This window comes from Hoplias malabaricus, chromosome 14 (assembly GCF_029633855.1).
Source record: "Hoplias malabaricus isolate fHopMal1 chromosome 14, fHopMal1.hap1, whole genome shotgun sequence".
Lineage (NCBI taxonomy): Eukaryota > Metazoa > Chordata > Actinopteri > Characiformes > Erythrinidae > Hoplias > Hoplias malabaricus.
Window position 1 is genome coordinate 24,615,696 of NC_089813.1, and position 248,981 is coordinate 24,864,676.

A 248,981-nucleotide genomic window follows, 5' to 3' on the forward strand; every position below is an offset into this window, starting at 1 on the left:
GTCCTTGAGTTGAGCTTTTTCACTAGGTATTCACATACTTACTCATTCAGAATTAGGATGCTATTCATTTCCATTGCAGCTAAAGGTGAAAGCAGCCTCTAAGAAAGACTGCTTGGCTCGACATTGGCTTCTCTGTGATTTCTGCCTGCCATTTTGTTGCCATGAACAACATTCAGACAAAAAAAAGCACATTTTCAGGAAATGAGATTTTGTGGTTGATGGAAAGAGAGGTCTCATCGCCAGGCGCTCAAAACTAATGAGGAGTTGTTCACTATGTGCCTGAGCTAACACTTTCAGGATCTCCTGATGCTCATGACTAGGTGAGTGGGGTTCTTTCAGGTTAAAAGGGGAGGGACCCACTTTTTGCATGTGAGAAAGTATATGGGGTAATTTATTGGACTGTAAGAGGCTGAGAGATGCCAGAGCAATTTGTAGCTGGATCGTTGCTTTTATGCTTGGCTGATTGATGTTAACATATCGTTTTCATTAAACGTGGCTGGGTCCCTGCGCGACGTTTGGACTATTCTGGGATGAATTGTTTCGTATTTTTGGCGTTTTCCTGCTGCCGCCTCTCTGGCTTGGTGTTTTGATTGTGTCTGTAACTGGATGAATTACAGCACGTGTAGGTGTGTGGAGATTTTTTTATTTATTTATTTTTTTAATCCTCCACTCCTCATGAACATTATTTTTCATCACATCGCACAGGCCTAGAGTCAATATCTGGTTTTAGTTCAACTTCCCCAGCACCTAATGTGATTTGCAGCACACCAGAGCGCCTTTTATAGGGCCTCGTCCCATCAAGCGGCCGTGGCAAATATTACTGAATCCACTGACCTTTGTGAGGAAATAATTTCATTACCCACGCTGAAAAGATCGATTGTTTTATGGCCCAAATTGCGTTTGAAAGTCCATTCACGCCGTGTGCTTGTGTGTGTGTGTGTCGTGACTTATCGCCTGTTATTATGAAATGGCAATATGTCCTTAATGAAGGAGACCGTTAACGTTGTTAGCCATGCTAATGGGCCACTAATGAGTTGGTGTTGGACATTATTGGGCCGTGCTTAACTATGCCTTGAAGAATGGCCTGGAATAGAATGTTATGACGGCTAATGGAGACGTCATCAGGGTGCACGCTCGAAATATCCCTCATTATTTTCATGTATTTTAGCCTGTAATTACACTCTCATTTCAGGACACTAATGGTGGCTACAACTGGAGTGGGAGTACATTACATGTCCAAATATTTGTAGACATCTCCTAATACGAGTAAATTCAACTACCATCCGCTGTGTTTATACACATTTTCAACAGTGCACAGACTGCATGTGCCATCTTCAAAGAAATGCACTGAACAATAGAAAGGGATGCTGCTGGGAGCAGCTGCACATGAGGCTAAGCTCTCCAGGCTCAAGGCCAAATGTTAACAAGTGGGATATAAACCTTATTCCCAGTTTGGGTGTCCAGGAATTTCATAAGACTGAGGATGAAGTACTGCTTACAATAATTTATTGAAAGCAGAGGATATTTTATACCCCTTTTCCATAAGTTAGCACACCTCCCTGTTAAATGTATATGTCAAAATACTGCAAGGATCAAACAGTGCAGCACCTTTCTCCCCCTGTCTAAACAGCTCAGTTCAATCAGCAGATTTAATTGTGTCTTCCTTTAAATGAGAATAAGCCACAGCTCAGTTTAGCATGAGAGTCAAGGACAAGGAGCAGACGCTCTTTTTTTAGCCCTTTTGCCCTCATTCTCTTTCTTCACTGTTCTTGTTTTTGACATATTTAATCAGTACTCTTGTTTATCCACTCATTGTGTTAGTGTTCCTCCGTTTACTAAAGCTTTGCACTGATTGAAGATGCACAGATGAGGAGGCAGTACAGTCCTATGGATGTGTTTACAAACTCTCTGTTAGATAGGATAAAGAGCCTTCCAAATGTCGAAAATCACAAAAAGACATGAGGATATTGCTCTATTCCTGCTCCAATGGTGGGTTATGTTTACTTATTTTTGCTTTTTCAGATTACTGTATGAAAGTAAACACAGACTGAAAGTGCCACAAAACTAAACAACTGGAGTTACAAAGGAGTTTTGTTACAAGTACAGCCATGTAGTGGTGGTTTTGTTGTTTTTTTTTTGCCTCAAACTTATTGTTTCACCTTAAAAAATGTAGAGTTTTTTAATGTAAACAAACCAGCGAGAACTGTGGTTTCCCAGAATCATAGACATTGTCTTTAAATCTCAGCACTCTGTGTAAGATGCAGCACAAAATCAGCATAAAACCACTAGTTTCAAGCCATGTTTTCACACTGACTGAGTTGTTTCATTTCATGGTTTTGTGGTTTGAAGGAGCTGCAGATTTACAAAAAACTTCTGTTTAATAAACTTGGATGTTGTATCAACCGAATAGTTCCATGTTCTAACAGCTTAGCTTATGTTTTTTTATGAAAATGCTCTGCTGCATTAGTGATTTGGGCCTAATTTGACCTTTATTTGTTAACTGGGTCAGTTTGCTTGTGCTGTGTCTCATTATTGTTTTGGCAAATAAGCAAATGCAGAAACAAATCCCTCACAGTGACCCAAATCTCAACAATAAGAAAGTCACTGAGGGTAAGAAAGTTGTCTGGAGTAAGAGTGAATAAAATACAGGTTATGAAAACACTGTCTAATGAATCCAGTCTCTGTAGAAAATGAAAGGAGGCTTGGGCAGGTATACATTAGCGATGTGTGATGACTCTTGAATCTTTGTGTGTACAATGTAATTATTATGTAAATTCTTTTCACAGATCAGTTGTATTTTGCATCTTTGTCTGTGAGTTTGTTTTCACAACTGCATATGACTCCACACACATTAACATCCACCCACCTTGAACAATGAACATCCACTCAAAGAAGTATTTATACCATCACATGTGGACAGTGTAATGAACAAGTGAGAACAGCAGAGTAATGCCTTCAGTGACTCCCTGTCACAAGCTCTTTTTCTCCATTTGATCAGCTTCACTGACCCTACTGGGGCACTTTGTAGTTCTACAGTTACAGACAGTAGTCCACCTGTTTCTCTGCGGGACCCCAACAAGACCACCAGGTTGCCGCCCACAGGACGTTGTTGGCTGGATATTTTTGGTTGGTGGATTATTCTCAGCCCAGCAGTGACACTGAGAGCTTTAAAAGCTCCTACAGCAACTGCTGTGACTGATCCACTCATACACAGTGGTGCCACTGCTGCACTGAGAATGATTCACCAAACAAATCATACCTGCTCTGCTGTGGTGGTCCTGAGCTCTAAAGAGCAGGGTGAAATTGGAGTAAGAAAGAACGCAGACAAACAGGTGAACCACAGTCTTTAACTATAGAACTAGAAGGTGCTCCTGTATGGTTGGTTGATCCTAATACAGTGATCATTCAGTAATTTTAATAGAGCACACAGTTATACTGGTTCCCAGCTTAAAGTTGGTGGGCTCTATAACCCTCAGATTGATGCTGGCCTTTTGGCATGGAGGCCTTAGCTTGCAAAGCATCCTATTTCATTTTATGCTTTTCAATGAGGATTCCATGGAGATTATTCAAGCTGTATTTGCTGAAGATTTAGGCATCTGAATTCACAGCTTAGAAGGGGTGTCCATAAATGTTGGACATATCATGTAACTGCACTGGAGAGGGGAAACAAATGTAATGTGAAAGCTACTGAAACTGCTGTATGATAACTGTAAGAGGATGGTTAACTTCCTTGGACGTTAAAGTGTCTTAATTAATCCATCATATAAACATTCATCACTGGCTAGTATCTGACCACAGGGCCATTTGTGGCTGCATGAACTGTTCTCATTCTAACACTGACACTGACTTGTGCAAACAGTCCAGCAATGCTGCTTTGTTTAATACACTCCCTACCAAATGTGCTACCATTCCATTATCATGTCTGTGATGACTTTGAATGTAACTATGGCCCAGCATGGCCTAAAGGTTAAAGAAATGGGCTTGAGGTCAAAACATTGCCAATTTGATCCACTGGACCAGCAGATAAAAATGGGTAAGTGGTGTGAAGAGCAGTTTTTCTTCCTCCCTCAAAACATGCAGCTGAAGTGTCCTTGAGCAAAGAAATGTGGCTGCCTACTGCCTCAGCTGTGTGTCTGCGTTTGTTCATTTCCACTGTTGTGTTAAATGAAAGAGTTCATATTATACATGTACATCAATTTCAGCACATACAGCATCAGTTGTGCACAAGGGTACATTGAAAAAGAATTACTCTTCGAATTATTCTTTTTATGTCAAAAGTTAGCATTAAATTAAATTATGCCAAGTTTTGACATAAAAAAAAGTAAATTCGAAATAGATTTCATTCATTCATTGTCTGTAAGCACTTGTCCAGACACGGGGAGAGCACACCAAACTCCGCACAGACAGTCACCTGGAGCGGGACTTGAATTCTAATTCTTGAACCCACAACCTCCAGGTCCCTGGAACTGTGGGACTGCGACACTACATGGTGCGCCACTGTGCTGCCCAAATTAAAATTAGAATTAGAGTTAGAGTTGCTGATTTGTCAGTCCTGACTGAAATAGTGGCAAGAAAGTAAACACCGGAAGAAGGTCCTGTGCTCTGGACTACTGTATGTTCCCATTCTATTTCTCTGATTAGTGGCTGAACTTTAGCAAGTTTTCTCTTAACCTGCTCCACTGCATGCACTTCACAAAGCACCCCTGACGTCCACGGCAATCCTATAAAGTGCTCCCTTCTATGAAGTGCACATTTAAATGTTTATCTGTGCACCAATGTATGTGTTTGTAGCATTCCATAAAAGTATTTTACGTTTCTTTCTACAAAAATGGATTCCTCAGTTAATAAATCAGTGCCGCCAATGCTTATCTCTTTCTAATTAGCTCTAAATTTAAGCGTACAATTACTGTTCAGTCAGTAGAAAGGGAAAATGCCAGGGGGGTGCAGTCTCACTGTCTCTTCTATTACCTGACTGCATCCTCACTGGCTTTTTGCTCAACGACGTCAATACCCTCCCAGCCGTCCTCTAATCCTGTGTGTTCTGGGACATGCGGCACAGCTTTGATGAGGTCCGGCATCTTTATTTTCATCGTCCTTTTTCCATGTCTTCGCCCATTTGGCTTTTATCTGTCACCGTGGCGACTCGGTTGTGTTGGCTCTTTGTGGCAGCTCCCAACCTGTTGGCATTGTGGCTAGGGATGATAAGTCGAGACTCTGTGGGTTGACTTAGTCTTGCAAGGCTTAAGTGGTATCAAAGAAGGTGGTTAACATCAAACCCGTGTTTTCTTCTGCCTTCCTGCAGCCTGTGAGCGCTCTGAGGTGGAGCTAAACAAAGGGCTGCTGCTAGTCTGCTGCAGCCAAATCTCTCCCGGGACACTAACTTTCTGATCTGGGTCCTGGCTGCTTAAACAGTTTTGTCGATTGCTTTCATCCAATTGATTCCTCTCACCCTCTGCTAGACATTGCTTAAGAGCCTAAGCCTGCGTTCCCCTGGCCCACCACACAACATAACGTATTTTTTTTTTCCACTCAGAGCTGGGTGACTTTGTTCTTCTCCTTTAAAGATTTGTAGTCCATCTTGCACCACTGCCAAAATTGTAGGGCTAGAAAATTTAACACTTTTATATCCTAAGCATAAATTTCTTAATGACAAGAGCTGCAGGTTTTAATATAATTCCATATTTCCAGAGATGATCTTTTAAAGGCGATGTTCTCAATTTTAATCCAGCGCCCATTTTATAAAACTAAGTAAATGTTTCTTCGCCATTTGCTAGATCTGTGGTCTGTTTGCAAGCTGAAAAAAGGTCAGGTGTTCGTGTGCAGCAGCGGCTCAGTCCAAAATGGCTCAGACATTCTCCCACTGCACCACTGGCCCAGTCATGGCCAAGAAATGGCATCTGGAAGCATTTGGAATGTGGAGAAAAGTTGAAAATTTTTGAGGATTTTGCTCTATTTCTGCTGTAAATGGTGGGAAATATTGACTTATTTTTGCTTTTTCAGATGCATTTTCTTTAAGTTGGAGCCTACTTTGACCACTAATCTTATGAAATTAAATGCATTCCAAAAGTGCTACAAATGAGTTTCTCTGTCAATTCAAACAGTGAATAAAAACATAGAGAACTTACAAACCAGCTACAGTCAGCTTCTTACTCAAACATACCATTCCACATTAAAATATGCACAGCGTCTTATTGAATGTTTTTTTTTTTTTTACAGTGAGAACTGTACCTCGCCAGAATTGTCTTATTCCCCTTAAGTGTTAGGTTGGGGAATGTACTGTATCAACATACAGTTTGTGAATGTTTAGATTAGAGTTTGGCCTATCAGAAATAACTATTTTAATGTATTCAACATAGCAAAAGGAATTCTTGTCAGAAAAACTGAATATTCATAATGTCCAAATATGCACTTGGTTGCTTCTGAGAATAATCAATCTGGTCAAAAATGAATGTAATTATCATATTGTTAGATAATGTAGACCTTGCAGACTAAACAGAAAAAGTGAATACACTCTTCACCAAAAATAAGCTTTGTTCGGTGAGCTAGACCAGGCCTATCCAGAAATCCAGATTCCAGTTTGGAATCAAAACTTGCAGCACATATGGCCTTTAGAAATAACTGAACACCTGTGGACAGTTAAACCAGTCAGAAGCGACCAAACCCTCATGTACAATGTGCAAAATGAATATAATGAACTGCTAATAGTTCTGCAGACTACAGAGAACCAGCACTAAAAATTGGAAATTCTTCATTAAAACAATAAGTATGGTTTCATAGATTCAATCAGTCAGAAGTTTGTAAAACACAAACACAAACAGTTGAAACCTGGCACACACAGCTTCAAGAAGTCTTGGTCTAAGAAACTCATACACTGTATACTAATGTTGTCACGAAACCAAAATTATGATTTCGATACGATATCTGCATAAATATCTCAATACCGATACTGAAACGATACCATAGTAAAAATCTAAAACATCAGGAAAAGTAATGTACTTTCTCTAAAAGCTGAGGGCAGTTGGCAAAATGCTGGTATCATCTTATTGTAATGCCATACGTGACATTTCACCATTTCTGGGTCCAGTCATGCCTTCAAACTTTGTCATACATTCATAAGATTTGTTTACTGTTTGAATAAACCTAAATGCCTCAATCAATTGTGTGCTCTTATTTCAGAAAATAGGAGTAAATTCAACATAAATGGAAGCAAACGTGTCTTTGTCAGCACTTTTTGCACATTCGGAGCTCATTCTAATCGGTGTGAGCTGCCGTGTGGACCGACTGTGCTGCTCCTTCTCTGGAACAGACGAGCTGCGCAGAGGGAGCTGTGTCTCCCAGAGCTCCAATTCTGGGAGAGGAGAAACCGTGGAGAGAGCTGTCTCTCCAGCTCACGGTCAGTCCCGGTGTTCTAACGAGTCATGCTACCAGCAATTCTATATAAAGTAGCGAAGACTTGTACAGAAAGTTGCTGGTGCTAGATGGCATTTGTTCTTAAAAAATTGCTAGAAGGTCTGATAAGTTGCTAAAACCAGCGGCAAAATCATTAAGGGAGGGAGTGTGGAAAAGCGCTGTGGTGCACACTACCCCCTGTGGCACTCATAGGAAATACGGCTCTTATTTTAAATCATCCATCCATCCATTATCTGTAACCGCTTATCCAATTTAGGGTCGCGGGGGGTCCAGAGCCTACCTGGAATCATCGGGCGCAAGGCGGGAATACACCCTGGAGGGGACGCCAGTCCTTCACAGGGCAACACAGACACACACACACACATTCACACCTACGGACACTGTCGAGTCGCCAATCCACCTGCAACGTGTGTTTTTGGACTGTGGGAGGAAACCGGAGCACCCGGAGGAAACCCACACGGACACGGGGAGAACACACCAACTCCTCACAGACAGTCACCCGGAGCTGGAATCGAACCCACAACCTCCAGGCCCCTGGAGCTGTGTGACTATTTTAAATCAGTCCTTCTTAAAGTACCAGTACTCATTATATGGGGTATTGTATTGTTTTTAATGACAAAGTATTGAGATACTTTTCTAGTATTGGTATACCATGGAACACTATTGTATACAACTAATATCGGTTATGATCATAGTTCACAAGACAGAAAAATGCTATATTAAAAATTATAATAATTAAAAAAAAAAAACTATAAAAAAGAGAAACATTCATCTTGTTGACCATAAAAATAAGCCCTGTTTGAAGATTTAGACCAGATCAGAGGTAACCAAACATTCATGTACTCTATACAACACAACCACAATTATCTAACAGCATGAGACACTTGCTACAAAAAGCAACAGATGTGGATGTTTGTTTTGAGAATTTAGACCAGCAAGAAGAAACCAATGCACTCATACTGTGTACAGCATGAAACCCAAATTGCTGGCAGTCTGGCACACTAGCAAAACAAAGCCCAAAAACCCCAGAAAAGTGGATATGTTGCAGCCTGATCTCAAGGTGAATTTCATACTTTCCCAGGATTCATCCAATGTGTACGGAATATTGATTGCCCTTCATGGATTCATTCATCATTTGTAACCACTACATACTGATCAGGGTGGTGGTGGGTCCAAAGACTACCCAGAGGCACTTTGCACAAGGCAGGAACACACCCTGGACGGGGTGCTAGTCCATCATGGGGCATCACACTCACACCAAGACGAGACACAAACAAAACAAGGTCACGCTGAACACAGAGGGCCGAAGTTGCTGGAAGAAAGAGAGACAATGGAGAGTAGGAGAAAGGAGATAGACACAGCTGAGAGAAATTAAACGAAACTCTGACATGGTAAACATTGTTTTATGAAGTATATAAAAGCAAAATTGAAAGTATACAAAAATGGGCAAAAAAAAAGCAAGACTCCTAAGGCCTTCATAGGACAATGAAGCACAAAAACAAGAACACAGGTACAGTCTATAAAGGGACAAACGATAGGAAACACCTATAAACACTCAGGATTCTCAGGTGTAGGGCATGGCTAGAGGACAGCATGAGAAAGGGACACAAACATGTCTCCACAGCCCAGAGGCCAGCAAGTGGGAGGCAGATATCAGCAATGGGAGGTTAGGTTTAGGGTTAGCCTACCTATTCACCATTGCCTATTCACTATACACTAATTGAATAATTTCAAACACTAAATCATGCTGTTTTTTTATTGTTTGTTTGTTTGTTTTTTATGATTGATTGATTATTATGATTTATGGGTATTTTTTTGTGTATTGTGGGATTGTTTGAGTGCACAGAAAATTGTCCACTGTTTTCATATACTGTTACAAAATGGCGGAACCCAAAAATAGTGCTGTATATAGTGAATAAAGACATCAAACATGACAAGGTACTTGTTTTACTTACTTAACACATTGCTTATTTATTTATTTATTTATTTATTTATTTATTTAGTATAGTGGTCTTGGTGGGAAAAAATGGTTTGTTGAAAAATAATTGTAATTTAAACTGCAGGCAATATGTATCAGAAATATCACAGTTGCATACTTTGCTCAAATGTCCCAGCTCTAACACAGTTGGCTCCATAGGCTTGGGTTAGTGTGAATGAAAAGCCTTGGTGTCTAGCACAAATATATTATTTGTGCACAGTCCCTGGCTGTGTTAAGCTGTCTGAAGCAAAGCGAGATCAATAAATTCATATTCGACAGAAGAGAGCTATTGATCTGAGCGCCAGGCCCTACGTGACCACCGCGTTTCAATAAAGACGCATTATTTTAATCAGTGCGCAAGGGCTCAACTGTCACATTTCTCCTGTTCAAACTGACAGGATACAGGGGGCAGCAGTCCACAAGAGAATAACCCTCAAAAACACATCTGAGGGATAGAAGAGCAGTGAGACGGGAAAAATATGGCTTCTGTTCATGTACGGATGCTGAAGGCTGGAGTTTTTTTTTGTGCTAGCTGGTGCTTTTTCTCTGATTAAGCCTAATACATGAACCTATTTAATTAGGTACCCCGCTAAGCCTAATGCTGAAAGTCTATTTGATTATGCATCATAACGTCCTGTCTGACAGGCGTTCATGGTCAGTGTGATTATCTTGCTTTGGCTTCATCAGAACAGAATGTTCTTAAGAGACTTCCTGAGTAATGCAGGGTAATAGCTGATGTTCATGAGCAGAGAAAGATGTTAATAGTTCCTAATACATTTGCAAGTACGGTGCTGGTTGTTTGTCGGACCTGACTGGCACTGCTTAAGGAAATAATGATGGTTTCTGCAAAAGTGGGGGAACAAAAATAAAATTTGCATAATTTTACATACTTTACTTTTCCCAGAGGTAGTCCATCAGGCAAGAGTACATGCCTTATTGTGAACTATAAAAGACCACAAAACATCACTGTCCAGATGAATATAGCACTCAGATTTGCTTTATTTATTTATTTGATATTCATTAAATTTTCCAGCTGCCACTGATGCTCTGTCATAATCTCATGATACATGGACCAGCCAAATGAGCCAAAATGACATTAAATATATAAGTCCTGCTCTGGCTTTGATTTAAAGCTAAGAATATACATATTTCCTTCTCCTAAGTTACAATGAGCAAAAAAATAGGTTTTGTTGCAATAGCAACAAATGGTTCTCACTCTAAAACAGTTATTAACAGCTATTACCAGTTATTTATAATAGAATCAAAATTCAGTCCAACACCTGTTGTCTAATAATTTAGTTCATTTTTAGATGTGAAACACCTCAGGCAACTGCCCTGTAATTCACAAATTCAATCACACATTCTGTTACTCAAACAGCTACATCTGGGAAAAGTGTGTATATTTGATTGAGGGCATAGAGGAGAAATCTATGATATGATTAAAATTCAAGTAGGATAGTTTTCAAAACTTTACCAAACTTTTCACAAGCAGGTAAATATAAAAGTTATAAAAGGAGCCTACACCAAGGACTAGGCAAAACATGGTGAGAGAATTGGCAAAGAGTTTAAAAAAAAAAGAACATTGCTCAGTGCAGGATTGTTATATAGATTTTGGAGAGACATATGCTACAATTAGGTTGACTTTTTTTTGCTTTTGCTTTTTTCCCCTGGAGGTTTATAGTTATTTCATCAAGAAAATGCCAGGCTTCATTCAGCACATATTACAAAAGAATGGCTTCATAGACACAGATTGTGTGCAGTCTTGATATGTGTCCTACGGTGCATCATAAAAAAAAGAAACATTAATTTTTCTACAATTAACTTTAACTAAAAACATTGGAATTTTGTTTCTTGTACATGTGTCAGTTCAATAAAGCTTCAGGAGAATTAACAAATAACAGATTCTTCTTTTTCTAGCATTTTCATCAATATTTCATTCATTCATTCATCTGTAAGTGCTTATCCAGTTCAGGTGGGTCCAGAGCCTACCTGGAATCATTGGGCGCAAGGCAGGAATACACCCTGGAGGGGGCACCAGTCCTTCACAGGGCAACACACACACATTCAATCACACACACACACCTACAGACACTTTTGAGTCGCCAGTCCACCTACCAACATGTGTTTTTGGAGTGGGAGGAAACCAGAGCACCCAGAGGAAACCCACATGGACACAGGGATAACACACCAAACTCCTCACAGACAGTCACCTGGAGCAGGACTCGAACCCACTACCTCCAGGTCCCTGGAGCTGTGTGACTGCAACACTACCTGCTGTACCTGCTGACAAGTAAATCAAGGCTGAGAAGGTTCTTCTGTAAAAGAATTAAACCCATTTTTAACCGTACATCGAGACCAGTGCCCATTCCTATACATCCCCGAATTTCCTCCATTCTAAGACAAAAGAAAAAGAAAAAATAACAAACAAAAAAAACTAAAACAAAACCAAAGCACCCATTGTGCCATAACAGTTGTTTGTCCTCCTGACATTATCTCTGTGGTCCCACTCTCACATATCAAGGGTACCCACAGCAGCAGAAGATGAGGATGATGAGGACAGTGATGAAGATGGCTATGGCGATAGTGGTGGCTGTGGGAGGGAAATGTAGCAGCAGGTAGAGGAAATCACATTACGACTAAAATATGGGATTCCGCCGAGCATTCGAGCTGCCGCCTCAAGCTGTTGGAGAATTAAAGTCGTGAAGGGCACGGCTGCAGGTTCCATTGGCGGAAAATTGCTACACAATTGACTGCAGGTCAAACCTGAGACAGCTGGTGCACTGTCCTCCATAAAAATAGTCTTCGTTTTTTCCTTCTGCCCCCCAACATCTATATACAATGATTGCAACAAACCACATAAAACATGTTTTGTTGTGAAGCTGGAAAATACGACTTTTTCAGGATGTCACCTTGAGCAGCATGATATTTATATTGGCTTGTGCAGACAGACAGACTTCAACTACACCCTAAAAAACCCTAAAAAAAAAAAAAACAAAAAAAAAAAAAAACAAATAAACAAAAAACAACACAGGCTTATTTTGAGTGTTTAGTCAGTAGGCTTGTAACAATACACCAATATTCAAATTTTATATGTGTTCAAAATAAGTTTTTGAGTGAGAATTGATTTTTTTATGTCTTTTAATACACCCAGGTTTAATTCATCCCTCTATTGTGGAACATTATATTAAATAAATAATGAATGATGGTTCTACAGTGCTTTTCTAGACTGAGGTCTTCTATAAATAAACCTGCTTAGCCTCAATGGATTTGCATATTTTGATGTTCAGGTGCTATGGCTACTGACAAACTGCATAATGCCATTGTAACGTTCTTACTAACACAAAGCAGTACTTAACATAATGCAGCTTTAACTATTATATTAACGAGTATATTATATTATTTTATATTTATATATCCATGCCTCTTTGACCTACTGAAACCTAGAAATGCTGAGAACCAGTCATTTAATTACTGCAAGCACCTACACTGTGCACTGTGTTGGTTTCACAGATCTGTAACTTTAGACTGCATTTAAGTATTGTTAAATAACAACTGACTATTCTCTATGCATTTAAGTGGTTGTGGTAAAAAAAAGGGGTGGAGGGTGTAATAGCATTGCATTTATTTTTATTTATTTATTTATTTTTAATTGCATTGCATTATTTCATCATTTAATGTTGGCTTATTCAGCTTGGACTGGGTAGCTGAAATGCTGCTTTTTAAAAATTAAATTATATGGGTGATTGTTCAATAATGTTCAAAATAATTCATAGATATTTTACACTCACATAGTCAGCCCCTGTTTACTGGTGGTCCTGTTTCACTAATCTATTGGCATTCTGACAAAAATCGCAGAACATTGACATTTGAAAAGAAGTGCCCTTTATACTTTGAAAAGCATGAACAGAGATGAGGCTATTTCTCTATTCCTGCTCCTTATGTGGGTAATATTGATGTATTTTTGCTGTTGATTGAACTGACTCTAAATTCAGGAGGGCGCCAACTACATTAAAGTAAACAGAGACCGAATGTGCTACAAAACTAAACAGCTAGAATTCCAAACAAATTTCTGTGGTAATTAAAACAGAAAACTTAATAGCTACAGACAAGTTAAACACCAGCCACGTACAACAAGAAGTCATTTTTTTCCTCAAACCTACTGTTCCACCTTAAAATACACAGACCTTCTGAATGTAAACAAACCAGAGAAGTGTTAGGCATCAAAGGCATCAAAAATGAATGTGTACATCCATTAAGGCCAAACTATATTTTATACACATCATACGAAGACAGGGAATGGAATTTAATTTATGATTTGACACTGAGATGAGTCTGGCTTTATTTTATACACCTGTTTGTAATGTGTTTGTCTGACATCATCAGGAATGTTGTCCACTTTTGGCACCTCAGTGGAAGTCAGTTGTGAGGTTCAGTCCAGTGAGACTGTTTTAGAGATAGGAATCAAAGTAATTGTTGAACAAATCTTATCAAAACCAGACCATGTTGACTACTGCTCACATTTCTAACATTTGCACGATACAGAAACTGCTGCTCTGAGGCTGGTGAACCCGCAGAGAGTTTGCATTTCTGGAGTGTTTGGGAATGACAGCGATGAGGGCTGTCATTGTACATATGCTTTCTGTTTGGAATGAAGTCAGCTTTATGACCAGCATGGAAACTCTATGGTGTGGGGGAAGCCATGAAAACAATGCTACTGCCTTTTCACACCACAGCTGTCCCACTCTGCCGTCTCCAGATCCGGCTTATAATTTGTGGCGTTTGACTACGGTGTTAAAAATGTAAGCCACCCACAGTAGGTTTCTTGGTGAATGTGGAGTAAGATCAGGGTCATGTTGAGTCAACAAATTACCCAGAAACATTTGGTGCTATTTGTGTGGCAGAGCACTTTTTGTTATTGTAAAGGAAATAAAAGTATATTCCTTTTTTGAGACTTTCTGACAGCAAATAAAATAGACAAATAAAAGTTAGAGATAGATGGAAAGATTACCTTGTCGCATTAAGTCCCATTCAAGAGAAAGAATACTCCTCTAATAGTGCCCATGTGGGGAGACAAATTTTTGTTCAGATTGGCAGATTATCATATTACAAGGGGAATTCACTTTCTATTGTCTTTCAAAATTTCAGAATAAGTAAATGATTAAGTTGTAAACAAAGCAGTTCAATGTGCTCTCATGTGCAGTGCCTCTTTCTACATAAATCAGAGGGGGTTCCCGACTGGTTTAAGTCTAAGCATTGGACATGTTATTAGTAGATTACCACTGGGATCCTTGGTCATGCCTTAGTCATGTAAGAGCACATTTTGCCCTGGCCCCTGTGTGAGTTTTACCACTGCTCAGAGTGCTAGCTAGCAAAAATACAACAGGGAGTCTAGAAACACTCCTGCCTACTGGATAGTTATATGTGCTGGAGGAGAGTGCCAACTGCCCAGATCTGCTATATCAGCTAACGATAGGCAGGTGTGTTTCTAGACTCCCTGTTGTATTGGAGCACACACACAATTTAGAAGGGCCCCAGTAGTTTTAGTGGTGTTTTAAGAATTTTTGGTAGGTTATATTATATATATCAAAATATATCACTATGAGCTATAATTACCCTGTCTGTTGCTCGACTGACTTCCTTTTAAATATTATGAATGTCCATTAATCAATGAAATAAAATGGCTCTGGCTAAAAGCGTTAATGGTTCAAGCTTTTGGACATTATGGGAAATATAGTGTCTGTAGTAAATTTGATGCTGTTTCCTGTAGTGGGGCACAGCAACACTGGGTCTAATTACACCCCTACCAGTTTGCCTCGTTAGCAGTTTGAAAAGAAGTGGTGGTACGTATCACACATCCCAGGGAAAGCATGTACTAGTCCTCACTGTCCTTGCGTTATTGGCACTATATGGTGTTGATACTATTGATACTAGAGAAGTGTTTACGGAATAGTTAAGAGGCCACAGAAAACATTGTGTGATATTTCCAAGGGAATGTTTTTGGTTGGATATATATGTAAATACCCTCATGGCTGAGTGATACAGGCTTGGTGTTTTTGTCAAAAACAACTTTTTCTTTTTAGTTTTTTTTTTTTTTTTCTATTATAGCAATTACACATACAGGCTTAGAGTTAACTCCAGGTTCCCATTACCAAAACTGAAGAGAAGTTTCTGTGTCTGAAAGTCTGACAACTCAAAGACTGAGTTGAGAAGAAAATTTGAACCTTTGGTAGAATATATCTTTGAGTATATATAATATACACAGTAATATGAGTAAATTCCCATTACTAGTGTGGATACAAACTGTTTCAACTTATTTAAAGTCATTTTAGGTAGTTAAATCATCTCACTGTGTTGTTTAACTTCATTATTGTGCTACATTAGCATCTATATAGGTTTATTCCAACAAGTGTTAGTTTAACAGTCACTAAAGCTGTTAGGTAACTGCACCCTAGAAAGTGTTATTTCAAGTGTCCCTTGTTATAACCAGACATGTCACTTGTCATGAAAGGCTCATGTAGGTGGTGTCTCATAAAGCCTTCTGAACAATGACCTACAATAAAGTGTTACCCATTTTTCATCCATCTGTCATCTTTCCAGTCTGTAGGCTTTTATGTAGGCTACAGTAAGTTAGTTGTGGTGCACCTGACAGATCAGGCCTAATTGATTCTCTGTGGATTGGACGAGAGCTCGAGGGTCCAGTCTTGGCATTTGAAATTCTCGTCACTCAAAAGAGTTTCTATTCCACGACCTTTCCTTCAGCCCCCTTCCATTCTGCTAAAACACTGTTTGCCCTGCGGACATGCACACTTTCGGAAAATTGCCTCCGACCAATTGCAATTAAATTAGTGATTGAGTACGGATCAGGCTGCCCTCCAAAATACATACATATTTAATTTCTCCATTCACTCTTTCAAAAACTCTAATAATAATGGCCCTGTTTGTTTCTGGCCATCTGGTAATTGAAATCAAACCATTTCTTCTCTTTTCTCAGACGGAACACTCCTACCATCCAGACAAAGGGACAAAGAGTGCCTACCTAGGCAGTTGTGTAGTTCAAGCAGTTTCATAACCAAAACCAAAGCATTAAAACCATATACTATCTAAACCATTTAAAAATGAAATTATTATAAAATTAGTCATTCTAACCACACAGACCAGGGTATCAAGGTCTGGGGTTAGTTCTGCACTTTGGTCTCATTCATCATAGGGTATTTTTCACACAATGTGAAGGACAGCTGCTGTATACCAATGGTGTAGTAAATTAAAAATCAATACAAATGGAGGTAGATGTTTTTGTCTGTGTATTCAGACAGATTTTTGCCATGCTGGTTTCATGAGTAAAATTAACTTCTATGTGGTCAAAAGTATGTGGGCACATGACCATCACATCCAAGCTTATCTGACATCCAATTCCAAAACCATTGTTTTTCATGGACTATTAAATCCTAATATTTACATTCTCACAAAATTGCTTAGTGTTAAGACAGAATGTGTATCTCAGCTAGCACAATAGGTAGAAGTCCAAACTCCCCTGAGCTCAGACGCTGCCAGAAAAAGAGTCAGTGATAATACCTACAAAGGACAAAAATGTAGTAAGTGCAATACACAGCATCTAGTCAGTACTATTTGTACTCTGGGTCTTGACTGTAATCTGATGCCCCCAGTATTGAAATTTGGAAAAGTGAATGAAGATGAGATTTGTTACATTTTGCTAGCAGAATTAATACTTTCTACCTTAAATGGCTCCAGTTAACAGGCTCTGCTTTAGATGGAAATAAAACACAGGAGACTGAGTAGAGAGAGAACATGGAAGTGGCAGCTATTTTAAAAATCAAAGGTACTACAAAAGTTAGTTTATTTACCAGCTTCACATTTTAAGAAGAATAGCGCCACACCTCTTTGACCTAGGAGTGCCAAGATCTGGTCATTTGACTGCTGTGACCATCTACTCAGAGCACTTGCTGACTTATCATACCAAAACCAACACAGCAGTCAGAGATTTGATCCTTGTTTGGGGTCATTATCTGTATAAGAAGTTTTGTCAGTTCTCCCTGTATCCAGTAAGGTTTCTGCTCACAAAGGAAAACACGTGTGTAGGTCAATTGGCTCTGTGAGAGTATATGAAATTAGGCACTGGACCCACCACAACCCTGATAATGTTGAAGTGGTTACAATATAATGAATAAACAATTTTTAAGAAATGTGTGAGCCTATGATACTGGCATGTCTAAATTCACTAATCTCTTTACTATGACCATTCCATTGTCAGTGTTTTCATGTTAGAAATAAGTATAGTTGATACGGAACGTATGATTAGGTGGTGCGTCCACATACTTTTGGCTACACTATGTAAGCTGAGTAGGTTGACATTTATAAAACAGCTTATTGAGTTATTATAGTTGGACAAAAAGCTCTACCTACCATGCTAATCTACAAATGCCTACAATCTAATAAAAATATATCTAGAACCCCCTGAAACACACATGACGCAAAGAAATAAGAACACTATACAATTTGCTGCCATATGCTGGATCTGTAGAAACTTTGTAGACTATTGGGACACAGTGTCACCCACAAGTATTTTGTGGTCAGCCATTCTGGGCTGGAATCCGAGTGTTCTGCCAATTGAGGAGGGGGTTGAGTGATGGCTGTGGAGCTCAGTAGATTGTCCTCACTTCTCTGGTGTCTCACTGCTCTCTGACATGGAAAGTCCAATAGTGCCCTGTGTTGGGATCACTGAGTCCTGCTGGATGACTGGAAGTAAGACAGATGGGCCCCAAAGCTGGGCCATCATGGAGTAATCTGCCATAGTAAAAGAACTGAAGAAACAAGGCCACATACATAGGAGGGTTTATAAACCATATGGCCTGAAGTTTGTTGAAAATAATTAAAATCAAATTCAGGTTTTTGAAGGTGCACTCATTGCAGAAACAGACACTTAACCATACATGCTCAGCTTGCTTAATCTCTATAGAAATGCAGGTAATAAAATGCTCCTGTGCAGTTGGACATGAGCCTGAGTTCCCCTGCTCAGTCCCAGGTGGTGACTTGACTTGAATTATAAAGTTCCCCAGAAGTGGGCTGTGGAGCTGTGGAACTGTGGAACTGTGCTCTCTGGAGTGATGAAGCTCCTTCCTATACATTTGAGATCAGCTAGAGTGTCTTTTGTGATCCAAATCTAAGTGTTCAACCTCAGTACCTGACCTCACCTGATTTGTCTGAATGCCATCAAATACTCTCAGTAATGTTCCAACATCTATAGTCCTCTCAGCAGATTAGAAGCCGGTACTAGTGAAAGAGCAGTCAGTTTTTACTTAACTAATTAATCACAATTTGATGTGATTACTTGTGATTAATTGCATTGTCCCTTCTTAAGATCGAAGCTTTGAATAATGGATATTTAAATGTAAAATAAACATAAACAATTTAAGATCAACACAATGGGATTATATACATATTATTAGTGTCTTTCAAATAAAAATAAATTACACAATAATACAGTTAAAATGCAGTTAAAACCTTCTTAATTTTCAGTGAAAGTCAACTTAAAAAGATTTTATTCCACGTAATTGTGGAGCATTTCTACTGCTCCACTCATCAAGAATTGTTCACACAATGTGAGGACAGCTGCTGCATTCAAATGATGAACTAAATATTGACAAAAATGGAAATACATGTTTTTAATTGAATACATATAATAATAACTTGTATAAGTCTAGACTTCTAAGGGTCACTCACATAAAGTATGATTTTTTATTTATTTATTTATTTATTTTGGTGCCATGAGTTTGTCACCCAAATTTATCTCAGTTAATCTCTGAACGTAAGAAAGAAGTGCTCCCTCTGTCCAGTCTTATGCAGCTTATGTAGTGAAATTACAGCATTAGACTCCTGGGTGATGGAGTTTGGAGGCTTGTAGGCTGGCTGTAATCTCATAGAAGAGAGCGACTGGAGCTGTCACAGTGGCGAGGGAGAGTCGGGGACATGGATGATGGGGAGAGAAATGTAATATAGCTCAGACACGGCGCACTAAAAGGCCAATTTATCTACTCTAGCTTGGAAGAGATAGCCACAGCAGAGTGGTAGGTCTGTGGAGTCAGCTGGGAAAGGTCTCGCTCTCAGAGAGTGATAGGGAACTGCGCACACAGCTGATAGAGACCAGTTAGATGCTATGAGATGACGAACTGAATTCCGCTACAGTGTAATAGATAGGGCACAGCAGGCTGTTGTAAGGAAATACCAAATGATTCAAAAGTAATGAATATTTTCTGCCTGTCAGTTTTGGTGATTATCTTTAACCCCTTAAATTAAGTAGACTTTGTATGTGGTCTCACACACTATTCGTCTACAAGTTTGTGAAGACTTCTTCTACAGAGTGATGTCCATTACGGGCACCCACTGCTGTGTTCAAGGGAACCATCAGTTTGTAGAATCACTACGCCCAATGCCAAGTGTGGGTTAGAGGGGTATAATGCCCTCTTAGTTCCATCTTAGTTCAAATTATTTTTGATTTCTTTTGATTGATTTGATCTTACCCTTCATAGTTTTTATTGTTAAACTCCACTCATTTATTTTAGTTTTTTATTTGTTTCTAATTTATTATTACTTTATTGTTTTATTAGTAGTAGCTGCATTTTGTATATGTTTTTCTATTCAATTGTTAATTTAGTAAATTTTTCTGCATTTTTGTCCTGAAGTTCCTTGTTTTGTATAGTGCTCAGCTCCACCACAAATGAAGGTCAATGTCAATTATCCTTATTTACATACTGATTAACAAAATGGCATATTATTTTGATATGAGACTGGGTGTTTTTCTTTCTTTCTTTCTTTCTTTCTTTCTTTCTTACTTTATTTATTTGACGTGAAGTAATTAACAAATACATGCCAAAAATTTAAAGCATGGGTTTGTGATGACTGTTTCTGTTACATTCTTCCATGTTAGTGCAATACAATTCAAAATAGCAGGTAAGTATTTTGGGAAAAGTTGGGGGTAAGTATATAGACTAAATAAAGCTGAAATACGTAACTGGTTCTAGCCATTAAGCTGGTTAATGATGTAGCACAACAACTCATATTTAGTGAGATAATGTTCAGGTTTGTAAGTACTTCAATGTAATATCAAATGTTTTTTCACAGTTCTAAAATAAGAAAATGTTTCATATACATAGTAAGGACCTAGGGGACTGAGGGGAAAGTCCCGTGGTCCCTCACATTCAGATCTTCTCTGCATGTATTTTGTCTTTATACTTTCTGTTAGAACACCTCTGTCGTAATAAGGACATTCTAGCCTAGTTTCTAACACTCATGGCCAGATGAAGAGGGCGTGGGACACTGTAATTACATGTGAACATATGGACATGTCCAACTTGGCTGAACCTTTGTGACCCTTGTCTTTTCGTTCCACCCACTGTGAGGTGAGGAGTATCCACTGCTCTGTAGGACACAAGGAGGTGACTTTCATTAGCGTTAGCACTGGTGTTAGAGTTCAAGGTCATTTGATCTACTTGGATTGTGTGTCACAATTTAAATTTCCTCAACTTTCTGTAGCTTTTCAGGGTTAGAAGTTCAAGTGCTAAATAACTAAGGGCTAAAACAGGTCCTAACATACTCTAATTTATTTTCTGACAATGCATTATATTAAATTATTTTTTAATGGTTTTATTATTAATGTATTCTTCTTCTTATTATTATTTTATTATTATTATTATTATTATTATTATTATTGTATTTATTTAAATGAAATCTTAAACAAATAAAATAAAAATTGAAACATAATATTAAATATAAAATAAATTAATATAATATTATTTCAGTAAATATATACACAATACATTTTAAGGCCAGTTTTTAATAAATACAACACAAGAATTTGAGAATATTCAAAATATTGAATATTTTTTAAACATAAAGTCATTGTGTATAACCAGGTGGCTCTTTTGTTCCCCTGGCCTGTGTACCATGTTTTATGGTAGAGAGTGTGTGAGGTACTTCCAGCTATAAGGCACAATTATTGAATCTTCAAAATAGCTGGATTCTAAAGCTTAATTACACATTATTTAATCACAGAAACAATCTTGGCCAGTAGAAAGGAAGCGTAATATAAGCTATAAAATATTTAAAAGCCAATAGTATTGTGTCTTCCTGTTACAGGAACGTTCGAAAACACCACTGTAGCAAATGGATTCTGATACACAGGGAATGATAGGCCATGTGATTTTACTTTAGATTTTAATCTGGAGTCTGGTAGTCCAGTGATTTAATGCTTAAAATGTTATGACTTTCGGTAATATTATGATGTTAATCTTGATGTCTTCTACTGAGTGGCTCTTAAACATATTGTATAAATGTGTCTTGGTTTCAAAAGTAGATTTTTTTTTTTCATCTTTGTTCATACAAAATTGCAAAACAAAAACACCTAAGACAGCTTTCTGCATCCCTGATCTTAGGTCAACAAAGGACAATACAGGTCCAACACATTGTTGATACCTTGTATGAGTATTTTCCAGTATTTCACTGTGCCCTCATTGCTGACACAAGAAATGCTTTTTCAAATCTCTTTTCAAAACACTGACCAGAATGGGACACTTTAGAGCAGCTGCACATGAGAGGTATAAAATGTTGCCCTTTCAACCTCTGTGTTACAAATTATTACTAATGACTTTTAAAGGTGTTTATAACCTAATTAATAACTATGTAATAAACAAGTATCAAACCATATAAAAATCTTTAAAGACCCCTAGTGTAGTCTTATTTTAGTGTTTGTTTTTAATGAAATGTGTTGATTAGTCAAGAGTCTTGCCAAGAGTCTTTTTACACAAATGATAATAAGATATAAATCATACTTAAGTACATTTGAAGACAAATATATGTGCATTTCAGATGAACTTTCTATGTGCCTTAGGATTAAACATTAATGATATAAACTTCCAAGCTGGCCTATTTATTTTTTAACAGTGTGTAAATTGATGCTAACAGAACAAAGTGCTGAACCAAGGTGAAATAGCATTAAAAAAAAAAAGGTCAAAAAGGCTGTAAAGATCTGCTTCTCCAATCAGAGCCAGAGAGGAAGGTAAAGCAGGTGTACTGGCACATAACAAGGCAACGGGGAGAATGCAAGAAAGTCTGAAGAGGTGAAGGAGGGCAGAGAGGGAACGAGAGATTGCTGCATATAAAGGTATGGCAAGAGAGAAAGAAGGGAACGTGGAGGAGGGATAATCCACAGGTTTGACCTTGCAGGCCTGATAGAGGCTTTGTTTGGGGAGAGTGGCTGAATAAAGCCTGTGCCAGACTAGACAAGCTGTGTCCTATTTACTGATTTGGGACAAGGCCAGATTCTCCTTATACACAGCCAGGAGAACAGATATCAGATCACTTTAACCATACGGCTCATTATCTCTCCACAGTCTATTAGTGTAAGCCCTGGGTAGGTTAAGGCCAACAGTATCAGCATGCAGTAAGCACATTCGCAGAAGCTGGGACTAGTTTTACTGCAGGCTGGCACATGTCTTACATTCTAAAGGTTATGTTCACGTGAATGGAATGCTGTTCAGTTCGATTGACCAGCAAAGCTCTGAAATTCAACCCAGAAATAGAGATTAAAATGCCTCCAGCAATGACCTCTATACTGCTATGCTGCTTTTGGCATTTTACCCTTCAGTCTGCTTATTTCACTTTTTCCAAACAGATTGTAACATGTTCTATTGACATCAGCATTGTGTGCATATGCTAAAGGTGTTAACATACTAGAAATCTGAGCAGTTTTCAGTGGTGTGGCCAAAATGGAATAATCCCAGTAAACAATTAGCCATTGATTCAACGTTGAAATAACGTAATGACTGCCGTCTAATCAACGTTCTCTTAAGGTTGAAAATGAACGTTGAAAAGACGTCCAAACACAGACATAGAAAAGACGACTATTAGACATATTTTGGACATCCATTGACGTTATTAATTGGTCCCGAAATAAATTACTTGTATAAAACGCGTTTTGGATGTCCACTGACATTATCGATTGGTCACTACTTAACTAACTTAAACTTCCATTGACGTTTAAAATATGTCCTTGACGGACAGACTACTTTTAGACCTATTTTGAACGTCCAGGGACGTTCCTTGTTTACTGGGATGTATGGATGGAGCCTATTTAAATATTTCATATACTATATGGAAAATGAAGTGCGACACCCACACATTACACCTGCAGCAGCTTCTATTATACCCCATCCTAAATCCATTGGCAGTAATATTGAATTGGTCCCTCCAGCTTCCACTCTCCTTGGAAAGATTTCTACAAGATTTTGGAGCTGGAAGTTTGGACAGAATTCATCCAGAGGAACATCTGTGAGTTACACACTGATGTTGAATGAGAAGGTCTGGCTTGCCATTTTCTTTCTATTTTGTCCCAAAGATGTTTAATAGGACTGAGATCATAGGGTTGAGTTTCCACACCAACCTCACCCAATCTTGCTTTTATGGACCTTGCTTTGTGCACTGGGGCACAGTCAGGCTATAACAGAAAAGGGCCTTCCTCAAATTTTATAACATATTGTGCAAAATGTCTTGGGGTAGTGATATAGTAAAAAGAATTATGGGAGGAAAAATTGGCTAAATTTCGTAAAGTGATTAATTAGCATTAAAAATATTAACACGTTAAATTCCTGCATGCGTTTTCATGTAAATTTGACATCACCAATATTAATATGCATTGCGTCAGGCTGCAAAAATGGTTTGTAGAGCTTAAAACAAGGACCCTGATGTGACTACTGTTTGCTCCTTTTCAAAAAGCTAAACTATAACTGCAAAAAGGAAAGAAAAGTCTAGGCCAATTATTTGCATTACATTTTTATCTATCAGCAGATAAATTCAGCCTCACTCAGGCAACTAACAGTGGTTTGTTAATATGGTGAATACAGTCACATGCTGATTATAAATTGTCCACTTTCATTTCAAGTACACTATTAGTATACACTCAATAGTTCACCCTCATGTAGCACAACACTAACAATGGAATGGGGATCTGTTCTGGTCACAGCTTCAGTTATAGAAGCATTCCCTTATGTGTACCTAAAAGGATGCGTCCACTCCCACCATCTGTCCTCCTCCATCTCCTCAGGCAGATGAGCTTCCTCCAGCTCTTGCTCAATGCTTCATACCGTGCTGGAAGCTGGAGGGAAGCCAGCGAGGTCCTTTTAATGATGGAATGACTGTTAGTGATGTGAAATGAACACACCAGATCGGGTTTGTGATTTCCCATTATCTTTGCCCTGCTGGGGAATCTCGTGCTCACTCACAAACAATCGATAGCCTTTAACGCCACTGGAGCGCTGAAGGTAACCGACTGTGACATTCAGAGAGAGAGAGTGAGGGATGGAGATGGAGACTTTGTACCATTTGCCGCTCCTACTAAATGCAGACTATAAAACTTGGATGAAGATTTTGAGAGAGTGTTTCCATTTGTGCAGGCCATTAATTGTAGGTATGGTAACTCCTCTAAATATTTAACATGAATTAGATCGGCTGTGTGCTTTGGCAGGTTACCCTTGAAACCTGAGCAATCCTCTATCTGAACACATTCCCTATAATTATTTATGAAGAGAATGGGTAAGCAGAAGGGGGACTGTCGACATTATTCCTCAATCTCGTGTATTTATTCTGCGTTTAGTTATGCGAAACCTTTTCTGTGTGAGTATTCCTGCATATTTGCTCCATCTCGAGTTGTTTGGCCAAACCGAATGTTATCGAGTCCTCGGTGGGAGTGTGTAAGTATGGATCTCTCAGTGGGCCTGCTTACAGATTCTTGCCAGGTATGAAGGGGCTGGAGAGGGGTCATAGGTTCAGCTCGGCATAATCAACCCAACTCTGCTCCTGATCCTGCAGCAGCCTGGCACTTCTGGATTGGGAAGTTCTGAAAAAACCATTTGGACTGCGGCATAGACACTCAGACTCTTCAGCCTTAAATGCCAGGCACGCTGATTGCTCACTTGCTCCCTTCCTTCCTTACCCCCCTCCGAAACTTCTTTTCCCAAGAGAGTGATAGGAACTGAAGGCCAGAAAGTGGATGTTCTCTTCTCCATCAAAATGCAAGAGGTGCTTGGCACTCTGCAGAGCTGAGCGTATGTTGACCTGACCTTAAGCTGTGCCAAGCGCATTCCTGAGACCTTTTGGACCAAACTTTTTTTTTTCTCTCTTGCTCAGGTCAACTCCTTGGGACATGAGCTGGTTTTCTGGATTCTCTGGATTCTCAGCCTGGATATTGAAGGCTGCCTTGATTGCACCAAGGGGTGTTATAAGGGATACACTGGTAATGTAGTGGTAAAGTGGTTACAGATCTTGCAGAAAACTCAAGCAATTTGCATAGGTTCCCCCTCGGGTTAAAATGACAGCGAACGTTAATGGCACTGTTGGTCTGAATCATTAAATCAAGGTCTATTCACAAAGCCACAATGACTTCCTGAGAGGAGCCATTAGAAAATCTAAAGCCTCAGGACTACTTTAATCATTTAGGAGAAACTAGGTTTGATATTTGGACCAAGCCTTGGGTTTTCACTCTGTCTTCTTCTAGAGCTGTGTCTCTAATTGCTTTCACCTCCTCTACATCTTTGCCAGTGCCAGTAAAACATTTGTCCTCTGAGTTTCATGACAAGACGAAGTCAGTTCAGCCAAATTTCACATCGAAACAATGTGTCAAAACAAAAGAAACGGTGGGAACTCCTTTCAGAAGGTCTGGTTCTTGCTTGTGTGGAGTATTCTGCTTGTGTCAGGCTGTTGCGTTTATGACAGGAACACACTGACCTGACTGGAGAGGCCTTGGCCAAAGTTTCTCCAAACAGCCTGTCTCCTGTTGAAATCCTAAAGCGTGTAAACTTAAACCCAGCTTTATGCTGCGAAAAAATCTGGAATTCCTGTGTAAGTACAGGGCTTAGACGAGTCAGAGGGCACTGCTCCTTGAGCACATGCAGGCGCTGGCCATTACGCAGTCTCCCAGCTGCTTACATCAACAGACAAGCTGCAGCTTTGGGTTTGGCTTAAATTAAGTAAACCAAATGTTTATTGTTTATTACCCCCTTCCACTTCTGAACAGTATGCAAGTAAAAACAGCATGGTTTTAAACCCACCTTAACCTGTATTTAAAAGAAAACAGTACAAATACAAGTCATTTAACATTTAATCTAATCAATTTCATTGTTTCTTGTGTATAAATTTATGATATATAAATACAATATAGAGACAATATATACATCTTTGTTATTTTATAATCACTACAATTGATCTTGCCAGTGTGTGTGTGGATTGAGTGTTGAATAGAATGGCGTTCTGAGCAGTGCAAGCATCCTTTGGTACCTAGATAGGTGCTATATAGGTGTAAGAATAAATAAAATAAAATAAATAAATAAATCTACTGGTTGCACTGCTTTTGCTAAATCAACACAACCAGCCTGACATATAGATGATAAAAAAATAATGACACAGTTAAATTATTATAGACTAAAGTTAAATTCTACTGGGGAAAAAATCCTGCCACATCTGACCTTTTGGTGCTTTGAGTTAGGCTTAAGGCCAATTTATGCTTCTGCATCCAATCTACATAGTAAACAACATGTAGGTCCTGTGTAAACACAAGCACTCTCCTGAACCCTGTGCTGTAGCCTGATGCCCATCCCCCAGAAATGTACGCTTTGCGACAAATGTGACTGGTCTGTAGTCAGATGAACATGGTTCAAGTCGAACCAAACAAGTCTGGAAATATGAGCTCCTCTTCTCCACACTACAGAGACTAGATGTCACAGAACCAATAAAAAGTGGGAACAAAGGAAAACAAAGCAGAAAATAAGTGCCATTGTAATTGTCTCTTTCTTGCCACCACATGTAAACACTGTTCCAATTGGCACCCTACGCCCTAAATAGTGAACTTCACTGAAAATAAAACTTACTACAACTACATTACATACTAGATAGTATAGAGGGAGATGTTTGAGATTCAGCCCTAGTGGTTTGGTGGTGTAACTGCGGAGCAACGCCGGCAGTAAAGAACAATTACAAAAACACTCAGAGGTGTAGGCCATAGGCACATTACAGTGTAGACTCTGAGCCAATGAGGGTTGGGTTTAGCTTTGAAGATGATTTTTTATGTGGGGTCGAATCCCTATGTAAAATGTATATAAATGAAGGCTGAAATATATTTATACACACCCTGGGAATGGTTTTTAGTCATATTTGTATGTATTACGGCAGCACGGTGGTGCAGCAGGTCGTGTCACAGTCACACATCTCCAGGGACCTGGAGGTTGTGGGTTCAAGTCCTGCTCTGGGTGACTCTCAGTGAGGAATTTGGTGTGTTCTCCCCCTGTCTGCGTGGGTTTCCTCCAAGTGCTCCAGTTTCCTCCATGGTTCAAAAAACACACAATGGTAGGTGGATTAGTGACTCAAAAGTGTGAGTGTGTGTTGCCCTGAGAAGGACTGGTGCCCCCTCCGTGGACCTTGCAACCAGTGATTCTGGGTAGGCTCTGGACCCACCACGACCCTGAACTGGATAAGAAGTTACAGACAATGAATGAATGAATGAATGTACGTATTACTCTTCAGAACAGAGTTATTATAGGTTTTAAGAAACATACAGGCCAGTATTTTTTTACACATTTAAATTTATTGCTTTTTGGTGAAAAATGATAGTCCAGTGCTAGACTCAGGCTCTGCTGGACTACTGGACACTGGTCACAATTCAAAATCGCATGTCTATCATGTTCGCATCCTGTCGTTTACCCTCTTGGACTGAATGGCAGACTTAAAAGGTGAGCATCTTCAAAGACGATGCTTTGTTTATGACCGACTTTGCAGTGGTCTTGTGATGATGGATGTGTGAGAGAGTATTAGAGCTTGATAGCAAGGCTAACCTTGTGCGTTTGCCTCTTTATGCGGCTGCGCTGATTAAATTTGGACCGGGGCGTGTGGGGAGCGAGGGCGAGGGCTTGGGTAATGACCTTCTCTCCGCTGTAATTTTTGGCATCTGTTTGCGCGTCTCGTCCCTTTCAATGTCGGTCAGTCAGTGGGTCGGCTGGTCGGCCTGCGCTCTCAGTGCGCCTCATTGTTTTGGCTTCCCTTCTCACTGACCTCCCATTCAAAGCCTCCTTTTATTGCCCAATTATTTCAGACCCCGGATTCACATGAGACAATGACAGTTGAGTGAAATGGCTGGGAAAAAATAAAAAATAAAAAGAGAGGGCTTTGTAAATGGTGCCAGAACAGTAGGACGAAAAGCACACAAGCATAACCGGGCAGAGCCCCTCAATGAGACGCAGAGTATAGACAGGCTTAGTTGTAAAGATTTGCAGTTGTTGTTCTCTCTCTCTTTCTTTTTTTGTAAAACTCTCTATCTCCATCTCTCCCTCTCTATCATTAATCTGCAGCTCTCTGAGGCAAGGATCTGGCCAGTCTCTCTTCTAAATGAAAAAGCAGTATGAAGGGGCCTTCAGGGCTATAACTCTTCACCTTTAGCCCCTCTCCGGCCATCATTCTCCCTGCCTCTGTAAATGTGTGTGTGTAGCTGGGTGGGGTTAGTTAGAGCTCTGCTGCTCTTGTGTTTGATGTGTATGAGAGGTTATAGTGGCATTGAGGCCAGTGCTGATGAGAAGCAGTTACATCACATGAGGGTTAAACAGAGACCCACTCAGCCCCTGTCTCTGCTCTACATCTGGGGTCTACACACAGCGGCAGTCTTGGGCTTATCAGACAGATACAGACGCGGGGCTTTATCGTTTGTTGATAGGCCTATTGTCTTTGAAAGCCTAAAACCTTTTTGTCTTAGAGCTGACCCTGATAACGATTTTACAGTAACACGCCCCTATTAATAGCACAACAATCCTTATATAAATGTTTGTAAACAAATATTTAAGTCTTATTTGTGACATTACCCCCCCCCCCCCCCCCCCCAATACTAAGCATACTAAGGTTCAGGAGAACATTGTGGGCGTGGTCCAATACTAATGACCGTGTGTGACTCTCAGCTCTCTATCGCTGGAGAATAGAATGCTGTTTACGTTGCCGTGGCACCACACAGACTCGAGAAAACGCAGTCGTGAGGTTTTTATACTGAACTGCGGTTGTCATTTTACACAAGATTAACATAAGGTTAACATAATTGTACGAGCTGGATACCTTCTAGAGTGTTTCCAAATTGGTGCCTTCTACCGCTGCTACTCACACAAGTACTCTGGTGTACTGCCGACCCTGTGTACCTTTTATTCCCGCTGCTACTTTGCTGTACACGCCGGCCCAATGTGGCCGCTATTTCCGCTGTAGTGTGGGCCGAGTAGGTCCGCCTTTCCCGCTGGTATTCTGCTCTGCGCGCCGGCCAAATGCGGCTGATATCGCCGCTGATACGCCGTTAAACACGCCGACGTCTCTGCTGTATTCATACTTAATCCATTCAGGCTCGTTCTGTATTGTTTTGTTATCTGTTTGCTCTGTTTATGTCTTTCATTCCCTGCCTAAGCTTAGCGAATAACTGCATAGCTAGCTCGTTTACTAATGGCTCCTAAGCTCACCAGTCTCTTCGATTCAGAGAGGAGGCGTGTCTGTGGTAGCTTTGTGATTGGTCAGGGTAATACTGACGTAAGCATTACCCACTTTTAGGACTGCCCATTCTACATTGAGAGTAGAGCAGTACTGGTCATATTTGAGGAGAGATTTATCATATTTCTGTTTTGTGTTTTTATATAAACTTTGCTGAACGTTTCACATAACACCCAAGTTTAGAATTATACAAAAAAAAAAAATCAAAATGGGTTCCCAGGGGTTTGAACATCACTCTCTCTGGTTGGGTAGGCTAGGCTTCTCCCTCCTCATCACTCAGATTTGGGCATTTATTTTCTGGAATAACAATGTTGGGCACTTAGTGCGCTCCTCCAAGTGTATTGAGCTGTCCAATGATGTGGCATTAGAAGCAGTTTGCAAAGATGCAGTGGTACATCAGGTGTCCCCGAGGAATACTAGCTGTCACTGTCCAAGCAAATGGAGGTATGGTTATAGAACCATCTGAAGCACATTCTCAGTCATCTGAAAAACCCTTTCACAATACAAAGAACACTTTAATCATGCAAAAGGTTCTTCAAATGCTCATGGTTAAAGAGAGAACTGCTTCCTTTAATAAAGAATCCTTGTAGAACCATATTTTTTAAGAGAATAGGAATAGAATATGTATTGATTATTTTAAACACATTCACTTGTAATCCATCCTCTTGTCACACAACTTCAGTGTTCTCAATCCTGACCCTGTGGAAAACAATATGCATTTCTAACCCCTCAGATTGCGAAGCTTTTTTCTTCTCCAAAAAGTTTTCTCTGAAATTCAGAATGGAAAAAATGGCAATTAAAATCTAATCAAGCTCCCCTGGGGTCTTCACTGGCATTTATAGCATTGTTGCCATCAATTTATTTTTACCCTTTTGAAAAAGAAGTAGTGATCTGATATAAAACAGCACCACAGGGTTTTTGCAATGGGTTTAACCGCTTGATCATTTACTGCATAACACCCTACAAAGGGCTTTATGATTTATCAAATCTATACCATCTGAGCGACATATTGTCGCTGAGTCAGTCCACTCACAACTGACATACAGAAGAATGCATAACTGCTGTAGGTCACTGTTCCACTAATAGAAATCTGATTTACCCTTCATTTTGAACAAAGATTAAGAGTTTGTTAATGATACTTAACAAATATAGAATTGGATCTCATGCCGGTAGTTTTTCAACTTTCTTCATTCTCTGTCCTCAACTCATTAATATATAAACACAGTGTAAAGTGGGAAAGCGGCAGGGAGCTCTGCCAGCACCAAGATCGATTCAAATCATTGTCCTTGAGGCAAAAATAATAACACAAAGCAATAATCATATTGAACCTGCACAGACCAAACTCGCCTTTCTCTCTCACTCTTGCATCCCTCTCTTCTCTCTCTTTCCTCCATCTCTCCCTCCTTCCCACTACCCTTCTATCCCGTTATATTCTACTCTCTCTTCTATTTCTTATCTTTCATGTTTTCTATCTCTTCTCCCTTTCGCCTTCCTCTTTTTGCCCCTCTCTTTCCATGTCTCTCGCGTTCCCTTTCTCTCTTTCATCCCCGTCTACTCTTTCTTTCCTTGTCTCTCTCTCTCTCTCTCTCTCTCTCTCCCTCTCTCCCTCTCTCTCTCCCTCTCTCCCTCTCTCTCTCTCTCTTTATCTCTCATTGGTCAGTAGATGGAGATTTGGCCTTGTATCTTTCCTTGGTTTAGATCTATGGTGTCAAATAAGTGGTCTTACACTTAAAGGATGATGAGTGCTCTTGAAGTGCCGGGGTCAATTAAGCATTCTGCCATTACAGTGCTATAGATTCAGGCCCAAGGCTCGAAGAGAGTGAGCAATAGAGCCCATAAAACCCTATAAAAGTGCCACGGATAATTGGGAGTGATTGGAGAAGCCCAGGGAGAGTATTGACGTTGTTTTAACTTTGAGGCGAACCACTCCCTCACTGAACACAAACAAGCACCTTGTGATGCAGAGAATAAAGAGACGCACTGGAGTAGAGATGAAAGTGTTGGATATATGACAGTTGGTATTAGGTCAGAATGCATCAGCATCAGGTGTGAGGGCACTTCTGTTCAATCCATTCATTTAACCTGGTGGAAATAAATACTTTCAATAAAACTATGACCAATGAGAGATTCAAGCATCATTCAGCTAATATGACAGAGCTGGACAGTTAGCATCCTCCTCCAAGAGTGTTAAAGTAGTTAAAGGCAATTCTGGGGAATTGCAGTTCTCTCTGGTTCCTTTATGTTCAGAAGCCGTGTCTTTTAAGGTAGAATGGTATGTTTAAGGGGGAAAAAAGTCTGCTCATTTTAAGTAATCTTTAACAGCAAAGAAAAAAAAGTCAATTTTACCCACCAATGGAGCAGGAATAGAGCAACATCCTCATATTGGTAATGTTTTTTTTTTTAACTTTGGAAGTCTCTGATGTCTAAACACCTCCAAAATGCAGTTTCTCTGCTATGAGCAGAGAGAGAAAGGCATTTTTTTTTAACGGATGTTGGGGATTTGGAAACACATTAAAGCTCGTTTGAGCACGCAGACAGGCCGGAGAGCAGCAAATGGTAAGGTAACATTCTCAGAATTTTATATAAAGTGTTTGTTTGTTTGTTTTTTATTAAAATGGTGCACATCAACTTTAAGTGGCAGTAGTTGGCTTCAGGTATTTTGGCTGTTTTGACAGTTCACATTCATAAATGTAACTGGCCTGTATCTGTCTGTTATGTGAATTTAGCTGTCTCTGAAATTTAAGCATTTCACCTCCTCCACCAACAACAAACACATATTTGTGAGTCGACTGATTATATTACACTCTATATAGTGCACAGTGTACAGTGTAATGGTGTATATATATATATATATATATATATATATATATATATATATATATATATAATGGCAAGCTGCACGCCAAACAGGTAATATTCAATGAACTCTGATATATATATATAGTATGAACATTGATTTGCCTCTCGAACTATAGCCCTCTCTGAATGTAGTAGATTTAATTTTATAATATTTAAAGTACACTGTGTAGGAGATAAGGTGATATTTGATATTTGTGACACAGCTTGATCTTCCATTGTTGTTTTGCTGCCCTGCAGGTGCTGGTTGAGGACCACAGCACTAAGCGCATGTGTACAGGCAAAGTAACGGATGAAATATAATCTGACTGTTCACATTCATGTTACATGTCCATGAATCAGATATGTATCTGATCTAGGAAAACATTTGACATGTTAAAACAGCCCTGACATGATCAAATCTGAACCAAAGCTAGCTTTTGGTGTCAATTACAACCTACAAACATACTCCTGGCCTTCTCCACTTTGTTACACTGGTTGTCTATACTTTGTTAGCTGCTAGCTGTAAGTTGTTTCTAGTGGATTAGCTGCAGTAGCTGTGTTAGATAGTGGTGTGCTTTATGTTGGTGACTGAGGGCTGCACACATTTCCTCTGGTGTGTGGTAAGGCTCCAGCAGGGTGTTGTGCCAGCAGCCAGGCGGCATGTTAAGTGTCTGAACGCTGTTGGAGGACAGCGCTAATCACTCAGCTCATGCACACTGGTGTACAGATGGCAGATTGGCTGTGTCGTCGCTTAGCGACAGGGCAGAGAGAGAGATTCTGCCATCTTTCCATGCTGATGGCAATACGACTAGTGCTCTCAAAGACCACCCTGCTGGTGTAGACTGCACGACACAGCTGCGATTCCAACCTGAACATGAGGGACACGGCTCGCGTGTGTATTAGTGATAGTCAATAAATGATTGCTTTGCAAAAATGTCCGACTTTACACACACCAACATCTACAGTGTGCTGCATGGTGGTGCAAACATGATATAATGGTGTTATATGGTGAAATAAATACAAAATACTGTAAATTAAGCAGAAAAGGGCACATTTAAGTGTTAAATTCCTCATTCACTAGTTCATACTGCACAGAATGAGGCCCCCACACAGGAGGAAAGTGGGCATGTTCAAAACAGTACAGAATCTCTGATACATTTAGGCCTCTTGTCAGTGTAATGGCTGTTTTGTACCTTGAAGAAGAATCAATGGAGAAAATGACTGATGGCTCCTTTAATTAAATGGCCTTGGCCCTCCTGACTACCACATATTATGGATGACAGGCTAACACAGGCTTATCTTCAGTCCTTGGCATCCTGAGCTCCTCATGCCCACCACAGTGGCTTGTAAACCAAACCCTGAGACTGGACACTGCTGTCTAATGTAGTGCCAGAACAGATCTTTCCCTTAGTCTTTATGACTGTTCTTTTACCTGAGATGTCATGTTGAGCAAGGAATTCCTCCATGAAATAGAGCATGTTAACCTATTACAATAGGATAAATATTTTACTGTTCTTGAAGGTGAAAAAATAGAAAATAAACTGCATCTTGTAGCATATTCAGAATGAATAGACACACTAAGAATTATAGTTCTACAATTACAGACTGTAGTCCTTTATCTGCTTTGTGTACTTTATTATCCCACTTCTATTTTGTTCTTGAAACATCAGAACCCCTCAGGGCCACCATAGGGCAGGTCTTACTTGAGTGTTGAATCACTCTCAGAACTGCAATGACACTGATGTTCTAGTGGTATGTTATGATACTTTGCCACTGCATGGTACCAGCTCTATCTGACTCTACTCAGCTCTACTCACTTTTTGGCCCCTGATTCCTGGTTGGTCCCATTACATTACATCCCATTACAGCCAGCCCCCACCTCAAAATGTAGTCAGCAATATCGCAAAGCATATTATTCTCAATTGGAACTGCTGTCTTTGGAAATGATAACAGCGGCGGTAGTGGTAATATTAAGTGTTGTTTACTCATTCTGTATTCAACATGTTTTTGTTGTTTTTTGGGAATGAACACAGCGTCAGTTCAGACAGATCAGTAAATATTTTTCATTCCTTGTTGCACTCTCCAGCTCCTACTAGAGTCTTTCGTCAGCCACAAGCCCAAGGAGCATTTGAACCTCTTCAGAAACAACTGTGTAAAATTATGAACCGGTGTTGTGCTAAAAACAAATGTGGTCTCTACTGTAGTCTAGAAAGTATACAAACAGCTAGTTTGTGCTGGATGTCTGCACTTTGTCGTTAGAGACACATTTCTCAGGCCAATCAGCAGTCTGCAAGATTTACATGTTATAATTTAGTGACTACTCAGTTTACCTGGAACCTAGTTCCAGTTGTTGTTGTTGTTGTTTTATATATATACCTGAACTGGATAAGTGGTTACAGACAATGAATGAATGAATTAATAATCGAATAAGCCAGGTAATTGACTAGATTAGTGTAGGTACCCTGCAGTGCAAAAGCTCCATTAGTATGTACTCTGTGGCTATGAGTAGATTTTAAACACCTGCTGGACTGAGAATTGTCCGTCAACCAAACAACATCTTTTCAACAAATCCTTTGACCACTAATGAAGGACTAAAGGATGACCAGCACAAACTGTGCAGCAATCGACAGTGACTGGACAAAGTGTTTATGTGCTCCAGTAGCAGAACTGGACTCCAAAATATGTCTTCACCACAACAGTGGCACTTTATGCTTCTCACTGTAAGGTCAGAGGAGCTGATGAAGTGGACAATGAGTGTGATAACAAGAAGATGGCTTTAAAGTATTGGCTGATATGTGTATAGTTCTGTATTCTGGAGCAATGGCCATAGAAATTATATGTTTTCATCTCTGTTTTCCTCACTTACTTTAAATGGCCTTTTACTGCAACACTGCCAGTTGGAGACTCAGACAGATGGTGACATTCTGACAACATATAGGATCAAGACAGTGGCGGATGCTGGTCTTTCAAGGAGGGGAAGCTCAATTTCGGCCTACATCACAAAATGTGTCGGTTTACTTATACGTAAATTCTACCCTCTGTTCCTTTTCAACAAAATGATCTGTGACTCTGTCGTACCAACAAGGCGTCTTTTCCAGGGACTTGACTAGTGTCCTCTCAATGGCCAGCAGAGCTAGGCTGGTTAAACGGCCTTGGCCCATGTGAAGTGTGTCCGCCTGTGAGTGGTTTGTGACGGTGGAGGGGCTCAGCAACACCTGTTGGACAGAAACTGTGATAGAAGTCATAAAGAGTGATAGAAGTCAGTCTCCAAACACAAGCAGCTACAAAAAACCCACCAGAAATAGAAGCTCGATTTGTCGCTAGTCGTTTTTAACAAAGAAAATGCCGCTAAAAGGATTAAGAAAGTCTAGTTCAACTCAGAACAGAATGAAAATGTAATGCTCCCTCGGATCTTTACATCAAAGGATCGCTGATTCGCTCATTTCACTGTCAATCAAAAAGGGATTCAGCCTCAGACAGATCATCCAATCATCATGCAGAAGCTGAGCATCCGGGCCAGCCGAGGCCAGCCCACTGCCCCATAGACCCCCAGAGACGCTGAGCGTCCGATGGGCGGGACAAAGCCCTGCATTTATCCAATCACTCGTCTCGTTTCGCTGCACTTCGCTGCTTCTCCATTGAACTCTGTGGACGCTCAGCGTCCTCACTGTTTAAATCACTGTGAATCTGCGCGAATGATTGAGAGGAAAGTCTTTACCAGTGATAAGAATTCTGAACTGATTCTGAACAAAAGTTAATCGCGTTGTAGTGCATATTTATTCAATGACATGTACACACAACAGTATGTATTTGATCACTTATTTTTTGACATTTTAGGGGAAGCTGAGTTTCCCTTGCAGTCTTAGAGCAATCGCCACTGGATCAAGACTGTTGCTGGTTAATGGCCTGAATGGTGGAAAAACCCTGACAAAAGACTGGAGTGGTCATAGTATGGTCGGAAACATGGGGAGAGCCATATTCATAGAAAAACATTGACCACTAGCATGTGTGCAAAAGCATTACTCAAAATGGTTCTGGAGGGAGCGCTACCTTTGAGGCAGAAGGAACGTAATTTGTTACTAGCCAACAGTCGGAGATTAATATGACTTCAAATACAGAAGTAAACCATAAACCAGTAAAGCTCTGGCTAGACCAGGTGTGTCAAACCAAATCCACAAAGTTTTGGTGCAAGTTTTCCTTTCAAACAAGCAGAAGCCCCACACTACTGAAAGTCAAGATATATTGATTAGATTCATCGATTAAAAACAGGTGGAATGAGGTGTCACTTCTGCTTGGTTAGCAAGAAAACCTGCACCCACTCTGGCCCTGCATGGATCTGGTTTGTCAACTCTGGCCTACACTCTTGTCTTTGCCTGCTCTGCCTGAGAGAAATGACTCTGGAAGGATACGTGTGCAATATAATAGATTTAGTTCTGTTTCATAATTGTTTGGAAGAGCTACAAAAATCTCAGTATTTTATTTTATTTGAGTGAATGATATGTGTTTTAATTTCATATGCGCCATTATTATAAGCACATAAAAACACTGGTCTGTATATTTATACCACTTTATAAATACATTAGGTAGAACATGACATTCTGAAAAATAATATAAAAACATCTAGACCGGTAATGGAGCATAAGGAAGGCAAAAAAAGCAATGAAAAAAAAAAGGCCACTGGTGCGGTCATCCTATGGTCAGAGTGATGGGCAGAGCCATAGTGAGCACTGTAGCTGTGGTTGAGTGGTTGGGGTTTTTTCTGCTAAAGTGCCTGTTGAAAGTGAGCCATGTCTCAGAGAGCATTGTTCCTCTCGCCTCTTCCTTCTGCCTGAGTGACTGAGTGGACTGAGATGAGGTCAAGCCAAACTTCTCTGGGGGATCTAACTGGGAGATGAGATGAGAAAGGCTGAACCGTTTCTGCTTCTCTCTCTGCCCCCTGACTGCCAATGCCGTCCCTTTTTCACATCCTACATCATGTGCCGGTGTGTTGCCAAGTCTGACTCTCCCCTCTTTCCCCCTCTTTGGGGAAATCACACTCTTAAACCTCTCTCACTGATCGGACAACTTGTATCTGTGTTTAAAGTGTCAGGCATGGGGCTTGTAGACATCTCTCTTTGGACATTTCATCTCACCTCATGGCAGGGCTCTTGGTCTCTTTGTCTCATGCTCGGCCGTTTTTGGTTTTATCGGCCAAAAACAGCAAGACGCTAATGGACTCCTGGCCATAGGATGGGCCAATGAGAAATGACAGAGGTGAAGGCTAGTTATTGTTTTGTGTCAGTAAGGAAGGAAGGAAGGACTCGATCCAACACTGGAAATTTGTTTTTGTTCTCCTTCTGTGACCGTAACACTTAAAATAACAAAAATAACATTCCACACATTCTTGACCAATAACATACAAACATGAAACACCAATCATTATATTTACACGACAGATGGATAACAGCATCAGCAGATAACTGCTGAAAAAAAACTAAAGTAAATTATATTTTTACCCAAACTTCATCCTAGTTTTTATTCAGTGTCAGCTCCATCCTGTAGCATGTTCTCTCCAGTCACACATAACATGAAGGATGGCTGTGTTTAAATGATTTTTTAAATACTCAAAATACAGATAAATGTTTTTCCTTGGACAGTGACAGAATATATATATTTCCACCAGTGGATAGGAGCTCATTTAATGTATGCAAAATAAATATGCATTATAAGAAATATTTATATTACTAATAAATTACTAATATTACTAATCTTACACATATGTGAGGTGTTTTTAGTTATAGTAATTTAGTATTGAGCCAACGTTTGGCGAAATCTAATCCGTGTTTCCTCTGAGACACTTCTCTGCTTTATAAATGCACTTTTATTCTTAGGAATTCAAGCTTAACAGGATGTGATGCTGATAAAGTTTATTGTATGACGTCCTATAATGTGGTAGTATCTAGTACAACAGCACATCCCCCCATCACACAGAAGAACTTAAGTCCTTCAGTGCGCAGGTGGTCAATCCCCTGCAGTTTTACCACCCAACTTCTGTCAGCTCCAGAGTCCAGAGATTCTAATCTGTGCTGATGCAGGTGTCCCTGCACACTGGCCCTAACCACTGGCCTGCACCACTGCCCACCACATGAAATTCCATTAACACAGGCCTTCTGAGACTCTCTCTCTCTCTTTCTCTCTCTCTCTCTCTCTCTCTCTCTCCAATGACTGGTTGCTGTGGAAATGAACCCTACGTTTCATTCCCCAGTTCCTCACTGCTTAAGTATTGATTGAATTTTTGAGGGCTTTTGAACAAGCAGAGCACCCAAAGGAAAAATGTAATAAATGGGTTCCGTGGGCCTGGCTGGTAATTTAGCTATGAGCAACATGTGAGGAGCACTCTCATGTTCAACATGCTCTCCAATCACCTGAATGGACCAGAACCAGCAGGAATTAAAATACCTATAACCTAGTTTCCTTGTATTGTATATTTAATGTTTGTGTGGATTTATGTACCAAAAATGACATAGGTGAGTTAATTACATAGAAAAATACTGAGGAGATTGTTCTTTCTGTGAAAGTGAAATAATGTTCACCATTTTAGAATCTGGTTGTTTTGATGTTCCACAAGACTACTCAGTACTCAAAAGCAATGTCAACAATTGTGGGGAAACAATGTTCTCTCGCTTGTTTACATTCAGAAGCTCCTCATTTTTTAAGGTGGTATGTTTTGTTTGGGGAGAAAGCAAATGACTGTTGCTTTTATGTGGTTGAAGTTTAACTTCTCTGTAAATTTATATTCACTGTTTGAATTACCACAGAAACTCATTTGTAAGTGCAGTTATTTAGTTTTTTAGCCTGTTTGGTCTGTGTTTACTTTTGTGCAGTTAGCAGTCTCCTGAATTTATAGTCAGTTCCATCTACAGCAAAAATAAATGAATGTTACCCACCTATGCAACAGGGTCAGAGCAATATCATCATCTCAATTCATGCAACATTTGGAGTTCTAGTCATTGTCCACAAACCTCCAATTTTTTTGTGCCATGAACAATGATAGAAAGCCTAGCATACCCTTTTTTTTCTTTTTGCCCATTTACAGACACTAGGGCTTGGTAAGTACATTAGACTGGTTTTCGTAACATAAACAGACTGGAGAGCTGCAAATGGTGAGGAGACATATTCAGAATTGTATAAAAAACTTGTAAGCACTTCTTTGAGCTGTTTCTATTGTAAATTTGCTCAGTCTGTTAAGCAAATGATTGGACTGAGTTGGCAGAAAATCAGCCATGAGATAATTCTCAGCACTGTGGTTACACTGATGTGGCAGGGGCATGTTAATTATAATGATAATGTATTTTGATATAATTATTGTATATGTATAATGTATAATGATAATTATTTGTCATTATACAATGTACAATGAAACTTGTCTTCTGCATTTAACCCATCTGTGGCAGTGAACACATACACTAGTGCACTAGGGGCTGTAAACACATCCAGAGTGGGGGGCAGCCATCCCCGGCGCCCAGGGAGCAGATGTGGGTTCAGTGCCTTTGCACAAGGGCACTTCAGCCATGGATGTTCCTGCCAGTATTGGGGATTAAACCAGCAACCTTCTGTTACCAAGCCCAGTCCTTTAATCATTAGGCCACAGTGTGGTTTGCACTTGTACAAGTGGATCAGGCAAAACAGTGCTGCGGAACTAAAAAGAAAACTGAGCCCACATACTGGCCACTGTATTAGACACATATACCTTGTTGACGTAAACTCAGAGATTATAGCTGATCTGTTGCTGCACAGTTTATTTTGGTCGTCCTCTAGTCCTTCATCTGGAGTCAGAGGACACTGTTGGCTGGATGTTTTTGGTTGGTGAACTATTTTCAGTCCAGCTGTGACCCTGAGGGTCTTAAAAACTTGAGGAGCACTGCTGTGTCTGATCCACTCCTACCAGCACCACATTCACTAACAAACCACCACCATGTTAGTGTCTCTGCAGCTTTGAGAATGATCCAACACCCAAATCTTACCTGATCTGTGGTGGCCCTGTACCTGGAAAAACAGGGTGAAACAGCTGGGTTCAAACCTGCAATTGTAAAACTACAAAATGCACCTATATAATGAGTGTAGCTAATGAAATGGACAGTAAATGTAGAAACAAGGTCATTTTAATTGTTTGGCTGTTCAGTGTATGTGTTAGCTATTAATGTTATCATAGAAACAATGGATGCTTTCACCAGTTTTTGAAACTTTCCTATGTATATGCTGGCCAACAAGTAAAATTTTGATTGATTAATTAATCAATTTATGACTGTCCACTCTTTCCAACACCTTTTGATATCAAAGTAGAGAATATATTTATCTAAGATGACTTCCAGCAAGTATGATTCATTCTCACAATATCATTTAGGCTCATGTGTAAATAAAAGAGAGTCTAGACATTTCCTCAAAAGCATTGTGCCAATAATAATGTGTGGGATTATAAGGGCACTGTAAACATCGTCAAAAGGGCAACTTCAGTAACTCATAATCATGGAAGAAGACCAGTGTTATTTCAGATGATATTTACGATGGCATGACCCATAGACCACTCAGTATATTCATTAATGGAAACAGCTTTAGCTAATGAGATACTGTTGTCAACTTTCGCTTCCCAAAATTCCTAGGCATACATAAACCTACCCACTCTGTTCTCATATTAATACACCTCTCCAGCGGGAGACTGGGCCTTTTCATAATTCTCCCTCCAATTCTTTTTTTTATATACACCAAAAGAAAGGCCATTGACCTCATACATTTGATGCATCAATGCATGTGCCATTTGTGAAAATATTTGAGATATGCTCCAGGACCTATTTCTCATTTCTGTTGGGAAAACTGAAAAAAGAGACAAAAGACACCTTTATTGATTCAGCATTCATCACACACACACACACACACACACACACATATTCATTTATTATTATAAGTATTTTTAATGTGATTCTAGATGGAATCTCTTTTTGTATGTCTTTATGAAAGTTTGTGCCATGTTTATTTCCAGGAGACAAAGAGTTGGTAAGGAAAAATAAGTTTAGATTCTGCTCTATTGTCCCTGAAATTGAACAGTCCCTTTCTCTTTCTCTGTTGTTAGACCTTATTAAAGAGGAACTTTTCAGTATGTTCTTGTCAGAAATGGACAAAGTACAAAAGACACTCTACTTAATGAAAGTTAAGCAAAAGATCTGCAAGAATTCTGAAATGAGAAAACTGAAATTAATTGGTAGTACTCCTTCCTAATTATGTTTAGTGGTTAATCTGACCTCAGGTGAATGTCTGTGAGGAATTAGGAGTGTTCTTCCTGTGTCTGTGAGGGTTTCCTCCAGATGCTCCAGTTACCTCCCACAGTCCAAAAACACATGCTGGCAGATGCATTGACCATGCAAATGTGTCCATAGGTGTGAGTGAATGTGTGAGTGTGTGGTGCCCTGCGATGTGATTCCAAAAAGGCTTTAGACGCACTGCGACACTGAGCTGCCATGATTGTAGTTTTAATACAGCATGAATGAATGAATGATTGAATAAGCTTGACAGACAAGACAATAAATCAATTTATTGATATTGAAAAAGCTGCAGCTACAAAGTGTTCCTGTATGGTCAGTGGAGCTGATAAAATGGACAAGGTGTGTAGATAAGGTATGTGTTCCTAATCCAGTAATTCTTCAATGTGTGTGTGTTTCTGTCTCTAAGCTAAAAGTATTTAAGTATAATTATTTGTAAATACAAAAACATCATAATGTAACTTGAGTACACATTAACGAGTAAATGTACTTGTTAATCTACTTGTAAAATCTGGTGAATAGAATTTCTTCCAAGTGTTCCATTTTATAAACAAAATTAGCACCATTTACTGGCATTATCCAGAGCGTAATTAATGTCCATTCATGTCATTCCAAACTATTCTTTTAAAAGACATATATATGGTTTAATCCATATCTCAGGTTCTAGTTTCACGCTGATATTGACATTCTTTGCACCTTTATGGTTATAAGGAATATATTGTCACGCTATAAATGTCACTGCCTTCAGCCACTCTTACAATTTATACCTATGCTTTTATTTCGATTGAAAACCAGAATACATCATCTCTCAGCGTGCTTCCAGCAGTGTGGCTGAGGTTTTAATCAGGTACACTGCATTTTGAATTTGTTTATTGCAGGTAAGTACTCATCCAACAGGGTGTAACATTTACACCTCTCGCGACATAAAATCGATACAATCTAAATAAACCTCTGCAGCCAGGCCTATTTCTCCCGGCTTGTTGTTCACGGCTCTGCAAATAATTATTGTGATTCATAAAAGCTCTCTCTGACAGCCTGTAACATTTAGACAGCTTGCTTACACTTTTCGATATGAAATATCATCCCCTGCTTGCTAATAACTTTCCAAACTCTTGGGCTACTTTTCTTTGGGATCTTTTCATGCTCAGTCAAACCTTCAATTCAAAGTTCCAAAAGTGTGAAACCATGAAATTCATGATAGTAAAGAAATAGAATAGAAAAAGAAAAAAGCAAGTGGATGAATCTGACCAAACAAATATCTGTCAGCTTGATTCAAGGAATAATTTGGTGAAACATCAAATTTACATGATTTTCCACTTGCCTACTAACAATCAACATCAATTAAGTCATGTTAGAAGTTCAAATTATGCTTCTTTACTTTAAAGGTGCTGTATCCAACTTTGAAAAACATAAATAAAGCAGCAAACTGCTAAGTTCTATGCACAGAAATAGTGATGTAAAGGCATCCTAAACAGAGAATGAAGTTAGACTCCCACTGTGTGTGCTGTTCTCTGCTTTCATAGGCAGGCAAGTCGCATATGTATGTTAGTCCCTCCTTGTGGAAATATCTGTTTTTAACAGACACTTTCTCTGGCTTCATGCAGAGAAGAAAAGTGGGGAGGAAAGGTAAGAGGATTATTAAAACGAAGCATTCTTTTTGGTCTGAGATGCTGGTGCTCTAGTACGATGTCTAGTGGTATACATGACTTTTTGTCAGATTTATCACTGCTAATGTGATCTAGATGTTCACAAGGTTCCCCGCAGGAGTAAAACTAGTTGAGTAAAACTCAACTTTGTTGATTTTACAGAAAGCCCAGATGTGTCAGTATATTATAGCCCACAGGATAGATCTAATTATAGGACCACACCCACTTGTGGTTTCACTGATGTAAATCACATTTTTTATAAAAAAAAAAAAATATATATATATATATATATATATATATATATATATATATATATATACACACACAAACCGGATTCCAAAGAAGTTGGGACACTAAACAAATTGTGAATAAAAACTGAATGCAATGATGTGGAGGTGCCAGCATCTAATTTTATTCAGAATAGAACACAAATCACAGATCCAAAGTTTAAACTGAGAGAATGTATCATTTTAAAGGAAAAATGTTGTTTCAAAATTTCATGGCGTCAACAAATCCCAAAAATGTTGGGACAAAGCCGTTTTTTTACCACTGTGTGGCATCTCCCCCTTCTTCTTACAACACTCAGACGTCTGGGGACAGAGGAGACCAGTTTCTCAAGTTTAGAAATAGGAATGCTCTCCCATTCATGTCTAATACAGACCTCTAACTGTTCAATCGTCTTGGGCCTTATTTGTCACACCTTCCTCCTTATGATGAGCCAAATGTTCTCTATAGGTGAAAGATCTGGACTGCAGGCTGGCCATTTCAGTACCTGGATCCTTCTCCTACGTAGCTATGATGTTGTGATGGCTGCAGAATGTGGTCTGGCATTATCTTGTTGAAAAATGCAGGGTCTTCCCTGAAAGAGATGATGTCTAGATGGGAGCATATTTTGTTCTAGAACCTGAACATAGTTCTCTGCATTAATGGTGTCTTTCCAGACATGCAAGCTGCCCATGCCACAAGTAATCATGTAACCCCATACCATCAGTGATGCAGGCTTCTGAACAGAGCGTTGATAACAACTTGGGTTATCCTTGTCCTCTCTGGTTAGGATGACAAGCCGTCCCAGTGTTCCATAAAGAACTTCAAATCGTGACTCATCTGACCAGAGAACAGTCTTCCATTTTTTCACACTCCATTTTAAAAGACCCCTGGCCCAGTGCAAACGTCTGAGCTTGTGGAGCTTGCTTAGAAATGGCTTCCTCTTTGCACTGTAGAATTTCAGCTGGCAACAGCGGATGGCACGGTGGATTGTGTTCACTGACAATGCTTTCTGGAAGTATTCCTGAGCCCATTCTGTTATTTCCTTGACAGTGGCATTCCTGTTTGAGGTGCAGTGATGTTTAAGGGCCAGGAGATCACGAGCATCCAGTAGAGTTTTACGGCCTTGACCCTTACGCACAGCAATTGTTCCAGATTCTCTGAATCTTTTGATGATGTTATGCATGGTTGATGATGATAACTTAAAAGTCTTTGCTATTTTGCGCTGGGTAACACCATTCTGGTATTGCAGCACTATCTTTCTGTACAACAATGGTGGAATTGGCGATCCTCTTACCATCTTAGCTTCAGAGACACACTAACACTCTGAGAAGTCCTTTTTATACCCAATCATGTTGTCAATTGACCTAATTAGTGTTAATTGGTCTTCCAGCTGTTCGTTATATGCTCAATTTCCTTTTTTTCCAGCCACTTATTGCTACTTGTCCCAACTTTTTTGGGATTTGTTGACACTGTGAAATTTTGAATCATATCAAAGGAAAAACATATTTTTCCTTTAAAATGTTACATTTACTCAGATTAAACTTTTTTGGAATCCGGTTTATATATATATATATATATATATATATATATATATATATATATATATATATACACCATGTAAAGTGTCCAGGGACCTGGAGGTTGTGGGTTCGATTCCTGCTCGGGGTCTGTGAGGAGTTGGTGTGTTCTCCCCGTGTCCGCGTGGGTTTCCTCCGGGTGCTCCGGTTTCCTCCCACAGTCCAAAAACACATGCTGGAAGGTGGATTGGCGACTCAAATGCGTCCGTAGGTGTGAAAGTGTGAGTGTGTGTGCTGCCCTGTGAAGGACAGGTGCCCCCTCAAAGGTGTATTCCCGCCTTGCGCCCAACGATTCCAGATAAGCTCTGGACCAACCACAACCCTGAACTGAATAAACGGTTTCAGATAATGAATGAATGTATTGATTGATTGTTCTATTGGTCATATTTTATAGCCATAAAATTATTATCAAAATGAATGTCATGTGTGAATATACAGCTCATTTTAGTTATACATATTGAGAACATAATAAACTAATAAACTCCCCATAATCCCCAGTGTATACAATATTATCTATGGCTGCATTTGCCAGCTCAATACTGTTAAAATGTTGTTTGTGTGTGTGTGTGTGTGTGTGTGTGTGTGTGTGTGTGTGTGTGCATGTTTGAGTAAGTGAGTGAGTGAGAGAGAGGGAGAGAGAGAGAGAGTTTTTATTATTTCATGGCTTCTTGTCATTTTTCACACTTGATGAGATCATGAGCACATACTCACACTTGGCTATAATAGCATAACAGTACTTTTCAGTATTTTCTGGTGGAGTGCTTCTCCACACAATTATATGGACCGCGCACCATCTAAGATGCTGGTCAGGCTTCAGCAGAACTGAAACGTCTCTATCTGTCCTTTGGGCTTGCCTCAAAAGCTCTCATAACTGTTGCTGAAGTCTTAATAGGTTTCAGAGAATGTGTGAGATGAGAGAAGGAGAGAAAATGTGGGAGAGAGTGTTTTAACTCTGTGAGAGGAGCAGTAGAATCAGTGAAAGTTATAGCAGCTGGAAATGTGTAGCAATGTTCTATGTTTACACACACACACACACACACACACACACACACACACACACAGAATAAAAAAACCTACTTATTTGCATCCAATTCTGCAGTTGTAGTTACAGTCTCTCCTTTATCCTCAGAGATAAATAAAGTGAATATTATTTGATTTGATCTGGAGTAGGTGTAGGAACCAATAATATGCACTAAATCAGTGGTTCGCATACTTTTCAGACCAAGCACCCACTATCAAACCAAAACCTCCAAGTATCACCTATGAGTCTTACCACAGAAACATGTGCACCCCGGGTTCTTCCTCTGTTCTGGGGACATAAGGCAAAAAACCTGCTTGAATTGTTGCATAATTTTGATGCTTTTTTAACTTTTTTTTTTTTTTGCATGGAATGGTGTATATGAAGGGAAAAAAATGACTGTTGTTTGTATGTGACTGAATATTCATTCACTGTTTAAATTACCACAGAAACTCATTCAAGTTGTTTAGTTTTGTAGAACTTTCAGTAACGCAGCTAGCCATCTCCTGAGTTTGGATTCGGTTCAAGCTTTTTAATATTTAGAGTTCTCTCCGTTGTCTAAAAAACTCTAGAATTCTCTGCCATGAGCAGGGAGAGAGCGAGAGAGCCAAGCATATCGGACAGAGACTATTTGTTTTTAACTCATTTATAGATACCAGGGCTTCATAAAAACATTAGACTGGTTTCCAGCACGCAAAGATATTGGAGAGCTAGCAAATGGTGGGGAAACTTCTGAATTTTTGAAAATGTGTTTTTACACATTTTACAATCATGAACTTTGCCATTTAAGCATATTTTTCTGTGTTTCCTTATTGAACTCTAAAACACATTAAAATGAGTTAAAATTATTAAGAAAAATGCAAGACTGTGTCAAAAACGAATGTAGTAGTGCTAAATACGATGATACATAGAATATTACAAATGACAATATTTGTAAATCAGAAAAGTATGAGTTATGCTCAACATGTAAATATTGTCGTTGTCCAAAGTAAAACATGTATCTCCATTTTTGTTGATTTTTGTTTACTACATCATTTGAACACAGCAGCTGTCCTTCAAATTGTGTGAAAATTTCATGATGAATGGACCAATAGAAATGCCCCAGAATAACTTGAAATGAAATATTTTTACACTGACTTCCAACGAAAGTTAAGAAGGTTTTTCGCTTCTTCTAAAACGTTTTGGAAATACATGATCTTCTTTGGACAGTGACAGTATTTTTTAAATTGCATTAGATGAGTGGTGAAAATAACAAATTAGTGGTTCCAGAAATATAATTTATGTAACAACACAATTTAAATACATTTTCTATTTTTCACAAATGTGGCATTAGGAATGATGACATTAATCCCAAGAGTGTCCCATTATTGTCCTTATTCTGTCTTCAGATGATGCTTATGCATCTGCTTTGTGTTCTATTAGTCAATTTGTCCACTATAAAATACACTGAGACCATTTTGTATTTTCCAGTCCAATAACATTATTTATCTTTTGCAGTAGTGAAGGCTGTGTGTGGGGTAGCAGTGTGTTTGACTGGTGGCTCTATACAATTACACCTTCCAAGATTTCCCTGAGCCTAAATTCCAAAGAGTCACACTTGTCCAGAAGTAGTTCATGAGTGACCTGACATGGTGTCAGCTGACACATTAGCACTGGCTGTGTGGCTCCTCCTCTGTTTACTGAGCTGGAAAATGAGGTGGACAGTCATGAGGTCAGTTTCATGTATCTGGGGTGATTCAGGGCTGTGGAGGCTGGACTAATCGGCCTGTTTTAAGAAGCTGTTAATGAGAGCAGGCTTGTGGAATGGCCTCCTGATGTGCAAACTTGTGTAATAAGCTGCTTTGAGTCTGATTCTGTCTATCACCGGGGACTGGTGGCGGGAAATTGGCATCACAGCTTTTTAATCCCCCCTCTAAAAAACAGTGGAAAAGCTCTATGATCCAGGAAGAGGCATGGAATGTATGAATAATTGAGCCAATAAACTCTAGTAATCTTAAATACTCTTTCAAGGCTTAAAGTCTAGTGCAAATGTTTGGGAACACCTGATCTAATGGAGTGTTTTTTTGATTTTATCATCTGCACAAAACACAATCTAACATGGCCACCCTTAATCTGTTTCGGCAGGCTTGCCGGTGGTCATCTCGCCAGGGCAATAGAAATGGACTGTCTTGGCTAATTTTGGCTATTTTTATATACTTCTGATTTTGTGTCACAAGGTTTGATACCAGCATGATCAAGGGACTCCTAAGGGTTAATCCAATACATTATTTTTATACAATTCAGATAATGTTTCTTCACCATTTGCTAGCTCTCTTTTCTTTTTAAGTGCTGGAAATTGTCTGGTGTTTTTATTCAGCCCTGGGTCGGAAACAAACTAAATGTCAGTACAAACTGTCTGGAAGACCACTAACAGCATGAAACTAAACACAAACCAAAAGTGCTACAAAACTAAACAACTCAAGTTACAGATGGGTTTCTTTGTTTTACTCAAACATTTCATACCATCTTTAAAAGCTGCAGTGTTTCTGAATGAACACAAATGGGAGTGGGAGCTTATATTGCTGAGAGAATAGTGGTTCTCCAGAATTGTCTATGCTGCCTTTATGCATAATAATTTTCTTACAATATATTAAAGCAAAATAAATATATATATATATATATATATATATATATATATATATATATATATATATATATATCATCATACTGAAAAATCATCATACTGAAAATATCATTGTAAATGCAATATCGAAATTCATAATATATTCGTACTTCAAGCTGATTTATTCAAATCTATATCCTAGCGATCCACCTGCCTAATTCCCACAGAGCCGAAGGGCCAGAAAGGTCAAATGAACATGCTAAAAAATTGTTTGCTCTTTTCATCATTAAAAGGGCAATATTCACTGTTGAATTTTTTTTATAGAGAACCATACTGAATTTTTATTGTAGCTGTATTGTAGTGTTTAAAATGACAATAATAATTTTGAAAACATTGGAATATATCTTTATAATATAATGCAGGTGCGTTTACAGTGAATTTTTCATAATGGAACTCATGACGAATGCAGTAATGAATTGATTCTTGATTGATTTTCAAACAGCCTAATTTTGTGGTTATTTTTTCGTGAATAAAATTACATTTGTCATATTTAATACTAAGCAGCAGTTAAGGCAGAACGACAAAAGAAAGTTGGAAAATGTTTGAATTTTGAATAATATTTAAATGTCACACACACACACACACACACTTTAAAATGTATTAGTACACCTAATACAAGTTCTGAGATTGGACAGCAGGTATCGAAAAGTAAATCCTATAACGTTTCGATAGAAAAGAGTTTCTTTCCTTCGCTGATGTTTTGTTATCAGTGTGCAATAAATTGGTTTTGCAATAGAATCAAAATGTTATGGTTATTTGGTGTATAATCATATATCATTCATTCATTTCCTGTAACCCCTTCACGTTCATCAGGGTCATGATGGTTTTGGAGCCTCATATGAATCCATAGGAAAAAGGCAGAAACTCACTCTGGACAGGGCATCACAGGGAGTCACATTCTCAGCAGGGAGAACACACAAAATTCCTCACAGACACAAAGATAGAAGACAGGACTCCAAGACCCTGGAGCTGTGTCAGAACCTCTATCCACGGTGATAATATACGATAGGCCTTAATATACCATAATAATATAATACTATTTTAATGATGTATTCATAATTAATATTATAAATAAGTAATTATACATTTTAATATTTAGTTAGAAACTAAAATACATTTAGAATGTGTATATAGTTGGGAGGAATTTCTGCATTTATAAGAAGTGAGAGTGAACTCCTTGATGCTTTAGAGACTGCTGTTGTATATAGTAATGTGTAATATGTGACAGACCCAGACTTGACCCTTCTTTACCCTGCTCTGCTTCCAATTAAACTGACCTCCTCACACACACACACACACACACACACGCATACACTCACACCCACTCATATTCCATCAGTCCCTCACACACATTAACACATACATGCTCTCTCTCTCTTTCTCACACACACACACACGCATACACTCACACCCACTCATATTCCATCAGTCCCTCACACACATTAACACATACATGCTCTCTCTCTCTCTCAAACACACACACCCTCTCTCATATGCCACCAGACACTTACACACATTAACACATTTACACATGCACTGTCTGTATCTCTCTCTTTCTCTCTCTCTCTCACACACACACACACATCCCTCTTACACACATTTTCCACAAGATCCTCACACATATTCATCTGTATCCTTTTTTTCACCCCCTCACCCCACCCACACACAAACACAGTTTCAGTGAGTGTAAATACATACCCTTTTTTGTTGGATGTTAGTGCTACTGCATTATGAGTTCATTCATTCATTATCTGTAACCGCTTATCCAATTCAGGGTAGTGGTGGGTTCAGAGCCTACCTGGAATCATTGGGCGCAAAGCAGGAATACACCCTGGAGGGGGTGCCAGTCCTTCACAGGGCAACACAGACACACACACATTCACTCACACCTACCTACCTACAGACACTTTTGAGTCGCCAGTCCACCTACTAACATGTGATTTTGGACTGTGGGAGGAAACCGGAGCACCCGGAGGAAACCCACGCGAGAACACACCAACTCCTCACAGACACAGAATCGAACCCACAACCTCCAGGTCCCTGGAGCTGTGTGACTGCAACACTACCTGCTGCGCCACTGTGCCGCCCTTGCATTATGAGTTAGTTAAGAAATATGCTAAAATGTTCACCATTTGCAATTGTACAACATACAGATTATTACCACAGAAAGTCATCTAGCGATGCTTCTCATTCATTCATTATCTGTAAGCGCATATACAGGGTTGCGGTGGGTCCAGAGCCTACCTGGAATTATTGGGCGCAAGGTGGGAACACACTCTGGAGGGGGCGCCAGTCCTTCACAGGGCAACACACACTCACACACATATAAAAAAAATGTTTAATTTTATTAAATGAGCATTGATTTCTAATAAAACTGTGTCTTATGTTTTCTGATTATCGACAAACATACCAACACTCTAGCTTATAAAATGAATATGTACATAGTATATACAAGTGATTTCAATATTAAACTAAACACAGTCTACAAAAACCCTGTGTTTCATAACTATGTTTCATTGCTTCCACTGCTAGGGCATCAACATTCAGCTCTTTAAAAAGATGTGATGGCATGTGATATAAGGTCACCGGTGATACCAATGACACAGGGTCCGTCACTTACTTGTATTGCATTGAGTTTTCTAATCCTCCATTTCAATGGAACAATATTTACATTAATTCATTTATTTATTCATAATCTGTAACCGCTTATTCAGGGTCACGGAGGGTCCAGAGCCTACCCGGAATCATTGGGCGCAAGGCAGGAATACACCCTTGAGGGGGCGCCAGTCCTTCATAGGGCAACACACACACCCACACACTTTTGGGTCGCCAATCCACCTACCAACATGTGTTTTTGGACTGTGGGAGGAAACCGGAGCACGTGGAGGAAACCCACACAGACACAGAGAGAACACACAAAACCCCTCACAGACAGTTACCCAGAGCAGGACTTGAACTGACAACCTCCAAGTCCCTGGAGCGCCTGCTGCACCACCGTGCCGCCAAACACCATAAAACAGTACCATAAACACATTAAAAACACAAACACAAAAATCCCAAGGATTTACCAAATAAGATGAGAATTATTATATAAAATACACACCAGAGTACACAAATAAGATGAAAACCAGTTCTGACTCCTGTCTTGGTAATGTTTAATTCAATGTTACCCAACCATTTCCAATTCAGCAATGCATGATAAAGGCTTGCTGAAGTAATAGCCTCTTCTTCTCTTCTTAGACTTAGACTAGATGTTGGAGCATAGCTGTGGGGATCTCATAGCCACATAAATATTTCTGAGTTCAGGCATTTGTCTTGGGTGATAGACTCTGCATCAGTTGCCACGTCTAACTCATCCTAAAGGTATTGGCTGCTTCTTTATGACTCCACACAACATACAGTATCTTCAAAGCTCCACAAGCCAATGCTACGAAGCTGAATACACCTCTAGCTGTCAATTGGTACTTGGCACGGTAACCGTCAGCTCATGTGCAGCTGCTCAATAGCGTCCTATTTTACCTGCAGTTTTGTTCTCTGGAGATTTTACAAACTGTGTGTACAGTTGAACCCTTTTGAACGCAATGGGGACACAGTTTAATTTAATCAAATACGCAAGACATGGAAAGTCACTTCATAAATGACTAGAATTTTGGTATATTTAACCATAGCAACAAACCAAGCGTGTAATATTTGAAGAATGCTCCAAGCTTCTGTAGCTCAGCTACAATCAATTGCTTTTCATTTGGAGACCTCAAGGTTCGAATCCAATTGTTAAACATATTAAAGAAATGAAAAGAATGTCAGGCTCACAGGTTCGGATATCCATGGCCTTCCAAAGCATTGTTGTGATTAACCGCTTTTCTGCTAATTACTGAAAGCTTTTAAGAGAACCTTGGTGGTATGCTTGGCCAGGTCTGGCCTTGAGCCTGGTTACTGCATGGCTTTAAGACCTGTGGTCAGTACTCATTAGGAGGCTTTAACATGCTCTGCATTTTTAGCAGCCCTGTGATGTTATCAGAGGAGTTCAGTGCTGGACCAGTGACAAAGAACAGGCCTGAAACATGGAGGCGAGGCTCAGAGAGTGAAAATCTTAGCTTTGCTTTTTAACCGTCCTATAATGTTATTCATACCAAAGCACCAATTTTCAGTGGTAGGAATATCATAGGGTACCAGTTATAAAGTAGTAAATTTGTCATTTTTGGGCATTTACCAATGCAGGAATTACTGAATATCCAGTAGAATTCAGTTTCCCTAGGAACATGAAAAAATGCATGTGTAGGGATATCCTCCTCTCCCCAAAACTTATATGATTGTAGTTATCTGTTAGATAACATTACATAATTGGCATTTATTTTAAGAGACCACCATTAACTCAGCAGAGGTGGTATATTAACTGTGATTTTCCAGTTTTGAGTATGTCCATTGGTATTTGGAGTTGACAGTTGTTTCTCAGAATTTTGCTATAGGGTTCCTCATGATGATAAGAGATCATTTGCTTAATGGAATGACTAGTCCAAGTTTCAGGTAGTCTTCAGAATTTGGGGTGTCAGTGTATTTACACAGATTATCATTTCTGGCGGTTAACACCCATGAAATACTGTATTAGTTATGCATTTTATACTTCTGTACAGTCCATTTAGCCAGTTTGCCTCAAGCTACTTTCATTTGCGTTTTAGAATGTGCACTACGAACATTGCAATCAAACAAATTGATGCAAATTTAATCGTGCGGGTGGTTAGTGCTGATTTATTGTGGTGAAGGATTAATTCTGTCTGCATCAGAACAATCACACACTAAATCATAGTTTGACTCTTACTCAGTGCCAAAAGCAGACATTAGGTCTTCATTAAACAGTGTAGAAACACAACTAATCAAATCCCGCCTTACAAAGGTTCTGAGAGACCACAGCGCTGATGATGAGCGCACCATCAATCAAAAAGAACAGTGCGCAGTGGCTGTGTGAAATAAATAAATAAATAAATAAATAAATAAATAAATATAAAACTTGCAAAACTTGTGTAGAGCATTGATTCCCCAGATGTGATTCTCTTTGCGGCTTCCACTTCCAGAACTTCATTCTCTGTACACCACGTCCTTTAACTGTTGCCAGTTGCCAATCAGGCTCATTTTTTTGTTAAGGCAAAAAAATATGTGAAATAGTCTGAAAATGCATTATAAAAATATTTTTCCATTAAAAAATATTTCAGCAATATTCATAAAATTGAATGATAAAATAAAAATTTAAAGGATGGATTTGTAATATTGCAAGGAAAATAGCAACATTTATATAATTTATTATGAATTTAAAAATGCCATTTTTGACTTTTTTTTTTTTCCGTATAATTGTATTCTAAAAAATATGATTTTTTTTATAGCATGGTGGTACAACAGATAGTGTCACTGTCACACAGCTTCCAGATTTTGGGTTTGTGGGTTCAAACCCTGCCTGGAGACACTGTCTATGAGGAGTTTAGTGTGTTCTCCCTGTGTCTGTGTAGGTTTCTTCCAGGTGTTCAGGTTTTTTCCCACAGTCCAAGAACACATGATGGTAGGTAGCCTGGATATGCAAAAAAGTCATAGATATGAGTGAATGTATGTGTGTGTGGTGCCCTGTGATGGACTGGTGTTTTCCTCCTTACACACAATACCATGAGAATAAAGACAATATTAAATAAAAAAATTATAATAAATGGTATTTTAAGAAAATGTATACATTCATTCATGCTCTGTACCTATTTCATCCATCTTTATTCAACATTGTGAATGTTTTATTCACAATATTTTGCATATATTGCCATTTATCAGATATGTATCTAGGTCCAGGGCTACATCTGAAAATGGCTAAATGCAGATGAGGTTCCTCCTGCCCCCCACTCCCACTCAGAAATATATGACAGCGAACAGCTGATTAATAACTCCAGACCTGATGCAATCTTGGTCGTTATTAAGACGTTGAAAGCTCAATGGCCTGGCCTCTGTGACCACACAAACTCCTTCACTCACGGCGAGAAGAGAAGAAAGGAAGCCTAAAGGTATTTGAGTGAGGGAGAGATGGAGTGGCGATGAAAAAAACGGGAAAAATTGAAACCGAAAAGGGGAGAAAGAAAGACACAGTGTTGGCCCAGGAATAATTAACAAATAGAGTGCAGATGGTGAAAGCAGATGGTTCCATTTGTGCTCTACGAAGGATGGAGGGCCGAAGGCTGATGATAATGGATATTCTGCTCTGGAGCTGGACCTGGCTGCATGAAAAACAGTACACTGCAAAAAATTCTCTCTTAGCCAGTGAAATCCTCTTAAATTTAGTCTGTCTATCTCATATATCTCACTGGGGCATTTCTGTAAGACCATATATGTATTTGTATATATTTGTACTTCTTTTAAGTGATTTTAACCAGTCAAATTGCCTTATTCCTTAACTCTTCTTTTCAAAATAAGATGCTTGATAGAAGGCACATGTTCTGCCAACAGACTATGATACTTTCACCAAGTAAGCTCAATTAAATCAGATGAAATGCATCCGTAAATAAGTCAAATAAAATTAATTATGGTATATTTTTATTCCTATTGGGTTATATTAGATATGTTTAGTGTAAGATTATTTCACTGCCTAGGAGATAATTTCTTGGAGTGCAGGAACAACACCCATGTTAGAGATGATGTTTCATCCATAGCTGTCAGCATGAACCACCACAAATCTCATTAAACCCCTCACACAAACACAGTAATCACCTGTTCGCATGCAGCTCACGCTCCAGAACACAGTAAATATCCTGTAATAAGAGTACGGAAAACATGGGAAAACAAAGAAGAAGCCTATCAAAATTCTTCTATCGTTTAACAGGCTTCCAGAACACATGGGCGTTTTGGCACTTGTTTACCGACAAACGGAAATGGTGGTATCTATAAACACATGCATGTTAATTCACTCTGTTCAGTATCTACTAGGATAATTGTAATGGTAAAGCATCAAGCTGGAAATGGGAACACAACTGCAGATTATATCCATCCATCCATTATCTGTAACCGCTTATCCAATTTAGGGTCGCAGGGGGTCCAGAGCCTACCTGGAATCACTGGGCGCAAGGCGGGAATACACCCTGGAGGGGACGCCAGTCCTTCACAGGGCAACACACACACTCGAGTTGCCAATCCACCTGCAACGTGTGTTTTTGGACTGTGGGAGGAAACCGGAGCACCCGGGGAAACCCACGCGGACACGGGGAGAACACACCAACTCCTCACAGACAGTCACCCGGAGCGGGAATCGAACCCACAACCTCCAGGCCCCTGGAGCTGTGTGACTGCGACACTACCTGCTGCGCCACCGTGCCGCCCGCAGATTATATCTAATTATGAAAATGTTCCAAATGATACAGTGGTGGTGGTAAACTAAGGGGCAGACAGTAAAGTCCTTCCCGTGAAATTTGTTTTATTAACAATCCTGGCACCTTTGAGGTTGGTTTTACATGATTAGAGAAGCCAGGAAGTTGGAATATAATTTGCTACTTCTGAAAGTCTGGAATTTACTTGGAAGTCTGGAAATGGAATTTACCAATGCAAGAAAACACATTGTCACAAGTCAAAACCTCAGTCAGACTGTTCCGCTAACTTCTTATATCTGCTATCTTCTAATAGAACTTTTCCACTGCACGGTACACTGTCAGAAATATTGTCACTGTGATGGTACTCTCAAGGGTACATTTCTGCACTTTCAGTTAGGGAACAGATGAGGATCTGGTACCTGGAACCCAGTGCTTTCTTAGTACCTGCATGCTCGTGGGTCGAGTAGGGACTATACAATGATGTGTAAACCGTGCAGAGTGCTGGATTGCCAGAGACACTTGAGGTCCAGATTGATGGCCAGATAACAATGAAATGCATGCATTTGGGGTCTTTGGAATGACACATTCTTTCGCAAATCTTTGTAAAGGCAGACTGTTTGATGCTTGATTTTATACACCTGAGTCAATGGGTCTGAACGAAACACGTGAATTAACTGATTAGGTGGATTGTGCCTATTTTTTTTTCATACAGTGTACATTTTGTTTTCCTAGTATATTATATTCACAAACTCTTCTGGACACCAGCTAATCCTAAAATCATATTTTAATATTACTCTAAGTACATGGAGCTTGTACCTCTTTGATGCAGTAACAGTCTCCACTTTTCTGTAAAGTCTTTACACTATATGTTATTCAGCCACAAGAACATTAGTAAAATCAAGCACTAATATTTGATGACTTTAGGTCACAAACACAAGCTATTGATATAAGATATTGATAAAGATATTGAAAGGTTTATCATTAATAATATTCCAGAAAATGCTGTTCACTGCCATGCTGCTCAGTATATGTCTGGCTTGTCTTCAGGTCACATTCTAATCAAACACCTGTGTAAGCAAAGGGTGCACCTTAGAGTAACTGAATTCATTCATTATAATGTGTCTACATACTGAATTACAGAGAAGCCCCCACCCCCCTCCAAACACACACACAAAAAAGGTCTGCTCATGGCTTGTCACAACTTTTCCAGGCATTCCCAGCTTTGACACCATGGCTTTGAAGACGCAATCAATTCCCAAGCCTGCAGAAATATTCCTCACATGTGTTGCTCATTTAAACTGCTATAAGGCTTTGGCTGGGGGGAAGTGTGAAGGAGTGACATGTTAAAAGGCCATCGATTTTGTATTCACCATGATCCCTTCCTCATGGAGCATGAAAGGGCGAAAGAGTGACAGATCTTGACGACGACTAGACCAGCAGTGTCCGCAAAACGGTGGATAATACAATCCAGAGTGAGGTGGCAGAATGCTTGTGTAAGTTTCTGCTTGTGTGTGTGTTTTAGTGTGCTTGACTGTGTTTAAGTGTGTTTGTGTGTATATGAATGTCTTTGAGGGTGTGTGTAAATGTGTGTGTGTGTTTGTGAGAGAGAGAGAGAGTTTAGATGTGTTTCTAAATGCATGTGAGTGTTTTAGTGTGTTTTAAAGTATTAAATCTGTGCGTACATAAATGTGTGTGTGTGTGTGTGTGTGTGTGTGTGTGTGTGTGTGTGTGTGTGCATGCGCATTTGGTAGGCTGATTTTGTTAATATGTATGCATTCTTTAGTCCGTACAACATGCACACATTTTCGGGACATCCCCACCACATATATCATTACGTTCTAATGAAAAGGAATATTTAAAAGGCAAATTCGTTGTTCTTATGGTGAAGTTTAGGGTAAGACTTCACTAAATAAATATAAATGGAACTTAATAGAATGTCCCAGAATGTATGGAAACATACTCGTGTGTGTTTGTGTGTGGAATGGGGCTATGACTACAGGCAAAGAGCCAGAACAAGGTATCACATTCAAATCAAAGCTCTAATCACTGTACAGCTGTGGATGCCTGAAAAGAGCCTTTATCCTCAATTAGAGAAGGTTTGGGAGCAAAAACGTAGCTTTAAATTGCACACCCTCCACCCCCACTCCTTCCTTACTTCGCTACTCGCCCAATTCCTCTCTTGCTTCCACAGACAGGCAAGCAATTTGACTTAATCCGTATTGACTGCTCTTCAATGACCTCATCCCACCGGGTCCAGCCTGGGATTTTCTTTGAGACAGCCAATCTAAACAACTGATTTAACTGAAGCATTTTTCCCCTTTAACGTGTGAGACTTAAACCACCAAAGTCTGCCTCCCTGATGTGATAAACGCTGCAGTGATATGTAACGGACTACAGAGTACTGTGACAGCAATGCATGATTTCAGAAACCACTCTTATCTCTGGGATTTATACACACATTTTTGTTTTCATCCAATTTTCTCCCCAATTTAGTTGTAGTCATTCCACCCATTAGCTAGTTCTCCCCCAAATCACACACAACGCCTCCAGCCTGGCAAAGTGAGGACAAGAGGCAAGTACATGCCTACTCTGAAAAATGGGTTTCTTCAAACTGCTCTTAACACAGCATCACCCATCAGTTCAACACGCTTGGAGGAGAACTGTGTGGTGGGTGTCGGTTTATATGTGTATTTGAGCACAATGGAATGTTTGATGGTCATGATTACACTGAGTATCCATTTCCATCTCTGTTATATATAATATATTAATATATATTTCTTGACTTCAACTGTAAATATTTTTACATTTTTAAATATAACTCATAAGCCATGCTGCAGTGTTATGAAAAGACAGAAACAATAAAGGGCTCTAAAGTGACATATTCCAGAGAAGAATAAAAAAACGTGTTGTGTGTGTGTCTAGTCAAAAAAGGAGAAAAGCAGCAGATCAGACTGGTTCTACGTTGTGCACAAAACTTTAATTAAATGCTGACTGTTACAGATGAAATGTTCCGGCTGTGTGTTGGAACGCTCGAGGCACTTCTACACACACACACACGCAGAGTGAAGGCTTCGGTGTTTCTCACTTCTCTGATGAATCTGCTCTGTGGTCTGAGGACCTGTGGAGCTGGGTAACGCCACAGTACTGGTCAAGTTTTTAACTGAGTCAGTGCTTACACTGTTTCAGCCTACTGGAGGCCTTGTGACAATGTCTTAAAGATCAAAGCAGGTAGAGTTTGTGTTTTTGTTGGCACCTGCCTTAATGGAGCTGATTCAATGATTGGCCATCAAAGGTTTTGTATTGTTAGAACTTCTTTCCATTGACTCATCACAGGTTTTCAGTGATGTTGGAATTTGTATGGTTAGGCCACTCAAACTTAGCACTCATTAAGTGCTCCATATTACAAATTTAGACCTACACACCAATAAATCATTTTAGAAGAAACAGACAAAAATGTCATCCAATAATTTCACTCCTCCTGCAGTTTCCATCACAAATTAGTCATCACCAGTTCCACCCATTAGCTAAGATTCCAGTAAAATACAAGGCCACCAACCTGAGAGGGTGAGGATAATAATGTTTCTGAAATGCCTGAGGTGCAGTGACGAAGGAACGAGGAGGTAGATTTATATACAATGTAGAGTTTAACAGGATACACTATGAGGGCTTTGTAATTAGGTCACCAGCATGAAATATATTTTTATCTAGTCCAGCTTGTTAATGATCTCTCTGAGTATCAAGCTAACAACAATCAAAAACAGCCCAAACCATCTGAAACTTGAACCATAATGTGACTAATGGCACTTTCCACTGCATGGTACCTACAACATTCTACTTGACTTGGCACAGCTCTTTTGCTTTTCCACTGGCCAATTCTGGTACCTGGTCCCTGGAAGTTTTCAGTCTTAGATCACTTCAGGTTCCAACCATGCTGAATAGGTACTAAATGGTGATGTGTAAACCCTGCAGAGTGCTGACTGGCCAGAGAGACATGTCATTCACCATGAAATCCAGAGCTCATTCAAATCCAGCAAAAACTCGCCGCTTGAAAAATCTCTGAAGTTACAGCAGTTTTCACATTTACTTTCATCAGACTCACAGCAGCAGCTCGTAACATTACCTCAAGGTGTTTTGAAGAGGTTTAAATGCTCCTTGGGCCAATGGCAGACGAAAATGTCCAGTGAAAGCCGAACGTGCAACAACTAAAAATGTGACCTGTGAGAACTAGGGTGCAGAGCTGTGTTCAGTCCAAAAAACAAAAACAACAGGCAAGCACACGATTGAGTAAAAAGTGCCTAAATTTACTGGCGTAGTTGTTTTGATTTTAAAAACCAGACATTAGAGATGGGGTTTTGTGACCTCACCAGCTCCATTTCACGATGGAGCCCTGCCAGTGGAAAAGCGACAAGCTTTAAGCGTTCTGAGCTGAGTCGTGTCAAGTTATTTAGAGCCAGAGCCATGCGGTGGAAAAGCGACATAATAGGGCCAGGCCTGCTGTTCTGGACATAACAATTTAAACTATAATACTAATTTCCACTAACCAACTAAACTAGTCACATGAACATGTGACTACGATTCTTTTAGGTTAAGAGGGCACTTTATCTTGTAGCAATTTATAAATAATTATACTCTTTCAGTAGGGGGTGGGGAACCATGGCCTAATGGTTAGAGAAGAGCAATTAGAACTGAAAGATTGTTGGTTTGATTCTCATGATTGGCAGAAAAATGGCATGATTGGGGCTGTTGGGAGTGAAGGAGCAGCACTGTCCTCCCTCAATCCATGGCTGGGTCAACTCCTAACTACTGTTACTGATATTTAAGGCCTACATTTCAGCTCCTGGAAATCTTACCAATAGGATTCTCCCCTCATTCTATCTCCCTGGAATCAGTCATTAAATGAAAAGTTGTTTTTCAAGAACTTAACATATTTGGCTCCAAATAAAATGTAGCTGGGAAATTAGAATACTGCTACAATACTTCAGTAAATACAGCAAACACAATGATTATAGTACACTGTCAGGAAAAAATGTCCTCTCTCAGTTGATTTTATCCTTCTACATCCTTCTACAAGTTTTCTTTGGTAAAGAATTTGGTTCTATATAGCATGCTGAACATTTGAAAATCCTGTAACTTGATTCAAGGGTTCTTTTCATTGTGAAAGGGTTATTCAGACAGATGGAGAATGTGCTATCTAAGAACTATCTAAAGCACATTGTACATCAATATGAAGAAACTCTTCATGATACAAAGAACTGTTTAATCTTGTAAAGGGTTCTTCAAGTGTTACATGTTCAATATAAAACAATTCTCTTTATAAAGAACCCTTGTAAAATCCCTTAAAATTGTAAATTTATGGTAAAATAAGGGTGTATATATACCTATATATCAGTTTGATGTAGGAAAAAAAAACACACAAATGAATTTAAATTAAAATAAAATATGGTCACCAGAGTGAGAGTTTTTCTGAGTGTAGAAATGGATTCAGAATCTTGGTTCTTTGGGCAGGCCCCTCCCCCAACATGTGCATAAACACACGCGTACACATACACACACACACACACACACACACACACTCACACACACACACCACATACACACATTTTCTGATAATCCTCTCATTACACATTCCCACATGTGCACCATATGACTTTAGTGCTATATTCTGTATGATTAGCCCCTAGCGTTTCCTTTTATGGCATCGCAGTCACTTATTAACTCTGGCTCATAGAAAAATGACAGCAGGTGTTTTTTTGTAAGAGCACTAGTACTAGAATGTTTTTCTTCCTTTTTGTTTGTTTTTCATTAACACACTGTGTGATTTAAAGGTGATTAATGATTTTGGAATTAATGTGGTTATGCCAGTCAAACTTACCAGTCTGCTTTTCTAAGCTCCATTCCAGACAATTAGGACCTCATTGAAGGTTTCATAATGCAAACACAGACATTCATTTCAATAGTAAAGAAATTCCAAAGTAATTGCTCTGCTGTCATTGGCTAATTTAAAAAGGTTCACTAAAAAAATTTAAACTAAATTAATTTTCCTTCTTCATTCTCCAGTCCACTCAATCTGTATATACATAACACATGTAAATACATAACACCTAGCCCTGTGATGTCATAAAGCACATACAGATGGCCACAGCAGTTTAGCAAAAAAAATATATATATATAAATAAATAAATAAATAAATAAAAATGGGCTCCCGCGTGGCTAGTACAGGCATGTGTCAGCTGAGGTAATAGAACTGGAAAGTTTGTTTTCTTCTCAAATGTACTAATCTGTTCAGTGGTGTTGCATCAGTAGCAGTTTTAAAAAAAATGTCATGAGTCTCATATGACTTATAAATACTGTTACATGCCAGAGGAAGTATCACAAACTGTAAACTGTTGTGGGAGAAAAAGTAGGTTTAGGCTTAGGGGCAGAGTTCTGGCTTATTTTTCTTTTTTACACTGGGTAGGTGTCAGAAATTCATGTGTATATCCACAAAGAGTGTACTATATGGGTAAACTACTTTTCACCCATATTCTAATATAAAAATAAAGGTACAGCAACAGTTCTATCCCTATTGAAACTAAACCTTGTATCCCTGTTTTTTTTCACTTTTCATTTTTCAATGCCATAAGACCAGGTACATTACATTGAGTGAAAATTTCATGACTAATGGATGTATTAACTTAAATTGAAAGGTCAGAATGTTTTTTTATCCCTTTATTTTTGGAAAAGGCTTTGTTTACATTTCCTTACATTTTTGGCATTTGGCAGACATTCATATCCAGAGCAACTTGTAATTGCGCTCATGTTAAAGAAGTAGGCAAATGCAAAGTTAGGAGTCTTGCCCAAGGACTTGAATTGTTGTAGTATGTTGTTCCTACCCAGTCAGGGAATCAAATCCCAGTCTGCTGTGTGAAGCAGTGTTATTCTCTATGCCACACCAACCTCACTGCCAGTGACAGGTATGAGACAAGACCAATACATTATGTTACACTGACAAATCAGATGTCACTTCAAAGCCGTTTCATCCCCCAGGCCAGATCACTGTATTAATTAAGCAACACAGAGCACCTGCTCTCTTTATCACTCTCTTTAACCTTAGCACCATTCCATTTTTATGATGATAACTCCCTTGTTGTGCTTTTAATCCAGGAACAACCCTCAATCTGTCACTGACTGTGAAGCTTTTTGCTGGCTCTGAATCTAAAGCTTCTGTCAGTTCAACAGTTTTTAAAATTTAGACTCAGAAATCCAGAAAGAATCCTAGGCTGCTTTCCCATGGAATATAGACAGGTTAATCTTGAATTTATGTCACATGGTTTGTTTTTATGTTTTAAAATACAAGTTCTTGCAGAATTTTCTTTGTGGTTATTAGTCACCAATTCCACACATTTAGGTAGGACTCTGCCTCTCAGTCACACATATCAACACCAACCTGGGAGGGTAAAGCAACCACACATCGTCTGACTACATGATACCAGCCTTGGATTCTTTTTCATACTGCTGCAGATATAACATTGCCAGATAGTTCAATACGCTGGAGGAGAATACAAACTGACCAGATCTGTCACATGTGCTTAAAGACACCTAAACAGGCTAGCACTGTGCATATTGTGTGCTCTGGTTGATTCCAAGTCTCAGACAGATGCGACAACACTGGGAATGGAATCGACAACCTGAAGACATTCAGGCTAATTATTAGACCACTGTATCATATAGTAGCCCAAGCCCAGCTTTTTGATGGGAGTTAACTGGATAAGAACTGAGGCTGATATTTCTCTACAGACTCCATAGTCTTTATTGCATGGTCACTCTCCCGAGCCAAGCAGTCCATATCCAAGTAGTTCAGGTTACAGGACTGAAATTACCTGAGTCTGCTTTCATAATTTTCATATAAAATTATAATATAATAAATAAATAATACAACTGGTGACTTCTGCAGTTTAGCCAAAACATAGACTACATATGGTGCGTTTCCCTGATGGTTTTTCCACTATCACAGCACCACCGCAAAATATATCTGGTGCTGTCTCAAAACCCTTTCTGTGGCACTAACATTAAGCATTGTTTACTCATCCTGCACTGGCATGTTGTTTTTGTTTTGCTTTTTTTTTATTTATTATTATTATTATTTTTACATTTGGCTCTCACTGATATTTGTCTTCGACCACAGATTCAAGGAGTGTTTGAACCTTTTCAAAAGACCATGGCATAATTTTACAAGCTGCCATTGTGAAGTGGATAAAAACAAATGTATTTTCTACAGTAGGTTGGAGAGTTTACAAGTGGCTAGTTTGTGCTGGAGGTCTGCATAACTCCATGTAGACAAGTCATTCTGGCCAATCAGCGCTCTGCAAAGTTTGCATGTCACCTTTAGTACCTACTCATGTTGCTTTGTACCAGGCATAAGCAAGGACTAAATAAGTACACATTTCAGGGACCAGGGACCAGATTTACCTAATGAAAAACAATATAGTTGAGTTGAGTCAAACAGTGGAATAACGGCAATAGTCTCAGCCACATGCACTCTGCAGAAAGTAATACAGAGAGTTGATACATTCAGTGTGTTAAGCGGGCCTCACTGTCAGAAATCCTCCAGTTGCATTCTAATTGTATTCTAATCTTTTACATCTGCGTATACACATTTTTGTATACAATTTTGTACTGATCCAATGTAATCTGACTCAATTTTCAAGATTTCCTCCCTCTATGCATAATGCCAAAATAGGAGACCTGTGCTTGGCTTTTTGCATGTCATTCAAATTTCCTTTTTCTGTATAGTAGGTAGTTTTTGGCTATGCTAAGTGGCCTAGAGAGTCTGGCAATGCGAGATTATCTAAATGCTTCAAATTATGTACAATGTACACATGTACACAATGTAAATGATCAATTCAGCCACTTCACCAAAGTGTGCAGCAGTGAAACTGAGCTTTCAGGAGTAATGGAACTCCAAACATCTGAACTCACTAATGTTCATTTATTGCTCTCCAATCCTCAAAGAAATGTTCCAACATCTGGTGTGTAGTCTTCTCAGAAGAGGAGAAGATGTCACTGCGGCAAAAGGGAAATGACTTCCAATCAATTGCATTTAAGTCATCCCAAAGGTACTGGATGGTGCTCCATCATTCAGAGAATGCAGTTCCTCTACCATAAACACCTACTCCAGGAAGTTTTATACCCCTCTAACAAACACTTGACATTGAAAATGATTACCATAAGCAAATGTGGAACTGATTCAGTGTGTCCCATTCTGTTTCATGCTTTTCTCTGGAGAAACTATGCATGCACAATCTAGCAACAGTATCTAGAGTTGCTGTTAAGGGATATCTACAAGTTTGGGACACAGTGCATAATGACATATGCTAAACAGAGCAGTATGAGTTAATTAATCAGAACTGTCAATTACACCTGCTTTGTTGATGTTTACATTTCCCCACATCATTTGCAGTTTCCTCACCTTGAGATTGTATGTGTTTTCATTTGCCTAAAGGTAATGAATATGAACAAACAACCACAAAGTGGATCTAAGCCTTTAACAAAGAGAACATATCCACTGTAGCTTCTGTTTTTACACTTTTGAACATCTGTGGCTTGGGGGGGGGCTGTGTTTTTGTGGTTCTGTGTGAGAGCTGGTTTTCGGCGGAGTCTCTCATATTCCCCAAAGCCCCCAGGCCTACTTGCCGTTCCATTTATCGGAAAGCTGTCATCGCTCACAGTGTTGGTACATTACCAATAGCAGGTGGTCCATGGGGTGAGCTGCATGACTTGGGGCGAGGGGCACGCTGTGGATGTGTCTAAATACCTCGAGTGTGACAGCGAACGGAAGGGGATTTTCCCTCAAAATCCCATCTTTACAAGTGTCGGCTCATTGAAGTGTTCTACTCTTACACTGAAATATGGGTCTTCAGTGTCCCTGCTTTAATCAAATGTCATAGTATGACTACATAGGCATTGGGTAGACGTTCAAAGAGAAATATTAGGTGTAAAAAAAATTTTCAAAGTTTTGAAGAATTTTTGGGCAATGTATATTTGTAATTAAAAGTTGAAACATTCTTCCACCCATCAGTTATTTTATGGTAACTGTTGTATTGTTATTTTATATGACAATTTTAATTTTATTCATTCATTCATTCATTGTCTGCAAGTACTTATCCAGTTCAGGGTCACAGTGGGTCTGGAACATACCCGGAATCCCTGGGCACAAGGCAGGAATACACCCTGGAGGGGCCACCAGTCCTTCAAGGGCAACACACACACTCACTCTTTTGAGTCGCCAATCCACCTGCCAACATGTGTTTTTTGGACGATGGGAGGAAACTGGAGGAAACCCATGCAGACACTGGAATAACACACTAAACTCCTCATAGACAGTTACCCGGAGCGAGACTTGAACCAACAACCTCCAGGAACTGACTGCAACACTACCTGCTGTGCCACTGTCACGCTTCATTTTATTTTTAAAAAAGTGACGAGTTTTACATTGACGATTACTAATATTGACATCACTGTCTTTCACTTTTTTTGTTGATGGAACTAACAATGAATAAATTCTTAGCTCTTGCTATTTTTAAACAATTAATTTATTTTTATTCATTTTTAGGTTATTTGTATGGAATAAATTGCAAATTGTCCTTTTTAATAATACAAGAATTTTACCATAAAACAGCAAAAAATCAGGAGAATGTTTGAATCCTGAACTACAGTTATATATTACCAAACAACAACAACAACAACAACAACACAACTCTTTAAAATTTACTTGTAAGCCTAAAACATTGTGGTAGGCTCATGGCAGAGGTTTCAGTAGTTTACACACCCTGAAAATACCAAATATATGTAGTAAGAGAAAACAATGCATTTCTATGTCTATGTCCACAATGATTGCCCCCTAAATTTTGTGAAAAAATTTGCAAAGTTGCTTTTACTAAGTACAAAAAAAAACTGTTTTCTGCTGTGTGTGTTTAGTAAGTAGTTGCTTTCCAATTCTTTTCTTTTTAACATCTTTTATTAAGTGTGAGTGCAACCCCAAACACTATAATAACACCAATTTTGGAAGGTGATGGCAAGTGTATGTTTCCACCAAGAGCACAACACAATTGGACAGTTTAACATACATGGTGGAGAACACTAACAGTCCATAGGTATTAACCAGGTGGTGGATCATTCTCAGCGCTACAGTGATACTGAAGTGGTCGCGGTGTGCTAGTGTGTGTTGTGCTGGTAAATGTGGACCAGACAGAGCAGGGCTGCTGCAGTTTTTACAGTGTCACTGCTGGACTGAGAATAGTCCACCAACCAAAAATACCCAGCCAACAGCATCCAGGACTAGAGGATGGCCAACACAAAATGTGCAGAAACAGATTAGCTTCTGTCTCTGACTTTGCATCTACAAGGTGGATCACAAAGTATCTGTGTCCAACGGAGTGACCAGTGAGGAAATGGTTTAATGTATGGGTATGTGTTTATAATGTACATTTCCTTTGTAGTGCTTTTTCTTCTGTGAATGTAGCCATTGAATTCTGATCCTGAAAACTGCACTTGTCATTTTAGCCAATCACATCATGTCATCATGTTATCAGCTCACTAATCAGCCCACCGCCAATTAGCAATATTCCTCACACCAGTCACCAGATATTGGAGAGGGCCGCCATTTCCCTCCTCCCAAAATCTGACTTGTAAACACTTTACCCGTGGTGTTGGCCCTCTTTGATGAATATGAGGAACTGTTAAGGACTTGAAGATGACAGAAACCACAGAGGCAGCTCTCCTGGTGAGGACAATTAGCACTTTCCCATTTCTGAGGCAAAGCTCTGTGCTGATCATTCCAGGAGGTAGCTGTCGTGACACTCCGATTTTCCTTTTTAACCACCGTTAGAGCTGTTGGAGATGGGAGTTGAGAGCTGCTTCATGTTGTAAAGTTCAGAGGAAGATAATAGGGGCCTGGTTTTGATTGTTGGAAAGCGTGTCCCGTTCAGAAAAGCTTGTTGATTGTCCTTTATTTTTTTTATTTAAACAGCACTTGAAAACTGTCCCTCAAAATGTGTCTTGTGCCAAATGAGAAATTCATTCCAGCTTCGTCATTTGGGCCTGTTTGTAATGTTGATGCTAATGATGCAATTTGTTGATTTACAAGCTATTCAAAGACCCTCATTTAGGCAGAGTCACACGATGGCCACTTTCTCGCCCATCTGTCACTGTGTGCTGCAGCTCAAACCAGTACTTCATTTATGATGAACCCCTTCAGCTGTAAGGCTTAGTAATGACTCTCATAACTACATACATACAGTACACTGATCAACCATAACATTATGAACACCTTGTTTCTACACTCACAGTTCATTCTCTCAGCTCCACTGACCACACAGGTGCACTTTGTAGTTCTACGCTTACAAAGTGTAGTCCTTCTGTTGCTCTGCATATTTTGTTCCCAAACAGCGACAGATGAGCTACTGTGTCTGACTGTACATTAACAAGGAGGAACCACCAGGTAGGCGTATATAACAGAGTGGACAGTGAGTGGACAGTGTTTAAAAACTCCAGTAGCACTGCTGTGTCTGATCCACTCATACCAGCACAACACACACTAACACACCACCACCACATTACTGTGTCACTGTAGCGCTGAGAATGACGGTTCACCCTAATCATGCTCTATGGTGGTCCTGTGTGGGACCGGCCGTTGAAGAACTGGGTGAAAGAGGCAAACAAAATATGCAGAGCAACAAGGGGACTACAGTCTATAACTGCCCTTCTATATGGTCAGTGGACAGTGAGTGTAGAAACAAATATGTGGTCATAATGGTATGGTTGATTGGTGTACACTATACGTTATAATGAAATCGGTGGGGTTAGGTACAGATATTGTATGATTTATTCTGAATCACAAATACCGAGTGCGGGTGTGGTGGTACAGCAGATTGGCACGCTGGCATAGTCTTGCAATTCTTTACTTTTGTTTCCAAGTACTCTCATAATATCTAGTTTATTTACGTAGATGCAAGTGTTGGTAAAGTTATATATTTAGAAGCAAAACACCTCATGGAATCAGCTTGTAACTAACTCACTCACATGTATACTCACTCAGGTTTAAGAAAAGTTTCACAAGGGGTGTTTTCCAATGCTTTGTATCAATGAATCTATGTCCTTATTCTTTTGTCATAGCACATCTCAGTACAACTGACTATACCTCACTAAAAAGAGCTTGACTAATTAGTCAATTTACAATTTTATGTTCTTATAACATTCTTAGAACACTGTTAACACAAATGTATTAATTCAAGCTCCAAAGAGAAAACAATTTTACAGCTATGGCACATATGTGGACAGAGGTATGTAGTTCTAATTCTTTGTAGCTGTTGACCTATCAATTTTCAATGCAATTTTGTCTGTCATTGAAGCTCTGTTTGGTTTATTGTACTAATGCTAAGCACAAAAGTTGTGTAGAAGGAACTTTAGTCCCACTGTACTTTTAGTGTGGCATAATGCCTAAAATAAAATCATAAAATCAGCATGAACTCTCTGCTATATTCCCAAAGAAGAATGACAGAAACAGAGTTGAAACATCTGTTCAAGAATTATAAAAAGGAGGATAGTGCTCAGAGGTAAAGAATAAGAAGTGAATAAATTTAAGCAACTCTTATTGACTCTATGCAACTTATTCTTGGTAGTTAAGGGCTTCTAATGACATATATTTTGTTTATGCAGCTGTATTGGAAAAATGAAAAGAAAAGAGAAGATAACTTTTTAGTTATTGAGAGCCAGATGTAGATGCAATTTTCTGCTTTTCCTCACATAGAAATGGTGGTCTTGACAGGAAACGTGGGTTGGTCTCAGTTATTCGCAAATAGCCAGGTACTAAAACATACAAAATTATCCATCAGGCTAAGAAAGAGAACTATTACTTTGTAGTAATGATACTGTGAAAATGAAAGAATATTGCAGATCAGCTGTTTCTCAGTTTGAAAGAAATACATTCCTTCAACAGAACATAGTAAAACCCAGTAACCTCTTCCAAAAGACTGGTGTGATTATGGGTGTGTACCTGGAAACAGCTCTGTCCATAACACTTTCTTCTCATGTTTAAAAGACAGTGACTTCTTTTGGGTGAGGCAAGGGTGTGCTTAAATGAGGTCTCACTTCAGTTTCACTTCCTCATAATACTGATAACCTGGCCATGAGCATCTCTCTCACTCTCTCCTGCGCTTTCTGTGTGTGTGTGTGCGTGTGTGTGTGTGTGTGTGTGTGTGTGTGTGTCTGTGTGCTTTGTGTCACAAACTGTAAAAAGCTAGTTAACATAGTGATTTTATAGACATATTTTTTGAAAAATGTACAGCACCATAAAAATATTGAAACTGTAAAATTGACGTTCTAATATATCAGGACATTTATTGAGTTTTTCAATATTTTGTGTGTTATGTAGTGTATTAATATGTCTGACCAAATGCTATAATTTAATGGTAACCTGCTCATATATTTTAAGCTTAGAATGTACAGTATAGACTGAAGTACTTTTAAATTTTAATGTATTTTCAGTACAGAAAAAATGTATAAAAGTAAGAGAGTAAACCTAACTTAAATGATAACACACTTAATGCTGATCAATTTGATGATCAACATCGTTCTGAGGTATTTCAGAGTCATCATTATTGCTTTTTTTATCTCTTACATTTTACAGAAACTTTTACAGAATTTAGCATCACATTTAAATCATTCTCTACATGCATCTGTATATAAAACTGCTATGTAGATTTTCTGAACTCTATTGTATTCTCAGATCAAGCAGGTGTCTTTGCTTTACCTAGCAACTTGGCTGTAAAAGTTCAAATTGGAACACAGAAGAACAATAGATTCAAAACATCAAGCCTACTTTTCCTCAACAAAGAGTTCACCCAGCAGTCCAGAGCCACCGTCAGCCATGAAAAATGAACAACATAAACCATGGCAGGGAAGAGTGCAATCTTAGTCTAGCGTGATATCTGTGAGAGGATGTTTGGTCTGGCTTAGGGGAAGAATTTTAATGTTCACACATTAAAGGGGTGTGGAATTACAGTAGAGGGAGACATTCTGAGAACATACTGTAAATTTGGAGAGTCGCTGATCATATCGGACCCAAAATAATGGGATCTACAAATGCCATTCCTCAAAGAAGCTGAGGAGGCGAATCCCTAGTGAGTATCTGAAAAATGAAAAATGAGACTAAATTTGAAGAGCTAAAGTCACTGCTCATACTTCAAAAGCAGCACACATTGTCTCAGAACCATTAAGTCTGATGGTATGGCACTTTTTTTCGCTTGTCCTTACAGTACTTAAATAACGAAACATGACCGCTAGAGTTAGGCCTTCACCTTGAGTCAAGAATGTTTAAACTCAGCCAAAAATGGAAGGAATAAATATTTATGTTAGTGCTAACCTCTGCTAATATGTTTGAATGCTATGCTATTATTTGAATAGAAAGCTATTTTATGTCTACGTTAATGGTGAGTTACATGAACATTGTAGATTAAATGCACATATTTAGTGCTTATTGAAGATTCAACTTTAATTTAAGGCTTTCAACTGACATGTACATGTATATTATATATATGTATGTACATAGAATCTTTACAGTGAATTTCAGTTAAAAAAAAAAACTTAAAATACTTGCATAGCCCTCCAGCTTTCAGTTTTCCTTTTCTAACAAGAGAATATAACACACTGATCAGATTCTTACTCATACGTACAGTCACAGATGTTATCCAGAGATTCCACACAGTTGTCAGGTACTTCATGGGAAACAGGACTTCAAGTGAACTACTAGTTTATTTGGGAAATACAAACAGAGTATTCAAGAGTACATAGAGTCAGAAACCAATCAGGCAAACACTCTTGGATACATGATGAGCAGAGGAGGAAAACTAGAAAAGAGAGCACTAAGTCACAAACCAGGAGAGCAGGCCAACCAGGTAAAAACTTAAACAGTAGACTGATAGCATAAAGGTTATTACAAGACAAGGAATTAAATAAGGAAAACAAAGAACTGTAGTGCATGAATAACAAAATTTTGTATAAAACACTGCAAAAGCCCATGCTTAAATACTAAGCTAACAAATATACTAAAGAGAAACAGTGTATCCTAATGAAATCTAGGTTCACTGTTTTGGAGACAGTGACCTCTAAGGAGGTGAACCAGCCTGGGCATCATAAGAAAAGCTGAGCGTGGACATTATGAAATGTCAGGTCTCATTTCAGAATTGGACCAAGCAATGGTGTTACCTGGACATCTGATTGTAATAAATTATTGAGAATAAATAAAGCGTATCATGCATTATTTTGTAAGATGGTAATACACAACAGGCACAGCTAGTCAGTTATTAAGCCAATAGCCTCAGTCAAATGAGCCAATCAAACTGATTGTTTATCCTGTGTGGCTAGTTCACTTGAGAGAGCAAGAGGGATGAAAAAGTGTGGTTTGTTCCAAAATAATGAGACTTGGTGTTAAAACAAATGTTTAAATTTGAATAGATATATAATGAATGAATGAATGAATGAATAGACTTCATGTTAATTATTTTTATATACTTAGAGTTATAGCAACTGGATTTTATTTCATTTTAATTTTGTGCATCCTCTGAAAATAAAAATAATATTTGGTTGATACCATAGTCAGTTCCTAAATATTTTAATTGTTAAGTTGACACATTAGGCCTTGGGATGGGAGAGCTCACTTGCATATTTATCTACTAGTGGTTTCACTATATTCAATTTACAGGGTGGGACACATGTCCCCGTTAAATATTTTTTTTTGCCCCACTAAAATCATATCAGTAAAAAGAACATTTTATCATGGATTACTGAACAGAACTACAAAACACAGCACTCAAATTCACTACAGGCACTACATGTCCCATAATGCCCCAGCGTCTATCCACAAGCTTGAGCAGCTAACGCTGTCGTATTGAACCAGTTTAGTTGGAGTTTCTTTGCAGAGAGTAATGGAAATTAGTAATTATTTAGAGACAAGTTAATTTACAGATGAGTTAATGAGAGCTCATAACAATATATTTTGGTTATAGCCACTTACTATCTTACCTACTAACATACTATCACTTATAACAATATAAAAGTATAACCTACCAAAACAAAATGAATGCAATTAATAAGAATTTAGTTGGTTATACTTTCCGTGGCAGAGTAACACCCACGTTATGGTTAAATCACTGAAAGTGGTATTTTTAAGCTGTCTTTTTTACTAGATGCATAGTTCAGCCCCTATAACTATTTGGTGAGTAGAAGTGTGCAGTGGCCCCAGTACAAAAAGTAGTCTAGAATGCCCCTGGTATATACCTAGATCTCATTCAACAACACAGTGGGACTGGATGATTTTCCGTTGCTGACTTCCAGAATATACAAATCTTTTTATCTATCCAAAACTTAAAAATTAACAAGAGTATTACTTTAAGCTTTCAGAGTTAAAACAAACCAAAGCATGAAAAAAAAACCCACAAATCTGTGTTTATTAGTTGCCAGAAATTATAAGGCCCTCTTTGAAGGCCTAGAATGTCCTAAGTGTTCCCTACTGCAGCATTTGCAAAAGTTTTCCCTTGAATCCTTGCACTACATCATGTCCCCACTGGTCTAAGTGCCCATAATCAGAACGCTGCCTTGTAAGCTAAGAGAGGCAATCAGTATTCTGCTGACAGAGTTATGAAACACCATGAAACACTACAGAAAAATTAGCATTATAATAACATTTGTATGTTATTTCCTTTGATCAATGATGTATAGTTTTAATCCCATTGTTGGGCCTTAGCTGGGCCCACCAGCTAGTTTATCACAGAGAAGGAGTGGAATGAGTCACTCTGATGAGACTAAATTTGTATTAATTACAGATTAATCTTCTTTGAGAGTAAGTGCAATAAAGCTCATATTCCTTCACTCGCGTGGCTTTGAGCAGGGTCGCCTGTAATTGCGGTCCCATTGATGACTGGATCATTTATTTAATGAAGTAGAAATGGTAATAAGCAGCCTGAGTACAGTCATTTTTTTTATAGTGGACTTCCGAGAAAAGCGAGAAGACCCGTAGAGTTTGCGATTATAGCAAGGCTAATCAAAATGATCGCTTTTCATTTTAATGATGGTGTCCAAAATATGTATTCGGACAGAGTTCCTCACTGTTCCTCCCTCTGTTCTGAGCCATCGCTTGAGCTGCGGGGAAGGGAAAGTGAGAGCACTCTTCAAAATTCATTTCATTATTGGACAGACTACTTTCTAGGCCTTGCAATGGCTTTATTACATAAAACATTGATAATGGTTGAGTAGTGGACCTCAGCTGTTTGAGGGTAATTGCAGCATGCATCAACATTAAAAGATTTTCAGGAGCTCCTTCACATTTTCGGCCTTTACAAATGCACTCGCCTCGACTTAAATGAACTTAAATGAACTCCACTGATAGGCTTTAACTTTCAGTGACAAGCAATCAGTCTCTAGGTTCAAACATATACATGCTGTTGACATTATATGGTCACTGCCCATCCCCCTACTCTCCTACTCCCCTACTCCTGTGGGCAGCTGTGGCCTTAAGAGTGAAGAAGCATGCTTGAGACCGGAGGGTCACTGGTTCACTACCAGGACAGGCAAGAAAAAAATCCATCCATGGCTGAAGTGTCTTGAGCAAGGCACTTAACTCCAAACAGCTCCCTGTGTGTTGGCAGCTCACTGCTCTGGTTGTGTTTGTGTTCACTGTCCTAGCGTGTGTTAAGAATTGTTCACTAGTGTGTGTTTGTGTTCACAGCCTCGCATAAGTTAAATGCAGAGAATCAGTTTAATAAAGTTGATTCTTCTTCTTCTAAAAAGGTCATTGTAATAATTTTCTACAACATTTGAAGACAGCAACTGTGTTAATATTGTGTATTTTCATGAAGAATGGACAGTACAAAGAGTAAAATATGAGAGGGTCCAACATAGAAAGATCGAAAATCAAACAAATGAACACATTTAGGTCCCAGTTTTCAGTAAGGATCAACTAAAGGCAGCTGTGTCTTTTTCTAACCAGCCTTGAGTGCAGCGGATAAACATGAAATGTTCAACAGGCTTGGAGGAGAATACTAAATGTCCAGATCTGTTAAGTTAGCTAATAGATGACCAGGTTGGCAAGGAGCATTCTGAGTGATAGCAAGACAGGCTGAGCCATCCTTCCACACCCCACTGACCTGGAGAGAATGATCAGAATGGTCAGTTACTCGTTTGGTCACCCATCCTCAGATGGCTAAGGAATTACTGGCGTCAAACCTGCAAACCGTTTACCATAGATGTGATTATCATTACTGGTATTTTCAAATCACAACGTAATATATAATGAGAGGGTTTTTGTTTTTTGGACATTGATTTTGATTGGGGGCGGTACGGTGGTGCAGCAGGGACCTGGAGATTCTGTGTCGCCCAGGGAAGGACTGGCATCCCCTCCAGGGTGTGTTCTCGCCTTGTGCCAGTGATTTCGGGGGCCCGCTGCAGCTCTGAACTGGATAAGCGGTTACAGACAATGAATTAATGAATGATTTTGATTGGCTTGTGCATGAAATAACAGAAATTCCCATTTGTGTAGAAGTAAACGGGTCATGTGACAATTCATAAAACTCAAAAGCACGTTTATTTTTGGATTGAAGATGCCCGGAAATGACTGGAAGTGAAAGGAGAGCTTCATTTAAACTCTCCTCCTCTCCTTCCTCAGCAGCTCATTCCAGAGGCTGACATTGGAAGGCTGGAGGGCTTGGATCCTCACACAGGGGTCAGCAGTAGAGGCTGAAAACAGCTGGAGATGCTCAGGCTCATTAACGATACCAGTGATAATCCCTCTTCATGCATCACCAGCTGACATACAGAAACAAACCTCTTTATTCCAGGCCAAATAAACACATTCAGTCTGTGGAGGGACTGTGCAGAGGGCTTAAAAAATAATAAATAACAAAAAAGAAGAGAAAACTCACTTTGAGTCACAGCGATGGGGCTTGGAAGAGTATATGAAATGGAGAGCAGTGTTATCTCCTCGGCGGAGGGCCACCTAATTCTGACATGGAGCAGCTGCGAACATAGCCACTTAGACAGGCAAGTGCATACGTTTTCATTTGCAGAATTACTACAGGCTCAATTGGTGTGTGTTACTATCACTGAGAAACAATAGAGGCTCTGCACTGGTGAAGAGGACTGAGGACTCAATTAAAGCCTTCCCTTCTTTTCACTGCTAATATGTAATTCTATAAACTTTTAGATATTGTACAGTAGTCATATGTTTATATATATATACACACACAAAGCTTATAATTATATTTTAATTGTATTAGAAGAGTGGCAAAAATAACATGACTATTATACTCACCATGTATTAAATTAATTTTAATTAAATTAGTATTGATTTAGTACATATTAGTGGTTTCAGAATGGCACACTATTTTTTTACCCACACAGCATAGTCTGAAGAATTATTTTTTTTTTTCATTTGCCCGTCTTTCAGTTGATATGTAATCAATCCACTGAGTGTTTTTTTTTTTGTCTATACACTCTATGACTATTTTTATGACTGTTTGTGGACACCTACCCTTTCTTGTGAAATAAAGGCTAATACACTGAACAATCGCTGGATTAGGAACACCTGACTAATAACTGGTTAGTCCACTTTTCTTATTTATTACAGTATCAGACATTGGGGAACAGATTTCACAAGGTGGCAAACAACTTTAGCACACCTCCAGGCTTCTGCTATCTGTCCACGGTCAAAGTTACTCAGTTCACTCTGTTTATCCGTAGCTGGTAAATGTAGTTATATGCTGTGCGGTGGACAGGTCAATTGTGGACAGTTAAATTGTCCGATAGTGACTTTATTAACCTTTATTAACTGAATTGGCTACTCAAACATGTCCCTAGGTGTGAGTATGTGAATGAGTATGTGTTACCTTGTGAGGAAGTGGCACCCCTTGTGTTCCTGCCTTGCGCCCAGTGGTTCCAGGTGGGCTCCGGGCTTGCCATGGCCCTGTACAAGATGCAGACAATGAATGCATGAATGAACGAAATGATAAAGTGCCCCATATGGAACCTGCCAAGAGTTTCTAACCCAGTGATCATTCCGTGTGATATGAACATACTAGAAGGCTTTGGAACATTGCTGTGAGGATTTGTTTGTATTTAGTCATAAGAGTATTAGTGAGGTCTGGTAATAATATGGATTGGTGTTTTGTATAGTGTTCCATGTCTCTCAGACTGAAGTTTCACTGCTTAACTGCCCAAAGCTTGGGGTCTTATTGTAGATTTTACACAACCAGACATCTGTGTCAGATATAAGTGCATGTAAAAATGGCAAAAATAACTAATGATAAGAGGTGTCTAAAAAATTTTGGATCCTAACTTTGATGCACGCATCCAAGGGAGTTAAGAAAAGCAGGCAGTGTGAGTAAGTCTGTCTAAAGTTGGCGGAGTTCAATGAGACTCTGATCTGTCTAGCTTACAAAACATGGAAAACTGGTCCTGGAAGACAAATTGGCTTCTGCTTCAAAGGTGGCTGGGCTATGGAAAAAAAACTCTTTATTATGTCTTCTGGGCCTCACCACTGACCTTTCTTTTCTTCCCAACACAGCACAAAGAGAAGTAACAGCTGCCCCACATGCCTCTTCATCATCCTCTTCATCAACATTCAACATAGAGGAGTGTCTAGGCAAACATATCCAAGTACAGCATCCTGAGAACATCTGTATAGGTCTCAAACATCAGCCAGCAAAAGTATTCAGCCTGTTCAATGTGAACAAGCACATCTAGTTCTAATGAATTTAGATGTTTAAGGTGGCAAATGTGCTCAGATATGTGCAATCTCCATAGAAGAGTATAAAAATGTGGGCCTAAGTCACTTTGCGCAATGCCAGGTAACTGCAATAGAGATATAACTCTTACAACTATTGGATGTGAAGATGTAAAACATTGGAACTGTGTTCTCTGGAGAATTAGAGCATCATTCAATGCCTTTGAAATCAGCACTCACTGATGTTTTTGTGGCTAAATATCATTAGATCCTCACAGCAACGATCCTAAATTAAGGGACAAGTTTTCCCCAACAATTAGAGACTGTAACTGCAGCAGACAAACTTCCTGTTAAAGGCAACATCCATGATTGTAAATAAAAAACTTTTTTCTATAAAATTCAGATGTTTCCTCACCCTTTGCTAGCTCTCCAGTCTGTTTGTGTGCTGGAGGTCTAATGTATTTATAAAGCCCCATTGTCAGTAAACAAATAAAAAAACAAATTGGCTCAGGTTTGCTCTCTGCTCATGGCCCTCCAAACATGAAAAACCACAAAAAGAGACAAGGATATTGTTTTATTCATACTCCATAGATGGGTAATCAGATTTCAGATTATTTAGGTAGGAAACAACTCTAGATACTGCTAACTGCCTGAATGAAAACACAGATCAAAAACGCTAAAAAACTACACAACACATGGTTATTAACTCAAAACTACACAACTTACAAATGAATTTCTGTGGTAATTCAAACTGTGAATGAAAACTTAGAGACAAGTTAAACTTCAGCCACGTACAAACAACAGTCATTTTTCTTCTCAGACAAACTGTTCCACCTTAAAAACAAGGAGCTTCTGAACGTAAACAAACCAGAGAAAACTGCTGTTCCCCAGAATCGCAGACATTCCCTCTAACTTTTAGGAAACTCTGGATGAGTCCCCAAACTTTTGGACACAGAATGACTTTCTTGCAGCCTAACACTCACAGCTTGATTCAGTTAGACTTCGGTTTAAGTGCATTCAGCTCTATAATGAAATCTCAAATCCAATATGGGAAGCAGTGGCGGGAACAAGTGACAGTAAGCAGAAGTAAACAATGGAGTCTCTAACCTATGATCATAAGCGCTACCTTAAAGCTGATTAAGGTTGGGAGGATGAGGAGGCACTTTTCTGAGAGAGCGCCCCTGGCACAGTATCAGAAGACTCTTTTGGACCATGCACTGGAAAGATTCCAAGTGTTCTTGTACTCCAGAAAATTAAATAATTGTTTACTACATTTCCTCACTTGAATGGTAGCTGGGTAGCAAAACACCACATTAAGGAAAACTCATTTTCTCACTTTTTTGATATAAAACAGTCTGATGTAACATCTAAACATAATTCATATGTGTGTAACACATTCATCCTGGTCAGGGGTCAAAGTAAGTCTGGCACCAGCACCAGTCCATCATAGGACATCACACACTCACAGTAATGGACAGTGTTGCACAGACAGTTAACCTACCAACATGTGTTTTTGGACTGTGGGAGGAAACCATAGCACCAGGAGGGAACCCATGCAGACACAAAGAATGCACAGCTAACTTCCCAAAGACAGAGACTCAAATTAATGTAGAGAAAGATGCTCATATTTCTAGATATTCTTGGTTCAGCTGGATCCAGTTTTTGTCCGACTGCAGACCAGTCAGTTGTTGTGGTCTGTGCTGTTTTTGGGGTGCACGTCAGGCTACGGCATATGGTATGGAGTAGGGTTTGTATCTACGCGGACCTATGTGTTGCTTACAGCATATGTTTGATGCAGAAACATAAATTATCCTTAGGGAATAAATGGCACCATTTTGTTTAAATCTTAACCCTCATTAAGAAAGGGTTAGTTTAACATGGAGAGACGGCATAGTGTAACTTTACTACATGATCGCTGTAAAACTTATGGCTCATTTACACAAAATAAACAAAATTTGTGTATATAGTGTATGAGTGTGTAAATGAGATTTATAACCCACTAAATAATATTATAATGGGTTTGAAAGTTCACAAAATACATGTTCTTAACCCAAAGTAACCTTAAAGTTACAATTTTGGAGCTACATGTTTTTCTTTGGACAGTGGTGATATGCAGGCTATATGCTTGGCTACAATATAATATATCACATGGAATCACTGTCATGATGCATTCATATGGGTCTAAAACTACTGAAATCTGGTAATGGCTACATGCAATTGCATATGTTCTGTATATGTACCTACTCATGTAACACTAATGAAGTCTGGACAAGTCTAAAAGGATGGCACAAGGTGGGAAAGGGGTCAAATAAAATTGAGCATTACTGTTTTGGTACATAAATGAATGATGCATGTGGACCTCTGCACAGGTTCCTCATCCATCACTGAAAATGCACTCATTCATTCCACCTTAAATTGAATAATCAATGCACTGAAGGACGTTAATAGATAAGACAGTATCATTTGTTTCCTCTTTACCAGAAGGCAATCATGAATGTTTTGTCTGTGGTTCAGACTCGCAGCTTAAGCTTTGTTCAACTTGTATGATGCAATATCCACAAGGCCATTTTATGAGCTGTAAGCTTTTCATTCTGTCCCCTGCTGTATTGCCTCCATTAGCCCTTTACATGAAACAATCAATGGAGAGTGCAGCAGTGGATTCAAACCCAGGCTTGCGTTGTCTTACAGGCCTTTATTGTCTTCCTCTGGCTTTTTGGCGGGAGTGCGGAGGCAGAGCAGGCGCTGCTGTTTGTGTTTGCCGTGTCTCTTTGCACCACAGGGCCATGTGCAGAAAGTGCCACCCAGAGCCTCTCACACAATGCCTGCATTATCTGGATGAAGGCGGCGGCATTACAGCACGGCCTGTGATTTGTTTACAAATGAGCGGCAACAGATCTGACTCTAGGGCAGCGGCAGCAGATCTGACTTTATGGCATCTGCAGCTGAGCAGGCTCCAGGGAAGCGGAAATACTAGGTCTGACTTCAGGGCAGTGGCAGGAGTTCTGATTTTAGGGCAGTGGTAGCTTATCTCACTTTGGGCAGCCTAGATTGATTTGTCCCTGGCGGAGTTGCAACAGATCTGACACCAGTGCAGCAGCAGCAGATCTGATTTCAGAGCAGGGGCAGGACCGGTGTTGCCCCAAAACGGCATCATAAGTTACCTACTCCACTGGAGCACCTAATTTCACACCAGACGCTGTAATCACGCTGCAGCACATGCCACAACATGCCTTGTGGAGTACTATGCTATATTAATCAGTGTAGCCTTTCACAACGGCCACACACATCATGCAGTGCCCTGGCAGATGCAAGTGTGAAGCATAAAATATGCTTTGTATCTATTTTTGATGCATGCTACATTCGGCAAACTAGCAGTTACTATGCAGAAACAGTACAGAATTCAGTCTTCCTGCTGAGTGTACAATCTATGCCAATAAACATGTCAACCAACTGTTATATTTTAAACTGTAGAAGAATTTCAAGAGTTCAAACCCTGAGCTTGTACATGTAACAAGACCAACAGTGTTCTGCTGCCAGTCTGCAGTGATTTCAGGGAAGTTCTGCTGGTCTTAGGGCATCATAAGCCTTCAAAAGTATTCGACAAATCTATATTATGACTGTCTCTTAACTCTCTGTGATATAAAGCTGAATTCAGCAGCTTTTTTCGTGGCTTTCCGTTTAAACTTCCAGTTCCATCTTAAATGTTGCAGTTGCCACAGGTGCTACAATGTAATAGCTTCAGCATTTAAGTGGAACTGGTGACGTTAAATAAGGTGGTATGATAACACAATGGTTATCATAGTGTTTAAAGGAGAAAACTGATATTGGTACGTTTCTTTGGTCCCTTGTGTAAACTCTGTCTTGTGAATCACAAGGCATTCATAGCCATTTGTTGAAGTGAGTTATAGACAGCTCAAACCCTTGGCCCTACCCCTATTTGGCCCTACCAGAATTAAGACACCCCTATCCCTAAGCAAAAATAGGATTCAACCTATATATGGAAAATTATTTTGATGTTGATGTCTTTATGAGGTAGACTTTTTAAGACTTATTAAGGACGAAAGTTAAACTGTAGGGCTTAGTCTGGTTATAATGAGTGTAGCATATTATTGTGATTAGTCTGGGTTTGGAATTTTTGTTTTTTTATTTCTGAAATTCTGTTTTTTGTTTTTATTTAATTTTTTTTTATTATTGCCACCTTTATGGATATTGCCCCCTTTAAGACCTGTGTGGACAAAGAAATACAGCCTTTTCAAATGTCATCTTAATTTTAATTATTTTATTAAAATTTTATAACTTCCCAGTTGTATGTTGTTTTCCGTTCCACTTTTTCTGTTATCCTCCCAAATCTCACACAGTGCCACAAGCCTCAGGTGGGTGGAGACATGTGAGGCCTGCCCACACAAACTCTCCAGATCTGTCACATCAGCTGAGGGAAAATATGTAATCTACCCAAGGTCCAAGCGACAGGGACTTTTCATATTTGAATGGATTTCTCAAGATATACATATCTGGTATTTGATCATGTGACCATATTAGGAAGAGGATTGTGCAATCACTTTTGATATAGACTTTCTAATGCACCTGTGTTTGGTGTAAACTGTGTCAGAGAACTGAAAGCTGATTTTAATTGTGTTAATTGTTAATTGTTAGTTAAGCCTGTTTTGTTTTCAGTGCTATGTAATATGTAGGATACAGGAGTGAGGGGAGAAACTGATCAAATAAAGTGATATGAAAATAAGGTAGGTCATGTAAATATGGATGTTGTGAAACGGAATGAAACTTCCCAAAGAAATTCTTGCGAAATCTGAGGCTTTGTCTTGGAGATCCTCAAGGTCTTTCAGAAAGATATCACTAAAAATATGAGCCAAAGTCTTCCAGTGCAGATTCCATGATCCTGTGTAAACATTTCTGTCATTATGAATTCAGCACTGCTGTCTTCCCTTTTGTTGTTTTGTCTCCTTTTTACAGTCCCAATCAATCTAAATCATTTTGGCTCTGGGATGGGATTCAACTTCATCTATTTCTTGACAACTCCACCTTCAAAAAGGAAAATTATATAGCAAACGAAAAAGTAATCACATGCTCTGCTGTGATTGTGTACCCCTGGGTGAAGGCAGAATGGAGAGAATATCGTGTTTTGTTTGAGAAATAAGATGGAGGAGGTATGGGGTCTGTTTATAGTTCGGCAGGAATGCCCTGCTGTTGTGGTTGGGAAGAGGCTGTGAAAGCCAGTGCAATGACCTCAGCACCCTCCCTCCCCCGTCTTCCGTTGACCAGAGAGTGGGAGGCGGTCCGGGAATATGGGCTAAGGAACACTCTGTAATTAAAGGAGGTGAAGCACCATGCACAGAGGCACTTGTTCTACAAACACAACATCAATGCATGCCATAAAAGACAGGTGCTGGGTTAAGGTCCTGAATACTTTTCTTGGAGGAAAAAAAGTACCTCACCATTTTAGGGCTCACTATATTTGGGACATGCTTTTTTCAGGTACTTTGGAATTTTTAAAATCACATTACTCTGTGCTTCTTCAGCTGTTCAGCATTGGAATTTTTACAAGTCCCCATACCTGACGTTTTTCAATTTTCCACTTTTAGGATTCTTCAACTTTATATTTCTTCAAAGTTCAACTTTTCTATACTTTGTCCAACTTTTTTTTCACTAGCTATAAGCAGTTGAATGTTAGGGTTCTCTAAGCTTGATAATTAAAAACAAACAAACAAGCAAACAGAAATTTGTGGGGGTGTTGGGTTCAAATTTGGAACTTAAAAAGATGTGGAATTTTAAAACATTTCTAATGTTTCTACAAAACTAGACTTTATTTTCAAAGGTAAACACTCAAGGCTTAATTTCTAGCTCTGCTGCTATGTGTGCTTGTGTTGTGTGGTGTGTGTTCTCTAGACAGTGCCGCAGCAATGAGACAGAGCCCGTAAAGCTTTGGTGTGGACAGAATAGCGCTCTACTTTCACCTCCGCAGTGGGGCGCCCAGGAGCTCCACCTCCTCTTCACCACCTCCACCACCAACACCAACACCCCTAACCAAGTAAGAGAAGTGCAGAGAAAACAAAACAGCTCTAAATACTCTATAAAATATAGGCACCCCTGTTGATTTTCTAAGCAGAAATACATATGCTACACTTTTTCTACCAAATTACTGTATAATAGCTGATATTAACATAATGGAAAACCATAAAACATCAAATGGGGCCTGTGCCAAAACTGCCGCATATTTTACATTTTCCTAATATACATTTTCCACAGCAAATAAATAGAAACACTTCAGTAAAATGTTCAATAAAAATACCCTAAGAAAAATTTAACTTATATTTACTTAAAAAAACAAAGCTGTTGTACAAAAGATCAATGATATTAAAATTCATGCTATATGGTGCAGCAAGCATTATATTAAACATACTCTCTCTCTGTTACGATGGTCTTCACAGCACTAAGAGCTAGGGAAATTTGATCAGAAGTACTTACATATATTCATGTTTAAATAAAAACACCAAACAAACAAGCAAATAAACAAAACAACTATTATTTATGTGTTCAAATGATGTAGAGAAATAAAAACAGGAGCACCTCATGGACCTGGCCTAAGTGTTCACTCACTTACTCACTCACTCATGGTTAGGAATTACTTACACCACAGGGGGCATTATTCCTCATACATTCACTCAGATTCAGGGACTCCTCCACTAGGACTTCGCATCAGTGACACATTGTGTCCTTGCCAAACAATAAATATACTGTTACTGTACACTGTTAAAAAACTGATTCAGGTCTGTTCAATGAAGCATACATGCTCTATATAACAAAATCAATATAAGTCACTTTGAAATCACTGGACCTTGCGTAGTTCAGATGTCATTGAAACTGTATGTTCACACTTGCAATTAAAAAGAAAATCCTCCATGCCCACTTGAAGGACTGTAATTGTATGGGAGGAAAAAAGATTACTTAAATAATGATAGCCCTGTTCCCATATGGGCAATAACACGTCACTTTTCAAGATGAGAGTTCAGCTCTGAGGCTATTAACCATTAGCTGGTGTTGATTACAAAAGATGTTGATGATTATCAACCAACCATTAGACAAATAAAAGAATAAACAAACCAATATGAATAAAGCACAGTGCAAAAATCTGCCACCATAGTTTATGTATTCAATTTCCAATCAGTACCACTCTTAATCTAAAAAATATTTCTGAATAAAAGCTGAGATGTTAAAGTAAAATAAGTCAAAAATCCAATACGTCCAAAGCAGAAGAAGTAGGAAAAAAAGAAGAGAAAGCGGCAGATGCTTCTGTCCAGCCTGTTAGAAAAGGATGTGTAGCTGTCAAGAAACTTACTGAAACACCAGACACCAGAGTTGTGTGAAACACAAAACACAATTTTGGAGGTTTGGAAAAATATTTCTTGAAAAAACTCTAGCAAATTTTCTGGAAAGAGTGAATGCTGTTGGGTAGACACATTAAATACTGAAAAAAAAACCATTATATATTGAGTTTTGTTTTCTGTGTAATTGTCTGTTTAAATGCCTCCTGCTTTTTTCTCGCTGAAATATATTAACTGAATACTTACTTGACAGGAAATAAGTGTTGTCTGTATATTGGTGAGTACTGTATTAAAAATATTACCATGGCTTCTTGAAAAAAAACTAAATTAATGACAAGAAAAAATTAGTACTGTAATTACTGTAATTATTATGTAAATAGGAATATATTATGATTAATAATATATTATTTAAATATATTATTACATGGAGCTACCGTTCTGCGCGCAGGTAAGTCTGGAATCTACTGACAACTCTCTGTCGCTCGCAGTCTCTGTCTATCTCTGGCTGTCTCACACACACACACACACACACACACACACACACACACACACACACACTCTCTCTCTCTCTCTCTCGCTCGCTCATCCACCAGTTACCTTTATTAATTGAATTATGTCAAGGTTATGGGCGGGGTTTTACGCCTTTCTGCCACGCCTTTTCCCAAAAGCAGACCAATAGATTTTAACTGTGCCTCCGAACGCAGCCGAATCCTCGCTCGGGCTTTCCGCCGAAGACTACTATTGGCTTCAATGTCTTCCATACAGAGCAAAGGGGAAAAAAGAATTCATAAATAAATAAATAAATGAATGAATAAGAAACGGCGCTGTGTGGACTAAGGCGAGGTGTGCGCGCTCTGAACTCATCCCTCGGTGTTTATTATTGGGATGAATAGTGGCGCTGGGCTCTCGTTGTGTTTTTTGTCTGTGTGTGTGTACGGTGTGTGAGTCTGTGTGCCGTCGCTCATGTTCTCCTCCGGGCGAAGGGACTCCTCCCCGCCTTCAGCCGTCACTCTCCAACACAACACAACCCTGAGCTGAACTGAAACTGGGCTGAGCTGAGCAGAGCAAGGAGAACACACTCTTCTGGCAGCTCCGAGGAGACACCGCTTACAAACAGACAGACAAACAAACAAACCAACAGCACTGTCTATTTCAGCCCCAGAAGATGGCGTTTTAAAAGAGAAAGCTTCGCCTTGTCTCCGTCAGAAACCCACGGACTAACCAACCTCGCACTGAGCGGCGACGAGTTGAAATATCAACAGACACAGACCACTGAAACCTGATTCATGAACTGAATGGTTTATATATTTTTTGGGAGATTTTCGTGCCGCGTCCGTTAGAGTATTTGAATGCTGGAAATGTACGGAGCGAAGTTCCAGCGCATTTGAACTCAGCGCTTACACCGTGAGCCGTTTGAGTTGAACCTCAGTCAGGAGAACAAGTGGCTTTTTTAGGCTAAAAAGCGCATGGACATTTCATTGCTCGTTCTACTGTGTCTGTTTTTAAATATATATTTTTTAATGACTCCGAGTGAACGCCGGTGTCAACGAAAGTGAGCTGAAGCCTGAGCTCCGGTTCTAACCTTAGTTCTCTCTCGCCGCCAGCCAATAAGTGATTTTTTACGTAAAGGGAGCCCAGACTTTTCACCGTAGTGATGCTGCAAGTGGAAATGGTCATATTCGTGTGCCTGATCCTGTGGATGTGTGTATTTAGCCAAGAACCGAGTTCCAAGGTGATGGCCGACCGCTACGCCGTCTACTGGAACCGGACCAACCCCAGGTAAGGACAATTAGAGCCCAAACAGCCGCACTGGTTATGTCTACAGCGGTGAGAATAAACCCGAGGTACACTTTCAAAGTGTACACTCTACACTTTCAAACTTTTCCAGGGCATCGAAGCCAGCGTTTATACGTGTTGAATTGTAAGCATTGTAGTTGAATTAACGTTAGTACCAGGCTTTCTTAACCCATAGGCGAGCCACTGAACGACCAACTTCGGCCGTTACAGATCCCGCTGAAACCCAACAGAACTATCAGCCGTTTAACCCCGAAACCTACCGCGCTTTCATTCATTCAGCGGCGCTTCATGCGCGGTATACCTGCTTTGGTGTACAGTATGCATTTGGAGGAGTGTCCAGAAGCCACTGTTGCTCGTTATAGATATAAGTATAATAAAATCATGGACAAATATGTGTTATTAACATAATAAAAAAAGACTCAAGTGTATTACGAGGTAAAATCTCATAAGCAATTAGTGCTGTTGTGGATTAAGTATCCATCCGCAGATCCATCCGCGTTCAAATTCGTACAGGACGTGGAAATACACTTTTAAACTTATTTTAGAAACTAGTCCCTAAAGCCGTTTATCGTCGCTAAACGAGCATTTAAATTTTTTTATTGAATATATTCAGTATGCTTCTTTAGTTAAAATAATTAACACATCCTGCTGCAGGCCAGAAACCTAAACAAAATATTTTAGTGCACAAATCTTTTTTTATTTTTTAATACTGGAAGAAGTATTGAACAATTTCCCACATCTTTAACATAGGCCACAATTCACCTCTCATAAACCAGATACTAACTGCACTAAAATGTGCAGACGTGTGTTCTCTGTAGAGGTTGTGTTCTTACTAATGTGTTTGTTATGAAGATTCAAATGTATATTTTTTCCTATCTGGGAATCCGTCTATCATTGGATAATATGCAAACATCTCAAACTTATAAGGGTTAAAATTTGAACTTGAATACGGATGCCGTTGAGTAGCTACATGAACACAGCTAGGTTTTTGATGTTTCCAGGCCCATAAGCTGTCTAAAAAGTGAGTTTAACCGCTTCAAAGTTCTTGAAAGTATTTTTATTTGACTAATAATATAGTGATATCATCCCAGTGGAAAGGTGCTTTTCATTTATAGCCTAAATATGTGCTTTGTCAGCATATTTCTTGAAAAAAGTGCACCAAGTGACAGAGCATTTAGATAGAAATGAATTCAGTAAAAATAGACCCAACAGTGCACACACTGTCTTCTGTAGCTTATTTCAGTGCAGTTTGTTTAAGAAAATGAACAATGTAAACCCTGGATGAGACAAGCTTGCATATGAACTCCTTCAGGACTTTGAGTGTTGACTCGGCTGTAAAAATGTCACACACCCAAATTATTTGGATATGCGTATGTTCTTGACACAATTTGCCATGTTTTACCAGATGTAGTGTGATGGACTTAGTTGAGGACAAACCAACAGTACTTAACTCCTTGATACTCTTTCAAGAAATGACGCAAGTGCTCGGGACATTTTGGAAAAAAATATTTTCAGTCATTTGAAAAGTAAAAGTACATTTAAAATATATATTTTTGATTAATTAATGTAATATTGATCTTCAGGTAGAATTTTGTTTTGTTTCACTTTAAATAAGTTTAAATGAGTTCACACTGTACTGGGTTAACCCTACTTTTCTTTTTGTTTCTAAGATGAACATTTCTCAAGGAAATGTTTAAAATATTTTTAAAGATTATTTATTTATTAACTTTATAAAAAATAATTAAACATTTTAAATGATCCTACTTCTTTTGTGTGTATATGAACGCCCTATATAGCATGTGTGCACACAGATACGTTCTCGCATGAGTTTAGTGGTCAGAATGTCACCCCTGGTTTGAGTGCCGTGTTTATTTATGCACCACTTTGTTCAAATAGAGTAACGCAAAGTCAGGTTTAATCTGATGTTGTGCTGATAGACACACTTTCATTACAGCCCAAATTTTTCAGCCTAGTTGACTTGCGTTTCTGTTGAGAAAAAAGCAATTTGCTCCAGATGTGCTGACATGTACAGTAGCTTACTGAACAAGCAAAGTCACAGGATTGAAAATAGAAGTTGCTTTAAATAACATGACTGGCATGTAATCATTTATGGAAGTATCATTAGTTCAGAGATTGTCTATTACTAAACTTTTGACCTCTTTCAAGCTCAGAGAAATCAATTGTTTCCTGAAACCAGCCTGTTTTAGCTTGTGCTTTATGCCTGGGGAAAGGAAGCAGCCCTCACAAAGAGGACAAGCTGCCGTGTTAGTGATTTTCTTTATGTAGGCTATGTTAACGCTGCCTGATTTTTGGCCCTGTGGGTGAAAGAAGGTCAGATATAGGAGTGACTCAGGATCATGGGACTCCCACCTGCATTTAAGTGGTAGAAGAACCGAATTTGTGCATATGTATGAGCCTTATGTTGCCTGTTTGGAGAACCTCCAATGTAGGTCAGTCACTTGGCATTCCACACAGTCATAAAAAATATGGGAAGTGCTTGTTTTACTAATAGCGTTAAAAACATGTTCAGTTGCTGAATCACTTGTGGCTGATTTTGGCAGTTATCACTAATTCAAGCTAGTTGTCAAGCTGCTCGCTTTTATAAGACCCAGGGCTGGCTGCTAAAGTTCAATATTTATATCAAATATTTCACAGTATAATGATATTTTAGAAAATTACAAAACTCATGTAGTGCTTCTCATGTGTCTGGGTGCAAGTGCTAAGTGAGTAGTACCTGTGTTTAGTATAGTTATATTTTTGTTCTGCGTGATCTTACACCAAAAGGGACTTCACAAAGTTCTGTTAATATTTACCAGGCACAAATCATATTTGCAGATAGGAAACCGACTATGTTTCATGGATTCTGAATGGATCTTTCAAAAAAGTCTGGCTGCAAATAACATACATTGTGGTTAACTGAGATATTGCTGTGTATCAATACTGCAGAAGGTAGAAATCTATATTGTTGGCAGCCTCCGTACCAGTTTAAAGCCTTAGGAGATATATCGCCTAGCACTAATTAGAGCAACCATCTTATGCCTGTCCTTGCTGTATTGGCTCTCTCTAGGTGCAAGCTTTTTGCGTTCTCACACCTCAGCTGGAGACCCGAATCACTAACTGCTTAATTACTCATCCGATTCCCACTGCGACTCAGCCGATTCAAAACGGCCGTAATGAAGGGACTCAGTCCTCTCCGTGTTTAAGACACACAGTGGTCCCACTGGCGACGTGGGATACAAACGGGTAGCAACTCCCCTAGATCCAATCACTCAACAGACACTATGCTTCCCTCTGCTTTTCCCAACACCATGCTGGGCTGAGAAAATGAATGAATACAATTAGATACTTCAGGAGCCTCTGTTTCTAGTTTTCTGGCTGTGTTCCCCCAACCCTGAACACCAAAGCACAGGAGTCGTACATTCAAAAGATGGAAAACCCACCATGAGTTTAGCCGTAATGTGATAGGGAAGTTATTCACCAGAATGTTCCATGATGAAACGGCTCAAAACATGCTCACTTTTAGTGGTTAATGTAAATCAATTTTAGTGTGTTTTTATGACAGTACACTAAATGTACATTTTCAGCATTTTTTAAAAACATCCTGCCTGTCAAATACCAAAGCAAAGCGTTTTCAAGTGTACAGTCGCCTGTTATTGAAATTCTAGAGTGAAGTCTGACTCTTTGGAGGTATATCGCTGCTGGTTGTGTGTTGGTGACCTGGAGTTTAGTGATAAAAGAGGTAAAATGTGTTCTTAATTTATGGGAAATAGGAATAAAAATGTCTGTAGGATGACTCAAGTTACAGTGAAAGATTTCAGCTCATAAACTAGACTATAGTCTATATTTACAAAATTCTGTTCAGCATATAGCGTGGCAAAGAAAATTAGGCTTTGAAACATCTGTTCTTGAAAATTGATTCAGTTCAACTATTCAGCTGTCTATGTGTCTTTGCACAGGATAATATTCCATGATAAACTAGGAAGATACGCTGTATTATGGTAAATGGTAAATGTGAATAACTATAGTGTATCTATGGGCTTAGTGATGTTGAATATAATGAAAGTGGAATTTCAACACAATTATTATTGTTTTTATATTTATTATTTTTTGTATTGAATCCATGTTGTCAAATAGCAAGTCTTATATGTTTTTTGAAATTGTATTTAATGAGGTACAAGCTTGACACAGTTTGATTTGTAGGTTTTTTGTTGGTGACCTAGTGTATACCGATGAGAATTCATCAGATTCATGATGTAACCTCAAAACTGTGGTTATTTTAATGGGAAATGTAGTATTTATTTTTATAACCACCCTGTACAGATAGAGTGAAAGTACATTTTCAATGCATAAACCATGTTTTTAAAAATATTCTGGCCACCATATAGTTTCACAAGTACAAATCTAGTTTCAAGTTGCTTTTTATTGAAAGTCAGATTTGATCATTTTGAGGCAAAATGTTGATACAGTTCAGCTCACTATTGGTTTGTGTTGGTGGCCTGACATTATCATGAGATATTTTCACGATAAACCAGCAAAATATGCTCTGTGCTCACTCCTTTGTTTGAGAAATGTGACCAGTCTGTATGTATGCCGATTGACTGAAGATGGGTACATTGAAGTATATATTCAGCTGATAAATTCAGCTATAAAATTCTTGCTGTTAAAAAGAAAAATCTTGCTTAGAGGTGTCCGTTATTGAAATTCTTTAGCGAGAATGCTTTTATAATCGGTCACTTGATGTCCTATGTTAAAATAAGATGAAAATGCTCTTAATTTATGGGAAATGGGAATAATTGTAGACTATTTAAGATATGTACAGAATATTTTGATTGTGTATTTTTAAAAAGACTCTTTCATTGACAAAAAAACCATTTAGAGATATGCGTTGATGAAATTCTCTTTTGAGGTCAAACGTTGATTCCGTTACATTGCTCTTGGTTTTGTTTGGGTGTCCTGAAGTGGTGGTGCATTTACTCATGATAAACCAAATTGCAGTTTTTGTTATAATATACAAATGAAAAGCCTTATTGAAATTCTGTAAAAGCTCAATTTTGTGAAGTATGTATGAGAATGTTTCATGATAAACCAGCAAAAATGTTCTTAAAAAGTGTATTTTGGCTCTTTTGAAGAGAAAGCTGACTGAAGTTGATAATCTTGCTTTTGGTTTTACGCAGATGACCTGACACGATAGAGCAGTAACTCATGGAAATGTTTTGTGTTGAAACAGCAAAAATGTGCTCTAATTCTCTGGCAAATGTGAATAATTGCCTGAATTCATATAATTACTTTAGAAGGGTAGTACATTTTCAGCCTGTAAACCATGTCTTTTCATGAAATCCAGATGTTGTATATGATGTTTGATAAAGAAAAGTCCAGTGTAGAGATGTTTTTTACTGAAATCCTGGTGAAGGTCGAGAGTAACGGTATCTTTTGAGGTACGAGGTTGACTGCATTTAGCTCGCTGCTGGTTCTGTATCGATGACCTGCTGACTTTCTACTGCACTCCCTGCCTTACCTCACACAGTCAGCTTGCTCCATTTTTCTGCACCTTCTCTGTTAGAGCTTGCAGGACAGCGAAGGGTAGATGAATGTTTTCGCTCCCTGAGCTGACTGTAATGCAAAACAGTGACTAAACTGACCTGTAGTAATGAACCCTGACTAGCAACCCGACAGTGAGTTTACTGTTCGCTGCACAAGGCAAGAATTTTGGGCAAAACGAAGAGGATCCACTACAGAACCACGCAGATCAGATAACCTTCATAATTATTGGGTGATATTTATGAATGCTTTGCAAAATCTGTCAAACGTCAATATTTGGCACTGCAGCCGCTGGTATCTGTTCTGCTTAGACATTTCTTTGTCTGATCTGTAAAAATGCTTTGAATGTGCTTTTGCGTGTATACCATCACAGAGCAGATGGTATATTATTTTTGAGGCAGCTCAAACAATTATACATGGAATACAAGCAAGTATAACAACTTCTTGTGCCTTAAACTCTTCTCAGAACCATTATTTATATTTATGTTTTATTTAATTATTTTAAAAGTTATGTTCCTAAGTCATGTGTGCTTGTTTATTCATTTGGAAATGAAAGCTATATATTACAGTATATTTTTTCAGTATGCAACATTGAATATAATTCAGTTGAATAATTCACTGTTGGAAAGTAGTGATGTGGCCTCCACAGCTCCTGGGCCAGATATTACCATTGAGAGATAGAGAGAAAGAGAGAAAGTGCGAGAAAGATATATAGAGAGAAGTGCACTGTAAATCATTACCTATGAATTCTTAAAAGCTTCAGAAAAAAGAAAAAAATGTTACATAAAGGATAGCGGATTAGAGGGATAGAGGCTAGAATGACAGAGGATTAACTTTAGTCAGGAAAAATAGCTTTACCGTTTTCTTGCAACAGCTCATTAGGTGCTTAAAAAGCAAAGGAACATTGGTGAGATCTCACAAATTTATTTTTTTCACTATTTTATTTGACTAAGGAAAAAGCTTCAAACAAGATCATCCTGGGATTTAACACACCTTTTAAAGCATTATTTAATCTCTTGTTGAGGTGAGCCTGTGAATATGATGTTAAACTTAGTTCGCGAGCTTGTTATGTCAAAGCACTATTTTTGGAAAACGCTGTGTTTTACAGCTGCACTTTGAGATGATTGCTGAGATGATATGGGGCAGAAAACACTGTGTAGACTGAAACTGGTGACGCGTAGCCATCGGAGTATGTTGGCAGTGTTGGGAAGTGGAGTCTTGGTCTACCCAGGATTAGACTCACATGAGTGAGTGCTGGAGGACTGCAGCTGCATTCGCTTTTGTGATGTCTGCTTCAGTTCAAACGCCATACAGACAAGGCATTTTTTTAATGCTTACATGGCACCAGCTTTGCTTGTGCGATATAAGATGCTTTGTCTAATTAAAAACGGGTTGTCATGGTGCTTAATCTGTAATCACAGAAGAAATTTTCATGTATGAATAAGGTGCATGTATTTACTTACCTATTTATTTATTACATTGGACTAAATACTACAAAGTCAGCAATGCATAGTTTATGTGCATTCATTATATTAAATACATACATGCAGGGCTGGACAATATGAACAAAATTTATATCACAATATATTTCTTAATTTTGGTCGATACAATATAATTCCAATATTGATATGAACATAAAAGCCACTGAAAAACTTCCAAGAACAAACTAAAAACATGATGTCATCATCAAACATAAGCCTATTGAATTTGTCAATATCAATATTTTCAAACAAAATTTTTAATTGAGTGTGCTGAACTGACAACAGTGCCCTGTAATGAATGTCAATCAGTGACAGATGTGGTCAAAAATGTATATTGAAATATTGGAAATGTTTCTCATTGTTAAAGATTTTATATCGCGATATATATTGATATTGTATTACTATCCAGCCGTACGCACATGTACACCAGCTGCAGCATGTTTTGGGGTTGCTAATGAAATCTCATACTGCCACAATTTCCTTGGTCAGAAAATGGGTGAGTGAACATTTTGTTCCAAAAACAAACACTTAAAATGGAGCGTGTCATCTGTTTTTTTTCTGTATTAAATGAAGTATGATTTTCTGGTGGTAATGGACATATTGGTCCCACAGTGGATTTCAAAGTTACGCTCCATGTAACTCTACTGACTTAATTAATCAATTAATCAAAACACCAGAGTGTGGTGTGTTATTAGTTATGACAGGTACATAGCTGCATTTGAATCAAGTAAAATAACTGGATGCTTTCTCTTTCTTTCTCTCTCTCTCGCTCTTTTTTTTTCTTTCTCAGCACTGTTCATCTCATAGTGAACAGGGCACACCCAGATATTTTCACTACATGTGCTGAACACATACATAAATTCTGAAGGCTGGCACACAGCCTGAAGTTGCAGTGTTTTGTCGGCTTGGGTTTCCTTTCATCTTTTTTGTCCAGAAGCAGATGCTGTTGTGAAGTTCTTTGTGGAATCTTCTCTTTATTGACCAATAAGGTCACACTAAAATGAAGGGTTTTATTTTTTTTTTAGTTCACGTAAGTGATGTATGTACAAAGTAAGAAATGAATATATTTGTACTCAAAGAATAATTGCATTTAAAACAAAATGATTTGATTTCAAAACAAAAGAAATGTGCCTCTTGAACATTACATTATTTAATGGTGTATGGCCGCCAAGTATTCCTCAGTCACAAACAGTTCATTCAAACCATACGAAATGTGCCATGACCGGCCATAAGGCAGGCCCATCAGACATGCATGCTGCAGCCATGGTAGTCCACATTCACACTTCCGCTCTTAATCATCTTCTAGCTGGCAGATATTTAAAAAAATGCCATAAAAATGAAACTAAATAAATCAACACATTTCCAGAATAATATGTTAGATTTTTTTAAAATTTTTGCTTCAGGAAAGTTTTTTTTGTTTTGTTTTTAAATCTTGTAATACCAAATAAAAGACTCGCCACTTGTTCATAGGTTTAACTTCACTATGAGACCAGTACTTTTTATTCTATTTCACAAGCATGCCCGCTCCTCGCTAATTGCTTCTACCCGCAACTCTCCTTGCGACGGCTCTGACGGACAGAGTGGGAAATCGATAAATAAACAAGCTTCAGTTGGCTTCGCACCTCTCGCGGCACCCTGCTGTTGGACCAAGAGCGCGACTTGGCCACAAAGCGGCCCGCTTCCAAAACGTGCCGTAAATATTGACTGGGCTCCCACACTCACCAGCGGCCAGTCCCTCTCTCTCTCACTCGGGGCCAGACCTCGTTGGGCCTGAAAGGCCGCCATTGTATCCTATCTCCGTAGCCTCTCCACGGCCAGGGTCGAAAGTATGCATGTATTTAGAGAAACCCAGGGAGGGGAGGGGGGCCGGCAGGGTGAGAGAAGACTGAATGGAGACGGGTTCATGACTGCGCTTGTAATACGCCGTGTGTTTAGAGGGCCGAGGGAAAGAAGAGCACAATGAAGGGCAGGAGCTTATGCCCGAGGTGAACACAAGAGTTCTGGAGTGAGCTCTGGGGTGCTGCCATCGCCTCCCTTTGGCACAGATCATTCTGGTGTTGGAGTTTTTTTTTTTTCTCTTTCTTTCTTTCTTTCTTTCTTTCTTTCTTTCTTTCTTTCTTGAACTTGCATGTGTCTGGAGCAGCTCTTGGCATGGCACAATGTAGGTGTCGTCTGAGAGCCTCTGAGAGCCTGGGGGTAACAGTGGCACAACCTTAAGCACATGGGTTTAACCCCAGAACGCTTCTTTGTCCTTACTTCAGCAGTGGCTTCTCTGGATAGGGGTGTAGGTTGGGGCAGGATTTTGTGTTGTCAGGGAGTGCAGGGTGTTTGTGAGATGGTGGGGTGTTGAAGGGTGTTCTGTTGGAGCGTCGGTACTGTGTTTGCTCCTGCTTGTGTTGTGAAAAACGTTGGGTGGCAGTTAAGGGCAGCTTAGAAATGACGGGTTGCTGGCAGTATGTTGCAATACACGGCAACTGGATTTGGCGATGCCTCATTTTGGTCAAAAAGCTGACAAAACGACATCTATTTTTTCACTGCAGAGGGAAGAGTAAGCTTGTATTATTGAAGAACCTGCTGCCAAAACACAAATCTCTGAGTTTCCAGTTGGTTCAACGAGACAGCGTTGTATATTTGACACCTTAAAAACACATTTCTCATAATAATGTTCTTAAATGGTTGCACCATATGCATATATGCACCATATATTTCCTTTATTGCTATTCCTATATTACGCTTTGCAATATTGATACCACAGAATGCTGCAATATGCAGACATACCTATAACAATTCATTATAGTTATTATAGTTGTTATTATAGTAGTAGTATTGTACTCTGAAAATCCAGATAGTTTCTGTGGTTATACTGTAGAAACAATGTGTCCATGTGCTATTACAAACATAACACTGTGTACTGTTTTTATGATCAAATTAATAATTTGTCAGTGTATATTTTGCATATAGATATAAAGTAATTTAATCTAATGTCATTACTACTGTATATGTAGCAATAAAATAACTGTTTGTTGTTTTGTCCGTCTCACTCTTCATTTGCTCTTCACCTGGAAATGGCAGTAACATTGTTCACCTTTCTACAAGTGTGCAACTGAAAGTCATTTGTTTGTTTGAACAAGAGTATCCCTGGCTTCTTGACATTCAGACAACACCCCCCCCCCCCACCCTCTTCCCTCCCTCTCTCCCTCCTGACCCCCCTGCATTCATGAGGTAATACTGTGGAGTTGCTAAAGGGCTTAAAAAGCCATCAGCTCATTGTCCGGTGACACAAAACCCCTTCCTCTTAAATCCCTCTCTCCTCTCTTCCCTTCTTCCCACCACAGAAACCCCTCTGCTCTCCTTCGGCATTCATATTAATTAGTTTAAATGCCTAATGAGATAAATAAGACTTAAGAGGAGCCCTGGAGTGCCTTAAGCCCACTGGTTAAACATAGGTGATAAACGCTGCCCTGGACACTATCTATGCCATGACTGATGATTTTTTTTTTTCCGCAAATGTGAAAGTCATAATGCATGTCGTCTCTGTCATATCGTAACCTTGTGACTCCGTTTTCTTTTATTTATTACTTGAAAACAGCAACAGATGTGCTTTACATAGTGTGTTACACTTTATGATAAATGGACCAATGGAAGAGCCCCAAAATGTCATTATATTGCATTGCATTGATGTTGAGACAAATTCTAATATCTCCAAAACTTTGAAGGAGAAGGAAAAACTTTGTTCATTTGAATGTTTTTTTAAGCTAATGGGGAAATATTTGTTTGCAAGTTTCTTGGGGCTATTTCAGTTGGCCAGTGCAGCATGAAAACGCAGCAGACCATTGTGACTTACAACACAAAAGCGGAGATACAAGGTTGTATTTAAGTAATCAAATCAAATTAATGTTTATTTTCCCTATTAACAGGAGTATATATATATATATATATATATAAAGTGCAGAGTGAGTTTGTAGGATGGGGCGGGTTACTGACTGACTGTGGCCTGCTTGTAGAAATAAGGGATGATATAAAACAGTCTAAAAGTAATTCTATTACAATGGAGAGCACTTTTTTCACCTTCAGTGACAACTGTTAGGACAGATACAGCTGTTTTTTTTTCTTCTTTTCTTTCAATAACTTTGATCATAAACCAACAATCAAAGTTCTAAAGACCTCAATCAGGATTTAATTGCAGCTGAATGGTGCCCTGACATCTGTGCATGGCACAAATTATTTTGAATCATCCGTTTGTTTGGGTGCTACTGCTTTCCCTGTTCTCAGCTCTTGATCTTCTCTTTGCCCCACTCCTTATTAACAGAGCAGACCAGAAAAAAGGGGAAAGGGGACAGCTGGGTTTCTCTCTCTCTGTCTCTCTCTCTCTCTCTCTGTCTCTCGCTCTGGCTCGCTCGCTCACTCGATGTTTCTCTCTCGCTCTCTCTCTCTCTCTCTCTGGACTAATCAGTGATTACTGGTCCTTTAATTTTTTTTTTTTTTTTTTTTTTGTAAGAAGCCGGGGGGTTTTAAGGGACATGCTGGCGGTGGGGTGTTTGGTTTAGGCCCAGTGTTGTGGCTGCTTTGGCTGAGTGACGGTTGGTTAATACGGGCAAGCCTCCCCAATCTCAGGGACCCAGATGGTTAAGGTGAATTCATCAGGCTAGAGCCCCCCACAAGCTTCTTAACTCTCCCAGTGACCCCGCATGGCGGCTAATGTGGAAAAATTAAAAGCAGCCACTTTTTCCAACCAGACACAAAATGGCAAATGCGGCGAGTCAGGTTTAATTCCATGTCTGATGGGTAGCCACTCTGCTTTCTCAAGCCCGAGTTGAGCTCTAAAATGTTGTACCCAGATTACAAATGGCAACAAATTAAAGAGAATGCATCGTGAGTCATGCAAAAATAATAGAATAATCTATCATTTACTGCCCGTTACTTTCCAGACATTTTATTGACATAAGAATGTAGCCACTATAAAAAAAGAATAAGGAAACATGAGAATAATAAGTTATTTCTTATCAAAACACAAGCTGAAGCTATTTTCCATATAAATGCCTGCAGCTGCACTTTTTGAAATATTTTTTCCCTAAGTCAAATAAATAGAAATGCAATCTTACAGATGTAAGAAACCACCAGCTAATGCGCGCTATATAGAGCCTGGCAGACGAATGATAAGTTTGGCCCAACACAGCCCTCAGTGTTCAGCCTCACCTGCTTCCATTTGACACTACTTTGTCTTCATGGAACATGTGTAGCCAGTCAAAGGCCACCAGCAGCGCTCCAGTCTACTCTCCACCACAAATGCAGGAATATATCAAAACTCCTGTCTGTCAAGTGCTTGTGTGTATGGTGGGTCTGGGTTGTTATTTTTATGCATATACCAAAAAAAAAAAATTAAAAATGTGTGTGTATATATATATATATATATATATATATATATATATATATATATATACCCCTAAAATACAAAATTTGTATTGTTATGTTATTTTGATTTTCCATTTTATTATATTATGGATTAAATTAGGTTTTTTTTGTATTCATTCATATATTTATTTTGTTTTTAAGTCTAATTTATTTGTTGTTTATTAATTAATTTACATTTTTTAAAACTGTATTTAGCCCCTTAAAATGTATACTTTTTTAAAAATGTATTTTAAAAGCTAAATTTTGTTTAATTGTGTTTTGATTTGTTTGTTTACTTATTTTTTTAATATATTTTCTTATATTTATCACTTTAAATGACTTGTTTTTGGGTTTGTTTTTTCTCATTTTGAAATGTAGACTTTTGTATTATTTTCAATTATTTACATTATATTATAATATTAACTTATATTATTATATTATTCTTTTTTTATACATATTTTAAATGTATTATTTACTTCATAATTTCCCACCTTAACCCATATTTCAAACATGATAATAATTTCTTTTTCAGTTCTTATTTTTATTTAGGCATTTTTTAGCAAGTTAACTTCAAATGCACGACAATTAATATTTATAATACAAATATGCCTTTTTTAAAATAACAATAGTTCTGATTAAAAAGCAAATACTTTGTTTTGTTATATGTAGTTGGGTTAGGTTTTGATCTGCACTGCCACTATTCACAAAAACTCATCAGAAGAAGCTCCTTTTTTGATATCTGTGGTGTTGTATGCATTGATGTAGCTTTGATTGTTGTTTTCCAGCATGAAATGTGTCAGTGTAACCTACAGTGGGTGTGATCCGTGTTGTAAGCTTATTAGCCAATAGGAAGATGGGGAAGGATAGAGCATTTCCTTGTATAGGACTGGAGAACAAACTGAACCTTGGGGAAGTGGTTGGTGGTGGGGGCTGGATGATGGAGAAGGTGGGGGAGGGTGGTGGAAGATGAAATATTAAAAGCTGTTTGTGATCTCACAGACGAGCTGTGCTGGCAAACCTTCGCACGCAATGCTGAAGAAAGGAGGTCAGGACAGCCATGTTGAGAAAGCAAAGGTGATAGAAAGCATGGGGTTATGATCTTTGTTGCATTACATTATTTTGCCATTACTTTTATGAAGGCATCTACAGGCTTCTAGAGGGAACTCTGCATGGGTTTTTGTATCTCTGGCTGTGCTGCACAATGCTGGAAATTATTATTGAGAAAAGTAACACTTTCTTCTTTAAGTCAGTAGGAAATCAAAAAACTATACCTAAGCTGATAAATTGTATTTTGTATCTTTTGTCGATAGACTTTCACATCAAAGCTGCCAAGCAAGGATTTTTGAGTCAGGGCCATAGGGGAAAATACTAGGTGGCTCTTTAAAGTTCTGTAAATGTTAAGAATGTTAAATAACCTCCATTTCCCATCTAAACATTTTTCCCAATATATTTGCAGTAAATAAATATATTTAAAAATTGTTTTTTGTCCTTGCACCATAGAAGAAAGACTTCAATGATCTACATCAATGATGTAAAATGGAGGTTTTGGAAGTACAAGAAGAGGCACTGGTTAACGATGATATTATTGGTTAATATTATTTTCCCTGCTGGTGCACAGCGACATTATCATAATCATATTTTATGGTATGATTCATTGGGCTCCAAGTGTGGTCAAAAGCATGACCTAACAAAGTGAAAAATTAAACTTAGATTTAAACTGCCTTTAAATTCTCTAGCAAATTTTAAGAACTCTCATCTGTGTTTTGTCTGTAACACCCCCCCCCCATTCCCTCCATTCAGTAAGTGACAAGCCTCCACAGAGTTCCAGAACATTGCCCGACAAGTGTCATTCATTCTTATGGAAGTTCCTCAATGGCAAAGCAAAACCTTGGGAGTGCTCAATAATGCAACGTTTTCCCTCAAGCTGCAAAATAAAGGAGGTGGTTGGTTTGGGAGCTCAGAGGAGGAGGCGGAAAAAGAGGGTTTAGTGGACATTTTTCATATTAAGAGCCGTCCAGTACACCAGTAGCTCTGGTGTCACGAGTGCAAGCTGCATGGCACGAAGGTGTCTGAATTATTCACGCCCATAATCGGCCTTTATGTCATATTTGCTTGGGCTGGGGCCCAGTGTTATTTTAGAGCATAATTGATGCTGCTCAGAAGTGGAAAAGTTAGAATAGCAGAAGTAATGGGAGGCGAAAGTGCAGGCAGCCGATGGCGGGTGACAAGGGGGGGGGGGGGGGGCTTTGTGTGTAACGGCCAGCCAGAGTCTCCAGGAGGCGGGGGGCTTGCCGACAGAGCTGGCCGTAACCATTGCTGACATTGAGCCGATCCAGAATGTCAACTGTCTGAAGATTTAGAAGCAGGCGATGACTGAAGAGGACAATGAGTTTAATGCCTTCAAATAGCTGTTATTAATTGGAGAGAATTCTCTGGAAAAGAACCCTATGAGCAGATACATGGACTCACCTTATCTCTTTAATAAACTAACCTCAAGGAAAGTTCATGTGTAAGATAGCAGAACAGGCATAACATTTGTACATAATATTTCATATATATTATTAAATGCTTTATTACAACATTAACTTTCAGCATGAATTAAATATTTTTTGAATTCCCACTCATTCACTCATTCACTTACATACACGCTCCTGTACATACACAGTCAAATATATACTCACTCATATACATAAACATTCATTTATAATTTACATAATAAGCAAAGGTTTATTGATTTTTTTTATTAGTTTGTTGCATTTGAATATTTGAAATTGTTACATTTGTAATAAAAAACAGCTTTTTAATAAATAAAACCATGTAATGCTATTAATATAATTAAATATATTTAATTTAATATGATTAGTATTAGTAACATTTATTTTGTTGCATTTACTTTTAAGAAAAGTATTTTTCAGTGTTTTGTTCATATCTACGAGAATATCGTTATTGCCAAAACACTCTGAAATATTGTGATATTGTTTTAGGGCCATATCGCCCACCCCTAATACTCACACATTTAAATATATATTCACTCACTCACTCACTCATACAGACATGCACAACAATCTCTCAAATATAAACTTACTCATTCAGTTCCTCATTCACTCATGTACATACTCACTCACTCATTCATTCACTCACTCGAATACATAAACACTCTTTCACTTACAAACATATATACCAACTCACTTACATGCATACTCATATTCAAATATGCACTTTGTCATTCACTTTCATACTCACTCACAGTTAAGAACTGTGCCACAAGCAGGGCACTTTGTCACATTTTCACTCACATTTTGGGGCTGCCCCACAGTGAGGTGCTATTGTGCTCCACATCACTGAAACTTTGTCTGTGTTAAATTATTTATAGTAAACAAAGTTAAATCTGGCAGTTGTGCACGGTTTCTATTTACTTGTTTGTTTATTAGTTTAACATTGAAATAAAAACGATACATAAATCATAAGCAGAAAAATATACAGTGAGTTTTTTTCCGAGGAGGATGTGGTTACATATTTTTAACTTTTTGAAGGTATTATGCTGTGTGAAATGTGTAGAAATGCAGTTGCATGTTGTGGCACAACATGCTTACATCATCTGATTACTGAGCAAATGAGCATGCAACAGTTTTCTGAAAGCAGTGGCCAGAACAACATCCGGGCTGAGCTGACGCATGTCGAATGGTCCTCTCATGTATTTCCCAACCGTTAATGTTTAGGATGAAAGTTTAAACCATGTGATTATCCTCTGCCCACAAATTAAGGCCTTCACCTCTTCTGCTGCCTGGTCTTCCCTTTGAGGAATGCATATTCTTTAAGAAGCACAGATTTGCTGCCTAGATTCTGCCTACCATCTCGTGTTAAGGTGTAAACATGACCTGAGGTGCAGCGTAGTCTGTGTTTACACCTTGCTTAAGCCACAGAGCAAATGAGGTTCCCTTTGTTCTTCGTTACAATGGGCGTCGGTATTTAGTTACCTGCCTCCGCTCTTAAGAATCAACTCTACACCACCGCCTTATAGACCGGTGTGGGAAATATTTAATCCTCTGTACAAAACCTTAGAAATAGTGGAGAGCATAATTCAAGCACAGCAGCACAGAGCTATGCAAATGAAAATTACTTATAGGCCCAAGTGTGCTATTTTCTACAGCTTTGGTTTTGGTTCACCATGGATATGCACACAGTGAAATCAATATGGCATTCCAAAACACGGCCTGTAAAAGAGTACCTATCCCCTCACGCTTTTTAATTTCTCTATTAATCAAAAGGGGAAATATTTCTTTTTGGAGCCCAGTGTGAATAGTTCCATGGTGGAATGAGGTAATATTACAGTAAAAAGGAACAGTCTGGCCACGCTGGCAACTACAAGTCCGAGGAAAGCTCTAGGCCCAAACCCACTTTTTACAATGCTTTTATGGTATGTTGAATCCCCTACAATATAGTCATAAAGCCATCTGATGGAAGCATTAGCCTCTGTGTGTCCAGGACATATATAAAGAGGATTTACGAGTGTACTCTTAGTCTAAGCACCTCCAGGAGACACCCTGATGCATTCAGTCAATCCCCCCAAGTGCTCTGACTGATTCTTGCTAATAACAAGGGCTTTAGTCTCAAGAGTGTACAGTGTTTGTTTCAATAACATGCAGCAAAGGCTAAGAAACCCATTATCATTTCGGCACAGTTCCATTTCTGGTTATTATTTCTGGATTTTTTCTTTTTTGTTTGTTTGTTTTCATAGGTTTATATGCTTTTTCAATTTTATAGCAACAGCATACTGCAGTTTTACACTGTGGCTCTGGTTTTACAATCTGTTACGTGTTTAGTTAATTCAGAAACTTGAGAGAGCGAGAGAGAGTGAGAGAGCACTCGTCCAAGGAATGCAGAGAAAATGAGTAAAATTGGCCGTCCCAGGCAACATTAAACCAAAGTCAGGGTCTTTCATGGTTGGACACCCATATACTTGTATATTTCAAGGCAGGCCCAGTGTGTTGTGGCAGAAATGAAAGTGCCTCGAGTAGCTATGGATTATTTCTTCTGCTCTCGCTGTGATGTTAATTGAGGGAATCTTCCTCCCAGTGCTTCACCGAGTGCTCACTTATTTAGAATGCACCAGCACAAGGCGTTTTGAAAATGAACCACAGTGTGAATTATCCTTCTTATCTGATTGAATCCGCAGTCTTCATTACTAATCAATCCGCAATTATTTTCTGGCTTTTTTTTCTCCTCAATTTCTTTGTTTCTTTCTTATTTTTTTGTTAATTATAAGCTGATATATAATACATTTAGAAAGATATGATGGCTTATGATAATAGTAATTATATATATTTTTCATTTTTCTCATAAGTAAGTTCTGGTAATTATTGCAATCCTTTAATTTGTCACATTACCAATCAGAATAAGAATCACTTCATTTTGCCTAGCACCTTACACATGCGAAAGGCAGTAATACTAGCTGTAGTGCTGTTAGCTTGTTGCACACTTATTTGACCCAGTATCTGGTACAAAGTACAGAACCCCTGGTGCCTTATAGAACTATTATTTAAAAGATTATTTAATTTTATTTTAACCATAACCATCTATATGTTTTTTCATAGAGAACATTTTTTAATCATAGAGAACATCCATTTACCCCCTGCAAAGAACACGTATACATTCTTAGAACCCTATTTGTTTGTTGTTGGAGTATAAAAAGGTTTAATTTTTGCAGCCTATAAGCATTGCAATGTGAAACAAGTGCTGGGTGTGTTTAGAAATACTTTGCCTTTCTAAATGTTTCCAAATTTTTGCTTTTGCTTCTTTACTAAACATTCCAAAGATTCCAAAGACAAAGTGAAATGTAATCCTAACACGTGTGCATTTTGTCAACATTGGTTTTCTTACTACTTTTTTTTACTTACTCATACATAACCCTGTGAGCATTGTACTGCATAACATAGAATACTTCAGTAATGTTTATATGCTTGCTGATGAAGCCGAGTTGATTTCTTGCTCAGTTTAAGTTCTAATCCCGGCACTGTCAGAGGAGTTAAGGGGAGTTTTTGGGGCGTCGGGTTCGTGGGGCTCTCTTGCCGTGCATTTCACGCCACATTTGGAGTCTGTCACCAGGACTTCTCTCACGCTTGCTTGGGTTTACAGTGCGATGGTGGCTGACTTTGGGTGCCGATAAGTGCCCGGCGTCTGGAGACTGAAGGAAGTGGGGGAATGGGGGGGATTGGGTGGGGGCGGGGGCGGTGGCAGGGAGGGGCGGTGGGTTTGGAGGTTAGCATAATCACGTGGGTCATGCTGTCGACTTTTCCCCTGGTGGCTCTTGGCACGCGATGCTGGAGCTCCACACCAACCACCAACCACCGCCTTCTAAGGGATTCGCCTAAGATCTTCACAGCCAGCAGCAGCCAATAGGAAGCTGGCTGTCTCTGGCGCTGCGTGTTGCCATGCTCGGAAAGAAAAGCTTTTTCTCTTTTGGGGTCTTAAGGTTTTTGTTTTGTTTTTTTGCGTGGTGCCAAATATCTAATAACGACAGGTCTTTGTCACATTGCAAGTGAAGTAATTGTAGTAATGTATGTTATGGTGATTTGATGCCAAACATAATCATATCTTAGGTCTTTCCTGTGCTGATATGGTATAAAAAGGGCCAAGATCAGATATTGATCCATTTAGATTATGGTTTCAGGTGTTTCTGAAGTTGTTTTAATGAACATTTAGTGAAATCCAACAGATTCCATTATTTAGGTCATAGAAGTGCTCTCCAAAACTTTGATAGTTCCTAAAGGTTGTTGAACCATTTTTTCCTTATTCCAAGGCTGTATTGCAATGTAATAACTAGGTAATTGGTGTACGTGTTGAAATAGTGCCTCTTCAGCAATTTCGAGTGCTGTTATTGAACCATGCACAACCTACTTAAACGTAAGAGTGTGCAATGTAAAGACTTCTTATATACATACTATTGATGGTAATGATAAATTATGAAAATGATAAATTATGTCACATATTGTATCAGTCATTAAGAAAACAGATCACCATCTTTTTTCATTACAAAGAGAGCACAGACTTTTAAATTTTCTAGATTTGTTGCAGTGCATGAATAAAATCATTGGACTCATTGATACTGACAGTATTTTTGAAAATGTAAGAGTACAGGTTCAGGTTTATGTGGTGAATATGTAATCTTCATCATGCAGAATTCCTCTTCAAAGAACTAGAACACAGGCTTACTGTTGTTTACAGCAGCTCTGCTGTAGCCACAAAGCTTCTACTTCCTGTAAATGCTAATATCTTTAATGACCAACTAGCTGAAACACCAATCTGCAGAGGAAAGGACAGGCTTTGCTGATCACAGGACAAAGAAGCGAGAATGGAGGGGGCCAAATGCACCCTTCATGAGTTTTAAGTAACCAGTGCTGTACTGAATTCTGGTCTTTTCCACCTCTTTTGCATAGAGGGAAAAAAGGAGGCAAGGCAATGCACCATTAAAGCAGGGCAAATTGATTTCCCTCCCTTTGCTCTCCCCATTTTTTTTTCAAACTTTTTTTTTTAAATACCCTTGTGCCATTACCTGCCTCCCAGAACGGCCAATCAATATCGCATCTGCATTGTGATAAAAGCGCATCCATGGGGTGTCATCCACTGCTTTGTTGGGTGGCTCTCGTCCTCCCCTTAAGTAAAATGTATATTGCATAGAGGTTAAGAAGGAAAGAGATTCGAAATGCATTTACAGTAAAGCTCAGATGATGGTGTCATTCGGGTTTAATTAAAGGCCCTGGGATGCTGTATGAAGCTGACAAGAGCAAGCAGGGTCGCAAGAGAAAGGCCAGAATGACTTCTGTGCTCTTTATGCTCCACGGCCCCCTGTGAACTGCAACCGCTGATGCCGGTTGTGCTGTAAGAACAAGCTGATTATATAGTGACCTCTCACATCTTATTCACTGTTTACTTTGGTGCTGCATTTTTTGATTGGAGGAATATGAGGAGTTAATGATCAGAAGAGCCTCTCAGTGAACAAAAGAATAACAATTTTATTTTATTTTATTTATAGCTCATACTGGCTTCATATCACTATACATTGATAAAAGTATGCCACTTAAATTTCTCATTTGTATGGTATCTTATGGGTTATTTTATCCACACTTTGAGGCCCAGACTCCAACAGAGCTGAGGGGAAGAAAGAGTTAACAGGGTCATGGGGTCTCTCCACAGTAGGATCTGGACAGGCTAGATGAAAAAAGAGAATTTTGGGGGGTGGGGGGGGGGGGGTGAGAGAGCTGCTGAAAAGCTTTGCGAAGTACCACTTGAGGCTTTGTTTGAACAGCCTATTTTATGTAGTCTGATACGGACAGGCGGAACCGAATATGTTGACATTTAGTTTATGTTGATATTACTATTTGCTGACGGAAAGAGAGTTTTTCTTCTGACCTGTGTTGACGTTCCTGCTCGTTCATGGACACTGGAGGAAACAGCACAGTAGTTGCAAGAAAAAAGAAAAAAAAGAAAATCCATTTTCTTTTTATTCACCTCTGTGTATGAAGGAGATCGAATGCAGAAACCAGGGGGATGCACTTGCATCAGGCCACATTGTTGATTCTGGGGTTTTCCTTTGTTAACAGCAGGTCCTAGATTGGCCCACCAGAGGCTGCAGCTCTGTCGATCCAGGTTGGTCAGGGCTTGGCCCAAACAACTAATGAAGGATCCCGCTGATTCCGGATAATTCCTTTGTCCTGTGTGCAGCAACGGATGCTGGAAACAATCACGAAGGCGACATGCCCAGGCAGCTCTAGCAATTTGCTGGTGCTTTTGTCCTGCATGGTACCTACTCTACTCAATTCTATGTGGCTATACTAGTTTTTTTCTGTTTCCTCTTGTACCTTATACCTGGTCCACTACAACAGCTCCTCCTCAAAATAGAGCTGGATATGTCACAAAACATCATCTCTAACGGGAAGCACAAGCTTTGTAAACCACAACAACAGCAGCGGTAACATTTAAATTGTTTACTCATCATGTATTCACATCTTGTTGTTGGTTTTTGGGATTATAAAAACTCTGTTAACCTCTTCAAAAGACCATGACGCTATTTACAGGCTGTTGTTATGAGTCGAATAAGAAAAAAATAAAGTCAGCGTTCAGTAAAGTGTACACATCACAGTTTAGTCTCTACTCAGCTGGCTTGGACCCAGGAGCGAGCAGGTACTATAAATGTACCTGTGTCCAGATATCTCCTAAAATAGTTTAGATACCATGCAGTGGAATGTGCATAGAGAGTGTATTCGTGTTTATATAGATGCATTCTACAATTAAGGACTGGAGTTCCCGTGTTGCTCTGCATACTTTTCAAAGCTCTCCTTTTGCTTGTTCTTCAATGGTAAGTACCCCCACAGTACTACAAAAAAGCAGGTATTATTTGAATGGTGGATATTTTCGTTATTAGACTATTCATGGTCCAGCTGTGACATGGAGTGGTTTAAAAACTCCAGCAGCACTGCTGTATCTAATCCACTCATATGAACACAACACACATTAACACATTAAGCCAAACCATGCCTGCTCTGTGGTGGTCCTGACCACTGAGGAAGAGTGCTGACAGAGGATGCAGAGCAACACATGGTTTACAGTGTTCAGTTGTGGGACTACATTGTGCAACTCTACAGTGAGTGGAGCTGAGACTGTCTTCTCTGGATCTGCACTGCTCCACTGACCAACTAGCTTTTTATATGACGGCAGCTCAAAGGAAGGGGCCAAGACTCATTGCCCCGTCTTGTCGTTTTGGGTGTGGTCAATCTGGCAACGGACCTTGCTCTATCCCCCATGCAGATCCTGGTGCCCATCCAGATTAGGCACCATCTGGTGCGGGGCATGGAGCCGTGCCCATGCTCTGCCTGTCGCGTCCCTTTGTGCGTTTCAAAGGCTCATCATTAAGGAAATGCCCCCTTTTTCCTGCTGTGAGTAATTATCTATGAAAGAGGGACACAAATGCATTTCGCTGAGCACAGTGGGCGGAGTAAGGTTCGGTGGGTGTGTGGGTGGGGGTGGTAGGGGGTGGTGTATACTGACATGCTCACATCTCATCCTTCACATCTCAGCACTGGTCAGAAACATCAGGACTATTTACTTCACTGCATACACTGAGGATGCTATTATGATGATTCATATGTAAACCAACAGAACTAAAGTGGATTTGCACTTTATTTTGGTGAGAGCATGATATATGCATACTGCAGACAAAAGTTTGTACCGCAGATATAATCATGTGAGAATCTGATTCCATTCAGCTAAATAAACATTAGTGCAGTCACATCCTCCAGGGGGTGGCAGTCCTTCGAAGGCCGACACACACTCACACCTATGGACACTTTGAGTAGCCAATCCACCAGGGTAAGAAGCAACCCCCCATTAGAGGAACACTATCACAAGTCAGTGAAGCCTCCCAGTGATTTGAGGGTAAAAACTATTATGTAGTGTTTCTTTAATAGGTGCTGGAAGCAATCAGTCAATCCTTTATTATCACTGAAGTAGAATAATAAGTATAATAATGTTTTATAATTTCAGTCTGCTGCACAGATTGGGATTTTGACTCTCCGCACAGAGTCTGTAGCAGTTTTAATTCTGTTTTCCTGGATGACATGCTTGGAGCTCTGATCTCAGTCCTCACATCCAGCTCTGAGAGGTCAGAGGTCACTCTTCAATAGCAGCCGCTCTCCTCCTTCCCCTACACCTGGCCTTTATGGAGCTTCATCCCTTGCTTTCTTGTCCTTTGTGGTGGTTTTATTTTATTTTATTTATTTATTTATTTATTCTTTTTTTTTATTAAATCCTCTCCTGAGTCGCAGACTCTTTACCTTCTCATCCCTCACTCTTCTTTCATACCCGTTGGAAGGCCGTCATTCCTTGCTTCCTCCAGGAAGAAAAGGCAGAAAGACCTCAGTGCTCCCATGCTGGGCTGTGTCTTACCGCAGTCTCTGAGCGCCCGCCCGGGTCATTGTGTGTGTGTGTGACTGGGTATCTATCAGCGTGTCTTCTTCTGCGTTTGTGTGTCGACTAGGAAAGAATGACAGATAAAAAGAATTCCTCTCCTCCTGACATTTTGACGACTGCACAGTTGGCACAATTTTTTAAAGCCCGAGAAGACTGCTGCCCCCCACCCCAACACCCTCCCACCGCCTACAGAAACCTTAGTCTGCAGTCCTCCACAGTAATCAATAGGAATTAAGCCATTACACTAAAACAGCACACGCCCATCAGGCAGCTCCTCTGTCTTCAGGCCTGAGCAACGTGAGGGCGCCGATGGCTGCATACACACTTAGCATGATTGTTTGTCACTCCCTAATTACAATTTAAAACCTAGGCTGTGTTTAGACTAAGTGGGCTCTCCCTACGCTTGCCAGTCTCTCATTATTGGAGAGTGGAGAGATTCACTACTTTTGCTGCAAATTGCATCTCAGCTGATGAGCATGTGAGAGTAGAAGAATCTATTGGATTCTTGATGAATACAATTGTATGCATCATAAGGATTAGATTTGCCACCTGTTTCAATACTGGTTTAACAAGTATATTTGGCCTTGCCAGTTCCTCTTGGTGGAGTCCCCAACGCCATTATATGGCTGTTACATTATTATATGGCCTCAAATGAAAGTAGGATAGATATTCAACCAGGAGATGGACTAAGAAAAAAAGTGTTGACTTCAGCAGCAGTATTTGCCCTGCAATCATTATTAACAATCATATTTTTAGGGCTTCTTAGTTTTTGGCAGTAATTTTAAGCAAATATTCTAATATCTGGGGTGTTTTGGGTGGGGTGGGTTGGTTTGTTCAGAGCTTTGAAGAAGCTTTGACCATATTTAGCATACCCCTCCCCTCACAAATCAAACAAACAAAAAATATATACAAACTTAAAAATTAAAAACGTAATACCCACCCAACGAACAAATATTTGAACAGTCAAATTTTCTAGTCCAGCCCTACTAATTTCCCTTTTAATACCATGGAAATAGCTTTTTTATAAGTCATAACCAAAAGTAATTGAAAGCTATATCGTTCTTTGCTAAGGCTTCTGTTGCCCAGGTTCTAAAGCAAAGTTTATCTATTTCACGTAAAGTGTGTACAAACCAAAAATAAATAATTTACTTTTGCAGTGTTTGCATGGCTAGCTGACTATCTAAAGCTAACCTTGCCAGAGTAATACTTCCTGAATGAAAAATCCACTCTTCCTGCCACAGTTTGAGCAGCCAGTTTAATAACCCAGAAGCAACGTGTTATGTTAAATATAGATTCAAAATGTGGCTTTGATTTCATTGTGGAACCGTTGTGTTGATATACATTTTAATAGAGAGAAGTCAACCTTCACATTGTTTTTGTGTTGTGATGTATAGAGGTTAGAGTAGTCCCACACTGCACAGAGATCTAATGTGCAAAATGGCGACTGTAGCTTTTCTTGTCCTGTTCCCTGGGCGGCATGTCCTTGTAACACCACTGTGAGTCAGTCAGGCAGTCAGGGTGCAGCTGCTCCTGCTCAGTCATCCACTCTGCTTCTGAGTGTACTGAGAGTCTCACTACTCTCCACACTGCCCCTGAGCTGCCATCACTATGTCTGCTTATTAGGTGTGTAACAATGCACTCGACCCAAAATCTGATTCTTGATTCTGGGTTCACAGTTTGATACGCACACAACATTTTCAGTGACATATGAGTGATTGATGATTGTATAAAACTTCTCACAAATGGAATTAGAGCTGGGAAGTGAGAGTGGTTCAGTGTATAAGACTTGTTTGTGCTGGAATGAGTTATTAACTGATGATGGTTTTTGGGTGTTCAAACAATATTGTTGTGTTGTTACACCCCTACTACTTATGCCTGCTTCATATCTCTAAATGTTGTAGAGACTGACAGATATGAGAGTCATTGTTTTTCAAATTATACCTTTTTTTAAACACAGTCTCTAAAACAATGTAAATGATGTAGCAACTGTGACAGTGTCTTCTTGTTCAGGTTTCATCAGTTTTCTTTATGGAAAGGCTTCAAATAATTTTAAATGTGGTTTTGGTCTTGTAGTTTCATCATGAGTATTCTTCCGCAATTTATCACCATATTGTGATTGTTAAAGTGATCAGATGGTGTCTGATTTTTAAAGCAGAAGTTGCCTTTATATCAGACGTTACCTTTAAAAAGCAGAAATTCACTTTATTCTTGTGGAACCTTTATAAATTAATAACAGATAAGTCACTGGATTTCATGGTTTGATATTTCATGTTTATGGCCATGCACACTTCTGTCAAACTTTTGGAATTTATGATTATATTATTCAAAAGCCATATAAAACCAAAATGGATGCTGATACAGGTTTAAAGTGTTTGAAATATACTTGAGCTGTGCAGCTTTGTATATTTTACTTAATTATTAGGGGCTATAAATTATAATAAATTAATTAATTAATTAAAAAATGACTGAGAAATGTGTATAACGCTGAATATTATGCTAAAAATATACTAGAAATATAAATGAACTCTGATTATAAATAGATAACTAACACTTACATTTAAATGAAATGTATTAATTATAATTCTGGAAAATTAGCAATACAAGACATTCCAAACTTTCGGATGGTCCTGTATGATTTTTTTCCCCTATATACTCAGGCCAACATTTCTTGGGGTGGCCCTATTCTGCTAGTTATTATTTCCACACACTTCAACTTCAACAAGGAAGGGCTTGTGAAGAAAAACCTGGATGAGATGTTAGGGCAAGGGGAGGGTGGGGAGGAGAGAAAAAACAACACCTTCCTGTGCTGGTGTTATGGTGAACCCCCACATGAGGGGGTTCCAGAGTGACCAGTCCTGTAAGGCAGTAATAACTAATTGTATAATTACAAAATCTCTGTTTCACACTTTCTTTCTTCTTCCATATGATGAAATATCAAGAAATGGAGAGAGCACCATATGTAGAAGCAGCATGTATTGATTAATGGTAAGCCTCATAGATCTGACAATGAGGTGTCACTGGGATCAAGAGATCAGGCTGGGTCAAGGGGGTGGGGGGGTTATAGATTGAGTTCTGGGACCAAGGTCAAAACTACATTTATTGATCACCTTATATGAAGACTGTGTTAATATTGCACTATATGCTTAATTTAAAAAACGAAAATTAAGTATTTCATTTATATAATGTGCCTTTTTTCAGCAATATACTTGAATTAGAATATGACAATACAGCCTACATTTCTCTGTTCACAATAAAACACGGCTCTCTTTTGTACACATAGTTTCAAGGAAAGGCTCAAATAAGATTTTTTTTTACAAAGTATTCCTTATTTTTATTGGATGAGAGAGGTCACATACCTAGCCAACGCAGACTGCCACAAAAATGATTCAGGCCCTAGCTGAAGGCACGTCCAGTGATACAAAGACATTATGAGATGTGTTAAACAATTTTTTGTTATTAGTTTCCTTGACTCATGGGACTTTGTGAACTAGACTTGAACTCTATCTGTTTTCAAAACATCATTGTTGACTACAGTGTTTGTTTGATGTTTGAGGACGAGTAAAGAATACTCAATTGATCAAGATAGCTGTTTTGTTTCCCCCTCAAGTCATGCCTTAGCTTCCAGTTATTACAGATGGGTTTGATATACAGCATGTGATAGCCTTTCCTTCTTCAGGTCTCCTGAGATAAACAACTGTCATATGATTCATTTTATCTTTTAATAACGAACAGGTTTCTGAAGTATTGTGTATAGCATAATAGTAAGGGGAATGGGAAAGAAACATTACTTTTCAATATCTTATTTTAATGTTCAGCTATAATAGTGTTTGGTCACACAACAATATCGAGTTTTAGTTTTAGCAGTATTGACAGCAAAAAATGAAAAGCAATTCATTGCTGGATACGCTCTGATTGTTTTGAAAGAACAAAAGGACATAAAAGTGAAATCAATGGTGAGTATATAATTGTAGTTTATCGTGTGTAGAGTTCCCTTCAGTGAACATTTGAAGACAACAAAATAAAACGGTTAAAAAAAGGATTTATACGGAGGGTGGATCTCGTTTGATATTACAACCAATACCGATACCTTAACTTGAACACATATTCCCAAGTGATAATCTTTTAGAAACCTTCTTTTTTGATTACAAAGAGAATTGGAGTTTAAAATGACTTATAATTATAATTTAGAAGCACTTGCCTTAACATTGGGTATAATGTCTGTATCCCAGTCTGGAGTCTGCCTGGAATCATTGGTTGCAAGTCAGGAGCACACTCTGGTTCATGTCCATCACAGGTCATCACACACTCACCCCTAACCTCTTTCTCATACTGTGAACAGATTTCCTTAACATGTTTATACATTGTCGAATGGAATAGACAAACCGCACCAAAAACTTCTCAGGCCCCCGAGACCCTGTTGCTGTGTGGCAGAGACACAACCTGTTGCACAACAATACCTCTGCTGCATACGAAATGTTATATAGTATTTTTCTGTATTTTAGAACAAGATTCTGTTTTAGACATTTTCTACACCATAAAAACTTTCAAATAAAATGTGTAAGATTTACAGTAAAATACTGGCAGCCAGAATCACATCATAAAATTTATGGTTGCGAAGTGTAGGATATGTCAGTATGCTTTTTTTTGGCAATCATAAATTTTAAATTCAAAAACTGAAAACTGTGAAAAGAAATAGACATTCCCTGTAAAAACCAATTGAATTTACATAAAATTAAGTAAGAAACATGGTTTTACCATTAAATTAACATGTACATAGAGGGACAAATGAGTGATTGGGACTGAGATATAGCCATACTTCAAATTAGCATCCTTTATTCAGCCCTAAAAAGGGTGTAGTTCATAAAGGCGCAAGGACATGGGCAGTATTTGGGCTTGGTTTATGAGGGTTTCAGGGTGTGCCACACTCCAGCACTTAAACACAGGCTGATTGAGAACTTTTCTGACCAACACACATCTCGTCACACATCAACACCAAACATGGACAGAAACACACAAACACACTTCTACATACAAATTGGAAGAGATGAGTGTTTTTTCCGATATAATTTTTTTTATGGCATTTCATTGTTACTGAAACAGTATTCAAACTTTTAGAGATTCTTTTACTGTCATGGGTTTGCAGTTCTTCATAGTATAATCTATGGGCATTATACAGTGTAAGCAAAGTGTATTAGTACTCAGGAAAAACAAATTGTAGATTTATCAATAGTGTGATAATGAAGATTTAAATATATTATCTGAATACGATACGGCACTGTGTTTGGGCTTTTAGTTTTACCAGTAATATACAGCAATTCTCTTTCTTGGAAATGGAAATAATAATAATAAGTTATTTACATTATAAAATAAAGAAAAATACTATGAAATATGTGGGTTAGACTTGCTTTGTCCAAAAGTGCCAATGACAATAGAGGATATTGTATCCTATGTTGTCCTGTCGCAGCTTCTGTGCCTAAATCCCCTACTAATTAGTCACAAGGCAAGGACGAAGTGCTGCACCAGTCAGAGACCCCTGCTGTCTGTGTCATCCCCCTTTTGACCAGCACCAGCACTTTTCAGCTTGCCTTCATGGGAAATGCTCACTAGGAATCTAGGGGAGCTTATTTTGGCGGCGCACAGTTTTGGGGAATCTATCATTTGTGGGGACTGGCTATTGCTTTAGTTTGGGAGCAAGCTATCAGCTGCCTCTCCGAGCTTAAATGAAGCCACCGATGATTTGGACTGCCACGCGGGATTTTGGTGGGGGATTAGTGTGCTTGGCTGAAGACAGCCCCGTTGAGTGATGGATTTAGCACGCATCGACAAGGTGTAGATTTAAAAGAGCTGCTCGTTTTTCGGCCGCACCACAATTAATTCGCTGACTAAGCCTGTATTTTAGCACTCAGCCAAAATGGCTTTATTTGATCACTGCTGCTGCTTTTTCCATTAATGCTTTTTTTTAAAGTATTATAATACCCTTAATTTTCAACAAAATCAGACCATTTCATGGGGCTGCTTTGTTGGCTCCATTTGCAGTTTCTCTGAAGGCAGTGTACAGTCCGATGGAGCCAATGAACCTATGCAGTCAATGAACCTCAAACAAACGGCTGTGCTTCAGAGAATGGGCACATTGATGGTGGCAACCAGTGCTTATATGGAGGCTCGCTCTATTATATTGAAAGACTTGCTAGAGTGCTGTTGATGGTGCTGCCTGCTCAATAAAAGCTCAGGCAATCTAAAATCATTACTGAGGGACAAATGCAAATAATATTGCCTCTCTGGCTCAATCGTATGTGCAAGATGTGGGAAATAGGCAAATAAAAACAAGCTTTAAACTGTGGAAACTTTTATAACACTAACAAAAAGCTATAAAATGTCCAGCTCCTGTTTTACCCCAATAAGCCCTCAAGCAGTGTTTTTGTTTAACTCCTTATCTAAATTCTTTAGTACGGGTTCATAGTCCAGTCAACACTTGTAAAACCCAGCACGATTTCTAGTGGGGAGCGGCTCCGTTTTCATTATTTTGGCCTAGTCTCCGAGGAGGCATTTTTGAGAATAGAGGCACTTTTGTGGTGAGGTGAAGGAGTAAAGGTCTGGGCCTAATCTGATGCCATCTGGAAATAGCACTGAGGCCATGGTCCACTGGCACTGAAGTTGCGTCCCTTATGTAAACGGAATAAATTCTTTTTTTTTTTTTTTCTTTTTCTTCACACTAATGGCATGTTGCATTAGCACATACTGTGATTTGGATACAGGGCTGGGGCAGGTGGCCACTAGAGCCCACAACTTATCTCATATCCCTCAGGTCATAAGAATAAATGCCCTTGTTCATTGGCTCCTTGCAAGATATTTGTGTGCGCCTTGAGGGCCACAGTAGAACCCTTTCAGAACTCGTTATTGTAGATGGTTTGTAGATGGAAAGCCAAGGTGTAACATATAAAATGGCTGCTGTGCTGAAACCTCATGTGGGGCTACTGGTCTTTATTTTAGTTTTAAGAGTTTGACCTACGCTGATAAAAAGTCTCCGCTCCCTACTGCCTTGCCAATGAAAGTGTCACTGCAGTAATTCATTGCTTTGCCGAAACAGTAATCGCAAGACGGCGACAAAAAAAAAAAAACTCACTGTTTCCATGATGTGATGGCCCCTCAGCTTGGTCAGACCTCATGAATTACTAACTCAGCTAAGTGAGCAATGTGCCAAACTTACACTTTGACAAACTGAGTTTTAAAAAAGACTTCTCGTGGGATGGTCAACGTTTTAGAGGCTCATTTAAGCTAAGAAATCGCTCACAGAAAATTATCTCCCAATGCAGTGTTCAGTTCCCTAAATTGTTCAGCCTACTCCCCTCTCACCTCCATCAACACCAACTACAAACATATGTTTTCAAATGGCAGAACCACTCATGGCATTGAATGTCTACCCCAATTAAAGGGGATTAAAGGGGTTATAAATTACTCCATCCTGGGTTGGGCTCATTATCGCTCTTTTCCGCCTCTTTTCATGGCTCCCATTCAGTTTGCCTGGGTCAGTTGTGGTGCCATGCATAATACTAGAAGATTGTTACGATTGTTACAGAACCACAGTCTTACACATAAGCATACAAATTTGTCTCAAAGTAGTTCTTTTCAAGTGAAAGTGGTTGTTTAACAGGGGAAGCCAAACAGATCGTCATATGTAGGTAAGGGCAAGGGCAAAAACATTGAGCTTTAACTCTTGTAGTTCTTATGGCAAACTGCTACTTTAAGTACATAATCATTTACATTTTTTTGTTAAAGAACATTTGGAATGTTTTTGCCATTTTGCAATTATCTAATGACATAATCATTTTATAAATAATTATTTAATGTAACCTGATTTATAGCAAAGTAACCATGGCTCTTATTCTTAAAAGCTTTGTATAAAGTTTGACCACGCTGAATGTACAGCTGATTGACTGACTGCTTCAGGTTTCTTATGACATGGAAACCTGCGGACATTTCAGCAACGTTTATAAATCTGTGAAATCAAGTGAGAGCCCACCGTGCCTCATTTCCATATCATTTCCATAAACATGCCATAATTCATGTATATGGTTTGGTAGTGAGCCAATGAAAATATGGATTCCCAGGTGTCATGAGCCATTATGTCATGAGTCTGAGGTTGAGCAGTGAGTATATGGTTCCCCTTATTGAACTTTATAGTGTTAAAATTGTGACAAATACAATAAACAGGTATAAAAACTTTTTTGATTCTTTAAAGACAATAGAATGATTCAGTTTCACTGGACAAAATGAAAGCAGTCTGTTTGCATGTTGTATAGACTTGGGGCATTGTTTGGTAATATCATGGTAAAAGCAAAAAAATAAACTACATCCAGAATTTTACTGATTTCCCTTTGTGTGATTTTTTAATGTTTGTCCTTCTTATTATAGATAATATTAATATTGTGATTATTAAACACCAAATGAGGAATTTTAGGCATTTACACTTTAATGCTCAAGCTGACACACACTCAGTAGTGAGCTGATTCTTACAGATATACCAGAGATTAAACTGATGAATATAGAAATGGTCAATAATGTTTGCAAGAATTAATTTTATGATCAAATATTATCATACGGAACTTTGATGAATGAGGGTCACTAAGGTCACTAACTCTAGACTATTAAAAGCTTATGAACTGTTGCACGTAGGCCTGCTACAGTTATGAAATAATGATTATGATTATGAAATCCTAATTGTTTATACAGTTGTTAAGTTTTATAATTGCTACAAACATAGTATTGCTGTTCCTTGAATGTAAATTAAAAAATTTAAATAAGTGGAACATGCATTTTTTTTTTTTTTTTTTTGGATGGGGGCACAGTGGTGCAGCAGGCAGTGTCGCAGTCAAACAGCTCCAGGGACCTAGAGGGTTGTCTGTGAGGAGTCTGGTGTGTTCTCCCCGTGTTTGCATGGGATTTCTCTGGTTGCCCCGGTTTCCTCCCATGGTCCAAAAACACACATTGGTAGGTGGATTGGTGACTCAAATTTGTGTGCGTTGCCCTGTGAAGGACTGGTGCCCCCTCCAGGGTGTGTTCCTGCCTTGCATCCAGTGATTCCAGGTAGGCTCTGGACCCACCGAAGCCCTGAACTGGATAAGCGGTTACAGACTATGAATGCATTTTATCATGGGTCTTACAAAGTTTCTTTTATTTTGTTTATTAAACTAATTTATGTTATTCATATGTTGTTATGAGTTCAAGCAATATATGTAGCTTTCTCAGTAGATTTACAGTTGGCTGATCAGTTTATATGGCCACTTAAGTCTTGAAATGTAATTGTAATGTAAATGTAAATGTAGTTGTATACAGCAAACAGAAAAACAACTCAGTTGTACAAGTTTGTTAAATAACTTTAAGCAAAACAGCATCAGCTAAAAACAAAATACATTGTTGGCCAGTGGAGGGTCTGAGAGAGGCTGCACGCAAGGTTCCTTCCATGAGAAAATCCTACCATTTTTCATTATGATTGAGGAATAAAAGAACAGCAGCGTGACAGAAAGTTCTCCCAGCAGCATCAATGACTAGAGCAGTCAGTTCCCCGCAGGGCGACTAGCTCACCATTACAGCTCTCTTCCTCAACCCACGCCGTGTTTCAAAGACTTCCCGTCCTCCTCGCCTCCTCCTGAGGCAGGACCAGCACACCAGTCTACTCACCAATCTCCATGAAACCCATCCCAACGTCCAAGCCTCCACCATGACCCTCAGCTCCTGCCAAGAGACACCCCATGAGCTGGCAGCCGAAGTGGGCTTCAAAGTGGCCAGCTCTCTGTTTGAGGAGGAAGACACTGAGAAGTTGGGCTCTCGGTGGAATCCTGTTTTAAGGGGATAAAGGAGATCTGTTGTGTGAATAACAAAGAGAGATAATTAAACCCCCTTTGTGGCATTACCAGGCTCAAAAGAGTGTCTTTGCTGACTGGCAGCTGGAAGCCTCTTGCTCATTTAGAGACCCCCCCTTTTTTTCATCCCTTGTTGTTGTTGTCGTGCATAGCTGACCACCAGTAATGTGTGATGTTTTTTTTTTTTGAGACATCATGAGAGACTGGCCTTGCGTTTGCCCACGCTGAAACGAGATTAGCTAGTCAGCCGCTGAAACTTCAGCTCCAAAATCAATTGTTCCTTTTCAGCCTGTGTCTTTTTCAATTCAAATGACTTTGACCAGAAATGAATTGCACCAGGTTGAATGTAAATGAACAGGCTGCGCTCTACAATGAGATTGAGGGGGGGGGGTCTTTTCTGGATCTTAATTAATCTGTAGAACAGTTCGATCCTTGGGCTTTGAATGGTGGATTATGTCATATCTGCATTTTCTCCACAAGTAAAGTCCTGGCACTGCATGCTAATATCTGTAGAAAGGCAGCTACAATGAAAATGTTATCACAGATGCGTGGTTATGCAGTAGGATTTGCATTCAACTTCCATAGATCATACACCGAGGAGCCACAGGCCCTTGCGGAATAAATTACCTAGAACACATCTTGGCTGACGACCAATTTTGTACCTAAAATAGTCCTTGTACAGAGGAAGGCCCTGTTTCAGAAGCATGCTGATTAGCTTCCCCACAATTGAATGACAGAATGACCCTTTCAGAATCATCTGCCAGAGCTACCTTTTATAAACGTTTGGACAGGGTCAGGCATTCTCAGCCACAAAGAATATTTTTTCTTCCCTGTCTTTCTCTCTCTCTCTGTGAAAACGACCATGCACACTAATTGTTTGATATTACATATGCACCATCAATCAGGGCTAATTATGACATGGCTATTGCTCAATCTCCAGGGTCCAATAAGCTCTAACAACATTATTTGGGAAATGGAGGAGAAAAAAAGTGCCTCATAAGCATAGCACAAAGACAGTGCCACTACCGTAGGCATAATTGAATTAGCACGTGTCTTCAAGAGGAGCATTTAGCAGAAATATTGGCTTCTGAATTTAGTGCGGCGACTAAATGTGGTTCCTGGTCCATTGTGAGAGGGTCGTTGTTGTTGTTGAGGACAATACATTCTGCACCAGGTCCTGATGCTAACATTCAAACAGTACTTACTGTATTTTCCTGACACTTCTTTCCTCTAATCTGTTGAATTATTTCCTCTGAGATAAGCTTTAATGAAGCAGGCAGGATTATTGGGATCGTTCTGAATTTATCCTAAATGATTTTATGCCATTCGCAGGTTGCTCTCCTCAACTCATAACTTCACCACTATCAGCCTCCCCCCACCGCCCCCCCTCTCCCTCTCTTCCTCCCTCCCTCTCTCTCTCCCTCCCTCTCTCTCTCTCTTTCTGGTAATTGTCCATTTGCCTCAATTATTTTTCCCCTCTCTGTAGAGAGTTAATTGACTCAGGAAAAATAGCGCAGCCAAGTGTGGAGAACGGCAAACGCTAATAAATAACCATAAAGCAGACAACACTTAGGCTCTTCCAGGCTGTAAGCTTACTGACACCGCACAAGCAAATTATTCCAAATGTGCTAAGCTGTCTTTTACTGGAACAAGAATAAAATGACTTAAATGTGCCTTTTGTTTCTTTTGTTTACCGTTTACTTAAAGTAACACTAGGTAGTAGTTTTACCTTCAAAAAAAGTGCAGTTTCACAATCGTTATGATGCTCCACTGAGCTGTAATAGGGAGAACAGGGCCTGTGCCATTGCTACTTCAGGCTTTGAACTGCAGAAACTCCACTATGTAGCTTTAGGAGGAGGGGAGGGGAAAAAAACAACAACTTGATTTCAGGACAGTACTGTAAAAGTGTATTACAATCTACAAAACTACCAATCTTACATAGTGTACCTTTAAGCCTTTTAGTTTCCTTTCATAAGAAAATGATCTTCTAATCATCTTTTTGATAATTCTATAAGCTGTAAGTTGATGACCTATTTTTGACCTTACGCTACATCCCTTCTTTTTCAGGCCAGGGCTCCTGAGCACACTTTTGGTTGCGTCTCCTGTTGAAAACCGACTCCACCTCAGTCAGTTTGCCTTCTGTGGAGGAGGAGCAGTCCCCTGCTTTCTGCAAAAATTAATCAAATTCCATGGCAGAGTAGCTGCTGGCACTTATTTTTTTCCTTTTTGTTACTCTTTTTTGGCTTTTCGTTAAACAGAGGCTTCGTAACAAAGAATGGTATATGAGGCCCGAGAAGAAGTGGGGGATCAAAGCCCTTTTGAAAAATGGAGGACTGTTCACAAAAGCAGAGCGAGTGTGTTGTGTTCTCTCTCTCTCTCTCTCTCTCTCTCTCTCTCTCTCTCTCTCTCTCTCTCTCTCTCTCTATAGGCCTAGCTGTCACAGAGATGGTGAATGAAAGTTGTAGCCCAGGCCGAGGTCAGGGGTGAGCTTGTAATGCCAGCTGTGCGGGCTGCCACGGGCAACTCCTCACATATGCGGAAAGAAGGAAAACTAAATAAAAAAAAACAACTACACAGAAGAAACAAACCCTAAAATATCCTCTCCTTCATCGATGCTCCACTTCACACACCTCCACGTTTACAAGCCTTTGCTTCCGCTGTTTCCTAATTGCTCATCTCGGATCGAACTAATGTGTGTGTGTGCTCCAACGCTTCCATTGGGCCTACGGGCGAACGCTCAGCCCCCTATTAGTATTCATCTCTTGGACATAGCTAATTGTGGGTAGAAAAAGCTCATTGTCCCCCCCCAGCTTCCTGTACAAAGAGAATTAGCGGCTGTGTTTAGCAGCTAGCGGGCCTCCACCGAGCCCTCGGACAAGCAAGCTTTTTGTCTCAGCGACTTCTCAGTGCGACCCCCTGGTGTAAAAGTGGCCCCCGGGCCCATGGAACTTGACAAGGTCAGGTTCCCTTTTGCTGCTTTTGCCCCTGTGAGGGCTCCCGAGGACTAGGGATAGGTTTTTTAACCATTTGCATACACTTCATATAGACTTCCAGTGTGCAGAGTTGCTGTCTTGTTGCTGGGAAGATTTCATTATTTAGCTCTATCCTTATTTTAGATAAGACCATTTCTCTTAAAGCAACGGTGTCCTCTGTTTGACACGCTGTGCAATTGGACAATATTTGGTAAATCTGATACAGAATATATTCAGTATGATTGAATCTAATGCCTGGTTATATAAACAAATACATGGGTGAATTTAGATGTCCTTATGTTCTAATATCCATGATCATCTGTAAGTGTAAATCACATGTGGGAAAATACTGAGTGGTAGCGAATTTTGGGGTGAGGTTGTAAAAGTGGGGTGAGTAGTGGCTCCACTGGTGTAACGCAATCTGAAGGCGATTGTAAAAGTCCAGCTCCTTGGGGGTCAACCCTGTTAAACAAATAAGTGGATTAGATTTCTTTCAACACCTCTGTTCTTTACTACCTGAGCAGGGAAAGGGGTGGGGTGGGCAGAGAGAGTGGGGGGAGTAAAGGGTAGAGAGTGAGAGAGAGGGCGAGAGAGAGAGAGAGAGAGAGAGAGAGAGAGAGAGAGAGAGAGAGAGTAAAGGGGAGTGAGAGACAGACAGCAAAAGGGAAAGGGAGAGAGGGGGAAAGAGGGGGAAAGGAAGAGAGACAGTAAAGGGGAAAGATAGAGGGAGGAAAGGGGAGAGAAAGAGAGAGAGGGAGGGAAAGTAAAGGAGAGAGAGATGGGGAAGGGAAAGAATAAAGGGTAGCGAGAGAGAGAGAGAGAGAGAGAGAGAGAGAGAGAGAGAGTAAAGGGGAGTGAGAGACACAGCAAAAGGGAAAGGGAGAGAGAGAAAGAGAGGGAAAGGAAGAGAGACAGTAAAGAGGAAAGATAGAGGGAGGAAAGGGGAGAGATAGAGAGAGAGAGAGAGAGGGAGGGAAAGTAAAGGAGAGAGAGATGGGGAAGGGAAAGAATAAAGGGTAGCGAGAGATAGAGAGAGAGAGTAAAAGACAGGGAAAGAGAGAGAGAGAGAGTGAATGGAGCAAAGTCATATTAGAAAGGAGCTGTGTATGTTTGGCTTTGTAAAACTTTACTTATTCAAGAAAAAAATGTGGTGGTTACCATTTTTCAAGATGCAGCCTCTGCAAAATTCCAGAAAGATGGAAAAAAATGAATGGATTTCACCGCCTCAGATGACAGGGCGAATCTAAATGAGGGCATGTAATTTGGCCGTTTGGTTTCTGGGCCCGGTTGACGACTGACGACTAGCTGCATCGGATTTGCCTGAACCTCTTTTCCTGCCTTCACTGAACACACTTCACTGGTGTTCGGCCTCTCATCCCCTCGCACGACAACGATCAATCAGCGTTCATCTTCTAAAAATTTTACAGATCAGTCTTTATGGGCTACCAATGACTACGGCACGTCATGTAGAGAACATGATTTCAGTGTTCTAGCACTGTCACATTTACTATTTTGTGGGTGGGATCACTGTTCCCCTGTGGTACACACATTACCATAAAAAAGCAATAAACTATTTAATGTATGTTTGACTTTGGTTTCTATGGCATAGTGTTGGGTAGATTTGATAGCACAGAATCTCAGAGAGAGAGAGTGTGTGTGTGTGTCTTTCTGTTTGTGTGTGTGTAAGTGTATATGAGTATCAGCTTTTTATACAGCAGTTAATATAAAGGTCACTGATAAGAATGACACTGAAGTAGAAAGCTGGAGTACAGGATTTAATGGAATTGTTACATTTCTTTCTCTCTCTCTCTCTCTCTCACCTTTTTTTTTGTCCACATTCATCTTTTATTACCATTTCCACATGCTGAGTTGATAAACCTCACATATTAAGTCAGACAGGAAACCAGCCATAAAACCTGACACATGGAAATAGTCACCCTTCACAGATTTCACACTAGTGTACAGTATATATGGACCCTCTCTGCGCAATATAAACTCTTTTTTTATTGATTTGTCAGTGTTTTCTTTGCGAGACCCTAAAGTATGCGGCTGATGAAAGAAGCAAAACAAAGCTCTGCAACAATTGATGTTGTTGGACCAAAAATGCAGCCTCTCTGCAGCCTGATATCACCCAATGGGGAGCAATGTAAATACTGCTGGAGATGCAATGAACTCCTCAATCTAGCCTTTCTCTCCCTCTCTCACTCTGAACTGAGCTGCAGCAAAACACTCTCACTAAGGCTGTTGTTGACATCAGCCTCCTCGATACTGATATCACACACATGCAATGAGCAGATGAGTCCTGTAACTAGTTTCTGAATGTTGCCTTGTGTGTTTGGAGCATCCAGACCACTCCCAGATGTTCTGTGGGTGTTTTCTCCCCTTAAACATCTGTCAGTCAGTGCCCTTAGATTGTATCCGGGTTTTCATTGAAGATGTGCAGACTTGTTGATGTGGTTTATCAACTATAAGGATAACAAATTATATATGTTTTATTATAAGCGTATACTGCCAGCTATAAAAATGATCAAAACCGTATCACAGTGCTAAATGACTTATGGTTCTAGGACAGAGGTTTACAAATCTGAATTTTGGATCTAGGTTCCAGGCCAAGATTATAAGATGATCGGCAAATGATAAAGCACCTAAATGGCCAGGTACAGTCATACCAGCTGGCCATTGTAAAGTCCTAGACCCCGTCCTTGATTTGAAGACCTCTGTAAGTGAATTTAAGTGAATATGTCCCCCACTGTGTGATCATGTACTGTCCCCTTAAAACCGTGCTACCACACATGAATCTACTCTATCCAGTCTGCAACATGAAAGCAACATGGAGGGGCACCTAAACATAGAAGCCAAATGAGCAATGCAAGCAACTTCGTTTGTTGTTTGGATGTGTTTTGACTTTAGTAAAGATGACACAGAACATAAAGACAATTGAAAACATTGAACAAAACTACGGATTCAGCAACCAAATTTAATTCAGTCAGTCTGTTTCCCTGCTTTAATACTTCAGCATATTTACAGTACAAGCCTTGTCAGTGAACTATAAGGGCAGAAAAACAAAAGTAATAATAAGCTTTCATTAATTGTACCTGAGGTAAAGTTTTCAATTAAATAATGATATTGATTTGCGGCCACATCGCCCAGCACTTCCTTTATCCCCTTTAAACACACTCTTTCCACTGCTGATGATAATCACCTCTTTTTTTTTTTTTTTACTAATAGGTAATCCAAGTAAAGTAAATATCACAATGTTATTTTTTCCCTGCATCATTTAGCTCTAAAACACACACACACATACACACATGTTTCTGGACACCCCATCCTTCAGGCTATGTCTTTTTTCTGTGCTTTTTTCCCTGCCTCTGGCTATTGGGATGTTGGGTGCTTCTGTGTTTGTGTGAACCCCCCCACCTAATCCCTCTCTCACAATCACACAAACACTCGCCTACTCAGTGATACTGGAGAAACTCAAAAGTGTGAGGTACTCCTTCTTGAAAGATATACATTCTCGTAAAGTCAGTACATTCATAAAGTATGACATTCATACGTATATATATATATATATATATATATATATATATATATATATATATATATATATATATATATATATATATGCTTCCAGTATTTTTTTTACCTTCTTAACAGCTAGAGGTCAGAGCACAGAGCAAATGGTCATCTTCTGTTCCAGAATCATAAGAAGGCAGATGTCAGATATATTAGCCAGTCAGGGGAAGCAGTGTTAAATTTTTGAGTGCTTTTGGAAAGGGCATGATTGGATGACTAGTGTCATCTCACATGTGATTTCACAGACTGAACTTTGTAGTTTTGAAGTTTGTCAGTTGTTACAATGTGTAAAGTTAGGTAGGAAATTCAAAAAGTTTTAAAAAATCTGGATTTGTTTGTTTGTTTTTGTTTATTTAGTTATTTTCAATTCAAAGCTGAAAATCTTTGACAATAAATATATATTTTAGCTGTGCTAACAATATTTTAAAAACATATTTCACTTCACTGTAGGTTAAACATATGGTTTAAATACCTTCTGGAAGAATGTAGCATGTGAGTGTGGTCAAACAAATATTTAGGAATATGCTGCCTCCTTCAAAATCGGTTAGTTTTGATTACAAATCCTTCCACTTGCTGACATTGGCCCCACCAAGATATGTCCTACATTAACAAGCTAATCATACCTTTTGCCACAGTATAAATAAGACTATAAATAGTTATATTATTACAGAGTCTGCTTTAAAATATTGTTTTTACTGGTGGTTGTACCATGTTTTTCAATGTCCTTTTAATTTATGACATTAAAAGTGACTGTAGGGTTCACAGGCTTTATGAGAATACTTGGGATGTATTTTAACACTCCTATATTATACCAATATATACACTATATTATTTTTTTAATTTACATGGTCATATGTTTGGTTTGTCCTGGATAACCTTAAAATATAGCACGTTTATGCCGGTGATTGACCTGAGCAGATGGGGATAAATGCACAGAAGAGTTTTATTTGGGACTAGTAAACACTCGTCATTAGGCCAGGCAGGGGTCAAAATACAGGAATACAGGAAGTTTGCAAAAGAGGTAAAGGCAAGACAAAGAATGCTCAGAACATCGTTAAGGCACAGAGTATACTAGTTGGTGTAGAATAGTGGGTAATGCTGCAGACCACTGTTGTGTCCAAAGCTGTGTTCTATTCACTATATAGTGAACTATTTTGGAGTTCAGCCATTGTGTAGTAGTGTCTGAAAACATCCCACAGTGCCATGAAAAATGTAGTGTACAACCCATGTACAATAGTGGATAGTGGATACCAATAATACACTGCATTGTTTGGGAAAAACACAGGAGGTAGTGTCTGAAATCATTCACTACCCTCCTGAATTCAGTTTCTTATAACAGTGCACTATATAGTGAGTAATATAGGGAGCCGTTTTGGATGCATTGCAACGTAAGCACTACACAAATTTGAGTAATTGGGTAAGACCCAGAGTCAAGTCTGTGAAATGATAGAAATGTTATAAATGTGTTTGAAAGACATGGACAACCTCAGGGGTTAAAAAAAAAGCAGAGTTAATGAGTTTTTGAGCAGCTGCAGCTGAGAGTCATTGTCAAGGTGTGGAGCCATGATTGAGCTAGAGCAGGACTGAATAATCGTCTGGGAGGCAGAAGCCAATAACACGTAATGTTGTTATGCTATAAGGTATACATGGTGTTGGCAAGTGCTTATCATCTGCTGAATGGCTAAATCTAATGAATACAACATTCATCATTGTTCAGCAAATTTATCAAGTAATGAACTCTCCACAAATTCGCTGAATGAGTTAAGTATAGAAGGTGAGCATTGCCATGACTGGTCTAATGGAGTTATCTGAGACAAAAGGTGATTAGCATTTTTGTGTTTTTATTTATGACTTTTGAATGATTAACGTTCTTGGAATAAATTTCAAGCAATGTGTAACCTACCACTTACTGGTTCACATTCTGTTTTTATTTTGATGCACTGTGGCACTCAGGTGAACAGTGCTGAAAAGTCGAAAGCAGAGAATGTGTTATTTTATTTTGTGTACCTTTTTTTGTAACATATAATGGGTTTACAGTTTTGGACACTAATCATGGCCATGGGCTTGAGAGAGTTCTTTAAGGTTTTCAATATGCATCATGATCATTCATATTGCCAATTAATCTTTCACAAATGAGGTTGTCCTCATTTTTTTCTGTAATATTTGAATGTCTTACAGTTGCACTGCTGTGACTTTAAAGTCTGGAGGAGTAGACCAGCGTCACTGAGTTATAATGTCTACAGAGAGATGAGAAGAAGAGAAGAAGACATAATTGAAAGTGAAATGTGTGATGTTGTATAAGGTAAAAGAATCCCCCTCACAGCGCCTACCAGGGGTACGCTAAGCTAAGGGCTAGCTGAACAGAAATGTCATAAGAAAGAGAGAACAACAACAAAGAAATCCACTAAAAACAAACAAACAAAAGAAAAAACCTCTTTTGATTACTTTCTTTCAGTCCTTTCTCATCATTTTCACTAACACCTCATCATTCATTTTCACTTGCTGTCTTGGGGGGCTGTATTTCAGGACTAGCACTCTGTTTTCCCTCTGACCAGCCTTTAGAATCGCCTCATGTGATGTGTAGGCCTCTTGTGGTGGGTAAATATTAACCTCGTGATCGGGGATGGGAAAAAAATGCTATAATTGGGGATGGGAATATAAAACACAGTTTGCCAAGCTGTATTTCTCAGACTATGGCTGAGGCAGATTGCTTTAGGAGCTGTGTGATTGCGGCGGCTCTCTCAGGGGGAAATATGTGCCGATTCAGCAGGATGTGTGCCGCACGAAGGGGACAGATCCTTGAACTCTGCCCCCGGGAACTGATTTCCTTCCAATCGCAACATAAATCAAATCTTCCCTGTCTGATCATGGAGAGGTCGTGGTGCTAGTGCCATGTTAATGCACAGAAACCTGGTGTGTGTGTGGGTGTTTGTGTTTCGCAGGGGTCCTACTTTGTGGTGTGACCTTTGCTTCAATAATTGCATTCCTTTCCCATAATAATATTCCAGAAATGAACCAGTCCAGTTCATTGTGGGATATCCTTTCTAGTATGTATCTGTTTTTACGCACAGAACATTCTCAGGCTTGAGAGAAGAATGGCAGTGTTTCTAAACATGAACTGATATGGGAATAGTGGTATATTGCCGATACTGGTTATTTTTAATGTACACATTTGCTGATTCCTGTACTCATGCTGACATATTCAAGTTCAAATCCATATCTTTGATCCTGGTTCCAGACCGGGATATTGGTATGGCCAGTCAGGTGAAGCAGCAGTCATACAGGCTGGTCAATTTAAAATCCTGGCCTGGAACCAGGATCCTAGGTCAGGATTTGAGGACTTAAGTGTTAAACACTAGGTAGGATTTGGTATTTTTGCTCTTGAGCTCCCTGTATAGTGTAATTCACTTTTACAGCACTGTCTTGAAATTATAGGGGAGGGGTGTCTGGGGTTGCTCTTCATACTTTGTTAGCTGCCTTCACCCTGTTCTTCAACAATCAGTGGTGATCAGACTCAGCACTGACACATGGTGTATTAGTGTTGTGTTGGTATGAGACACAGCAGTGATGCCCACTAACAAGCTGCTGTATTAGACACAACACAGCTACCTTTTTGGTCCACTTTGAAATAAGACATATATATATATATATATATATATATATATATATATATAGAGTGTTAAGGAAGGAAATATGCATTATAAATATTTAAATATATACTCATGGGTAGTGATTTTGTCTTAGTTGAAAAGCAAATTTAGAAAATGCAAGTATTTAATATGGCAGCTTGCCTCGGTTGAGTATAAATCAAGTATAAATCATATAATCCATTTTTTTTCCATAGACTTTATTGCACTTCATGGCCTCTGTGAATTAGGCACTTTTTATGATTTCAAAACTAATAACTGTTCCGTTATGAAGAGATCCAATTAAAATATTGCATTTTTTCCCCCGTCCAGAAGCTCAAGTTCACCTTCATTAACAGTAAATGCAATAAACTAGTGTTTATATTTTCATATGTTTTTATATTGCTCAATCCTCAGAGGTACCTTGTGGACCAGGCCTGCTGCCAGTGTTTACTTTGCGCTGGATCTGCAGCTTATAAAATTGACTGCTCTTAAATCAGCCACATCTGGACACTTTCTGTCTCTCCCTCTCCCCCGCAGTCCCAGTGTCAGGCTCTTTTTCACCTTGCAGCGCTCTCTCAGCCAGCTCCCCCTCGCCCGCATGTTGTATCTCTTTCTGTGCTGGTGTTAAGGGATATTTGGCAGTGTGTGATCAAGGCCAGTCAGCATTCACATGAGCTCTGTCCAGTTTCAGATGTTTTGCACTGGAGTCCAGAGACCACTGTTTCATCTATGAAAATATAGTCAGTGGAAATTTTTCCACAGGGAAGCTGATTAGAAGCAATTAGAGGAAGGGCAGACTAATATGTTTGTAGTTTAGACGGGTGCGTTTATTGGCCATGCTCCTTGTTGTCAGTGGTGTTTGAGATGACGGGTGTGTTTGCGTTTCATCTAGAGTTTATCCGTCCCCAAACAAAAGGAGTAAACACTTTGGACTCCACTCTTCCTCCCACCTGCTGATGAGACAATTTCTTTGTCTCCCAGAGACCAGATAATGTCCCATCGCAAGTCCAGTTCCAAGATGAACTAAGCGTGACCCTGTTTCAGCACGATTCTAATTAGGATTTAACCTAGTTAAATTTGATCCAGACACCCTGTTTTTTTTTTTTGGTGTATGCATCGTTCCTCGATGATGGTTAAAAGCTTGTATCTTTAGGGGAATCCAAAACAAGGAGCATTTTTCATTCTTTGATTCACGAGGGTCTTTATCTTGACCTGTTTTAAAAGGATAAGAATCTCTACACTGATAGAACTGTATGTTCCCTTAGCACTGCCACATCAGATGATGCTGATCCAGAATGTCTACAGAAGCTCAGTTCAGTCATATGCTTTCAGACAGATGTATTTTTCTTTCCAACAGAAAACAATGCAAGTTTTGTTGTGACAGATGTTAGTATTTCTAAACACTACAGGTTTGCATTTGCAGTGACTTGGAAAACCATATGGTTTGGGTATATAGCCAGTGAAAGACTAATGTTTCTGTATTGCTTCCACCCGTTGAGGAGTTACCAGCATAAGGTCCTATTCACACAAATTATAATTATTTTTGTGACTTTTAAGGTAGTGGAACCTTCACACCGAGTCAAATGTGTTTATTTTTTGGTCAAAAAAATCTAAAAATCAAGGCAAGATGGTAGAAGAGTAAGAAGAAATGGATTCCTTGAATAGCAGCAGTAGAAATGATGAATTTATCATTTTATATATTGGCTCTGCAACTCAACAACACATACTGGGTTCACCAAGGATCTAAAGCTGTATAAGAACTTGTTCTGAAGAGAGTTTGAAGTTCTGCTTCTGCGTATTGTTCTACTCATTACAAATATATGAGTTATAATTTCTTTAAACTTTGCATGTTTATAGTGAGCGTGTTGCTTGTTCTGTAAGCTTTTGTCTTTTGCTACGAACACTATGAGCAATGCTGTGTCTGAAATGGCTCCCTTTTTAATATTCCCTATATTATTCACTATATACGCTACTAATGTAGAAAATTGAATTCAGGAGTAGTGGTAGTGAACGAATTCGCAAACAACTTTATGTGGATTTTTACCAAAAAATGCAGTGGATAATGGTTATCCATGTCTGCTAGTGTACATGGTTTGTACACTACATTGTGCAGTGGATTTGCTTGAGTACACTGAAATATGTTTTTGGACCCCAAAACAGTGCACACCTGACGTGTTTTTTTGTTTTATTTTTTTTTTTTTTATTCATCCACAAAAATTGGACTTAAATAGCCCTTAACACATCTGCAGTAGTACAACCATTTCTAAAATGATCATAGAGGCTTTTATACACCAGATCCTGCCCTTTCACATTCTTCAAATTTAGGTACTTTAGAAGTTTAATGGGATTCATGTGATGTAATGTTAAATATATTTCTACACAGTACATTTACCCTACTTAGCTTTTAACATATTTTTGGTGTCTTAGTATGCTTTAGCTTATTAAGATTTGTTTCAAATATTATTTTATTAATTCTGTATGTCTATGTAAAGCGTTAAAAAATGTTTCAGCATGTGAAAATGGCACTGATTTTGATTACAATGTAAAAGCAAAGTACAATGTTACCTTTCCATTAAATGTATTGTAACACTTTCTGAGTTGGCCCAAATTCAGAATGGAGCTGCGATTGCAAAGCACTAATTATCGATTGTTTAATCACAGCAAGAACAGAAGTAGAAAAAAGTGTGAAGTATACTTGTATTCATACCTTTGCTTGGTCAAACTGGTAGCTTGTGAAACCAAACTCTTTGTTGGATCACATTCTTGCCTTGTCTGAATAATTGAGAATGTGCTTGAGTAGAAGAAAATAGTAGATCATATTGCAGAAATATGTCTGTTTTACTGTCTTGCCATTAAAGGGTTAAAACGCTTAAAGGTTCTGAAGTGTTCCTCTGAACTCATGGCTAGCGGACACTGACTCTGACACTGATCTGATGGAGAAAATTACACATGCGTGCTCAAGCATGTCCGCTCTTGTTCTGTTCTAGGAGTGTCACATTTTTGTGGGCCACTGTGTCGCTGTGAGGCTCCAGAGACAGTGGCTATCACGTGACAGCTGGTGTAGCTCCAGTAGCCAACGCCTCCCAATTGTGCGCTTGTTAATCTGGCCTAACAAGCCTCCAGGCCTTCTCTGGCTCTCCCCAGAGGTAGCCACATGACCCCAGAGGAGGACGGTTGGGGTCCGTGGCGATAATCACTTAGCAGATCCCTCTCCGGGGCCTGATTTATTGGGACGTGGACCGTCCGGGTCTCCATTTGCAGCCGACTCAGATGAGCGGCGATGGGTAACGAGATGAAAAACGAGACGACTAAAAAGGGGTAGGAGATCAATATCGCAGAGTGCTGTCCATTTGGGTAATGGCCATTGGAATCATAACTGTCGTCGCAGAGCTAAGTGGACGGGTCAAAGTCAGCTTCATTATCTAATCCATTCAAGGCTTTATTTCAGTGTTAAGTGAATTAGAATACTGGGGAAAAAAAGAAAAGTACTTTTAGTTTGTGTATTAGATGTAGTAAAGGGTCAAATTAGCGTGAACACCTCAGATATGTTTCTAACTGGACAGGACAGGCACTGGAAGACATCTTTAGTGTCAGTATTTTTTTAAACCATACAGATTATGGCTTTTGAAAATTAATGAAAACATTTTGAAAATTAATTAACATGAAACATGAAAATTAATTAACATTGATATTTAGAACTTTTAATTTACTTAATCTCGCCTACATTGATTTTATTGTTTTTTCATTTTATTGTTTTTTTTTTTTTTTGTTAATTCTGTTATTATGTCTCACACTGTCCCTTTAAAAGCATGCTACTGCACATGTAGTCAAATGATTCTGCCCCATCCAGTCTGCCACATGGAAGCAACATGGAGGAGAACCTAAACACAGAGGCCAACCAAGCAACCGAAACAGCTGGTACCAAAGAAAAATGCTGCGTCTGTCGTTGGTTATATTTTGATTATATTATATTTATTGTAAAACCTCATCAGTAAACTATGAGGGCAACAAAACAAAAACATACTGTTCAGTAATCGAGGTAGAATGTTCAATCAATCGTTATATTGATTTACGGTCATATCGCCCAGCACTAATAATAAACCCTCCCTCAAGGTTCAAGCAGGGGGTGTTTGTATTATACCAAAGTGTACAGCATCACGAGAGGAGCAGTTGCTTTTTATTCCTGCTTTTCTTTTGGTGGCCTCCAAAGTTTTAGCATATGTTTAAAGATTCAAGTTGAGCTTTATCTGATTTCCATAGAACATCCTTTGAAGTTGGAAATTTGCATTAGAGACTGGCAGGTAAGCGTGTTTGTCTTTTCCCCTACCTCTTTGTCACATTCTGAGAACCAGTCAAACAAAGGTACAAAAGTAACCTGTTTCATTCTGCCCTGGCAAATATTTCAAAGATGTGTACAGAAAGCAAAAAAGTTTTTCCAGAGCTTTATATGACAATAATCGGAATATTTACCAAAGCAAAAAAAAAAAACCTAGTATGACATATCTAAACGTCGACATGACATCTTCTTGGTTTCAGATTAAACTGGAATACATGCGTGTCTCCCACGGTTTTACCCTCAGAGATGACAAAGGCAGAGAGGCAGTATGTCAGTACGTATTGATCTCTGTGCTCTGTGCAGCGGCATGTGTATGTGTGTGTGAAAAAGTGTGTGTGTAGTACACTGTACAGCACCTTGATGCCTGCCTTTGTGACATGATTTTTTCCGGCTGTCATTATCGGCGAAACGGGGCACAATAAAAGTGGAGCACAATGGAGTTAAAGGCAAGTGGCAGTGTGTCAGGTTGGTTTTTGTGCGCCAGGCTGCTGGGTGAACATACTGTGCTCTGTTACAGTGCGCGATAAGACTTTCCACTCGTACTCGTCCGATTCGGCCTGTCAGCCATCTTCTCTCCGTCCCCTCATCCTCCGCTCTTTTCTCCCTTAAGCTTCTTACTGCCGTCCCCCTGAAGTGTATGTTCCTTCCCCTTTTTACCTTCTCATCACAAACGTTCACAATGAGAGTCAGAGAGCTCCCAGAAATGAGTGAGTGAAGTATATGTGGGTGGGTCTGTGCTTTCAGTTTATCTGTCTGGCTCTTTTTTCTTTTTACATTTTAGCATTAGCATGGGATGAATTCCAATTCTTTTATTTTAGCACTGATACCTTTCTTTGTTTTTTGTTTTTTTTTTCACATATAACATGGAAACAACCTACCTGTATCTGAATATTATTATTTAAAACTGAGGTTTTTGTCTGGTTGTTTGTGCTTTGGTGGCCCGTCCACATTAAAACAGTGTTTAAAGTCAATAAAAACTGAGGTTTTCCTAGGAGGAGATATTTGAAAGTTCTGTTGTCAGTGGTGTTGTGTTTACAGGCAAAACAGAGGTTTTCGAAAACACTGAAGTCACAGAGCGTGCCTGTCCCTGATTGAAACTCATAGATCCTAATTTCAAGTCATAAAATTACAATGTAAATATAGAGGTAGCAGTACATTTCAGATTCCCACATAGGACTAAATAGGAATGATGTATTAGAAATATAAAATGCACTATTGACATATGGGTTAATCAAATGCACTAAATAGGGAGAATTGCGTGATTTTGGGATTAAACCTCTATATTTCTTTCATGCTTCTTGGTGTTTTAATGACTCCCTTTAAGACATACTATGTTTTTGTAATCATCTGGATTACAACATATAAATGTAAAATTATGTGCCAGAACTGGTAAATTTTATAGAAAACAGCAACACATTCTTTGACCTTGCAGTTTTGCTGGTCAGTCGTGGCTGGGCAGGAAGGTTCTGGTATCAATCTTGAGCCTCCCTCTGTGAGCTGAGATTGGGGAAACTTGATGAGAGGGAGGCCGAATCTGAGCTGAGTCTGGAGACTGAGACTTGAGACTCAAAGTCTATGGAGTGATTGACACCTGCCTGTCTCTCACTATGTCTAATTCATGTCTGACTCAGCTGTGGTTTAATGAACTGCATTTAATCTACACAAACTTGTTTTATACATCAATTATACTAATATTTTTTGTTGTTATAAACCATCCTTTATTATAACAAAAGCTCATTTAGATCTTAGTTTATAAGTAATTAATGCAGGTACGTTATCCTTGTTGAGAATTTGAATGATCTTCATTGTATCTGTTTTTATGTTTTCACTTGTCCTACCCTTCCCTGAAAGTCATATAGTTTCTCCAGTGTTAAGCTCAAAATAGCATTGACTGAGGCTCTATTCTCCATATTAACCAGTCAATGAAACATCACAATTATTCTAAAGCTGTAATTTTAGTGTAAAGAATTTACCTAGCATTCCTTTAACACCTAAAATCTCAGTTTCTTGTAAATAATTGCTTTTATTATAATCATATGTAGTATTAAGCTTGTGAATTCTGTATCTCACCTTCTGTCCTGTATTCATAATCCCAGTTTTTTTCATTTCACCTAGAAACTCTGAGCCATATTATCAGCCAATTATTATTCATGCCAGTTATGAATTACTTTCCCTTGTGTGCTATACACACATTCACACAGTGTCACATGCCAAAGGCATGCTGGGTGCAAACCTGTATGTGGAGTGTGAAACCACGTGAGCAGTCCTCACTTTCTCAGCCAGTGTGAATGTGTGCTCTCGGCGTGTGAAGTAAAGGTTAGCGAGAGAGCCAGAGCAGAAGAGAGAGTGCGAGCGCACGGTAATACCTTGAGGGCTGATTGATAGCAGCAGATGCACAGTAGTGCTCTATTGAAAGCAGTATGGTCTTCCATGTAATGATTTTTTTTTCCCTCCTCCCCTTCGGCCCGTTATCAGAGAGCAGATCTTCACAGCCGTGTCCTTTGTGCTGCGAGCGGTGGCGAGGCCCTCACAGGGCTGCATTGTGTTACAGGAACAGGTGTCCTTTCTGTATGTGCTTGTACCATGTTTGGCCTGTCCCTCTCCTCTTACAGTGCAACCCAAACCTGCTCCTCTCTCTCTCATCCACTTCCACTTACAAACCCCTGCTCTTTCATGGTCAGCGACACCCATCAAAGATTGATGCTGTTGCCTTCCGGCTAATCGCCGTCTCTCTACGGAACTACGTCACAGGTACAGACAGAACTGCCATGTTGCTTTTGTCACGCTGGTGCACAAGAAAATGCAACACTGCTGTCAGCATTCATTGTATTCACCTGTTGAAATACAGGCCTGAAAGTATAGGCACTGCATGGTAGATGATTTTCTAAAGATACTCACTGTAAAATATAGCATAAGTCAAGTAAAATGGATTTGTATAGCACTTTTTACAACCTGATGGTGTCACAAAAAGAAATTAGGAATTTTAAATCAAGAGTAAGAGTAAGTCAAAGGCGACAGTGGCAAGGAAAAACTCCCTTGAATCGGGAGGAAGAAACCTTGGAAGAACCCAAGAATCACAAGGGGATCCATCCTCCTCTGGTCAAACAAATAATAAACAATAGAGTTTTAATTTCAAACTACAGGTAGTATCAGCCTTGGAGTCTGTATATAGGTAATTGAGTTCTTTAATAAAGGTCTGTGCTGAATCAGTCCCATCAAATATCCAGGAGCTGCTGCTTGGGGCCACATATGTGCTGTGAAGGTACGGAGTGTAGCAGATACTGGGAATGTAGGGCAGATAATTGGCCACAAGGCAGGAGAACAGGGGCCTGTGGACATCTTTCTGTAACCCCCCTAGTGGCCACTGCAGCTCTAATTAATTAATTTATTTGTTTGTTTGTTTGCTGTTATAGTCAGATAACATAATTTCACCATCACCATCAATTATTGTGATCATTAAGTGTTAACAGTTAATATATTGATGAGCAATAAGGGGTGATATTAAAGGGTTGAAAACTTTCTGCTGTTTAAAGGGGACATATTATACCCCTTCTCCACAAGTTAACACAGTTCTGTTATCTTAATGAAAGAGTTGTGATATGCTTAGGTCAAAATATCACAAGGTTCAAACAACAAAGCATTATTATTACAGGGTTCAAACAGCCCTGTTCAGATTGACAGGTTTCAGCGCTTGTTCCTTTAAAAGAGCATGAGCCACAGCTCACTTAAGTGCGAGCATCTTGGAGCAAGGAGCAAGGAGCAGCAGATGGTTTTAACTATCAGTTCTCTTCTCTGTTATAATTTTCAGCATATTTAATCAGTAGATCTATTTCTTACAAATAACAGTGTTTGTTTCATTCACTGTAAGACAAGGGGGACAGGATAGTTCTAAGTCCCTTGTTAACTTAGGTACTTGGGTAGACCACAAAAAATTGTCAGCATTGATTTATTTCAGTTTGCGGGTTAGTAGGAGCTTCACAGCCCCACATTAATGTTGAACATGCACTACATTTCTTTTTTTTTTTTTTTTTTTTATATATCTCGTTAAAACAGTTCACACCTCACCACAGAAATGGGAACAAATTGGAGTCTTGTTTCACAAATCACCCACATTCTTTTCCATCTCTGTCTGTTGAAGTAAAAAATAAGGCATGCCTTGTGCAAAAATGAAGGACTTTCTCCACAACAAACAGAAATGGCAGCAGTGTTGAAGCATTTGTTACTGCTGAGAAAACAAAGGTTAATTTTTCTTAATCGTAAATATATTGCTAATTGTTTATTTTTCTATAATCATTAGAATCATTTTAACTTTGATCTCATCTTGATCTCCACACCAAAGACTAAACCTAACCTTAAAGCTGTGCTGAAACTGAGTTTGAATCTCAGTTGCTCAGGTTGTTGTTTCAGCATCACAAAGACAAGACTAAAGAGAACTTGGTATATTTTGAAAAATAGAGCTGCCCAAATTGCATTTACAAAAAAGCAGAGCCAAAGTTGCAGGAGAATTTTTTTTTTACACCCACAGGCTAGTGACCATCTACCCAGCGGCCGGTGATGAATGGCAGTCTGGAGGGTGAGCATGCCCGCGTTTGACAAATAAATGCATTTTATCATGTGGATACATTGCATAGTTCTAAGTGGGCTTATGGGCGCACGTGTGGGGCGACAGGCAAGTGGATCTGGCAGGTAGGGAGATGATAATTCGGCTTTGGCTTTGACTGGGCTTTATTACTAGCCTGTAGAGGTTCCTCTGGCAATGTGCATGTGCTGATGAGCCTGTGGATGGATGTCTTCCTGGGAGCTGCTGATGGCAGGCAGACTGCTCAGAGTTCACAATGCGATTTCAGTCAGCAGACGCAGGCTTGCCAGTGCTTCTTCTGCCCTGAGTTCCAGCTTGAGCTACAGAGGAGGCAGCCACAGATTGGCTACTATGCCGTGCCTGGAAGCTACAGTCTTGAGTTATTAAGAAGCCATTAGAAGTCATGGAAAAAGCACTAGATCCTAAAAACAAGAAAGGTTCCAGGGCAGTATCAGTGGTAACAAATGGCTATACATGATCCGTGTGAAGCTGGGCTTTTTCTTTTTATCATTCTTTCAAGACAGCGAGATGCTACTGTTCTGACCTTTCTCTGCTATGCCAACGATGACAGAGGGAGACAAATGGAGAAGATCTGAAACAACAACACAGACTGCTGCCTTTGTGTATAAAGGGAAGGATTTAAGGGTGGTCAGATTAAAGTCGCATTGGGAAAATAACACCAAAGAATCACAGCTATGTTTTCCTTTCCTCCTCCTTTGGCTCCACCACATGTGCAAAGAGCCATGCAGTGGCCTACGTTCATGTTACAAGCCCCATTCGTCAATTCCAATTTTTTTTTTGCTCAGAAAAGATTTGACCATTTTGATGGTTCATAATCATAGACGCAAGTAGCCTGTGTCTGGCTGTAATTTGAACAAATCTGTCTTTGAAATGGCACAAATGCCCATATTGATAAATTTATGCACGCTGCCTCCTTCACCAACAACCAAAATGTCATATTTATGAGACAAATCTTTCAGAAAAAAATTAAACAGAAAAAACAGACACGTCAATAGCTTGTGTGCATCACATTTTTTTTTCCAGGAAGACAGCGAATAGCTTGTCAACTGTATGTAATTAGGACAAGAAGGCGAAAGATTATGCTGCTGCACCTAGAGATTATCTGAGTCCCAAATGTCTCCCTACACCCTATGTGGTGTACATTGTAGGTCATAAAGTAACTGTTTCTTCACTCATGTAGCTCTTTGTATGTCAAATTACAAAACTGTTCGTAATCAGGTATAAGCATCTTCCAAATCATGTAGTGTACTTTGTAGTAGTTTAAGTTTTATAATCTGTGAGGTGCACTATGTAGGCAGTATGGCGCTATTTGTGATACAGCTTAAGCCACTCCTCCACTGTTTTTTCATGGTGTCAGTGGTGGCTGAGGTGAAATTTCAAGTTTCATATGTACAGGCAAAAAACAAAAAGATGCATGAAATTCGAGTTGTTCGTTCACATTCATGTTGCATGCCTATAAATTGGATACATATCCAATCTACAAGCACATGAGAAAATGACTAAAATCGGATTTGACATGTCCACACAACCTTGAAAACATGGGATTTGAGTCACATTAAGGCAATGAACAAACAAGCAAACAAACAAAACAAAACAAAAAGTCATTTCAGCCTGGTAATGTGAATGTAGCCTTTGACTGCTCATTGTCAATCTTGATAAGATGCAAGCATACACCATAACCCTACACTATAACCTTTCCCCAAACTGAGCAGATGAAAAGCACAAATGTTCTGGGATCAGTAGCGTTTCCCATTTGCCTGTCAGAATTAAGTCAGAATGTTGGCTCTAAATACACCTACTACTTTTCCAGCAGGAATACTGTTCATCTAAAGCCTTTGTTCAGCCAGATAATAAGTCTGTCCTCCCTCAGAAGAGAAAAAGAGGGAGTGTCTTATCTCTGGCCTGTCGGTGTTAAATGGGACTTGAGCACTATATCCCCATTTGCATGTATTTAATGACAAGCTGCCAAGCTAGCACTCAGCAAAAGAAGCAAAACCCATCAGCAAAGACTGTGAGGGGAGAAAACATACTCTCAATCATATGTTATTTATCGACACAGGCTAACACATCTGTCTCCAGTGCTGTTAATGGGCGAGATGGAGGGCTCCATACGTAAATAATGGCTGACTAGTTTGGAAGGACGCTGCGTCTCGTAGCAACAGGGCGACATGCCCTTTTCTTAGCAGCCCCCTTTTGTGTTAGCGTCCTTTCCCCTTTCACATTTGTTTGTTTTATTTCTTCCGAAGAGCATCAGGAAGTGCAGTCTTTTTCTCCACTTTCTGAAGAGGACGGGTCTGTAAGAGGCATTTAATAAACTCCCAAAGACGGGCCTCTCTCAGTTTGTTAGCTTCAGGGGCTTCCGAGTACAATACCGCCCTCCTTTGCATGCTAGCGGCTGTGACGGCATCGTTGTTTGCATGTGGTGTTTTGAGTGTTCTGTCCCTGTGGGCTATGAGCATGCTCAGACATTTGCGTTCGTTCAGTACGTCTGTCCTGAGAGGGCCCTGTCAGGGCTGCCACTCAGAGTTAATGGAACAGTTAAGGGGAACTGTCGAAGAGAGTCAGGACAGAGCACTCGAGCACTGGCATCAGGGCAAGCTGCTCTAGCAGTTCAATTAACTTGTCAACACGCTATGTCTTTGGAATTTAGTTTTGCACAGTAAATATGCTCACACTCTGGTGTTGGGCGCAGCTGTGTTGACTATGTGTTTCAGAATTATAGATGTAAATGAGCAGACTTATTTGGAGAATGGTACCTGAAAGCCATTAGCAAGTAAAAAATGTGCTCTTTCAACAAGTCACAACTCACTTATAAAGATATGCATGTGTACATCATTTATGAAGGCCACTTTTTAACCCTTAAAGGGGATATTTTTTGATTTTTGATTTTTATTATTATTATTTTTTTAATGCCTGTGCTAATTAAAGGCAACATAGGCAGAGCTGCTGTTGTTATACCAAATCATGTGTTAAGGTTGGAACAGCGTGTTTGAGTAAGAAACAGACTGTTGCTTGTTATTGGTTGAAGTTTAACTTGTCTGTAAGGTTTTACTTACTGTTTGAAACTCAGTTGTTACAGTTTGTAAGCTACAAATGTTTTGTAGCTCTTTCGATCTGTGTTTACTTTAATGCTCCTGAATTTAGAGTCAGTTCCACCTTATGTATTATATCTATAATCAGCAAAAAATAAGTATTACCCACATATGGAGCAGAAATAGAGCGACATCCTCGTCATATTTTTGATGTTCAGAGGTACAAACCTACCAAAATCCTACAGATGCCGTTTTTCAACCATTGCTTAACCAGTGATGCACAGAGAGAAAGCTTGAGCCATTTAGGACAGAAGTGCTTTCTCTGTTTGTCATTTACTGAGCTATGCTTGTGTTAAAAAACCAGACATTTTTCCCCATTGCATGAGAAACACACCATTGCATGAGAAAACAGTAGAAACATGAACAAAGAAATGAGACAAGTTGCAAAACTAGCAAAAAAAATGTGAGAAGTAGAGAAGCACAGAAAAACAGCCAAAACAGAGAATGAAGACAACCGAGTTAAGATTGGAGATTTTGTGGGCTGTGTGTGGCTCATGTTCTTTTAAAGGAACAGGCGCTGTAACCGTCGTTCTGAACAGAAGTGACACAGAAGTCAAGAGCATGGCACAGACTGTTAAGTAAAATCCCAGAACCTTGATTTGTTGTAGAACAATTTTATAATATGATGCTCCCTTTTATGTTACACACATATGACATATTTCCAACAGCAAAATCTGCACACTTGGCACTGTTATCAACTGGCATTCTGCATAAGAAGCTATGCTGTGTCATTGGTTGAATACATCCACAGCCCTATTTCCAGTCCTTGTCCTTATGGCCCAAGGTACCTAGATATGCTTTCTAATTACAGTAGATAATTTGGTATAACATATTCATCAGCATATCAGCCTGTGTTGTTTGTTCAATCTCTTGAGAAGTTAACAGGTTTCACGGTAATTCCCTGTGCTTATGCTTGTCATCTTTAGGGACTTTTTATCAAAATCTCATTATGATGAAGAGAGCAGATAATCGCAGAGAGGATCTGAGTTTCTACAGTAGCTGACGTTTTGGAGGAAACGCTATAAAAGCAATGGAATTTAGGTCAGACACTTCAACATATGGACGTTCTGGAGTAGCATGGGTATAAAATAGACGGGAAACATCAGTCACTGAGTATTTTTGCGTAATATTCACACAAGAGCCCCCGCCCCCCTTGGGCTACCTGTTCCAGATAAACCTGACACAAAAACGAACAAATAACTGGGCCAAGTCGAGACCCACCCGATCATTTTTTTCCCCTCCCCAAACATTATCCTTTTCACATAACCCTGGGCTGGCGATTTGCCACACTGCTTCCAAAAACCAATTTGTTCCCTTCAGGTTTTTCTTTTTTCCTCATCAGGTTTGACAAACTGTGTTTTTGGCAGGGTGAATGGAGATAAATGAGTTGGTGGACCGTTGACATTAAGGTGAGACGGTGGGCGTTTGCAGGCCTGAATGCTAAGATCAGAAGCTTCTACACCCAGCTGTCCATCATTGGGCCTGCTGTGGGAGGGCCAGCGCAGTCTCATTGTTTAAATTTAAACTTATTAGTATGCCTAAAACTTAAAAAAGCAACCTTCAGACACTGAACATGTCTCTCCTGATTGAACCCACTTCAGATTTGTGTCAATTAAAAATGACTGTTTTTTATATAATTGTAATTCAAAATTCAAACAGGGCGGCACGGTGGTGCAGCAGGTAGTGTCGCAGTCACACAGCTCCAGGGACCAGGAGGTTGTGGGTTTGAGTTCTGCTCTGGGTGTCTGTGAGGAGTTGGTGTGTTCTCCCCGTGTCCGCGTGGGTTTCCTCCGGGTGCTCTGGCTTCCTTCCACAGTCCAAAAACACACGTTGGTAGTTGGATTAGCGACCTAAAAAAAATGTCCGTAGGTGTGAGTGAATGTGTGAGTGTGTGTGTTGCCCTGTGAAGGACTGGCGCCCCCTCCAGGGTGTATTCCTGCCTTGCGCCCAATGATTCCAGGTAGGCTCTGGACCCACCATGACCCTGAACTGGATAAGCGCTTATAGATAGTGGATGGATGAATGGAAAATTCAAACACTCACTCTTTTGTCTTTTTATGGTAACTGTTGTACAATATAGTATTAACAATTAAAATATTACGTTTGAAAATGCTGAGCGAGAACAATTTATCATCAAAAAGCGACTTTTTTTTTTTTTGCAATAAAATGAAAATGGTCATTTTTAATGCTATGCAACAGTTACCATAAAATAACAAAAGTACAGGAGAATGTTCGAATTTTTAATTACAATTATACATTACACAAAAAAATGAAGAAAAAACCCCACTTTGGTTTTTCTAATATGATGGAACTAATCTAATAATTAATTGACGCTGTTATTCTAGTAATTAGCATCATGTTAATTGTAGGCAACATAGATACACACCACACACCTGCCGAACTGGTGACTTTTCAGATGTCACATTTTCAGACTTGAGTGCAGCTGTTCTGTCATTGTTGTTTATGGAGTAGTTTGCAGAATAACTGAAGAATACGCTTTTTGTGCTGTGCTGCATGTTTCATGCTTTAAAACACTGTGCTGAAATGAAATAACAGAAATGCATGGTCCACAAAGAGAAGGGTATATCTGCAGGCCAGAAGCACCTCCAAGTGGGAGGTCCAGCTCTAAGTGGGAGATGTGACCTAACCCTAACCCTAAACCTCACTATAACATCCCTCTTGCTGGTAACCACCTACTTACTATATATGTCCCACACACTTGCTGATCTCTGGCCTGCAGAGATATATACTTCTCCAAAACTGACCAATCAAATTCAAGGTGCATTTCCTATAGCCACAAAAGTGGGAAGGAATACATTTAGCTGTAGTGTGAATGTGATTAAAGTTTTCTCATGTTGATCTACTCAAGCAAAAGGGCTAGCCTTCTGCCTTAGCGTATCCTGTTTCCTTTTAAAATAAAAGTGTTGGCAAACCTCTCATTTTAAAATGAATCATCTTTATTTAGAACACCACCTTATTTAGTAATCATAGATAGACTAGTTTAAATAAGCTTGTGGTTTTCTTGACTGTATATGACACTGTGAAATATGATTATCTGCACAAATGCACAAATATATGGATGGAATTCAGGTTTCAAGCTGCTTCAAGCTGCTTTTACCCTTCTCATCTGTTTGACATATTTCCTTCAAGTATAGCATGGAATGAATTGCAAATGAAGGGCTGTTCTCAGAGGCCTCTCATGCCACGAGTTCAGATTCTGACCTTTTGTATTCACAGCCCACCCTTTTACTCTCCTTCAAGGTCGCTCACACATCTCCTGCTCAGTCTCATCCTTCAGCCTGGCTTCATCAACATGCTCTCTGTGCCGCTTCACATCCAGGTCACGAAAGTCACCACCTCATGAATTTCATCTACCCCTGTACTACTGGAGGAGGGCTTTCTGAACAACAACAACAAAGAAACCAGCACATATTCAAGCATTGTGTCAGAATGCATATGTCATTTTTGTATTATATATTGGTAATGAGTAATTTTCTAAGCCTGACACTGACCTTTAATTTAACCCCAGTTTCCAATATATGACAATATTTGACAATATATTTTACACCTTTTCCTGCTTTTATTAAATACTCAGTCCACTTTTGTCCTGCAAACATATGAAAACAAACCCTCATGCACACACACATACACACATAGCGTGCGTCCTCTCTGCCCTCTGCTTCTTATCTCGACTCTGTTCTTTGATAGAGCTCACAGATAGCAGCGTCCCAAAACAGAATCGAAGCCATTAACACGTGTCTCCCGTCTGTGTTGTTGACTTGGGATAATTGTGCATTGTTGGCAGAGCCTTTTTCGAGGTATAATGGGGTGGACATGGCTATGATTAACGTTCTCTGGATTTGTAAATAAAACAAAAACTGTGGTTACAAAACAGTGGAAAGGCATGGGATGAGCACATGAGACTTTGAATATCTTGCTTTGCCTGTCTTTGTGCATTTGTGTGCATAAAGCTCACACGTACCATGAAATAAGCGGAGGCTTTTGCTATGAACTAAACCTATACACACCATTTAGCAAACCCTGATTAACAGACCATTACTGACAGGGGTAGACATTCACCCTATACTACAGTCTTTATAAAATATTTACACACGCCTCATTGACAGTTGCTCATGGAATAAATAAAAGAATTTGAAAAATAAAGGAAGCGTGTCTTGTTTTAGAACTGCTGGGGATACTGTTCTCCACTCCTTAGCTGCAGGGCTTGCTGTCATACCATTCTTCTGAGCACACTGTCAATAGCCCACAGGCCTTGTGCTGGCCGTGCCAGACATTCAGCACCAGCCCAAGCTGTAAAAATACACACCCTGCCTTTCCAAAGTCCCCATCACATCCCTGAGCATTTCTGTCATGGTTTCTACCCATTCCCACCTGGTTGTGAAGTTCCCCTCTTTGTTTACTCTTAAGGATCTCTTGGTGGCTGTGAAGCCCCTGATGTTAGTGTAACACTAGGTGGCCCAGCCTTGGGCAAGCAGGTGATTCTCTTCCATCTCTCCACCTGAGTGAGGAGCGACAGAGCCGCCGGCTCCTTTAGACAAGAGTCATTTATTCCAGACACCTTCAGAGACGTTCCGGCAGTTTTCTGAAGAAAAAAAAAACGACAATAATGTTGACTCCAATGTCCTAAGGCAAGAGAGGGGAATTACAGAGCAGGATGACTGGCATGGGGCTGTTTACACTAAACAAAAAGTTCAGATGATTGCCCCACAAGATGTTCTAAACCTAGGCACGTCCGTCATGTGGCAATTAAAAACAATACAGTAAAGAATGAAACTTGTTTTATTCACTTTTACAAAAGTGCAGGTTTAGAAAACACAAGGGATGAGTGGGCACTGATCAGCCTGAGGTCGTGCCTGTGGAATTCACAGGGAAGACACGAGGACAGGATCCATGTCTGAGGCCATGTGGGAAACCAGACGTTTTTTTTCTGTCATTTCCTCGAGCGACAGGTCATGCGTCACAGCTTGTTTTTTTTCGTTTTCAGAGATGTGTACAGGTGATTTTTATTTCTTTACTAACACAGAAGAAAGTTTAAAGTTTGAGTGTAGGGTCTTGCCTTTTGAAATTTAATATTTCAGTTAAACGCAGATTTGTATAAGGGTTTTGTTCTCAATCTTAGTTTGGAAAGGTATTTTGAAACCATGGTTATAAATGAGTATTGAAAAAGGTGATAAAATGCATGCACTATAGCATTATTCCTAAGGTGACACTAGAACATGGAGATGTTTATAGTTTTAGCCACAAACTGCTCTGTAGCATTAATTTTCTTATTAAAACCCCTGTGTCAAATGCTAAATCTGTCCCTGAATCTACTCAGCAAATTAAGAGATACAAATTCAAAAATCATAAAATTACACAGAAATATTCATTCATTCATTATCTATAACCGCTTATCCAATTCAGGGTCGCGGTGGTTCCAGAGCCTACCTGGAATCATTGGGTGCAAGGCAGGAATATGCCCTGGAGGGGGCGCCAGTCCTTCACAGGGCAACACAGGCACACACATTCACTCACGGAGTCACCAATCCACCTACCAACGTGTGTTTTTGGACTGTGGGAGGAAACTGGAGCACCCGGAGGAAACTCACACAGACACGGGGAGAACACACCAACTCCTCACAGACAGTCACCCGGAGGTCCCTGGAGCTGTGTGACTGCAACACTACCTGCTGTGCCACCGTGCTGCCACAGAAATATTATAAAATAAAAATAATAATAAAAAATAAAATAAAATAAAAAAAAAACTCAGGGCGGCATGGTGGCGCAGCAGGTAGTGTTGCAGTCACACAGCTCCAGGGGCCTGGAGGTTGTGGGTTCGATTCCTGCTCCGGGTGACTGTCTGTGAGGAGTTGGTGTGTTCTCTCTGTGTCCGCGTGGGTTTCCTCCGGGTGGTCCGGTTTACTCCCACAGTCCAAAAACACACATTGGTAGGTGGATTGGTGACTCAGAAGTGTCCGTAGGTGTGAGTGAATGTGTGTCTGTGTTGCCCTGTGAAGGACTGGCGCCCCCTCCAGGGTGTATTCCTGCCTTGCGCCCAATGATTCCAGGTAGGCTCTGGACCCACCGCGACCCTGAACTGGATAAGCAGTTACAGATAATGAATGAATGAATGAAAAAAAAGCTCATTGAGCAGGTTTGTCATAAATATTACACTACACATTTATCTCCCCTCCAAAATTGGATGGGAGTACTAGCATATTGTCATTAAAAAATTTCTACTGTCATTATATTTTTTTAATCGACAGACACTATTATTATACATATAATTCCATTATGATTTTATACTTTCTAGACTTTTTACATTTAAAATGCACATTATTAAAAGCTTCAGTCATAAAAAAGGGACTATGTAATTAATCGTTATTAATGATAGAAGATTGTGTCAATAATTTGAATACATTTTGTACTTTTTTTAATCAATCGACAGCCCTGGTATTTATATTAAAAGAACAAAATTTGCTTTGCAAAGGCTGTATGTGTCACTATGAAAAATGCCTCCAGAATTGTCTGACTCAGTGGCTGTGTGGTAACTGCCTGTCTCGTCCTCTCCCTCTTTCTCGGTCTGCTGGAGGAGTCTGGTTACAGGTGTTTTCACACAGCCTCCAGACAAAAACTGGGTCATTATTCTGCCAATGAGCAGCTTTGCAGTAACTTCTTCTCACAGCTCTACCGACGGGAAACTAGTCCACGTTACTATGTGGCTTCCTCAGGTGGACGATTAACCCACATTCTTTGTGGCGAAATTGTTTATTGCGCCAAAAAACTGCTGGTTCATGTGATTTTCACGCTGCTGTACTCTGAGAGGATGAAGAAAACTGAGGCAGAGCCCACAAGACGAAAAGAGGAATTGACAGGGAGGATGAGAGACAGAGAGAGTAAGATGGGAAGAGAAAGAAATCACGATAGAGGACTCCCCACCGTCTCAGCATTTGTAATTGTGCTACTAATAGGCTTGTTGCATTGTATAACAGCAGTGGAGATCCCTGATCAAACGTCTGCTTAAGGCTGCATGTCAGACGGCGTGTAGCTGCTAGATTCAGCCAGGCCCCAGGAGTCTACACACTATCCCAAAGCTAATGCTACTGTAGTTCATGCCAAGACTGAGAACCAGTCCTACCTCAACTCTGCTTGCACATGCATTATAATGGGTCTGAGTTCACCGTTTACATGCCTGCAGTTACAAATGATATGAAGGAACTCTGCTTCTTATGCAATGTCACCTGCAGAAAATGGAACATTACTCTAGTATATGAGTATCAGTTGAACTATGAGCTGGAAACAGTTTACTATTACTGTAAGCTTAATAATGTAGACCTAATACTGAATATAGCTAATTGTCATTCAGAAAGCAGCTTGAAAGAACATACATACATTCTAAGATTTTCATTCCATTGTGTAGAGTTGTTAGGGAAAGATATATAGTTTTGTAGACACCCTGCTTACCCTGCACTTCAAAGAACAGGGTTTAAATTAGTTGCTAGGCAGGAATATTTTGCTGCTGTAAGAGTCTATTAAAGAGCATATTCTTTATTTAACTATAAGTACATTTCAGCAGTATAGTACTCTATTGCATTTGTGCAGAGTCCTTCACACGGTCCTACAAACCTTTCAGAAAGCTAGCAAACTGGTTGTATAAAAATGGCAGATTTACACAGATTTCTACTTTCTACTAGAAGTCATGGACTCCTCCAGCTGTATTAACGAAGACCATGTTCATGTATTTTGTTTTTGGAGTGGCTTTGGAAGGAGGTGCTGTTAAAGTGTATTTAATCATTCAGTTGGAGATTTTGAAATGCTGCTTCCTACTGTTGTATGTGCTGTGAGGTGTGTAGTGATAGCTGTCTCCAATTTTCATCAGTACATTCATCATGAAAATACACATAATAGTAATGGGCAGCTCACTGTAGTCCGACCCATTTGAAAACTTGGTCAAAGGAGGGAAATTCTAATTCACTTTAAGCAAAACATTCAATCACTGAGGTGTCCAGTAATCAATACTTCAGCTCAGGCTAAATCTCAGCTACTCAAGTGTATGGACTGATGGACTTTGTCATTATAGTTTCTGTATGCAGCAAATCTCATTTGTTGCTTTTTTTTCTGCTCGAGGAGATCCTCTAAATGAAGTAATCACAGCCTGAAGACGATATGCTTTGCACAATGCAAGTCAATTCATAGATAATGTATGAGTGCATAGAGTGTGTAAGGCGGCGATTAAGGAAGCATATCAAGCTGATTAAACACTATGAGCTAATTATCCTGTTGCTTTGTTTCACCAAGGATCATAGGACAAGACATATCAGCATCCGTGTGTGAACAGTGCTTTGCTTCTCTGATGATTTCTTGAGTTTGTGAGAGGTCAAATCAAAATTAGAAGAGGCAGTTAGGTCATAGCTGGGATAGATTTTATTTCTGTTATTATTTTATGGCTGTTGGACGGTTCCTGCTTTTTGGAATTACTCAATACAAAAGAGGACATATACTACATATTTTCTACAAGTTAACACCGTTCCCTAGGGTGTTAATCAAATTCTATGACATGTTTTGTTCAAAATACCACAAAGATCAAACAAAACACTGTCTAAAAACAGACAATGACGGTTCCATGAATGAGCCACAGCTAACTTCAGGTCGAGAGCCTTGAAGAGAGGAGCTCTTGTTCACTTGGTTCTATTTTTTTCCGTTCTCGTTCCTGTTCTTGTTTCCGTTTAAACTTGTCTTTGTGCCATCACATATAGCGGGTTCCAGCCCTGTGATTGGAGAGACTTGGATGAGGAGGTGAGAGAATTCTAAAGTGTCTGAACTTTACGTTGGATGCAGCACAAATCAGAACGACCAGTTTAATTCCATAATTCCATTTCATTGGATTGTTGTATTTTACAGTTTGTGTATTGGTAGGCTGCACATAACCAAATTAACGTGCTAATGCATAGGCCTGTGACAGCAGCCATTTTTAATAATTGTGTAATTGTGATAAAATATTTTTGTCATTTTAAGACCTTCATTCATTTATTCATACATTCATTGTCTGTAACTGCTTATCCAATTCAGGGTTCTGGAGTGCAAGGGGTGCAAGGCGGGAACACACCATTCACAGGACGACACACATTCACTCATACATTCACACCTATGGACATTTTGGAGTAGCAAATCCACCTACCAATGTATGTTTTTGCACCGTGGACTCCTCACAGACAGTCATCTGGAGCGGGGCTTGAACCCACAACCTCCAGGACCCTGGAGCTGTGGACGGTGACTTTAAATATCCAAAATAAATAAAAAATACATATAATAAAACAACAGCTCCAGAATGAAGAAAAAACAGTGTGACTGGCTAAAATATCAATGATATTAATACAACAGTAAACACAGTAGCCAGCATTGGTAACATTACTTAACAGTTAACTGTACTCACAGAGCCACTGCGTTGGCAATGTGTGAGCGATGATGAATATGGAACTTTCAGTGTTGATGCACCGACGCTTTGAACAGAACAGAAAGAAAATGAGGCGTAAAACCACAGACTTATTGCTCTGTACACTGTTTTGGCCTTATCCAGTCATGCAGGTTTATAATTGCACACATACGCGTACACACACTGCCTCATGTGACTGTTCATGTGTGTGTGTGTGTGTGTGTGTGTGAGAGAGAGAGAGAGGGAGGGAGCATTTGTATGTGTGTGTGTGTGTATAAGCAGAGCCAGATGTGTGCTTCTCTAATGAACACTAATCACATTTGGACCCGGTGAGGAGAAAAAGGCGCGACTGGGCATTCAATTTCCTCACACTGTCCTTAGGTCAGACACATTATACATAAATATAATTAAAACCAGTCTAGGAGGGAATGTCGCCTGGATGCTATCTATTTTCTGACCCTGTTTTTTTTTCTCTTAAACTTTCATTAAATGAGCAAATCAGATTCCAATTAACAACCCTGTCATTCAGTGGAGGAAGGCACTGGTTATTGTAGCCCATTACAGTTCATATGTTTCCTCACTGTCCCCCAGGGTGAGAGAGGGGGCAGTGCTAATTATGCTTTAAACGCTGCGCCGAAATGTTTTCTGAAGCCAGGAGGCACCCATCAGGCTGCTCAGGCGAACTCGCTGTGACTCCACGCAATATGCCCATGCTAACCAGAAGCCCGGCAGAAGAATTGGAATGGGAATGGCTGGAGAGAAATGAGGGAGAAGATGAGAAACCCATGAGGCAGAACGTTTTAACTACGATATAAATCCAAATGTTAGTGATTAGTTGATTCAGGTGAATAGCTCACACAGACTTCTGTACACACTTGTACAGCACTAAGAGACTGAACAGAAAAGGTCTGGAGCAGCTGCTCATGAGCCAAATCTCCATCCAGTGTCTTGGGGATGATTTGGAGTGGCTTCTGTGGCTCTTACCTCACTTAATGCCCTTGTGGCTCAGTGGAATCATATTCCTGAACATCAGTATTCCAATTTTTAGTGAAAAGACCTCCCAGGAGAGGAGGATTTCCTGTGACAGAGGTGCACTCCTGCTCTAGGCATATCAGCAGTATTTATACATTGATCATCCATAACATTATGACCACCTAATTGTGTCTACCCTCACTGTCCAGTGTCTGAGCTTCACTGACTACACAGGAGCACTTTGTCCTGACCAATGCAGAACAGGGTGAAAGGGCAAACTAAGTATGCAGAGCCACACGTGGACTTCAGTTTGTAATTTAAGCACTACAAAGTGCTTGTGGTCAGTGGGGCTGAGAGAATGGACATTGAATGTAGAAACAAGTGTTTGTAATATTATGGTTGATGGTTGATTATTGTGAAAGTTTGCATTGCTTTGAGAATTATCTTTTTCTTACCTATGCTTTCAGACTTGAATCAAATTGATGTCACTTGAAATTCTGTATTTTTTTTTCTTTTCCCCCTGAGAGTCTGTTCACACAAGCATACCAACCTCAAATAACTTGCTCAGCTGCCAACCTAATCTGCCCTTTTCGCTTTCATCAATAATAAAAGTTCACAGGCAATTACTGCGGGTTTCAGAGTGGTGTTTAGGTGACAACCCAGCCTGTCTCTGCTAAATTGTCAAATCTTCTGTCAGCTAAATTGTCCGATTATTTTTAGGCATTTCACCTTCATCAGCAGGAGAGATACCCTCACTACAGCGGAACTTTTGTATATCACCTCTTTTGCGAAACACTACATAATTATAAGGAGTATTTACATGGGAGGGGTGCTAATCAAGTAGCTTGTGTTGTTGTGTTGGAAGAAACTGGCTCACACCCACACCAGCAAAACCGTGAGAATGCATATGTAACAATAGGGTGAATAATTGGGGTGGGTGATATTGCCCTAAAATAATATCATGATATTTCAGGGTATTTTTTTTTTTTTTGGGTGGTATTGTTGCTCACGAGACGATATGGCACAGCCCTAGAGTATAATATATATCCCCTTGCTTCTAAGTGTTGTATGTAGTTTGCTGGTATAACAGAGTAATGTTATACTTTGTTGTAGAGACGAACACACCACAAGTGGGAACAAAGTGCTGGTATTCGTTGCTTTTCTGGCACCAAATGTAAGCTATGTTCCAATGTTCTCCCCACTGCCTAAATAGTGCACTTTTAAATGAACAGATTAACTAATGCTACATAGTGTCGAAGAAAATGTTCAGCCCTAGTGTTTTGGTGGTGCAATTGCAGAGCGCTGCAGGCACACCAACACACAAATGTATATACACTCATAATGGAGTAGAGTACTCGCACAGGTTAAGGCGCAGGTTAAGGCTCTACTTTGAGTAAACCCAGAAGCATAAATCTGCACAAGACTGGTGTATTATAGACACCATGCCTTGATCTTCTATATGAAAAGTAGACTGGATAGAAGGTAGTAAAGATAAAAGAAGCAGATGTGTAAATGCTTTTTAACATGAAAGTATTCCACTATCTTGGTTGCTTTTCTATAGGATTGCCCCAGTTTTTGTGCATCTCTTCTCTCTTTATAACTCAACCGCTTGCAATTCCTGCAAATGCTATATTAAGGCATATGTGTGAAATGAGCAGGCTGCATTTGCTCTGGAAAAGCATGGGCATATGTGGGTGTATAGGCATCGTGTATGTGGGTGTGTGTGTGTATTTGCTCATTCGCCATCAGCATTCCTTCAGCGCACCTGGGAGCACGGCGGAGCAGAGAGGAACATACACCGTGCGCCGCGCCGCTACTGATCCATGACATCAGGAGCTGCATGCTAAAGCTAGAATAACACAAGCCGAAGCAGACTCGGCAGGAGGGAGACTGAGCTCACTAATGGCATCCAATTACCAATTACCTCCTGGCTTCCCAGACTGCCTCTCCATTTACACACACCGGTCTGTACGCCTTTTCCATACCTGCTGCTAAATATAACAAATCAGCAGCCAGATCGCTTATGACTACGCTACGATATTGTAAATAAACATTCTGTTTTCGGCGAGGTCAGGGATCAACCGACTGTGTTTATGGTCTGCTAAATGTCACTGGCGAATCAAAGCCCAGGGAGGTGGATGGGTGAGGCAGCCCCCCCCCCCCTGCGGTAATTGGCCCTCGGGAGAATAACGAAAGGCAGTGTAATTGAAGTGCACGGGGGCTTCTCTCAGTTATTAGGAGCGATGAACAAATTAGGACCCCGGCAATTTTCTTTATGATCATTTTTCCTTTCCGCGACACTTTCTTTGCCCCACCAATACCTTTTTTTTTGTTACTTTGGCCTTTTACTGGTGTTTAGATTTAATTATTTTCCTTTCCATGTGCCTGACATTATAAATATTAATGACTCCCCTGTCACTGGGAACCTTTAATTTTATAGAGTTGGTGCCATTGAGGAAAGACTCAGGAGCGAAGTTTCCATCATTGCATTCAGCCCGCATCCCCCCAGACACACAAACTCCCAACACACGGCGTCTCACTTTGGAAAAGTTTTGTTCGGGATGCTTTTGAGATCTGCAGGACGTTTTCTTACTTTGCCAAGGTTACCCGGAACTGAATGACGATGCTTTTTGGAGACGCAGGCAGAGGTTCTCTCCAGTTTTTAATTGCCGGGCTCAGTTAACCTGTGGGATTTGTGCTGGGGCTCTAAATTAGTTTGAAAGAACAAAAGAATTCTTGCATAATGAGGATACTGGCTTGTCACAAGTGCTCTTGTACGTCCTGTAAATAGGATAAAGAACTGTTGAGAATTGTTGGGTCTATATATATATATATATATATATATATATATATATATATATATATATATATATATATGTGTGTGTGTGTGTGTGTGTGTGTGTGTGTCTGAGAGTATGTGTACAGCCTACAGCAGTGCCAAAGCACTCCACTTTGCCACATGACCATGCATGCACTTGATTGGCTGCCACAATCATTCAAAAAGCTGGGAAGAAGGAGCCTTGCCATTCGTTCTCTCAATGAGAAAGAGTTCCCTTACATTGTCCAGCATTGCCCAAAGCTGAAACGGGACTTGGCAATACCGTTCATACTCCGTGTCCGCTAGCAATGCTTTTTGCACCACTTGAGGACCCTCTCACATGAATAAATTCTAATGAAGTAGATTGAGTGCAGCACTGAAGCCTGACGGTGGGGGCTGCACTGTACACTATGTACACACCCTTCTCTAATGAGACTTTGAACGCCTCCAAACATGTCATCCATATTTCAGAATTATCTCAGCGCTACAGGGAGGGGAGGGCTCATCGCTGACCCATGCTTCGTGCAACTGTGTTTGCTCATCTCATCATTCACATGTCTGCAGCTTTCTGGTTTCATGCACCTCACGTACAGTGTGCGTGTGCTTGCGTGTGTGTGTGTGTGTGTGTGTGTGTGCGTGTGTGCGTGTGTCTCCGAGTAGAATGACTTGGCTGGAGGGACACAAGGATGCCTCTGCAGCTCTGTAAATGGCCAGGTGGAGCCCCGTCCCCAGCTTTGATTCAAGCTATTCCATTAGCAGTCCTCACACACCTCCCCGTCTCCTTTTCTCCAGGCAGAGATGAAGCGGCAGAGACAAAGGCCTGGACAAAGAATGATGGACTCATGCAAGTTCTTTGTGCAACTAAAATCAAGCCCCTATTTGGGCCTGTCTGCAGCCCCGTTCCAATTAATCTTCCATCTTTATCTTACATGAGCAGATAAAGAGAAAAACAAACCATGTTATGCCAAGTGTCGTGGTTGATTTGATTAAAGATCCTCTCTAATAACTCCCATTTCTAACCTCATTGCTCGCTAGGCGCTCAGTGCAGAGTCCAAACACAAAGAGTCAACAGGGTCTTGGTTAGAGGAACACGAGGTAGTTTTCTTACCTTAAAATTACAGCTTCAAAATTGTTGTGATGCCTCACTGCCTTGTAAAAAGTGAGTATAGTGCCTCTGTCATTGCTACTTTGGGCTCAGCACTGCACTGCACTATATAACTTTTGGAGGAGAGTACGAACTTATAGGACATTGCTGCAAAAATGAATAAGTGTAGGGAGAGCCCAGGAGTAAAAATCCCCAACCTTACCTAGTTTTCCATTAAAAACTAATTTAAAAAGAATTAATTATCTACATTTACAAACTCTATCATTGAAATCCTTTTTCATTCATTATCTGTAACTGCTTATCCAATTCAGGGTCACGGTGGGTCCAGAGCCTACCTGGAATCATTGGGCACAAGGCAGGAATACACCCTGGAGGGGGCACCAGTCCTTCACAGGGCAACACACACACTTTGGAGTCACCAATCCACCTACCAACGTGTGTTTTTGGACCGTGGGAGGAAACCGGAGCACCCGGAGGAGACCCACACAGACACGGGGAGAACGCACCAACTCCTCACAGACAGTCACCCGGAGAGGGAATCGAACCCACAACCTCCAGGCCCCTGGAGCTGTGTGACAGCAACACTACCTGCTGCGCCACCGTGCTGCCAACATTGCCAAAATCACCATTTTTAAATAATCTAAACCAAAAGTGAAATGCATTTTTAATACAATATAGTCCCCGAATACAAGAACAAATCGACGCACATGCTTTTTCCGTGAAGAAACACATAATTTAGTTTAAATTCTTCTTGCTTGCCGTTTTTCAAAATACTTATTTTTTTATTGAATAAAATGACAGTTTTAGTTTTCTACCCCTCTATAAAGGTTACATAGTGTTGTTTCTGTAATATTCAGCCCTGAGTAGCAACATCAGATGCTCCATCCTCCCATTTACAGGTCAGAATAGCATGACAATGGTTTTGAAGCTGTAAGGTAAAAAGACCACTAAGTTTCCCTTCAATGAAATGGCAGTTATCATTTTTAATACTAAGCAGCAGTTACCATAAAATGACAAAAGTGTGTCTGAATTTGAATTATATGTGGCATAATATATATGTAAGATATGTGACACAAGAACGCAAAATAGTAAGAAGGGGTTGGGGTGGGGTTGGGGGGACAAAAAAGAAAGTGACAGCCAAAATGTTGGAGGCCTAATATGGCCTGTAGTCATCTATTAAAATATGATTTGATTGACTGTGATACTAAAGTTTTTTAGATCAAATTAGGACATCCATAGTTTTTACAGAACTTCTGCATGTTTTTGGGCGCCAGTGAGTGTTGTTCTAGTGTTTAAACCTAGAGAAGAAAATAAAAGGGATTTAAGAAAAAAAAAGCCTGTGGTGTTGTTTAACAGCACACGCTCGTGCTGTTATTTCTCTTTCTATCAGTTGTTTTCATGCCCAATTAGATGAGATTGACTGCAAGCCTGCCTGTAAAGGCAGCGCTGGCAGGAGGGCATATGTTCTGAGAAAAGCACTGAGAGATGCAGGAGATGGGAGTTTCAAATCAGGACACATCCTCTCCATGCCCCCCCACCCTTTGTTTTTTATTTTCCTTTTATTGGCAATGAGATAAAGAGTCATCCCACAAAATAGACTCTTTCCTTCTTGGTGCTGTAGGATGGTCCTTGATTGGCATTCCTCTCTGTGGAGAGGATGCTTATCACACACTTAGCCAGGGCATCCGAGTGATCAAAAGGCAGCGTCAGCCTCAGCTGATCACAGAGGCAAAGCGAAGATAATCCAAGATAAAGCTTGGGATCTTCAGAGCTCACACTGCACCAGACCCACCTTACGGCCTTCTGTTCAGTCACAGTGACAGGACAGCAGACCTCTGGCAGCTCAGCCTTCACTCTGACCACCCCCACCACACACTCCTCCTCCATTCTCAGAGCATGGGTGGCCCGGACTCCATCACCTGACACATTCCTTGCGCTAACAAGACTTGTAAGAGGCCCGTCTAATGACTTCAGAACCTTCAAGTGGCCGAGCTTTAATACGGTGAGTGCAGAGTGACGAGAGGTAGCATGCGTAAAGGAATGCTCACATCTCTTACAACGGGCCTGGAAAAAGCACGCGGACCCCCTCACGGTCCGCTCACCCTATTATGTGTCAAGGTGACTGTGCTGGCCTGCTTAGGTGAGGGAGCCTTATTTGTTTTTCAGTGGGTGGCTCTCTGCTTCATTCTTTTCTTCTCTTCTTCTCCTCCTTTTTTTCCCTGCCAAGGGCTCAAAGATGCTGGCTCAGCTGTTGACTTAGCGCTTAGGACATTTGCAAAGGAGGCAAAATATCCGTTTGGCGGGGGGTCAGGAAGAGGGGTTCATTCTTGTGCCTCTTTGTCCTGCATTAAAGCAGTAGCTTTGAGAAATTCAGATAGCATACTGTCTAAATCATATGAAAAATTATATACAAAGAAGTTATGTAAACGTAAGCCACGAATTGTTAATTCTTTATAAATACAATTATGAAGTGTCTGAAATGTACAAACACGCCTGTATGAGATTACAACTCAAAGCAGTTTGAGGCAAGAGTGGGAGGATTCAGGAATGTTTGGTGGAGTATTGTTGTTCCATTAGCTTCATAACAACACTGGAAAAATGTAAGAAAAAAACACAAAACATTTCTAATATTTGGCCTAAATGTGTAATTATGCATGAAAATGTCTGGATGTCTACTTGCACTCAGCCAGGCCACAATTTTAAAAGCACAGACAGGTGAAGTGAATAGCATTATTACATTGATTATGCCTATGACCTTCACCAGGGTTGAATAGGCAAAGCGTCAGGTATTGTTGGATGTTCCCGGAATGCAGTGGTTAGTACCTACAGAAATGGTTCAGCGGGTTCAAGGAGGGCAACTGGTGAACCAACTGGTTTCCTACCCTCCTGCAAAAGTCACATAGTTAATAATTTAGTCTCGAATTCCAGATCTCAGTCCGATTGAGCATTCTGGGATGTCCTTGGAGACCTCAAAGGTCTTAAATGATCATAAAGACCCCAGTATATAGATACCAGAGAAAACCAGAGAACTGAACCACATGACTGACTAAAATATTAGTGATATTCATTCTTATGTAAACAAACATGCCAGTAAACACAATGGGCGAAGTTGAGGTCGATAACTCAATAATGCAATTATTGTGATAAGCCCAGTGATGGTCGAAGGGGGTTTTTGTGCCTTGCGCCCAGTGTTTCCGAGTAGGCTTCAGAAACACCTCAAACCTGAACAGGAGGAAGCAGTTACAAAAGGTGAATGAATGAATGTCAACATACCAACAGGTTATGTGGATTCCTTGGGTAGAGTGATGCCTCTACCCATAAGACACAAACAGGACTCTTGTAACGTTTTTGTGGCATTGTGAGCACCCTTGCTGTCTGATGCCTACTAGATCTGGTTGAACCTTGTGTCTCTTATCTCCTCTCTGCCTCTGTGCTCCTACATGAGACGAACGACTGAGAGGAGAACTAAGAACAATAGCGAAAAGGTCATTTTGAGAAATGCCAACGTGAGGACTCTGAGACAGTCTGTGATGGTATAGTAAGTGTCTGCATGACATTTATAGGACAGGCGTCTAGAAGGTATGTGCTTTAAGGAGGGTTAGAGGGACATCTGTTTGGTGCAGTAACGGTACTGCGTATGTCCTCCGAGGAATTCTAGGCAGGCAGTGCTGAGAACAGTGACTGCTTCAGTGCTCCTTCTTCCCACTCCACCAGCCCCACACACACCACCTCCAGCGAGGAATGTGAGACAGAAATTGATGTTTTATTGGTGAAAGGGGAAGTTCGACAGCTGGGAGGGCTTTACTGAGATGACCGTAAAGAGTCTGCCATGCTGTCATAGTATTGGCCCTCGGTGGGGTCTTTCAGATCTGCTCTCCAGCTGCCCCACCCAGTAACCCCTAATGGATTAAAAAAGGAACATCTAGATGCATATTAACAGCATTTTTGTTTACTGTATTCAGAAGTTATATACTATGTGAAATACAGCATAAATAGTATATTTATTTAGTATATTTATACTTAAAATATATGATATAATTTAAGTATATCAAAATTCAAAGGGTTTCTGTTTTAATATTTCCTTATTTTTTAAATTTATAAATTTATTTATTTATTTGATAGTTGCCATAAACTCTGAAATAAGGTATGGCACTGTTAAACAAATTAAAGCTGTACATCATATATTGATTTAATTTCCAATCATTAAATGCAAGCTAGGCAGAAATAATATATTTAAAAGACAATAACCCAGAAGCCACATTCTCTCAGACCAGTTTCCTGACAGGGGGCTCCCAAGAGGCGCAGTGGTCTAAGCTTTGGCCCGGTCACCGTAAAATACTTAAATTTGGAAAAGAAAGTCATGGAGTCAACTCTGTTTACAGTTTTTAAAAGAATGATTTCTCAACTTATTCTTCATTTGCTGTATGTGTAACATATGATTGATTACCCCAGGCAGTAATTTCCATCAAATAAATTATATTAAATCAGGTGGACTGGTAATATATGTACCTCTATGTGCTCTGAGCATTCCCTTCAGCCAGTGTCTAAGCCTCATACTAATGTTGCCAATCATCTGGCTGCTTGAGTAAATTAGGCCCCCAGGAATAAAGAGGTGAAATCATCCACTGCAATTTGAAACCCAATGCCATGTGGTGCGCTTATGGCCATACTCATATGTAGCCATAAAGAGGCCAATATCCCCATATGCCAGTCTTGATGGGGCCATCCTTATTTAATAAGGCCAACTATCCATTGTGTCATTACTGTCAACATTCAGCTTCTTCCTGCTTAAACAGATTACCTTTGGTAAATAAGGCTGTTCCTTCTCGCAGATCACTCTTTTCCTACTGCAATGACCTCACCTCCCTCGGCCGTGTTGCGTGCACCTTCACTTTCGCAAGAGACGCCTTCCGACGTGTTTAAGTTTGGTGTTGTTCTCTCCATCTTCGGTCCAACAGATACAGATGTCAGCTGTGCGATATCCACCCGAAGCTCATGACATGTGTGCTAAAGCACACTGACTCAGAGATGATCTGAGCACTAAATGGAGCTACGTGTCAGTCCGCACAGCTAGATAATTGCTCCAAGAGCTTTGCACACAAAAGCCCTTCACCATCAGATTATCTGCGGATTTGTGGATAAGCTACACAATAGGCCAGATCTATATGAATATAAAAAGATGTGTGGATATGTAAGATAAGCACTCTGAAAAGATACATGTAAATTATCTCACTAGAGAGAGGAACACTGAAAGTGTTGCTCTCTGTTTATTTATGTACATAATTTTTACATGGGGAATATATTACATTCCACACGTTGATTGTGTTAACAGGGTATAATTTATACTTTTGGAAATGATCTGCCCATTTGAATCCAGTTCTACACATTATCTTTTTCAGATAAGATATACTGAAATACTTCTCATATCAACTGAACATTTGCAACCGGTTTTGACATTGGTTATGCATGATTTGTGCAGTGGGATTATTGAAATCAGTCAAATCACAGCACCATCTGCTGCCAACTTCTGTGGAGTTTTTTTTTTTTTTTTGTGTCTGTTTATTTTCAAGAAGACGCATGGCTCTGGGATCCTGTGTTACCCTCAAATGCAGAGGACTACAACAGATACATAAATAAACCTCAATTTTCATGTCTATCTGGTATTTGTCTCTATCTGAGAATAACAGCATAACTGCATCATAGCCTTATGATATTGCGATGTAAACCTGACACTACATTGAACTGTCACTGGATTGTTCATTGTCCATTTTATCAGATCCAATGATCATACAGGGCGGCACGGTGGCGCAGCAGGTAGTGTCACACAGCTCCAGGGACCTGGGTTCGATTCCCACTCCGGGTGACTGTCTGTGAGGAGTTGGTGTGTTCTCCCCGTGTCCGCGTGGGTTTCCTCTGGGTGCTCTGGTTTCCTCCCACAGTCCAAAAACACACGTTGGTAGATGGATTGGTGACTCCAAAGTGTCCGTAGGTGTGTGTGTGTGTGTGTCTGCGTTGCCCTGTGAAGGACTGGCGCCCCCTCCAGGGTGTATTCCCTGCCTTGCGCCCAATGATTCCAGGTAGGCTCTGGACCCACCGTTACCCTGAATTGGCTAAGCGGTTACAGATAATGAATGAATGAATGAATGAATGAATGACCATACACGTGCACTTTGTAGTTCTACAATTCTGGAACATAGTCCACCTGCTTCTCTGCATACTTTCTTATGCCCATTTCACATTGCTCTTCAGTGGTCAGGACCACCACAGAGCAGGTGTGATTTGGGAGGTGGATCATTCTCAGCGCTGCAGTGGCACTAACATGGTGTTAGTGTGTGTTGCGCTGGTACGAGTGGATTTGACACAACACTCTGTGTCCACTCACTGTTCAATCTGTCAGACAACCAACCTCATTGGGCCATCTTGTAGATCTAAAGTCAGAGAAAGTAGCTCATATGTTGCTACAAAGTTTATGTTAGTCGTCCTCTAGTCCTTCATGAGCGGACACAGGATGCAGTGACAATGAGGTTTTTAACAAATCTAGCTGTCCTGCTGTGTCTGATCCACTTGTACCAGCACAACACACACTAACACACCACTACCATGTCCACCACCCAAATCATACCTGCTCTGTGGTGATCCTGAATATTGAAGACCAGGGTGAAATGGGGATAAGAAAGTATGCAGAGCAACAGGTGGACTACAGTCTGTAATTGTAGTGATTTAAAGTGTTCCTGGATGGTCACTGGAACTGATAAATTGACCATGAGTGCATATATAAGGTAGGTGTTCCTAATCCAGCGATCATTCAGTGCATTTATTAAGACATTTTACCAAAGCTTTCTAGCAGCTTCTTCACAAGTCACCAATATTCTTCATTCAAAATTAATAGAACATTTTATGAGAATATATTACCAAGAGAATTTGAGCCAGAGTGTGTGTCTTTACATCTTTATTGGAGAGTAAGACTGTACTCTGTACTAAAACATCTGCTGTTGCCATGACACACTGACTGTTGAGGGATTCTGACTGACCACCACCTCTAGTTTCTGCATCATGTCCTGCTTTGTTTACTCCAGTCGGTCCTTGTCAGCACCCATTTGGCAGATTGAGCATGTTAAATTGGCGTCAGAGCCTGGCAGTGCGAGAGAAATCAGAGCCTAAGAAGAGAAGAGAAGTGGAAGATAACCAACAGCCTTTCTCTTCCAAGCAAATGCCTCATGATCACCTCCTCCACTAGCCAGGGCTGGTTTGGCTTAGCCTATCCCTTTCTGATTACACATACAGTTATCAGAGAGTTATATACCCACTGGAGCAAAACCATGCATTTCCATTTTTTTTTTACTGTAAATTAGTAGACATAACTTGACAGTTATTAGGTTGTGTGAAAATTTCATGATGAAATGACCAATAGAAATGGACAGAAATGAACTGGTTTGATTAATTGATTGATTGATTGCAACCATTATGGAGATATGAGGTTGAAAAACTGCTATTACTACCTCCTGGTATAGAGAGATACTTCTCTTTCACTCAGTGACTGGAAGCCATGAGGATCTGTCAAGACAGTGAAAGGTGATCATCTGTCAGCTGTGGATGGAAGTAATTTTAAATTAGGAATACATCAAAAAAATATTTGGGTATTTTCCCCATTGCTTTATCTCAGGACAATCTTTAACCACTTATCCAGTTCAGGGTCGCGGTGGGTCCAGAGCCTACCTGGAATCATTGGGCGCAAGGCGGGAATACACCCTGGAGGGGGCGCCAGTCCTTCACAGGGCAACACAGACACACATTCACTCACACCTACGGACACTTTGGATTCACCAATCCACCTACCAATGTGTGTTTTTGGACCTTGGGAGGAAACCGGAGCACCCGGAGGAAACCCACACGGACACGGGAGAACACACCAACTCCTCACAGAGTTGAATCAAACCCACAACCTCCAGGTCCCTGGAGCTGTGTGACTGCGACACTACCTGCTGCACCACCGTGCCGCCCACCTTGTAAATTAGCTGATCATTTAAATTGGAAGAGACACAGGGTACTCCAGACTAGGGTTGGGTGATATGGCCCTAAAGTAATATCAAGTTATTTCTGTTTTTTTTTTGCGATATGACAAACACTGAAAAATATTTAAAGAATTTCAGGAACATACTCTTGCAACAAAATAAATGTTATGGTTTTATCTTAGTACAAATGTCACAGTTACAATCATTCAGAAGAAACAAACAAACAAAACGGTTTAAACTTTTGGTTATTCTGTAAACAGTAACTTTACAAGATTTTTTATAAAATATATAATGTAAAATATAAATCTACCACAAAATTAAAGTGCAGAAAATTTAGTGCATGCATATATTTATAGCAAACAAGTATTCCTCAAATACTTCATTCATTCATTGTCTGTAACCAATTATCCAGCTCAGGGGCCCAGTGGGCCCAGAGCCTACCCGGAATCATTGGGCGCAAGGAAGGAACACAGGGCTACACACACTCACTCCTATGAACACTTTTGAGTCGCCAATCCACCTACCAATGTGTGTTTTTGGACCGTGGGAGGAAACTGGAGCACCCAGAGGACACGGGGAGAACACACCAAACTCCTCACAGTCACGCCAGACAGTCACCCAGAGCAGGACTTGAACACCACAGCTTTAGCATCATAAGATGGCAACAAATGCACGTTAGACAGCATGTGTCACATCTGTGTTTGCATGTATGCATTTATGCATGTCTGTATATTAATACATATATGTGTGTGTGTGTGTGTGTGTGTATGTGAGAGAGAGAGCCAGATCATTTCGATCTGCTCTCTCTCGCCTCCTAATCCATCACGTCTTCCCTCCTGCCCATCAAACCCGACTTGTCTGCTGGTTTGTGGGTGTGTGTGTGTGTGTGTGTATGTGATGGAGCTGCTCCAAAGCAAACACAACACTAGACTGCTGCATGATTGAAATGGGCTGGGAGTTGGTGGGGGGGTCCAAGAAAGCAGGAAAAAAAAATAGCAAAGAAAGGGAAGGGGATGGAAAATTTGAATCTGCCCCATTCATTGAGCACAATAAACAGTGTCTCCAGTGCCAGTTGTTGCAGTGATTGCTCAGCTGCTGTTCTCCAAACACCGGCGTTTGTCCTGGAATTTTGGCATGGGTGCAGATATGAGCAAGATACAGAACTCTCCATCAGCACGCAGCTCTGTTTGGGCAGCCAGTTTAAATAAAGTGGAGTGCTAATGAATTTGATAAGAAAACAATAACAGAACAATGGATACTGTCGGAGGCTGTGCCGCAAAAGGCTTCCGCTCTGAGAGTTTAAAAATGTCTGCAAATGAGAAAACGCAACAGGAAGTTCACTCCTTCATTACCTTCAATAGATTTGGAGGATATGTGCTGCTTATGGCACTTTTATGGTTCCTACTCTACTCTGATTTTTTACATCTCATTAGGCAAATTTTGTCCATGGTTCCATGGTGCTTTCTTAGTACCGCTCCTGGTTCCAAGCGAGCCAAGCAGGGACTAAACCGTGATGTGTAAACCTTGCAGAGCCAGAGAGACTTGTAAATCATGACAAGATGCAGACATCCAGCACAAAGTAGGTGTTTGTAAAATCTCCAAGCTACAGGAGAGATCACATTTGTTTTCATCACAACAACAGCAGCCCGTACAGTTATGCTGTGGTCTAGGACTGGTGACCAACGAAGGAATCTAGTGAGAGCTGGAAGGTGCAACAAGGAACGAAAAAATAATCTACCAATCTGTCTGAACTTCCTCCAGCTCATTTGACAGTATTGTGTATGGGATTAAACTTTAGTTTTTTTTTTTTTCTTTTTGTCACTGTCTACAAAATAAGTTTAAGGTCTTTTTGGGGACTGGGAGGTGGAATCTCTCTCTCTCTCTCTCTCTCTCTTTCTCTCTCTCTTTCTCTCTCTCTCTCTCTCTCTCTCTTTCTCTCTCTCTCTCTCTCTCTCTTTCTCTCTCTCTCTCTCTCTCTTTCTCTCTCTCTCTCTCTCTCTCTCTCTCTCTCTCTCTCTCTCTCTTTCCATTATTTTTCTTCTCACTCTCACTGGGGCTAATTGCTTGATTGCACAGGTCAGACTATATGACCTCTCCTATGAGGGTCTATGACATTAAATTCTAAGAACAAGGAAAAATTGCATCTTCATTTCATCACTGTCTAAAGAAATATACATATCACCAAAACCGTAACTTTATAGGAGATGGAAAAAAAAAACCTTCTTAACTTTCAATGACAGTTAATGTAAAAAATAATTAATACCAAGTAATTTTGGAGCATTTCTATTGGTTCATTCATCATAAAATGTTCAGACAATATGAAGGACACATGTTGTAATAAAAACAAAGGGCAAAAACCGAGGTACATGCTTTTCCATGCTATATATTTTGTATATATTTTATATTGTTTTTTTTTTATTATTGCATCACTGATCCAAACAACTGTTTCTTTTATTGGGGGGCTCACAGCCAATGAAAATGAAATAGGACAGTCATTTAGCTAGTGGCGATGAACAGCACCTTGCCACACATTAAAATAAACATATAAACACACACACACACCTTTCTTAAGTTTGCCAAACCTGTCTAGAATCTCCCACTCTGAGGGCACACTTGTTCCTTCTTTTTCAGCAAAGAAAGGGAAAACACCTCTTATGAATAGAATACAAGCGAGTGAGCAATGGGGGTGGGTGGTGGTGTTTTGAATGAGTTGGCGGAGCTGCAAAAACGTGGGATTTGATGTATGACAGACCACTGCTGGCAAAACCCATTCATCACACACCTCTTCTGCGGCTGCAACTGATTCAATTTGCAGGGTGCTACCGCCCTGCACACCCTTCATGCATGCACAGACACACACGCACACACTACTGTGTGGACGGCGAGACTATAATAAGATACATGAGGCAGAAAGTGTATGTGTGTGTGGGCTGTCTTTTAGCCTTTGCCAAAGAAGGTCCCTCTTTCATCTACTCTCAATTTCACTTTTATTCATGCTTACTGCAACACGTCCCCTCTCTCACCCCTTCTCGCACTGTTTTCTTCTCCTCCTCTGTCTCCTTTGCCTTCACACACATCCGTTCTTCTCACTTCAGTTCCCATATAATATACACGATTTTGGAGGGCAGTTTGTTTTCCCATGGTTTCTTCTGAAATTAAAAGCTCCACATCTTTTAAGGTTTAAATGTTGTTTGACTGTTGTTTGTACATGGCTGAAGTTTAACAGGCCTGTACGTTTTTATTCAGCATTTGAATTACCACAGAAACTCATCTATACAAAACTGTTTAGTTTTGTAGCACTTCGGCAATGCATTTAGCTCTCTCCCGAGTTTGGAGACATTTCCACCTCGGTATCTTTGTTCATGCCTTTCAGCTTTTGGAGTTCTCTCTGTTGCCTTTTCTTTGCCGTAAGCAGAGAGAGACTGACAGAGACACTGTTTTGTTTTTTACCCATTTACTGGCTTTGTAAACACACTAGACCAGTTTTGAGCATGCAAACAGACTGGAGAGCAGCAAATGTCGAGTGAAACATCCACAGAATTTTACAAAAAGTGTTTCAGGATTTAAGTCCTGAATGGCTCTACATATTGAGATGTTGATATGGGAATCTGATTTGCATTCAGTTGCATAAACACAATTGAGGACCTGATGGATGATAAGTTCTGGATCATAAAAGCCATTTAAGCTTGTCCCAAAAGTATTGAATCTTGATTCATCACTATAACTCCACAGCTCAATGATAGGGGCGTTATTCTCCCTTAGCATATATTTGGCATCAGTTGCTGTGGCCTTAGACTGCTTCACAAAGAATGGACTTTCACAAAGAATGTTCTTTAAAAGAATGTTCTTGAGACGTCACTTTGCAAGAGCAAACTTGTGATGCCACAGTGAATGAAGGGATTTTCAGGTCATTCGCTTTGGCAAGTCAGGAACTGATGCATCCTTGTTATTTTGAGTGGAGTGAAAACATCTAAGTACTGTTACGGTTCTTGGTTTTGGGGTTCTTGAGCATTAGAACGTAACTTCGTCAGTGGAAGACGACGTCAAGCAAGAACACGAACGTAAGAACACACAAGAACATGTACTGAGAAACTGTCAGGAAAAACATCCATTACATAAAACTGAAAATGATATAAGGATTCAAAACTTATCTTTAAAATCTCTATAATACATTACTGTACCACAGAGTTGGTCTTTCAAACCTCTATCTGTAACAAATGCACAGGGAAATACCTGATAGTTTATTATACTGATGTATAAAAATGGCTATGATGATTATTTAAAAAGAATTTCTTTGTAATTAATTATTACAATCCTGCCACTGTTCCTGCCTTTGACACACTATGAACAACTGATGCTGTTTGAATACTGACAGCAGCCAAAAAAATAAAACAGTTCAAAAGCAGCTGCCTTAGAGTAAAATCTTTGGGGGTAAAATATTTCATAAAAGCTAGATCTGAAATAAAATCTGAAGTAAAGCCTGGTCTGTGTAGGTGAGGTTTGAACTCGGTGCACTTTAGTATTTGAGATGTTTTGAGTGAATTCACAGTGATGCTAATGTTTTTTCACCCACACTTATGCTGTACTTGCCATTTTCACTATGAAAGTCTTGCAGGTAGCACACACATGCAACAAGGAAGAAATCTTCATAGAAAATAATATTAGTGCATTGCATGACCTTGATATTGTTCTCTTAGAGACATTTCAGTATTGAAATATAATTGCGTAACAAGGATTTAACTTTATCATGTTACTTCTGATGCTGTATATGACAATACATTTAAATGAATGTTCACCTTCTGTAACTGCTTCAGTCTTATAAGGTTCATGGTTGGTCCAGAGCCTATTCTGATTTTATTTATTTGTTTTTTAATTAAAGAATTGGTTGCTCGGTGAATTCCATTGTAGTACCATGATAGTCCAGGTGTGATTCCTTGCTACTAAACATTCCACAGCCAGCTATCAGTGGTATTGTAACGAAGTGGAAATGATTGGTACCTACAGCAACTCTGCCACAAAATGGTAGGCTACCTAAAATGACAGAGCGGGGTCAGCACACGCTGAAGTGCATAGTGCACAGAGGTCACCCAATTTCTTCAGTGTCAATCAGACCTCCAAATTTCAAGCCTTCAGATTAGTGCAAGAACAGTGCTTAGAGTTTCACAGGTTCACAGATTTCCATGGCTGATTAGCTGCATCTGCCGTTGTTTAGAGGACTAAAACACAGTCCAAAAAGCATGAAAAGTGATGAGGATATTGCTCTATTCCTGCTGAAAATTTCACCAAAATTTACTTATATTTGCTATTTAAGGTTACAGCATGAAAGTAAACACATCGAAAGTACTGCCAAACTGAACAACTGGTTAAAAACTAGTTTCTGTGGTAATTGAAACAGTGAATATAAACTTACACAAAGGTAAGCTTCAGCCATGCACAAACAAATATGTTTGTTCTTACTCAAACATACGGTTCCACCTTAAAAGACACAAAGCCTCTGTACATAAACAAACAGGAAAAATCAAATATAGCCTCATATCTGTTGTTATAATTATTCATTCATTCATTATCTGTAACCGCATTTCCAGTTCAGGGTCGTGGTGGGTCCAGAGCCTACCTGGAATCACTGGGTGCAAGGCAGGAATACACCCTGGAGGGGCGCCAGTCCTTCACAGGGCAACACACACACACACACACACTCACACCTACGGACACTTTTTGAGTCACCAATCCACCTACCAACATGTGTTTTTGGACTGTGGGAGGAAACCGGAGCACCCGGAGGAAACCCACGCAGACACTGGGAGAACACACCAAACTCCTCACAGACAGTCACCTCGAGCGGGAACCGAACCCACTATTGTGCTATTGCAAATATGTGATATTTTACGAGACATTTGGATCTGTAAGTTTTAATCTACAATTTGGAAACATGATGTCATCCCATTTAATATGATACAGATGTAACCTCTATTGTGTTGGACTTGTAATTGCTTGTGTGAATAAAAAAACACGTGTGAGGATCACTATAATCAGAGGGTCTAATTATATTTATGAGGCCAGAGAGGAAAGACCAAAAAATCCCCAGCCCCAAACTCCTTTCCTCATTGCAGAACTGATTAGCTGGCCAATGATTCCATTAGAAAGATTATAAAAGATCTTTGAGCTAACAGACTTGCCCTTTTTGTCAGTCAGTCATAGCTTTTTATAGAAGCTAAAGAGCATGTAATGTATTAAGCCACATTGTGTGACCATTGTTCTTGCCCAGCCCTGTCACAAGTTCTTGCTCATGAGTCCCTCAAGTCCTGTTTTACTCACTTCAAAGGGACCCTGTGTGCTACAGATGCTGAAAATGCTCTCTCAAATATTTAGTCCTTTCAAGCCAGCCTGCACACAGTAAACACACACATGAGGAGTCTTTGTATATTGTCAGGAAGTTGATGCATTGAAGCACACTTAAACTTCAATGTTCAAACTAGGGTCACTAGTGAATGTACTAGTTCTGCAAAGATCACATGATGGGATCTTCTCTGGACTCGTTTATGTGGTGTATTAGTTATATATATTTTTAAACGCATGCTACCCCTTGAAAATGGGTAGAACGGTGGTGGTGTTGCAGTCACACAGCTCCAGGGACCTGGAGGTTGTGGGTTCAAGTCTTGCTCCAGGTGACTGTCTGTGAGGAGTTGATGTGTTCTCTCCATGTCTGCGTGGGTTTCCTCTGGGTGCTCCGCTTTCCTCCCACAGTCCAAAAACACGTTGGTAGGTGGATTGATGACTCAAAAGTGCACATAAGTATGTGAGTGCATGTGTTGGCCTGTGAAGAACTGGCTTGTGCAGGAGCCCACTGGCTCTGGACCCACCGTGTTCCTGAACTGGAAAAGCAGTTACAGACAATGAATGAATGAATAACCCTTGAAATTTGTGCTCCCACAGGTGTGATAAAATTAATTTTTTGCAGTTTTTGTCCTGCAAACACACGTGTGTGTGTGTATATATGAGTAACAAATAGCACATTTCAGTGTGTGTGCCAAAGCTCAAGCCAAGACTGCCCACCCACACACATACACACACATATATATTCTGAATACTTACGGTTTGAAACTTTAGAGCTGATAGGAAAACCTTTGACTTTATAATGTGCGCCCTCCCGACACGTTGGCTGTCTCAATTTTTGGATACCTTAAATATACTGGCATCCGAGGTACCCTAATCTGGACGAATTTTAAGGCAGCATAAAACCATTCCTCAACTGTGAAGACAATGCAAGCACAGCTGCCATTTATTTCTTTTTTCTTCCAGAGCAAAAATATTTGAAATTGCGATTAATTGGGAAGAGCAGAGTACATAGCAGCAGAGGTATGTAAACACAGGTTTCGTGCATTGGACAGGAACAAGCTGTGATGCAATTTCTCTTTAGCTAGAGCATCTCAATAATCTGCTTCATGAAGACAGATGTTGGTTAGAAAGCTGCCTACATACTCAGTGCCTAGTTTGTGAGCTAATGAGTCATTGAGACGCATTGTACCACATTCACACTTGTACTTTATTCTGGCCACTTATGATCCAGTCGCCCAGTACACATGTTAATGCCTTATATATTCAATTATTGCAAACAGACAAAATAATGGTTTAGTTTCACTAAAACTTCCAATAAGTACCAGCAACTCTTCCCAGTTTTGTAAACAAGGTTTTCTAAAGGCCTGCTACCTGAACAGCTTTAGTGACGATTTGAGGTCAGGAGAGCTTGCTGTTTACTGTTGTTTACTAAACAATTAAGTTCAAACTCATCACGCCTCAAAACTTCAGAACTATGCTGTGTGTGTGTGTGTTGCCAGCATGTGTCCTGCCTGCCTCAGCCTGGCCTGGCCGGACACGTCTGCTTTTGCGGCTTTTCACCCCGGGGCAGATTGGCGGTGGTGGGACGCTGGCAGGGGGCAGTCAGTGGGTGACACGCAGTCTCAGATGTGGCAAGGCAAAGCCACATGGCCTCTGGCTCCACTATCTCTCATATTTATCTTCCCAGACCGCTCATGTGGTGAGCCCAGTGAAGAGAACGCAGTCTCTGCATCGAGCCGAGGATAGAGAGAGAGAGAGAGAGAGAGAGAGAGAGAGAGAGCTGAAATGGAATAGATGCTGGTTCAATTTGAACTTGGCCATCCATGACTTCAAAAAGATATGGAGGGGATATTGCTCATAATCTCTGCCACTAAATCAAAAGAATCCATGGCCCGATAAATAGCATTTTCCGAGCAAAGACTTCGTCCTCTCCTGCTTCTTTATCCCTTTATAGGAATGTAAATAGAGGGCAGGCTGTGTGGAAAATTCTCCTCTTATTTCTCGACTCCAGCTTTGTTGTTATTGTTGTTGTTATTCAGATCCTCTGCTTCCTTTTACGGCGATGAATGATTAGCTTCATAATATTTGTGCTACCTGCTATCCCTCTCCATAATTATGTGCTTTAATATTTTCATCATAGATGCCTGTCAAACTAGCCTAGTAGTATTTTCTTCTGATGGAAGTTGCCTTGCGGTAATTAAGGTACAGGGATCAACACAGTGAGTCCATCTGCTCATCTCCTTTATCCGTTTATCCCTTCGTCTTTTGCTCCATGGCCATTAAAACTAGTGCAAACACTCTGGCAAGTGCTTTATATTTTATTTATTTTTTCCACTGAGATTTATGAGTGACATTCATGAGAACCCAAGTTTCAAGAATCTCCTGCTAGCTGACCGCGGAATTTGACAAGACCAAATAAATCAGACGCTGATTAAGGGCCCCGCACTTTGATTTGTGTCGACCTAGAGCCACAACAACTGCAGGTAAACCCAGACCTCATAACTCAACGCTGTTGAGTTGATGTAGTGCGTTTCTGCTCAGCTATTTCTGCCCCTCCAATCCAGCAGCTCCCCTTTAAACCTCACCAAACCTGGAGATTGGCTGTCTGACACAGATGTCTGGGCCAGTGAAGGGGCATGGATGGAACCCCCGCTGGGTCATAATGTGAATGGCAATAGCACGCATGCTAGGCTTTCGCCACGCTGCTGTTGTGTGTGTGGAGGTCAGTGGAAGTGTGCGAGGATTGTTTCTCCATGCCTGCTGTGAGGGCTTAGCCTGGGCCTGAGGCTCTGACAGCCCCTGCCAGACCCTCAGAGGGCGATTTAGGGAACAGCTGCGGGGTGTTCGTGAACAAGGAGAGGATAGGCATCCTGTCAGCGCTCTATGTTTAGAGGCACACTCGTTTTCCAGCCCTTGCATCCACTTCTTCTCACACTACTCCATCTTACTCCAGTTAGACGTGTCATTTGTTTAGCTCACATTTGGTGCTAAAAATGACCTGGATTGGATATGTTTCCTAATTAGAATATAAAAATATTAAATTGTGAAATAGTATAATGAGCTGTCTATCTTTATATTTCATTTACTATCTTTTACAATTTAATTATTTTTTATTATTATTTGTTTTATTTTGTCTGCTTTACGGTTTTTGTGGTTGCCTTCCTGTGAAAGTTCTGTATAAGAGCAGGTGATGGCATATATTAATGGATCAATATTGGCTACGTTAAACTAGATCCAGGTCGAGATTCTTATTTAGCTCTTGTTTCATTCATCTAATTTTTTTTGTAATTTAAATATTAAAAAATATATATATTTTTAAGTCATTTAACAGAAGCCACTTCTATTATCTGCAACGGCAATGTTTCTGCTATGGTTAAGCCTTTTGTTGAAAAATTGCCCAAAAACCCATACCATATATTATTTATAATATATATATATATATATATATATATATAATAGGAGCCAGAGGTCAGTGCAAACCAGACTATTATATTGGTCCAGATTAAACCAAGATTAACCTACATATGTCATGTAAGATAAATAATAATAATCAAATGCATTCAACGTATGCACAAGTTTTGGAAATAAGTTGAATTTCTGCTTTACATTTTGAATTTACCAGTTTAAATAAATTTGCTTAGGTATGAACTGTGCAGCTGTATTTTCTGCATATATACAGATATGTGATTGAGCTCGAGGTAGATACATGGAACATGGAAGACTCTTATCAGAATTGAGGCAAAACAAAATTGATTGGGACATCCCAGGGCAATATGCTTTTTAGTTCCTCTACCAAATCTAAACCTAATCAAAAATCTCTTCCGATTGTTCAAATTATGCCCATCCAGGCCTGACCTGACCTAAAGACCTGTTTTCCGCCCTCAATTTCAGGTCTCGGCTCTCTGGTGTCTGAAATAGGCCAACGTCCTGGAGAAATGGGTCTTGATGGAAATGCTAGCATGAAGATGTGCGCTATTCGACATTTTCTGTGCTGGTTCCTGTGGCATGGAACTGTGAAGCAGGGCATGTGGTGCAGATCATTTACTGTGCGAAATGATACGGGCACAGTACAAGCCTAAACAAGATTTCCATTTGAAGGGTCATTTACATTTACATTAAAGGCATTTAAGAGATGCTCATATCCAGAGTGACTTACAAAACTGCTTCACTGTTTACTCTTAAAGTATATATAGCTTGTTTGGTAAAAGCAATTCTTTATTCTTCATGCACCAAAAAAAGACAAAAAGTGAAATGTGACTTAATGTTGAGCAAGGATTTTTTTCTTGTTTAATTTCACACAGACTCTTCTCCTTGTTTACTTAATTAATTGCCACCCTCCTACACAGTGGGTGCAAGACCAAGTATGCTGAAAATTTGCAGCATGGAGTGCAAGCAGACAGTTTGGCTGTGTGCTTTAAAGATAAGAAACCTTCACAGATAAATCACAAAGAAATGGGCTGATTTTATTTATATATTAATATTTTTCACGTTATGAAAACAGATATGTACTGATTGTTATCAATTTGATGATAGTTAAATGAGAGCTTACCCATGATTACCTCATAACTGAATGACTTTCATGTGCTGTTTATATACACTACGGTTTCACTAACAGCTATGAACTTGGTGCTTTCCCTGGCAAAACAGAACTATTTTTCCCCAGTCCCGTTGTGCTGATTCATGCCTTCATTTAGGTCAGATAAAGATCTATAGCTTGTGAGTTAATAACACCATGTCTGTAAGGCATTACTTAACCCCCCACCCATGACCTTGGCAGCTTCTGCACTGGGTGGGGGAGAGGGGCTACTCATTTAGCATCTACAGGCTGAGGATGAGAGATGGACGTCCGGGTCAGAGAGCACAGACCTGCCCCAGGTGGCAGATCCTAAATGACAAGAACAGGATTTATACCTCAGTAAGTACAGCTGCTGCACTCGTCTTTAACTCAAGCCATGTCACCCTCAGATCATACGGAAAAGGCAGCCATTCCTCAGCGGCACGATTCATCCTAATCCTCTGTTATATCTTTGCTTGTGTAAAGTCCATAGGAGCTGGTCTTGAGCTGTAAATCATGAAGTTGGACATCCCTGCTTTTCTAACCTAGAGCAGAACCAAGCTTGCTATTTAGGCTGCAGATTTACAGTTAGTCTTTTACATTTTGAAGCTCTAGAAAAGGACTGTGTCATATAGTACTGTTTGCGATAATATTGAAATAATTTTTAAAATGCTACAAAAATCCATACCATGATAATTGGCATATTCTGACTTTTAATGTAATTACGACATGCAGTTATGCATAATATGGTGTACGTTTTTTCATGAGTCATTTAGGCACAGCAGCAAATATGACAGAAAGTATCTTGATCAAATCTCATGACTGGTTCCAGATGAAATGAGTGAAATCCAAATCATGCAAAGCATTGCCACCAATTTCTGTCGAACATATAGGTTTTGTGCTGCCATTTTTTATTGAATTATTTTGAGGAGAGTTAAAGTAGAAATGTATATATCATAATTTAAATGTGATTTAAAAATAATGCTCCCATGTGAGTAAAAATTGTGCAAAATGGGATGGGACAAGCACTGCAATTATTTGTCATTTTTTGGTCTTTAAAGAAAAGGAAAAAAATGTGTTGGAATGTACTGACTCTTTACTGCAAGCTGAATATAGTAAGGGGTGCGTGGGAGGGGCAAACTTACTAGAGAGAGCACAAAGGAGAGAGTTGGCTGAAAAGGATGATATGAAATATGTGCACAGGTAAACATTGTTTAATATGGTGTATAAAGGAAAAAAAAGAAAGTCTACAAAAATATCCAAAATACGTCAAGATTCCTAAGTGTTTACGTTTGCTGTTTATATGCATGCACTAAATCATCTGCACTTTAGTTTTGTGGTAGATTATATGTTACATTATTTATTTTATAGTAAGTCATTTGTTTTTTACAAAATAACCAAATGTGTTTTTTCTACTGAATGTTTGAAAATGTTTGCTATACTATTTGCCGCAATAGTATATTTTTGAAATAATAAAAAAAAGGGTTTTAAGCCATTTGTCATATCCAGGTTGTCCTCACACAGCTTGTAAGCTCACCTGTGGACATTTACTTATCTTAATTGCTTTGGACCTGTATCGATTTTGGTTTCTCAGCAGGCTAGAGCAAAGCCCTTTCGAGAAAGATATTCGGTGAGGCAAACACATATTGAATTAACTAACAAAGAACCCATGGGTGGTGCTACAATTGGTATTCATGATGGGTGGGTTGCGTTTTTGATGGGACCATCTGTTTTGCCAGAAGTGTTATTGAAAGTGCATAAAAAAAATGCAAATCGCAAATTGCAGTGCACTCAAGTCAAGAAATGTAAGAGCAATTGAGAGGTCAAAAGCGTATTAGCCTGCAGCTAATATGATGTGTGTTTATGAACGGCCAGCGACGAAAAACCATCAATGTCCTTACAACCCTATGCAGATACTGCACGATTCACACATGAATTACATTAGTGTGAATGGTGGCTCTCTTTATTGGACCTGAAGTCAATGTGATTGTAAGCATTAATATTACCAGGGCAATGGCATCATGGCAGTTGTGTTGCATGCAACTTTCTCAACACTGTCACTACAGGCATTAGCATATCTTTATGTCTTTTATTCGAGATTTCGTAAAACTTGGCAGGACGAGATGGATTGCATCAGAGCAAATCTGGTGAGTGCTGCCTGTTTGAGTCTTGCCTCACCACAAAGGGAGAGGTCTGGGAGACGCTTCATGGCATCCATTACACAAATCACACAGCTCATCCCCAGGCATTTTGGCCCCGAACCCAAACCCTGCAGCATCATTAGGCCATACCGTGGCCCAATTCCAACGGTTTACACAGACAGGCCCTCCATCAAGCTTTGGGAACTGGCCGGGTCTGTCTAACTAGGCCTGAACTGATGATCTTCTGCCAAAAGAGAAGAAGCCAATACGTCCTAAATCAAACACACACTGCACAGGATGTTCTTTGGCATTTTGTCCTCTCAGGAAAATAATTTTAAAAAATGAGCGTGCATTCTTATTTTTTCAAAGCCTTTTGTGCAGGCTCAGTCCACTCAGCTGCCGCCCACACAAACAAGTGCACACGTATGTCCTCTGCCTTCTGCTGCATGGGGTTTTGTGGGCTGTGAAAGAGGCTTTTAGATTAAATTGGTGGCATTCTAATACTGACATCTCTTTCTTTGTTTTACCTTGTGCAATTGTTGCTTAAGGTCACAGGGCTCAGTGGACCTCAGTGTGAGAAGGTTCTGCTCTTGGGGCCTTACTTTCTTAATAACATTATCAGTTAGCTACAGAGAAGTTAAATTACAAAGAATAAATGCTGCACTATGAAACACAAGTCCTTTTCACAGTTTTGTGTTAGGTTTTTATTTACTACACACCAGCGATTGCTTCTGTTTTGCATTTATCGCTTAAACACGGAAGAAATTTAAAGTCTTAAGCTGCATCCCAATTATGCATTTAATTCTTTGAACCAGTCGATGTTTGGGCAAACACTGTCCCACAGTCCAGTTAGAAGCATAAAATGAGGACCTACTCAAGTCTGGAGAATTTCGGCTCTGTCCCTATATAGTGCACTTCATGGATTATAAAACTAATACTGCTACATCCAGACAGTGCCCTAAATGTCAGCCAGAGCGGCAAGAATCTTGTATTGAATATAAATGATTTCATGATCTAACACACAATGCACTATTTTAGTGCAGAAACCATTTTTATATGACATACACTGTGCACTACACCATGTGTAGGGAGATATTTGAAATGGCGCATAGATTTGCAGTATGCAGTATGATGTCATTAGACAACTCCTAGGGCAGACTGAGAAAAGCAAGGTGTCTAACATTCTGAACATGGGCAGGCTTCACTCTAAAACACACTCTCAACTCATTAACACAGAAGGACATATACACACACACACACACACACACACACACACACACACAAACATACTATGCGGGCACTGAGTGAAAGTGTGTGTAGATGGACGACATTTGTGCAAGTATTATTGTAGTGTCTGTGGTGACACTGAATTTGAGCCCATTGCATTTTTAGTGTTTGGTTAATGCAGAGAAACTGTACTGAAAATAGAACACAGAATCAATACCCTGTGGGTGCAGGTTAGCTGTAGTCCCCAGCTTATGCACCCAGCGCATATTGATTCTGTGAGCAGTGAAAGTACTGAAATTTGGCTGCCGATAGAAGAAAAAGCTTAGCGATCCATACACTCTGATACAGTATTTACCACACAGTTAAATGCTGTAGAGCCAGCTCAGATACACAACACTGGGGTACTTTACAGGAAACATGAAGAATGCCAGCTCTGCAGTGACTTGATATCTTCACCTAGAAAATCTGAACCCTATGCTGTCTGCTATCACTCAACAAAGGACTGAAATAACTGGAATAGACTTTCCCTTGACCAAAACCCAAATCAAACCATTTGTAAACAGCAGCTGTCCTTCACACTGTGTGAGTATTTAGTGTTGTTTAAACTGCAAGCATCTGAAACGGCTGGGGATGAAACATTGCTGCGCTAACGTACTTGAACGTTAACTATAGGGGTGCTAGAGTGTGACCATTTCATGAGATGATAGCCTAGATGACTTTATGGTTATCATGGTGTTCAGCAACTATTTAAAAATGCTTCACAAGATGCACTATTTCTCACATACTCACTCACATTTAGGGACTATACCACAAGGGGTTGCTGTTATGCTTTGCATCAATGACATTGTGTGTGCCTATTGAGTATTAATAACAACCCTCTCAGTGAGGTCTCTTGGTCTTGTTATAAAGCTGTTCTTTAATTTGTTTATGATGGATCTTGCCATGAATTTCATGCCTGGCTCTAGTAGTTTGTTTCAGCGTGAGTTGAGATTAAAGAAACCTGAATGAAAAAGGCACAAAATTATCCAAATATTATTATTAATTATCCAAAAAAGAGTTTTACACTTGGATGAGGTGGAAAAGTTAGACTATTGTAAATGCACAAAAAAAACGATGGAAATGGGTTTTTCAACTTAAACAATAATGTTTCAGCTGGTTTCGGCCTACTGCACAAGCCGCACGGTGCGCCTCCTAGCACTGCGTAAAGTCAAAGACCACACAGCATCAGTAAAAACCCCTGATCATGTGCGCCTATGACATCTGAAGTTTATTCGGATGATGCTTTGTTTTAGGTCATCAGTCATAAGGCTGCATGACTCCTGCATAAGCCTTTTATGAAAATTGGCATAAGCCTACAGCACCATGTATAAAAACATAATCCAACAAATGTTTATTCTCCTTACACAAACCAGGGTGGATTCACTTACACACACCCTTTATGAAAACTGATGCCTTTTGGTATAAGCCTTTATGGATATTTATGTTGTGTTATCTTCGTTCTCATGTAGCCTTATGAATGATTACCTACTATGTTTTTCTTCTCTGGTAGTGCTCCACATTTATATAATTCTATATATATTTGTTATTTAATGTAAGGTGAAAGCCGTTGGGTCTTTTTTTATTCCTCTGATGTAGTACAAGTCATACAGTTGATTCTACAATTAAATTTCTGGAATAATAGAATCGCCGTAAGCAGATTACTGAAAATCTAACTCCCTCTCAAGAAGTCATTTGTCTTTATAATTAGGAGGCAGCACAATAACCGCCCTGTTGCCAAAAGCCTGAGCTCTAAACACAAGCCAACCAACTGGCCTCAGCAATTCATGATGTGACACACCACACACACTGTCATGCTGTTTATTGTGTTTTCCAGAGCCAGTGTTTCAGACAAAGAAACCAAAACACTTTACTTTCCTTCATCGTAGCCCGCTCTGCCACTCTCTCTCTCTCTCTCTCTCTCTCTCTCTCTCTCTATATATATATATATATATATATATATATATATATATATATATATATATATATACTCAAATGTATTAAGACCCACCTCAATTCTAACATATTATGGTTCATAACAATGTTATAGCACACCTATTTTTACACGTGTAACCCAATTCTATATCCCTGCTTCATTTATTGTTATTTATTTCTGTATGTCGTCCCTTGTGCACTATGCACAGTGCTGTGACACTACAATTTCCTCCGGGATCATAAAAGTCTTATCTTATCTTATCTTATCTTATCTTACATCATTTGAACATACGCTGCCCTTCAGATGTGAAAATTAAATGAAGAATGGACCAGTAGAAATGCTCCAAAGACATTGAGTGTTACTGTGGGCTTTAGCTGGACATACTGAGGGTCTGAAAAATCAGATTAGGAAGATTTTTTTTCTTTTTTATTAAAAAATAAACTGTACTCGTAATGATTTATTGGGTTAATATGTTATTAAAATTTTGATTTTGTCATTAATATTGTCAAACCTCCATTGGCTAAATTAATAGGATAGATAACAATTAATTGAAATAGTCAGCAAAATGATTGATTGCTATTTTGCTCGTTATTGTGCAAAACAATTATTTTGTTTATGTGTGTGTTTGTGTATGTAAGAAAGGAGAGTCAGTGATGTAATTATGTGTGGGCAGTAGTCTGAGGAGAAGCAGAGGGCTGCACAGGGTTGAGGTTGAGATTGAGGTGCCCAGTGGGTGTAGTGTGCAATCACTGCTCTCTGCCTTCTCTACCGGAGCTGTCGAGAGAGAGAGAGAGAGAGAGAGAGAGAGAGAGAGAGAGAGGCGTCTAACTGCAGGCTCGATTATGGGCAGTGTTTTACTGAAGGCCGCAGCCTTAATTTACCTTTGCTCAGGGGATCCTGAGGTGTAATTATCTACTAAAAACAATGGGAAACCTGGGCTTTGTGTGTGTGTGTGTTCCTGTGGATGTGTGTCTGCCATGGGCAGCAGAGGTTTCTTCTACATGATCAGAGAATGACTCCCTTGAGGGAGAGAGAGAGGGAGCGAGAGAAGGAGAGGGAGGCCGATGAAAGACTGTATCAGCGCTCTGTCTCAGCTTATAGGACAGATGGCTGAATTGGAACGTTTGCTTGAGATGCCATCACAGTACATGGATTACGGACTCGCTGGCACTCATACACTGACAAGATCATGACATGAGAGAGAGTTTGGTTTCAAAGCCATTAGCAAATATCAAAGCTAGCGCACAATCCTACAACACAAGCTTGTGCACTCGCTAACAAAGTGCTCAAGCCTTCACTAAGCCCTTAGCCCTGCAGACAAAACAGAAATGGACATCATGCTGGATGTGTTTGTCAGCCAAGGTCTGTCCAGTTTACAGCTAAGTAAACATTGCGAAATACAGTCCTAAACCACTCGCTTTATATTAGTCAGAGACCATCATATATATGATATATATATATATATATATATATATATATATATATATATATATATATATATATATATAATGAGGTGTAGTATTTTTAGAGTGTATGTAATTGTTTATGTATTTCATGTAATGTATAGTTGTAATTCAAAAACATGCCCCAGCTCTTTTGTCATTTTGTGGTAACTGTTGTGTAATATTAAAATTGAGAGAACAAATTGATGCACATGCAGCACATTTTAGGTCATTATTTGTTGAATAAAATGACAATTACCATTGTTACTCCTACGCAACAGTAATCATAATATGACCGAGGACACAAGAATATTTCAATATTGATTTACAATTATATTTTACATTAAAAATTCTTTAAAACGTGCTTGTATACCTAATATTTCATTCCATGCCAAAACTTCAAAATCCAACTTGTTCCTTTTTTTCAGAAGGTATTTCTGAGGAGATTTGCAAGTAAGTAAGGAAAGTAAAATAGGGAAAATAATTGGGATACTTTCCAAAAGTAGAGCTCTTAACAGCTGTACTAGAGGAGCACTCAAAGATGAGTCTAGGTAAAACTCCAGGTACTTGCAAGATTTCATTTAAGCTTCCTTTTCTGCTTCAGTTCTGAAAAAATCCACAGGTTTCTTTTGCACAGTCTTGCTTTGAAAGCATGTGTACTGGCAAGGAGCTATTACTGAGAAAAAGGGTGCACAAAAAATGTCAAGTATTCTCAGAAGAAAGACCTCCACTCATCATTGAATTTAACATGTTTTGAATCACTCTGATTGTTAAAACCAGAAAATGCAACCAAAATCTTTTTTTAGGTTTTTTAGTATAAGTACAGACTGTGATGACCTGCTTATATATATATATATATATATATATATATATATATATATATTTATAATTTTGGTTGAGCTGTCCTGAAGTGATTGTTAGACAAAGGAAAGTGATCAGGACCCTTAGATTTTCATGATGTAGTGGTCATTTGGCTGCTCTTCGTCCACCTATGGCTGAACCTTTTGCTAAGGAACTTCATCACACACTGTTACTATTAGGCCAATTGATCATGTTTGCTCAATACCCAAGAAACCATTTAGTCAAAAATGCTGCGGTAAACTCCTGCAGCCAACCTCTTGATCCAGGTTAAACTGTTTACACATTTGTCCCAGCGAGATAAATCCTCCGTCCAGTTGTATACAGGAAAACAAGTGATAGATCAAGAATCTCAGATGTTTGATTTTACCCCCATGCTTGTATTTGCAGTCTTTGCTTATGCTTATCTGTATGAGCAGTCCTAACCACCAGGGGAGTAATAAATACATAGCATAAACAGTTTAATAAAAACGTAAGGAAGTTTACACAGAGCCCAACCATTTGTCCTCTTGGAGAAATAAACCTGCACACAGAGCTGGGAATGCCGGAGGTGGATGAAGAGAGAGAGAGAGAGAGAGAGAGAGAGAGGAGTAAGAAAGAGAGAGAGAGAGAGAGAGAGAGAGAGAGAGGAGTAAGAAAGAGAGAGAGAAGAGAGAGTAAGGAAAGACTTGTTGAGTTTAATCCACAGTAAATGTGTTGCGCTGCGGGGTGTTGCACTCTCGCTGACCCCTGCGAAATTACACATCACAGGGAACACCAGTGGCCCATTTAGACCAGACCCACCCCCCCATCACTGTTTACCGTCGTTAGCGCTATTTCGTAATTACAAATGTTTGGCTTGTGGCTAGAAAAAATGTATGATGTGATGCAGAGAGGGAAAGTAAGGAGTCTGGGAATAAAATAAAACGAAGGAAGACCTTGAGAGAGAAAGAAAGGGATGGGATAAAGAGACATAAGGAGAGGCCATTCGGACAAACCTAAAGCTATTTGTCTTTGCAATGGTGCTGATGTATGGACAACATTAACCCATCTCCATCTTAATGATAAATAGCATGGGAGACGTCTGTTCCGTTTTCCTCTGCTGAGTCGTTTGCCCCTCGCCTCTTCTAAACCTTCTCCAAGGCCACCCACCAACCTACAAACACACAAGAACTTGTGCGCACACACATACATACACATAAAAAAAGCTTTTTAGAGCAAGCTGAGTTTCTACTGCTGTCAGAAAGCTAAACTCAAATGAACCTTCAAACCTCCTGTGGGAGTTGACCACAGAGAATGGCTTAGAGCGAAAGAGTCTTGGTGGCAGAGAGGCCACAAAGAAGACGCTGCTAAAAAAGCTAGCTTGCGCTCTCTCTCTCTCTCTCTCTCTCTCTCTCTCTCTCTCTCTATTTCTCTCTCTATTTCCCTCTCCCTCTCTCTCTCTCTCTCTCTCTCTATTTCTCTCTCTATTTCCCTCTCCCTCTCTCTCTCTCTCTCTCCCTCTCTCTCTCTCTCTCTCTCTCTCTTTCTCTCTGTTTCTTTCTTTCCACTCAGGAAGAGAAATTGAGGGACTCTAACCTAACCTCCTCTTCCTCCTCCTCCTCCACTCTCTAGGCCCAGATTTTGCATTCCTTTCTGAACCAGAATTAGCTCCCAGTGCTCTGTGAAAAGGACAAACGCAAGAGTGAGGGAAGGAACATGTGTAGAACATATGTCGTCTAGCCTAGCTTCACTAGGCTGACTAGTCAGAGTGAACCTGATCCAGTCTTCCAGCTATCCTTCTCGGAGCGTCTCCGTAAGGATGGGTCCATCATTCTTGCCATGTCACAGATCATTTGAGAAAGCCATACGTCAGGCCTATGACAGCCAAATGCCTGACTGTCTAAATGCCGTCCCGCTTTACTGGGAAAACGAGGTGGGATCAAGCCTCTAGAATTACAAATATTACCTGTGCTGGGACAGCGCTAAGTTTTATTGCGTGCAGCTGGTTCTCATATCGAATCAGGACTAGAGGATAGCAGCAGGTGGGGAGGCTTGTATAATATACTGCTGATGATATAAAGACATGCCACTGAGATTTTCTTTCACAGCTCCTGAGTGGTTTTTTGTGTGTGTGTGTGTTGGTTGGGGAGGGGGGGGGATGGTTGCTCGTCTTAGACTTCCATATTGTCAGTAGCTCAGAGGGTCCCGATGGAAATAGTAGGACTGACCATAGCCACAGTCAATTCACTGTGTGCAAGTTCACACTAGGGATGGGCGGTATCCACATTTTTCATACCGTCATACCGTCTCAAAATATTATCTCGGTATTATCGTGGGGAGGGGGTGCTCTGTTAGGCTGCACTGAGTCTTATATCTGTGAGCACAAAGTCAAGTGAATTTAGCTAAACACAGCCCAACAGTGCACATCGACACACGTGTTGACGATAAAAACCCCTTTCTGAGAGAGTGCAAAAACAAGCAAAATAAGACGGTTCTACAGTGTTTAGAAGCACAGCTGGTGCTAACAAGCACTTGTGGTTTAGCACAGCGCAGAAGATTTTTCAGGGAACTGAGGCTCAACACACACATATTTAGAGGATAAATCCATATACCTGTGAGCAAAGGGTCGAGTGAAGGATTTTCTTAGAATTTTGTGTTTACAGCTTTCCTCCTCTCTCTTTTAGTCCAAACTCAGCGCTAACTTACAACTGCAGAATCAAAATTATTATTATTTTCTAAGTGATACCCAGTTCTTGGCATTTTCGATAATTATCCTTACATCTTGGTCTTTTGCATCTGTCTCTTGTTGGCCAGTTTTAAGAGTCCCTGGGCAAAATCACATATTCAATTACATATTTGTCAGTGTCATACTGCAGCTTTGCGCCCAAGCACACCATGCAAATATTATATCAGATTTGCCAATTGTCCTATGGAATCAGAAATGACGTCTCATTTTTCTGGGTAAATATGCTCCACAAGCTTGCTGGAATGTAATCAAATTTGATTTGATGCTCTCACGTGGAAAGGGCAAGCTATCTACCTAGAAATGAACTCTTGAGTGAAAGTGCAAATGTTTCATAGTTGAAAAGTTCTCAGCTTGTATTATCATGTTGTTTCGGAAAGTGTCAGGAGAGGATGAGAGAGAGGTGACATTCTACTAAAGAAAGGAGAACTGTGTAGATAGGGCAATCATGCTCTAGTCACTGTGATAAAGAGAAAGCGAGAGTTAGAGCCTCTCTCAGAAGTGATAGAGTTTGGTGGTAAATGCTCAGAAGTGACTTTGGATCAGGGTTCTCTAATCTGATGTAGGTCTTCTTTGCTTGTGAGAGCGTTATAGCTAAAGGTATTAGGGGCTCCATTCTAGTATCGATTTTCTAATATCTTGGGCCAGCAAAAACGAAATAGTTGTATAATCTCAAGGATGTATCCAGAGAAATAAAAGACGTAATCCCAAGCAGAAAGAACCCATAGCTGGGGCAATCCACACTCATCAACACTTGGGGTTTTGAGCCAAAAGTTCAATATTTTATGGGGTTCTTTTCCACATAAGCATCTCTAATCTTCACTGTTTTAAGTCCAAAATCACAGGTGATGTCTTAATAGACTCAACTTTTTTAAAAGATGTGAGATGAATAAGAAAAGAAAAGCTGCAAACAGAGAAACTAACTTCAGCCCTTTAAAGTTAAAATTGCTATTTTTAGTGACTTTTTTGGACTGGGGAAAACATTCTGAACTTTCAATAACTGTTAAAATAGACATGTTATTCCTGGTCATTTTGGAGAATTTCTGTTGGTGCTTCTACCTTAGATCTGCATTATGAATGGGCAGTGTCCAGTTTTTTTGTGTTGTCGTACCATCTCAAAATTTTAACACAGTATATGTTATTTCCAGGGGGTGGAGGGTGGTAGGTAAATGTCAGGGGACATTGAGACTCTTTGTGCTGCTGACATTTGTCTGTCAGCAGCATAAAGTCGAGAGCAGGGATTTTGGAGAATTCAGTTACAGTTTATAGTAAGCCTGACAGTGCACAATGACACACATGTTGATGATTAAATAATGTGTCTGAGAGAGCAAAGTCCAGCAGCTGATGCTGGAGGAACAATAAAATTCGAAAATAAGGGAAATAGCAAAGGTTCCTCCATATTTAGTACCATAGTTGGCCACCTAGGGTTAGATAAGTGAAGTGACAGGGTACAGACTATAGCACAGACCGTGTTCCAGTTAACTGAGGCTCAAACCAAACACATTTAGAGGACAAAGGCTCATATCTGTCAGCACAAACTTGAGTGAAGGGTCGACTGTTTGTCTGCTTTCAGCTTCCTTCCTCACTTGTTAACCAAACAAAGCTTGTGCCCCTCCTCCACCTGTTTTCAGAGTGTGACATGTCAATGAGCGCCCAGACACAGTGAAAATCAGACACTTAACAGACATTTGACACACCAGATTGTTATAAGGTTGAAATACTGTTAATAATTTTAAGATTCCACTGTCAACATCTTTAAATGCAGCAGTATACACTATTAGACTTAAGCCACTCAGTCTAAAAGTTTAATCTGCATTCTATGTCAACAGGTTTGGATCTGTAATAATAGTAGATATGTAGATTACCTTTTGCCTTTCCTTAACCCTGTGGGGTCTGAGAACACACACACACACACACAGACATATATATATATGTGTGTGTATATATATATATATATATATATATATATATATATATATATATATATATATATATATTTTTTTTTTTTATTTTTTTTTTGCATACATTCTTAAACTGGCTTTTATAACATGGTATCCATATCATGAATTAAACCCCTCAGGAACCGAAGCTCCATTGTCTTCCTGACTATTTTCCAGAGCAGCTGAAACAACTTCAGTAGCAGTTAACTATTTGCACACCATTTCACGTTTTCCTTAGATGCCGACTGGCAAAAAAAAGGGTTTCACACATGATATATAAATCCTTACTTGTCTTGTCTACATCAGTCAGTTTCATGCAAAACATAAATAGACAAAAAAAATCCAAACTTTATTCAAGATGCAGATAACATGTATTCTGTGTATCTCAACCCATTGTCATAGCAAGATAACTTAAGATGGGAGTCACATACAGTCTGATGATAAGGATCCTTCGATTGGACAGACAGGACGGTTATACCTTTTGAAGCAGTGGCGGATGCTGGTCTTTCAAGGAGGGGAAGCTCAATTTCGGCCTACATCATAAAATGTGCCGGTGTATTTATACGTAAATTCTACCCTCCGTTCCTTTTCAACAAAATGATCTGTGACCCTGTCGTACCAACAAGGCGTCTTTTCCAGTGAATTGACTAGTGTCCTCTCAATGGCCAGCAGAGCTAGGCTGCTTAAACGGCTTTGGCCCATGTGAAGTGTGTCCGATTGTGAGTGCTTTGTGACGGTGGAGGGGCTGAGCAGCACCCGCTGGACAGAAACTGCGATATAAGTCAGAAAGAGTGATAGAAGTCAGTCTCCAAACACAAGCAGCTACAAAAAACCCCACCAGAAATAGAAGCTAGTCGTTTTTAACAAAGAAAATGCCGCTAAGAGGTTTAAGAAAGTGTCCGGTTCAACTCAGAACAAAATGAAAATGTAATGCTCCCACGGATCTTTACACCAAAGGATCGCTGATTCGCTCATTTCACTGTCAATCAAAAAGGGATTCAGCCTCAGACAGATCATCCAATCATCATGCAGAAGCTGAGCGTCCGGGACAGCCGAGGCCAGCCCACTGCCCCATAGACCCCCAGAGACGCTGAGCGTCCGATGGGCGGGACAAAGCCCAGCATTTTTCCAATGACTCGTCTCGTTTCGCTGCACTTCACTGCTTCACTATTGAACTCTGTGGATGCTCAGCATCCTCACTGTTTAAATCACTGTTAATCTGCGGGAATGATTGAGAGGAAAGCCCCGTCTTTACCAGTGATAAAAAAGATAAACAAAAGTTGAGCGCGTTGTAGTGCATATTTATTCAATGACATGTACACACAACAGTATATATTTGATCACTTATTTTTTGACATTTTAGGGGAAGCTGAGCTTCCCTTGCAGTCTTAGAGCAATCGCTTCTGTTTTGAAGGTACATTCATACTGTACCTGTACAGCACTTTCTTTGTTCAATATGACTGTATAAATATAAGTTATGAAATTACAATAGCACATAAGGTGATTTAAGACTAACCTCATCAATCACCATTAAGCTGATGATTCTTACTGAGGATTTTAGGCACCCCAACAGCATCTGTATTTAAGTTTAATCCACACTCTTGCTGCACCTGTCATGAGCTCCTGGGCTCTGGGACAGTCATGTTCCTAGTTTTTTTTTTTTTGTGGACTTACAAAATGGCCACTGAAACAAATGCACCTGTCAGCATCCCCAAAGCAGCCCACAGCCAAAAGCATTCATCTGGGAGTAAGAAGAAGCGTTAAAAAACTTTTGCTGTGACACTCTGGTTGAAAGACGGGGGCGGGAAATGGTCTGGCTTGCTCTGAGGTTTATAAACACACTGGGAGTCTGCTGTGAATAAAGCTTGGCCGACTTTAGCTGTGCCTTACGAGCACCTTGACTTGTGCATTACACTTTATTTGGCCTGAAACTCCTGAGATGAGCAGGAACCTGAGTTCTTCATCTGAAGTGACGTCAGTATGTATTTCAGTTGAAATACTAGTCTTAATGGACAAATATATATATTACCTTCGTAATAAAGTACTGCTAATGTATGAGGATAAAATAAGCTATCTGTTACTGTTTTGTATGTTTGCACTGTTTTGGCTGCATTTATACAATTGAGTTAAGACTTGATATATCAGTATTATGGATTTGTATCTGTATCTGTATCATTTCAATATCATTTCATATATTATCTGATTTAGGGCTGGACAATAATTCAATTTCAATACATTTATATCAAAATATAAAATGTTTCAGTAACAATCACAGCTATCAGTTCATTGCATGAACATTGACAACCAAAATTAAGAAATATATTGGGATATAAATTTTGTCTATATTGTTCAGCTCTAATCTGATATGATTACATTCCTGTCATAGGACTAGTCAATTTAATGTCTGTGTATTCCTTCCTATGGGATAGTACTTAGAGTGCTTAAGCATTTCTTGCAGTAACTGTTTGAATTAAAACAACATAGGGGAGCCTAATTTTGACCATAACCAGCTTAAAAAGCATTTGTCCACACATGCATCACAAAAATTTCAGTAAATGGGATGTCATAATTCATGGGAGTCCACCATTGTTTAGAAGCCTTTGAGAATAATTTAGATTTGTGGGTAATGTCCTGTCATTAGAAAATTGCATAAAATATCTATTATGCATCATGTACTGTGTTGCGTTTTATTAAGGTAATTTCAGAAACACTGTCAGACTCATATTTTATGATAATTGTTTGACAGAATGAACTGTCAAAGGTAATGCCACAGAAAGTTGACTTCAAATTTGCATCAAATTTTCATTTTAAATTGAAATATTAGGAAAAGTAGTGTATTATTGTCTACATTTGTGGAATGCTAATTTAGAATGAGAAAGTCATGAGAAATACAGAAAATGATCTGTTTAATCTAAAGTAATTAAAGCAACTTTTTTGATTAGCTATAGTGATCAAGATATTTAAGCTTCTGAAATATGTGTTCAAATATTTTTTTTTTTTGTCAGATGTACCAAATATGAGTTGGAGCTTTAGATAATGCATTAATATACAATAATGACCAAATTTATTGAAATAAGATAGTGCTTATGACATTTTTTTGACGATTTTTATTAAGGGTCAAAAAGTATTCACAACACTGGCAGCAAAGTGGGGTGAAGTGGAGCAGAAGTAATGGCACATAGGCAATCACACCTCTGTCTTTTATCATAAAGAACCTTGCTGTCCTCCTCTCTGCTTTTTTCCTCTACCCTCCATCTCCTTCTCTTCACTCTCATTCCTGTGGACGGGCCGAGGCCGAGTAGTCATTTTGGACGCTGATGGGACTTCATTCAGAAAAAGCAGCGATCTCACTGGGCTGTGTAATTGTAATGGAAATGGGTCAATCAAGGACTAGTGTGGTTGGCCACCCCTCTCAGCAACCCAAAAGAACAACGAGAGAGAGAGAGAGAGAGAGAGAGAGAGAGAGAGAGAGAGAGAGAGAGAGAGAGAGAGAGAACCAGAACAGGAGAGAGGCAGAAGGAAAGGGAGAGCTAGAGACTAGACAAGGCAGGACTGAGAAACAGATGGAAAGGGAAACAGTGGAGACGAGTGAGACACACGTAAAAAGAGAGAGAGAAGGGGAGAGTGAGACATTGAAAATGAGGAGGGAGACAGGAGTGAGAGAGACAGAAGGAGAAAGAATGAGAGAGAGGGAGAGTTGAAAATAACGGGGTCTCTGGATCTTGATCTTCTCTGGGGTTATACTCAGCTCATAATAAATGTTCTAAACTTGGGCAAGCCACCTTTCTGATTACAGACTAGGCTGTGTTTTGACCTCAAGCTCTCTTCCAAACAGCTGTAGCATAACAAAGACATGTAATTAGCATAATTTGACAATTAGCCTGCCATCCTTTCCCAGTTTTTAATTACCCCCTTTTTATTACCGGTACATCAAGGACCTTTCCTGGAGTCACTGCAAACAATTTTTTTCCCTTTTTTATGTTGTATTATTTTATGGTCATGTAGTTTGGCTGGCAGTGGTCAATGAGTTTAAGAGCAATCAACCAATATGTGTTCACAATTCAAAAATAACACACAGGTTGACTTATGCAAACTCTGCTTAGGTTCTGGACAAATTACATGCATAATTTACACTGTTGTACAGTAAATAATTTTAGTGCACAATTGCAATTTTTTTCTTAAACATATATACACACGCATTTAATACTTTTTTCCAAAGTAAAAAGAATGGCACATGTGCTTCCTCATGTTTGGGATGTGCAGTAAGGAAGTCAACAATGTATGGAATTTGAACAGGAGTTACAAAACTGCACAGGAAAGTATGTAGCAGGATTTGGAAATGCCTCTTATATTAGCACCTGTTTGTTTTGTATTGTAAGCTGACCAAAAAAGTTGTTAAAAAGACTCCCCACCCACAGTGAAATTCAATGTTTTACCGTGTTCGTCTTTATGTATATGATGCATATCGTGATTGAAATTAATAGTCAAAACCAGTTTTAAATTGGCAGATTCAAAAACCTAAAGAACCAATCCAATCATATTAGGGCGGGGCCTTTAAACTGCAGCCAAGCAGCTAAACTGTAAGTGGTGATAAAAGGCAGAAACTAACTGCATATTCGAATAGCTTTAGTCTAATCTATGATCAGAGGATGACTTTAATCATCTAAATCATTGTATGTCAGGTTGAAAGTCAGATTGCAAATAGTTTTTAAAATAAATTTCATAATATTTCACAACGGCCATTCCAATTGTCTCTGGAATTCAGTTTGTGGACAGACTGCTTAAAACCCATTGTAAATTTTTTGTGTTTCTTTCAAATGTATTCCAATTTTGAGTTATAACCATAGACTTTCACTCAAAATAGGAATGCATTTGAAATTCAGTTTCAAACAGAGTAGGAGGAATCTGGATTAGCTTTTATAATTTTACAGTACACATATTTTTACATTTACAATAGGACATCCGACTAGAAATAATAAATTAATGAAAGTGGAATTCATTCTGAAAGAAAAAAAATAATTTAATTCACTGTAAGGACAGGTGGGAGGAGCGAGTGCTACTTCCTGAATTTTCAGACACAGAATGAGAGAAATTATATGTCGGAGATGCTCTGCACTCTGTTCGGCTATGTGTGTGCGCATGTGCAGACCAAGAAATCCAAAAGTAACTGGGATATGGGTATACATGCATTGAGAATTCAGATTAATCAGCTATCCTGATCTATAAAACAAATTTCTTCTGATTTCGTCTGATTTCTAGACCATACTCAGAAATCGGCATATTCTGTGCACATGACCATTTATCAGTTAACTGCAAAAATCAGATTAAGAACGGGAAATTAAGTCCATGTAAACTCACTCCTTGAAGGTTCACATTCATATATGTAAAATAAAATTTATTTTCTGTAACGTTATATTCAGCCTTTACATTCACATCTTCTTTTCCAACATGCCTTATTTTGGTGTACAAGCTGTTATTTTAAAAAGTGTAGATAAAGCTGTAAGGAGAACAGCACTGCGTAATATAAGAAATCAAAAAAAAAAATTAAATTCAGAGGTAAAGTGGGTCCATGTTTACAAATATCTGCAGCAGGAAGTTTATGTCATGTCTTTTTTGTGATATTGTTGGCTGTTGCAAAGAAGAAATTATTGTCGGATTCATGTAAACTCAGATGTTTTCCATTATGTAATTACCAAAGTGCATGTAAAGGCATTGATCATATTACTCACAAAACCTGATCCGCATGTAAACACACTCAAGATAGCAAATTCAGATCTGAGCAAAAAAATCCAAATTGATTAATGAGGCTTATAATGTGAATGTGCCCAAAGGGCTACAAACTTCTAAGGTGCATATCTAACAACTGAAAATTAAAACCACTAGTGCTACTTCACTGAAGAATCTTGGCCTGTTAGAGTGCTGGTTCCTCTGCTGGGGCGATTACGTTGGACTCTTTTGCAATTGAGCCATCCAGCATTTAGAAATGACAGGTTAAACTAGTAATTGCATACGTTGTGGATATATGTGGTACAAAGTCTGATAGCAAAGCCCATTTAATCTACTTCTCAAATAAAGAAAGTGTCCATTAGCGATGTGTTGCCACACAGAGGCCCCTATTAGTGGTCAGTGCTTGGAAACGCTGTCAGGGTGGAGCTGGAGGTTAGCCATCACATAGTGCCTCTGTCCATTTTGATTATGTAAGAGGTTCTTGACAGTAAGAAACAGATCTCAAAGTCACTGGTGGGAAAGCAGAAATGCCATTAACAGCACTTTGTCAGGGCTTATCTTGTATCCAAGCAGAATTACCCTATGAACTCACTGTGGGAACTCACTGCAGCTTCTGTGCGGCCACCTTGAGCTCTAGTTCATTAGCTGCCTGGCCATCCTGCTGAGAGGGCCTCACAGCAGTGATACATTTATCTGTGAATAGGCTTATTACTTCAGTGACAAGGCAAGTTTAAAATGAAGCGATTGCATGCATTAATCTAAATGAGATCAGCACAGTGATCCTGGGAGAGTTTTGACGAATCTGTGGTTAATTGAATTGTGGTCAGTTTTTCATAATTTCCAGACATGCTTTGAGGCCTTGTCATATAATAAGGAGAAAAACCTCTATCTTCTGTTAGCAATATTAGCATTTTCATTATAGGATCTAAAATCAATGCATTTCTCTGTTGTTTTATTAAGTTTTATTAATCGTTTTATTTCACTGTGTGTTTTGTTTAGCGTATAACGGTCTACAGACACAAGCTACATATTCCTTTGTCTCATTCTTTTCCCCTGGAGGATATTTTTTTTATTTTGACTGTCTGCCTAAATTAATTCTCTATGTTACTTCTCCTTGTCTGAAAATGTAAGTCTTGTTTCTACCCCACAGTGAAGCTGAGGCTGTCTCTCCACACCCAATGTAGGGCACAGTGTTAGTCATAATATAACAGGTTCTGCGCTGACAGTGAATTCTATGTTGAAAATAATTTTAGTCAGCTATAAATTTGACGTTCTCCTGTCTAATTACTGTCTGGATGCAGTATTATTAGTTTTATTATCTGTGATATGCTCTATGTAGAAAGTATGATGCTTTTTGAGATATAGAGAAAGCTTCTCTCTTTCTCTTGACTGACACAAAAGAACATAACTCTATTTATAAACGTGATGTGGAAAAATGGGACAGGGATCCATACTCATATTAATTAATAGTCACATATAAATAAAGACTAAAAGTGATGATTAAAACAATTTATTTGAGTTGTGTGTTTGAGTAATTAGCACTTACTCAATATGACAGATGGATATGTGGTGCGACACATATTATACTACACACTCTCTAATGTGCAGGATCTCCATTTCTTATAACTACATTTTGGACGCAAACAGAGGGGGTAATCTGACCACATACTCTCCCATGGTTTGTCATTTTTTTTTGTATGTTTGTCCTGGAGGACCAGCAATTGGTCCTTGGTGTGAATTGTGAATTGGTGTGAATATGAAGCACTGTGATCCAGTTGTGATCATGATTTACTGTATTGTGACCAGTTTCATGAGTTTCACTCATACATAAACTTCTCTTCATGGTTGTAATGGATTAAATATGCACTTGTCCATGGAGACGAGTCTGTGCCTCTCTCCTGGCTCAAGTTCAAATCAGAGCTATCCAGCAGTGGGCTGATAATTATTGTCACCCAGCCCAGTTTTTATCACAGCAGCGCTCTCTGGCCATTTAACCTTGCTGTTTATTTTGGCCCTGCCACTGGATTACTTTGTACGACTTCACAAGGACATGCAAATAGCCCTACAAGCAGAAGGTCCATAAATTATGTTCCAACTAGCTTCTGTCTAGGCCAGACTCACACTTTAACTTATCATGTCTTTGTTTTTTTGTTTGTTTTTTTTGGTTGAGACAAAAGGTTAACAAGGCTAACGCAAAATTACACCTGGGTCACATACAAAACTGGATGTCTTGAATTAAATGTTCCAGCCAGCTTCTGTCAGGCAGTTCCTGTAACAAGACAAGGCTGATTCTTAATTAATTCTTTGACCTGTTCTCTGGAACGTTTGTGACTGACAGTGGATATTTCTGCGATCAAGGTTGTGGAGAGCTCGCAAAGTTTATAAAAAGGAAGAAATGTCAAATCAGCTGTGTTTACAGGTCTATGGCAGAGGAAGCGAGTTGAACAAATTGGCTTATCAACATATAATCTACTTAAAGCTCTGATGGTGCTGACTAACAGAGCTCGGCTAGAACATTATGTATCTTTCCCCTCCATTTGCTATTGATTTGAATCAGGCAATGTAACTAAAAATGGACATGCTGTGTACATGACAGGTTTGCGCTGATGCATGTTTCTCTGCGTCATCAATAAACATGCCTGACTGCTTTTGGACAGCTGAGTGCATCTACCCTGAATTAAGGCTTGATTTCTTGCATATCCCTTTTCATGTACCCCATGGAGTTTGAGGAGGTTTCTGAAGTTGAAAGTGCATTTTAGAGTGTTTGGCGTAAGAGAAGTGCATATTTTTTTCCAAGGCTCTCTGCATGTAATCCACCAACATCTGGGTTGCACAGACATAGATTTGCTTTGAGGGATTTATAGACACAGCCTGCTATTTACTGGAAGCTTGTGTTTACTTTGAACATCATAAATATGCTAGCGATATCCAGAGAATGCAGACCTCTCACTCAAAGAGATAAAGAAAATATTAGCATGCAAAAATCTATTGCTTGGTCTTGTCTGAAGCCAGGAAATCTTGCTCTCTTGATGAGACAAAGCCTTAAAGAACTCTAGAATATACTTCAGAAAGTTAGGAAGCAGTGTGTCATTTGTAACAGCTGATTTTCCTTCTTCTCTCTCTTTCGCTCAGGTTCCACCGTGGAGACTACCACATCGATGTCTGCATCAACGACTACCTGGACGTCTACTGCCCGCACTACGAGGACTCTGTCCCTGAAGAAAGGACAGAGCGTTACGTCCTTTACATGGTGAACTACGATGGCTACAGCACCTGCGATGAATCTGCTAAGGGTTTCAAGCGCTGGGAGTGCAACAGGCCACACTCCCCCAATGGGCCTCTCAAGTTCTCAGAGAAGTTCCAGCTCTTCACACCCTTCTCCCTGGGTTTTGAATTCCGACCAGGCAGAGAGTATTATTACATATGTGAGTAAATCAGCTTCTCACACTGTTGCTGACCTTTGGAAATTTATCAGACAAGGATTCATCTCAGACATTTGTGCCATCTCTTTCATGTCGTCTATTTCAGTCAATTCAGGTTGTTACATCATAGAGATATTAGGTTTAAAGGGATGCCCAGAACAAGAAGAGTTAGTAGGGAAATTTATGTTTGTGATGAGTGCAGGTACATGAATTTCTCATTTGCTTGTTCAGAACAAAATGGGACATTTAGACTAGAGACATAGTGATTAGTGCATAGTGTCTTATCAAGACCTGCTCAAGAGTCCCACTGAAGTTCATATAATTGCATAGCAGGATATTGATAAAGTGCAGGCCGTAGTGTCAACAGGCATTGCAAGATAAATAGCATTATTCACTCTTTAATGGACCAAACATCCACTTTCATATCAGCTGCTTCTTTAAACAACATAAATCAAATAAAGTGTTTGGGACAGCTATAATTATGGATTACAGATGAATTATCACAGGTTTCCATTGCTTTGCATTGTTGTTAATTACTTCAGCTGATTGACTTTTAATAAATGAATATACACTATACACAACAATAACATATTTATTATAATCCAATATGGATTATGATAATTATTTATTGTATTTATTAATCCTATATGGACCTAATTTTAAAGACTACTGTAAAACCTATGATATCAGCGTTCATGTAAAAATCTGCTATTAAAAATTTAAAATGGTACATTAAAATATCACATACAGCCAGGGCATTAAATTGCATATGTTTGGACACATAAAAAATATTTTACCATGCACTTATTACTCCTATAAGCTCATACATCAACAGTCTAGTTATATTTAATGTACAGTATGAAAAGGACAATGAACACGAATGTTAGCGTTATTATACATAAAGATTAATCACACACGATGGCCTGTTAGCACATTGTATGATAATAATTAATGGTCGGCAGTATGAAGCTCTGAAACAAAATTCATGTTTGACGGAAGATAACAGAAACCACCATTGATGGTTTCACTTTTGAAGAGCTGTTAGCTTCTAAAAATTTCTCTCTATACTGCTGTAATGGGATTGCAAGCTTTCTTTATGATTGCTGAATGGATTGCAGTGATGATCACAGAGATGTGTCATCACATTTCTCATGTTGGCTGATTTTGCTGTCACTTTCTAACTGCACGTCATGGTGAGCTATCCTCAATTACCTATTTTTTGTTTTGTCTGTAGCTGAAATATTTCCATACTTCTGGTTTAATCTTTTTCAATAGATGGAAACGTTCTGGAATCATGCGACCTTGTGCCATTCTCTAGCCTCACTGCTTTCTCTCTCTCTCTCTCTTTGAAAGTATAAAGGCAGGGAGAGATAATAAACACCAGATTTCATTTTTTTTATTAAAATGTACTAGCATAAATTAAATGAAATGGAGCATTCAGCATCACGTATCATGCTTGGAATCAGCTACCTACCACTTCACAAACTGGCTATTATGGAGCAAGATATACAAGCTATATAGGGCTATGACTGTAACATTAACTCATCTCAATATGGCTTTAATGCAGTACTGTAAGAATGCCGCATAGGTTATTGCAGCATTGTAAGAAATTGAACAGAGCTCAGCCCCTACAGTGTGTCATGAATGTCTCTTTCTGTAACTGTAAGAACTGTATAACGTATTAAACTTAAAGTTACATAATTTAAACTACACATCTCTCTCTTTTGTCCTCTACCTTTATCCATTATTTCAAGTTAAAAGCGGTCTGCAGAGGCATGTAATTGACATTTGTTTACATTACATAACATTCTGAATAAAATGAATGTAGCCAAATTAGTAGGAGTGTCCACAATAACATTACTGTGCATTGCAGTATGTATCATATCGCAGTATGTCTCATTATAGATTATCAACACATGCCTAGTAGGAACTATGGATGCACCTTGATGTCGCTGAGTTCATTCTTTGTCTCTGCAACTTCATACTTTTACTTTAGCTATTATGTGTTTTTTTAATGTGGTAATAATGGCAAACTTGGAGAAAGCAAACAGATTTGTGAGTAGTGTAAGCCATTCTTACAATCCTCACTGCCTTATTTGTTACACTGTATTTCCATGCCTAAACTCTCCCATGCTGAATACAAGAAACCAGGGCACTGTAAACAGAAGTCTGTTTTAGTCCGTTACTGTTGCCCAGGTCAGGTGAGTAAACAAATAAATTGGATTTTATAGGAAACGACAGGGAGAGGCCAAATGGATTTGAAGCAATACCCGCCAAGAAGAAAATAAAATTTGAGCTCCTGGCTGAAGGACACCTGTCCACAAGGTGGAAGGCAAAAATAAAGCTAAACCTCATTACTTTCCCCTCATAAGATATATCTATTCAGCTTCAGGGCCCTGCTATGGCCCCCTTATCCTGAGGCTTCATTACACTCTGAATGATTATTATGTGCTTGACTAGCCAGTGCTGCTGAGGACATGAAAACCATCAAGCATATCATTCTTCTGACGAGTCATAGCTCCAATCCCTCTAACACCCCACTCCAGACTAAACATCTGTGAAAGACGTTGGCCCACTCTGATTGATTAAACTGTCTGTTTCTATGGCTGCTCCTTTTGTCAGAGGAATAGTAAGGTTGTGCCAGATAGGACTGTCTATGCAGAGCCTACATTTAAAAAAAAAAAACTTTAGAAACAAATTTCTTCGTCATCAATACACTGTGCATGCTGTGTGCAATTTATTAAGCTTTGATAGTCATGGCCCCTGAGAAGACCCCTTATACATTAAAGGTAATAGTTTTTCATGTCATCCTCATCATAAATACACATTTCACTTGCATAAATGATGAGATCGGGCTAGTTAGGTACTTGCTAAAGATCCTATATTCATCAAATGTCCTAATCGTACACACCATCTTCAGTATAATTGCAGTTTTAGGTATTTAACTGATGAAACTGTGATAGCCATACACCATCAGAAGGCTGTTAACATTTTCAAGTAGTAAACATAAAGCAGGTCTACATAAAGCTTTAACGGCAGAAGTTGTTTTAGAAAAGGTCCTTTCATGAGATTAAAATCTTTCTATCAGACCCATCTGTCAAGCTTGAGGCTTGATCATAACAACCTGTCATATTCTGTTTCAGTTACAGTTCATATTAGACAGAGGTTCAAAATACTGCCTTTGTCTTTGTCCTCATTGTCTTGTCATTTTATAAACAGATTTTTCAGACGTTTGATTGTAATTGCATTCATCAGGTACCTCAGCTGTTTTTGTTTTACAACGAGGTCAAAGAGCAAATCAAGTCTGGGCATCTTCATTCTTATTGTCTATCTTTGAGTCAGCTGCTGGATCAAATGCAATATTATTTATGGGTTCAGCTGTTATTGTAATAGAGAATATTATTGTTTATTAAACAAAAGTAGGCAATAAGTGGATATTGTCAAGCTCTTATTACCTTTTGTGACCTTTTGTCTACAACCATAACTGAGAAGAGTATTTCTGAATCTGGGCAGTAAGGCTGTGATTTAGATTTTAATGATGAAGCAATTGTGTTATCTGAACAGCAATCTGAAACATCACCCATAATACTATAAATAATAAGTGTAAATTGACTTGTAAAACTGGTTGCTCTCTAATTTTGAAGAGTTCCTTTAGACTGCAGGATTATCATTCAATAATGCATCTAAAGATTTACTGTATATTATTAATAGGGCTGTGCCAAATTTTTAGGGCTTCTTAGGGCTATCTATGCTCACTAACCTGCTACCTAGCTCGCTAACTAATGGCACAGGTATACAAAATTTAACTAGTTTGAACTAATTTCAGGCATAAAGCTGACAAAATGAACTGTGGCGTCGCCTCGCTTCGTTTTAGCATGTTAGGCTGGTTTATATGACTGAGATTTAGGTTTCACTTGGACAAAGACTATGTTGATAAGCCTGAATATGGGTGAAGAGGGGAGAGCACCGTTTTTACTGCCTTTATCAATAACCACATGTATCCAAAAAACTGGATATCCGAATTTCAAAATTAGAAATCAAATACCTACCCAACGATCAAATATCTGAATACCCGAATACTTCGGGCCAGTCCTATTGTTCAGAAAATCAGCGCTCAGCACCCGCTTTAAAATTAAGGCTGCACTGCGGCTGCCAGCATGGCTCCGCCCTCCGAGTCGGTCGCTAACTCGTGCATACATGGTGCCACTAAGAGCCAGAGCTTCATGGAGGTGTTCTAATTAGAGGTGTAAAGCTGACAAAATGAACTGTAGCTTTGCCATGCTTCGCTGTAAGTAGGTTGTAAGTTAAGTTGATTTAGGCTTCGTTAAAAACTTTTATGTTGACAAGACAAATATATGTGGAGTGTAGGGTTGCCTTTATCAATAGCCACATTTATCCAAAAAAATGAATATCCGAATCTCAAAACTGTAAACCGAATTCCTACCCAGCAAACAATTACCTAAAGAAATTCAGGGCCAGCCTTAATTATTAATAGCTATTATACATTATATAATTTCCTAGCAAAATGGCTACACTACTTTTTGTAGTGTACCGTAAGAGGTAACCAACCATAAAGCATTATACTTATTTTTATTAAGTATACAAATACGTTTTGAGGTATTTTTTTCTAACATACAATATATATATATATGTATATTTCCTTTTTCCCCTTTGTACCAGTTTGACCAGGGTTCAGTGTAGGTGAGCTTGATTTGTTGCCATTTTGATAGCATTAGGGAGAGGAGAAAGAGTTCTGCTGTCTTGCACTTGAGCAATACAAGCTGGTTGATCAAGGAAAGGAGAGCAGGAATCAAATTGAGGCCATATTTCTTCATATTTGTGTGTGTGTGTGTGTGTGTGTGTGTGTGTGTGTTAGGAATATATCACATTGTGGGGACCAATCCTGTTTATGCACACTCATTGCGGGGACCTTTCGTCTTTGCAGGGACCCCAAGCTGGTCTCCATCTTCTAAATCACTATATTTTAACACATGAAGGTTACAATGTGTTCATGTGAGGGTAAGGTTAGGATTAGGGTTAAGGATTACGTAGTATTATATACAGACTGGAAGTCAATGTAATGTCCCCACAATTCACAGAAACACACTTGTGTGTGTTTGTGTGTGTGTCGGCCATGACTGTGGGGCTGGAGAAGGTAAATAGTCCATCAGGATGCTAAGCTGGAGGAGACAGAGTGATTTCTTATCTGGGACAAACTGCTTTTTTCCCCTACTTTCTTTCTTTCTATCTTTCTTTCTAGTTTTTCTTTTTTTATTTATTTATCCCGTTCCTTCTGTGCAGGTTTGAAAAAGAGGGTACAGATGCTAACTTTACTGCCCTCAGGAAAAATGCAGGAAACTATTTAATGTTGCACACATCTGCAAGCAATTCAGCAGAATGCAGTATTAGCTTTGTGTGAGTAATGGCTTTGTGTGTGTGTGTGTGTGTGTGTGTGTGTGTGTGTGTGTGTGTGTGTGTGTGTGTGTGTGTGTGTTTATCTGTGTTTGTGTGCTTTGTGAGGGATGAGGAGAGTCTGGGCTCGAGTCTCCGTGGGTCAAAGGTTGAGGCACGTTGATGGCTGGTGTGGAGCCCCCCCACCTCGGGATGCTTAAGACAGCATCTTTTTCTAATATAGTGAATCTGAAGACTGATTTTAATCTCTAAAGGTCTGTGGAGCCAATATCAGAGGAGCTCCTGTGAGAAAGAGAGTGACTGATAGAAACAGCAACTCACAGAGAAGTATGGAAAATAGCAGCACCACACAGTTTTGGCAGGCTTGAAGTGAATTTGGTGTATTTGCCTTTGCTTTACCTTCAGTTTTACAATAATGAAGCACCAAATAACACATATTCCCACTAGTGCTGTCAATATTAACATGATATTGAGTTCAGAATATATGCTCAAATATATATTCAATCTTCATAATTAGCTCTCATTCTCCTACCGTTTCTCCTCTTTTTTGGTTCTCTCACATCTCTCTTACTCTCTCTGTCTCTCTCACTTACACGCACACACACACACACAAACACACACACACACAAACAAACAGATGCTAGTAGAAGTTTGGCATGTTATCTCAAATCTAATTCCATTTAATCCACCTATTTATCTGTAATAAATTTGTTGAAGCTGGAATAGGAAGCTGTTTTATTGTCTTTTTCACCATTAAAGTGTCTTAATGCAAAAGCTCTCCCTAAAACTTTTACTCAGCAAATTAAGAGATTGTAATTCAAAACTCAAACTCAAAAATAAACACTGAGACATTATAATGAAAAAAGAAAAAAAAAATTCCTTTTGCCAGTGCTGTTGTTCATACATCCTCCCAAAACTAAAAACAGCCAGTAAACGCTGGCTTTTTAACTTGTGATTAAACTATAATTTGGCGACTCAAAAGTGTCCGTAGGTGTGAGTGAATGTGTGTGTGTCTGTGTTGCCCTGTGAAGGACTGGTGCCCCCTCCAGGGTGTATTCCTGCCTTGCGCCCAATGATTCCAGGTAGGCTCTGGACCCACCGCGACCCTGAATTGGATAAGCGCTTACAGATAATGAATGAATATTCACAGCTCTGTTTATGTATTTCACAATTTATTAGCCAGTATGTTGTATAAAAACAATAGAATACTCAAGGTTGTTTGTTATCATGAAATAACAGCACGGCTGAGATGGACTGACTGAGCCGCATCGCAGGCATGCTGTTATTTCATCATACACACTCCTTCTCATTTTTTTGCTTAAATATAACATTTATTTTGACGCAATATTGTGTTCTTGAAATTAATAAAATTATTTTCAGTGGGTTTTTTTTTCATATTGCCAAGAATATCATCACCAAAATATACCCTGATGTTTTTAGGGCCATATCACCCACCTCTAATTGATATTACTATTTTCCATGTTTCCTTCAGTTATGCCATCGCTATTTATAAATCCTAACCCATATTGAAAACATGAGACACCCCACACATTCTTCGCAGGTTTTTATGTCCCCACACTACAAAATGCTCCCGGACTTTCCGATTGCTCTCCTCTGACAGACCGTTCCAGTCATCAAACCCTCGAGGGGGTTTCTTGTGAAGTGCTACATCGCATGAGCAGGCGAACGTTTCTCACAAGTATATGTAAACAAACCTGGCGTATGGCAGTGAAACCATAACCCTAGGTCGACTCTTTCAGGCCTAATCTTAATGTCACGTTTCACAGCTGAGTGTCTGCATTTACCCCACACTACAGGAGTTGTAAATATGGAACATGTTTCACTTGTATGATTCACAATTGTCTGCCCCAACTGCACTGGGAGAAGTTCCGAGCAGTAAAGATTGGATTGTGTACTCCACACATCTTCTGGGAAGAAAATTATTTACAATCAACCTAAGATCGGAAGTAATTTTGCAGTTGTCAGGAGGAGCGAATTGGGACCAGGCCTTGTGACCCTCTAACTATTATTACCTCTTCTAAAGCTTCCAGGAACATCTACTGCTATTAATAATGATATTGATAATAAAAGCAACATTTTACACTGTATGGATATGGCATATGTTTGTCTTCATTTTGGCCATGAAATGTGTTATTATAGTTACACGGAATGGAATTGCATATGTTACACAGTGGTTATTAAAGTCGTGGTGTTTGTAGCTGCTCACCATAGCTTGATTTTTCAAAAATTGGGAAATAGCACCAGAACCAAAGCTGCTTTTTCTGATGCCAGATTTGCATGAAATAAATCAGTAAATGAATGATGTTTTCTTAAATCTGCATTAAATGAGAGGTGTGCCGTCTCATCTGAGCATAACTCAGTTAACCATCAACGGGCACAGGCCTAGCAACGAATCATATTTTTGATGTGAGTGGAATTGGAACTCTATATATTGTTCTTTTGTGTTGAACGAGCTTTTCATATTTGGCTGGATGAACACATTTTACCGTCATAGAAAAGCATATTAATCATGATTTTCCTACCGCTCCAACTGTGGTATATCTGAAGCCCAGGCTTTGATTGATAATATTTGGGAAGCGGCGGAGTTGGCATGGCAACACTGCGAGTCGCGCGGTGAATGAAGATCCGAGATGTACATCAGTTAAATATGACAGGAGACTTTTAGTTATTTCATTTCTGCACAGGGACGCAGAGGGCCGAGCCCATCACTCACATTCTGCGAGCGTTCCCCTGAAATCTACTCTCTTTTCATCTGCGCCCCAGACTTATCCAGCAACATGCATGTCAAAAATTATCATCTGTTTGATGAATGGAACATTTCATTCCTCTTCTTTTTTTCCTCTGTTTCCCTCTAGCCCTTTACTGTTCTTATATGAGGTTGCACCACTTCCTGTCTTCTCCTCCGAGTGTGTGTGTGTGTGTGTGTGTGTGTGTGTGTGTGTGTGTGTATGTGTGTGTGTGTGTGTGTGTGTGTGTATGTGTGTGTGTGTGTGTGTCTGTGTCTGTGTCTGTGTGTGTCACTTTAATGTTCAGTGGCACTCAGCCCAGCCCTGACTGACCTCCTGCCAGACACTGTGTCACGCTTGGCCCAAAAGCTTCTGCTGCACTGGACCACTCTATGGACAAGAGCTTAAGATTGGGATGTGAAAATTCTTATAATATAAAGTCACTTTAGAAAATAAATACCATCAGTCTGTCCTGTCTGGAGGACTCTTGCTAGGCTTTATGTATTTACTGACATTTTACTTGGGGACTGACAGATTGGCTGGTGTTATTGACAGATGGCTCTAGCATTGTTATATCACATGGCAGCTAATGCTTACTCTCTTCTTTACCATATTTAAAGGCAACATAAATGATTCTAACTCCCACTCGGCATCTTTTAAGGTAGAATGGTATACTTAAGGGCAGTACGGTGGTGCAGCAGGTAGTGTCACTGTCACAGTGGGTCCTGCTCCAGGTGAGTGTTTATGAGGAGTTTGGTGTGTTCTCCCCGTGTCCCCGTGGATTTCCTCTGGGTGCTCCAGTTTCCTCCCATGGTCCAAAAACACACATTGATTGTGGTGGATTGTCTAATCAAAAGTGTCCATAAGTGTGTGTGAAAGTGAATATATGAGTGTTTGTCGCCCTCTGAAGGACTGGCTTTCCTGAACTTGTCCGTAAGTTTTTATTTACTGTTTGAATTACCACAGAATCCCATTTGTAACTTGACTTGTTTAGTTTTGTAGCACTTACAATCTGTGTTCACTTTCACACAGTTAGTACTGCCCCAAATTTGGAGTCAGCTCCACCTTAAGTAATCCAATGCTTTTAAATGTGCAGATATCTCTTCACAATCCAAACACTTCCAGACACAGTTTCTCATGACTCATGACATCAAAGCAGAGAGAGAGAGAGAACACCTGACGTATTTCAGAACAAGACCCCCCACCACCCCCACCTATTTATTGAGCTAAGTTTGTATACAAACAGACCAGAGAGCTAGCAAATGGTGAAGAAACACTCTCTGCACTTTATGAATAGTATTTGGATTAAAATCCCAGATTTCACCTTTAAGAAAACGGAACATTTTGAACACAAATATAATAACCAATAACAAAAGTTTCTGTAAGTACTTCAAGCCATATTCTAGGCAAGAACTTACAACATCATACAATGCAGCTGGTAGGAAATTATTACAAGAAACATTTGGGAAAGCTCTTCTCCATTAATACAATTGAGTATGAGTATGATATATTTTAAAAACCCCCTCCTGTCATCGATTGAACTCAAAAGTATTTAACGTTACTTCAGAGAGAATTTGACTTACACCTTCACCTTCATTGTATATGCACGGGTCTATAAATGTGCATGCAGTCCTCATCTCTATGTCCATATGTTGACAGAATTGATTCCTTTGGCTTTTGAAATCAGAAACCTGGGCTGCCTGAATACATGCATTGGAGACTCTTTAGAACACAGAAGTTTTTAAAGCAGTAATGTTCAGTGAAGGTTTTGACTGCTTTCTTCGCTCATGATAGGTCTTCTAGCACATAAAAAACATCACACGGATGTGATACTATGTTGTGTTAACATTTGATGTTAACACCTGATGTTTCGGAAGCTTATATTTGACAACTGACAGCGCTCTACAACAAGTGACCTTACAAAGGCAAAACCATTGTAGAACAAGAAAACATATGAATAGGAATATGCCACATCACATTTACACTTAAAATTAAACAATCAGTATAATGTGAACTGTGAATATAATCTTGAAAACAAAACAGCACATACAACAATAAAGGTTTATTAAACAGTGAAAGAAAATACAGCAGTACAGTGAGTCTTCAAATTTTACACTTACACACTTTACCTTTATACTAACAGAGCCATCGTCTCATTCTCAGAGAGGAGCACTATGAGAAGCTCAGTCAGAAACGTTTTGTTAAACTTGGTAGTGTTTGTTTCATTTTTCAGTGTTTCAATTATTTAGATAAATTTTATTGGTTATATTCATTCCTTAAAACAAGTATCAGTTTTATATTGATCAAGTTCTTTTTTACAAAAGAAAGAAAGCAGAGCTACAACAGCAGGAATTATCAACAAATGTCTGAGAGCAGGGAACAATACCAAAGAATATCTAACAATACAGAGACTGATAGGTTTGTCTGTTAAGTTACAGCACAGCATTTCACTTCATTCTACTTTAGTTACAAGCACAAAGCTTGAGTTTTAATCAATGCTTTTCTTACTCAACAATGATCAGAACACTCAGAGTTGCTGTTTCTGAATGGGAATTTGCTGTCTACATTTGAACAAAGAAATGTAGTGTGCTATTATTTTATATGTTCAAAACATAATAGTCACATGACACAAAATTATTTGTTTCTCAAAGTGAATTCATGAGAACAAAAACCCACCGTTTCTGCCATCCTTTGAGAGGCAGCCACTCACTACTGATGTAATTTCTCCTTCATATTCAACTGCTTTGCACACACTGGTTTAGAATTAGAAAAATTGTTAGAATAACATCTAATTTTGTAGTCAGATTTTTTTTTCTATTGCTGAATCTTTTTAATGCCACATATGTATTTCTGCATGTTCATTCAGAATGGTCAGATGGTCAATATGCATTCTCTTTAAGATAGGTCATGAAATCCAGATCCTCAAATCCTCTTGTCAGTCCATTCACATTTATTCTGATGATTAAAATTATTTTTAAAATCCAGGAGCAGAAATCCAAGCTCTGGATTTGAAGACCTCTGCTCTGGAATCTAGATAGGATAGTCATTGAATCTTCTATCCACATTTCTTCTTATTTTAGAAGGCTTTTAAAGGGCTTATATCATTCTTCTTTTCCTTGCTTTTTGCCGAACCCTCTAGAAGGAGGCTTTTTGCTATTTTGCTACTTGAGCCCAAGTTCACGCTACAGGCAAAGTGAGGTTTAAACGAGCCACAAATCATGAAAAAAATCATTCTTGTCAGTCAATATTTTGCATTGAATCAGCTGAATAGATTTACCAAACTGGCTGAATAAAACTTTTTATGGCATTTTTTACAGTGTATGCATCCATTTTATGTTCAGAAATTCAAATAAGTGTGAATGACCTTTTTTTTACAATTTAACATCATAAAACAAAACATAATATAGATAAAAAATGTAAGATATTTTATATTTTCTCACTGTTAATTTATATCCATTTGCAGGATCTGATGTTAACAGCAGTTAACTTCAACTATTTGCAATAAAGAATGAGTGTGTTTTTACATTATGCAGCCTGCAGCAGAATTTTTAAACATTACAGATATAGGGAGGAATGATTATTTTTATATTGTACTATTCCTCTTTGACATCTGACACTGGTTGCTTTAGTTTTTTTTTTTTTTTAGACATATGATTTTAGTGTAAATGTAAAAGCTGGTATCATATATTTCTGGTTGGAATGCCTTTTCAGAGGAAAATAAAAACTTCTGAAAAACAATCTGTTAAGTTGATAAATGATGGTAAGTGATCAGAAATTGGTCATACAAAGTTGTTATAGTTGAGAAAGTGGACTTCAGGGAAAAAAATTAAACAAATAAAAATATAGAAACTCCAGCCCTGAAAGAGGGGCGCTCTGGAGACTGGAACCACTGAGTCATCAATTCGAGTGGGTTCAGATGTGATAGTGGCAAAAGTAAGTGGTGTAATGGAGGCATTAAGAAGGACTCATTGTGGACTATTATGCCTAGTCCTGTACACTGACAGGGCATGTTGAGTCAAACTGTCCTCTGTTCTAAATGACTGTACATCAAAGCCTCTGAATAGGCATATTAAGAACAGCTGGAGACCCAAACCCATTGCTCACACATATGTATACATGCACACACACACACACACGCACACACACACACTTTCTTTTTCTCTCTCTATTGATCTCTGGTGTGTGAAGACCAGTATAGTACATGAAAACCTGAAACCTCACACAACACTTTACCTCAAAATACTGTCAATATATATTTTTGTTCATCATGCTGCAAACAGTGGTAATGTATCTTCAAAAGTCAACAGTGGTCATTAGGTCCAGCTGTGTATCTTGAATTTAATTTTATATAATATATTGTCATTGTCCAGATGAAACAAATTTTAACTTTCAAAGTCAAAGATTTGATTCAAAGTAATTTTGGGAATTTTTCTATTGGTCCATTCATCATGAAAGTGGGGATACATGTTTTTTATTGGACAGTAACAATGCTCACTGAATGAAGTAAATATACAGTGAATCTGTATGTTCCCCTAATCGATAATTGCACAGTATTTAAACACAGTAGGTCAGTGGTGTTTATACATATGTATTGTTAGTGTTTATGGTCCATATACTGTAACTGTTCATCAAAGAGCTTAGAACATTTTGATATTTATTTATGCACCAGCACACAGTGATAAATCTGTTGGTCGAAGGTGAAAAATCTAATTACAGTAAAGCAGGTTTAGTGGGGTAAAAAAATCTTATTTTTAAGTAAATATTTATTTGTCCAACCTCACTGATATAACAGACAATAATCCATGTCAATACAGTATAAACAGTACAGTATTATGTGAATGCCCCTACATAAAGTACTTATTGCTGATACAAGTGTTCACTCGCATACACTTTGTATATGGATTAGCAACACGCGAGCCTAAGGCAGCATTTAGATGATGTGTGCTTTACACTTGCAACTCAGTTGTTTTGCTATGGAGAGAGAGTGGTGTTGATTGTTTAATGCTGCTGCACTAGCATGAGAATTGTGCACTGCTCAGATTTGCTGCTGATTCGTTGGTGTTTCTGATTTCCTGTAGTGAACTCTGACCTGCTTTTCAGCTGACCTTTCCTAAGCACAGCTAACGAAACGAGACAGTTTCATGGTGTGGTAGAAGCAACTCAGTCTGTACTATAAACTATAATGATCAATCAAAATATCATCATGATATAAAGTTTTGTACCACTGTTACAGTTTTAAAAGACATTATTCATTTTTGGACATTTTTCATATTTCATTTTCTATTTCTATACAGTATTAAAATTTGTATTATCAGAACACCATGCACATGTACACAAACTGCTATGATCCACAAGGTGTGATTTTATTTGAACTATGTAAATTTAGATTTTGTTTACTGTCCCCAGATAATGAAAAGCTCACTTCAAATATTCAAATAGTCTTACCATAAAAATGTAATCTGTTACAAATCTAGACTAGTTCCTCTATTTAACATATTGCATTTTTAACCCATATTGCATGTGTCCATCGCAGGGCAACACACACTCGAACATTCACTCACATACTCACACTTGTGGACACTTTAGAGTAGCCAATCCACTTACCAGCGTGTTATTTTTTGGACCGTCAGGCCATATTTAAATCCTATAAATAAAGCACTTGAAATAAACACATTATAGTCTTCCTTACTTTCTCATATATTCATACAGTCTTATAAATCCATTTCCTGTAATAGCATTCTTATATGAGCCTTATGGTGTGCTGTATGATCAGGCTGCTGGTGCCGCTAACACAGAATAGAACTCTATTGCCCAAAGCTTATCATTGCTATGAAACTAAAATATGTCTCGAAATGAATAGAGATCGTTTTATCACGCCACACTACTCTAAGATTCATACATTCAAATCCTGTCACTGGTACATTGTGTGCAGGGCAGAAACACACCCTGGAAAGGTCACCAGTCCATTACAGGTTGTTCTCACTGTTTCTCAAACTTGCTTTTGTGCAGCTAAAATTATTAATTACTGGAATCTCTGTAGTCACAGCTCTATAGCTTTGTAACAAAGTTGAATTCACATTTTAATTGGCAACACAATAAAGTATTATGAACTCACTTTTCTCATGTCTTCACATAACCATTGCTTTGTTGTTGTTGTTGTTGTTGTTGTTTTAAACTCTGTTACATGAGGGTGTAGAACCTATACATAAACCCTGACAGGTGAACTAAGTAATATTGATAATCTCATTACTGTGACACCTGTCAGGGAGTGAGATATATGAGGCAGCAAACAATCAGTCAGTTCTTGAAGATGATGTGTTTGAAGCAGGGAAAATGGGTAATGTAAGGAGTACCTACCTAAAATAATCCAAGGAAGTTCAACTAGTGAACAGTGAAAAGTTCAAAAAGAACTTATACACATACACATACTTAAATAATTTCACCACATTTTATATTGAACAAAATATCAAAAAACTATGTAGTCATTAAATAACATGTTAATAAAAAATAGACCAATGAACAATAAAAGTAACAATAAACTCTGCAATCTTATTTTTCTGTTTGCTTTCTGTAAAGCTGTAAAAGTTACATGAGATTAAGATAGTAATCAAGCATGTTTATTTCAAACTGCCCCCATAACACAAAAATACACTTGAACAATTTAAGCTGGAACTTAACATTAATGTTGGCAACAGAATGTTATCAAGCTCTATTTACGGTGGAATAAGTCAGAATTTTATTGTCAGTTAAGGTGCTGCACCATTTAAGGTGGAACAGGCAGCAAGTTTGTAATTCTGGCTAGACTGCATTCTTTTGTGCATGAGACAGTTTGTTTGTCTTTAAAAAATAAATACATTTATTAACCCAGCACATTTTAACAAGCACACATGTGTGTTCAAGGGCATAAACAGTTTATGCAATTAATCACATTTACAGGAAAAAGGAAAGCCAGTGGCGGCAGTATGATGCTTTGGGCAGTATTCTGAGCTAAAACCTTGGGACCTGGTATTCATGTGGGTGTTATGTAGCTTCCTAACATTTATGTATTTCCTTTATGTACCTTCCTAAACACTGATGCAGTCTAAAGGAATCCCTTTATGGCAATAGTATTCCTCTATGGTAGTGGTCTATTTCAACAGGATAATGCACCTTTACACACTACAACAATTGTTAAGGAATGGTTTGAGAACCATGACAAGGATTTGCAGGTGTTGAACTGGCCACCAAATCATCTATTTTTTATTCGATCAAGCATCTGTGAAATGTGTTATAAATATAAATAAATAAAACATGGAAGCTCCACCTCTCGACTTACAGAACTTAAAGAATCAGTTGTTATATCTTGGTGCTAGAAACTACATAGAACCTTCAGCGGTCAGTGGAATCTATGCCACAATAGGTCAAACAGGAACTATCACTACTTTTACTACCTGGAGCTGCATTCTCTGAAATGATGTAGAATACCTTTGAGAGGAACTGGTGTAACTCCCTGTTAGTATTAGAAGCAGTGCCACATTTATGAAAACAATCGGTCTGTCCCAAAACCTAGTGAGCTGTCTACCTGAGCTGTCATCCTACATTATAGTGTGTGCACCCCAAATACATAGGCTGTCCCTATTCTTAGATGCATCAAATATTCTGCCTACTGAGATACCTCAACTGGACAAAATTTAAGGCAGCATCAAACCATTCATCTGCCATGTAGGCAATCCAGTGATACAAAGCAAGCACAACTTCTGTCAATTGTTGTAATTGTAATAAAAATGGGAAGAGCAGAATCCATTGCACTGACACATGGAGGCGATGCTAGCATCTGAAGTAAGTAAACACTGGTTGCATGCAGTGGGAGGGAACAATCCATGACACAATCTCTCTCCAACTAGAGCATCTCAATAATCTTCCTCACGACGACAGATGTAAGTTAAAACGTTGCCTACTTAAACAGCTGCCTATTTAGTCAGTGCCTAAGCAACTCACTAGGGTTTGGAACAGACCTAATATATAGAAGTAGATACAAGAGTTTTAGCAACTGGTGCACTCAAAAAAAAAAATATTGTGATGTATCAGAGAGCACAGTTACACAACACAACACTGGCAAATTTTGGCTTTTTCGCTTAGTGATTTTTGTCATTAGACTCTGTAACCTTGGGCTCGTATGCAGCTGCTTAAGAACATCCAATTTAATTTCATGTTTCTCTGTGGAGATTATACAAATTGAGTTTATAGCTTAAAATGTTTAGCTCAAATAGTTCATTAGTTGTAAGGGTTGTCTACTGATCTTTGTGCATGCAGTGTTTTATATGAGTATCACATTCAGAAACTTTCTATTGCATCTGTCTGTACACCAGATATTTGCTTTTTCTGATTATGACCAGCAGGCTTCAGCAAAACAAGCCTGGAATTAATGTCCTTTTCAAATTTGTGTTTTTTCTTCAAAACAGGGACAATGTTTTCTCCAGACACCGGAGATTAAAAGCAGCATGGCACAGATAGGAGTGACAATTCTCCTGTATTTTGTTTAATTTATACATTAATCACAATTTCCATGTGTGTGTAATGTTTTTCCTACAGTGGAATAAAGAGGCTTGTCCCCAGACTTTATTCAGAGCTTTTATAAAAGCGTTCAACCCTAAACTGGACAATAAGATCATCTCCTTTAATGCGTCCCAGTATCTCTTTCATTTCTAAAGTGTCGGGACACTGACGTTTACAGGCTGTGGTCTTTAGTCAAATATTCCCAGAAGTCAGAGAAAATGTGTGTGTGTGTGTGTGTGTGTGTGTGTGTGTGTGTGTGTGTGTGTGTGTGTGTTAAGTGGGTGGAGTTTGGCATCTGTACATCAGACATCTGCAGAAAGTAGACGTGTAAGTCACATCCAGAGTTTATAAATGTGTCACCATCTCTCTCTGTCTCTCTCTCTACCTCAACATCTTTCCTCCTTCATTTCTCTCTCCCCTTCTTCTTGTCCCCTTTTTTTGTAATTTACCCTTTATTGTTTTTCTCTCTTGCTCTTCATTTCCCTCATGCCCTTTATATCTTTTTCACTTTTCCCTCAGGTGTTCCTTTCTCTCTCTCTTTTTGTCTCCCTCTGATTTCTCACACACATGGTTTCTCTTCCTCCCTCTTTCCATCTTTTTCATTTGCTCTCACTCACTCAATCAATCACATGGTAGTAGCTGTGAGCAGAATATAATCAAAACACTTTCAGCCCAATACCCTGCAACACACTATTTACATACACCTGTTAACCTATAGCTTGTCATTCTCTCTTTCTCCTCTCTCTCTCTCTCTCTCTGTGTCTCACTCTCTCTGTCTCTCTCTCTCTCTCTCTCTCTCTCTCTCTCTCTCTCTCTCTCTCTCTTTGTGAGGGGGGGGGGTGTCCTTCTATGTCTCTCTCTCTCTCCTGTCTCTCTCACTCTATTTGTTATGCACACCCAGAGACTCATTCTCATTTACATTACACCAGCCATGGAACAGAATAATAGAGAGAGAGAGAGAGAGAGAGAGAGAGGGAGTTGGGGGACAGAGGGAGAGAAAATGATGTGTGTAGTTGTAGATGCTGTTATTGGACTGGACTCTTCATGGAAAAGGACAAATAGAGAGGGCTTAGCTGCTGGCTCTGTCATCACAGAGAGGGTCGCTCCATTTTTAATGGTTCCACATTTGCGTGTTGGTTTTGTAAAGAGAAATAAACGCTGATTAGCATGCTTTTCCCGAAGGGTGGCCAGATAAAGGCGTGCAGTAAAAGCCCTATGAAAGGCAAATCTCCAATCGGAAAACTATTCTTTTGTAGTTATTGTGGTGAGAGCAATGAAAAATTTTCCATTGTGTCTTCTATTCATCAGGAGAATGCTGTTTTTGTACGCACAGCACACGGTGGAAGATAACAGGAGTGTTTTAACATGCCAGTGGGCTTGTTTCTGTCTGTGTGGCATATATGAGAAATCCCCCTGGATGCTGTGTTTTGAGGTGAAAACAAAGGCGAGGTAATAAATTTGGACATAAATTTATTTACACATTGCATTTCTTATGAAATGATATTCAGGTTTACTTTATTGACTTACAGAGATATGGCATGAGAAAATCCAAATTTTTTCCCCCTTCTCATGCTCTCATTACAGCACCTGGACAGCATTCCCTTGCTCTCTGGGTGGAATTGAATTCCAAAGGTAGATAGCCTCGGGTACATTGTCTCTGCTTATTATTGTCTGTCACCTGTTGTTTGCATGAATGTTTGGTATCCTGGCCTTGTTTGTGGGTTGTAAGAAGTGAGAGAAACATGGTGACTCTTCAGGACATATTATTATTATATTTCGGTTTAAAGGAATACACTTACGCACAGAACAATCACTGGATTAGGAACACTTAACTTGTATCTATACTCATTGGCCATTTTATCAGTTCCACTAACCATCTAGGAGCTCCTTGTAGAACTACAAATTTCTTTGGATACTTTCTTTATCCCCATTTCACCCAGCTCTTTAAAGGTCAGGACCACAACAGAGCAGGTATGATATGGGTGGTGGATAATTTTCAGCACTGCAATGACACTGACTTTGTGGTGGTGTGTTAGTTTGTGTTGCGTTGGTAGGGATGGATCAGACACAGCAGTGCTGCATGTGGTTTAAACATTCGTTGGCCCACCTTGTAGATGTAAAGTCAGTGACAGTAGCTCATTTGTTGTACAGTTTGTGTTGGTCATCCACTAGTCCTTTATCAGTGGACACTGGATATTTTTGGTCGGTGTACTATTCTCAGTCCAGCAGTGAAAATGAGGGCTTTAAAAAGTCAAGCAGCATTGCTGTGTCTGATCCACTACTTCAGTGATAGATTAGTATACTGTTTTTTTAGGCTTGGCATCTCATTGTCTTCTGTTGTTAGTGTCTACAGTCAGCAGGTTCTCTGTTCTTTATAAATGTAGCCAAATCTGTCAAATTTATTATCCAACATAATAGTTTGTATGTTATTGATGCTTAGAGTAGGTAAAATAGAAAAAAAAATAAACAGGCATACAGCTTTGTGAATATAAACTGTAGATCTGTAAATAATGACTAGCACTTTGTTGTGAAATGCTTGCTAGATCGTGTTGGTAATCTTCTGGATTCCTCCTAGACCCAGCTTGCAGACGCTATTATTAGATTCTTCAGTCAGGCTACAGGGGCCTCATCCTGGTGATAAGCCGAAACACCATTAGTAGCAGCGAACCACAAATGACAGCATGATATCCCACTTTTTGCCTGGAGGCGCCCTGTGTACCCGCCCTTTAGATTCCACAGGAAAGGGCCAATTTCCTGAGCGAGACCACAAACTACGCCCCTATGAGCGAACGGCTGTTTGTGGGATAGTGTAGGCTTGTGGTGTAAGGTTGAGAGGAGGAGCGGATATCCAGTTCACACTCTCGTTTTCAGGTGCTGCTGGAGGCTGCTGCCTTCATTCCAGACAACATTTGCACCACAAACCAACGCCTACGTCTTGTCATAGCTTTGTGATGGTTTTAACGGGACTGGACTGCTGTTTCATGAGTTTTACATTTCAGACATCTGAATTGAAATACAATAGAACTTATTAATAGGAATTTATTTGATTTGGAATATAATTACTTTATTCAGTTTAACCCTCTGGGGGTCATTTCCTTAATTTTTGCATATCTTCTTAAATTGACCTTTAAATGCACTTGATCCTGATCTTAAATATCAAACTGTTCAGAAGAGGCTCAGCTCTCTCTGTAATGAGATACCACATTTGACCTAGATCTTTGTGTATCTCCTGTGAAAACATAACTTTATTTAGGTTTACACAAATGTAGACAGATGCATACATTTACCAAATACACATAATAAAAGGGCAAGTGTTGTGTAACTTAAGTATCTCAACCACTTTACAGCTTCAAAACCCAGAAACCACAGATTCAGGAAATGTTTGAACAATATGTATGTGCTGCATTATCACAAAGATATTAATGAAAACAATAACGAAATTAACTAAATATCATTAAACAGCTGAGCTGAACTGTATTGAACTGCATCATACTGGACTGAACTGAATAAAAAACAACTTGATAAAATTAAATTGAACTGGAACACTTTGAGTTGATCTAGAACTGGGTTGATTTTCATCACTCTGAAACTGAAACCATAAGAATTTAATCTAATCAAGGTGCACTAAACTGAACTGAATCAAACTGAATTAAACAGAGCTGAATTACAAAAACTGAACTAAACTGAACTTTATGAAACTTAACTGAACTGAATCAAACTGAATCATACTGAATTAAATGAACTGAACTGAATTATACTGAATTAAACTAAAATGAATCAAACTGAATTGAATCAAAATAAGTTGAACTGAACCAAATCATACCGAATTAAACTGTGAACTCAATCAAACTGAAGCAATGTGAACCAAATCAAACAGAATTAATTAGACCTGAATCTAAGTGGACTAACCTGACATGATTCAAAATGAACTAAACTGAACTAAATCAATCTAAAATCAACTGAACCAAACTGAATCAAAGTAAATTAAAAACTAAATTAAATTGAATTAACTTGTCTGTTTTTTTTCTGTGTTGCAGCCTCTATGGTTACAGAGACTGGAAGAAAAGGCTGTCTTAAGCTGAAAGTCTTTGTCAGACCAGCAAGTAAGTGCCATTACTGTCATTAACTATGATGTAGAGGGCATGACTCGTTTCACTGAATGCATTTTTATGGCTAAAGCTCCTGTTTGATATTCCACACTATTAGCTGTTATTGTTATATGCAAGGCCACTCTTTTTTTAAACTCTTTGTATATACTGGCAGTGGTATGCATCTCTCTGTTTGGCCATGAGCTTTTTCTGTGACTGGTGGGTTGGGTGGGGCACCTCTAAGTCACTAACATGTTTGGCTTACATCTTTCTTTTGATTTCTTCTGTTTTATAGACAGCTGTGTGAAAATCATAGGTGTACACGATCGAGTTTTTGACGTTAACGACAAAGTAGACAATTCATTAGAACCAAGAGGTTAGTATGGCTTGGGTTCTCCTTTGGTTTGACTGCTGTACTTTATGTCTTTGTGTCTATGCCAGCACATTCCTTTATGTTTTTTTTTTGTTTGTTTTTTTTTTGCCACTGATGACCTTTTCCTTCTAAATTCAAGCATGCACCGACATTTGGGCATGTTCTTTGTATCATTCATGCTGCTTTGTACTGTGTTCAGCTGCTTGTATTTCTAACTCTGAGACCACAATCTGAATGCCTGTCTTCCAGGACTGGGGTTATTTTGAACCTGTTGCTTAAGAATTGTTTTACCATTTAATCCCAGCTTTCTTGAGTATCTGTGTGTGTTATTTAGTCTGTGAGCCTGGGAAATTTAACAATCATTTTAGTTTAACTTGATTTCATTAAATGGCATTATATTTCACCCAAAATACATGAATTAAAGGGGTGCTCTGACCACAATTTTAAATCTGTTGTAAACATTCCTGCTCAACTCCTACAGTGTTCTCTAGAACATGGTTTCCCAGGTTAAAAACTCGAAAACATCCTTTAGATGATGAAAGTTCTTTTTGTGGGGAAAATACTTGAGGTATACTTAATGCTGGGAAATGTACTCAAAACCTTTCGATGGACTCCAAAAAGACACAAGACTACGAAATCTGTAGAACTCATGAGGCTGAGGGAATCAGTGCTATCCACTTAATAAAATAATAAACAATCAACCATAGCATTATGACCACCTCCTTGTTTCTACGCTCATCATCCATCCTCTCAGCTCTATTGATGTGTTGCTCTGCATAAAGTGTTTCACACTGTTCTTCGATGGCCACCACATAGGACCACCGCAGAGCAGGTATGATTTGGGTGGTGGATCATTCTAAGTGCTGAAGTGACACTGATGTGGTGGCGATGTGTTGGTGTGTGTTGTGCTGGTACGAGTGGATCAGACACAGCAGTGCTGCTCGAGTTTTAAATACTGTACGCACTCACTGTCCACTCTATTAGACACACCTACCTCATTGGTCCACCTTGTATATGTACATTCAGAGACAGTAGCTCATCAGTTGCTGCACAGTTTGTTGGTCGTCCTCTAGTCCTTCATAAGTGGACACAGGACGCCACCCACAGGACACTGTTGGCTGGATATTTTTGGTTGGTGAATTATTCTCCAGCAGTGACACTGAAGGGTTAAAAAACTGCAGCAGCCCTGCTGTGTCAGATCCACTTGTGCCAGAACAACACACATTAACACACCATCACCACATCAAACACTGCAGCGCTGAGAATGGTCCGCCATGAAAATCATACCTGCTCTGTGGAGGTCCTCACCATTGAAGTGCAGGGTGAAAGGGGCCAACAAGGTATGTAGAGCAGCATTTGGACCAGAGTTTTTAGAGTAATTGTAGAAATGCAAAGCTCTTCTGTGTGGTCAGTGGAGCTGAGAATATGAACAGGGAGAATGGAAACAAGGTGGTGGTCATAATATTATGTTGGATCGGTATATAATGCATGCTTCAGGTTGGAATACCTTTTTCAAATAGGAAAAACTTAATAAACTCAGTCTATTGATACATGTGCATGCATAATACATTTCAGATTTGTTTCCCCACTCTTTATTTGCTTGACACAAAAAACATTTACTGTCATTTAATCATGCTTGAATGTTGTCCGTTGAACCTTTTTACACTAGCTTCTTTCCTTATTTGCAGTAGTGAAAGTGGATCAACAGGTGGCTCAGTGTGTTCAGTGTGTGTAGTTAGCAAGAATCAGGGACAAATGGCAGCATCCTGAAAGTATGGTTATTAGCACTGCACATTGATTGATGACAGCTGTGCAGCTTCCCCAGCCGAAAAGAGTCTTTCGTACCCAAGCGGCAGACCCGTCCCTCTTATTTCTGGCAGTGTGTGTATCAGCATGAGGGCATTGATTTATTAGTCCAGGTACCAGTGGAGCGTCTGGAGGAGCTTGTTGCATGCCTGCCTGCCCGTCTGATACTCTCCCCAGCTGAGCAGCCAGTGAGCTTCTCCCTGAGCCGAGCATATTTATCTGTCTCCTCGCGCTTCACACCTGTCGATTCCTCCCGCTGACAGCCCTCGCCGTGCATGGCTCTCCTAAGATGCTCTGCTTTCCAGAACCGCTATCATGGGTTCTGATGATAATAAAGCCAGTCTGTTTTCTTCCAGTCCCCCTTGCGCTTGAGAACACCAGGCAGAACCTGTAATGAGCAACTTTAATAACAGCCCCAAAGTTCTGCCTCAGCTGCTGCGACTGTGCAACTGATTGCCAAACAAATCGCTGTCGGGTTTAACCCTCTGAACCCCAGGCTCATTATTTAGTCATCAGTCTTAATGCTGGCATGAAACTTTCACCAAACTATACTTCACACCCGCTGCAAAATGTCAGGCAACTCACTTTGAAATTCCCCTCTCGGCTTTGTGAAACAAGGTTCGTGAAGCGGCCAAGGAGCTGAATACAAACCAGAGAATAATATCAAATGATCTCATTTTAAGAGACAATTGTTGAAAAGCACTTAAAAGAAGATAAAGCACAGGCTGATCTCTGGGAATGATGATGCTCATTTGATAACAACCAGTTAGTATAAATAAGTAGTCAGCTAGCCAGATAAAGGTAACCAAGCAGTTTCCCAAAACACCTGTCAGCATTTATTGAGCTACTGTTCAGTAATTTACTGAATTACGTTTGTAGCACTTAACAGAAGAGTTATAAGTGGGTAAATATATGGTAATATTATCATAAAAATGAGCATTTACACATAATATAAATGTGAGTACTGTTACAAAACAATAATTCAGTAATTGTACCTGATTTATTTTGTAATATTAGGATTATTGCCACAAAATCTGCAGTAACTCATTAATGTCTCTGCTTTCTTTCAACATTGTTATGCCTTTATATAATCAGTGTAGACATCAGTGAGTCCTAGTCGTTTATTGTTACGGGTGGGTGCTTTACCCAAGCAGGGACTTGAACCCTGGTCATAAATTATTAATGATTTGTGCTTACCTGATGGAGGGGTGTTACCCACAACACAACCTCCACACTACATTAATAACCCAGAGAATTCCAAAGGACTGAAGTTATTACCCAATCTGAGACAGAGTAACCAAAGAATAATATGTAAAGAGTGTTTTACACTAATAGCACATAATTTAAGCAGAGTTAATGCTTTGTTTGTGGGGTAATAACCCTAATATTTCAAACATATTTAAGCTTACTAAAGAGTAAAACTAGTAAAAACCATTTAATAATACCATATTATACAACAATGAAAAGGATTATTTTGAGATAAAATGATACAAGAATTGAAGTGCATGCTACATAACACATCACAGAAAGAAAGATTTTATATAGCCATAATAATGAAATATAAATTTAGATTAGATGTGCTAATTACATGCGCTGAATATCTTGTGGTTGTTTTTAAATTTCTTTGTGTAATTGTTAGGTTGCATGGATATGAAATCACATATCACCTGCTAGTATTTGTATGAAATCACCACCAAAAGCCAGGCTACATCTTGTTATTTTTTGGTCTTTTTTCAACATCCTTGAGTATTACAAAGCTTCTTTATAAGGCAACTTAATAATAATATATTTCTGCATTAAGGGGTTAACTGTTTTGCTGTGTTAATATAAAGACATTGGAGTGAATGAAACATTACCCTCAAGCCTAAACAGCACTAAACCTGATGCAATATCATGTCTGAATTCATTGGCTAACCCCCTCTTTTCTTCTTTCTGTCTGCAGATGACACCAGTCACGAGTCAGCTGAACCATCGCGGAGCGACACAGCTAATTCAGGGCATGGGCCCCCAGTGCCTGGGTCCCTGGTGGCTCTTGTGTTCCTCTGCCTCTCTGCACTGCTCACCTTATAGCGCCCCCATCTCCTTCCTTCTAGACGAGCCCTTAATGCCCCTGCTGCCCCTTTTCCCAAGAGGCCAGACGCCTTAACCAGGCCCAGGGCCACAGGAGGGCTCCCAGACTCTCCAGGAACACTACATTTGGCCCTGACTTTTTGTTTGTTTGTTTGTTTGTTTTTGTTTAGATTTTTTTTTTTTTTCAAATATTTAAGTGGTCTTTCTAAGTCTGTGATTCAGAAGAAAATACGATTAGTAGTGCAAAGGAGAAAGCTTTTAGCTATGAACTGAGATGCCCGATAGTGGTGCAACATCAGGTCACCGAGGATCAGGGCTAAGGGGCAGATAGGTTCCACATTTAAAATTTAAAAGAAAAAAAGAAACTGTGGTTTTAGGTTAATGCTATTGAACAGAACAGATGTAAATATCTGTGTTGAGAGTGTGCCCTGGTACAGATCTCCTAGCACTATTGTTAGAGACAAACATAGCAGGACTATTTGCCTGTCTTCTCCTATCCGCCTTCACCAAACACTTTGCGAATTCGCCAGAATGTTGAGCTCTAGATTTGGCTTTAAACACTAGATCTAACAAGCTGGCAGAAAGTCTGGACTCTGCACCCAAGAAAAAGAGAAAACAAACAAAAAGAAAATAAAAACCCTGCCTGGTCACATGTGGCCCAGCTGATCTTAGACGGCTGTTTGTGTCTGTGTGTGTGTGTCTGTGTCTGTGTGTGTGTGTGTGTGTGTGTGTGTGTGCGTGTGTGTGTGCGTGTGCGTGTGCGTGTGCGTGTGTGTGTGTGTGTGTGTGTGTTTGCTAACTTTATTTGATATGATTTGAAAGTGAGGAGGAATATAAGACACATATTTATTCTCTGCAAATGAGGACTTTTGTCTTAGTAGACCACACCACTAAAAACAGTGCTTTTGTATTTTGTAGGATAAACTTAACTGCAGCATAAATACCTATATTTTTCCTATGACCTTTTATCTATGGATATGAGATATCAACGTTAATGACTTATCAAAATTCCTTATCATGATGACTGCGTACGTCCACACCTCTATATACAGTACTACAAGGGGCTGCACACGGTTTTCACTTTTTTCTCCTGTCCTTTCATTTCCTGCAAGGAAATAATTGCATCTGTTGTGACTGCAAGATCACTATCTACAGAATCCAGATAAAACTTTCTGGAAAGCAACAGAAGGCAATTCTGTTTGTCTGTTCATTTTCATCAATTGTACACTGCAATAGCCGCAAACTAGTGTAACTTTTTCTTCAAACAACAAAAACAAACAATGACTCGATGAAGCTTTAGTACTCTGTGTTCCCACTCTTTGCCTTTTGCATGGCAGCCTTAGCTTTGAATCTGTTGCTTTGTCAGTTAGGGCCTAGATTGAGTAGGCTTGAGTTCTGAGCGTGCCCAGTTACACCTCCTACCGTTTCCTGTTTGTGACTCTTTAATGAGGTTCAAAATGGCAGGCATGTGAAGCCCATGTTGTGGCAGGGGAGATATTTGTGGTATTAAAAATAGGTGGTCAAAGGCCTGGGCAGTGACCTTGCACTCAGAGGAGTGATCTCCATGGAGTAACTAAACAGGCAAAGAAGAATAGTCCTTGTTTTGGTGGAAAGCTTGGGGGAAGTGGGTAGTTGGCACTCAGACAACAACGGGGACTTTTCAGAGCATCTGAAATTGTATAATGGTTTCTGCCTTTTCGAATCCTCCATAGGCCTGCGCTTTTCCCTCTGCCCCATCTCTGATACTGGAGAGGAGGGGTTCTGTTTTTCTTTTCACTCGAATGGTAACAAAGCTATTTCAGGAGAATAGCAGCTTGGGTTAAGAAGTCATTGAGAAGAGGGAAATAAAATGCCACCATATGTGCTTAGTTTCATGGTTTACATCGAAAACTATGGAAAACTTTTGGAACTCAGTTTCAATAGTATTTGTATTGCTATCATTTATACTCAGATTATAACTCTTATCATTGTTACCATACTTTGTACATGCTTTGAACTGGGAAAACAAGGCTCAATTTGTTTCTAAATGGATACTGTGTATCCTGAAGTAGTCAACAAAAATAACATGTAGTGTTAGATTAGTACTTGTTTTTGCACCTTTCTGGAGGTCAAAAAGGAGACGTCATTAAACAACAACAAAAACAGACAACTATTATTATTATTATTATTATTATTATTATTATTATTGATATAATGCAAGCTGTTGTATATAGTGTTTGATATGGAGGTATTAATTTGATTATGTCTTTTCTAAAAAATAAAGGAAAAGCCAAAAAAAAAATAAAAAAATACACAAGAACTTACAAACTTCACCGCCATCTTTAAAGGCCACTGCATCCAGAACGCAAACATCTTTGGACACAATTTCAACATGTTCTTCAAACCTCTTCCCACCATCTCCCATTGTTTTGAGGATCCGATAGGAGAGCAGAGGCGGATTTTCAGAGACAGTGTGTGTCATTGGCTTCAGTGTTTTTTGAGGGCTTTTTGTCGTCTGGATCATTTTCTTTTTTTTTCTTTTTGTTCGTTTGTTTCGCTTTGTTTTGTTTTTGCCGCATGTCTGGCAAAACAGGAATCACTCCGTGAACTGTTGGCTTTTTCTGCTTTTTTTATGAAGGAACTTGCCAGGTTTTGTTAATGTGGCATGTGCATGGACTTGACAATGAGGAAAAAAAAATTTTTTTGGATGAACAGTTTGTTTTCTCTTGGTTTTCTTTTCTGTTTTTTTTTTCTTTGTTACATCATTGAATGTCAGAGCCTTACTGCACACCACCATGACTGTGTTCAGACTCCATTCAAGTGGAAACACCACACAGATGAGTTGAGCAACTGCCCGAGAGAGGAGGACAACTGTATATAGCACTGTACGTGATTGACCAGGATTCAGAAGGTTCTGTTTGTGATGTTTGTGATGGGGTTTTTTTCTTGAGGAATATCTGTCCTCCATAAAATTATTTGTTTAAACATTTACATTTTACATTTATGACATTTTGCAGATGCTCTTCTCGAGAGCTCTTCACAATTCTAATCCTGTTACAGATGTAGTGTTAGGAATCTTGCCCAAGGACACAAATCGGTGTAGCATGGTGTGTTGAAGTATGGTGAGGAATCAAACCCTAGGTTTTTTGGCTGATGTGTTGCCTACTACACTACGCTGACCCCAAAATATGGACGTCATGATTTCACACAGTATTCACAGACTTTTTTTTGCCATCTTTTTAAGAGATGCAGCCACTTTTTGTTGGCAATGAGGTGGCCTTCCCCTGCCTTACTTCTTAAGACCTTCAAAATGCCAAGATCACTCGAGTACCCTTCGCTCAACTGCATTTCTGATGCCTAATTTTCTTTATTTCACTCACTGTTATCAAATCCTTACCTGGTGCATCTCTCATATTTGGGAGATAACTTATTTGTACGGAAACCAAACCAGCCCCTGTGTGCTCCTGTGCTTGATATCTTTTTTTTTTTTTCCCATATCATTTCTCTTTGCATCTCTGGGTGCTGTGTTTGATCTCTCCCCCTCACTGTATAAAGAGAAAACACATTTTGGAAAAAATGCCAATAATAAAATGGAAAAAAATCAAAGGTCTGTATTTGTATATACACGTGTCTGAGCAACTATGAATAGTAATGATTAAAGAAGAAAATACACGGTGCTGTGTGGTCTGTTGCTTGTTTGCTCTTTTGAAAGTCATACTGTATATAGTTTATATCCAGCTGTTAAATGAAGACACATATGCTACTGTGCAACCACCGTGCAAACACAGCCTGCTTTGAATTTGTCATGCATGTGACATCACAACATATTTCCTTGATCTTCAAGCTGTTTATCTCACCTATTGGCTTTGAATGATCAAACGGGGGCTTCTTTTGTTTTGGTACATAAAACAATGCGAACAATTTGAGGACATGTAGGAGACAGTACATGTAAAACAGATGTAGGCCAAGGCTTGAGAAGGAATAACATGCCAAATCTTGCCAACCAAACATGATACCTTGCTGCCCATGATGTCATATGGAGGTTCCAGTAACCGAATCATGTTTGAGACATGCTTCAAAGGTAGCAATATGTTATGATGTTGCTGCTGACAGTGGTTTTAGACCTGTTTAGGGAAGTTAGCTCTTAGCTGTCATCTGTATAAAAGACAAGCCTATAGCTGAGTAACTAACTCGTAAAAAGCACAATATTAGTTCCAGAAGCAGCCACAGTCCCTGAGGAAGGAGGAGATACCTCTTCCTTTTCTGATGCAGCAGAACGTACAAGACTCCCAAAGTGAGCTCCCCAAAGTAGACAGTTCAGTAAAATTACAGTTAAATAAATTTAAATAAAATATATATGTTACATTTTACAGTGCAATCCCCACACCCCATATTAATGCTTGTGCATGCTTATCCCTTATTCATAAATCTCTAAGGACATCACTGGCTACTGATGTTGCCAGAATACCACTACACTAACATTTGCTAATATGATCATTACTGCAAAGACACATTTTTTGGAGATATAGTGAGAAACCTCTGACAATTTTATAATAAAAATTCTGCTAAGAAAAAAAATATTAACATAAAACCCCATTTCCAGTTAAGTTGGGATGTTGTGTAAAACATAAATAAAAACAATGCAATGATTTGCAAATCCTTTTCAACCTATATTCATTTGAACACACTACAAAGACAAAATATTTAATGTTCAAACGGATGATATTTGCTTTTTTGAGGCCTGTAACACGTTCCAAAAGAGTTTAGGTACAGGGGCAACAAAAGCCTGGGAATGTTGAGGAATGCTCAAACAACACCTGTTTGGAACATTCCACAGGTGAACAGGTTATTTGGAAACAGGTAAGTGTCAGGGTTGGGTATAAAGTGGGCATCCCTGGAGGGCTCAGTCGTTCACAAACAAGGATGTGGTGAGGTTCACCAATTTGTGAACAAGTGTGAGCAAATCATCCAACAGTTTAATAACAATATTTCTCAATTTCTCAAAGTTTCTCACAATGACAAGGAATTTATCTTCAGCCCATAATATCATCAAAAATTTCAGAGAATCTGGAGAAATCTCTGCAAGTATGCGGCAAGGCCAAAAACCAACATTGAATGCCTGTGACCTTCGATCTCTCAGGCAGCACTGCATTAAAAAAATGACATAATTCGGTTATTACCACACAGGCTCAGGAACACTTCAGAAAACCATTTTCAGTGAACACAGTTCGTCACTCCATCTACAAATGCAAGTTAAAACTCTACCATGCAAAGTGAAAGCCATATATCAACAACACCCAGAAATGCCACCGACTTCTCTGGGCCAAAGCTCATCTGAGAGGACTGACGTAAAGTGGAAAAGTGTCCTGTGGTTTGACAAATCCACATTTCAAATTGTTTTTGGAAATCAAGGACGTCATGTCCTCTGGGCTAAAGAGGAAAAGAACTGTCCGGATTGTTATCAGCGCAAAATTCAAACGCCAGCATCTCTGATGGTATGGGGGTGTGTTAGTGCCCATGGTATGGGTAACATGCACATCCGTGAAGGCACCATTAATGCTGAACATACAGGTTTTGGAGCAACATATGCTGCTATCCAAGCAACGTCTTTTTAGGGTTGTCCCTGTTTATTTCAGCAAGACAATGCCAAGCCACATTCTGCATGTGTTACAACAGCGAGGCTTCATGTTAAAAGAGTGTGGGTACTAGACAGGCCTAACTGCAGTCCATCCCATTGAAAATGTTTGGCACATTATGAAGCGCAAAATACTACAACAGAGACCCCGGACTGTTGAGCAACTGAAGTTGTACATCAAGCAAGAATGGGAAAGAATTCCACATACAAATTTTTAAAAATCAGCGTCCTCAGTTCCCAAACACGCATTGAGTGTTGTTAAAGCGAAGGGGATGTAACACAGTGGTAAACATGCCCCTGTCCCAACTCTTTTGGAACATGTTGCAGGCCTCAAATTCAAGATGGTTGAATATTTACAATAAAAAAAAAAGTTTATATTTATGAGCATTAAATATCTTGTCTTTGCAGTGTATGCAATTGAATATAGGTTGAAAAGGACTTGCAAATCATCGTATTCTGTTTTATTTATGTTTTACACAATGTCCCAACTTCATTGGAATTGGGGTTGTAATTCACATTTACATTTGTACAGAAAAATATCATCATTGCTGCTATTTCTGCCATTTTCGTGTGCTAAGTGGTGATGACTGTGCTGACACGCAGGATTATGTTAAATGTAAAGCAGTGAAGTATAAATCTGCACGGCCTTAAAAAGTTGGCCAACTGTAGGAACCTCAGCAGGCAGCATTTTATATAAACATTCATTTCAGACATGACTCTATCCTCTCTCATGACGGCATCCTCCCTGCAAATACTGCCTTAGTAGACAGGCTTAAGTTATGTTTCACACACAACTTTTGAGACTATAAGAAAATAAATAACAAATCACATCTGCATTTGGATTTATTACCAGTGACACTGATTATGGAGCTCATTCTTTTGCCTACCAACCAGGTACAGGACCAAACACCAAATAGAGCCAAGTAGAGTTGAGTGTAGCATGCAGTGGACAATAGGATTTCTCAGGTGCCAGCACTGTACACGATATGGCCAAATGTTTGTTGACACCTGCTTGCCAAATATTCCTTACAAAGTAATAATAATTGGTGTTGTCCCCTATTATGGCAGTAACCGCTTTTACACTTCTGGAAAGGCTTTATACTATGTGTTTCTGCAAGGCTTTAATTCTGCCATGAAAACTTTACTGAAGTCATGTTGAATGCCATACCAGCTTATCTTAGAGGTTCAGAATCTTTCAATCACACCAGAGAACACAATTGTGTCCCTCTTGCAGTCAGATGGATTGCTAGATAGTGGTCAGCTCAGGTGAGTTCACAGAGTATATGATTTTATGTTGTCTTGTGTGCAGTGTGTGTTCTGAGGGACTGGTGGTTAATAAACACACAGTAAATTCAGAAGCTTTAATGCACTCCTCCAGAGTTCCTCAGTGTGAGCTTTAATGGATTATGTAGGAGTCAGCACTCTACTCTTCACACAACATATTCACTCCTGAATACTTTTACACACTCCCACTCAAGTAGGAACTATTAAACATATCAGTCTACCTACGTACAGCAGTACTTTTAAGATACATAAGTACTAAACTCTAGCCACTGTATATGTTCCTTGGTGTCTTTCCTGGGATGATGGATAGCTGATTTAAAATTACCCAGCATCCACTCCCCCCCAAATATTGTAAATTTGGTTTCAGTTCTTAAGCTCTGACTGAACTGTATTTTGTATTTAGGCGTGGGATTTATTTGTGAAAGTGGTTCTAATTCTGTTGTATATTTGGGAAAATCTGGTTTTCGTCACGGCATCATACAGAACTTGGAGTTGATTTAAAAGCACTTTCATTTATTGACTGTGAAACATCTGTAAATTTGGTTCCACTCTACAGTCAGGCAACCCTGATGAGAGGTTTATGAATAGCTTTACATCTGTTCATTAATGGTTATAAAAAATGTCATCATTAAGACCACAAAAACCATGTATAAGCAGTCAATAAAACTAAAACCTATTGTGAACACTGTCATTGCAATCCTGGCTTGAAAAACTGGATGAACACTGAAACTGCTTTGACATGTGAATATGTTTTATATTTTTAGGAGCTCTGACATGCTGAGTCATAAATGAATGGACTGGCTTAAATACTCAAAATACAGACATATGATTTCAGGACCTAAATGATGTATTAATGCACTGAGTATTAAGTTTTATAAAAGCAATAATTCTACAGAGACCATGTGTCACTGGGATTTCACCTCGTTACAAGTCATTACAAGTCATTACAAGTGTTCTTTTAATGAGCAATACAACAGCATAAAGTCAGAACACTTTATAATTAACACATACACACTGCTTTGTTTTCTTAATTTATTTGCATTATTGCTTAAAGCTGCTCTGTCACTGTTTTCTCCATCTTAAAAAGATGTTGTGTTTTCACACTCTGAGCCACCGTATCCCACAGCTCCATACTGCTGTGTCATTTAAAACTGACATTAGCTGTTTATATTAAAGGAACACCAGATAAAGCCTTGTATTTTTTTACTCCTAGTGTAACTCACCTTTACAACACTGCCTGGGAAATGCAAACTGCCTGGGTGGTTTCCTACCCTCCTCCAAAGGTTACATAGTGCACGTTCTGCAATGCAGAGCCTGGAGTAGCAACAACAAAGGCTCCTTCTCCTTCACTTAGCTCAGTGAAGCATCACAATGATTTAGAATCTGTAACTTTATAGTAAAAATACAAGGTGACTTTCATGATTGAAATAAAAAAAACACTTTTTGTACAATTTAGAAGATGTTTCCTTACCATTTGCTAGCTCTTTTGTCTGTTTGCATGCTCGAAACTGGTGTAATGTGTTTACAAAGCCCTGGTGTCAATAAATGGCTAAAAAACTAAATGTAGTGTCTCGGTCTGGTATACGATGCTTTCTCTCACTTTGCTCATGGCAGAGAAATGGTATCTGGGGTTTTTTTGACTGTGGGGAGAACTCCAAACTTTGAAAAGCATGAACCAGGATATTGGTTTTTCTTGCTCCATATGTGAGTAAGACTGACTTATTTTGGTAACAATTTACAATAAGGGTGCATAACTCATGGTACTTAAGATGGTAACAAACCTTACTAAATGAAGTGTAACAATTAATGATTAAGTAATGATAAAAAAAAGTAACATTATCTAGCAATCTAGCATACTTTTAGGATTTTATACTCTCTGGGCCACCATATGCTACTGCATAGATACTGCACTGTCCTTTAATTTTCTTGTCTTACTTTGGCCTAAAATGGAAGTCACTGCTGAGTTATGCTCATAGGCCTCAATTTCCAGTTACAGGCCCCAAGTGCAGCCATAGATTAGTTTAATATCAGCAGTGACACTGTTAGGCAGGTGAGGAGAGCTCTTACATTACGCTGTGTTGCTCTTAGGCTGTAAGCGTACTCCAGCTCATAAATTTGACTCTAATGATTATGTCATTGCATTTAAACAATACCTATCAAGGAAGGAGTTTTTTATGTAAAGTTGACCTATGATTTATGCATTTAATACATCTGTGACAAAAAAAAAGTTGAGCTCCAGTCCATAACGCTGTGAAGAATGAAATATTGACACGATTCATTTTCCTTTTCAGATTTAATTAGTTTATTTTATAATGCTATCCATCAACATTGTGAGTGAGGAGATTAAATGTGGAGCAAGTGGCAGAAAGAGGGAGGACCTCTGAGAGGGGAATGTGTTTCACAGTTGATTTCCTGAGAAATAGATGTTGCCTGAATTATTCATCAAGCTTTCATGACTTTAATCATATTCCTAATTCAATTATTAAAGGCATTTCTCTCATGACTATCCTTCACTCCAGGGCTTTGTCTGGCCTTCTGTCCTTTCCTTCCTGTGAAGGGTCATCAGTGTCCAGCAGGTGATTAGCTAAGCCCGAGATGTGGCGTAAATTTCTTTTTACTTACACTATAAGGCCAACTGTGGACCCCAGCTCTTCCAACTTTTACTCTAAAGTTTGAGAGTATACTAATCCTCTGTTGGCCTCTTTTCTTCTGAAAAGGGTTTGCACTTTGTATTGGAATATATTTGAGAGGATTTGCTGGAATTTTTACCCCATAAACCTTAATGAGGTCAGGTGCTGATTTTAAATGAATAGTCCTGGATCACAAACACCACTCCAACTCATCCCAAAAGTATCAAACACAGCTCCAGCACTCAAGAGAACACAGTTTCACTGACCCACAGCCCAAAGCTAGGGGTCTTTTGCTGATTTCAAATCTTCTCTTTCTTCTTCAGAATTTCTTACACTGTTAGAAAAATTGTCACTGTGGTGGTACCATCAAGGGTACATATTTGTACCTTTAATTAAGGAACATAACTGTACCTTATTCTATTATAATTGTAGATTTTAAAATTGTGCTGATGTCATATGCCCCATTTCATTTCCAGGACTTATGTAATGTTCTCTTGTTTTACACAGTTCTATAAAGAATGATTACAGATATTCACCTCTCCTTCTGGAGAAGAGAATTTAATGTACCTTTAGGGAACACAGGTGCCCTCTAAACCACTGTTGTACCTTTAAAGGTACATTTACACAGTTTGTACCTTAAGCGACCAATAATGTACCTTTACCATCCCTTTTTTTTCTGAGAGTGTTCCGAGGTCATAATTTTTGTCACTGTGGGAGTGGTTCATATTTGCAATCTGTTATGTGATTGGCTGCATCTGAAAATGATTTACAGGTTCCCTACTACTACAGATTTTTTTCTTTTGTGCTTTTTGATGCCAGGATATTTTATTATTTATGTGCCCCTCAATCTGGTGTTAAAAAGAAAATCTTAGTTTTCTACTATTATTTAAGCATTGTGATGGTGTCCACGTGCACTTCATCTTATAATGATCTAACATTTATAACCGTCTAACAAACACTTGTCTATGGGCTTGGTGACCTTGGATATTATTCCATCTGTGTGTCCAAAATAAATGCACCTTAAAGTAGCTGGAGTAACTACTTGTAAGGTTTGTTCGATATTATTATTATTTTTATTATTGTTGTTGTTGTTGTTGTTGTTGTTGTTAGTATTATTATTATCAACAGTTCATAATAATTTTAAAGGGTTAAAACCTACACAGATAAAACAAGAATCCTCAGTCAGATGTACTGCAGGAGTGTTGAAGCAGTACACTGAGCATATCTCTGAGAAATGTCTGGATTCAAAAAGGCTGGTTACTCACATGAGCACATGAATCCTGACAGAGGTTTAAATTCTTGGCAGATGTAGAGTGTGGAGTTATGATGAAACTCCAGCTGAGGACCTGTCACATCAGCTGACCAGAGCAATGAACTAATCACACTCAGACTCAGCATGGACGCCTGACACAAACCCTTTGTGTTACACATTGCCTGAGGTGGCCTTCTGGAGTACATGCTGTATTTTTTTAGCAAGGAGAGAATCAGAGTATCTGACCGAATTATTAAATATTTTTTGACACAAATCTCAAACAATACAACCCTAAAATTAAGATTTTTATTTATTTATTTATTTTAAGCTTTTATTAACTTTTTAAGTGTCCATTCCTTATCAGAGGTAGAAGCTTGTGTGCACTCAGCTCTATCTGATATGTAGTTTACATATTTAAATTTGACATTTGACATGGATTATCACTGATTAACATCCAATGCCATGGCCCCTCATTTATGAAAAACTATTTTGCCAGTTATGAGTCTTAAAGCCGACATTTTGGGGGGGGGCATTTTTATACATTCATTTAAATACCTGGAAAGTCTATCATCCTACAAATGCTGACATAAAAAAGTCTGATTTTGTGGGCTGCCACAAAAGAATGTCTCAGATGTTTCATTATGACTCCAGGGACCTGTTTTCACTTGTGAAAAATGGTTGGAATATGACTATAATATGAGCAGATATTATAACTGATTTGATAGTACTGAGAAACCTATAACCCCTAATTTTTTCACAGAAAGACAAATAGGCTGTTAAAATCATTCCACTGGACTAGCCATAGTGCAGACAGATGGGGATATGAAATGAGGCAGTTCTGTAAGAATGTTGCTCTCCGTGTACTTTTGGGTCACTCACTAACTCAGGATAAAAGCAAAACAATGCAGTGTAATGTGTGACTAAGCCATGTAGCCCTCCAGCTAAATGTCTGAAATATTAGCCCACATTACTTACCTTTCACAGCACTTAATATTACATTACTGCACTGTTTATAGCATGAGCCTACCAGAGCTCCTGACCAACTCACTGTTTAAAATGAGTCTTTATCCAGAGGATTAACCCTTCACCGCTGTACAGAAACAAAGAAAAATATTTTACACTACACGGGTCTTCTGTGCTTACTTTTACACAGTGTATAAAATGCTCTCTTGGCAAGTGCAATCATCCTAATTCTCTGTAATACATCTTATATTTAATATTATGAGATGACTGTAAAATTATTATGAGATTTCTACTTCCTATTTCTAAGCTTTTGCTTGTTTAAGTCATTTTATTCTGTTAAAGGGTCTTATTCCTGTCACAGGTGCAAAAGTGTTCTGCTTGCACTACCACAGACCCCGCGCACCAAGCTCAGAAGAACTCCTGAACCTTGAAAAAATGGGAACCTCTGCAGAATGGAAAATCCAAACAATCAGAACAGGCCAGACTTCCTCTTAAACAAAGCGAACACATCGCACCCTCCAGTAGCTGAACATGCAAGCTGGGGAGACAGCCCTCAAACTGGCTAAATGTATAATATTCCTCCTTGCAATTTCGTAATGAGAAATACTAGTTATATTTGCTTCACTTAAGATATTGTCACTTAATATTATTTTTGTTTCAGTGCTGAGTTGACAGCATCTTTTATTTCTATGATGTAATGAAAATAAAATAAATAAAATAAAATCTTCCAGAACTATTCCACTGTAAACACACATTCTCCAAAGCATTGACTCCACACTAAGAGTGTTTGTACTAAATTACCATAGAAACACCTCCATCTAATCTCTACCGACCTCTTCTACTGTAAAAACACATTACATATTTAAACTTTAATAACTTCACAATTACAATTTTTTGTAAACCCTAAATTGAATAAGAGGTTACAGATAATGGATGGATGGATGAAATATAAACAATATGTTTAAAATCTTAGTAAGTCTATATTCAATACATAAATCTCAGTAAGTATTAAAAGATAAATAAATTAAATTGGATTATAAAATTATTCATTTTTTATGCCTTTTTTCTGTTATGCCAATAGGTTTCTGATGAATAAAATTTCTACAGTTGTCTGACTGGCAGTCATTTGTACCTTTTTTTTCCCCTTTGACACTGAAAACTGCAACTTCTTGCCATTTATCTCACAGCTGAAATGTTCTTATTTAGGCTCCATTTTGACTAACACTGCAGACAGTGAAGGTGGAGATAAAGCTGAAAGTTTCAGCATGTATTCATTGGCAGTGGATGAAGAAAGTGTATACGGTGTAATTAGAGCCATCAGTCAGAATCAATACACAGACACACACAAATACACAGTCTTTTCCAAAGCATCTGATTTTACACTCACTGGAAATTATTTCCCATTAATTAAATGCTCCATAAAAAAAACCACAATTGATTCAGTAAATATTTATACTGAAAAACAAAATCAGATCTGGAGGTAATATAATAACAATTCAAAACATGATTTTTTTTTTTTATAAGTATACAATATATACAATATAATCATTATATTTTAAGTAAATACTAATAAATAAATAGCACTAATAATAATAATAACAATAATAATAGTAGTAATAACAATAATAATAACAATAATACAGGTTACCTTACATTTTTAGCCTGGTAAAACTATGCATAATGTTTATTCATAGCACAATATTATTTAGAATATTTAATGTATCCCATCCCATTTAAATGAAGGATCTTGCCCTTTATCATACCAACAGGAAGGAACAATTAAATTATTCAAATTGATTCTGTTTTCATTATATTATTTATTGTGATATATTTGTGCAATATTATTGTTTCTATACTAGATTTTATTATGGTTATATTAATAAAAATACAAAATATGTATACAACTATTTATACATATATTTATAAAAATACAATAAAATTACATTTTAATCATGTTTAAGTTCTCTCACAGCCCAAACCTCAGAGTGAAATAAAGCTGGCTGGTTTTATTTGTTGGTTCTGGATCTAGAGGGTTGGTTTCTCATGCAAGGATTAAGCCTAGACAGACTAAACTGTGAATCACCACTAGAATCACATACTTTATATTGTTGACTTAATCTGGGTCTGGGAATCTGGCTTTAAAAAAGTAAGACTACAACTCACAAAATAAAAAAACTCTCCAGTCTAACCTTAACCTTTCTTTTTGTCCTCTTCAACAGGTTTCAGTGCATTTATCAGTGGATCACATACTATGTTCTTGATATTAAAGGTCCCAAAACAAAATATGTCCCCAAGAGCATTTCTGTCAATAGTTAATTTAGATCTACTTAGTAAAAACAACTTTCAACATCAGATAAAAGGTCCACAGCTGGTGAATTTACATATATAAATTATTTCTGACCGGTAAGGATTTTGCTCTTTTCTCCCTGTGTCTATGAACCTTGAGACCAGTCAATAACCTTTGATGATTGTGCTAACATTTTGCACACAACTGTGTATCATTTAAGAGTTCTCATGGCTCAGAACCATTGAGGAACCTTTTACTGTTGCGTCTACATTAAGGATTGTGTCTCTGTTGTGCATCAGCTCTAGCTGCAGTCTAGGCTCTGAGGTTGTATCAGACAGTGGTAAAATATAGTAGACTTTGCTTTTCTTTAATCATTGTGACTCCTCACTTTTTCCTTTGCCTACTCTCCAACTATAAGTAATGGTTGAGTGAAGCGTAATCTTTTTTTGGTACAGTGACTATGTCAGCATGTCTTCTTGCACGACCCTGAGCCAGAAGCCCCATGTTAGTGATTATCTTTGCCTGATATGCCATGAAGCAACTGTTGAGGCTTAGGCCACTCAATTATTTCATTCAGTCCCAAAAACAAAAGAAAAGAGTCTAAAACATTTTAGTTCCTGTGATGATAGATGTAGAAATTCTACTGTTAGATACTCAGTACTTAAGTATTTTTCTTTTATACTCAGGTTTCTCACCTTTTTTAGCCGTTGCCATATTTGCTCTCTAGCTAAGTCTCCTCCAAAGCCTGAAGTGTAGTGTGTGTAAAGGTAAAACAAGAGGCCGATACCACAATTTCAAATGGCCACCAATGCAACAATATTAAAAAGCTTAACACACTTGGAGAACAAGCATGTTCTTCCTGGCAACGAATTACACATTATGTAACTTATGTAGTTTGTTGAACCGCTACTTTTTTTTTCTCTGAATTTTTTTTCTTTTTTTGTGATGATACTTTCACTTTTACTGCAATCTTTTTTTTTCAAAGTGCTCTGCCTTATCTTGTCTCGCCCTGCCCTTGTCTCTTTCTTTTACCTCTATGTTCCATATTTACATTCTCTCTTATGTCCCTGGGGCTATCCCAAGAAGCAAGACTTCTCAGTTAGCCAGGTAACTTAGACCCATAGTTTGTCCAAGAGGAAAACATTTGAGAGACATTCTTATTGGACATTCCTCAAATTTGGGCGTGATTTTACTTCTTAGTGTAGAGACAGGTTTTGACTAATTTTAGAGTTGTTGGTGATTTAAAATCTGGATATATCAGGTTCTACACATAACATAACAGTACTTTAGGGATTAAACTAAAGATGACAGTTCAGGCAAGATATTTATTCACCGCCTGGCTTTTGATTCAATAATTTTATTTCTGTTTAAGAAGCGTAAAACAGAAAAAGCCATTTATATAAATAAAAAAAAGTAGTGCCTAATATTGTAGATGGTAATAATGTATATTTGAGTGTTGGGGATTTCTTTACATTTTCTGATTTGACTAGGGTTTAATGCTGTGCTTATGTGCTCATTGGAGGGTTGCATATACCAATAGTTTGACTTCACCAAATATGACTTAGGTGCTGGTCAAAAAATCTGCCCACAAAAAGGATTTATCACTAAATAACAACTAAGCTGTTGGTAATAACAAAATCTGATATTAAAATTTGATTTAAGTACAGACATACATAATGAAACAATTCAAAACACGTTTCTCCAGTAGAAGTGGAAAATGGTCACAATACTTTTCTCATAAACTTGTGTGTCATCTAAAACCCTGAGTTTTTTTCTGGGATAAAACAAGCAAATGTAAGTTTATTGTAAAATGTTTTGGCCTGGATGATGTTCTACAGTGGCCCTTCAACCATAAGAACACCTCTGGAAACTAAGAAGGAACACAAAACACTTTGAATTCACGAAGACATTGCGAAAAAAACCTTTCCACTGCCTGAGAGCTATGAGCTCCGAAACATCTTTCCTAAGGAATTTTAAAAAGTGTGTTTTCCTATGGTATGGTGAATGAGTGAAAACGGAGCTTTACCGAAGTTTCAGGGCTTTTCACTGATGGAGGGTGATTCTTAAAGACAGAAACTGAAGTGAGCTTACATATTTCTAATAGATTACAAGGACTGGTTGTAAACGGCCGTATACTCCAGGAATAAAATTTCAATACTGAGCAGTGTGATTTTGGTTTGTTTTTTCCAGAGAACGGTTGAGTATAGACAGCTGAAAATCGGTATGTGGGTAGTTGGATTACCTTTTTACAGTGCTTTTACACTAAGAAGTTAACTGGCTAACTGAGAATTCTTTCTTTGTGTAACCCCCCTGGAAAATTGCCCCTGGAAAATTTTTACAGTTCTCACCTGCATGACTTCTGTCACCCCTCTGTCTGAGGTTTTTCTAGTCTTGCCTCTTGTATAATATTTCCATTATTTCTGTGTTAGCTTGTCTGGTCTTCACAAGTCAATGTGGACATGTGTAAGCTTACTTATGTGACATATGTGGTCAGTTAGTGTTCCTTCAAGCATGCTGAGTTGTCCAATGACACAGTGTGTAAAGCAGTGGCTGGATTCATGTCCCCGAGGAAGCATGTACTATCTTCAATCCCCAGCTTGGTCGGACGTAGTTACTGGTTCCAACTACCAGTGACTAAACTGAGGAGAATACTGGTTAGTTTTATTGTTGATATCATGCATTTACATCTTGGCACTAATTATGACACCAATGCAACACTATTTACTTGAGTGTGGACCATATAAAGCCCAGAAGTGAGCAGAAAGTTAAAAACTCTGAGAAACTGCTTCTCCTTTCAACCAAAAGGGCAGCCCAGTTCACCAGATATGGAAAATCATAGAGGGGGAGAGAAATTAAAAACATTCGTCCTCTCTCCTGTTTTTGACCAAAGCCTCCATTAGATAATGAAAAGGCCATGACAGACCATCCAGAGCTCCACTGAAAAGCCCTTCCTCCCTCTGCTATTTGTTCTCTTGTTGTCATGGTAGTAATGTGTGTTTCATTATAGTAGCACATATTTCGATAGCAAAGCTGAATCTTAATGGCATGGAATGTTCTCTCTCTCTCTCTCTCTCTCTCTCTCTGTGTCTCTTGTCCCTGCCCTCTCTGTACCTCCGACTGCTCAATGGTCAAAAGACAAGCTCTTGAAACAAGAAAAAAGTAAGAAAGAACGACAGGGAACATTCTTCCTATTTTGAAGCTTGTAATGTCTTTCATTTGTTTTTATTGTCCTGCCATGTGAAACACTTAAGGTGCACTCAAGCAAGCTTCTCTCTGCTGAGTTCCTGAGTGGCTCGCTAATGAGTTCTGGAGTGTTTTTAAAAAGTGGCTCCCGATCTTGGCATGTACCTGTACGGAGCAGATTCGAGCTCTACAGCCACTTGTCAGGGGTCACAGGGTGCAGGCTCAGCCTGTATGAGACCACCAGTTTACCCATACATACAGCACATACACATCACATTGTGGCAGTTTGTTTCTAGTCCCTGTTTGGACAAGCATCTTCAAATTGAAGAATGCAAAGTAGAGATTCTAAAGTCCTTGTTCTTGATTTAGAATGCTATAAATGATCTACTGCACCCAGATAGCAATGAATAACAATGTTTGGCCCAAATATGCCGCACAGCTGCCATTCTCTTGAGGCCTTGAATGATGCCATTGACTCAGGGTGAGTCTGGTTGCTTCAGGCTCAGCCACAGGTCCTCTTAATAGGGGCCAGAAATGTGGTGTGTTGTGTCTGGGATAAATCACCATTTGGCCCACTTCTGGCCCACACAAAATGTGCTCTAACCCATGTTAAGCCCAGCTCATGGCAATTTGCCTACATTTCCCAGTGGTGTAACTGAGTAAGTGCCAAATATGGTACAGATTAGGCCCAAATATGTCAGATACATTTGTCTTGTTTACCTAACAGACTGTTTCTATACATACTTACATGTGTAAATATGTCATGATGAATAGACCAATAGAAATGCTCTTAAATTACAGGAAATTAAATCTTTTTACATCCATTGAAAGTTTTTTCTTCTCCTATAACGTTACTATTTTTGAGATACTTTTTTGTTTGTTTATTCAATTGTTAATTTGTTTAATCTTCCTTATCTGCAAAGTACTTTAAGTTGCTATGTGTATGATAAATAAAATATATGTATATTGAACCTAGCTATATACTATAGTTTATCATACAGCATAGGGTATATACTTGTTTAATTCTATTTTGCAGTCCTGCTCATGTACTATCCTCCCTCTAAGCCTCTAAAGCCCTGCCTTACATTACATACCTCTGTGGCCAATTTGTCGTGAAGCCCAGCGCAAACGCTTTTTCTCTGAGTGCTACAACAGTCTGTCAGTGCTCTCCTCACACTCTTCAGCTGGCAACCACAGGATGTGGAGGGGCTTCAAAATGCTGCTCAATGAGGGGCGCAAAAAAGACCCTCTGGCAAGACGGAACAAGGAAGGACTTCATCGAGAAAGCACCTCACTAGTGGAGCATGAGAAAGAGCGAATACAAATGATTCAGGACCAAGAAACTGGCAAAAACAACTTGCACCACTATTTCTCCATGGCTGGAGAAGAGGGGAATGTTGTTGCAACACAGTCTTATCATCGCTTCTATCTGGCAGACCAGCTGGCACCAGAACATTGTGAAGTTTACAAATATGTTCAATATTTATTAAAATAAAAACAAAAGGTGTACGCTGTGACACCACAATTTACAACATCTTTATATCAGATTTGTGAGTTGGGCTTAGGTCTTGGAATCCTCAAACTGCACTGTAGTTTATCTGTTTAAGCAGCCAGGAAAACACAGTAATGCATTTAATCAGGTGCTGTAATGCTTGCTTGGATCACACACCACACAGGGCCCATATGGCCCTCAGAATGTCCTCCACACTGGGCTTCCATTCATTTTTCTTGGCACATAAACTGTGCAAACTATTACTTGTTTCTGGTCCATATGAATGCTGCACATTGGTAGTTGTTAAGGCAACTTCCTAATAGTCCTAAGCATTTAAAGTCTTTTGAGTGACTATTTTACCTATTTTAAATTCACATATAAATGACCGGCATCAAGTAGGGTAAACAATGGAATGAAGAGCAGTACCAAGGTGAGTGGCACCCTCACTGCACTCTTTATACTTGACTCTCTGTATGTCCTTCCATTTATATAAATGGATATTTTGCTGTTTATCAGCAAGTTGTGTATCAAAAACATTCTTGTAGTCATGGTAAATAGGGGTAGCTACTTCGGTAAAATCTTTAGATGTTCTAGATTTTGCTTTAATTTTAATTTGGCATTTTGCAAATTAACTGTAAAATTGCAAGATTAATCACATGATAATTACATTTTGAGAAATGTGATAATTCATTTGTTTTATCAAAGCATATATTCTTGGCACAAATTAATTCTAAATGATACTAAACTAATACTAAATCCCTCTAATTTACATCATTATTAAGGGGTGATAAACTGAGGCTCATATATGGATATTGAGACTGGATAATTTTGGTTGTTGTTTCTCAATCCAGGAAATATACTGACATGCCTCATTCACTTTCTACACCATGTCAGTGTCACTGCAGTTCTGAGAGTGACCCGCCACCCAAATGGTACTCTGTGGTGGTCTTTTGGAGATCCTGACCCTTGAAGTGGGAAGGGGCTAAAAATTATGCAGAGCAACAGAAGGACTACTGTCTGTAATTGCAGAGCTACAAAATTAATTTAACTGATGAAAAGGACAATCAGTGTGGAAACAAGGATGTAATTTTAATCCAAAATTTGGATTAAATATCTAATTATCTAATTTAACAGCACTGTCATCTAATTTAACAGCACTGTCCTGAAATCAAGGGGGAGTGGGAAGGGAGTGAGGGCTGGTTTCCTGCTCACTTCGAGAAGTTACATAGTGCAGCTACAGTGCTGAGGCCAGATTAGCAATTGCAGTCACTATTATACCTATTACAAATCAATGAAACATCACAGTGATATTTAAGCTGTAGGTATTTTAAGATAAAAAATACTACCCAGCCTTCCTTTACTAAAGATGCACTCATTACTGACACAACCTTTCAGGTATACACATCGCTTTAAAAATCTTCACAGAAAAGCTTTGACCAATGGAAGGAAACCCTAATGTGGCCTTGCTCAATGCAAAGCAGAAGCTGGTACTATAAAGCTTCTTAGAATTTGACTGTGGAGTGACAGGACACAAATCATTTACTGAAGTGGCATTATCACCAATATCAGCGGTTGACCTCACTAATCTTTATATGGCTGGATGTTTAATTTTGTATAAAGCCTTCCCAGAACAGTATAAGCTGTTATAGTAGCAAAAGTGGGGGTATATTTTTTGGGGAAAAAGTTGGGGAGATGCAGTTTATTTTAGAAGAAAATTTGGATGAGTATGTGTCTACAATGGGCAGCATGGTGGCACAGCAGGTAGTTTCACAGTCACACAGCTCCAGGGACCTGGAGGTTGTGGGTTCAAGGTTCACTCTGGGTGCTTGTCTATGAGGGTTAAGTGTGTTGTCCATGTGGTCCTCTGGTTTCCTACCATGGTCTAAAACACATGTTGATAGGTGGATTGGCAACTCAAAAGTGTCCATAGGTGTGAGTGTGTACTTTAACATTCATTGTTGACGCCCCCCACTCCACCGTGTCCATACATTTTGACACTTACATTTTTAGCAGCTCAGCAGGAGAGCCTTGCCCAGCTCAGCTCAGCGCACCACCAGAGGATTTTTCCCAGTATCAGTTACAAACTCTTAAACTGCCCACTTGAGACGTCTTCTACAACTAACACCATGTTTTCATTACACCTCGACCCCAGGCCTTAGCCCTGGAACTAATGTCACAGAAGGTGAGGGCATCTCATTTCTCTAACCACTCTCTGTGGTTAAGGAGGAGGCTATTATGGTTAATGAACACCATATTTCAGCAATTAAGCCCTCTTTTGCCAAGTGTTGTGAAACATGCTCTGGGTGTTAAAACTCTGTATACAAACTGATATGCTTTTTTTCTGACCTTTTAAGACCTTTCTTAAATATAGGGTAGCATGGTGGCTCAACAGGTAGTGTCACTGTCACACAGCTCCAGAGTCCTGGGGTTAAGGGTTCGAGCCCTGTTTTGGGTGACTGTCTGTGAGGAGTTTGATGTGTGGGTTTCTTCCTGGTGCTCCGGTTTCCTCCCATGTCCCAAAAACACATGCTGTTAGATGTATTGGCAACTCAAAATGTCACCTTGTGAAGTACTGGTGTGTCCAAGGTGTGTCCCTGCCTTGCGCCCAGTGATTTCGGGTATGCTCTTGACCCACCACAATCCTGAATTGGATAAGACAATGAATGAATGTAAAAACTTAAATGTACAGATTAACTAGAAATACTTTAGGGTCTCTGCTGGACTGAGAATAGCCCACCAACCAAAAATATGCAGCCAACAGCATCCAGTGGGCAGCAGCCTGGGACTACTGATAAAGGTAGCAACAGATGAAAAAAAAACTATTGCTGTGAGGATTTAATGGCAGCCACATATTGAATATGTTCCACTTAATAAAGATTTTTTAAAAAGTAATGAATTGGACAATTAACATGTTTTGAAATTGAATACATTAATTTGAGTGTAGTGATGTAAAATAATATTGAAGAAAGACAACAAACACATTACTGTTGTTTTGGACTAAAGAATTGGCTCAAGGTCCTGACAAAAGCAAAACATTAAGAAACTAGCCACTGGAGAATTTGAATCTAAATTCTAATCTAAATACACAAAATGGATATATTACTATTAATAAAAAATGATTAACGTGTTTCTCACAAACTTTATCCCATCCTTCATAAATGAAAATATGATTGGTTGATTCAACTGTCACTTTCTAATTATGCTGGTGGTTAATCTGATACCAGAGGCATTCAGTTCCACTCCTGAAGTCCTGACCAAGGGAATCTTAGGGCTTATGCTTGAATGTTTTTACACGGATAGAATAACATTTTCAAAGATCCTTCTTTTACCCCAAATAAATCTCACAATGCAATAAAAATTACATTTCCTTAATTTAAAAACAAGCATTATGATTTCCCCACATTAAATATACAAAACATTACAGATATGTATTTTGTTTTCAGAATGCATTAGCCATTCTCTGAAAACCTAGAAAGCCCTGAGGGTTTTCCACCTCTCTGTACATACATTTCTAATCATCTCAAACTGTTCTCCAAAGATCTTCTACTCTGCTTGCAGTGATCAAGTAGCAGTTACATCACAGCATGGATACATATATTTATGAGCTATAAATATATTTATAGTAGTATATTTATGTAATTCCAGCAGTGTAAAAGCACAGGGGGGAAAAGAGAACCCTGGGCATGACTCATATATTAGAATATCTGTCTGACAGTGCTATCCATTTTCTTTTACACAATGACAGTCCTGCAGTGAGGAAATGGAGAAAAATTACATTTCACAGTTTCACCTCCTTAAACCACTGGAGGACCTGCAGCCATGTTACACAATATCTCTGTAATCGTTAGAGGAGTTCACCTTCATTGCTTTTATAAAAGCAAACATCTGCAGCCCTAAAGCTGCCCCACTCCTTTCTCCCAAATGTCATTCATTTCAAGGCAGTGTGAATTATGAAACCGTAGAATTGGGAGGGCATTATGGCAAAGGCAATGTTAAGGGGTCCACTCAACAGAAACATATATTTATTATAATTAGTACAGCCATTTTACTATGATCACATCCTTGGTTTTACATTCACTGTTCATCCTACAATTATTGTTGTCCATCTGTTGTTCTGCACACTTTGTTTGCCTCTTTAACCCTGTACTGTCAATGGTCAGGACCATCACAGGGCAAGTATGTTTTGGGTGGTGGATCATTCTTAGCTCTAGAGTGACACAGATGTGATGGTTGTGTGTTAGTGTGTGTTTGCTATTATGAGTGGATCAGATACAGCAGTGCTCCTGTGGAACATTGTTATGGGTGATTTTTCATGCTGGAAATGCTGTCAAATGTTGATGTTTTCGCAAAAGGGTGGCCGTTATATTTTGTACACACTGTACTAATTCTGGGATTGCTCTTTTGGTCTTTTGTTCAAATTGGCATGGAGACCAGGCTGTATACTAAATACTGCATGACAGTAAAGTTGTTTCAGTCTTGCTTTGCAGTGTATGAAGCTAGCATTTACACTTTTATTATCATGAGTTCAATTAACTTGAAATCTGAAAAAATCCCAGAAATGTTTCAAAGTTAAAACAGCTATTATTTTTCCCCTCACCCAGCTTGTACACTGTCAAAAGCTTGTAAAATGTCAAAAAATAAGTGATCAAATATATACTGTTGTGTCATTGAATAAATATGCACTACAACGCGCTCAACTTTTGTTCAGATTCAGCTTCTTATCACTGGTAAAGACACGGCTTTCCTCTCAATCATTCCTGCAGCTTCACAGTGCTTTAAACAGTGTGTACGCTGAGCATCCACAGAGGTCAATAGTGAAGCAGTGAAGTGCAGCGAAACGAGACGAGTCATTGGATAAATGCTCGGACGCTCAGCGTCTCTGGGGGTCTATGGGGCAGTGGGCTGGCCTTGGCTGGCCCTGACGCTCAGCTTCTGCATGATGATTGGATGACCTGTCTGAGACTGAATCCCTTTTTGATTGACAGCAAAATGAGCGAATCAGTGATCCTTTGGTGTAAAGATCCGTTGGAGCATAAAATTTTCATTCTGTTCTGAGTTGAACCGGAAACTTTCTTAATCCTCTTAGTGGCATTTTCTTTGTTAAAAACGACTAGCAAATCAAGCTTCTATTTCTGGTGGGTTTTTTGTAGCTGCTTGTGTTTGGAGACTGACTTCTATCACTCTTTCTGACTTATATCGCAGTTTCTGTCCAGCGGGTGCCGCTGAGCCCCTCCACCATCACAAAGCACTCACAGGCGGACACACTTCACATGGGCCAAGGCCGTTTAAGCAGCCTAGCTCTGCTGGCCATTGAGAGGACACTAGTCAAGTCCCTGGAAAAAATGCCTTGTTGGTACGACAGGGTCACAGATCATTTTCTTGAAAAGGAACGGGGGGTAGAATTTACGTATAAATAAACCGACACATTTTATGATGTAGGCCGAAATTGAGCTTCCCCTCCTTGAAAGACCAGCATCTGCTGGTCTTATATATATATATATAGCCCTGTGAAGGACTGGCGCCCCCTCCCAGGTATATTCCCGCCTTGCGCCCAATGATTCCAGGTAGGCTCTGGACCCACCGCGACCCTGAATTGGACAAGCGGTTACAGATAATGAATTAATTAATATATATATATATATATATATATACAGTTCTAAAATGAAAGTTTACAAATAGTCACCTCTCCCTCTGGAGAAGAGAATGTAATTTACCTTTAGGGAACACAACTGGACTCTAAAACCACTGTGGTACCTTACCTTTAAAGGTGGTCCACTGGATGTAACTAGGTGCCCTTACTCATAGAAACATTGGACACCAAAGACTCTATTTTTTGCTTAAGTGAAATATTAAATCTGCACTGGTAAATGTAAGCAGGCAGACAGGAACATGGCACTGAATGTGGAGAACTTGATAGTGCCAACAAGAGAAAAATTCATGGTCAGGCAGAAATGGATGCTCCTAATCCTGGGACATTTCTGGGTTTTGCTTGGTTTTTCCACTTGCGGCCCTTCCCAAAATATGTCAGCCATTATTAGAGACAAATGAAAGATTGAGATTGTTGTTGGGTCCAGTCTCTTGTGAAATGCAGGCCTTCAGGATTGTTGCTGAGTTCTCCTGAAAGCTATCCTTCAACAAAGCGGGAGCTCTTGAGTGTGGAAGCAGACGCTGATACTGAGCAAGGCCAGAAGTGTGGCCTGGCTGAGTTACACACTCTCTAATCCTGTCGTTTAACAATCACACAGTGTGGAAAGAGAGACCCAAATAACCACCATATAACACTACATTTACATTACTGTGTGTCTGAAGCTGAGAGACTCATCTAAAGGAAACAGAGATAGGCAGGCAAGCTAATAACACAGCAACAGCAACATAGTATTTCGTGAAGTACTTAGTGATGTTCCTCTTTGTTTAACACTAAAAAGAGCAGATATACAGATATACTGATTTAGTGCTCTTTAGAAGACATTGTTTAAATTCTACACACTTTAACACAGTGACTGAGCCATGTTGAGTTTTGATTCTCATTCATTCATAAACAATTGCACAGCACAACACTGGCATTTAACAGTGTATTTTTATATAAAAGCACCAGATTTCAGCCAATCTAATTTTATATTTGAACACACACACACACACACACACACGCACATGCACACACACAAACAAAAACATTACAAAAGCAACGTTTCTGATCTTTATACATGGAAACAACCAGACATTGCTGTACACAGACATATCCACTGTTCAATGGGCAGAAACATTCAAACTGACAATTACAGGAAATTAGACCAAATGTTCATGTAAACAGCTGGAAATGAACCTACCAGTATTCCTGTATATTCATTCATTATCTGTAACCCCTTATCCAGTTCAGGGTCGTGGTGGGTCCAGAGCCTTCCTGGAATCTTTGGGCGCAAGGCAGGAACACACCCTGGAGGGGGTGCCAGTCCTTCAGAGAGCAACCCACACACACACACACTTTTGAGTCGCCAATCCACCTACCAACGTGTGTTTTTGGACCATGGGAGGAAAATGGAGCAACCCCATGCAGACACAAGGAGGACACAACAAACTCCTCACAGACAGTCACCCAGAGCGGGACTCAAACCCACAACCTGCAGGTCCCTGGAGCTGTGTGACTGTGACACTACCTGCTGCACCACCATGCTGCCATTCCTGTATATCTGTGTATCTAAAATCTAAAGAAGAGTTCTTGGGACAAAAATGTTACTGGTTCAATCCTCAAGACCCAAAGGACAAAATGGGGTAGGGGGGGTGAAACAACAGCATATTCTACTCCCTCAGTATGCCCTTGCCCTGTCTAGTGTGTTCCTGCTCTGTCTGTATCTCCCTTGTTTCATTGTTTGCAATGTGCTAGGAGCACATGGCACGTTATTGTTATTGTTAATGTCTTTGCCCTAGTCTCCTTCTTACCTCCACCCTAACGTCAGGGTCTCCATCTGTGTCCTCTTTGTAATCCTGCCCCCTCGTTATCTGTCTCAGGTGTTCTTGTGTGTGTAGTTCCCTTGTGTGACTACTTCTTTGTCTCTCTCTAGTCTGTTAGTACTTCCTTCTATCTGTAATCTGTAAGTATTTCCCCATCTCTCTTGTCTGTTGGTCTCTCAGTCTCAGTAACGCTGTGTAGGTGTCTGTCTCTCTGTATCCCTGTCT

General features: G+C 39.3%; 1 protein-coding gene and 1 long non-coding RNA gene across 3 annotated transcripts; both read left to right on the forward strand.

The window, feature by feature from the left end:
* The first annotated feature begins 86,515 nt into the window (after positions 1–86,515).
* efna5b (ephrin-A5b) lies at positions 86,516–226,239 on the forward strand. The gene is made up of 5 exons (XM_066644905.1): positions 86,516–87,452; positions 197,282–197,574; positions 218,303–218,368; positions 218,649–218,729; positions 222,475–226,239. Exons 1-5 carry the CDS (start codon positions 87,328–87,330, stop codon positions 222,600–222,602), a joined length of 693 nt encoding a protein of 230 aa, XP_066501002.1. The 5' UTR covers positions 86,516–87,327; the 3' UTR covers positions 222,603–226,239.
* On the forward strand, positions 128,865–147,022 carry LOC136666604 (uncharacterized). 2 transcript variants are annotated; one of them, XR_010795394.1, is made up of 3 exons: positions 128,865–129,024; positions 129,429–129,552; positions 146,145–147,022. It is a non-coding gene; the product is annotated as an uncharacterized lncRNA (long non-coding RNA). The 2 variants fall into 2 exon arrangements; XR_010795393.1 differs by having other exon boundaries at positions 146,169–147,022.
* Positions 226,240–248,981: the final 22,742 nt, after the last annotated feature.

Excerpts from the sequence above, each read along its gene's own strand:
- efna5b (XM_066644905.1), top strand. The coding sequence starts at position 87,328 with ATGCTGCAAGTGGAAATGGTCATATTCGTGTGCCTGATCCTGTGGATG. Across the intron at positions 87,453-197,281 it reads TGGAACCGGACCAACCCCAG|GTTCCACCGTGGAGACTACC; the intron begins GTAAGGACAATT and ends TCTTTCGCTCAG. Across the intron at positions 218,730-222,474 it reads CAATTCATTAGAACCAAGAG|ATGACACCAGTCACGAGTCA; the intron begins GTTAGTATGGCT and ends TTCTGTCTGCAG.